We start from the raw sequence: 288,358 nt of genomic DNA, 5'->3' as shown, positions 1-288,358 counted from the left end.
TAAATTAACTTTACCAAAACTGCTAAACAATTTTAAGCTCTGGAATGTAACTGGGAAAGCAGGGAAGCAGTATCAAACCACTATCACAGGGAACGGTATTACCGGTAATAACGGTCCCCGGCAATAATACCGCTCTCTGTAATAGTTAATATTTAGAGATGAGCGAACCTCGAGCATGCTCGAGTCCATCTGAACCCGAACTTTCGGCATTTGATTAGCGGGGGCTACTGAAGTTGAATAAAGCTCTAAGGTTGTCTGGAAAACATGGAAACAGCCAATGACTATATCCATATTTTCCACATAGCCTTAGGGCTTTATCCAAGTTCAGCAGCCCCTGCTAATCAAATGCCGAACGTTTGGGTTCGGATGGACTCGAGCATGCTCCAGGTTCGCTCATCTCTTTTAATATTCAATTAATAAAGCAAATTTTTATTCTAATAAAGCTATTTTTGTTTACAATAGCATAATTAAAACGAATCAATGCTTTTTCAATTAAACATACTGTTAATAAAAAATAAATATATAAAGAAATGTATACATATATAAATTTATTTATTTACAATATATTTAATAGAACAAGCATTTATTCGTTTTAATTATGCTATTGTAAACAAAAAATAGCTTTATTAAAATGAAAATTTGCTTTATTAATTAAATATTAACTATTACATGGAGCTGTATGCCAGGATACTGCTAATACAGCTCAATGTAATACTTTATATTTAATTAAAACTGCAAAAACTTCCTTCTAATTATGCTATTTTTTTGTTCACAATAGCAACATTAGAATAAACATTTTGTTTTATATGTCCGCCCAGCTGATTGGCTCGGCGGACATATAAGGAGCCTGAGTCGGCACCATGAGCTCAGTGTTCCGGGCTCCGGCGAATAGAGAAGACATCGGAGGGTGAGTAGAAAGCTCTCTCCCCCCTTCCCTGCACTGTGGCCATCCCAGCAAGGAAGGGGTTAACTTAACCCCTTTCTTGCTGGTATGGATGCAGTGTGGTATCAGTCCGGCCCAAGGGGTTAAGTGGGGACCATTAAATAATCCCCTGGGGGCCAGATTGTTCAGTATGGCCCCCAAAGGGTTAAGGGGGATGCAATGCATCCTCCCTTAACCCCTTGGGTGCCACACTGTAAGCAACGATCTGTAAAGATGCTGCATACTGTAAGGTGCAGAACACCATGTTTTTTGTGTGTTTCTTTTTTTTTTTTTTTTTTTTTCAGATATCGGTATTCTGTGAATTACGACGGATTCAGTGGACTACGGCGATGACCAGCGGTTGTTGGAAATTCTTTAAATAAAATGGTCAACAAGGGGTGTGGGGGTGTTTGTTTTTTTTAACAAAATTTTTTTTTTCACTTGTGTCTTGTCTTTATTTCTTTACTATATAGACTTAGTAGTGGAAATCGTCTAATAGACAGAATCCATTAATAAGTAGGGGCTTAGTGTTAGCCAGTATAAAACACTAACCTCCCCATTATTACCCCAGTACCCAATGCCAGGAGTACTGGGAAGAGCCGGGTGCCAGTGGTCCCAGGGCGTCAAAATTGGTGCTCCCCGACTGGGCGGCAGAAGACTGGTAATATTAGCTAGGGAGGGCCAAAATAAATGGCCCTTCCCACCCTCCTATTACTAGGCTGCTGTTGTTTGGTTTTGAAGCCGGCTGATTATGAAAATAGGGGGAACCCTACACATGTTAAAAATAATTTATTTATTTATTTTAAAAATATTGCATAGGGTTCCCCCTATTTTCATAATCAGCCAGGTTAAAATCCAAACAACAGCAGCCTAGTAATAAGAGGGTTCGAAGGGCCATTTACTTTGCCCCTCCCCAGCTAATATTACCAGCCTGCTGTTGCCTAGTCCAGGAGCGCTAATTTTGACGCTCCGTGACCACTGGCACACGACTTTTCCCAGTACCCCTGGTGGCATTGGGCGCTGGGGTAATAATGGGGGGGGGGGTTTAGTGTTTTATACCGGCTTACAATAATCCCCAACTCAGTAATGGATTCCGTCTATTAGACGGCTTCCACTACTAAGTCTATATAGTAAAGAAATAAAGACAAGACACAAGTGAATTTTTTTTTTCACTTGTGTCTTGTCTTTATTTCCTTGTTAACCATTTTATTTAAAAAAAAATCCCAACAACTGCTGGTCATCGAAGTAGTGCACCGAATTCGCTGGATACCTATATCTGAAAAACAAAAAGGGAGAAACACACAAAGAACACACAAACAGGAGCACATCACCCATAATTGTGACCGGTGTTCTGCTATACAGCATCTTTACAGATCACTGCTTACAGTGTTGCACCCAAGGGGTTAAGGGAAGATGCATTGCATCCCCCTTAACCCTTTGGGTTTAATACTGAACAATCTGGCCCCCAGGGGGTTAAGTAAGGGTCCCCACTTAACCCCTTGGGGGCTAGACTGATATCACACTGCACCCATACCAGCAAGAAAGGGGTTAAGTGACCCCCTTCCTTGCTGGGATGGTTGCAGTGCAGGGGAGGGGGAGAGAACTTTCTACTCACCCTCCAGGTCTGATCTCATGGTGCTGACTCCGGCTCCTTATATGTCCGCCCAGCCAATCAGCTGGGCGGACACAAAAAACTAAATGTTTATTTTAATGTTGCTATTGTGAACAAAAGAATAGCATAATTAGAAGAAACATTTGCTGTTTTAATAAAATATAAACTATTACATTAAGCTGTATTAGCGGTATCCCGGCATACAGCTCCCGGTGAGCTGTTGCATTTTTTTAGGGTTCCATTGATTCTAATGGAGTCACGTCATGGAGGGGCTGGGGTTTCTTCCCACTAAGGGTGGGTCGACCCGCCTCCAGTGCTTCAGCCTGGGCCTGGTGGTAAAGCCACTTTAATATTTAATTAACAAAGCTAGTTTTCATTCTAAAAACTATTAAAACTATTTTTTATTTACAATAGCATAATTGAAACGAATAAATGCTTTTTCCATTAACTATACTGTAAATAAAAAAATATATATCTACATTTATTTATATATTTATTTATTTTTATTAACAGTATATTTAATTGAAAAAGCATTTATTCGTTTCAATTATTGTCAGGGCCCTGGGGAACAAAGAGACAAAGGACAAGTTGGCCCAATGGCTGACAACCCCCACGCTGTCCCTACCTACTTGCAGTGCAGGTCCTAAATGACTGTCTGCAACTGGGCGGCGTTCCCTAAGCTGCAGTAAGTGCAAACACAAAACAAGACGGAACAGACGAACAAGGTACAATGACAGTAGACAAGGCAAAGTCACAAAGACACACAAAAGGACAAGACCAAGAAGGCAGCAAGGAACAGTGGACCAAACAAATGGAGGACGAAAGCCAGAGATGCAACAAGGTAAACGGAGAAACAAAATCCAGAGATAGTAGCAGGGTGAACTAAGGACAAAGCAAGAAACACTGAGGACTAAGCGAGGAACACTGAACCAAAAGACAAAGACTGATAGTAAACAGGCCAGGGTCAGAAAACCAGGAATTCAGATAGAAAGGCAAAAAGGCTGGATCTAGCTGAATAGACAAGCTGGACAAAGCTATCAAGAGCACAGAGTGAAGGGAGAGACCAAGCTGTAAGGGAACAGAAGTCCCGGACTCCAAGCTGTAGAGCAGGAGAAAAACACAAGAGAATCACAGAAAGCCAGAGGTGAAAAGACCTGTCAATCAGAACACAGCAGAGACAATTAGTGAATAGACCACAGCAAAGAAAGTGCAGGGACAACTGAGAAAACATGGATCGGATCACAGAAGACATAGGCAAAGAACAGAAGAAAACCAGGCACGGACTTAATGCCAAAAGCGCATTCTTTGACGCAGAGGTCGGATCTTCACCGCAGAGGGTGGCACTGATGCCTTTTCCTGCACGATCATGATAATTATGCTATTGTAAATAAAACTTAGCTTTATTGGAACAAAAATTTGCTTTATTAATTTAATATTAACTATTACAGGGATCTGTATTTTTGTGGGGGACTGCTAATACCGGTAATACCATTCCCTATAAAAGTGGTGTAATACTGCTTCCCTGCCCAGTTGAATTCCAGAAGTGTTTGCTTCATTTTCTAAAGGTGTCATTATTGACTTGGTAAACTCCAATTTGTCGAATTTTGATTTCCAAGTGTTGAGCATTTTTCTCCCATAGACTTTAATGGGGTTTGAAATTCGATCGAATACAGTGTTCCCTCAACTTACAATGGCCTCAAGATACAATATTTTCAATACACAATGTTCCTTTTTGGACCATCGTAACTTGAGACCAGACTCAACATACAATGTTACAGACAGTTATGATCTCTGGCACATGTGAATAACTAGTTGAGCAACCATTCAATTTTCAACATACAATGGTCATCATGGAACCAATTAATATCGTATGTTGAGGGACCACTGTAGTCGAACATCTCGGTCTATTTGAAACCTTTGAATATTTCACTATTCACTCATCTCTAGGCCTGACCTAAAATCACGACTGTGTAAAGATATTAATAAAGTCTATACATACCTGACCCCTAGTGTAAAATAATAAACCTTATACATACCTCTGCGCTCCACATTGTCCGTCTTGCTTCTGCCCTTTGCCCACAGACACCACTAGAACTTCTGAACCGGTCTCTGAAGTGACAAGAGCTCAGCCAATCACTGGCCGAGACGTTTCCTGCTCCCCGCAGCTGCTTCAGACAGCTCTGGCCCAGTATCTGTACGCTTATGAGATATATACAGTCCATGCTCACTTACATTGCTCATCAGGCCATGTAATACTCTTCTAAGGAATGTGCCATCATTTAACGGCAAAAAGCGTCCATCTATTGATCATGATCATTATTTGCGCCAGTCATTGACAATAGACATAGTAAGAACATAGCCTTACAGACGAAAAGGTAATTGGTAGGGATGAGCAAACCGTCGGACTTTTGGTCCGACGGCTTCTTCGCTCAATTAGTATGCCTGCGATCCCGGGTGCATAGTTGCGCTCCTGGGAATCTGCGGTCAGGATCTTACAGGGAATTCGAGATACATTCCCTGGATTTCCAGGGAATGTATCTTGAATTCCCTGGAGGATCCCGGCCGTAGATTCCCGGGAGCGCAACTATGCACCCGGGATGACAGGCATTGCACTGGAGTGAGCGGTTTTTGGAACGAAAGTCCGAAAGTTCCGCTCATCTCTAGTAATTGGTCTAATAGAATTTCTTGAGGCACTGTCAAGTCTTGTTACAATTCTCCAGAACAAACTTACCAACTACTTAACCTTCACAGCTTTTTTTTCTACAAAGCATATTCCATAGCAGATGAGGTTGCATCTATGCCATCAGTCAGAGGCTCTTCATTACTTACACATTGATTGTCTTCCATAGGAGTTAACGTTTCTGAACTACACTTATCCATAAAGACTTTGTGGCAGGGTACAGAAGAAGGATGCCAGCTCATACTATTTCAAAAGAGATATTGTGGCAGAGTACAGAAGAAGGTTGCCAGCGGTTTCTTCCAGGTGCCTTTCTTAGTTTGGCCTCTCCCCATTGACCTGTCTGGCACGGGTGACCCGTCCGGGAGTACTACTCCCACCAGCTTAGCTCAATGGATCACGAAGTTACGCAAGCTCCCTCACCACGTCAAGGTGAAGGCACCAAGAGGGAGCCCCTTCTCCCTAGCCCGATTTTACTCATTCTGAACATTAATTTACCTATCCTTTGTAAAATCCCACAAAGAACTCTAGGACTCCCGGACTCTATGACCTTCCTAGCCCATAAAGAGGACCCGCTCAGTGCCCAGCCCAGGTCTGCCCAGAACCCTTAAAAAATTAATTCTAAAACATTGTTGGGACCTCTAACAAAATCGAACACCTAAACTAAATGGAATATATACAGTTTGCCCATGGAATGCTAAGGCACAGAGTCCACTCCGGGTCTAGGTTCAGGGAAATCAGCATCCCTCTAGGCCTTTAAGTAGTGGAGTCCAAACTGCCTCAGCATCACAGGGGAGCCCATTCTAATGGAGACAATGTCCTCCACTCGTTTCCAGAACATTGAGTGGCCACTCAAAGGAAAGGGGCAGTCGAGCCAAAGCTGCAGACGGCTGTCTCCATCCTATATTTTTAATTAAAATTCATCTTATGTAGTCTTATTATTTTGAAGAGCATGTTTAATTTTCATAATCAGTTATCTAGAACCCTTACTATTTTGTCTTTGCATACAAAATATACAGTTAGCTCAAGGGCTGCTAAGGCCCACCCCAGCCTCCTAACATTGTCCCAACCGGCGCCCAGCCCAGGCCTACCTCATCCGCTGACGTGGACGCATCTGAGAAATCACCATCCCTCTAGACCTTCTAGTAGTGGAGTCCAAACTGCCTCAGCATCACAGGGGAGCCCATTCTAATGGAGACAATGTCCTCCACCCATTTCCAGAATATGGAGGGGCCACTCAAAGGAAAGTGGCAGTCGAAGCAGCAGACGGTTGTCTCCATCCTTTTTTTTATTTATTTATTTAAGACTCAATTTGCATTGTCTTTCTTTTTTAATTGCATGTTTAATTTTGACAATCAGTTATCTAGAACCCTTACTATATTATCTTTGCATAGAAAATATACAGTTAGCTCAAGGGCTTCTAAGGCCCACCCCAACCTCTTACATTTAACATCGTCCAACCCGGTGCCCAGCCCAGGCCTACTTCAGCCGCTGACGTGGAACCACCCGGCACCTTTAACAACTTGAAAACATTGTTGAGACATTTAACACTTCAACTAGAAACATACCGTTTGCCCATGGGGTACTAAGGCAAAGAGTCCACTCCGGGTCTAGGTTCAGGGAAATCACCATCCCTCTAGGCCTTCTAGTAGGGGAGTCCAAACTGCCTTAGCATCACAGGGGAGCCCATTCTAATGGAGACAATGTCCTCTATCCGTTTCCAGATTATTGAGGGGCCACTCGAAAGGAAAGGGGCAGTCGAGCCAAAGCTGCAGACAGTTGTCTCCATCCTGTATTTTTATTTAAAACTTATCTTGCATTGTCTTTTTTTTTTAACAATCAGTTATCTAGAACCCCTACTATATTGTCTTTGCTTAGAAAATATACAGTTAGCACAAGGGCTGTTAAAGCCCACCCCAGTCTCCTAACATTGTGCCATTAGGCGCCAAGCCCAGGCCTACCCCAGCCGCTGATGCAGACCTACCTGGCACCCTTAACAAGTCAAAAACATTGTTAAGACATTTAACACCTCAACTGGAAATATACAGTTTGCCCATGGAGTGCTAAGGCACAGAGTCCACTCCGGGTCTAGGTTCAGGGAACCTATCACCATCTTGCTAAGCCTTCTACTAGTGGGGTCCATACTGCCTCAGCATCAAAGGGAAGCCCATTCTAATGGAGACAATGTTCTCCACCCGTTTCCAGAACATTGAGGGGCCACTCAAAGGAAAGGGGCAGTAGAGCCGAAGCTGCAGACGGTTGTCTCCATCCTATATTTTTAATTAAAACTCATCTTACGTTGTCTTTATGTTTGAATAAAATTTGGGTAATAAGTTATCTAAGACCCTTACTATATCATTTTTGCATAGAATATATACAGTTTGTGTCAGGCTGGGGAGACACGGACAAGACAGTGAGCCCTGAAATTTCCCCAACCAATGCCCCTACCTACTTGCCACGGACGACCCTAAACGGTCGCGGACAACCACGGAGTCGGTCCCTACACTGAGTAGGTGAACACATAAACGAAGACAGACAAACAAAACACAATGGAGGATAGTCAGCTAACTGAGTCAAAAACCAAACGGACAACGCAGTACAAAATCAGAAAGAGAGCAGATAGTCAGATGTCAAGCAAGAGGTCAGAACACGGGCAGAGCAATAGCAAGGGTATTAGGACAGGGAATGCTGGGAAAGGAGCAGGGGAGCTGAGACTAGTAACAACTAATAGCCAGCAGGAAACTGAGCAACTGGCTTCTTTTTAACCAGGATCAGAGCTTAGGTCCAGCAGATGATTGGATCAGCCCTGATCCCAGTACCAAGTTCATCTGAACAGACCTAGCAGTGCAGTAACACCTGCACTGCCAAAGTCTGACAAGCAAGGCGGGTGTGGCTGGAAAGTAAGACACAATTCAGAGATTTCATACAGTGCAAAAAACAGACAAACTCAGTGCTTCCTCAATCGCCCAGCACAAACCAAGGAATGCAAAGTCACATTCCTAACAGTACCCCCCTGAGGGGCCTCAGGACGCTCACGCAAAGGACCCGGCCTGGAAAGGTTACGCATGTGGTATTGTCGAATAAGGGGAGGTGCATGCATGTCTCTACTCGCCACCCAAGTCCGTTCTTCCTGGCCAAATCCCTTCCAGTGTACAAGATACTGTAAAGAGCTCTGGACCCAACGAGAATCCAGGATTCTTTTCACCTCATATTCCATCTCACCTTGAACGAACAAGGGAGCAGGGGGAGTAGACAGCAACACAGGGTTAACATACTTCTTTAACAATGACTTATGAAAAACATCATGGATTTTCAAACTCCTGGGCAATTGCAATTTAAAAGAAACTGGATTAAAGGGGTAGTGCGGCGGTAAAGAATTATTCACAGACTAACACACATTACAAAGTTATACAACTTTGTAATGTATGTTATGTCTGTGAATGGCCCCCTTCCCCGTGTCCCACCCCCCCCACCCGTGTACCCGGAAGTGTGGTGCGCTATACTTACCTGTCACGTGCTGACACCCGTCTCCAATCTTCAGCGAGTGACGTCTTCTTCGGGCGAACAGCTTCGACTGTCCCGAATGCCGGCCGCCCTCTGCAGTGTCATCCGATGCTCAGCCGCGAGCATAACTGGGGGGGACGGGCGGCAGCGACTCGGCCGTCCGTCCAAAGATGACGTTTGGCACAAGATGGCAGACGGCCCTCGACACTGATCAGGTAGTGTATAATGCACCAACACTTCCGGGTACACGGGTGGGGGTGGTGGGACACGGGGAACGGGGCGATTCACAGACATAACATACATTACAAAGTTGTATAACTTTGTAATGTGTGTTATTCTGTGAATAATTTCTTAGTGCCGCACTACCCCTTTAATGATCTTAACAATTACATAAGGACCGATGTATTTTGGAGAAAGTTTACCAGACGGGGCTTTTAACCTTAAGTTTCTAGTAGAGAGCTATACCTTATCCCCCACCATGTATTCTGGGCCAGATATACGTTTTTTATCAGATTGTTTTTTAAAACTTTCTTGGGCTTTAACCAGGTTCTGAAGAGCCTGGGCCCAAACTGTGCACAGTTTTTTGTAGATTTTTTCAGCAGAAGGCTTAACAGATTCGGCAGCATGTACTGAAGAACATCTAGGATTAAACCCAAAATTACAAAAGAATGGCGACATCTTGAGGGATTGACTTTCTCAGTTATTAAGTGCAAACTCAGCTAGAGGCAAGTACTCTTTCCACTTGTCTTGTGACCCTGCAACAAAACATCTTAAAAAGTGTTCCAGTGATTGATTGACCCTCTCGGTTTGACCATTGGATTGCGGATAAAAGGCGGAGGAAAAAGACAAAGTTATACCTAAGCGACCACAGAATTCCTTCCAGAATTTCGATACGAATTGTACACCCCTATTGGATACAATATTTTCTGGGACCCATGCAGACGCTAGATATGGTTAATAAATAGGGAAGCTAGGGTACGAGCGTTAGGGAGATCACTAAGAGGAATGAGGTGACACATCTTGGAGAATCTGTCAATGACGACCCAAATCACCATTTTTCCCTTGGAAGGGGGCAAATCGGTGATGAAATCCATAGAGACGTGAGTCCAAGGTCTCGCAGGCAGCGGTAGGGGTTGAAGCAGACCCCCGGGGAGTCTGCGAGGTACCTTGGACCTGGCACAGGTTTCACAGGCTTCTACGAACAACTTAGTATCCCGAGCCCACGAGGGCCACCAATAATGTTGTGATAACAGATACTGAGTGCCAGCTATGCCTGGATGACCTGCCAACATTGAGCAATGTGTCTCCTCCAGTACTCTTAAACGAAGGTTAGGAGGAACAAAGAGCTTATTCTCAGGGGACTGAGACTCTTGGGCAGCAAGATAGGGCTGTAGAATGGCTACCACCACCCCGGGAGCTAAAATAGTCTCTGATTCCTCACTAGGGACATTGCTGGTCTCAAAGCTATGGGACAAGGCGTCAGCTCTTACGTTTTTGGAACCAGGTCTGAAGGTTATTTAAAAATCAAAACGTGTAAAGAAGAGAGCCCATCTAGCCTGGCGAGCCTTGTCGAACCTTGTCTAGATACACCAGATTTTTGTGATCAGTTAGGACCTTGATTTTGTGCTTAGCCCTCTCTAGAAAATGTCTCTATTCATCAAATGCCCTTTTTATGGCAAGGAGCTCCCGGTTGCCTATGTCGTAGTTGCATTCAGTTTTGGAGAATTTCCTAGAGAAGTAAGCAATAGGTCTGAGGTTGGTGAGTATCTCCAGACCCTGTGAAAGAACAGCTCCCACCCTCACCTCCGAGGCATCAACTTCAATCACAAAAGGTTTTTCAAAGTCAAGTTGAGTCAAGACCGGAGCCACAGAAAAACATCTTTTAAGCTTGTCAAATGCCTGAACGGCTTCAGGAGTCCAGTTTACCAAATCAGCCCCTTTCCTAGTTAGATCGGTTAGGTGTTTAGCAATTACAGAAAAACCCTTGATACATTTTCTATAGTAGTTAGCGAACCCTAAGAATCTCTGCAAAGCTTTAAGACATTTAGGGCGCTCCCATTTTTCAATAGCTGCCACTTTTAGAGGGTCCATACAAAAAGAATTGGGTGTGATTCTGTACCCCAAAAATGAAACCTCCTGAAAGCCGAACAGGCACTTTGACAATTTTGCAAATAAATGATTTTGTCTTAAAAGTTCCATAACCTTACGGACATGACAAATGTGTGAAGACCAGTCAGGAGAGAAAATCAATATGTCATCCAAATACACCAGTACAAATTGTCCTAGGTATTCACGAAACACATCATTTACCAGGTGTTGAAAGACCGCGGGCGCATTGCATATTCCGAAGGGCATAACAAGGTACTCGAAGTGCCCCTTGGGGGTATTAAAAGTGGTCTTCCACTCATCACCCTCTCTTATCCTGATCAGATTGTAGGCCCCTCGCAGGTCAATTTTGGAGAACCACTTAGCCCCAACAATCTGATTAAACAAATGAGGAATAAAAGGAGGAGAGTGCTGGTTTTTCACCGTAATTTTATTTAGCTCACGATAGTCAATACAGGGGCGCAGGCCCCATCTTTTTTCCCCACAAAGAAAAATCCCGCACCCATAGGGGAAGATGAAGGCCGAATGTGGCCTTTACGTAAACTATCTTTAACATATTCACGCATTGCCTCTCTCTCGGGCCTAGACATATTAAAAATTCTTCCCCTAGGGTACTTGGACCCTGGAACCAAATCAATGGCACAATCATAAGGACGATGTGGCGGTAAGACATCTACTGCTTTTTCATTGAACACATCGGCAAAATCGGACAAAAACTCAGGGATCTCTCCTTCAACCGGAGAACAATTTGCAACATTCAGCGCAACACAATGCGAAGCACAGTTAGGTCCCCATTTGATCAATTCCCTGGTGGACCAATCAAATGTTGGGTTGTGTTTTGCCAACCAAGGTAACCCCAGAATAATGTCTGAAGACAAATTGTCCATAACTAAAAATTCCAACGACTAAAAGTGAATATAACCCACCCTTACATCGAGAGAGGGAGTTATATATTTCACCTTACCCTGAGCCAATGGGGTAAAATCCGCTCCAGTAATACTCAGCAGGCACTTAAGCTGAAGCGGACATACCCCCAGAGAGGACCAGAACCCAGAATTAATAAAATTAGCAGATGCCCCAGAATCCTTATGGGCAAACCCAGAAATACATTTCTCACCTAAAAATAGTGAAATGGGCACCATTAATTTATTTTTCATATCGAGCGGTACCTGTGCGCCTGAATTACCCCCTCAACAATCATTCAGGCGCTGGAGTTTTCCGACAGTGATCCAGGTCTGGAGGTACATTCCTGTACACAGTGTCCGGCCTTGCCACAGTATAAGCACAGATTGTACTGTAGTCGATAGGCCATTCGGGTCTTAGTATCTGTCGCTCCAATTTGCATAGGTTCTTCTTGAGATAGTGACAGGGGAGAAGAAGACTTAGGGGAGGAAACAACAGATAATGGGTCTTTGAACGAGTCAGAGGTTCCCTTTTCCCTTCGTCTGTCCCGCATACGTCTATCAACCATTATAGCTAAGGTCATGGTTTCTTCCAAGGTCTCTGGAGTGGGGTAAGCCAGTAGTAAATCCTTCAACTGGTTCGAAAGACCCAGGCGAAACTGATACTGCAAGGCAGAATCATTCTAGGTAGAAGGGATACACCACTGCCAAAACTCTGCGCAGTAGTCTTCTACTGGTCTCTTACCCTGACGTAAGGAGGTCAGTTGGCGTTTGGCCACCGCAGTCCGGTCAGGGTCATCATACAACAGCCCTAGGGCTGAAAAAAAATAATCAACTCAAGTCAACTCAATTGCATTGGGAGGTAAGGAGAATGCCCATTCCTGCGGTGGGCCTTGCAGAAGGGACATGATAATTCCCACTTTTTGGCTCTCATCCCCAGAAGAGCGAGGACGGAGCCGAAAAAAAGAGTCTACACCCCTCTCTGAAGGATCGAAAATCCTTCCTATCTCCCTTGAATTTTTCAGGGAGCTGAACAGGTGGTTCTGGAGGTGTGGGGGTTGTTATGGTCACCTGACCGGATGTAGCCTCTTGTTCTTGGACCCGCTCAGCAAGTCCCTTAACCAAAGTCTTCAAGTTTTGCATCTGTTCCATCAGCGCTTTCATTGGATCCATGGTAAAAAAATCCTGAAATATAGGGCTGGCTATTCTGTCAGGCTGGGGGGACACGGACAAGACAGTGAGCCCTGAACTTTCCCCAACCAATGCCCCTACCTACTTGCCACGGACGACCCTAAATGGTCGCGGACAACCACGGAGTCGGTCCCTACACTGAGTAGGTGAACACACAAATGAAGACAGACAAACAAAACACAATGGAGGATAGTCAGCTAACTGAGTCAAAAAACAAACGGACAACGCAGTACAACATCAGAAAGAGAGCGGATAGTCAGATGTCAAGCAAGAGGTCAGAACATGGGCAGAGCAATAGCAAGGGTATTAGGACAGGGAATGCTGAGAAAGGAGCAGGGGAGCTGAGACTAGTTACAAATAATAGCCAGCAGGGAACTGGCTTCTTTTTAACTAGGATCAGAGCTTAGGTCCAGCAGCTGATTGGATCAGCCCTGATCCCAGTACCAAGTTCAGCTGAACAGACCTAGCAGTGCAGTAACCTCTGCACTGCCAAAGTCTGAAAAGCAAGGTGTGGCTGGAAAGTAAGACACAATTCAGACAACTCATACAGTGCAAAAAACAGACAAACTCAGTGCTTCCTCGATCACCCAGCACAGACCAAGGAACGCAAAGTCACATTCCTAACAGTTTGCCCAAGGGCTGCTAAGGCCCACTCCAGCCGTTTGGCATGGACTCACCCGGCACCTAGCCCAGGCCTTTCCCAGCCCTCTGACCAGCCCCCTTAACAAGTCAAAAAGATTGTTGAGATGTCTATCACCTAAATTGGAATATATACATTTGGCCATGGGTTCTTAAGGCACAGATTTCACTTCAGTTCTGGGTTCAGGGAAATCACCATCCCTTTAGGCCTTCTAGTAGTGGAGCCCAAACTGCCTCAGCATCACAGAGGAGCACATTCTAATCGAGACAATGTCCTCCACCCGTTTCCAGAACATTGAGGGGCCACTCAAAGGAAAGGGGCAGGTGAGCTGGAGCTGCAGATTGTTGTCTCCATCTTCGATTTTCTTTTTCTATATTTTATTTTTCAAACTCAAGACCAATTTATAACCTGTAATATATAGGAGCTATGACTTCTTCAAGGTGATTTCAAGAAGAAACAATGAAGACCTTTGATGCAGAGAATTGATAGACAATGCTTTTATGCAGAAGTGTATACTTGTTAGGTGTGGCAATTATACACACATGACGCAATGTTATGGATGTCAGCAGCAGCAGTCTCAATGATTTCAGCAGCACTCTGTTGGACTCCATTGGGCCGGAAATTAACCATACACTCTGTGGACTATATATGAATGTAAATACAGACTCAATGCTAGTAGTCATTCCATCCAATATAATAGTAGAATGAAGCAAATGGGGGACGACCATCTATGGTGGAGAATAACTATCTTGCTGACCAGAGAAATTAATGAGTTTCAAGCCTAGAAAGAGACAATGACATTACCAGCACTTAACCAATCACAAGGCTAGGACACTCAAGCATTTTGAAAATGGTAGCGCCCGCCAGAGCTATTAGGTACTCTGTAAGGCTGTCCATAGACATATTTAGCAGTTTTGTTCTACCAATGAGGTTACAGCAAATACTAAAGGGTTATCAGGATCGGCTGCAAGTAAATGTGGGTGATAGTGTAATGGACAGTGAGTGTGGACCCGCTGTGCTTCTCAACCGGTTTGGCTTTGGGCCACACCAGGGAGCGGAGTCTAAGTGCCCTCTAGGTCTTCACCCTTTATCCCACTCCAGGATGCGGAAGCTGTGGTCCTGGTATGAGCAGCAGCCTATCCCCATGGACCAGAAGAAGTTGGTGCAAGGCACCAGGAACAGGCCAAATATACTTGGTCAGCAGGCTGGATCATGAGCATGAAAATCAGTGCAGTACTAGGGATGATAGGGGTAATTGTAGTCACATAAGTAGATGATCAGGTTAGGCGGATTTAAAGGGGTTATCCAGCACTACAAAAAACATGGTCACTTTCTTCCAGAGACAGCCCAACTGTGGTCTCCAGCTTGGGCGGAGTTTAAGGCAGGTTAGACATTCTGAGCTGTCAAACAGGGGAGGCAAAAAGGACTACACTCTATATTAGTTATAGGTTAGATCTGAGAATGAAGAAGAATTATAGCAAAGTAAACCCTTGGTTCTCACCTGGCCATTTTTTAAAACTTCTAGAGAGTTAAGGAAGTGTAGCATTGCAAAGTCAGTATTCGCTTCAATGTGTATAGGAATATTGAGGTTGATTTGGTGTGGGGTATTGGAGGTAGGCTCTTAGTAATGAAGAAGACCTATGACACCATCAGCAGTTAGGATACAAGAGATTTGAAAGAAGGGTCCGTGGAGTCTCAGTTACAAGTCTCAAAACACGGGAATCTCCCCACTGGGAGTCACCCCCTTGGCAATAGAGGGATATCTAGCTATTCCCCTGTTTTGAGACTCGTAACTGAGACTCCACGGACCCTTCTTTTGCATATTTATAGGGGGCAATGCATCAGTGGAGACTCTTCAGTGAGTACTCCATCAGATTTTTTTGTCACTGGTCTCCCTGAGCTCAGCGGTTGCTGTGTTTTATAGCATGAAATCATCTCATAGCAACAGTTAGCAACCAATCACAGTGCAGCTTATAGTGCTCCAGCAGTGAAAGCTGCCCTGTGATTGGCTGCTTATAGCAGCCTATCACAGTGCAGCTTATTATGCTGCAGCAGTTCAAGCTGCCCTGTGATTGGGCAGCATTTAAAGCGTAACTGTCATTTCAGGGTCATTTTTCTGAAAACATTAAATATCAACAGTTCAAGCGATTTTAAGAAACTTTGTAATAGGTTTTATAAACCAAAAGAGTTTCCTTCTGTACTGAAAAAGCAATCTCCCATCCTCCCCCCTCACATCAAATGAAGCAGGATTTCTGTGTCCATTATGTGGCTATGGAGAGGGGAGGGGCTGTTAGGAGTGACTGAGCACGGAGCAGTCCTGCACAGCACAACACCCTGCAATCTTCTCTCAGTAAGTTCCTAGATAAGCACTGACCTTTCTGACACCTGAATTTAGCGTTTTAGGTGCCCAGAGAGTCTACAAACAGCTGACCTTCATGTCACCTCTTCCTGCTCCCTCATCTCCCTCAGCCCCTCCCCCCTTCATAGGCTTACAATGGAGAGAGCAGAACCCGTCTTCACTGGCTTCTCTGTAATGAAGACGTGTTTGCCTGATAATGCACAGATAAGAAGTCAGGGGGGAGGCTGGGAGATTGCTTCTTGAGTACAGAAGGAGGCTTTTTTGGCTGATGAAACCTATTACAGAGTTTCTTAAAATCGCTTATACTACTGATTTCTGCAATAAAAAAAAACATGACAGTTACACTTTAAGTCAATAACTTTTAGCATATATTTATAGGCCCTATACTTAGAGAAGTTGTCACTTTTTATGGTGTCTATTGTAGACAAAGAAATCATGCAGTGCCCTAATACATATACATATATACATAATCTACATATATCCTCACACAGCAGGGATACCAGTGCTGTAGTGTAGAAGCAGCGCTATTACACTAAACGATTATGAGCCTGAAGGGTCGCTAATTGGCCAAATATAGGCCGCTAATTGTTTATTGTAATAAGGCCTTTACTGACTAGGACTATACATGGAATCAGTCGTGTCACTGCCCTCACATACATCAAGTGACTAACCATAGTTCACCATTAGTCCTATACAGTTATGTCATGGATGTCATGGAAGGGCTGACTTACATCACCGTTTTGCCATCCTTTAAACATATACATTTAAATGCATGAAAAATATATTGAAACATATTGCTCAATGTACCTATAGACATGAGCTGGTAAAACATGCTGCATCCAAGTGCACACTATTCAATGTGTCTTGCCTTATCTGTGTAGGTGTTTTTTGTGGGATTATAGTGCATGCTATGCCTTCTTTTCTTTATGAACAACCTATCTACAAAGTATATATCTATCCGTAATTTTTTATTTCATGTAATGGGGAGTGAATAAAAAAATAAAGCTTAAAGGGGTTATCCAGCGCTACAAAAACATGGCTACTTTTCCCCCTACTGTTGTCTCCAGTTCAGGTGTGGTTTGCAATTAAACTCCATTTACTTCAATGGAACTGAGTTTCAAAACCCCACCCAAACTGGAGACAACAGTAGGGGGAAAGTGGCCATGTTTTTGTAGCGCTAGATAACCCCTTTAAAGAGAATGTAAGAATTTTAATGGAGCCGCGCCACAGGGGGGCAGGGGTTTCCTCCCATTGGGGGCGGGCCAGCTCTCCTCCAGTGCTTGAGGCAAGGCCGGTGCCCGATAATAGACCGTCGCCGTGCGTGGGAACCGGGCCGCAGTTCAAAAATGATGCATGCACTGCTGATTAATTTCTCATTGCCTACAATAGAGTGCATTATTATATTGAAAATACGGCCGTTTGGGGTGTGGAACCAATTGTCTGCATTTCAGTGATTTCTTATGGGAAGTTTTGCTTTGGTTTAAGAGTGGATTTGAATGACAAGCATGGTACCAGAACAAATTATGCTCCTAATCCAAGGCAAAACTGTATATATGTGACAAAAACTATTATCCAACTAGAGTGTTGAGCTCGTGTGGGGTGGTAAGGCACATTCTAAAACTACTGACTTTTGCACCTACTTGCACTTTTGCAAGAGAGCTGGGCTCACATGCTGTAAGCCAGCGGCTGTTCAGTGACTTGGCTATCAGTACAGGATGGCACCAGGTCAGCATGTCGCTTCTGACGGGTTCTTGATTTGGATGCCCCCTATGATCAGTTCTATTAGTTGGCCACAGGTACCCCAGTCCCACACTGGGGCCTGCACAGACTACAGTACAGTCCTTTAGTGTGCCATGTCATCTGTGCTGTGCTGTAGAGCCTTCCTGAGAAACCAGGACACATGTACCGGATACCTTGGCGTACATGTGTGTGTGCCTTTAAGACAGAAAGGTGGAGATACGAATAGGTTATGGGGGCCCAAACACATTTTTTGCAGAGGGGCCCTTTGCAGTCTGTGTCTGCCCCTGGTTTGAGGGATAAAGTCTTTCTTACAACACTGTAAATAAGCTGTTATAGTTGAGTCTTTAAATGTTTTTCTTTTTATATTTTCATTGAATTTAAATTTATATTCACTTACCGACTCAGGAGGCGGTATTCTGGTGCAGGTGAGCAGGTCTTGTTTTGCCATGGTGGGAGGTAGCGGGGCACTTGTCGAGGAGCTACGGTATGCCTATTCTCCATCTCTGTGACGTCACGTAACATAACCTAGCACTGGTGATACAAAGGCCTTATTCAAATGTCCTGTAATTTGCGGATCTGTATTTCAGTACTCGAGTTAGTGCACATTGATGTCTAGTGGGCTATTCACACAATCAGTAGATCACAAGGACCCAAACCAATCCTGAAAAAAAAATGTCCGCCATTTTCTATGGATTGTAACTTTTTGGCATTCATATTTCCATGAAAAAATAAGGATGAGTCATTAGTCACATGTTGAAGCGTTGTGTTTCTAAAAAAATTGATTTATGGATACCTGGATTCACTCCACATGCCCAATCCATAACTTTTAGGGAATTGTATGAGTGGATCGCAGGAGGAATTTACGGACATAAAAAAAATTCTGAGTGGGAAAAAATCTAAATCAAGTTAAGGCTTATTTTTTGGGTAGAGCTTATTTTTTTTGAAGAAGTAGGGTATTTAACTAATGTGTACATGAAACATTTACTTTTTCCCCCCAAAATGATTCTCAATAATGTAAATGTTAAACATGCACAGAAGAGTAGTCACAGACTAAATGTCACATTAACTTAATGTGAGTACAAGAGTACATTAACTTAATAAAGAAACATCTTTAGACAGCTTAGCCCACTGCCGAGGTGTTTTAGATGGTGCGTCGCCTTGTATTTATAGAAATGATATACAATGGAGAATCAGGGTTTGTTTGGCTTTCAGGAGAAATCACTGCCTCAATGTTCTTTGGGTGACTTCTATCTGAAGGAGTTTACATTACAGAATAAAATTCTTCATAGCTATTTACCTGGACCCTTTAGATCACTGTTGGCTAATCTTACCATGTTATACGTGTATATTTATGTTCTCTAAAGAATGCTGCCATGAAAAGTTTAAGCGAAACACTTTACATCACTGCAGGTGCCTTTAGTATAGAATATCTGCCTTGAAGTCAACAGTTTTTCATTTCTTGAAACATATTGGAGGAGATTTACTTACAAAGATTACAAAATCCATCAGTATTCTCTTACATATTCTGCCATGAAAATACATAGGCGTAAAACATGTTTCAGACACGTTTTATGCATACCTTGATATATCTGAAATGTGTTTAGAAAAAGGGACTCTACTTAGTGGTCGTAAAATATACCAAATGTATTACACATGAGCCGTTCTTCTGGCACCAAATATTAGTATAAGCTTAAAGGTAAAGTTAAATAAGGAAAAAAGGTAGTAAAATGGAGTAATATTGAAGACTTGAGCTACATAGGTGTTGTTTGTAGTCTGTAACCATGAAAACAAGTCGTCCTACCGATGAGCTCTAGCAGGGCCGGCGACAGCACAGAGCTTGCCCGGGCAAGTGCCAGGGTCCACAGCGCCTCTGGGGGCCAGAGAGAGAGGGGCCGGTGTTCTGATGACCAGCCCGCTTACTGTAGTGCAGGGTGAGAAGGCTGAACTTCAGAAGAAACAGGAGATGGAGCAGGACCTGCACGGAGAGAGAAAAGGGCAGTGTTGGATTGGGCCACTGGAAGACTGGAGGATCCTCCGATGAGCCTCCAGCCCAGCACCTGCAGACTCACGCAAGCACACTAAATCTGATGGTCCCGGTGTGGTGAGTCAGTAAGGCTGGCGGGATTCTGAGCAGAGGTCAGCCTGTTGTGTCTTACTGGTTGTTTATTGTTAGGCCACAAGGATCATTTCCTCTGGTGGGCCCCAGGTACCCCAGTCCAACATGACATGATGACATGACCCAAAGGTCCTCAACCTTGCAGTGTGGAGAGCAGCCCAACAGAAAGGAAGAGGGAGGAGACTGAGCTGTAAGTGCTATGTGACAGTGTCTGAGTGTGTGAGTCAGTCGTTGTCTGTGTCAGTCTGTCAGTGTCAGTCACTCAGTCAATATCAGTCAGTGCCAGTCAGTGTCAATCAGTCAGTTTCAGTCAATAAGAGTAAATCAGTCAGTTAGTATCTGTCAGTCAGTTTCTGTGTCAGTCAGTCAGTGGTGTCTCAAGTGATTGTGCATAGTGTATGGATGATGGATGCACGGTGGAGGATAAGGGGCCTGCTGAGTCTCTGTCACCTAAGGGCCTGCAAAAACCTGGAGCTGGCCCTGAGCTTTAGACACAATATCAAAGGTCATTGCAAACAACAAATGTGTTAGGAATCACATAGGCTATCACATGGAGGGAAGTTGAAATGAGTGATCATTAGAGCAAACCTCGAGCATCGGTCTGTCCAAACCTGTACTCTCAGCATTTGATTACTGGTGTCTAAAGAAGTTGGATGCAGTCCTAGGGAGTCCTGGAAAACATAGATACACCCTATGGCTACAGACATATTTTCCAGGCAGCCTTCACTTAACTTCTTCAGCCACCTGTAATTAAGTGCGGTCTGACACAGCAACTGTCCATTAACAAAGAAACCCTTCTCTGCTCTGGACAGAGGTGGCAGCAGAGATCACTATGTCAGACTGGAAAGAATAGGCCACTTCCTGCAGGACATACAGCAGCTGATAAGTACTGGAATACTAAAGTTTTTCCAAATATAAGTCAATTACAAATCTATATAACTTTCTGACACCAGTTGAAATATTCCCCTCCCCCCCCCCCCAGAGTATCCCTTTAAAGGATTTTTCCAAAATCCTGTTGGATTTTGTAAAATCACTTTTCTGTAGAAACCCCTTCTATTAAGTCTCTGTAAGCCCTGACACATGATTTTTGCTATGTAATCTCCAATGTGCTCTGTGAAGTAGCTTAGTCCACAAAGGTTTCCAGTTTACAAACTATGGCAGGTGCTCAACAAGGGCAACAAACAAGAAGCCCTGATCCACGTCGCAGGCGTCACATCCCTGGAATCTCAGCCCTGACATGTTGTATCAGTACTCCGTCTACTCTTCTACACCGCACAGAGTATGACATTTGTTTTTCATCTGATGGTATGAATGTAAAAACTACAGTATTATGTTATATATATATATATATATATATATATATATATATATATATATTCTTTATGATGTTTGTATTGTCAGAATGTTTGGACTTCAGCAATAGATCGATATATATTTTTTTCCTGCATGATTTTGCATTTCTGCTCCTTGCCAACATCTGCCCTGCCAACAAGACCCTGTTCTGATTGTATCTGGCATGACACTGAGCGGGTGATGTCAGTAAGGTACTGTACCAGACATTTTCCACTTTCTGGAAAGAAATGAAAACACAGCTTTTAACTGTTTTGCTGGCAAAGAGTCTTCAAGGGCAGTCTTAGGATGACTAAAACTAACACGAATGTCAGTCAATTGGGAAAAGTCCGTTTTATGTCTCTTGTGAGATATGTAAACCATGTGGAGCAGAAAAGATCCATTTTGCTGATGCCATGGTTTACCTGACATCTCATACAACATGGAAGTTAGACATAAATGTTCATAACATTAGAGGTAGAATGGAGAAACACTGACAAGAAGTCAACCAAATAAAGCTGTCACCTTGTTAACTTTAAAGAGAACCTGCCAGCCCGGCTAAGGTGGCGGAGCCCCCACGACACCCCCCCCTACCGGTGGAGCCCGGCATACTTAAAGGAGAAGTCCGGCCAAAACAATTTTTTAATATGTTATTACTTATGGAAAGTTAGACAAATTTCTAATGTACATTGATTACGGGAAATGCACATATAGGGCTATTTCCCTTAATTTAGTAGATCAGGGAGACTTCAGATTCTCTAAAATACTGTGACGTCACGAACTGGGGGTGTAATTACAGTGCAGTGTCCAGCAGGGGGCCATTGAGTACCATTGACTTCTATATATAGTGCGCCCCTGCTGAACACTCCATTGGAATTACAATGGATGTGTATGTGAATGTAATATACAGTATGTTTTTGATTGAATACATTTATGGAATACTTTGGGGAGCAAGTGTCCTGGGCGGAATGGGCATGATGGTTCCTGTGTGATGAGCGGCTCCCCATACTATGAGCAGTTGATGGGAGTAGTAGTTCAGTGTAGTCCAGTGCAGCGGAGGTTCTGCAGGCTTACCATGGAGATTGGCCCTGGTACTACTCCCCCATTATCTGCTTATACTATGAGCAAATGATGGGGCAGTAGTACAGTGTGTATGTATGGCAGCAGCACGGAGCAGGGGGGGGGAGGTAGATGGCACTTCTCCCTTCCTGCTCGGTGCCCTCCAAATGTACTGATTGATTGCATTTATGGAATACTTTGGGGAGCAAGGACACTTGCTCCCCAAAGTATTCCATAAATGTATTCAATCAAAAACATACTGTATATTACATTTACATACACATCCATTGTAATTCTAATGGAGTGTCCAGCACGGGCGCACTATATATAGAAGTCAATGGTACTCATTGACTTCTATATATAGTGCACCCCTGCTGGACACTCCATTGTAATTACACCCCCGGTTCGTGACGTCACAGTATTTCAGAGAATCTGAAGTCTCCATGATCTACTAAATTAAGGGAAATAGCCCTATATGTGCATTTCCCATAATTAATGTACATTAGAAACTTTCCATAAGTAATAACATATTAAAAAATAGTTTTGGCCGGAGTTGTCCTTTAACCCTCCCTACAAGTCCGCGTCCTGGACCCGGTCCTGGGGCAGAGAAATCACGTCCTGAAGCTGAGCGCGCGTTATGCAGATCATTAGAGATGAGAGGGTTAAGTATGCCGGACTCCACGAGGGGTTAGCCAGGCTACGCCACCTTAGCGGGGCTGACAGGTCCCCTTTAAATATAGGAATGTAAGACACCAAAGGTTTAAATGCCCCAAGTCGCATGCTCCAGCTGCTGAATCACTTCTTTTTTTACACACTAGTCAATGGAAAAAGTTTAATTGACAGATATAGCGTCATGACTACACACTGCTATCTATCTGATAAACCATGACAGAAGAACTTTCGCCCATATTTACCAAAGCAGGCATATTTTAGGTCAGTCAACGTGGAGTTGGCTGTGTGCCCATGTCTTTAACTGTATTTTGTCTTCCTAGATTGGTACAAACAAACAAAAAATTTAAAGAAAGTTTAAAGATTTACTAAAGTAAGAACTTGGTATGACAAGGGAAAGGATTGAATCTCTAGTCTGAGAGGAGAAGTTGTACAAGGTCCTCTTTGCCCTTCTTGTTCCTTGTAATAGTCAGGACTAAAGACATGTGAACTTTAAGCAAAATTAGGTTTGTCCGATTTACCGGTGGCTGAATAAGTTGAATGCAGCCCTAAGGCTGCCATAGGCTGTATCCATGTTTTCCAGGGCTCCCTAGAGCTGCATCCAACTACTTCAGCCACTGGTTATCAAATTCTGGATGCTTGGGTTTAGACAAACCTGAGCATGCTCAAGGTTTGCACATGTGAAGTGAGGTCCAGCCAGAGTCTTGTCACATCTCCACACAGACATGCATCCTGCTATAGGACCCTAAAGTTCACAACTAGGGAGCCAGCTGGGGAAGATCACCTAGCATAAGGCTAGAGGATAGAATTTTTTCCTGCCAGTTAGCTTAAAGGGATACCTCTTCACTTGCACAATAGCAGTACTGTCAACCAGACACTGTTTGATTTTTTTTTTTAAGTTATTTATTACATTACAGATGGTGTCTGGCTAAGCTATTGCACATGGAACACCACTGGCACCCCATTCACATTCACCAGCCACAATACACTAGATATTCCCCAGAGTTCAGAGACTCACACCATCAACAACAAGCCTTCTTTACTATTGTAGTGTCCCACTAGTGTGCCATTAGGTGTCTCACTCCCCCTGGACACATCTGCAGTATGTGGTTAGGTTAAGCTATGTTGTAATTGTATTTTACACTCCATACACTTCCTTCCATACACTATCCTTCACACTTCCTGTCACACGACCCTATATAAGTTAGGGGGTTTCCTGTTGTGTTGAGTTATTCTAGTGTGTATGAGAGATAGACCACAGACAGGCCTGGCTTAGGCCAGAGCCTTGACGAGGACTATACAACTTTCTATTCAGAGACTGACACCAGCAGACATGCTCTGCTTGACCCAGACTAAGGTGTAACCGGACAACCGGACAACCCTTACCCACACAGTGGATTCTTCTCTGGACAGTCACCCCCTAAAAGCACAGGAAGTGGGACTGATCCACAGTAGAGCTCAGGGCAGTCAGTCACTCTCTACTGACAACGCTTGACTACGTGGGGAAACCTTCACTAGTTAGCTCAACCTAGCGACAAAGGCCTAGGACCCGTACTACCACACAGGGCAGTCTCCGAGACTGTGTAGGCACAAGGCAGTTAGATATAAAAGTGTATATCTGAGTACATTGATTCTTCAAACAATAAGTATATTATAAACACATCCTGGCAGCGTACTGTAGTAATTGGGTTAGGGCTCCTATCAGGCCTCTGTCTACTCTTCCTCTCTACTTCTACATCTCTACCTTAAGCATTGTTGTATTTTTTTTTGTCTTGCACTAAAGCCTTCAAGGAAAGTACAAGTACTTGTTCAAGTGGGACTCTGCCTCTCCTCTTCGCTGCACCACTGCACCTGCACCTTACACTAGTCCTACCAAATGTTCGGTGGCGGTGTGTCCGGGGGTATAACCACTCCTGGCCACTGTGACAAAGTAGCCACCAAACACCAGGGCCCACAAGCATGCGCACAACACCTGCACTTAAAGCACTCCAGGACACGGCAATTGCTGTCACAGCAAATACCAGGACCTGGTCACAGCAAAAACAGTGGAGGGCTTCACTATAGGCTTAAGTTCTTCGAACAAAATAACATGAATGCATATTTATAGAATCTACCCATCATCCACCCCCTGGCCCTCAGTCTATTATCTGCACATTCTCGACTGCATGCCGCGCTATCGATTTCTGTCTTGTCCTTAGCCCAACCAGGAATGGAACTGATCCATACTAAAAAAAAAAAGTTTACAAAGGAACATTTTTAGCCTTTTTTGTGTTTAGAATGTTTTTGACCCCCCAACTTTTTACAGTTTTTTTGCCCATTTCAAAGACTTTTTGAGACCTGTACTCTGTAAGGATATGTTCTCATACACATTTTCTTACACACTTTACCAGGCTAATTTTGAGCTTACAAAGCCATTCTACATGTACACAAAAAACAAAAGCTATAGCCCAAAAAACATCTTTTGCTAATAAGTCTTTTTGGTTGGACTCATTTCTATGCAGTCCAAAAACTAAGCGGGAACATAGCCTGAGAGTATCTTGATATTTAAGAGCAGCCAAACTATCACAACAAGGTAATTTTCTATAAAAACTAAAATCCTTGTATCTAATGGTTTCCATATGAACATATTTTAGGTACCAAGTACAAGAACAGCTCATAAACCCCTTGATATAATATAATGAAAAGAGCCTTAAACTGGAAATGTTGGGTTGGCATTCCCAGTTCACAGCAGGTATAGGCATAAATACTGGTTCATTGTTCACACATGTCTATTCCAGAGCCACATATCAAGTTTATCCAAATAAAATGTTGCACATTGTTCAAAAGCAGTATAAGCCGTCTTATAAGTCAATTTATGTTGGTTTCTTTCCTTCTTTGAAGTAATCATCCTACATAATGATTAAGGAAATTAATGAACAGCCTACAGTAAGTATCTATTATCCATATTGCTGCCATCTCAAGTGGGAGTATAGTCATAATGGACCAGGGAAGCTGTCCAGAAACTGTTATCCTGTCACATAGTCTTTAAAGCGAATGTACCAGCAGGTACATTGCTTTAAGATTTTAACATCAATAGACCAGCGCCAGCATGGGAATGCTGGTGCCATGGCCTTTTTTTTAGCAGCTTTCTGGTTCCCATGCACGGCGCTGGTCTATTCCTGGTCACCGGCCTGCCTCCAGTGCTTTAGGCCAGGCCATTGATCGGGAATAGACCGGCGCTGTGTGCGGGAACAGAGCTGCTGTTCAAAAAAAGAACTACAGTAGCAGACTCCCCATGCTGGTGCTGGTCTATTGATTTTAAAATCTTAAAGCGATGTACCTGCTGACACGTTTGCTTTAAGATGTCATGAATAGATGGTCAGCTAACAGTAGAAATGTGGATAGAGATAGCAGTATTTTCTACTTAAGAAGGACTAGGAGGGTAGTGTGTCTCCTTAAGGAGGCTGCCGAACTAGTGTATGGGGTCTTATAAGACGGTCAATACTCTATTAGAAAAGGTATACAAAGTAGCTCATTATCAGAAGAAAAAGAATGCACTATACAGTGTCTGCCTTTTGGCACCCTCATTAAGGGTAGCTTCACACGTACCGTATCGCTGCGTTTTTATCGCTGCATTTTTAATGCTGTGTTTTTATCACTGCGTTTTTGGTGCGATTTTTACATGCGAGTTTTGATTTTCACATGAAAATCATGTGAAAATCAAAACGCGCATGTAAAAAACGCAGCTAAAACGCAGCGATAAAAACACAGCGATACGGTACGTGTGAAGGCACCCTAAAGGGGTGGAAAGCATTAGACAATCCCTTGGAGTATGGAGCATTGGCCACTAAAATTAGAACTTTTTTTTTTTTTTCATTTTGGCATGTAAGTCTCCCCCACCTTCCAAATCAGAGCAGATCCACCTCAGGCTGGGGCTTGCATCAGGGGACAGGACTGTGGAGGTAATCTCTCCATAGCTGTAACCCCTCTCTCCCCAGACAGAGGGCTGCATGTGTGTGCCCACATCTGCCCTGCTCATTCCTTCATACTCCCTGCAGTCTCTGTCAGTCCTTGTGTGCCCCATCCTCTCTATTATTGTATAGTAACTTATGACATATGACATATTCAGCTGTTTCTAAATATTTGTGTCATTTGTTTTTCATGTTATTCAGAATAAATAATCATTATTTTTGGGGTGTGGAACCAATTTTCTGCATTTCAATGATTACGTATGGAAAAATTTGCTTTGCTTTAAGAGTGATTTGCATTACAAGCACAAATTATGCTCATAATCCAAGGCACCATTGTATATGTTTTTTTAATCAAATAAAATGCAATTTACTAAAAAACCTATATGCTTGTTTTGTTTGCAATAATTTTATTTTGTACTGCTTTTATTCTACCTTCATGCTTATTAGGCATCTCATCAGAGATTAAATATATAAGTATGCAGTTTATGTGCTTGTGCAGGTAAGTGTACACCAGACGATCCCAGGGACATTTGTCTGGTCTCTAGCTGACCCCAGTCATCACGGATTTCATCATGGGGCTGAATGGGTTAGCTGCCAGGATTTGAGTTTTCTTTAATCCTGGTCATTACTGTGGGAATGCGACTGTGTATTACAGCTGTCTTACCTACGCTGGTTGTGTCGGCACAACGACAATGCTTACACAATCACTTTGATGTAATAGCATGTCTAGCTTCCTCAGCTACAGGAGGCTCCTGACCTGCTATTACATCACGCTGTGTTAACGTTTTAAAATAAATGTGGAACTAAAACTTATATTAGCAGCTGCATGTACCATACACAAAGTAGGGACATTTTCCTGGTAAAGTTAGGAAACGTTTCCAGAACAAACAGTTTTGTGTTGGGACTTTCTGACTGCATGTGAGTTTATGCTTTTCTTCAGACCACATTAATATTGCCTGCTCATGTCCACCACAGAACTTTCACCTGTGACATGTTGAGGATTCCTAGCCTAAGGATAACCTTTCAGCTCTGTAACAGGGGTGTCAAACTTGCGGCCCTCCAGCTGTTGCAAAACTACAGTTACCATCATGTCTGGACAGACAAAGATGTAGCATGATGACAACTGTAATTTTGCAACAGCTGGAGGCACGCGAGTTTGACACCTGTGTCTTATATGCTTAAAAAAGGGTTATCCAGTGCTACAAAAACATGGCCACTTTCTTTTCATAGACAACACGACTCTTGTCTCCAGTTCAGGTGCGGTTTGCAATTAAGCTCCATTCACTTCAATGGAACTGATAAGCAAAACCCCGTCCAAGCTGGAGACAAGACTGGGGCTGTCTCTGGAAGAAAGTGGCCATATTTTTGTAGAGCTGGATAACCCCTTTAATCTGTGTCTTAATCTGTGCCTTATAAGCTTAATCTTATAAGGTCATATTGCACACTATAGTGGACATTTATTAAATCTGCCATTTTTTGCGCCATACTTAAAATTTCTCCACATCGCCAAGGCTCCCCAGATTTATGTAGAGGCGCAATACCTCTACATAAATCCTGTGTGCACATAGTGAAGCCTGGGTCAGCTCTAGGTTTCTTTAACATTTTTCAGCTGTAAAAATGTTAAATTTGTCGGACGCAAAGTCTGTGCCCACTGTTACGCCCCCTCCCTGCCCCTCTTGTGTGACTGGCGTAGAGGGGCCTAATGAGAAAATTAATTCCATAAACAAGCATGTGCAAATGAATTTATTCGCATCCGGCCCCTTTGCGCTAGAAAATGGCTGCTGTACACCATAATAAATGTCCCCCATGTGTAAGTTACTAAAAAATGGTCATCTAGGAGGTGTCCCTATCTGGAAGAGTCATGCAGTCACCCTCCCAGGGGATTTCTACTGAAAATGTGTGTAGTGGTTAAGCAGTGTAGGTTTCTTTTGAAGTTCAGTGGTCGGGGTAATATGAATTTAGCTAAGGGTGGGTTGGAGTTAGGGATGGTCCGAACCGAGTTTGGTTCGGGGTCGTACGAACCCGAACTCTCGGTAATGATTCCTGCTGCCTGCCCGCTCCGTGCAGCGGGCGGATCCAGCGGGAGAACCGCCTGGAAAACTGGGATACAGCCATGGCCATAGGCTGTATCCCAGTTTTCCAGGCGGTCCTCCCGCTGTATCCACCCGCTCCTCGGAGAGTTCGGACCATCCATAGTTGGAGTACTGATGGACTGTTCTATGGTAATTGGCATACAGCAATTATAAAGGGATTGCAGTATCCCACTACAAGTATTATGTAAGGTCTGAGGAAGTGAATCCTAAATATTCCTAAACTGGTGGTTGTATACCAATTTCACCCATTTCACTTGCACACACCTTGGTCCTCTCTGCTGCCACCACTGGTGGAAACCATTACCTTACTTTAACACTTTGGAATGGTCTAGAACTTTCCAAAAATCTTTATAAACCTCTAAAATCTTACCTTTAACCTTGTCAAGCCAAACCAGGATCACAAGTAATCAGGACTGGCTACCACATCCCGCATACTAGCTTTGGCATTACCTGAAGGACAATATTCTACAAATTTACCCTCTGAGCCTGAGAGAACAATTTAGAGGGTCATTTTACTGTCTGTGCCTTAGTGGACTTTCAAATAGACCAGACCACCTTTTTGCCATGAGGAGCCAAGCTGAATGAAACAACTTCTTGACTTGCTGTCTTGATTTTCTTCTGAACATATACCACCAAAGGGGTCCCAATTACCATTGACAATGTTAACCAGGGAGTGCTCCAAAGAACTAAAGACTAACATCTAGAGTGCAGCCCCTCCATCAATATTTGTAGTGACCCCCTAGTGACCCTAGTACCTAGGGTTAGAAGGCCAACTGAAGCCACAGTGACATCTGAACTGCTGACGGTCTAGAACTACCAGTACTAGCTGACTTTTGCTATACATCTGTGCTTGTCTTTCTGGTGGGCTGCTATACGTTTTTGTGGTCTAGGTCAGTGTTAGCCTATATGAACTTGATTAAAAACATAACTTTTTTATTTAATAAGACATGCTGGTAATTTATGGGCATAAAAAGAACTGGCAAGTTCCCTTAAAATGAGCATGTCAACTAACTATTCAGACAGGTTGAAATCTGTTTATGTTTTCTGTACTTGTTGTAACTATTAGCCTTTTGTTAGGCTTAGTGGCCCTATGAAAACAACAGAAATGTGGATTATTTTAAAATATAGATAGTAAAATGGAAGATTAGAAAAACAACAAAAACAACAAAAAGTTCTTAAAGCATATGTTGAACATAAAAGCTCAATTTAAACAACAGGTCATTTTCTGATAGCACATTTACTTTAAGTGTGTTAGTAAGAAAGGCCCTATTACATTTGGTGAAACTAAAATTTCAGAAAAATCCCTTTTGTAAGAGTACAACTGTACTTCCAAGAAAAATACATCTGTGCTGATGCCATTGTTTACTAAGAAATCCAATATCATGTTTTAATGTATTTCTACTTTGGCCAGATAACAAAACATCAATTGTAAAGCTGTGATTTAAAAGTTGAAGTCAGTGCGCTCGAGGAAAGTTTTCAGACAACTCCTGCAGCATATCAGGTGTTTCATAAATTATTTCACTGCACAAACTAAGTCCCCCATGGACAGAACATTGCCTTATGACTGACATAATATTACAAATAATACCATGGATTTTAAAATCTGTTATGATGTACAAAGTGTCTCCAATGGCGATAGTAACTAGATTGTAATTTTGCTTACTGTTTTATAAATTATGATTTCAGATTTTATTACCTTTCATTTATATATTGACAGCATATTGCACAGCCCTAAAAGGCCCCTTAAAGAGATATGTTACTTTTAATAAAGATCTTTAGGAGTCCAATGCATTTGAAATGAAAAATAAATTGACTTTACAGATCTGTATTACAGTCTGAATCCCATTTTGTGTCTACAACTCTTACATAGGTAGTCTCTATTACAAGTATCCTATTATATTGTATTCTTATCTCCTGTATATGTCGTTCCTAGGCTCCGTTCACACGAGCAAAACTGGCGGAATTCTCTGCGGGGGAATCCAGCCTCCGTGTTATAATGAGAGTCTATGGGAGGCTCGGGCGCCTCCTCTCTCTCTGTGCTGAAGAATGAACATGTTCATTCTTCAGCACGGAGAGAGGAGGTACGCGAACCTCCCATAGACTGTCATTATGACAGGGAGGCTGGTGGGATTCCGCTGCAGAGAATTCCACCAGTTTTGCTCCGTGTGAACAGAGCCTTACAGAAACTTATGTGTATCCATGGTAACAGACTACAAACAAATCCTGAGTAGTCAGACTCTGCAGTCATACTTCCCTCTATCTGTCCATCTCCGCTTGCTAAGTTGACACAATGGTAAAAACTATAATATACTTGGATGGTTCTTTAACTGCATAATCAGACTTTATATGATTATTTGAAATTAAACACCAATGTGCAAGAGTAACTGCTCCTTTAAGCAAATGTACAGTACAGCACCTGGTCATTCTCGGCATGCTCAATTTTTTAAACCACCTCCCGCTAGCTGCGCTGGTTTCTCTTTCTGCAGTTAGGCCCGCTCAGTGCACTGGAGGTGTGCCCAGTGTACCATATTGGTGAGCTGGGGGCACTGGGCCCACTTCCACATTTACATCTAGGATGAAAGAAGTGGGCTTGGGCCCCAAGCCTTTTCCATACCTGGTATCAGTTGCTTTTAACTCCCGTATACTCCTCTAAGGGAATAGACAACAGACAAACTTCCTTCACTCCAATACAGGTAACTGGGTGCAGGTAAAAAAAAATTGCGGTGAATAAAGAAACATATATATAAAATGTGTAAATTGATTAGACACAATGCTTTTCGAAGTTAGTCTGACTTCTTTATCAAGTGCTATATAAGAACAAACCAACAACAATATATATATATATATATATATATATATATATATATATGGAACAGGAACTGACTTCCATCATGACATCACAAACACATACATGAAGAAATTATTATTATCATTATTATTATTATCATTATTATTATTATTATTATTATTATTATAGGCTTATCAACAGCTCACACTAATGCTGTATCCTGCTTTTATCCCCAAAGCCACAGAAAAAATACAACTACAAAAATTTGGCATATAATTCATGCAAATGTTAATCTAAATAGTTAAACGCTAGTACTCCTAAATACATTGTAGATTGTGAGGTCACTCTGTAATCTTGTTGGCTCAGTCATAAGTCACAGTAATCAGGAACACAGGGAAGGTACTGCCAACGTAAACAGAACTATGGTGTACACGTATTTGACCGCTATGCTCTGATTGGTATTCTTCCTTATCCCTTATCTTTCTCTTTAATGCAAAACATCAATATACTTCATAGTAAGAGGCTTAGAAAATGCGATATTAAACTTAGGTTACATTAATTTTTGAGTAATTCCTTCTCAGATAAACATATAGCTATGTAATAGCTGCACAAGGTTGAATTTGAGGCAATGTTTATTTGTATATAGTGGGGAAATTAGTTGCAGATTGAAAAATTAGCACTAACCTGGTGCTATTCAGACTGTAAATATAATGGAACGCATATTGTTTAGAGTATAGGTACAGTATAGTGTGTAGTATATGCTCGTGACCTTAGAGGTGCTGGCTTATTAGAAATTTTACATGACAGGAGAACTTTGGGCAAATGCCTTATATAAATACCGCAGTATCCTTTACACAACTCAATTATTGTGAGTGCAGGGTCACACAAATAATCTTTGGATTGTTCATTCTTCATGTACATAATCACTCCACTTTGTAGTAGATGCAGAAGATACTCCTTTTTGTAGTGGATACCAGGAGGGGGAGGGGATGTAAAAGGGTCCATCAGCCCCCTGATCCACATGCACAGAGAGGCCCACAGCCCAGCTGCACAGTTCTCCATTACTTCAGCCAGCCATATGTTTAATGGTTAGTGGCACTTTTAAAATATCAGTAATAATCATGTAGCACTGCTATGCAGGAATGAAGACCTTAGGAGGAGAACCTGCTGCAGGTGCCAGAAGGACTCAGTAGTGAGGAAGGAGCTGACGCTAACCTGGAGGCATCATCGTGGGTGAAGAGTAGCAGGGGCATATCTATTATTCACGGGGCCCCATAGCAAACATTTTTAAGGGGCTCCCATTCCCTAAGCACAACACAAAGCACTGTGTCATATATATCTGCTTTACTGCTGGTGCACTGGTAACCCCTGACCTCTACATGGAGCTCTGCACATTTTCCTTTCCTACTTGATTGCCAACTTGAGAACAAGGGTCAGGGGTTATCAGAGCAGTGAAGCCGATATCTCTGTCTTCTGCTTGTTAACCCTTTTTTGTATTGCAGCATGTAAGTAAGCATTGGGTCACTTACACCCTGCAGTTCATAAAGGGATGAGCAGAAGGACACAAGCTCTTACCTTTTCCCCTGGGCCCCCCTCCTGCATGGGCCCCATAGCAACTGTCTACCCTGCCTCTATGGTAGCTACGCCACTGAAGAGTAGTATTGTCAATGCCCCTTGCTAGTCTCTAAGTAATCCACCATCCTCCACAGCCTTCCTGTCCTCTATCTATTCTCCTTAGCCATCATATCTGCCCTCCTCCTTTTCCTCAGTATCCAAGTCCTCCTCCATCCTCTTCCTCAGCCTTCATACTTTCCTTCCTTTTCCTCAGCCACTATTCCCTCCTCCACCTCCCTCCTGGGCTTTCATGCCTCATTTGCTTCTTCTGAGACTACATGTGCTTTTCACTTTTCTTCAGCTTCCATGCTCTCCTTCAACCCTCTCTGCAGCCTCCATGTTCCTAATCCTCTTGTTTCACAGTCTTAGGCCTTATGCACACGTTCAGTATTTTTTTCAAGTCCGTAGATTCCTCACGCTAGCAGGCTATGTTCACACTACGTAAAAGTACGGCGTACTTTGTACATTGTGGAACACTGTCTTATCTGTTATGGGATCCCGACCGGGTCGTATACTCATAGTATACGCTCTGGCCGGGATCCCATAAGGTGCCGCAAAGAACTGACAGGTCAGTTTTCTGCGGTTGCAATTCAGTGAATTGCGGCCACAAAAGACCTGTCAGGAGCCGCTCGCTTCATTGTGTGCCGTGTGAAGTTTTGATTCGGGCGCGTGTCAATGCACCCGCATCAGAACACTGCGGCCGGAAAGATCATCCGGACGGTACTTAAGTACTGGCCGGAATGATCTTTGCAGAGACCAGCCGTTTCTCTTGGAACGGCCGTTCTCTTACGTAGTGGGAACATAGCCTCAACCCGTAAAATGCGCTAAAAATTATGGATTGGGCATATGAAGTGCATCCATAGTGCCTCCATATTTCTGTAAATCCTTTTCTTTTTTTTCAACATGTCAATTATAAGTCATCCGTTCATTTTTTTTTTACGGAAATAGAGAAATACGGATGGCAAACAGGTTCCATAAAAAATAGCGGAAACCATTGATTTCTATGAGTGGATCCGTAAAAAAAAATCTAGGTCCCCACTAGGACATGTACTTTTTTTCAGCATTGGTTTGCGCCCTTGTAAACTACTGATCGTGTGAATAGACAACGACGTACACTAACGAGTACGGAAATACGGATCCGTAGGTTACAGGACGTGTGAATAAGGCCTTAATGTCCCTCTTGATACTTCTCCTCAGCCTTCATGCCTTCCTCCCCTCTCCTGAGCCTTTATGGCTTCTTCACTTCTCCTCAGCCTCTGTGCAAAACATGACTAGTGCACAAATAAAGTCCCTCATTGTGTGTTTGTAAACTGTGGAATAGTGAATGGGTAACAATATAACATGGTGACTATGTCAATGGGTCTTCAAGAATGGGAGCAGTTCTTTGCAGTTATCCTTTGGTTCTCAAACAGCCTGGTTTACATACATGTGTCCCAGAGGGAGAGTTTCTAATTTGATAAAGGAATATTGATCAATTAAGTAAATGAGAACAGCAATAAATAAATAAATAAATAAATAACAACGTTATTACAAAAATTGAAGCCATACAAAGGACCTAGGTGACGTAATCCACAGCTGACTTTCAGACATGTGACTGTGCAATAGTTCAAAAGTTAACCCAATACCCTGCAAATCTAAGAAGATCCATGTGGGGATGATGTCTAGGAAATTCTTATTACAGACGTAGCATTACAGACATGCTTACGTTTCCTGGCAGCGCATTCAAATCCCATAATTTGGGTTTATCTGAAAAATCTAGAAACAACATGATACTAGTTACAACCTGGCACAGTTCCCATCAAGATCATGTTACTCGCATTAGTAGGGTGAGGGGAACACAAAATGATAATTGTAAATCAGGGATATTGGGCTGTAGAACTGCTCTTATGTCCAGTACAGACAGAGCGTTGGCCTGAACACAAGTATAGTTAATTTTGACCACATGTAATTGTCTTACAGGTAACTCTTTGTTATTTCATTATGTCAATAGTCAAATGAAAGAAGGATGATGATGTCTGGTTCAAGCAAAAAATACTAATTTTAACTTGGCCGGCACATAGTTTCCTTTACAAACATGGACAATGTTTATGGAACAGTGAACAGACACGTACAGTACTGTATGTTATTTTCACTGCACACGTCACTACATTGCTAATAATCAATTCAATGGGACTATTAAGCCTTTTCTCTCTCCACGTTGAATGAAAATTAGGGAAGAGTAAACCTCGAGCTCACTTGGGTTGTCCGGACCCTAAAACTCTGCATTTGATTACTGGTGGCTGAAGAAATTGGATGCAGCCCCAAAGCTGCCTAGAAAATACATGTTTGAGATTCGCTCATCTCCAAAAAAAAAAAATTTCCATGGTACATACATGTTAATGACGTTATGGTCCTTCTAGTTTCCCTCTAACTAAACCTAACCTTTGGTTTTAATGGAAAAGTACTGGGTGCTACTACAGTATATAGTAACCAGCATGGTATATTTACAATGCTGAAATTTGGATTCAAACCAACAAGTTGGTACTAATTGCAGTATCCTACTTTGATGCTTGTGTGTCCTGTGATAGGTGTTGTCCACCTTGTGCCTAAGGCTGTATTCACACGTTCCGTGTTCCTCACAGAGCATGGACGTGGAATGCCTGTAACGGACTCTTCCCCGCCCGGGCAGCATCTGTAATTAGATGCTGAGAGCGGAGGAACTGTACAGATATGCTCCGCGCTGTTATGAATCAGCCGCGCGTCGCTGTCATTACAGTGCGGTGCATATCTGTACAGTTCCCCCGCTCTTAGCAACTAATTACAGATGCTGCCAGGGCGGGGGAGAGTCCGTTATAGGCATTCCACATTCGTGTTCCGTGAGGCACACAGAACTTGTGAATGCAGCCTTAGTTTGTGTTTTATACATTTCTACAGTTTATACTGTTTCTGTTTCAATGGTTTTTATTGGATTTTTATAAAACAATACAACAAATAAAAGAACATAGAGCAGTCAGATGGTTGGACATCTCCAGTCAAAAGTTACACCATCAGTGTGCATACATTAAACAATGTCCAGGTAAGTAATTTTACATGAAAAGGCACTGTTCATTGTAGATATAGTGGTAATCAGACAGCATGTGCCATCATGGGTAAACAATAACATAACATAACTAAGAAAAGAGCATAACTTAACAAAGAGGGGTCACACTGTGGTGGTATAAGGCAATAGTTATCAGGTTGACTATAATCTGGGTGTCTGATGATTAGTAGAGAGGGAAGGATGTCATGGGGTTGTTGCACTACTAAAAGATGTTGAAGTATACTTGATATGTAATATGTATAGCAGGGGCGGGGAACCTTTTCCATGTCAAGGGCGAGTCGGGCATTAATAAAATCATCCGAGGGCCACATACTGTGCGCGGCAGTTAGTAGCATGGGTTTGCAGCACCCGGGGCAAGGCAAAGTATTGTTCTCTTAGTGCCCCTGCTATTGTAGTTAACCCCCAGTGATGCCCCTGCTATTGTAGTTAACCCCCAGTGATGCCCCTTGTAGTCTAGTTAACCCCCAAGTCATGCCCCTTGTAGTCTAGTTATGCCCCCTCATTGATGCCTCTGGTAGGCCTAGTTAACCCCCCAGTCATGTCCCTGGTAGCCTAGTTAACCCCCCAGTCATGTCCCTGGTAGCCTAGTTAACCCCCAGTCATGTCCCTGGTAGTCTAATTAACTCCCCCAGTTATGTCCCTGGTAGCCTAGTTACCCCCCCCCCCCCAGTCATGTCCCTGGTAATCTAGTTAACCCCCAGTGCTTGTCCCAAATAAAAAAATAAACATTCCACTCACCTTTCCTCCGCTCCCACGCTGCCCAGGTCCTCTTCCCTCTCCTGTAGCCTGTGCCCATCTTCTCCTGCAGGCGGCGCGCGATGAAATGACGTCATTGCGCGCGGCTCGCAGGAGAAGAAAGATGTGCACCGCTCTGGAAGATGCTGTGAATGCCAGCTCCTGCCCCAGGCCTCATCGGGAGGTCTCAGGGGCCCAAAGCGGCCCCCGAGCCGGAGGTTCCCCACTGCTGATGTATAGTGTCAGGGGATATTTCTCAATACAGGACAATACTGTAAGGACTTCCAATTATTTTAGCATATTCGTAGTGGAGAGATGAATGGCACTCACCAATGATGGATACGGTAATTTATTGAAACAGAACGCCCCACTGGAACAACCCTGCCATTCAAGTCTCCTGCTGTTTGACTGTCGATGAAATTCTGTTTTAAGAAATGGCCATATCCATCCTTGGTGAGTGCCGTTCATCTCTCCACTACAAATATGCTAAAGTGATTGTTTATATGTGAACAGAGCACCGCTACATTGCTCTACCGACTAGAGGTCCAAAGGAATTAACTGCTTGTGTATCACGGCGCTTGTGGACATAGAGTGACAGTAGTGCCAGTATCTTCTACTTCAATGGACTTCCAAATATACAATTTCTGTCAAGGAACAGTATACTGTGTGTGTTACCTCTTGCAATAGGTTTAGACTGTTTCTAATGTGTTTTATACTTTCTTCATGCTTTATACTGTTGGAATCGTGCCAGGTAAGGCTGAGAGCTAAAGAGTTCATGCAGGGGCGTAGCTAATGTCTCTTGGGCCCTGGTGCAAGAGGTCAACTTGGGCCCCCCTCTTACCACATACTGGCTAATAACACCACATACTGACTAACACCACCGCTGCTATTGACTAATACCACCACATACTGACTAACACCACCGCTGCTACTGATTAATACTACCACATACTGACTAACACCACCGCTGCTACTGACTAATAACACCACATACTGACTAATAACACCACATACTGACTAATAACACCACATACTGACTAACACCACCACTGCTATTGACTAATACCACCACATACTGACTAACACCACCGCTGCTACTGAATAAAATCCTCTGTACATAGACCAATATGACTTCATACAGTCATATAGAGGTGGACGCACTGTACACAGGCTCTGTACACCATATACATTACAGTGCAGTTATATCAGGTGACTCACAGGGGACGTCTTCTCTGATCGGAGTTCTTCCCTTCTCATCTTCTCCATCTGCCCTGGGCAATTATGAGAACTTTTTGGAGCCACAAATCCACAGAATCTGCCAGACAGACATATTAGGCTCCTCACACTGACACCATCCTCATCTCTCTACACACTGCACATATGTATTGTCCCCTTTACACTCTCATTTAGTGGGTAGCCCTTACACTATGTGATCACCCTTATAGTACATATCCCCCTATTGTATACACCCCCCGTGTAGTCCACCTTATAGATGGCCCCCCAATGTTTCCCCCTTATAGATAGCCCCCTGTGTTGTCCCTATTATAGATGCCCCGCATGTTATCCCCCATATAGATTGCCCCCATGTTATCAACCATATAGATGGCCCCCATTTTATCCCCCTTACAGATGCCCCCCTTGTTGTCCCCTCCTCCTGCCCCTCCATCATCATACTACAACCACCTCCACCATAATACTACTACCCCTTCATCCTCCTGCCCTTTCATCATCATACCACTACACCCCTCATCATCCTCTTGTTCCTTCATCATCATACCACTACACCCCCCATCATCCTCTTGTTCCATCACTATACCACTACACCCCCCATCATCCTCTTGTTCCATCATCATACCACTACACCCCTCATAATCCTCTTGTTCCTTCATCATACCACTACACCCCTCATCATCCTCTTGTTCCTTCATCATCATACCACTACACCCCCCATCATCCTCTTGTTCCATCATCATACCACTACACCCCTCATAATCCTCTTGTTCCTTCATCATCATACCACTACACCCCTCATCATCCTCTTGTTCCATCATCATACCACTACATCCCCATCACCCTTTTGTTCCATCATCATACCACTACACCTCCATCATCCTCTTGTTCCATCATCATACCACTACACCCCCCATCATCCTCTTGTTCCTTCATCATCATACCACTACACCCCTCATCATCCTCTTGTTCCTTCATCATCATACCACTACACCCCTCATCATCCTCTTGTTCCTTCATCATCATACCACTGCACCCCCATCATCCTCTTATTCCTTCATCATCATACTACTACATCCCCATCATCCTCTTATTCCTTCATCATACCACTACACCCCCCATCATCCTCTTATTCCTTCATCATACCACTACACCCCCATCATCCCCTTAAAAACAAAAAAATCTATACTCACCTGCATGATTTCTGTAGCCCTCAGGTCACACGCGCTGGCGGGCTTCCCCCGGCGGGGGGCGGGGCTTAGCGTGGAGGGGGCGGAGCTTCGCGGGACCTGTTTTTTTTTCCAACGCGATGCTCCCTGCGCTGGAAGTACTTCCCCCATGCCCCCCCCCGGCGCGCACAGAGCTCCCTGGGGAGCCGCAAGACAGCCAGGGGCCCCTGCCTCTTGTGATCGCAAGCAAAACATTGCTTGCGGTCACAAGAGGGAGTGGGAGGGGAGCAGTGCAGTGGTAAGGGGGGGCCTCGCGGGCTGCGACCGTGGTCGCTACGCCACTGAGTTCATGTCTACATACATAGACTTAGGGAACCTTCAAGGGGGAAAGTGGGGACTTGCTCAGGACTAGGGATGGTCCGAACCTGCTGAGGTTCGGGTTCGTACGAACCTGAACTCTCGGCAATAATTCCCGCTGTCTGCCAGCTCCGTGCAGCGGGTGGATACAGCCGGAGGACCACCTGGAAAACTGGGATACAGCCTATGCCATAGGTTGTATCCCAGTTTTCCAGGCGGTCCTCCGGCTGTATCTGTCACGGCCGCGGCCGCCTTACCTCGCCCCGCTCCTGTCAGACGCTGTGCCGGCCGGTGCGCGCTTCCCCGCCTCCTAGGGCGCGCGCGCGCCGGCTGTCTCAGATTTAAAGGGGCAGTGCGCTCCTAATTGGTTTTTTGGTGTCAATCACTCCCCTATAAGTTCCAGCCCTGCCCCCTCCCAGGTGTTGGAGCCTCTACATGCTTCCCATAGCGTTTGGCCCAGCTCCCTGTTGTTCCTGACCTTAGTCCTTGTCCCTTGTTCCTGTCCGCAGTCCTTGTCCCTAGTCCTTGCCTGCTGCCTTCCCACTGTTCCTGAGTCCTGTCCGCCACCTGCGATCACGCCTACAGACCTCTGCCTACTGTTCCTGCTACGCCTCGCCTGCCGTCACTAGCAACCAAGCCAGGGGTAGTGACCTGGGGGTCGCCTGCTGCAGCAAGTCCATCCCGCCTTGAGGCGGGCTCTGGTGAAAACCAGCGGCCCCTTAGACTCCGCTCCCTGGTGAGGTTAGTGCCATCACTAGTGCCGGTCCAGTGGATCCACTACTCCAGGCTTTACAGTATCCACGCTCTCCACGGAGGTGGAAGACAGCGGGAATCATTGCCGAGAGTTCAGGTTCGTACGAACCTGAACCTCGGCAGGTTCAGGCCATCCCTACTCAGGACCTTCCTCTGCAATGGGAGAAAAGTTCAGTCAGCTCAGAGTTAGCCCCTCTAGAGAGAGGATGTGTTCAAGCAGCCTTTCTGCTGAGAGACCTGCAAGGTTTCTCCATGGGTAGGAGAGTGATCCTGTCGGAGGTAATTGCCGAGAACAGCTTGGGATGACACAGAATCTGCTATGAAATCCTAAAGCCAGTTTTGGGTCTCGTTTACTGTTCCTGCTAAGAATTCCCTTCCACAGCCTGAATTAGAGAAGTCCTAATCTGCTAATAGGCTTGATTTTTACACCCATGATTGGAGGATATATTGTTGAGGAAACAAGTGGATTTGGGATGTCACCACTGAGGTCTACTAAAATTCTGCAAGCATCCAGGAAGAATGACAAAATGACTAATGACAAGCACAAGGGCTAAGGAGACCAAACTTTGGTTACCCTAGTATACACCAACTTTGTAGGTTATCCTGCTCTAGCCATGACCTGCCTAATATATTGTTCATGAAACTAGAAGAATATGTCGTCTTCTGTAAAGATTATAGCCTGTTTTAGTTAATATAGTGTTTGGCTTCCTTACTGCCCCTCACCATCCCAAATTGCCTTCAAATCAGGCTCTATTTGGGGTATGCCCCAGGTGAACCACAGCTATTATCACTTGTATTGCAGCCCCCTCATAAAGCATGGGCAGTTTATGTGGAAGCCCTCAAGTCATTGTGACCAGTGAGACAAAGACCATTACTGGCAAGAGGACAACAGGAGGACCAAAAGCCTTCTTCCCTACTGCACCATCTTTGATCCCTCCTGGCACCCACGCAGTGATGCAGATAGGTAGGTCATGGTAATCAATGACATCATTGTTTTACTCACGTACTACTTAATGATGCTCGTTTCCAGACTGATACTTTTATAAGAAGAGCAACTGAGGTATTTCGATCTATAGCTTCAAGAAGTTCACGAGATTGTCCTGTGAACGAAGTTGAAAAGTTTAAAATCTGTAGTGATGAAACCAGATGACAAGGGAGGAACTGTGGTGATTTTGGCTTGTGGAGCAGAGTGAATGTGAAGCGTTTAGACAGCTGAAAGATGTCAATAAGCAACTGGATATTTATCCATCTGTAAAATTTTAAAGGGATTTGGACAATATTTTCCTTAGAACAGATGATGCAAATATTATCTGTAAATGACTGGATTAAATTTGCATGTAGAACTTCCAGTGCTCCACACATGAAATGTTCTTCCAAAGGTTCACAAAGGTTCGCTCTGAGGTAATCATGTTTGGGACTGATCTAAGTTTGATCCACTCTGTCCTTTCCATATTACAGTCAAACCTTGGGTTACAAGTAACTTTGTCTGAGTGCATTTTGCAAGACAAGCTAACAATTAAAAAAAAATTGAGCACCTCCATGTCCCCATCCTGACACTGTATTGGGTAGAAAGCTCTCTCATTATAACCCACTGCTACCTGATCAACTCTGACAGTCATCGGATGCCTTCCGTCTCCCTTTAAAACTGAGGAGTTCCTTCTGAGAAAGTGAGCCAGAGGACTGAGTGTGAGTTAGGGCCCGATTCGGCCGATTATCGTTCGGTGAAATAGAGAGAACGATCAGCCGATGATTGTGTCATTGGCTGATCGTTCATTTAGGGCCAGACGTAAAATCATCGTTCCCCCACCGCGCATCGCTACGGTTGAATAGCGGTGCGCGGCGGGCGACCGACGATTTGAAAGCAGCAGCAGCATCATACATTACCTGTCCAGGCTTCTTCTCCGCGCTGTCTTCATCCCCGGGTCCCGCGCGCTCTATCTTCAGAATGGCCGGTCAGCTGACGGAACGCTCAGCCAATCACAGGCCGGGACTGATTAACCCCTTCTTTACTGATACAGTGTTATTTATTGATACAAAACACCTTACCTACCTTATTTTTGTTTTGGTTTTTTTGCAATGAATCTTCTTTGGTTCAATTATTTCATACAGGAAAAGTTTTGGAGGGACGAAGGTTTCCCATCCTTGGTCTAATTTATCCTCTGATTTTCATCCATTTCTTCCTATACAGAAATTTCCACCACTGGGTGGGTACCTCTAGGAGTGGTCTTCGGATAGTTAACAGCTGGCTTTGTAGGCCACAATGCATAAAGAGGTCAGGCAAAAGCATCTTGTTATTGGCTAAAGGCAGGGCTGGCAGTAGTCATACAATAGGGCATGGTAGGTAGTACAGACTCAGTGGTCATAAACAGGTCAGGCCCAGACATCGGTAGGAAGCAAAGTACAGCTGATCTCATCCATATAGAGTATGGCACCCAGTCTTCTCTGCTGCTTCCTCCTTCTGTTGATGCACCAATAGAGACTGTGACCTGCCAGTGACTGGCTAAGTAGGCATTTCCTGCAGGGTCAGCGCATCATTAGAAACAGGAAGAAGTGGAGAGGGCCAAGAGTTGGGTGCTATTTTAATGGCAGAGGTGAAAAATTAGCATGGATGATTTTATAAAGGCTACAAATGAGCGCAACTCGAGTATGCTCGAATCTGACCGTTCAGCATTTTAAAACTGGTGGCTTAAGAGGTTGGTGCAGTCGTAGGGAGCTTATGGTCGTTTCCATGTTTTTAAACTTCTTCAGCCACCGGTATTTAAACAACAAACTATCGGACTCGTTCCTTTCTAATACAGGCCACTATGAATGAGAATTGTTTTGCAGTACACTTTCCATATTCAACAGTCAACAGTCATTTAGTCAATTCCTACTTTGCGGTTCTACAAAAAATAAAAAACAAAAAAACACAAAGCGCAGTTAAAGACAATGCAGTAATTTTTCGTTGAAATACTGTGGGAATTAGAAAATAATTTCTTTGTTGTCCATATGTAACTTTCAGAGTCCATAGAAAATGTGACAGCAATTGGCGTGCTCGCATTGCAAATAATGAACTGACAAATATGTAAGAAAATAGACAATAAAAGAGACTTTCTTGACACAAGAAATAATTTGGCAGCAAAAAGCAATGGGTTATAAATCAATGCTTCTGCCTTAAGAAAAAATTTCTGATCCAGCGATACCCTCCCTCCACACTTACACTATGGCTGAATAATGTGAAATCATATTTATTTTTAAATACTTACATTACTGTTACTTGATAGAAATCTGTTGCATGGTCAGAGGGATATTAATTCCAAGAAATGGTGCCGAGATTGTCCAAATAATAAAAGACTAAATAAATAAGTTGTCATTAATCATTGTGTGACCTCAGGGGAAAAACACCACTGCACATACAGGGTTGAAAATACAGTATATTGACTTCAATGTGTTTACTGTATATCTGTATATAGCAGGAAAAAAAAAGAATGCAGCTATGGCACTATAAAGTTGTGGTGCCAGATCATGTAATGATGCCAGGTTTAAAACTTGGGCAGGGCCGATTCTGGGGTTTCTGCCGCCCCCTGACAACAACCCCCCCCCACCCCGCCCGGCGCCGTAACCGAATCAGCCGCGCCTGCACCCCCCGCACCCCCCCCGCCCCGCCGTAACCGAATCACCCGCGCCTGGACGCCCCGCACCCCCCCCCCGGGCCGGCCCTGCAGCCACTCACCTGTCCTGCAGCAGCCGTCCCGTCCCGCTCACCGCTGTCTCCCGACCCTGCAGCCGCTCACCTGTCCTGCCGCAGCCGTCCCGTCCCACCGCTGTTCCTTTCCGCGCTCCAGTGCCGTCAGTCAGCAGCTGTCATCGCCCTCCAGAGAGTCGTGAGTGCCTGGGGTCAGCGGGGGCATCGCGGCCCCCGCTGACCACGGGCACTCACGACTCGCTGGAGGGCGATGACAGCTGCTGACTGACGGCGCGGGACAGCGGTAAGCGTTGGCGGCGGGACCGGACGGCTGCGGCAGGACAGGTGAGCGGCTGCAGGCGCAGGGCTGCTGTCTGCCGCCCCCTGCAGGGGCGCAGAATCTGCCGCCTGAGGCGGAATACTCATTCCGCCTCATGGCAGAAACGGCCCTGAACTTGGGTACAGGTTCTGACACCCTGGTGATCAGCTGTTATATAGATATCCATCCGCCAGAGTGGAAAGCATTGATAGTGATTTTCTGGTCGGGCTCATAGGGGTACTATGTAGGTAACCCCTTATATTTGAACAGAGCTTTGTTGTAATTCTCTTCAGTTGTGATTTATGAGATTGCTACATTCATAGGACTGGAGGACTGGTTTGGTGGTTGGACCTCACCAATCAGTGATATCATATGTCAGTGCAGTGTGTCAGTATAGATCCAGCTTCTTTTAAAGTGTTGGTTGTCAAATGGTTGCAGTTGTTTGCCTTTTCCTTTAAGGGTCACTTCACACGTACAGACTCGCTGCGTATTTATCACTGGGAGCTTCTCGCACATACATCCACAGTGATACTGATTGCTATTAAGTCAATGTATGTGTATTCTCGCTGCATGTTTGGTGCGATTTTTACATGCGAGTTTTGATTTTCACATGATTTTCACAGGCAAGTTCAACACCACAAAAAACGCAGCTACTTTCATGCGAGTTTGATGCGAGTTTTACGCAGCGAGTCTGTACGTGTGAACAGACCCTTAATGTGATTTCCTATGTACTTTTCCACATGCTTGTAATATATGAGTGTCTTCCGAACTTTGGTACTACAGTATCTTCACATCTACCATGTGAAGATAAGACCTCCCCTGATAATAAGACCCAGCTTTACCTTGCAGACCTTTTAGAGTAGGCTTAATTTATAAGTCTTTATAATTTATAAATCCTAGTGACATCAGGTGGTTGTGCCAGACTTATTATGCCCTGCCCCCACCTGCTCAACACAAGCTGCAGGGAGGCAGGAGTGGTAAGAAGATGCACACTAGGGGACATTGACTATGGGGGAGGGGAGGGGGGGGGGTACATGGGCCAACTACTGGGGGGGGGGGGCATATAAACTATGGGGACTTCCTGTAGGGGGGGATATAAAGTATGGGGGAAGAACTATAACTATATATATAGAGTATGGAGGCCTAACTACAGAGGGACTTACAGTATAGGTGGTAACTTACAAAACAGTGGGACATACAGTATGGGGACTATCTACTGTATAGAGTGGGGCTACAGTATAGGGGCATACTGTATTTCTCCTAAAATAATACCTACCCCGAAAATAAGACCTAGCCCTATTTTTATAGAAAAAAATAATATAAGACCCTGCCTTATTTTTGGAGAAACACAGAAATGTTGTAAAGGTAATGTTGTAGGTGCATGGGAGAGAGGCCCTCCACTCACCAACATAGCTGCATATACAGTGCATTGTAAACCTATTAGTATGCATAGGGGTAGCCTCACTAGCCGACTCTCTTAGCTGGAGAGCAGGGATTTATCTTATAGACTGTGAGCAGGACCCTAACTTCTCATGTTCGACTTACATGTGTATCTCTGTAATGTCTGATTTTGTCTATATATGTCCCTGCAGAATTGTAAAATGCTGTGGGATTCGGTGGAGCTATATAAATAAAAAAAATTATTATTATTATTAGTCTAGAAAAGTGTAGTAAGAGTTAGGAATGACACAGATCCACAATCACTAAGGAGGATATGAGTGAACCTGAGCATACAGCATTTGATTACTGGTGGCTAAAGAAGTTAGATGCAGCCCTAGGGAATCCTGGAAAACATGGATACAGGGGGATATTTATCAAACATGGTGTAAAGTGAAACTGGCCTAGTTGCCTCTAGCAACCAATCAGATTCCACCTTTCATTTTCCAAAGAGTCTGTGAGGAATGAAAGGTGGAATCTGATTGGTTGCTAGGGGCAACTGAGCCAGTTTCACTTTACACCATGTTTGATAAGTCCCCCCACAGTCTGTAAAATATACACACCTTGAGAAATCTCTGCTCTAACCAAAGCCAAGTCTGCCTAAATCTATGTGACTTTACTGACCTTAAACAAAGTGAGTTGCTTACAAGTTATCTACATGAGTCTGGTTCTCTGCACTTTTCCAACAAGGGCATCCTTGAAGAACTACTGATACCATTCTACCTCCTGCCCACTAAGTGCACCTCCTCTTCATTGAATGAGCAGAAGGAGTGTTGGTGGAAGCACTCTAGCCACCATGATCACTGTGACCTAGACTGTGAATAATGGTGCGTTTACACTGGCAGATTTATCTGACAGATTTTTTAAGCCAAATCCAGAAACAGACCATAAACAGGGAACAGGTCATAAAGGAAAGACTAAGCTTTCTCCTCTTTTTAAATCCATTCCTGTTTTTGGCTTCCAAAATCTGTCAGATAAATCTGCCTGTGTAAACGCACCATAAGGCTATGTTCACACTACGTATATTTCCGGCCGTAGTGCGAACCACAAATATACGCCCGTAGTTTTGAGGTTGATGCGTACGCTTGAAAGTATACTATATCCGACCGCACAATACACACTACATATGAGCCTAAGGCCGGATCGTATACGGCGCCATGAAAAATGAACAAGACCATTGTTTGCGGACGGAACTGTTCCAACTTACAGCCGTGGATTTCAATGCGGTCCTGTACGGAGTTCTTATTTCAGCCAAATTGAACTTGATTTTTAGATTAAAAATGTTCTGTGTGGTTTATTGGGCTGGGCGAAGATTTCCAAGTAAATGACCTGTTTCAGATCGCTTCGAAACAAGCTAGGAAGCATAACTGTACTACGGGCATATGTTCGCTATTCGCCCGCATGTTCGCAATCCGGCCGCATGTCTATTTTTCCCACGGCCGTAGTTTCAGCCGCACATGTCCGGCCGCGTACGAACTACGGCTGGACATACTGTATACGTAGTGTGAACATAGCCTAAGACAGGACAATAAGCCTCAGCATTCCCCACAGCTTTTCCTATCTGTCTGGGTTGTGGCAACTGCACTTTCAAATCCATTTGTATAAAAAAATGTAAGCTACTAAATAACGTGTAATACAAAGTGCATCAGATTAAAAAGTATATACTGTATATATATATATATATATATATATATACTACATTTAATAGCAGATGTGCACAGAGAGAGATACATGCATCAAGTGTCTTGATTCATTTGTCATTCAAATATGCTAGACATGCTAGCGGTTATGACCTCACTTCACTATAGCTCTAATGTGCTGTGAATGTGACGTCACCAATGCCTGTATAAACAAACAGACAAGTCGAGGGTCATGTTGTTACAATATCTTTGAATCCTATACTCCTTTTGTTTGCTGAACAGCTCTGCTTATGTACATTTCTGCTCCATTGACTGTCTGTTATGCAGCTACCGTTCGCCATTTCCAGTAAGCACATAACAAAGTCTTACAGCAGTGAGTCATACGTATTTACTAAGAAGAGTCCACTCTGCTTATTTTATTAAGGAGTTAGAAGCTATGTCATACATCTGTAGAGAAACATCTGAGACGGACTGACAAACGCGGCACTGTGGACTGCTAAGGTGCTAACTTCTGAAGGAAAACAAGGCTGCATTATAAGATTATAAGGCTCCTAGATGATATTAGAAATGGAGAAAAATTATTTGATGCCCCTCATGTCTATTTTTGTCTGTCTGTCCATCTATCACATAATGATGAATACACAAACGTGGATTACAGGACTGTATAATATAATATAATTTGGGTCCTTCAAATGGATTTTCACAGATATTCCTGACATTGACATTAGTTAACAAACTAGCTCTTTGCATCCGAACTGTCTGCATCCGAACGCAAAGTCTCGGCATTTCATTACCGGCTGCTTAAGAAGTTGAACAAAGCCCTAAGAAGTCCTGGAAAACATGGACACAGCCAATGACTGTATCCAACTTCTCCAGCCACCAGTAATGAAATGCTAAGATTTCAGGTTTGGACAAACCCAAGCGTGCTGGAGGTTCGCTCATCTCTGACCTCAGCTTGCCAACCATGATGATAATGCTCTTTATATGGGAAGACATTTGAAGTGGGACCACACTGGCTCCATTTAATGGCAAAGGTGTAGTCATAAAATTAATGGGGTTTGTGTACCTGAAAAGTACTCTTCTTGTTCATACGGTCTTCCTAAGATATAAATATTCAACTGGTGTGCTATCAAACTTGTTTGACTTTGGACTAAACTCTTGGGGGGACATTTATGAAGTCCGGCGTTTTTTTACGCCGGACTTATAAATGTCCCCGCATCTCTACATATAAATGTCCCCGCATCCCCTACATGTCACCGCCTCTACATAAATCCCGTGCGTGTCGGTGCGCACAGCCGAAAACCTACGCCACCTGAAAGGTGGAGTAGATTTTTGGCGTATCTTTGCGCTGAAAAAATTATAAATTGCGCGGACTCGGAGTCCGCACCCCTGTGACGCCCCCTCCACACCCCCTCCCCGCCCCCCCGGCGTACCTGGCGTGAAGTGCCGATATGCAAATATTTTATTCGCAAATCGGCCATTTGCGAATAAAAAAATACGCAAATCGGTACTTTCCTGCAAAAAAATATCCGTACACCGGATGATACACGTCGCCCTTGGTTTACACTCTTTATTCAGCTATCAAGATCAAGAAGCTGGACTTAGCTGCTAGAGGGTACAAGGTCATTTCCCAGGGGTGGTACTGGAGTGCAAATTGGCTGGCCAGTGGACTCCAAGAAAATGGTGCAAGGCACAGTAGGGTCAGGCGAAAGCAAGTCCGTATCCAGGAATAGGTTAAAGGCAGCATAGAGAAGGATAAGCAAATTGGTTGTGGCAGGTAGCTCGGGTTCAGCGCCTGGGTCATACACAAGAGTTGTAGTTGAAGAACTAGGTAGAGGTCATACCCAGAAACAGAAATTCAGAAAAAGCACCTTCACACAAAACCACAAAGTAACCAAGTGTTCAGAAAAAGGTAAGCGTTTATGGCTACCTTAAAGGGGAACTATTAGCAGGTTAGATGAATCTAACCTGCTGATAGCACCCTATAGCTCCAGAGACGCTGAGGAGAAAAGTCTGTGTGTTACCTTGTTAGTCGTACTGATCTTCGCTCTGGTGTACTGTTAGGAGGACTGCAGCATCATAGGCCTGCTCCTTCTAATGATAATCAATGGAAGGGGCTGGCCGGATGACACAGCAACGCCAAGGAGGAAGGTAAGACACATACCTTCCTCCTCAGTGTCCCAGGTGCTATAAGGGGCTATCAGTAGGTTAGATTTTTTTAACCTGCTGATATTTCCACTTTAACCCCTAGACGCACCAGGACTTTACTGTACGACCTGGCGTCGCTAGGGGAGCTCAGTGGGGGGGGGGGCGCAGTGACCCTGCTCTGAACCGCAGCAATTAGCGGGCTATTAGCGGGCAAAGTTGACAGCTGCATCTAAATGCTTGCTGTCCCTCATCATTGGAGGTCTAGTGGGGGGATCGCCCCCTGCGACGCAATCACGGAGGAGCAATCCCCACATCTGTACCGGGCCGGGGTCTGTGCCGTAATGGCGCTGATCCCAGCTCGGCACTCCATTGGTCTCGGCTGCAGCAGCCGAGAGTAATTGAACATTGATCTCATGGATCTATGCAGTATATCTATACTGCATAGATCTCAATGAGAGATCAATTGCGCATTTTTGGTCGCATCAAATCTACAAAAATTTTAATAAAAAGGAACATATATATTTTAAGAAACATATATATTTTTTAAAAGGTTTAAAGCGTAACTGTCATTTCAGGGTCATTTTTCTGAAAACAATAAATATCTATAGTACAAGCGATTTTAAGAAACTCTGTAATAGGTTTTATGTACTAAAAGAGTTTCCTTCTGGACTGAAAAAGCAATCTCCCAGCCTCCCCCCTCATCACATCAAATGAAGCAGGATTTCTGTCTCCATTATGTGGCTATAGAGAGGGGAGGGGCTGTTAGGAGTGACTGAGCACGGAGCAGTCCTGCACAGCACAACACCCTGCAATCTTCTCTCAGTAAGTTCATAGATAAGCACTGACCTTTCTGACCCCAGAATCCTGCGGTTTAGGTGCCCAGAGAGTCTACAAACAGCTGACCTTCATATCACCTCTTCCTGCTCCCTCATCTCCCTCAGCCCCTCCCCCCTTCATAGGCTTACAATGGAGAGAGCAGAACCCGTCTTCACTGGCTTCTCTGTAATGAAGACGTGTTTGCCTGATAATGCACAGATAAGAAGTCGGGGGGGAGGCTGGGAGATTGCTTCTTGAGTACAGAAGGAGGCTTTTTTGGCTGATGAAACCTATTACAGAGTTTCTTAAAATCGCTTATACTACTGATTTCTGCAATAAAAAAAAACATGACAGATACGCTTTAAATTTTTTTAAAAGCCATAAAATAAAAGTTATACAAGTTACATATCATCGTAATCATACTGACTTGAGGAACATATATAAGGTGTCAGTTTTACTCTAGGGCAAACAGCATAAAAACAACCCCCCCCCCCAAATAAAAAAAAATGGCGTCCCCGCCCCCCCCAATTTCACCACACATATAATTTTTTTTCTGGTTTCACAGCATATTTTAGGCAAAAATTACATCTGTCATTGCAAAGTGCGATTAGTGGTGCAAAAAATAAGGGCTCATCTGGGTCTCTAGGTGAAAAAATGCACGCGCTATGAACTTACATTCAGGAGGAGGAAAAAAGGAAAGCGCAAAAATTAAAACTGGCTGTGTCCCCTAAGGGTTAAATATTGAATGACCAAGGGGGCGTGCATTCCCCTATAGGCAGAGCCAGGAACAGCAGAGACAGGATCAGATGCACAGCATTGGAGAAGAGCATGGACCTGGTGGCATTGATTGTAAACAATCTGGCAGCTGTGCATGCTGGGAGTAGTATTAGTGCTTAATGTGCTTAATGGTTGAGACCCACCATGAAGTTTCTGTATGAATGTACTGTACAGGTGTAAACAAGCACACATCATTTCATGAACATTGGCCTACAAGATCAGTGACATCAGGGTACGTTACAAGGACAATCACTGTATAACAAATCAAATTCACCACATTCATAAATCCGTAATGTATATATGGCTATGCTGTATTACTCTTGTTTTATTGAGATTCATTTATGTAGAACAAATACAATAAATGTCCCTTAAATAGTTATTTCCCAGTGAGTTGTTGTCCATGGAAATATCATGAAGATTGAATTGGACATTGTTAGATTGATGTAGCTTACATATCCTAATAACCGAGCCGGCAATTCCTGCTGGCACAGCCACACACTTGTGTATTGTTTTAGCCTAGATTTATGGTTTCGTACTACTGTACCTCAAACTCAATGAAAAACTCATTAGTCTTCATTTTCACAGTTGTCTTGAGATTCACAGCCTAGGTCTTTACAATAGTGTACTCTAACCAGTGGAATAATAGAACTGATTATAAACCACATAATAGGTATCGCATTAAGTAGACACTCTGGCTTTAAAAAAAACTTTGGATGTGTCCTAAAGACATTTTAAAAGTTTTAATGGGTTGGGGTGTTGGTGTTTCGACCCCTGCTGATCATTAGATAAAGATTGTAGAAGCTCCTGGCCAAGCACTTCACCCCCCAACTGGCCATCAGTCTATGGAGTGTCCTGCAGTGAGACAGAGATCACAGCATGTTGGCAAGTGAAACAGATGGCTACTCCCAGTTCTATCTAATGATCGTTGGGTGTGTAAACAACCCATGGGTGGATCATCAAAAGTGACAGGGACCCTTATATATCATCCATCTATACAGATTTTAAGGTCTTTCATATCTCACAGTTTCTATATTTCAACAGAAAGCTTAAATTTTAAAATTTTCTCCTGATAATTTTTCTAAAATGTAGCTGTTTTTTTTTTGTTAAGAACAATAGTACTAGATTCCCTCTCGTTTTGTGGGAGGGATAGAGAGAGGACGGAAATTGAAGGGGATTCCAGCAGCATTATTACTGATTCAGGATTATAGCCCATGCTACTGTTCTGATTATGTCTCTGCATGCCATGTTTGCACCATTCATGCCATCTGCTGATAATCCTAGCCAAGGGATTGGTTTGCCTTCTTCTCTGCTAGGATTATTTTTTTGGAATTGTAAAAATTCCCTCACCCAAAAATTGGAACTTCATTGATCTTTTGTTTTACACATAAAACCACAGACTAGTTCCAAAAATTACAAAAACTACTACAAAAAAATCTGATGTACATGGTTGCTGACATCATGTTAATTCCCCTACACTGAGAAAAATTGAGTTCAGTCCAATCGTATCATCTTAGTATACACTGACCCTATGAATGCATGAGACCCATCTACTATTGTGTCCAACGTATTCTTTCTGCACTCATAGTACCAAAAGGCACTAGTGAGGAGCGAACTTGGTACTCGATAGAGTATTAGGGTACTCGATGGTACTCGTTACTCGGACGAGCATCTTGCGATACTCGAGAAAATCTCATTATCCGTTTCCTGTAAGTTTGGGCGCTATTTCTCGGCTAATAAACATGCAGGAGACTCTTTGGTACATCCTGCGATCACGTGGGACCCATACATGTCGATAGCAGCGATTGGTTGGCCAGATCAAATGGCCCTGCCATATAAAAGTCGCGGCCGGTAGTGCTCGCTTCAGACATATGCTGTGAGAGATTAGGGACAGAGCTGCTGCTGGTCAGGGAGAGCTTTAGGGAGGGAATTAGCGTTCCAGTAGGCAGGGAATACTAGCAAAACAACCAAACAATCCTTGTAAGGGCTTCAAATTGTTTTTAAATTGTATTACTACAGACTGATGGCTGGGACTTGCAGTGCAGTTACCACAATTTTAGCAGCACACTGTGGTGATCTGCTGCTGGCAGAAAGGGGACATTAGGTGTTGCGCACAGACCCCTAAGACGTGCTCAGTACTATTTTATTGGGCCCTCTACTATATTTTCTGTATTTCTTACACAAGGGATATCTAAGTTCACTACTGCTTCCAGAGTATAAAGGGGGTGTCACAGAGTGTATATAGGTGCAGCCACCAACAGATTGTATCTCACAGCCCCCCAAAAACTATTGGGACCTAGCATATTTCCAGATTTCTGTATTTCTTACTCAAGCCATATTTTTAATGGTTCTCTGTGTCCTCACCCCCATGCTGTGTCAGGCTAAATTTTGGGGTGGTTTATATGCTACCTCTGTTTTTAATGGTTCTCTGTGTCCTCACCGCCATGCTGTGTCTGGCCTAATTTTTGGGAGGCTCACTTGCTACCTCACTCACTTTTAATAGCTCTCTGTGTCCTGAGGTGTCCCCTGCAACCAGCCAGCTGTGTTATCTTTTTTCTTTTGTGTAGCCGCAGCCAGGGACTCACCACCCCCGGTTGATCAGCATCAGGTGTACCCTTGATGGTGACTGACAGCTGGCCTAGCCAGTTAGCTGTCAGCACCTAGGTTTGTGTCCACTATAAATCCCAGCTCCTGGCCTCACCCAATTTTTTGGGATGCTCACTTGCTTCCTCACTCACTTTTAATGGTTCTCTGTGTGCTCACTGCCATGCTGTGTCTGGCCTAATTTTTGGGAGGCTCACTGGCTACTGCTTCTACCTGTCCTCACCCCCATGCTGTGTCAGGCTAGATTTTGGGGTGATGCCCCTCTGTTTTTAATGGTTCTCTGTGTATTCACAGCCATGATGTCAGGCAAAGTTTTTGGGTGGTTCATCATATGCTACCTCTGTTTTAATGGTTCCCTGTGTTCTCACTTTGGCATAATGGTGCGATTAGGCAGCCTCAGAGTCATCCATACATGCTGACCCTGCTTTTTTCTGTGCATTTCCATTATTTTCTGAGGTTGACAGGTTTTCACACGACCTTCCCTCTACTGAACTTGGGTCCCCTGCAAAAATGCTTGAGTTTCCCATTGACTTCAATGGGGTTTGTTACTCGAAACGAGCACTCGAGTATCGGGAAATATTCGCCTCGAGTAACGAGCACCCGAGCATTTCAGTACTCGTTCATCACTAAAAGGCACAATATATGTAGTGCATTGGTTATTAGTTCCCGGAGGGATATCTGGCTAGTCCTGTGTTTTGAGACTCTTCAATGAGGCTCCACTGGCTCTTCTTTTGCATTTTCATGTTTCCCAGGGGGCAATGCACCTAGGACTTCACTGCATTGAGCGCTTTTACTAGCAGCCGGCAGTGTTGTCATTTGGCTGGTCTTCCTGAGTTCAGCACTCTGTTTCTTTTATTGGTTATTAGTAGCACAGACCTGATACATTTTCTTTGAATGATTTATTTTCCTATGTAAACAGTGAAGGGCTCTCCTTTTTTTTTTTTTTCTTCTAATCAACAAGGGTCCCAAGTTATCAAACATTGATGATCTTTAAATAGGCTATACATTTTGAAGTTCTGAAGAACCCCTTCAAGGAAAAATTGTCACTTGAATGTTTTCACTCCATTTATTACAAGATTTGTCACCTATTACTGTGACTTGATCGCCTCCAGTTCATGCCAGAGTGTGTGCACTTTCCCATGCACTCTGCATAGCTCACATTAGCTCACATATCAGGGCATATATGTAAACTCATCCCAGCGGATGCTATGGTTTCATGCTACATCACCATGATGTAATTATAAAACTTCAAATCCGCTTTAATACTAAATAGGAATACCAAACTGTACATATAAACAGGAGCTCTGCTCTGGCCACCATTACCCAACACAAGAGTAGCAGCGCAGTGAACCAGGGACCCACAACCCCGAGGGCACAAGCTCCGCTGATGTGGCAACCTGATCCCCAACAAAACATAGTAGACATATTTTCCAATATTGAAAATGTTGGAAATTTTGGCACATCCTGCAGTCTTACAAATAAATGGTTCACGATAGGACATAAAATGTTATGACCTCATTGCTCTTTTTCCCCTCTAGTTATGTAAAGAATTTCTACAAGTGCATATTCTGCTATCCTCCAATGACTGTAATCCAGCATAAAACTATATTAAATGAGGGAATAGAGGTCTTATATCCGATAGAACAAGCAGACTAAAAGGTTGCTGTATGCTTTGCTGTTACTGAAAATCTTGGACACCAGCACCACCATGCCTGGATAGTGTTTTGGCCTTGATTCTACTCACACAAAGCAGATGTTTGGCAGCGGATTGCAAATAGCGATTGAAAAAGGGTTTCTTCTTAGGGCTCTTCCTAACAACAGGCAACACTGATTCAAATACGGCATTGTTAGAAAGGATGGCTTACAGGACATCTATATGTAAGGATGAAATCAGCTATTTTATTGAAGGGGTATTTTATTGAAGTTGTGTCCCAGTACAGGTGTGCCACTACATCTTTTCTGTCACCTATCTAAAGGTAACTGTCAGGTGTCACACTCTGGGATGATATGTGCCTTACCTCACTACCACCACTTGGTGTCTCACTCTCCCCTGTTTGTTGTACACAGCTGAAGGAAAAGGGTTAACTTTGCCTTGTTCACTGTTCTTTTCTGACCAATCACTGTTGCAGATACCATACATGCTACAACCTATTCCACTTCTTTCTTCTCCTCTTTCCAGCACGTTCCCCACCAATAGAAGGTTAGACTCGGTCACCCCTATATAATCTAATTAGTTCCTGGTGGGAGGGTCTTCTTTAGTGTATGGTGGAAATAGTAAGACACAGACAGAGAGTTCCTGCTGCAGTGTATATCTGGGGCCAGGGCCAGGGGCCTCATCAGGAACCACAGCTACAGATTTCTTATGAGAGAATTTCACACTATTAAACATATAATCCATCTTACCTCCGAGTTGTGACAACCACCGCTGTGTCCAGTGGCTCCAATGCTCTGCAGTATATGGAAGTGAGTGCAGTAGCACTGACAGGAGCAGCAGTATCAAACATTTTAGAGGTCTTACAGAAGCAGATGACATAAGGACTGCAATTTTGACTCTTCCTCTCATTTAGGTATCTGCCTATGCTGTTCACCAACAAGGGTAAAAAAATAAATAATATGGATTAGTATTACTAATTATAGCTATGACTAAGGCAAGATTCGCATTACTGCTCCCTGGGCAGGACTTTTTGTCTGAGCTTAAACCAGAACCAACTTCAGTAGGGTGCTAGATATCACAAAAGTCAACTAAGTATTCATGTTTACAAAGGTGTTGCCAGAGAATTGGGGCCAATATGCAATCAATTCTATGGATATATAATATTATTATTATTTATTTATTTATTTATTTATTTATAAAGCGCACTTAATTCCAGAGCGCTATACAGGCGACAAGGGTAACAAACAAGAACATTACAAGATCAAAACACATTGCATGAAGGCAGATGGCAGACTGATACATGGGGAAGAGGACCCTGCCCGCGAGGGCTTACAATTAGGGATGGTCTAAACAGAGTTCGGTTCGGGTTTGTACGAACCCGAACTCTCGGTAATGATTCCCGCTGTCTGCCCGCTCCGTGCAGCAGGCGGATCCAGCGGGAGGACCGCCTGAAAAAAACTGGGATACAGCCATAGCCATAGGCTGTATTCCAATTTTCCAGGCAGTCCTCCTGCTGTATCCACCCGCTCCACGGAGCGGGCAGACAGCGGGAATCTGATGCCGAGCGTTCGGGTTCACACGAACCCGAACCTCGAAGGGTTCGGACCATCCCTACTTACAATCTATAAGGTACTGGGAGAGAAACAGGAGGTAAAGTGCAGCCAGTCAAGTGTGATGCAGAGTTATTGTTGGTTGTAGCCTTGTTTGAAGAGATGGGTTTTTAGGTTACTTTTGAAGGACTTGATGGTGGATGAGAGCCGGATGTGTCGGGGTAGCGAGTTCCAGAGTATGGGGGAGGCTCGGGCAAAGTCTTGGAGGCGATTGTGCGAGGTACGAACAAGGGGGGAGTGCAGACGGAGGTCACTGGAGGAGCGAAGGTTGCGTGAGGGACGGTAGCGGGATATCAGGTCAGAGATGTACGGAGGGGACAGGTTGTGGATGGCCTTGTATATAGGCGCCATGACTGTATTAAGCCTAATGGCTTTATTAAGCCTAACTGACCTGATTCTGCTTCATGTGATAAACGTGGCTTGCTTAATGGAGATGGCAATGAAACCTTTGGCACTCATGACTTGGGCGAAAACATGAATTTTTCCATCTTTGCTTCCATCTCTCGAGGCATTGTATTCTTGTGCACATCTGCTCTGTAATCAGCAGTCATTTTTCTCTCTAACAATTGTCATGCTTTTCATTTCGAACAAACAAATCTGCATTTTCCTGCTCCTAATTTTCATATTAAACATGGATCATATGTTGGACACATGAACAGCATCCTACTAAGAAAATGCTTGAAGCGATGTGAGAGCAAAGACAATAAGCACATGGTTCACAAAATCAAACTCAATTTACCAAAACTGCAAGGTCATAGCGAATAATTCCAAATGAACTGCAAGGATTAGCAGATTTCATACAGAAAACATGTTACAGGGAGAAAAGAAATGATAAATGATAAAATAATAAAGGTTTATGAATTTATGAATTTTGCAGTTTTACCTTTATTATGAGCTTAATAGATTTATAATGTTTAATGTAACTGTGCGTCCTTTACCATCATTTTGTTTTTCTTGATCTATTATATTATATTGAGATCAAAGCCTCATGATATATCTCCAAAAAACACCTGCATAGGCGTAGAGTTAAACGTTAAAAAGTAACTTGTACAAAAATAAGATGCTGGTGGGGTGGGGGAAAAATAGTAGAAAAACCTATGCACGCAGCTTGAATAAGTGTTTAGACATGGAATGCGTTGTCACCTGTCTGTGTTATTAATTTTGAAATAAAATAAAGTATTCATAGAAGAAACGTCATTGGGTGAGTGCCATATGCTTCCTCTACAAATTGAAGACCTACAGTATACTTACCTAGCCTAGATCCCCACAGCTCCTGCTCCTGCCCCTTCCGGACCCCTGATCTTCTGTCTTTTTGCTGCTTCCAAGATGAGAGCTGAGGTGCTGCTCCAAACACCTATAATCTGATACCATATTTAGGTATTGTGAATAAATAGATGGGGGTCTATTGTTTATTTATAAGCTGGAGTGGAGAAAAACTACATACATAGCATTGTTCTAAGCATGTCCATAGATAGTCCACTGACTCTAATAGAAACTGTGCAATAGTCAGGGTTGGCGTCAGTACCCAGTGAACCCAGGCGTTTTTTCCCCACTTTGCTTTCACACCATTCACTGTACAGGAACAATATTGTTATATTATAATAGACCTGACAATCATGCATGCTACAGTATATAGTATGATTATTTATATAAAGGGGTTGGCCACTTTATAGTAAAATAGTTCAGTATACATTATTAGTAAGTGTATGCACAGTTCCCTTTGTACCTGTGGTAGGCCTATAGATACATATATCCCAGGTGTTTGCCTATGTCAGTTCAGCCAGTGGTGTTAATGTCGTGACGCCAGTGCTAGTCCAGCACACAGGTGTGACGTTGGTACCTGCTTCTTTGTGTGTCTGGCTGTGTTCCCCAAATGGTTGGTAACCTGCCAGGTTGTGATGGGTCCCTTGGGCTCTTGTCATGGAAGTCCTGAGTAGCAACTGACCCACCCAGACTGTCGGTACCGCTACCCACAGAAAGGGGAAAAATAACCCAAGGTGTAGGGTGCTGTGTCTATAGGTGCCAGTGTGTATAGAAGATGACAGAGGCCCAGTAGTATAAAAATTGAACAGCTTTACTGTCAAATCCAAATATAACAAATTCAAATATAACAATACACATTTCACAGAATAGATAAATCTTTATGCAGACTTTGGTGCTTGCCCTTTGTGCTTGAGGAGGTGCTTATGAAGAAGTAAGAGAGGTAGTTGTAGCGGTCCTTGTAAGGTAGAGTAGAGGAGTTGGCCAGAGGAGCCCCAACCCAGTGTAGCAATGTACTCTGCCGAAACCTTAAGATATCTTTGTAGTGAAAAGTTACTTGTACTTGTGTATAGACTTAGTCTGACCACCTTCTGCCTCCTGGTATCATAGAACCCGTTACAGTAGGGTAATATGTGGTTATCTGGGTGTAGGTGTCCCAGTTACCTGCACTGCGTGATAGGATACGTAGACCTTCTTTATGGTAACTTTGTCCTATCGAGGCTAGTTCCTCTTGGTTTAGGATACTGCCTTGCTTTGTTCTAACGTGTTCCTGGCATTGGCCAGGGTGTTCCTTGGTGACCTCTCCCTATAAGGCACTTAACACTGAACGTATAGCGTGACTAGACTTAACTTAACTGACAACTTCCTCCCAAACGGAGCTAAATAACTGCTCCTACCTCATCATCACTTAACCTGAGGTGAGAACTTTGTGACAGGTGCACAGAACATTAGTAGTGGGACACCACATACCTAATAGTGCTAAAATCAGACACCCCTCTTCCTGGCTGTGTCCTTGTGAGTACACTTACTAATACTGTACACTGAACTATTTTACTATAAAGTGGCCCACCTCTTTAAGTATTTTTACATGTTTTATTTGTATAAAAAGAAAAGGGGTGTTAAAAAAAAAAAAAAAAGGTTTGTCTAGGGGTTAATGCTATATGCATGCAGGGGTTGTATAACTGCTACATTGGGACACAGAGGAAGCCTAACTACAATAGGTGCTGCAGCAAGGAACCTAATATGTTTTTCTGGCAGATACTTGCCTGTGGCGTGAGCTGAATAGAAAGGAAAGAGAAAAGTGAATGACGTCATCTGTAGGACACGGGATATAAGCACACTTATCATTATTTGGGAAATCTGGAGAAATCTGCAGAACCTGTGTAGAACTGGCATCTACCAACATAATGTCATTGTAAGAAGGAGGAGAAGATCCACAGCGTCCAAAAAAAGTTTTGTTGTCTTTATTATGAGGCATGTAAAAAGTTACAAAAGATAAAAACGTAGGCCACCGTTTTTATCTTTTGTAACTTTTTATATGCCTCATAATAAAGACAACAAAACTTTTTTTGGACGCTGTGGATCTTCTCCTCCTTCTTACTATTATCACCGGGTGCGGCCCGCTACTACTCCACTTGCTCCTGCCTGAACGTCCACCATCACACAACAAACCACCTATGGTGAGCTGAGTTTTTTCTTTGTTCATGAGATAATGTCATTGTATAGGAAGATATTGGTCTTAGTATAGTATGGGATCTTATTAAAGTGAATATACCACTAGGTATAGTGGCTATTTTACTGTTGCTGTGTGAACTATACTGCAAAGGGGCCCACTAAGGCTCTGTCATCTAAGAGTCCACATAAACCTCGAGGCCGCCTTGGCAATAGTACTGTGTTCAGTAACATTGTAGAGTAATTGAGCTTTTGCTGGCTTCTTCCCAATATAAACTGCAGCTGATCACTGTAGCCTCTTCTGCCAAGAGGATAAATTGGTTGTAAAGTGATAATTTCATAGGCACTGCTGAGAAACTATCTAAAAGGACACTAGTATGGAGGTACATTTTGTTTAAGCATATACTACTCAACATCAAAATTGCAATACCAAGAAGGAAAAGTCGTGGAATTATGGAAGTCACAGGATGAAGAGACATGTTAATGATGTGCAAACAATAAGTATAGAAATATCATATTCCAAACATGTCAATTTATTCAGGGTCCAGCATGAGCACTATGTGCATAGACGCTCGCATTTACACACATCGGCATTCTATCAGTTTGGTTATTCATGGTTTGGGGAATGTTCTGCCATAATGAACGCAAATCATAAGATCCAATATCAGATATACGGCCATGCCACTGGTTCCATGACCAAGTCACTATAACGTTAAGCTGTTAGGACACCTTAAATTAAGACTAGAGGGGTCCAACTACCACATATTATGCCACCATAATCCTGGGAGTAGAATCAAGGTATATTGTAATGAAGGTGTCTAGATGGTGGACAAGGAAACTGACGGAGCTGCTCATGATTATTGGCAGATCTAGCAATCCTCTACTGGTGGTCTGTCTGGACCAATTGGATCGTGTTCACCGTGTGTGTATGCCCTAATGTAATAGCCTTTCTGACTGCTTGAGAAAGGCTATTACAGCCAAAACATTACGCATCTGGTGTGGTATTAAATTTGGAATTTTTTGGAAGTACTGTCTTCTCTTTTTCCTTTGGATCCATGATCTGCCGGGGCCTGCTTGGTAAAACGTGCACCCCCCTACAACTGCTTATTCCTTATCTGTGCTGCTGTACTCTTCTTTTTGCTATGTCCTAATGTAACCACTGTTCCCAACACCTCCTTACACCTTTGCCAGAATGGTCTAGATGGTTGGCAATTCGTAGAAACAACCATCCTGTCTATCTCAGACCAATGATAGACACCCACCCAGAGTCTGCCAACTGAGTATTTATCATACAAAATAGCAAAGAGGCTATACTCACCCCATGCGATCTCTTGCTGCTTTCTTGTTCTTCCTTCTCCCAATGATGTTTAGTTTGGCAAAAAATGCCCGCTTAAGGCCCTATTACACGGAATGATTATCGCCCCTATTCGGAAGATAATCGCTCCGTGTAATAGAAGGCACCGATTAGCCGACAAGAACGATGTCAGCTGATCGTTGCAGTTGTTTGTCTTTCAATATTGTTGAAAGACAAACGACTCATACAGCAACGATCTGGAATAGGAGCAGCGGCAGCAGACGGCTGCTATATGCTATGGGCTGCCCGGACAATCAAGCGATCACCCAGGCAGCCCCCTGCAGTTCCCCGCGACGGGGGTCCCGGAGCTGTCAGACAGCTCTTCAGAGGCACAGACAGAGGCACAGACAGAGGCAAGTTTAAAGGGGTTATCAAGTGCTACAGAAAAATCGCCACTTTCTTTCAGAGACAACATGACTCTTGTCCCCAGTTCAGGTGCGGTTTGAAATTAAGCTCCATTCACTTCAATGGAACTTAGCAGCAATACCCCACCCAAGCTGAAGACATGGCCATGTTTTTGTAGCGCTGGATAACCCCTTTAAGAGACTCTGTCATAAATTTATGCTGTCCTGTCTAAGGGTAGCATAAACTACTGACAGAGAAGCTGAACAGAATGATATATCACTTACATTGTTCTGTGCAGCTGATCCAGTGATATCTTCCTGAACAACATGGACAATAAGTTGTCTTCTCCATTATGTGCATGAGCCCAGTAGTCCTGAATATTCAGAAACGCAGAAAACTCCGCCCACCAGCTGCTGATTGGCAGTTATCTATCCATGCTGTGTATAAGCATTCACTTGTCAATCAACAGCTGCAGGGTGGGGGGAGGGGTGTGGCTAAAATTCTATTCTCCTGCATATTAGGAGAACGGCTGAACGTAAAATTATATATATATATATATATATATATATATATATATATATATATATATATATATATCACAATTGGGCCTGTAGTACCTCTGTGCTGCACTTTACTTGTACTAAGTACCAAGTACTAAGAGTACCCGTCTAACCCAAAAGTATAAAGTGACCTCTGCAAGACTGAAGAAATACAAGTCCAAGCATAGCCTGGCAGTAAATGCATACTGCAACACTTACATGGCACAAGACCCTGCATGTGATGTGTAGAAATGCTCAGATGCTCAGTACAACATTGAGGTACCACAAAGCCCAGCACAGCACTTATAGCCCTGTAACATTGCTGTGTGTCTATATTCACAACCTGTGTTGGAACCTTCAGTATTTCAGTGTTACATCGTATATATATATATATATATATATATATATATATATATATATATATATAGTACCTCTGTGCAGCACTGTGCTGTAATTCTGGGACTTGTAGTACTTCCATAATGCATTTATTAAAGGGACCATCTGCGATTTTTTTTTTTCCCTTCTTCTTATACCTGGCACAGTGCCATACAATGGGTAGTGCAGCTCCTCTCACTCACTTTTTTTAAGCTGCATAACATGGAATCTATGTATATTGGGTGTCATTTTTTTTAAATAGAGGTTGTCATTATGAATTATAATTGGTCCAACACAGAACGTGTCCTCTATATGACTGTGTGATATTATGTTGCAGTGTAAGTAACATTGGATATGGGGCATTTAGTCCTTAAAAAAGGATATTAAAAAAATCCATCATACTGCACAGTAGATGGAAAACACTCTCCTCCCTACATACATTGCTCATCCTTCCCTCCTTGATACCATGACAACAACTTCACAGTACAGGTCAGGTGACATCACAATGGAATATGAAGTGTTCTATGACATCACAATGCTATGTGACAGGTTCTATGTGTCCAGGCTGCATTATAAAAGACATGGTGGAAAAAAGTGCAGTTCTCCACATCCATCATGAGATCAGAGATCTGGAGGCCATAACCCTCCGCGAAAAGACCAAAAAAATATAAAAAAAGAGGCGATTTAGAGGGTTCTGCTCCTGGATCAAAGCAAAGAGAGAGAAAGCCTGGACCAGGGGGGAAATAAGAATAGAGAGAGAGGAGAAAACCACACAAGTTAAGATGTGGCTGGGAAGAAGACTGGAAAGTATTAGGAGAAAAGTATCCTGCCGGGTTGCTACTGGGTCCTTTGGCATAGAGTGATTACGGATGTCCAAAGTGTTGTAGTGACCCTCCCGGACTATCGGAACCGCCACTCACAGAAAGGGGAAATGTCCCAAGGTTGCGGTGTGTGCTGTGTCAGTGGATAGCGAATAATCACAGAGTCTCTTTAATGTAAGGAAGGCTGGTTTACTAATTGCAAATGTGCAGCCGGTCATACAGAGTGTAGAATCTAAGGTTTCTCTGGATAAAGCACTGGAGAACACACTTGGCAATAGTGCCGAATAAATACTTGACAAAACAACGACCAGATCTGTAGTAAAAGTGCAGTGTAGGATATAGTCATGTTGACTGGGTAGTGCTGAGTGATATAAGAAACAGAGTAGCAGAGAGGAGGATGCCGTAAGAAACTACTATACTACTGTAACACCTGTGGTAGACATACTTAAGAGTTAAGATATATCCATCACTAAAGAGGAGGCAGGGACCATCAGCCATATAGAAGTCTTCCCAGCCCAGAAAAAGATGACAGAGGAGGCCTTGACCAACATTGAAAAAATGGCTGAAAAAACTTATCAATTTCCATTAAAAGATAAAGGATCTTGTGGCAATAACCCTTCATGAAAAACAGAAGAAATACGAAGAAAGTAAAGTTTTAAAAGGTTTCACTACTGACTCAAAATAAGTAGAGAAAAAACCCTGACCAGGAGTGAGATAAGAAGAGAAAGAGCCGAAAAATATAAATGAGTGAAAGGAGGAGAGAGAGAATGAGGAAAAATCAAGAAAAAATTGTAAAAAAAAAGAGCAGGAAGTATTCATTTATGATTGTGCTGTGGATGCATTGAAAATGCTGACTATAATAAATCTCATACATGTAAATCCTGATGACTTCTTGCCATTTCTTTCCCAGTCACACTCTTTGGGTTAGATCACTGTAATTCCTGTATTTATTACTGTTGTCCTATTCTCTTGAGTGATCGGCACATGTCCTGTGCTACGATAAATAGCAGGCCAATGATCCTATTTGTCTGCTACAGGTTATGCCCAACATGTTTCCCCTGAGGAAACAATCACTATAGCTGGTGAAAACATGTAGGGGGGTAGGGGCAGGTTCCAATGTGGGCATCCTTTTTCCCAACAATCTTACTACTCTTCCTGAACACATCAGGGGCTGGCTGGCTGGCAAATTTTAGCCTGGAGACAAACACACAGCACTGGCCCATGAGTAGCCGCCCAACGGCCCATTCTTCAAGGACCACTCTGGCCCTTACCTATTATTACGCTCCCCACATCAGTGCGAGCAAGGTAGATGCAGGGCCAATTGTAGCTTTTCTGCTGCCTGAGGCGAAAATTAAAATGGCACCCCCCCCTCCCCCGATACTAGAATCAATTGTGTAGGAACTATTCTCATGTCGATACCTCAGCTATTGGTAAATTTATTATTTTCTCATTATGTATTATGACGTTCTGCAGAATCTCATCATGCACCTCAGCTGCTGCAGAACCTCATTATACACCTCAGCTGCTGCAGAACCTCATCATACACCTCTGCTGCTGCAGAACCTCATCATGCTACACCTCAGCTGCTGCAGAACCTCATCATACACCTCAGCTGCTGCAGAACCTCATCATCCACCTCAGCTGCTGCAGAACCTCATCATACACCTCAGCTGCTGCAGAACCTCATCATGCTACACCTCAGCTGCTGCAGAACCTCATCATACACCTCAGCTGCTGCAGAACCTCATCATACACCTCAGCTGCTGCAGAACCTCATCATCTACCTCAGCTGCTGCAGAACCTCATCATACACCTCAGCTGCTGCAGAACCTCATCATGCTACACCTCAGCTGCTGCAGAACCTCATCATACACCTCAGCTGCTGCAGAACCTCATCATACACCTCAGCTGCTGCAGAACCTCATCATGCTACACCTCAGCTGCTGCAGAACCTCATCATACACCTCAGCTGCTGCAGAACCTCATACTACACCTCAGCTGCTGCAGAACCTCATACTACACCTCAGCTGCTGCAGAACCTCAAAGCCTCTTACTTTATAAAGAACCAGTCATAATATTTCAGCTGTAATTGTTGTACTACAAGTTCCAGCATATAGAGGGGATGAGGATCCAGACAAGCTGTGCGCTTCATTACTAACTAGTGTGCACAGCATAGCAGCTCCACACTATTTAGCAGTGTAGTGTGGTATATAGCAGCACATGTGTATATGTACACTGTAGTATATTGGTGGAGGGGGTAGTATATAGCAGCAAATGTGTATATATACACTGGGGCATAGTGGTGCAGGTGGTATATAGCAGCACATGTGGATATATGTGTACACTGGGGCCCCAAGGGTACATATATATCCACATGTGCTGCTATATACCACCACTATGCCCTAGTGTACACATATATCCACATGTGCTGCTATATACGCCACCTGCACCACTATGCCTCACACTAGGGTATACAGTGGGTTATAGTAGTGGAGGGGGGGGGCTGGAGTCCAGCACAGGCAGGAGGAGTACACACTGACAGGATACCACAGGGCTTTGCTACTGTTATCAGCATACATCCTCTCACCCGGATAGGAATTAAGCTGTCACAAAGACGGATGATGTGTTTTCCAGTGTGCACACACTCCAATCTTCACACTCCACTGCCTGGACGGGCTCTGACTGAGCTCATACATGCACACGGAGCACAACACAGCTGTTATGCCTGAGCTACAGATCTTGCTCTGGCTTACACATGGCTCCCTCCTGGGCTCTAAGACCTGACCCCCACCCTCCAGACGACCCCCCCCCCCCTACAAACAATCAGCACCCTCAGCCACCAGCCTCCCCCCTGCCCTGTTATCATACTCACTAGGACTGGGGAAGAGGAGGGATCAGCATGTGGAGCCGCTGAGGCCGGCTGTGCAGGCTCTTACCCAATCCTCAGGAAGACTGCCGGGTGACATCACACATCACAGAGACGTAGCCCGGCAGTTCCTGGGGAGGGCGGTAGGGGCGGCCAGGCACTCAGAACTGTTAGGAGATCGGGGCTGCTGTCATTTTAGTGAAGTTAAACTTCACTAAAATGACAGTGGCAGAGAAGATTCTGCCGCCCCCTGCAGGACCACAAGAGCTGCCGCTTGAGGCGGAAGCCTCACTCTGCCTCATGGCAGAAGCGGGCCTGGGTAGATGGCCACCCACTCCAATACTTCCTCCAGCGGCAATGTTCTGACAGTTCGGATAACACATTCAGCCCTACCAGTCATTCCCTGCTCGCTGTGAGGGGGTCGAAAGTCACTTTCCTGTATAAGAATATGGGACAGCTCAGCGCTGACATGGAATGTCCCATAGACTTACATTAAGAAAGTTACTTTTGGCCCCTTCACACAGAGCAGTAGGAATTCCCTGGTCACAAATGACCAGAAGAGCTGGAGAAGTTATCCGGACTGTTGGAACAGTGCCTCTGAAAGAGGAGCTTCAGCGGCGGTCCGCAGCACAGTCCGGCCTCTCAGCACTCTTAGGTGACAGAGAAAAGAGCGCTGGGCGGAAAGAAGCTGCAGGGTGGCCCTGAGACCTTCAACTAGCTGTAAGTGAGTGGCAGCTGTGCGGCCCTACACTGTACTGGTCAAGATGCCCCCCTGCCCCCCCCAGCCCAGGCTGCCCCTGGAAGGCATCACATTGAATCTATTATGCTTTTCTGTAGAGATGAGCAAACTTACTTGTCTGGGGGCATTGCTGGAAATTGGCCAATTGATTTGGATTTGATGGATCATTTGTAATCAGCTGTACATTTACTGTGCTGGCTGAGTGTCTGGCTAAGGAAAGGTATAAGGAGGAATTGGGGGAGTATCCTTTCACAGTCTGACACTATCCAACCAGAGAGGATGATGTAGGGACACGCCCCCAGTTAGTTACACCCAGTTGGCCATTTAGTTATACATTTCTAGCAGAAATAACAGATGAATCACACATCACAAATCTATAAGAATAGAAAATCCAGAAGTGTAATTTCATGGCAGATATAAGCATATGTTAAAACAAATTTGGGGTTGTGACAGGTTCCTTTTAAGGCCCCTCATTTTATAGAGAAGAGAGTGAATCCCTGTTCTTTTTCCAGAACTTTTAATTTTTTTTTTTTTAATCCCCAATAATTTTCTTGCATATGGGATGACACACAGCCTAAGTTCATTCTGTCCCCGGGTGTTGCCAGGTACTGTGCCGACCAATTTACCGGTTAAACGCATTGGTGCAGGACCTGGTGATGCCTTCTTCTCAGTGCAGACTGGCCTATCGGCGGACCAGAGGATCCTCTTGTGGGTCCTGACAGCTGCAGGGCCATCCACAGAATCCCTGTTTCCATGTTTTTTTGTATTTTCCAAAACACAGGGATGCTTTAAATCCAATGTAAAGTTTATCCAGATTATTATTTGTAGTCCTTCTTTGAACGTGTCAACAGCTTTAATCTCAACAATGTAAAATATATTATTTTCATTATATTGTAGGTTTAGCGCTTGGTCCCTTGCATAGCCTTCTCATGACAGCCCAGGCTTTCTTTTTTCCCGGTCCAGCAAGTTGACTGTGTGAAATGTTATACAGCCTAAAATGACTTGAGCTATGTTTATTTTGGAGCAGTTCCCTTTTGAGAAAGAAAAAAAAAAATTCTGGACACATCTGAAAAGTCAATAATTTAGTATATGTAAATTGATGTAAAGTTGTACAAGTGTTGCAGATGCAGCAGAATCATATCCCGCCAAGTCCAGGAGGCAGTCAAAGTGCTAGTATTAGAATTAATAACTGGCAGCATGGTCACTGGTCTGAGCCAACATTTTCTTGGTTCTTTCTAATGAGAGCCCATAGACATTTTGAAAAACTTCAACTCTCTTAATCCTTGTGGAGCCACCTCTCCATGGAGCTACTGACTACAGCCCTACAGACTATCGTTTTGTTGTCATTAATTGATATGTTAATAGCCCTTGGAGTCTCAACTGGGTGTTCACCACTGTTCGGTTATTAATGAGGAGAGCGTTCATGTTCACATCTCGTTGTGGTGTTGATTGTGCTGCCATACACTGTTAAGGGAATGGTAACAACTGCTGCCAGTAAGGAATAAGCCTAAGCACTCTCTCTATTGAAAACCCATGACCACCCAGTTTTCATTCTGAGCAGAAAAAAAGGAAATTGTGTCTGACATTTTTTTGGTTGGTTGTGTGCCAAAGTTTTGGCCTAATGGGGTAGTTTTTGTAGATGGTGCATAAAAATTAGCACTTTCAATAAACACTTTTGCCCAACCTATTATTTTTTTTCCCTGAAACCACTTATCTGGTGCATTGTATAACAAGTTTACTTTAGTGGATTGACAGCACCAAAAATGCACCATTCATGTATTGTTAGAAGCTACATATAGACATAACCAATAGGCAGACTGGCCAACATTTTTTTTTATTTATTCACCCACTATGTGCAATCAGTTGCAGAAAAAATGGCCTTGGTGGCTAGTAAAGGTTGGGGGTGGGCAAATAAAAAAAAGCATGTACAGCAGAGTTTCGATTTGGAACATAGAAAGAGGCATTGTTTCATGGAATAAAAGCCTTAGTTACTGATTTTCCTGTTGAGAGAAGACCAGAAAGGGTACATCTGTGAAAATCTAGGCAATGGAACGAAAAGGGCATAATAAGTTATTCACCTGATACTGAGAATGGGGAAAAATTGTCCTTAGAATAAATGGTGGGCACTGCATGGCCAATACTCATTTATTCCCTATAAGACTGCTGAACATTGCAGTCCCTAGTGATCCCGAGGTTTGACAAATGGACAGTGCACCCCTGTCTTAAAAAATCCCTCCATTGTCCTAGAATTGCAATTTTTAGAAAAATTACTCCAACTGTAGAAAAATCACCATTGATAAAGCAAGAACCTACCGGGTTTCCCTAAACATAAGACATTCTCCTAAAATAAGATGTCCCAGCTAGCCTACCAACTAGTCTAAAATAAGGCATCTCCTTGAAAAGAATGCACCTCCACCCTAAACTTAGACACCCACTGAAAGTAAGGCACCATCCAAAAGTAAGGCTAAGACTAACCATCCACCCAAGACCCCCCCCCCCCACACGCTTACCTAATTCCCTCGTGGACCTTGACAGCTGGTGCCACAGGCACACTGGTGCATGGCCCCCACGTCTGTCCGCACGTCCCACCACACGCTCTTGGTCTACTGGTCCTGCTGCACTTCTACAGGATGTTGGTGAGTATTCCGGGGGGTTTCCAGGGGGAAAGAGCCATTGGGGAAACAGCCAAGAGAGAAGAGCTTAGGGTAGAGGCCAGGGGACAGAAATAAGACATCCACCGAAAATAAGAAATAATGCCTTTTTGGGAGGAAAAATCTTATTTTCGGTGTCTTATTTTCGGTGAAACACAGTATTTGTTGGTTTTCCTGCAGTTGCAGAAATAGTGCAACTCTGCATCGTTCCACTTGTGATGTCCCCTAAAATGCCTTTACCTGTATGTGAATGGCAAAACTTTGACCGGGCTCTGAACAAACTGAGGCATGCTGTTTTGCCCTGTGAGGCTGTGACATTTTCCTTCTTTCAAGACCTGGCTGCAATACAGAGGAATTATAACAAGTAAATGAGATCCTTGACTACGAGGGCATATGCCAGAAAAATGATGCATTGTGAGAAAATGAACACACATGAGTAAGGCTGGCATCAAGGTTTATAGCGGACAATGGACAATAGATTGAGCAGCAGAACTGTCATGGGAGATTCCCCGAAGAAAATGTGCAGACTACAAGTACTAAGCAGAACACATTGTAAAGCACTGATACATTTTCCTGCTTTTCTTAACAAAAATAATGAGATGAGTGAGCATATTTGATGTACAATGATGGTTTGTGGATTCAGATAAAGTAAAAGCAGAAAAGGAAAATCTGAAATCACAGGGCAATTATGTTACAGCAGAGAACGTATTGGCGTATGGTCGTATATTCCTTGATGGGTTGCACTTTTAGCCTGCCCCAGCTGTGTCCCCTGCTCAAAGGTTCAATGTGATAGCAGGGAGAATGGATCAGGAGGAAACATTCATGCAAAGCTTTTATGTAGTAGAAGGTTCCGGGCTCGTCGGATTACATTTGGTAACAGTACCATCCAATTTGCCATTGTTGCTTTTAAAACTTTGGAAGTCTTGGAGGTCCCACAAAACGTATATGTCTATAATTTTGGACAGAGCTAAAGCCGTAAGTAATCTAACACTGTCTAGTAGCTAGAGATATCCTGGCAGAGAACCCATTTTAAAGACTGTAATTGTTAGGTCGGGGATTTCGTGCAACTAGTTAGCTTGAAATGTGTGTGGCCTTGTGCTGGCAGCAGAGAAAGAACAAATCAGCGCCTCCCCCATCCTGCCGTGTTTTTCCGTATGACAGACTCCTAAACACAACTAATTTAGCCATTTTATAGTCTGCTAAATGTTCTTCTTAAGAATATATGTCTACATTTACATACAGTGCAATGTCCCTATAATTCTGTAATATAACTCTCTTTAGGACTTATGAACATTATCAGCTACTGAACTTGGCTGTATTCCATGTTCCTGCTGTTCTATTCATTCAGGGATGATTGATTTCCGTTCTTGTGATCGGTGATGGTCTTATTGGTCACATCCCCACCTGTCAGCTGATTATACTCAGTCTGGGGGGGATATAAAAGACATATTTACCTTCCTTTCCCATGCTGCTGTTCTTCAAGAATCTGCCCCAAACCTACTCCAGGCTGTTTGCTCATTGGCTGTGTTTGTCTGCCAGTGATCTCTGTTCCTTTTTGTATCAGACTGGAGTTTGCACATTTTGGATTGTTCTGTTCAGCCATAACTTATGAAAGGTGGGACGTGTCCACAACTTCATCACTACTGAGGGGCAGAGGAGTTTGGATCATCACAACTGGGGACACAAAAGGGGCAGATAATCACAGGAGGGGGGATCATCATCACTGGGGGGCACAGGAGAGGTGAATCATCACCACTGTGTGCAAAGGGGGGGGGGTAATTACTACTAGGGGACACAAGAGGAGGAATGATCACTACTGTGACCACATAAGGAACACCATTACTACTAGGGGGCACGGGAGGAGCACAAGGTGGGTTACAAGATTTGGGATCATAGCTACTGGGGGCTCAAGAGGAATAATCACTGGGGGGGCACAGGAGGAACATTATTACTACTAGGGGGCACAGGAGGAGGAATCATCCCTACTGGGGCACAGGAGAAGAGAATCATCAATACTGAAGAGAACAGGAGGGGGATAATCACTACTTAGGGGCACAGAAGGGTAAATTATCACTACATGGGGGCCACAGGAGGGGGATTATAATTAGTTGGGGGGGATATTGCTATTTCTGTGTACAGAAGGGGGGATTACTTCTACTTGGGGCAAAGAAGGAGGATTATAAATACTTGGGGGCACAGGAGGGTGGATTACTGTTATGTCTGGGCAAATAAAAGAGGAGTATTGCTATTTATTGTTGTGCTTTATTGTCACGTGACAAAATAATTGTAATTCTACATATACCAGCATAGTTTTTCTTTATCAAGCGGTTTCATTTCTGCTAGTAACAGTAGAAAATATAGCAATGAAAAAAGTATTTAAGTAGTATAAGTAGATTGCAAATGGCAAAATAAAGGATAACCGAGACATCACATGCAAGATTGAGGACAGTAACAATGTGCAGCATAGACTACATAATTATTTTTTTTATTTTGTATGAGCTTATATCACAAATGCTACAATTCATCAAATTACAAGACATAACCATCCAAAATCACTTGCCAGAGTTTTCTGTGCCAAGAAGGATGCACTTGAACAGATCATAATTTATACTGGCAGCTGGACAGGCTCAAGAAGTGTGACGCATGAAGCTGCTTTAAGAAAGTCACCAATCTTTTCTTTTTGAGAATAAAACGTCTCTCTTCTCTCTCTGGTCAGGCAAGGTCAAGCTAATTAAAATGTTCCTCACTGCGGATGATTTTGCCCCAGGAAAAGAAATTTGCTGTACCAGTGGGATTCTAAATCATTAGTCAACAACTTCTCAAACTTCAATCAAAATAATTAAAATTATTCAATTACACTTTCTTTTTCTTTTGGAAATGGTCAGTAATCTAAGAGACAGATCACAGAAATCCTGGGCTGGTAACACCAAGACGAAAGTCATTAAATCCTTGACTGCGTAATAATAGGAGGCTTTTATAGTTGTAAAATTAGTGATGTAAAATTAGTGATGCAAGTCCATATTTAGGAAACAAAAAACTATCAAATATTATTAATAACTCTTATAAAAATAGCAGTGGATGGCATTTAATTCCATATAGATGTGTTACAAGCATATGACAATGCAAATATATTTCTAAGAAATCAACAAGCCTATATGGTACCAAAACATGACAAAAGTAGAGATGAGCGAACCTGACGAGGTTCGGGTTCGTATGAACCTGAACTCTCGGCGTCTGATTCCCGCTGTCTGCAGCCTCCGTGAAGAGGGTGGAGACAGCCAGAGGACCGCCTGGAAAACTGGGATACAGCCTATGGCTGTATCCCAGTTTTCCAGGCGGTCCTCTGGCTGTCTCCACCCTCTTCACAGAGGCTGCAGACAGTGGGAATCAGACGCCGAGAGTTCATGTTCATACGAACCCGAACCTCGGCAGGTTCGCTCATCTCTAGACAAAAGGTTAACATTGTCCCTAAAATTACCAATGTGAACTTTCTTGAAGTTAATAAAACTCCCATTCCATCAATTTTCTTTGTGGGAAATCTAATACGGTTATCATTAATGATACTCTATGGACGGTCGCTTGTATTTGGTAAATGGTCACAATAGTTTCAAACAACGTTCCATTTATGTAATAGTATTTGTGATTTTTATCATATTTGTAAATCACTTCATTTATGAAAAATCATTCCTTATCCCAGAAAACAAAACAAACAAACAAACAACAACAAAAACAAACAAACTGGTCTTTACCATTAAGTGTCTCACTTCCATGTAAACTGATATGATATTCCACTGTTTGTTGATAGGGAAATTCTATCTCTGGCAGCAAAGAGACCAAGACAGAACACAGGAAATAGGGGTAGGGCTTAGCTAGTGCAGGGATGAAGGAGAGAGCTTTGACTGTGTACCTGCAATCTGTGAGCCCTTCTGCCTCCTCCACAGGGTTTATGCTGTAACTGAAAAGTAAATCAAGGCTTCCCTTGAGGTGTAAGTGGAATGTAGGAGGTGAGCGCAGCCCCAGGGGTGTTCAGGGTGGTACCCCACAATGGAAAGAAAGAACATTGTAATAACAACTGGATACAAAAAATTGACTATGTAAAATATTTTATGGTGAATAGTTGTCCCTTATTCCTATACTATGTACATTACAAGAATGTGCTGTGGTATGGAAGTGGAAAAAATAAAAATTTATAAAAAATAAAATCAAATCAAGGCTCCCCTCATCTGTTATCACATATAAAGCTCTGGGCTAATGTCCCTGAGTTTCCACTACTGTATGTTCACAGTGTTGCCTCCTAAATGTAATCCTTTCTCTGTTTAATTTACAACCTTCTCATCAATATCATCATTAGCAGCAGCAGCAGCAGCAGCAGCAGTAGTTTAGTGCTATGGCATAGTAGAGAGAAGTAGGTACTATGTGGAAATAATAGCCCTTTGTGAGTACTGCTGCTAAATAGTTGAGCTCTGGTTCAGTCCTGTTAAATGGAGAGATTGAGAAATAGCTGTGCACCATGGAGGGAACACTCAAGAAGTCAATAATAGCTCAATTTCATCACCAAATTACTTCATAGCAAATATAAAAATCACATATAAGACAAAATACGGAAGAAACATGGAAAGTATTTTTGTAATGGCATATAGAATTATTTAGAAAAATGGCCAGTTAGTACTTTGTTGCTCCTACTCAGGGAAACATTGACTTTGCTAATGAGAAACAATTTTCTACATCAAGCTAGTTGTAACTTTTTTGTAGAGTGGTTGACAGATCAGGATTGCAGGATGGAGAGAGAAATATTTAATCACATTGATCTTTTACCGCACTTCGTGTTAGATTTTCATCTTGAAGTTTTACAACTCTTCCATTTGCTTCAATTGACAATTCCTTGTTTGGGTCATATTTTTTGACTGAACCAAGTCCAATAGCTTGTTAAAGTTTTTGAGAATGTAAGAGGAGATTAAGGCTTCCCCTTATAAGAAACAGTTGTAGACCAAATAAGTAGAACAAAAGGCTTTTCTTTACACAACAGTGGCACAGTAGACTTCATGGTTACAGTTCATGTTTAGGGCACAATAAGCTTTATGGATACAGTACATTTTAGGAGGGAACATGTTGGTGGTTACCAGGCGCTTTATGTTAGAAGCCTCTTTTCCTGCTGATGATCCTGCAGAGCCCGCTGATTGGCAGAGAACTGTGACTACCTTGACAGCCCACTGACAGTGTCAAGATTGACAGGCCACTTTGACTAGTAGCCCAACATTGCTCATAAGATTCAGAAGCGACTCTATGGTGTAGCCCATCATCACTCTCATGATTGATAAGCCTAGGTCTCACAGTTACATACATGGAAATCTGCATGGAAACTGTGGGGACTCTATACATTCGCCGGGGATGGGGGGGGGGGGGGGGGTGAGGTATTTATGTAAATACAAAGATAAGTAGACAAGGTACGACTTAAAAATTAGACAAATAGCCTAATCTCCCAACCTCTTATGGTGCTTTAAAAGTTATTGTATTTGTTGCTATCCAACATTTACAGAAGCATATACAGCTGTATACTGGCTAATTCGCAGCTCTACTTACACAAAGTTAGGATATCTTCTGTGCATGTTTTAAAAGTTACTCTGGCATTTTAGCTGTTGAAGGTCTTGAAATTATCAAACCATTGTTAACATACTATACCAATATTGATGGAACCTGGAAGCCAAGGAGTGTTGACTAGAATGGAAATGCATGACCACTTAAATCCTCTAGCTAATTGGGGTGCTAGATGCCATTGAATGGGAATGTACGTGAACTGTGTGTCCATCACCCTTAAAATAACTGAGCAAGAAGAGTAAGAATGGAGCATCAAATTATGCATTAGGCTCGAACGTTCTCCTGCTGAATTATTCGGATGTTTCAGAAGAATTTTGGGGACAAACCTATGGGAGCAGCACAAATAAAAGTATGGAACAAGAGAAGCTGTGGAGCATATTTGTGCTTGTCAACTCTTGTCTCCTCTGCCTCTTGTCTCCTCTGATCAAATTCAGGAAAATACAACAAGGCAACTTCTAACTTTCTCCAAATTCAAACGTTTAGCATTTGACTTCTGCCATCTGAAGAAGTTGGACTTCGCCCTATGGAGTCCAGGAAAACATGCATACAGCCATTGTCTGTATCAATGCTTTTCTGGCGGCCCTAGAGCGGTATCCAACTTCTCTAGATGCCGGGAGTCAAATGTCAAGCGTTCGGGTTCAGAGAACATTGCCAAGCTGAAACAGATTGGCAAGTCCACTCAACACTAGTTACGTCCCAAGGTGCCTACTTTAAAGGAGACTGAGGTGTCATTCCTTTGTTCAATGTTTCTTGTATATTTTTTTTTAAAAAAAGCCTTTATTACGTTTCCAAAGGGCGCTTGTTTGCATCTTCAGTTATGTATCTATGCCACTGACTCTCCACATTTCTTTGGGGGATTCCACTGGACTTAAAAGCACAGCCATGCATATTTGTATAAGTTTGGCTAGTGATATTCGTTGAGAGACCTTATTATGAGCAACTATATTCTATAAATAATACTAAAGTGTAACAGACATGCAATAAAGAATTGTTCCGAACTTCAACCTCTGCTCTGAATCAAAACCATGCCCTCAGTAGTGCACGCCAACATGCTAAACACTTATGTAGCAAAAATCCACATACTTGAGTGTTGATTTAAGAAAGAAGGAAGAAAATATTGAGTTTAATACAGGATAAATATCTGCAACCTGCTACTTTTCGTGCCACTTTTTGAACACTATTATTTGTGATTTCTTCTAACAGTTACAGTACATGATGGTCATGTACCTAAAGAACAGTCAAGTTTTATATAGCAAGCCTTTGTAAGTGTGAAGTGCTTGTTCCAGCTGCTGTGTGGTGAGGTCAGCTGAGTTTAGGTACCCTTAACACATGTCCTGTAAAACAAGTATCTGTTCTCATTACTACAAAAATAAACCTTTCTCCTCCTTAGGACATGTTTTATACCCACTGCTGAACCAATAACCTAGTTAGATAATTTGTCTGTTCAGGACAATTAGAGAGATTTAGTAAGCAAAAAATTGGTGCCAAAAACTTTCGAAAAAAGGGGTCTAGAAAATGAGCTGTGTTTAGAAGCAGTCACAAACAGTGCCAAGTTTATTGCATGCATGCTGAACAATTTTGTGTAAGACATAGGTGTTAAGTATGCCAGCCAGAAGGTGCCCGAAAGAGTTATGTCCTGTCTAACTATATTAATACTATCATAATACTTGTTGTTATTGTTATTATAGTTGCCCCCATTTTTTTTAATATTCCAATAAATATTGCAACTAATGAATGAAAGAATTAGCACAACTTAGTTTTTGAGAAATGGAGAATCTTAGTCAGATTCATAATGAATGTCACAGAGACTCTATACGGACCAAAGGGACACTAATTCTCCCTTTCATTCACTAACAGTTTGGCTTGAAATTGATTTGGTCATGAAACTAGTGGTTTGGCCACTGTTTTTGAATTGTCCCGGTAGCTATACCAGACATAAAGTCTCCAGGTAGCCTCAGACTAATCATAATTCATAATTTGCAAACAATTGTGGCATAATCACTGGATCTTTGCAGCAATTTGGTACAAATCATAGCAAAACTACATGGATCCCACCAGCAGCTAGATTTAAACTTGAGGACCTTTGATGATGTCACCAAGTGTCCCTTTAGAGGTAACAAGAGAAGAATAGAGAGTCTGTGAAAAGGAACATGGAAACAAGTTTGTGTGTGTGTGTGTGTGTGTGTGTCTAAGTGAGAGAGGGGGGGGCATGATATGGTCTGTGTGGCAATGGGGAACAGAATGTTGAAGGGGGGTTGATGTTATTTAGGGTCTGAATTATTTTAGATTTTGGTCTGGGTGACATAATTTTTTTTTGCTTTTTCTTTGATATGTGCCCAGTTTGCATCTTTTTTGTCTTTGTCCTTTTTGCTTTTTCCCTTTTCCCCCTCAAATTTATTTTGAATTCTGTCCACAGTTCATCTTGTTCTCCATCAGTTTGCATCTAAAATTGGTTTCTGATGTTCTCTTTGAAGACATTGGCTATCTTCTGCAATTGAATCTTGGAAGTTTGATAGTTTCGGTTTTTCTATTTTGTTTATCGTGCACATTGAAAGTTTATGAGCTGTTCCATAAAAGGCCCTGGGCCATGTATTTGAGATCCTCCATCACTTGGCAAAAAGCATCTTTTTTATTTAAGTCAATTCCATCTGGTGATCTTAAGATGTTACTCAGGTTATTTGTAGATTGGATTGCAAAAGGTGTCAGTAGACAACTTTACACTACATTAGTTACTAAAAATATCTCTATGTGACTGTGAATTGAATGGATATCTTTGGACCTTATCTCATTGCTTATTGGTTAAAATTACCTTCTTGCCTTTATTTATTTTTTAAAAAAATGTTAAATAAAAAATCTAATAAAAAAAAAAACATCTATAGCAGACCCAATAACTTTGCAAACTACATTAGTTGAGATTACAGATTAGCGCAACTCAAGTGTGCTCGAGATTGTTTGGCATTTGAATACCATGTACTGAAGAAGTTGCATTTAGCCGTAAGGAGTCTTTGAAAACATAAGTACATCCTATGGCATCACACACATATTGATAAGGCATACATTACACTTAAATTCATCCATAGAAGTGAGACACCACCGAAGCATTAATGAATGTATTGTAAAGTATATGCTTTGCAAATGTTGTTAATTCTTTTTCTATTGGTCAAAAGATGGTAGAGCAGGCTGTTATTAACCCTTTCACGACCTGGGGTTATTGATGATTCAGTGCCAAGGTCTTGTTTGTACATCATAATCAGGGCCGGCTCCAGGATTTTGTGGGCCCTTGGGCGAGAGAGCCTCAGTGGGCCCCTTTGTATAGCACCCCTCGGGGCACACCTAGCACACCTCGGGGCACACCTACCAAATAAAGTTTGACAAAATATCGAAAAAAAAACGTAATCCAGTAACTCACAGGTGACGTCTTCTTTGATCTGAGGTGATCGCTCTCCGTTTCCTCTCCATCTGGTCCAGACCTCCATGGTGATTTCTTCCAGCTACAATTCATGTCTTCGGGACCTGTCAGACAAACATGTTAGGCTCCGCACTTTTCCAGCAACTTCCTTCCCTTTTTCCCACCCATAGGCTCCTATACAGTAGTAACTCCACTGTTTGGTGTCATGTGCAGTAAAGTAAGGAAGTTTGTGGGTCCCGTGCTGTGCCCCCCATATAGTAATAATTCCCTCTGTCCCCATAGTAATGCCCCCTGCTCTGCCCCATAGAAATGCCCCCTGATCTCCCTCAGCACAAGAAAATAAAAAAATAAAACATACTCACTAATCCGGGGGACGGGTCCTCTTCTCCCTTGTGTGCGCCTTGTGGATCCACCAGCAGGCGTGATGACGTCATTGCTCTGCGCCTGTTGGTGAGATCGCATCCATGCTAGAATGGACTAGAATGGAGTTGCTAGAAGGAGGTCGTCCCCCTGGAGTCTGTATTCTAGCTTCTTCACCATAGAGCAGGCTAGAATGGAGTTACAATAAGAGACATTACATGAGGTATACCAGGGGGAACTACATCTCCCAGCATGTCCAGCCTGTTATTATGGGATATCAGAGGACATTACAGGAGGAGATATAATAGGACTACAACTCCCAGCGTGTCCAGCCTGTTATTATGGGAGATCAAAGGACATTACAGGAGGAGATATAATAGGACTACAACTCCCAGCGTGACCAGCCTGTTATTATGGGATATCAAAGGACATTACAGGAGGAGATATAATAGGACTACAGCATGTCCAGCCTGTTATTATGGGATATCAGAGGACATTACAGGAGGAGATATAATAGGACTACAGCGTGTCCAGCCTGTTATTATGGGATATCAGAGGACATTTCAGGAGGAGATATAATAGGACTACAACTCCCAGCGTGTCCAGCCTGTTATTATGGGAGATCAGAGGACATTACAGAAGGAGATATAAGAGGACTACAACTCCCAGCATGGACAGCCTGTTATTATGGGAGATCAGAGGCCATTACAGGAGGAGATATGAGGAGAACTACAACTCCCAGCATGGACAGCCTGTTATTATGGGAGATCAGAGGCCATTACAGAAGGAGATATAAGAGGACTACAACTCCCAGCATGGACAGCCTGTTATTATGGGAGATCAGAGGCCATTACAGAAGGAGATATAAGAGAAGGACTAAAACTCACAGCATACAAAGGGAAGGTATTAGTGAGCCCCGCCTCCTCATGTCACATGACAATGATCACAGGTCCTTCATCCATATACAGCCTCTCCCGTTCTCAGCCCTGCCCCCTTATGACGTCACCACAGGTCCTTCATCCATATGCAGCCTCTCCCGTTCTCAGTCCCGCCCCCTTATGACGTCACCACAGGTCCTTCCCCAGTGCAGCAAACACGGCAGGTCCTTCCCCTCCAGCCCTCCCCCGGGGGTCGGTGATGCGGCGGGCGTCTGTCTCACTGCTTGGGCAAGTGTCGGGGGCCCCTTGGGCGGCCGTGGGCCCCGGCACTTGCCCGAGTATGCCAGGTGCTGATGCCGGCCCTGATCATAATGATCCCATAAGCTGATGTCCTAGTGTCTGCCCCCTCTCCTCTGTCCCCTGCCGCTGTTACAATCTTGCACGCTCCCCGCACGCCCAGCCTTCACTCCCTTCCCCCGCTGGCCTCCGTAGCCAGGAAACCGAAAGCCTGAGGCTTCCAGTTTCCATGGCTACCATTTCCGATGGACACCGGCAGAGAATTCTCCCTCTGTACATGGAGAATTCTCTATTAGGAGCCCTATAGATGCTGCGGTCATGCTGACCGCAGTATATATAGGGTTAACTCTCAGCATCGGAGCGCGGCTCCAGTGCTGAGAGTTGCGGTGGGTCCCCGGCCATCACCGATAGCTGGGACCCACCGCGGATGAAACAGGTGCAGCTCCTGCGCCTGTGTCATCTTGAATCGTTAATTAACGTTGCTGCAGCATCAGGCATAGGCTGCATTGATGTTAATTAACTGCCCAGCGGCGGGAGGAGGTTAAGGTATGTTCACAATGGCAGATTAAAGAACTTTTGGCAATGGGATGTCGCGTGTGGAGACCCTGTTCCGGAATCCTGCCTGCCTCAGTGTGTCAGTGCATGAGCGGCATCCCACTGACACACTAAGGCAGGTGGGATTCCACTGTGGGGGCTCCGCTGCGGAATTCTGTCGATTTTACTCAGTATGAACATACCCTTAAAATGCAGCCTTGGCATTAAACCCCCCCCCCCCAAAAAAAAAAATTAAAATAATAATAATTTACCTAAGATACTCGCCTCTACTCAAGGCTAGTTTCATAGCCTTTAACTTGCTTTCTCAGACCATGTTCACACTCAAAAGAGCGGCTGCTATTTGAATTTGTATAATGTCTGTTGTCCATTTGTATTTGAATAATGTCCGTTGTTTTTATTCTTCAGTGATTAACATTAAACTCTATGGAAACAAGAAAACAACAGCTGTTGGCTCACACAATATATAAAATAACATTTGTGGCAATAATTTGCAGACGTTATTGCACGAACAGCGACCGTTATTTTAAATTGTTCACAAATAGTACTTTTTTTCTGCAGTCCTTTTATTGTCCTTTGTATTAAAATCAATGGAACTTTTAATTAAAGACACAGCCAAAAGGGCCATCTTTGACTTTGAACTAGAAAAATTTTCCAGTGGCCATCATTGCAATAACAGCTATTGTTAAACCGTGGCTGTTGTTTAGTACTCAAAACAAAGGCCATTATCTTGAGTTTCAAATAATGGCCATAGAAAATCGTTGTGTGAACATAGCTTTAGGGCCCGTTCACGCTACTGAATCTCCGTAGCTCTCCGCTCAAAGAAGAGCGGAGGCGCGTGAGGCCTCCCATTGAAAGAGATAGCAGGCGGGACGATTCCGTCTCTGGGACGATTCCGTAGTGTGAACGGGCATTTAATTTAAACACAAAAATGCAGTCTGTTTAGAAAGGATTGTAAAAAATGTAGAGGGCAGAGGTGTAACTTTATGTAAAATCCTTACTAAAGCCCACAAAGATATATGTGAGGGAAATAAACATGTGGCTGTGCTATGGGTAGAAGCAAATGGAGGGGTTTAGTATAAACATGGATTTAGTATGAGACACCAAGTATATAACAGTCTAGAGAAAATTTCCCATGAAGGCACATAGATCAGATGATGACTAACAATGAGGTCAATGAGGTCACTAGTATGGGAAATGTCATACTACCCCAATATAAAGTGGGAAGCTGGAACCTGAGGGAAACTTCATAAAGCAAACAGATTATTGTTAATAACTAAAAATAATGACCTCTCTCAACTAGTGCAGGACCCGATAACAAGGGGCGGGCATTTTAAGACTTATACATTATATATAGTAATATTATCCAATAGGTCTGACAGAATAACAAAGATCTACGTTAGTGGACACCTAGGAAACAGTGACCCTAATATAATAAATTTCTACTTGTCTATCAACAGGTTGTTTTTTTCTAGGAGTCGCATAAACAGTGAACTTGTGACTTGATTAATGTCCCACAGAGCGTGTTACATCATCAGACGTTAATCGAGTCAGAATGGACGTGATTACAGATCGGACTACATGACATTTTTGAAACGGCATCCTCAGAAGACTACTCTGTGGTAAATGGCATAAAGTTCTTGAAGAATAATAACATCATTTTATATACAGGGCTAAAATGACAGTTATACAATACAAGTGCTTGTTTCTTAAGTCATATTACAGTATTATTCTATGGTGGTGGTTTGTTGGAAGCAACCAATCACAGCTCAGCTTCTATATCTTACCCAGCCCTGGTAACGTGAAAGCAGTAAGTTTTGATTTCAAGCAGATATATGCTAAATCAGGACTAACGCGGATAACTCCAAGTGTAAAGAAGGCAATAAATAAATAAAAAAATTACAATATTAAATGCTATTATAGAAAGGCCGTTACAGAACGAGTACTCCATTAATATTTTTTGATCTGATCTCCTTGAGCTCAGTGATTGTTGTGTTTTGCTGGTCTACTTTCCATTGCCCCCCGATAGCCAGAATCCTGCTCCACACTTACCATAGTCCATTCTAAGAAGTATCTCCTTATAGAAACCAACCAGATTATGTTGACAGGACTGATCCCTCATAAACCCTTTCTGATACGGAGTTACAATTTTATTTTTATTGAGATACTCCAGTATAGCATTACCATAAAAGAGCTTAAAAGTACTGGCCTATAATTTTGAGGGTCACTTCTTTAGCTTTTCTGATTATTTGCACCACATGTGCTTTGTGCCAGTCCTGCAGGGAAGACCCTGTGGCAATGCTGCACTTCTTTCTGGATGGGTGGCATTAAGTGGAGAGTTTACTTTGTCCCTCTATATTTCACTTTCCTCTGTGAATACAGTAGAGGAGAAATGTTTATAATTATATGTATATAGCAAAACAATCACTGAGCTGAAGGAGATCAGCAAGAAATATTAGTGGAGTACTCATTCGAGAGTGTCCATTGATACATTACCCCCTAAAAAGTTTAAATATGCAAATAAAGGGGTTGGTGGAGTTTCAGTCACGAGTCTCAAAACAAGGGAATTGCCTGATATCCCTCCTGAAAAGGAAACCCATTGCTAAAGGCCCTGTTACACGGAACAATTATCGTCCATATTCGGCCGATCTCGGCCAATAATCGTCCTGTGTAATAGAAGGCAACGATCAGCCGACATGAACGATGTCGGCTTATCGTTGCAGTTGTTGTCTTTCAACATGTTGAAAGACAAACAACTGAAATAGCAGCGATCTGCTACCGTCGCTCCGTAGAATAGGAGTGGCAGCAGACCTCTGCTACCTGCTATGAACTGCCCAGACAATCTAGCGATCATCCGGGCAGCCCCCCACACCGCTCCGTGCACCCTCCCCCCAGCTCTTACCCATGAGGGGATTGAGGAGCAAACGAGCGCTGACAGCCCCATGTAATAGGGGCTTAAGGGGTGCCTCCCAGTGGGTAGATCACCAAACCATCCTTCATCAGGGTTGTGACGTGTGCAGTTATTTAGGTTAGAAAAAGTCTACACTGACATGTGTAGACTTAATACTGTAAGAGCAGTTGACTGTTTGTGTGTGTTGGGAAGGTTTTTGATACCTTTCTGAAGTGTAATATTACTACAAGCTATAGGTACTAAAGTCTAGAGAAGGGTCGTTAATCAAAGAGTTTAATCCAGATCTGAAGTCATGTAGAAATGATTTACCTGAAATAAAGAAAATTGGCTTTTGACTGATAGGGGCTTTTCCTTTCCTCTGGATCAACATTGCAAGTAAATAGGCTAAACTGGATTGGGGTATTTTATTGACATGCTGAGGTAGTCATCTGATCTCTTCTAGCTTAATAAATATAGACAAATGTAGACAGTGTACATTATAAAATGTATGTGACATCAAATGACTAAAAATAAAAATGAGTAAAGCTTCTTTGAGAGGATCACTCACCTCTCAGTGAAGAAAGACAGTGAAGCAAGTGAAAATCCTTGATGGAAAAATCTGGGATCTTTTTTCACGTATATATTTACCGTTTAATTCATCATGACCAAAGTTGTTAATAATGTGTCAAGGCCCAGGGGGACAAAGAGAGACAGGACAAGTGGGCCCTAAGACTAGGAGTCCCCAGGCTGTCCCTGCCTCCTTGCAGAGAAGGTTCTAAACAACCGTCCACAACTGGGCATCATTCCTTGCTCTGAAATAAGTGCACAAACAGACAAAACACGGACAGACAAAAAGACACAGAATAGAATAGTCAAAGTCAATACCAGAGGAGAGCAAAGGTACAAAATCGGAGGCAAAGTTATAGTCACAAAAACAGGCAAGAATCAGAACCAAGAACTTTTCCTTTTTTAAATTGTGATTTTCTGATTTTTGACACTTTTACAACAACATGCTTTAACAAATTCATCCTTCTGTAATAGTCCCAGTATTGTAGCTACTATAGTTTTTGCAGTTTTACTTACATTCATTAGGATTTGATTTGCAAATCTTAACGAGTTTGACCGAAAATTCACAAAGCTCACACAACAAATTTCCGGCTGCTTCTCTCATCTCTAATGGTAACAAAACAGGCAAAAGGGTCAGGAAACCAGAAACACAGAATGCAAGGCAAAAGGCTGGATCAAGCCGAACAGAACAAGCTAGACAAAGCTATCAAGAGCACAGACTGAAGGAAGAGAGATATCAATAAGGGAAACCAAGTACCGGGCACAAAGCTCAAAGGTCCAGGCAAAGTAACATAGAAGGACAGAGAAGAAGAGACCTGTCCATCAACACACAGCAGACACAGTTAGCAACAACAAGCCATAGCAAAAGTAAGTGTAAGGAGAACTAAAAAAAACATGGAGCGGTAACTGAAGCCAAGCCATATGCAAAGGACACAGATACACCTGGAGCAGATAATAAAGCCAAAAACCATAATCTCTGGCACAGAGGTCGCAACTTCACCCTAAAGGGAACGGACATGACATAATGCCTATAATACCAAAGGCTGTGTTCCCACGGCTTATCTTTTCATAAATGTCAAAAATTTAAAAATTTCAAAAACTTGTACGATAAGACACTCTGCCTTATCTTCTATGGGATCCCGGACCGAGCGTATACACATAGTATATGCTCCGGCCTGGATCCCTAGCGGCTCCGCAAAGAACTGACATGACTGACTGCTATTCAGTGAAAATTGGCCGCAGAAAACCCTGTCAGTGCAAACTATTGAGGGAGCGACTGTGGCCGCACGCTCAGTAGTGTGCAGTGGGGAGTTCTGATGCGGGCGTGCACGGATGCACCCGCAACAGAACTCTGTGACAGGAAAGATCATCCTGCAGTACCAGCTGGGATGATCTTTTCTGAGACCGGCCATTCCGTGACCCGACTGGGTCACGGAACGGCCGGTCTCTCACGCTGTGGGAACATGGCCAAAAAGTGCACAGGTATGTAGACAAATCGACGAAATTAGGCAATGAAAAAAAGCACTTTGACAAGGTTCCACCTGCTGGGTCATAGAAGGAACTTTTTATCAGTAATGTGTCTCCATCCAGTTTTCACTCGAATGATTTAAAGAGATCAGTTAAATAAACAAATACCACTTTAGATTTTATTATTTCCAAGTACGAGGACTGCTTGTGCTCTTTCAGCGTAGCAATAACACTATATTCTTTTGTTTTAACAAGGTCCTCAGACATCATTAAACTCTGTATATCAAATGACACTTCCAATAACTTTCAAATAAGAGCTAATTAAATATCCAATGGAAATCATCTTCTTCCATTTGGTGTTTCCTGCTCATAAATATACAGTTTTTATTTGCAGGAACTAAATACTGCAAAATAAATAGTAACATCTGCAATGGAGTAAAAGGATACATCACTCTTCATGCCACATCCTATCATCCTGACCCTATTACATAATGTGCTGCTGAGATTCCAACTCTGGTGATATATCTGCTTAACCTCTGGCTGTTATATTCCCTCAGAATGACACAAGCGTTGTGAACTCGAGCTGATAAGAGAAAGTCATGCATCAATAGTGTCATGTGTATAGCACATTTGTACTTGCCATACTATGGGCCTACTATGATGGACCTATCAGGTGCCTCCACTTTTATCCAGGAGGATATACAGATGTAGTAAAGAATTTGTATGTTCTCTCCGTGTTTACATTGTGAGCCCTAATGGGAACAGGGACCAAAAATTGACAGACTATCTGCAGCGGAATTAGTTGGCGCAATATAAATAAAAGCATTATTACTATTATTGTTGGCCCCTGGTTTAGAGATTGAGGTACATCCTCTCTTTATTACACAAGAGGTTCCACTTTATTTGTCAGAAGAACATAAACAGGTATATGTATCTATCTCAAAGTACTAATGTTCAGGTTTAGATAGCGACTGAGGTCAATTTTGTTGACTGCATTTTTCCAGAAACACTATGGGGAAGATTTATCAAAGGGTGTAAAATTTAGACTGGTGCAAACTACCCACAGCAACCAATCACAGCTCAGCTTTAGGCAGTGCTGAAAGGAAAGCTGAGCTGTGATTGCTTGCTGTGGGCAGTTTGCACCAGTCTAAATTTTACACCCTTTGATAAATCTCCCTCTATGTCTCCTGTCCCCAGTTTTGGTGTGATTTTGCAGCTCAGTTCCATTAAAGGGATTGTTCAACTATTAGCAAAAAAATAAATAAAATAATAATAATAATAATAATAATAAAATAATAATAAAATAATTGCTGTTGTTTTGTCTAAGGCTTATCTGAATATCTCTGCCAAGTTTTGCTGCTATATGATCTTTTTTGTGGCTGCTGTGGAGCTGTTATAGTGTCCTATGCGTGACGGCAAGAAAAATTATCATGTCCCTTTGGTGGTATTATGGTAATATGCTGAGGGTATTGTGTTGCTGGGTGGTGTAGTGCAACCTTAGGGCTCACCTTGTGAAACCTTTCTGTCACGGTGGGGTCCGAGGGTGCTGGGGCCCTTGTCTTCTTCAGCATACACGCAGGGACATATAATTTTTAATAAAAGTCTTCACACAATAGCGGTAAAAGTATATCAAGACTTTACTTGAAGGATAACTATATACAATCCAATACAGGGGCATCTGATGATGGCAAACTGTTGGCTTGATCAGAGTCCCTTGCTTCAGGGGAAGGGTTACCTTGGTTACTATAGCTTAGACTTGGTGGATAAATAGGATTTCAAAGAGACAGACCTGTTCCAGAGACTTTATATCTTTCCAGCCCTTATAAGGATATGTGTGAATAGGTACTTGAAGTTACTGAACGCTGACGCTGTCAACGCTCGCTATGATGTAGGAGGAAGACACATGGACACACTGACTTGGAAGCCAGGAAGATGTGAACGGTGAATTGGAGACCCTCTATCACTTCACCAATCCGACAGCAGGCACTAATAAATATAGAGGATGTCCTGCTGAGACTTTGAAGACACGTATTAGTCCTTATGGCTGACTGGAAACAGGTTAGGGGGCTGAGGATGGAGTCTGATAGGATTACTGAGGTGACGTAGGGAGGTTAGATGTGACTCTGGCAATGCCAGACTACCAACTGTCACTGACAAGACCGCACAGCCCTTCTGAGTAAAAGGTGGGCAGAGCTAGCTTTTCCTTGGCCAATCGCTAGAGTGTGATAGGTTGCACAGAAGGAGCACTGATAAAGCTTAACACTTGTATTATTAGCAATTAGTACATAACAACATATTAAATAAATACATAGCAGAAAACACTATCTCCACAAGAGTTAGGAAAAAGCAGCAAATACATAGGTCCCAATATAGGCAGTGTAGGGTTGCCAATAGCAACAATCTCCAGACGCCTGACAATAAATACCGTTCTGGGCCATTACACTGTTCCCTACCATCCATATTCTCTTCACTTCCTGTTTCATATTGTGTTTGCCTGTGAGGTATATACAGTAACTACTGAGGCCAGTATTCCTGGTGTGCAAGCCAGCCCCCTCAGTAACACTCACTGCTGCTAAGCCAGCCCCTTCAGAAACACCCACTGCTGCTAAGCCAGCCCCCTCAGTAACACCCACTGCTGCTAAACCAGCTCCCTCAGTAACACCCACTGCTGCTAAACCAGCCCCCTCAGTAACACCCACTGCTGCTAAGCCAGACCCCTCAGTAACGCTCACTGCTAAGCCAGCCCCCTCAGTAACGCCCACTGCTGCTAAACCAGCTCCCTCAGTAACACCCACTGCTGCTAAGCCAGCCCCCTCAGTAACACCCACTGCTGCTAAGCCAGACCCCTCAGCCTTCCTCACCTCAATGAGGCCAATACGATCAGACCAGGATATCACATCACACAACCCAACTTACACCCCACAGCCCCTCCTGCCTCAGCCTGCAGAGGGAATTTAACCATCACACAGTGACCTATCAGCGCCTGGGAAAGCTGGGTGCCTGCCTGTGTGAATTAAACGGAAGGGCAAGAGTGTATATGTTATTCCTGCACAGGCTTTCATCACAGTTGGATAATTGTGATCTTATAACAACATAAAAACAGAAAGAGAGCGAGATATACAGAGATAGTAGGAAATGGGAAGGCAGAGAAGGGGGAGGGTGAATGGATAGGGAAAGAATAGACAGAGAGAGGAAGCGAGAAAGAGAGAGAGAATAATGCACTTCTTGATAACCACCCAACTTTCCCAGGTGCTGATAAACCAAGCTTAGAAAGTAGTTAAAACTACAGCCACTCACAGGAATTAGGATGAGTTAAAGATGTGTCTAAACCAAGGAAAGCAGGGTGATGTACAGTGCGCACTAACACCTCACTCTGTCTCTTTCTCTCACACTTTCCCCTTCTCTGTATCCTTTTCCTGTTATCTCTGTATAGCTCACCCATCTCTGTATCCTTTTCCTGTTATCTCTGTATATCTCACCCTTCTCTGTCTCTCACACTCCCCCTCTCCCATTCTCTGTCTCTCCATGTCCTGCTATCCCTGTATACCTCCCCCTATAAACCTCTCTCCCTCACACCCGTTCAGCAAACATGTTGTTATGAGATGACATGAAAGCCTGGGCACAGTGGGCAGGAATACCATATACACTTCTGTCACACATACAAGCACCCAGCTTTCCCAGGTAGCAGAGCTATACAAATACCAGTGAGTAATAGACAGATATATGTTAGGTAATTCAACTGGCCCACAGAGAGTAAAAGAGCTGCCTGTGTGAGGAAACAGCAGTATATTGTAGCTGAAAATGAGATCCATATATGAGAGATTCCCTTCACATGATCATGTGATCAGTAACCCTGCCTGCCTGGTTATTGGCCAGCAAGCACCATGTGACTAACATGTAGCCTAGTGCAGAGACTGCATACTGACAGGCTAACACAAAATGGCTGCACACTGACAGGCTCACACAAAATGGCTGCACACTAATAGACTGACACAAAATGGCAACAGCTAGAGATAAGAGGGGGTCACCAGTCATAGAAAAATTAGAAACTACAGAACTTCCTAGGCAGCAGCTGAGAGCAGGAAAGTGGCTGAAAACAGCAGAACAGATTTAACACCCCTATGTGAGTAATGTATATGCTGGGGAAAGGAATAGAAATGTGGGTAAATGTTTTTAAATAAAATACCCCTTTAGGCTATGTTCACACTGCGTACGATTCCGGCCGCATTTCATATGCCGCCGTACATGTGCGGCTGAAACTACGGGCGTGGGAAAAATAGACATGCGGCCGGATGAGTACGAACCGCGAAAATACGCCCGTAGTACAGTTATTCTTCCCTAGCTTGTTTCGAAGCGATCAGGTCATTTACTTGGAAATCTTCGCCCAGCCCAATAAAACTCACAGAACCTTTTGGATCGAAAAATCAAGTTAAATTTGGCTGAAATAAGTACTTTGTACGGGACCGCATGGAAATCCACGGCCGTGAGTTGGAACATTTCCGTCCTCAAACAATGGTCTTGTTCATCTTCACGGCGCTGCATACGATCCGTCCGTAAGCTCATACGTAGTGTGCATTGTGCGGGCGTATATCGTGTACTTTCAAGCGAACGCATCAACCTCAAAACTATGTGCGTATATTCGCGGTTCGCACTACGGCCGGAAAGATACGTAGTGTGAACATAGCCCAAAAGTGAATAGAGCTAAATTTTAATACCACACACATGATGAAGAGAGGGGTGGTGTTTCCAGGGCCGATTCTAGGTTTTCTGCTGCCTGAGGCGAGAAATGAAATGGCACCCCCCTCACCCAAATTAACAATTAGTAGTTTAGAAATCTACATAGCCCACTGCATAAACAGACGTATTCATACATAGATATATACTAGCAGCAATATGCAGCACATATATACTAATAGTGAATATATTGCATGGATATATTCTTTTTATGGCGTTCGCCATGCAGGAAAAGTAATGTTGTTTTTGTTTAGTTCATATATTTCTATAGCTATATATCTTGTTTCTGTAGTCTCAGGTATGTTCACACTATGGAATACGCTCAAAAATTTCAAGTTTAGGCCGTCTGGTGGACTCTGCTGGAAGTTCCATCTGTCACATTGACTCAATGATATTCTCAAGCTCAATCCGCCGTCCGCCCAAAGAATTGAGCTTGAGAATATCATTGAGTCAATGGGACAGGTAGAACTTCAAGTGGAGTCTGCCGCACTGTCTCCGTGTGAAATTTCCAAACGTATTCCATAGTGTAAACATAAACTCATTTTTTTATTTGAAAAATAGGGAAAAGTAGTGATTTTCATTTTTTATACAGTGGATTTTTTTTTTCTTTTTAAAGTACACTGCAGTAATAATGTAAGTAGTGTATACTAATCCTTATGGTATTATTACAGTGTGCGGCTATAACTATGGCATCTAGGGATTTTCTATTGCTTCCCCAGCAAGGTGACTATGTGTATCGGCTGTGGGGGCTCTAATAACACAACACAATGCCAGTCACTGGTGACAGATAGCAGCGGGCAACCCTGGGCATAGACCGGGCTCAGCTACTAACATCCCTCCATACTTATACAGGGCACATCTGCTGTACATACAGGGCAAATTAGATACACACACACACACACACATATATATATATATATATATATATCCAAACAGCTGTTTGCAGAACGGCACTGTGCGGCTCAAGGCTCAGGTAGGGTGCACAGCCTCGCGGTCCCAGACCCAGGTCCCGAAGGTAATCTAACAAGATATAGGAAAAGGCGGCACTCCAATTTTAGTGAATAAAAGTGGTTTAGTTTATTCACCCAGTATGCAACGTTTCAATCTTCCCAATGAGATCTTTGTCAAGCAATGATATATATATGTGTACTGCAAAAAACAAGGCTGAAAAAATGGACTGCACCTCACAACAAAATGCAAAAAATAGAAATTTTATTGTACATAAATGCCGGGAACAGACAAAAAACCATAAAAACAGTTAAAAATACCACCAAGCCACCGGCCCAAATTCGGCCAAGTGGCCCCCAACCCACTGGGAAATATGTTGTGTGATGACCAAGATAAATATATATATATAAATGGGAGTAAACAATAATATCCTATAAAACAAATAAATATAAACAATAACCAGACACAAAAAAGTGCCAAATCCCCTGTGCTAAAACACACTAGATCACAAAAATCAATACATCATAGCAAATGCGAGCAAACAAAGTGCAAGTGCAGACAAAGTGCAAAAGAAGGGGGAAAGGGAGGTTAGTAAGATACAACCAATATGGCCATCACTCAGTCGGTTAGGGAAAACATCCCACGCGTTCCGTCACGTGGACTTCCTCAGGGATGAATACACATGTCCCCAATGCTACTATATATAGGGGGTAAAACAAATTGATAAATCATAAACAGGTGTATGGCTAAAACAGTACTCACAGACATATGTGGACGACACAGATCGGCGGATCCCGCATGGACCCGGCGCCATCTTGCTCCGGTCATGTGATGTATCACATGATAGGACAGTCACCTGATACCGGACGTAGTAAGCAAATGAAAAAATAGTCTAAGTGTGCAAAAATGTGCACAGCGCATGCGCAAACAAAAAACGGACTAGAATCATATAAATAACACAAACCAGGTCAAAATCAGTGTAAACAAAACACGTACGACCAACAAAGTTATAATATGACCCTTAATGATAAAAATTCCGAACAATACAGTATATGCGGGACATAGAAAAAATTATTACAGTCCACGTGCCATACAGGAGTAGAAATAATTGAGGTTAGAGCGCAATGCCAATAAAAATAAAAAATAGTTATAATTAAAGCGCAATGCCAAGAAAAAGGTATTGCGCGTATTAGAACACGGCTCAAATGTAAACCTGCATGTAACTAAATATATGTGGACATCTACAACGCATGCGCAAACTAGCACAGTAGATGAAAAAATATATGTAAGAAAATATATATGAAATATAAATCAATGATATAATATAAAAACCACATACATTCGTGATCATGCATGCGCCTCCATACACGGGATCAGGTCATACTACAGATGAATATGATAAACAATGAAATAATAATATAAATGAGACCGTGCAAGATGGCGCCAGGTCCAGCATGAGGGACAAAGACCCAAAATCCCACAACCAACAAAATGAATTATATACAAATAATATACATATATACATAGGGCAACAGGTCCTTTTTAAATCAAAAAATAATAATAATGAAGGTCCAAAATCCAGAATCCACTGGGAGGGGCCAAAAAGGGCAAGGTAGTAATATACCCAAATGGGCAGAGTTCAAGAAAGAGGGAGAAAAGGTTCACCCCTGCAGAAGTCCATCAAGTAAGAGCTAATAATTTTCCACAAAGGGTCAGGAAAGGTCGTTCAACTCCAAAGCAGGGGGAAATAATTGCTGTTGACACTCTGAAGGGATCATTCTTCCACGTAAATGAAAGGGAGGATGAGATGCAGGGCAAGAAATATTCTAGAGCATAAAAGACACCATGTTAGGCACACAATGGTCAAAAAAAAAACCACATATATATATGCAGGCTAACCATCCAGCATCCCAACACCATCCCCCCTCCCCCCCCCGCACCCCCCCCACCCCCACGCAAACCCCCCCCCCCACACCACCCCCACCAAATGCACCCCCCCCACGCACCCACACACCCCCACACCCCCCCCCCGACAACCAAAAAGACCAATCCCGTGTATCGTGCAAAATGTGACTAAAAACACTCAGAAAATATATATATGTATCTGTAAATATATGCATATAAAAATAAAACAATATGTGATAAAAAATTTTATATGTAAATGTCTAAAAACTCAAAAGAGTATGAGGACTAGTGAATTAAGATCTACAAGATGGGTGAATATAAAGGATATGTGTGTCCTGCAAGTCTGCAGATAATATTGACACTGAAATCAGATGAAAACAATTCATAGTGGTGCATACCTATGAGTGATGGGTCAATGAATAAAATGAAAACAAACTAAAACGGAAAAAGAAAAGAAGGGAGCCAAGGGGTCGCAGGGCGGAAGGGCGCGAAGGGGAGGGAGAGGAAAGGGGGGGGGGGAAGGGAAGGAAATCAATAAAACCCATTGAAAAGGAGTTCCTCATTGAGGCCAAAAGGGGTCCTAGTGTTCAACTCAAATATCCAGCGTGCCTCATTTCGCAGTAAACGAGGGACTAAAGTACCTCCCCTAATGTTGCCTGAAATCCTCTCTATGCCCACCACTTTCAAATCACCACACTTACCTTCATGTTGGGTTCTGAAGTGTGTGGCCACTGATGTCAAGGTTTTGCCTAGGTTCATATCACATCCAGCCAGGGAAATCAGGGATATATGTTTTTGTATACGTTTCCTCAATTCCTGTGTGGTCTGACCCACATAAAGTTTGGAAAAAGAACAGGATAGAGCATAAATCACATTCTTCGTCTTGCAGTTTATATACTGGCGGATAGGGTGGTGGCGTCCGTCACCGGGATTCACGAAGACCTTTGTGGGGATCATATATTTGCAAATGTTGCAATCTCCACATGGAAATGAACCATGGAGTATGGAACCCCTCCCCAGAGGTGTGGATGGACGAACAAAGTGGCTAGACGTAAGTTGGTCCTTGAGGTTCTTGGCCCTTCTAGAGATGGTTTTCGGGGTTTCATGAATATATTTAGCAATCCGTGAGTCACTCAAAAGTATATCCCACCGTGAACTCATGATATTCTGGACATCCGACCATTGATTATGAAATGTAGTTATGAGTCTCACCTTGCCATCATGTACCTTTTCTCTCGTCTTCAAAAGTTCGCTCCTGTTTCCATCACGGGCTCGCATATAGCCCTTAGATATAACTCTCTGTGAGTATCCCCTGGTTTTCAGTCTTTGTGTTAGATCCTTGGCAGCCGCTCTGAAATCCGGTTCCGTGGAGCAAATTCTTCTAACACGGGTGAACTGTCCGATGGGGATACCCCTCTTAGTGTGTTCAGGATGAAAACTAGAAAAATGAAGCAAACTAATGGTGGCAGTTTCTTTGCAGAAGAGACTAGTTTGTATTCCATTGCTGTTCTGTCGAATACGGAGGTCCAGGAAGTCCACCTCCACAGATGAGATCTTCCAGGTCAGGTGTATGTTCCATGGGTTATCATTGAGTTGATGTAGAAAGGCCAAGCAAGATTCCTCTGTCCCTGTCCAGAAAAAGAGGACATCGTCGATGAACCTATACCATCTTAATACCCCCTCCTGAAATGCCTGCGATGGATACACGTGTGCACCCTCCCACCACCCCAAAAAGAGGTTGGCGTAGGAGGGTGCACAACGAGCACCCATCGCGGTACCGGATACCTGTCTGTAAAAAGTAGAATCAAAAACAAAATAATTGTGATGTAGGGCAAAACCAAGAAGGTCAATGACAAAGGATTTAAACATGGAATTCATCTCACCCTGTGTGCTCAAGAAGTGTTCCACTGCTCTAAGCCCATCAACATGTGCGATGTTAGAATATAACGATTCGACGTCACACGTGACCATGAGTACATTTTCGGCTATTGGCAAATCCTCCAATTCCTGTAAAAGGTGAGATGAGTCTCTCAGGTATGCAGGCAGTTGTAAAACCAAAGGTTGTAAATGCACATCCAAGAAAAAGAATACCTTCTCACAAAGGCTGCCGATGCCGGCCACTATAGGGCGCCCTGGAGGGTTATCCAGCCTCTTGTGCACTTTGGGCAATAAGTAGAACGTCGCTACCACAGGTTCCGGAATCCACATGAAGTCAAATTCTTTTTTCGTGATAATGCCATAATTCTTGGCTGCAGAAAGAAGCCTGTGCAATTTCTCCTGGAACACCTTTGTTGGGTCTGACGGTAGAGAAACATAGAAGGTACGGTTAGCCAGTTGTTTAAGGGCCTCCGTAACATACATTTCCAAGGGCCACAAAACTATGTTCCACCCCTTATCCGCCTCCTTAATAAGGAAGTTAGGATTTTTTTGTAATTTCTCAATAGCTCTGCGTTGTTCTAAAGTGATATTATTTCCCCTGTGTCTATCAAGGGTTAATCTCCTTATGTCCTTACACACAAGGTCAAAGAAAAGCTGAAGCGGGGGGAACATCTGCAGGGGAACAGTTTTTGTAGATGGTTTATGAAAAGGTGATCTCTTCTTACCCTGTGAGCCTTCATTCTCCTCAAGGAGTTCCAATAGATCACTGAACAGCTGTCTGTCCTCTGCGGGGACATCTTGTGTTATAGCGGGTCGATCATAAAGCAATTTAAAGGAAAGTTGCCTGCAAAACAAATAAACGTCCTTGATGAGAGTGAATTTGTCCAAAGCGCACATGGGAGAAAATGTCAATCCTTTCTCCAAAACTGACCTCTCAACATCGGACAAATTGTACGTGGAGAGGTTAATAATTTGGAGACAGTTCTGGGAGGAATCTGTTAATGGTGAGACTTGCGCTTGGGGCGACTGTGATGGGAATATGGGCGAAACTTCGCCCCTCTTTTTCGAGGATTTACGGCGTCCCCTCCGGACCTTGACTCGTTTTCGCTGGTTTCGGATAAAAAACCAGCTTGAGAATATCATTGAGTCAATGGGACAGGTAGAACTTCAAGTGGAGTCTGCGTGTGAAATTTCCAAACGTATTCCATAGTGTAAACATATACTCATAGTTACATTTTTTTATTTGAAAAATAGGGAAAAGTAGTGATTTTCATTTTTTATACAGTGGATTCTTTTTTCTTTTTCTTTTTAAAGTACACTGCAGTAATAATGTAAGTAGTGTATACTAATCCTTATGGTATTATTACAGTGTGCGGCTATAACTATGGCATCTAGGGATTTTCTATTGCTTCCCCAGCAAGGTGACTATGTGTATCGGCTGTGGGGGCTCTAATAACACAACACAATGCCAGTCACTGGTGACAGATAGCAGCAGGCAACCCTGGGCATAGACCGGGCTCAGCTACTAACATCCCTCCATACTTATACAGGGCACATCTGCTGTACATACAGGGCAAATTAGATACACACACACACACGCACACACACACACACACACGTATATATATATATATATATATATATATATATATATATATATATATATATCCAAGCAGCTGTTTGCAGAATGGCACTGTGCGGCTCAAGGCTCAGGTAGGGTGCACAGCCTCGCGGTCCCAGACCCAGGTCCCGAAGGTAATCTAACAAGATATAGGAAAAGGCGGCACTCCAATTTTAGTGAATAAAAGTGGTTTAGTTTATTCACCCAGTATGCAACGTTTCAATCTTCCCAATGAGATCTTTGTCATGCAATGATATATATATACACACACACACACATATACACACACACACACACTAACCTCCTGTGTCTTTCTCCTCTCTAGCAGATGTCACATCCCAGGCCAGAAGTGAAGGGGTCAGGAGATGAGGCTATATGGGAGGGGACAGGGCACACACAGCTTTCAGTCATACCTGCTGTGTTGGCTCTGCTGTGGTGCTGGGCCTCCCTCCCCCTTCTTTCTGCTTCGACACAGACAGCCAGCAGCTAGAAGACGGCTGCCCCCAGTGACAAGGCTGTCGGTCATGGAGCTATGGAGAGGGGGCCTGAGGAGGAGGCAGAGGGGCCTAAGGAGGAAGGGGTACCTGGTGATGTGCCTGCAGTAAAAGTGAAAGTAAGGGATTGTGCCGCCCTCTAAAATAGTAAAGAATCTGCCCCCTGAGGCAGAAAGCTCACTCTGCCTCATGGCAGAAAAGGCCCTGGGTATTTCTGAGAGTAGTAGTCTTTTTTTCTAATCCTGGATAACGAATTTAACACTGATCAAATCCAGGTGATGGGTTGAGGTAGATCCCCTAGGGGTAATATAGACTGGCCAAGCTGAGAATATACTGTCAATTAATAATACTTTGTCGCATATTCTAGCAGGTGTTTGCAAATTCGAAGCCATAAATGTGATAGATGGCACATCAGACTTAGTACTTAGTACTTGGAGTAGTAGTACTTTTCTGAAAATAAAAAAGCATATAATTGTCGTTCCGCGCTGTGCCAAAATGTAGTAAGGGTAATACAATGAATTTATAATTATGGTGATGTGATATATGAATCAAGAACAGATAGATCAGTCTCTGGAGACTGCGTGACATCACGGCAGTGGCTACGGATCCTGTTAGGGGTCAGAAGGCTACTGCACTTCTACACATTTCAAGAGTCCCGGCTCTCTTTCTCAAGAGATGTGTCAATGAATATCTCAAAGGTTTAAAGGGTTTATACAGCACTACAAAAACATGCCCACTTTTTCCTCACTCTTGTGTCCAGGTCAGGTGTGGTTTGCAATTAAGCTCCATTAACTTCAATGAAACTGAGCTTCAAACCCCACCCAATCTGGAGACAAGAGCGGGGGAAAAGTGGCCATGTTTTTGCAGCGCTGGATAACCCCTTAACCCCCTTCCTTGCTGGTGCAGGGACAGTGCCAGAACAGTCTGGTTCCCAGGGGTTAAGTCCCTGGGAGCCAGACTGTAACTCCCATGCCCATGCTGGAGGTCACCCAGCTCTCCCAGCATCCTGTAAGGGTTAACCTTACAGGATGCTGGGAAAGCTGGGTGACTTCCTTAACCCCTTACTTGCTGTGTTTTTTAATGTTTTTTTCTTTTTTTCCCAGTTACCGGAATGCAGAGGATTATGTCGGATTTGTTAGGACTATCTCGATGACCAGCAGACTTTAATAAAATGGGGTGTGGGGCTGTTTTTATTTGAATAAAAAAATTTCTAGGTGTAGTGTGTTTTCTTTCATTAATTTACTGACTTAGTAGTGAAAGCTGTCTGATAGACGGAATCCATTGCTAAGTCGGGACTTAGTGTTAGCCGGTATAAAATGGCTAACACTAACCCCCCCCTTATTACCCCAGTACCCAATGCCACCAGTTGTACTGGGAAGAGCTGAGTGCCAGTAGTCCTGGAGCATCAAAAATTGGCGTTCCTGGACTAGATGGAAGCAGGCTGGTATTATTATGCTGGGGAGGGCCAAAACAAATGGCCCTTCCCACCCTGACACTACTAGGCTGCTGCTGTTTGGTTTTTAACCTAGGATACCCCCTCTTTCCATAACCAGCCAGGTTAAAAACCAAGCAGCAGCAGCCTAGTTGTGCCATGGTGGAAAGGGCCATTAATTTTGGCCCTCCCCAGCCTTATAATACTAACCTGCTACTGCCCAGTCCAGGAGTGCCAATTTCTGACTCTCCGGGACAACTGGCACCCGGCACGTCCCAGTACCCCTGGAGGCATTGGGTACTAGGGTAATAATAGGGGGGGGGGGGGTTAGTGTTAGCCATTTTATACCAGACTTAGTAATGGATTCCGTCTATCAGACAGCTTCCACTTCTAAGGCCGGGTTCACACTACGTAAAAAACACGGCCGTATTTCATACTAACGGCAGTAGTTACGCAAACAACCGTTGTTTGCGCAACTACGCTCATTAGTATGAAATACGGCCTTGTTTTTTTCATAGTGTGAACATAGCCTAAGCCTGTAAATTAATGAAAGAAAACACGAAACACCCCTTACTGACCATTTTATTTAACATTAAAGTCCGCTGGTCATTGATGTAGTCCTCTGCATACCGGTATCTGAAACAGAAAGGGAGAAGAAAATGCTCATTACCTAGGGGGCAAACCAGGGCCAGTGAGACTATTTGGAGACAATTCTGAGACCATTTAAAGACAATTCTGAGACAAACAAATCAGCACCACATAAAATAGACAAGGCTTATCCCTGATAGTAAATTGCACTTTAAATAGACCAGTCTATTCTAGCCAAAGCAGAAATAGACCACATCTACAAAAATCCCCTGTTGATAAATGTCCCCCATTGTTTTTATTTACTGTACACATTAATTAGAAGTTCCCTGGAGGATTTCTATGTACACAGCACTGATCTCCCATTGAGATCAATGCTGTGTATATAATAGTGCACTGATCGATTAGATCAGTGCTCTATTACTCTGGTCTGCTGCAGACCAGATACATAGAATACCGAGCCGGGATCAGCGTCATTCCTGGCCCGGCCAGTACAACGGCCCCCCTTCCTCGATCATATCACGAGCGTTTGGGGGGTGGGGGTGGGCGATCCGGCCACTAGCCTACCACGGAGGGGCTATAATGGACATTTAAATGCAGCTGCTAATAGCCGAGGTCCCGGGCTGTAGAAAGCAGCCGGGATTGCGGTGGTTCAGATCGGAATCCCTCTCTAAACCTCCCCACCCGAGGCAGGATCTAACGGTACTTCCGCCTGATACTTCCTTAAGACTCAAAAGAAAACACCACTTTCTGCAGGACATACAGCAGCTGACAGTTTTTTTTTTTTATAGAAGTAATTTACATATCTGTTGAACTTTATGACACCAGTGGATTTATTTATTTTTGAGCACTCCATTAAAATGCAGCACAAGGGGGCATACGCTACAAACAAAATCAAACTCTCTGACAGGTGACAGAGAAAGTACTGAAAAGATCAGGAGCTTCTAGGAGCTAAAAATGTGTCTGTAACGTAACCAAGTAATTTTATTAGACCTGTAAATCAGCTGTGAACCACAAACACTTAAAAGAGACAGCTGACAAATTGTTACATGCTAGCATGGCTTACATTGTTACATTTACGAGAAAGGAAAACAGGTTGCTTAATGTTTGCTTAGTACAATATAATAAATGATGGGTTGTTCTAAATGCCTGACCTGTAAGATAATTAGGCTACATAAATAACAGATAGCCTGCTATAGTCTGAGAGGAGAGTGATATACCATGGACTCCTATACACTGACCCTGGGTGTATCCCCCCCTTATCCATGAACCACTATACACTGCCCCAGGGGTATCCCAATTCCTCAACCCCCTATATACCACATGCTTTGTCAAAGATAGATAGATAGATAGATAGATAGATAGATAGATAGATAGATAGATAGATAGCTTTGGAACCAATGGCGCTTTTAAAGTAAATAATAGTAATAGATGATAACTAGATGATACATACTTCAGATGGATAAAAAAATAGATAATAGATAGATAGATGGATAGATAGATAGATAGATAGATAGATAGATAGATACTGTAGACAGTCAGATAGATACTGTAGACAGTCAGATAGATACTGTAGATAGATAGGAGATAGATAATAGATAAATGATAGATAATAGATAAATAGATGATAGATATGAGATAGATAATAGATAGAAGATAGATACTGTAGACAGACAGACAGATACAGTAGATAGATGGATAGAAAGGAGATAGATAGATAGGTGGATGGATTGACGGATAGATAGATAGATAAACTTTAAATAGTGAATGCAGCACTCCAGGTAAGGGGGCAGAGGTGCAAAGCGGTACACACCAGTGACCAAAAGTGTCAACGAAAAATACCCGCAGCAGCTTGAGAAAGCTCTCAATGAGAGAGCAAACGTTGCGGCTAGGGATGGTCCGAACCGAGTTCGGTTCGGGTTCGTACGAACCCGAACCCTCGGTAATGATTCCCGCTGTCTGCCCGCTCCGTGCAGCGGGCGGATACAGTGGGAGGAATGCCTGGAAAACTGGGATACAGCCATAGCCAGTGGGCAGACAGCGGAAATCTGATGCCGAGCATTCGGGTTCATACGAACCCGAACCTCGGCAGGTTCGGACCATCCCTAGTTGCGGTCTTTGGGTGAAATAAACACGTTCATTTGAAGATATTGTCTGAAGCGCTGCGGGTATTCTTCATGATAGATAGATAGATAGATAGATAGATAGATAGATAAATAGATAGATAGATAGATTGATACCGTAGATAGGTAAGTGGATGGATAGATGGATGGATGGATAGATAATAGATAGATACAGTAGATAGATAGATAGATAGATAGATACCGTAGATAGCTAGGTGGATGAATAGATGGATAGATAATAGATAGATACAGTAGATAGATAGATAGATAGCTTAGATAATGTAGTATAAAATATATTCCAGCTCCATGAGATACAAGTATCAGAGTGGATGTGTCAGTCATCTGTTCCATATAACCTCCCTGGACCCTAAATTTCAATGGCGTGATTTACAGCATTTGTGATTTATAACTAGAAGTCAAACACATGTGAGGATGTGGTCAGGTTGGAGATGAGCATATTCCAGTAACGTAGCATAAATCATTAGGAGTTTTAGAACATTTGTCCTCCATGGTTTCACAAGTTCCTGTATGTATGAGATGATGTCTCGTAAAAGAGCTCTTTTTCAGCACATTACCCAGCCGAGCACAATGGCCATGGCTGCCTTCGTAGGCTCACCCGTAAATGAATGTTTTGCTTTAGTAAGAAACCTGCCTCCTAACACGGGAATGAACTCATACGTTGTAGTTCCCATGGTCTGTTTTTGGTCTTTCCTTGAGTTGCGTAAACGTGTTGGCAGCTTCTGTCTCTTGGAATAAGTTCAAACCCAAGGACTTTTAATGTACAATCTTTTGCTTTTAGTTAGGAGATAAGTCTGGTAAGTGAAGTCTATGGTAATCTGTGCCACTTATTACATAGATTTCACTATAGGAGGAGATCAAATGTACTGTATATGGGCGGTAAGAGAAACACAATAAATACATGGGAAATCGTTTATGGGAACTTTGTATTTTTTAAACTAAATGTTACATTACATCGCTGATTCTATTCTTTCTTGCTGAGAACAGGGATTGGGGGCCTCACATTCTTGGCAATGGCAGAGATGACTTAGGACGGGCTCTCCACCTGACTTGCTGTTATGACATGTGTCAATGATGGGTTGTAAATATATAAAAGTATGAAAGACGTTGGCTTTGGACGACCCTTTTACTGACTTAAATGAAGCGATCTTAATAATGACAGGCTGAGCTGTAAAGAATGTATCAGATGACGTCAAAAGTATTTTTGGGACTATAAGTAAACACAAATGTCGACATAGGTTTTTGCACAATAGGGGTGTTCTGCAATAGTTTGAGATTTATTCTTATTGCCATATATGGAGCCATGTGATATGTTGTATTTTAGCCTTTATTCAGCCGTTTTTCTTAAAGGTGTTGTACAAGATTAGAAAATGAGTCTGCTTTTTAACCCAGAAACAGCACTACTCAGGGGCAACAGCTGGTACTACAGCACCTTTCCAAAGCCAACAACTATATAACAAGCGGTTTCTCCATATTCAGTACAAAATGCCACCTATATTGACTCATCATATTCAACCCCATCATGACAAGTGTCTTTAATACTTTAATACCTTTGCAGTTATGACCATGGCAAATAGCTAAACACCATCTTCAGAGGTGCCTTAAAGGGGTTATCCACCTAAGAGCGGAAAAAAATTAAATGCTAGCTGGTCTTACTCACCAAGTCTCCCTCAGTATTTTGAGCTGTCTCTTCTATTTCTAGTTGCTGCCATTCCTGAATTACAATTTTTTCTAAAAGCCGATCTATTACCAAGAATATTTCCCATCATGCATTTCCTTGTGGATCCATTTACTTACAACCTCCTTAGCTTTCTTTCCTGCCCATTGTTGTCATTACTAGTGCAAGGTAAACACAAGACTTTTTTTTTAAAATGATTTCGCATCACATCACCGCAATATGTATTCCTCCATAGTTATGACACAGGAGGCTTCAGGGAAGCCTCCTGGTGCCAAAGCAACCATCAGGGCTGTGCGATCGCTTCTGTACAACCCTGATGGGAATAGAGGGAAGATTCTTCTTCTATTCTGCACTGTAGGTGCTGCGATCTGCACCCAGCCCGGCAGATGCGGCGGGTGCCCGGCTATCACTGACAGCCGGGACTCGCCACAGGATGGCACTGTAGGAGCTGCGCCCGTTTCATCCCAGGATTTAACTGTACGCCCTGGAGCTGGAACTCACCACAAAAAAGGACGTATAGTTACATCCTTGGCCCTGAAGGGGTTAAAATGTAATCTGCGGTAATCTAAAAAAAAATATTTATATAGATGGTGTCCCACTACTGGTGCTGTCTAGAGCACCCAAGAAAGTCATTCTCTCAGGTTCGCAAGTGGGAGATGTAGCACTGTGTTTTCCCCACTAGGTGTCAGTACTGGTTTACTTGACCTATTGCACAGCTTAAGGAGACAAAGGGTTAACTGTGTTGTTATGCTGACCTTGTCCTATCCTATCTCTTCTTTCTCACACACACTCAGCCCCACCACTCACAGGATGTCCACAAAAGCCTCTGTAGGAGGAGTTAGTTTCTGGTGAGAGGAAGTGAGGAGTTAGTAGTTGGAGGTCATAGTGTATGGCTGTGTGAGAGACTAGCTCCTTACAAAGTTTTTCCTACTAGACACTAAAGCAACTATGCAGTGTTAAGCTCAAGTTAGGGGAGAGAAGTCACCTAGGATAACCCTTGCCCATGCCAAGAACCTCTCTAAACAGCTGAGGGCAGTCTCCTGAAACAAGAGGAACTTACCCCAGTAGGACAAAGCTACCAGGGAAAAGGTCTATGTATCCTACTTCTCAGCACAGGAAGACTAGGAAGTCTCAGCAACCTGCTACACCCAGACAACCGACGACTTGGGCTTGTATTACCTATCTAGGATGGGTACCTTACAACTGGGCAGCAAAGGCAGTTCAAAAGCCACTACTGTTATCCGTGAGCACGAGTATCTTCTTATCTGTTCTTCTACACCTGTTCCGGCAGAGCACATTCACTACTTTGGGCAAGGCTCCTCAGGAAACTCCTCTCCTTCTCCTCTCATTCTCTCTCTACAAAGCACCTACTACTACTTCAAGTACTGGTCATCTCTATATCCGCACTAAAGTCGTGTATCAAGATTTGTACTATTGCATCTCATGTACTGTTGAATCTGAACCTTCCTTCAGTAAACTGTTCTATTTTTGACTAAACGCACAGGACTCTGGTTGAATCTGTCCACACATGCACTCACACACACATACACACACACACACCACCGTATACTTGGGTTATTTCCCCCCGTTCTGTGAGTGGCGGTACCAACTACCAGGGTGGGTCTGCTACCACTCCAGGCTACCGTGACAAGTGCCCCAGTGACCCTCAACACTCCCTGAGGTTACTGGGATAGCGAGCCGAACAGACTCTCTCTCTCTCTGTATATATATATATATATATATATATATATATACACACTACAAAAGTTTGGGGTCACATTGAAATGTCCTTATTTTTGAAGGAAAATCACTGTACTTTTCAATGAAGATAACTTTAAACTAGTCCTAACTTTAAACAAATGCACTCTATACATTGCTAATGTGGTAAATGACTATTCTAGCTGCAAATGTCTGGTTTTTGGTGCAATATCTACATAGGTGTATAGAGGCCCATTTCCAGCAACTATCACTCCAGTGTTCTAATGGTACAATGTGTTTGCTCATTGGCTCAGAAGGCTATCATGTTCACACATCTGAAAACAGTCTAGCTCGTTACAGAAGCTACAAAACTGACCTTCCTTTGACCAGATTGTATTTCTGGAGCATCACATTTGTGGGGTCAATTAAACGCTCAAAATGGCCAGAAAAAGAGAACTTTCATCTGAAACTCGACAGTCTATTCTTGTTCTTAGACATGAAGGCTATTCCATGCGAAAAATTGCTAAGAAATTGAAGATTTCCTACAATGGTGTGTACTACTCCCTTCAGAGGACAGCACAAACAGGCTCTAACCAGAGTAGAAAAAGAAGTGGGAGGCTACGTTGCACAACTAAGCAAGAAGATAAGCACATTAGAGTCTCTAGTTTGAGAAACAGACATCCAGCTGACATCTTCATTAAATAGTACCCGCAAAACACCAATGTCAACATCTACAGTGAAGAGGCGGCTGCGGGATTTTGGGCTTCAGGGCAGAGTGGCAAAGAAAAAGCCATATCTGAGACTGGCCAATAAAAGAAAAAGATTAAGATGGGCAAAAGAACACAGACATTGGACAGAGGAAGACTGGAAAAAAGTGTTGTGGACGGATTAATCCAAGTTTGAAGTGTTTGGATCACAAAGAAGAACGTTTGTGAGACGCAGAAGAAATGAAAAGATGCTGGAAGAATGCCTGACGCCATCTGATAAGCATGGTGGAGGTAATGTGATGGTCTGGGGTTGCTTTGGTGCTGGTAAGGTGGGAGATTTGTACAGGGTAAAAGGGATTCTGAATAAGGAAGGCTATCACTCAATTTTGCAACGCCATTCCATACCCAGTGGACAGCGCTTGATTGGAGCCAATTTCATCCTACAACAGGACAATGACCCTAAACACACCTCCAAATTGTGCAAGAACTATTTACAGCAGAAGCAGCAGCTGGTATTCTATCGGTAATGGAGGGGCCAGCGCAGTCACCAGATCTGAACCCCATTGAGCTGCTGTGGGAGCAGCTTGACCGTATGGTACGCCAGAAGTGCCCATCCAACCAATCCAACTTGTGGGAGCTGTTTCTAGAAGCGTGGGGTGCAATTTCTCCAGCTTACCTCAACAGATTAATAGCTAGAATGCCAAAGGTGTGCAATGCTGGAATTGCTGCAAAAGGAGGATTCTTTGACGAAAGCAAAGTTTGATGTAAAAACAATGTTATTTCAAATACAAATCATTATTTCTTACCTTGTCAATGTCTTGACTCTATTTTATATTCATTTCACAACGTATGGTGGTAAATAAGTGTGACTTTTAATGGAAAACACAAAATTGTTGGGGTGACCCCAAACTTTTGAACGGTAGTGTATATATAATACAGTGTAGAATAATGCCGAAATATAGGCAAATCCCTTAGGCTTACTTTAGATAAGAAACCTTTCTAATTGTAAAAAACAGATGTTTGTCCAGATAATGAATTTCCACATAAAACAACAAAGCTCTATTTATCTTGGGTTAAGAACTACAATATGTGGGATGGGACATATCCAAGGAATATACAAGCACAGATGCTACATGCTGATCTTTTCCCATCCCTGGTTCTCAGCTCAGCTTTGGTCTGGTTGACGTCATCTCATAGTACATTGAAGTTTGCTGGCAGTTGTGGTTCATCTAGTCCTGGGCTCCAGTACTTTTTTTTTATCTCTTCTGTTGGTGGTCACTGGAAAACTATATCTGAGCGACCTTGCAGTTTCCCATAGCAAAGCCTACCCTGCTTTGCCACGAGCTCTGGCGTAAACCTCCTTAGACTCCTATCCTTGGAGAAGGTACATGAGCACTCCTCGGTGATCCAGGGGATCAGCCTCCTTGTGCCAGCTCTATCCGTTACAACTGTAGATACAGCTATTAATCTTTCTTGATGTACACTACTGGCATCTTTGTTCTGGTTGTCAAGCCTGGATTTTCTGTATGGCAAAAAAATGTGCCTATGAGTGGCTCTGCGGGGGAGGGTCTCTTGCTACACAGGGTCAGGATAGAATTATTATGCACTACAGTTAGAGCTATAATTAAATTTTTTATTACTCTTCTTATTTTACCCTATAATGGTTGGGGTTGAATTTTGATCTGGTATTAATGAGAAGGTAATATGAAGTCTACATAATATGCCCCCAGTCTTTAGAGATCTAATCCAGTGCCGCCAGCAACAACTTGATCATACGTCTATAATAGTTATCTCACGATAGCATTCACTCTTTACTTGTGAGGTCCATTTCTCAAGAAGCAAGAAAAGATTCCTAGAAATCATGAAGCTTCAAGATAAAAGGCAAACAAGGCAAGGAATAAGGCTGCCTAGAAACATTGGATGAAGCCAGAAAAGCAGCAAATTCTGGCAGAACCTGCTCAACTAATGTGTACAGTATGTGGGTCTCCCAAATCTCTCTTCCCAGTGGAAGATTTCATGAGAAAGAATGATTGGGTACTTTGGATTTCGATATGCCTGATCCTTTGATCCGCAGCTGATAAGCCACTGTCAGAGGAGTCTGCCAAGGATTTATTTAGCTCTATTTAAATAAATATTCATGCTCGCTTCTACCAGAGAGTCTATGTATTTAGAGGAACTGGAAGCAATGGCTGTAGGCCAAATGGCTAATAGTTCAGCTGACAGCCATCCAGTGTGGACACCTTAAATGTAAAGGGAGATTGTAAGTTATATGTTGGTTTTACAATAAGATAGAGCTTTAAAGCAAATGTACCGTCAGGTACGTTCGTTTTAACATGACTCGCGGATTGATCGGCATCGGCGCAGGGAAGCTTGTGCCGCGGCCATTTTTTGAACTGCGGCCCGGTTCCCGTGTATGGCGCCGTTCTATCCATGTGTACCGGGACGGGGCTGAAGCACTGAAGCACTGGAGGCGGGCCAGGTGGCTCCAGTTGGAGAAATCACCCGCCCCTCTATGGCACAGCTCCGTTAGAATCAATGGAGCCGCGTCATACAGGGGCGGGGGATTTCTCCCACTGGGGGCGGCCAGGCCAACCTCTAGTGCTTCAGCCCTGGACCGGTACCAGTGGATAGAACAGCGCCATACATGGGAACTGGGCCGCAGTTAAAAAAATGGACCGCGGCACCAGCTTCCCTGTGTCGGCGCCGATCTATCCATGGGTCATGTTAAAGCAAATATACCTGATGGTACATTCGCTTTAAGGCCCCAGGACACATAATTTGATGTTGGTTGAACCCACTGTGTGACAACCTAATGTGCAGGACCGCTTTTGCCATGAGGTAGAATGAGGATTTCGCCTCAGGTGGTTAATTCTCTGGTACCTGAGGGGGTGGCAATTTCTGCCTGGTCATTATAGTAAGTCAGTCTGACTTATCTGAATGACAGGGCCTGGCTGACTAAATGTAATCCGTGCAGCTGCACCCCCACTCTGGCCAGCCTTACAGCTGAGGCTGATCTGGTTCAGGACCTTTATGCCTCACACAACCTCCTCCAGAATCAGACATAAACCTGGCCACTGGGGGCTCTGCACTCTGATGGGATTGCTAGCTCGTCCTACCCCCTCAATACCGCAAGCGGGCAGTGACACAGGCAGGAGCCATATGACAGGTTGGCCTCCCTTCTGTAACTGTGCACACCGGCTGACAGCTCTCCCAGACACCACACAAGCTGCAGTAAATTACTAGCTCTGTTAGGAATCCCTGAGGTAAGCACTGTCAGGGCTGGCATTAAGGAGGGGGGCAAATGTCCTGGGCCCCCCCAACCCCAAAGGGTAACCCCAGAACAGCTAGCACATCATCTACATTATTGCATTTTGCAACTATTTGCACCAAATTGCTGAAATTGTACTGATTTTGTGGTGGTAGCTTGGCCAGTGATAGTAGTTGTCATGACAGCAGTTCTAGTCCGGCACACAGGTGTTATGTTTTGTATATGGTCGGTAGTGTTCCCCAAATGGTTGGAAACCTGTTGGGTTGTTGCGGGTCCCTTGAATTCTTGTCACAGCAGTCCTGAGTGGCAACTAACCCACCCGAACTGTCGGTACCGCCACTCATGGAAGGGGGTATAGATGCCGGTGCAGATAGAAGATGAGAGAGTCACGTTAGTATAAAAATAGAACAGGTTTACTGTAAGTCTTTTCAATATAACAGTACACGTTTTTACAAGTAGATGAATCTAGACACACACTTGACTGAGAAAGAGAGGTAGTTGTGGCGGTGCTTTTAGAGTAGAACGTAGAGTAGAGGAAAGGAGTTTGCCAGAGGAGCCCTAGCCCAGTGTAGCTATGTACTCTGCCGGAACCTGGAGATATCTTCAATGGTGACGTGTTACTTGTACTCATGTTTAGACTGTGTCTGACCACCCTCTGCCCCCTGGTATCGTAGAACCCGTTGAGACTTTTAAATAGAAATTACAAATCTATACAACTTTCTGAGGCAAATTGATTTGTAAGAAAAAGATTTTCACTGGAATATCCCTTGAAAGGCAGTATTCCAGAAACTCTGGGGAAAAAAAGTTTTTAAATGAACTGCTGTCAGCAAATTATATAGAATGGTAATTTAGTTCTATTTAAAAATCTTAAGTCTTCCAGTACTTATCAGCTGCTAAATGTCCTGCAGTAGGGGAATTATTTTCTCCAGTCCCACACAGTGCTCTCTGCTGCCACCTCTGTTCAATGTGAGGAACTGTCCAAAGCAGTAGAGGTTTTTAATAGAAATTTGCTACTGCTCTGAATAGTTCCTGTCATGGACAGAGGTGGCAGCAGAGAAAGAATTCAGACTGTAAAGAATACACCACTTCCCGCAGGACATGCAGCAGGTGATAAGTACTGGAAGGCTTGTGATTTCTAAATATAGGTTACAAATACAAATCTATAAACTTTCATGACACCGGTTGATTTTAAAGAAAAAAAATTTCCGGAGCACTTTAAATTTTTTTGTGGCAAAAAGAAATAATGAGGCAAATCAAAATGATTATATGGCCACAGAATAGCATTTTCTGACATATACATCCACTTTATTATTGCAAGCCTTTTGTGTTATCAAAATCCATTTGTATTACAAATTATACTGCAAGCAAAGGAAGTGGTATGATATACAGCAACATCTGTATATTTATTCATTATTGCTTCACCATAAATCTCCAGGCAATATGGTAGGGCAAGAAAATAGAGATCTACTAACTACAGTACTCTGTTACTGGCCTAATATACAGTACATAGAGAGGCATACGCCACCTAGTGGTTGCAGCTTTAATGACTTTCATCCTAAAATGATGTCTCAAAAAAAAAAAAAAAAAAAAAAAAGTCTAAAATGAAAATCTCAGTCATTAGTGAAAGTGATTTGACAGATTTTTCTTTAAGTATTTTATTCACCTGTCAAGCTTTAGCTTGTGTGTATTATATTACAGGGATCTCCCTCTGTTCATGTAACATTCAAATCCTACAGCTGTATTCCAACAAAGTAGAGGACCACAGAGGGACAGAAGGACCACAGCCAGGTAATTTGCATTCTCTTCTAATTTGTTATATTATCTGGATGATATGATGCCACCCAATCCCTGTACTGTATTGCCGGCTCCTCCTCCCCTCAAAGTCTTTGCATGCAACAAGCTCTGGCTTTAGAGTCCAGGCTGTAACATATAAAAAGCTGTTATCACTTACAAACTCTTGCAGCCAGAAGTTCCTAGCAAGCAAAGATTTGCTTTCACTGAATTTATGACAGGATACATCCCCCTTACAAGGCACCACACAGCTTAGTGCAAGATTGACATTGTGCTGAAAGGTAAGGCTACAGCTTCACATCACTTCTTCAAGTTCATCTTAGTTTTATACATACATGGTAATAGTATCATTTTTTTTTATCTTTATAAGCCTAACTTGTAGAAATTAAGTGCTATTCTTTATTTTACATCATGCCTTTTTTATTTTTCTTTACTTTTTTTATTTTTATTTTTTTTACAGATTTTAAGAAAGACAACTTTTTTTTTTTTAGGGCAAAGCCTGTACTTAGAATTTCCAACATGCTAGAAATCTGTTGTGTGGCTGCGGCATTGATATTTTCGCTCCTCTGTGAGACCTGTGGTTTAGTATTACCTAATACCACGCAGTTATCATCATCAGCCAGTAATTCCACCATCATGAAGTCTCATCTGAGCGCTCAGCTGGATTCTGCAAACGTCACCAAGGCCAGGAGAAAGCGCTATATTTCCCAGAATGACATGATCGCTATTCTAGACTACCATAACCAAGTCAGAAGTAAAGTCTTTCCACCTGCTGCCAACATGGAGTATATGGTGAGTGTTGAATACATATCCTATTATGAGCTAAGTTTTAACCCCACCCTCCCCCCCACACCAACATCCTTTCATATTGTATACTCAAGATGTAGCCAAAGACATTGCACTGGTGTTGGCTGATCCTGTCATTTCTATCAAGGTTCTCTGACCCATTTATTATGCATCATGAATGATATAGGTCAATGTAAGTGAATGAATGGGACAGGTTGGGTTTTCATTGATTGCAATGTCTAATATAATAGCCAATAACCCCATTGTTACTCCAGATAGATGAATGTGCTATTATTTGGACCAAACAACACATGCATATTAAAAGGGTTGTCACCCTATAGTACTTTATCCCCTATCCATGGAATAAGGGATGTGTCTTTTTTTTATTATTATTATTATTTAAAATCAACTGGTTTCAGAAATTTATATAGATTTGTAAATTACTTCTGTCTAATAGTCTTCCAGTACTTATCAGCTGCTGTATCTTCATGCAAACAGAACATTGTAAAGATGAAGGGCACTCACTATAAAATCCTGCTTATTGAAGCTTTATTGAAAATGCAGTTTAAAACGCCTTCCAAGGCACAGCAGTTGGCGATGACGCCAATTACCTGAAGGCAGCGTTGAGGTACTGGCATCCTCGCCGACTGCTCTGCCTTGGAAGGTGTTTTAAACTGCATCTTCAATAAAGTTATGGATTTTATGGTGAGTGCCCTTTATCTTTCCGAATATCTGTTTTCATGAAGATTCATATTGCATCTGTCAAGAAGTGAGCACCACATTAAAAACTCAGATAATATTATTATTGGACTATAAAAGGGTCAATATAATGCTGATTGCTATTTCTATTATTGAACTGTATAGGCTGCTGTATACCTTGTAGGAAGTGGTGTATTCTTTCTGACACAGTGCTTTCTGCAGCCATCTATGTCCGAGACAGGAACTGTCCAGAGCAGGAGCAAATTCCAATAGCAAAAATGCCCTGCTTTGGACGGTTCCTGTCATGAACAGAGGTGGCAGCAAAGAGCAGTGTGTCAGACTGAAAAGAATACACCACTTCCCGCAAGACATACAGCAGCTGATAAGTACTGGAAAAGATTTTTGAATAGAAATAAATTATAAATCTATATAACTTTCTGAGGCCAGTTGATTTAAAAGAAAAAAACATTTTGCTGGAGTACCCCTTTAAGAACAGAAACCAAGTCCTCTAATCAGAATGGAGTGGTGACACATGTACACTGTTACTCTATTCTGATGGAATACAGTGTATCACATCCCCTATCCAGCCGATAATCAATACTTTGTAATGGTGGGACTCTTCTCCGGTAAGAAGAAAATATCTCATGCTATCTCAATGAGAGTCTTCTCCAAAAGGAAGAGTTACCAACCCTGTTGTAGAGTACTGATTAGCTAGACAGATGCCGTTGATACAGCTCAGGGGTGGGCTGTTTTTTTTATTCATTTCATTGATGTATGGAAACTTAAAGTGTCATTGTCGTGAATTTTTTTTTTTTCAGAAATCAATAGTCCAGGCGATTTTAAGAAACTTTGTAATTGGGTTTATTATCCGAAAAATGCATTTTTATCACGAAAAAGCAGTTTGAAGCTCTCCCCCCTGTCTTCATTGTTCTCCTATGGAGAGAGCTAAGGAAAAGACCAAAACAGGACAACAAAGAGTTAATCTACAAATCCCTCACGGGATATCTCCTGTGACAGTCACCAGTGACCTGTCTGAGCTCAGATTACAGCTGTCACCCAGCTCCGTGCCTGTAATCCTCTGTTATCTGCTTTCTGCTGCCGGCTAACTCCCTCCTTCCTCCTCCCCCCTCCCCTCTCCCTAGAACAGACAGGGTACGTCTCCTGCAACAAGTCACAATTTTCAGATTTTTCAGAGTGGATGAAAAAGAGGAAGGAGGGGGGGACCTGGGAAAAGGCTTTTTACATGCAGATAATGGCAGATTTGGCTAATAAACCCAATTACAAAGTTTCTTAAAATCGCCTGGACTATTGATTTCTGCAAAAAAAAAATAAAAAAAAATACGACAGTGACTCTTTAACCCCTAGACGACCCAGGGCGTATAGTTACGCCATGGAAGTCTGTCCCCAGACGACCTAGGGCGTAACTGTACGCCCTGGGTGTTTCTCCCGCTATGAAGCGTGCTCCGGAGCGGAGCGCGCTTCATAGCAGGTGGGGGCCGGCTGCAATCAGCAGCCGGGACCTCACCGGCAATGACACGCTGCAGCGATCGCGCTGCCGCGTGTCATCAACTCCTTAAACGCCGCGATCGCGGCGCGACCGCGGCGTTTAAGTGTAAGTGACAGGGGGAGTCCCCTGTCACTTACCGATCGGGACCCCCGCAGTGTGACTCTCACCTGCATCTTTGACAGCTGCATTTGAATAGTTAATTAGCCGACCGCTGCGATCGGCCGCGGCGGCTAATACACGCGGTCCCTGGCTGCACATAGCAACTGGGGACCGCGCGCTGCAGAGAGGGCTCACGCCAGGAGCCCTCTCTGTTTACACTTAACGGCCGCATGACGGGTATACCCGTCATGCGTCGTTAAGAGGTTAAAGTATTTATATGCAATTCTACATAGGAAAACGTGAAAAATCCTGTTTTATATTCTAATTAACTGGTATACGTATGTATATTTGTAATTTACTCCTATTAAAAATCTCAAGTTTTCCAGTACTTATGAACTGCTATATGTCCTGCAGGAAGTGGTGTATTCTTTCAAGTCTGGCACAGTGTTCTCTGCTGCCACCTTTGTTCTTGACAGGAACTGTCCAAAAAAAAAAAAAAGTTTTTCTTATGGGATTTGCTACTGTTTTGGACAGTTCCTATCACAGACAGAGGTGGCAGGAGAGAGCACTGTGTCAGACTCGAAGGAGTACACCACTTCCTAAAGGACATACAGCAGCTCATAAGTACTAAAAAAAACTTGAGATTTTTTAATTGAAATAAAATTACAAATCTTTATAACTTTCTAAAACCAATTGATTTAAAAAGCAAAAAATAAAATTATCCTAATCATTGCCAGGGCAGAGGGCAAAATTCTGCCCAAAGTGGGTTCAATATATTTGGGCTAAATTATTATTATTTTTTTTGCATTAGTTTTCCTCTCTGCTCTGGTGCAGGTAAGTACATTCTATCACTAGTAACTGGTAGACAAATAAATACTGATAACTAATAAATAAAAGTAGCAATCTTAGGCCTCTGACTGTCCTACCTATTAGCACTTTTATTACACCAAAGTCCACAAGGTATCTGTTAGTAGACAACAAAAGAACCAAGGGAAGTCTTATAAAGATTTATACTGTGGACATGCACATCAGTTGGTTTAAACATTGGGTGACAATCAGCTTCTGAATACTAAAGCTACAAATGATTAGAGAAGTAAAGAATGCCGGGAATGAGACAAAAGAGCCTCCATTCTTTTACTGGAAGAAAAACTGGTAGCAGTACACAGCCTGTAGGGGTGCTGTGTTAGATTGTGGAAACTATGCCAGCAACAGATATAGCATAGCAGTGTCAACTGAATAACACACCATGGATATACTATAGATAGATAGATAGATAGATAGATAGATAGATAGATAGATAGATAGATAGAGTAAGAAGGTGAGCAGCACAGCGATGTAGGTATGGGTGCCAGCGGTCTGGGTCCTGACTTCAGACCGTTCAAACATATGATTAGAAAATCCGCAGCATGTGCGACCTCGGTGTGCTGCGGATTTTCTAATCATATAGATAGATAGATAGATAGATAGATAGATAGTGATATAGTATTAATATTTTATTATTTATAATATTAGAATTTAATTTATAACACTGAGTTTGATTTCAAACTACACATATTAAAGGATTATCCAGCAAAAAGTTTTCTTTCAGATCAACTGGTTTCAGAAAGTTATATAGATTTTTAAATTACTTCTATTTAAAAATATCAAGTCATCCCATACTAATCAGCTGCTGTATGTCCTGAAGGAAATGTTTTTTTTTTTTTTTTTCTGACTGAAGCAGTGCTTTCTGCTGCCACCCCTGTCCGAAAAAGGAACTGTCCAGAGCAGGAGAGGTTTTCTATGGGGATTTGCTACTCTGGACAGTTCCTGTCTCGGACAGAGATGTCAGCAGAGAGCACTGCTTCAGACTGAAAAGAAAACAACATTTCATGCAGGACATACAGCAGCTGCTAAGTATGGGAAGATGAGATTTTAAAATAAAAGTAAATTACAAATCTATAAAACTTTCTGAAGCCAGTTGATTTGAAAGAAAAGGATTTTCGCTGGACAACCCCTTTAAATATATTGACTAAATGGATATGTTTTTTTTTAATATAATTTTTATTTGATTTCCAACACATACAACCGTAGATAACACAGGATATTAAATATATTAAACAATCACATAAATAAATATCATAAATTCAGATTACACATTACCTAAAATCTTCCTCCTATCTATTTATATCACAGTTATTGACAGTAACAAAGAACCTAAAAAACATTCACACACTACCTACTCTAAGATAGGTGAATCAAACCGCCGCAGAAACAAGGAAAAAACTTTTTATCTTCTTCCTACTAATCAATTATTCATTCAATTATTATTATTATTCCTCATCTCTTCTTTTACTCTTATTCAGCAAGGGGATAGTCTGTACTGATCATTTTTCAGTTCTGCAATTTTTTATTAAATTTAATTATCTGGTCCCTCTCTATTGCTATGATTTTTTCACAATTATGCGCATGTTGTACCACGGTCAGTACTTCTTTTGCCCTGGGTATCCCAGTTAGGGATGGTCCGAACCTGCCGAGGTTCGGGTTCGTATGAACCTGAACGCTCGGCATCAGATTCCCGCTGGAGCGGGCGGATACAGCGAGAGGAACGCCTGGAAAACTGGGATACAGCCTATGGCTATGGCTGTATCCCAGTTTTCCAGGCGGTCCTCCCGCTGGATCCGCCCGCTACACGGAGCGGGCAGACAGCGGGAATTATTACCGAGGGTTCAGGTTCTTACGAACCCGAACCGAACTCTGTTCGGACCATGCCTAATCCCAGTACTTCTCCACTTCTTAGCTAGAAGATTTTAAGCCACAGTCAATATTACGACTGTTAATCGTCAATATTCTAGGGGTATGAAATGGATATGTTTTTGATACTATAGAGTATTGTTGCAGACTAACAAGCAATAGTAATACTCATCCTTTAAATGTTGTTTTATTGCGTCTGTAATATAGATATATACTCTGTACGCACAGTATATATACAGATTTACAGTAATCCAGTGACTGACTCCACTTTGAATAATTTGTTTGGCCAATAAATTGGTCCTTCTCGGGCGACCCTGTTTACTATGACTTACTGTTGTTCTTGGCATAGGCTTCCCAAACATGACTCGTTTCCTGGACTACATGAAAAGTTGTTTGTAGCCCCATAGAAAGAATTCTGAAAACATGTTCTCCTGAGATGTTTCACATTCTTACCTGTCTAGAAACACTTACAAACTCCCCCGACATCTTTACAATGTTTGCAATAGCAGTGGCGGCTGTAGGGACAACAGCTGGTTAGCATGTTCCTGAAGCTGCAGACCACCAACAAGCCCTGTACAATGCAGATGGTGCCTAGCTGATGAGCACAGTCTCTCACTTCCTCTAACAAGGTGGAAAGGCTTTGATTTGTCCTGCATTGTAAAGGTCAGAGATTTCATGTAAACAATAAAAAGCTTAATGCTGCGTTTTCACGAAGCGATAATTCGCCCAATCGATCGTTTAACTATTTTAAAGCAACAATTAGTTTGTTTTTTTTAAATAAAGATCAGCGTTTAGACGAATAAAAAGTAAAAAAAATCGTTAGAAAAATCGTTATTGTGATCGTTTTTAAGCCCATCTCACACATAGTGTGAATCGGTGACAGACTGTTTACACGAAGCGATCTGCGAATTTTTAGCGAACGACCAACGAAGATTTGAGAACTTGTTGAGAGATCACAATGAACGATTTCTCGCTTGTCACTTGATCGTTTGCTGTGTTTACACGGGCCGATTATCGCTCAAATGAGATCGTTAGCACGAAAATTCAAATGATAATCATTCCGTGTAAACTCACCATAACCCTTTACATCTATCTATCATCATATAATCTTTACTAAGCTTGAAGACCCCACACCTCACCTCCACCTGATTCAATTGCAATTGCAACTTCCTCCTAGTACCTGTGCTGTTTAGAGTGTTAACATTGGGGCTACAATTATAAAGAGGGCTGTATAACTATTTAGGCCCTAAACAATACACCACACAGTGCCCGGTTACCCCTCCCCCCACATACAGAACACATGAACATTTAGCCGTGCTGAACATTCAGAAAGGATGAGAGAGAAAATGTTGGCTGATGGTTATTGAAGGTGTTAGAATCTGTGTGACATTGACAAAAAAAAGTAAATGGCTAGACAACTGGGTCAGGACGTCTCCAAAATGGCAGTTCTTGTGGTGGTTAGTATTTCCCAAATAAATTTCCAAAGAAAGACGACTGGTGAACCAGCAACAGGGTTATGGGTGCTAACTAGAGATGAGCTTGACTTGATCATGTTTGCATGTGATCACTCCACATTTGAATACCTGTGGCACCTTATGTTTTGTGGCGAGTCCGCTATGGGTCGTGTGCACATAAGTTAGCATTAAAGATGAGCGTAACTCAATAATGCTCGAGTCCCAGTGTTCAACATTTGAGTACTGGTGGATGAAGTTGTTGTTTTTCCAGGACTTCCTAGGGCTGCATCCAACTTTTTCAGCCACTGGTATTCAAATGGCAAGCAATCACACTCGAACTTGCTCAAGTCAAGCTCATTTCTAGTAAGAACCCATAACCCTGTTGCTGGTTCACCAGTTGTCAATTTTTTTGGGGGAGATACTAATCACTGTATACCTGGAATTCCCCACAAGAGCCGCCATTTTGGAGATGCCTTGACCCAGTTGTGTAGCCATCAGAATTTTGCTTTCCTCGATGTCACCCAAATTCTGACACCAACTTCAAGAACTGTTCATTTGATATATATTCCAGTCCTGCTCAGGTACCATTGTTACCATATAGATAATGTTCTTCACTCCACCCCAGAGTTTTTTTTAGTGCTGTAAAGTTCTACAAGGCTAGAAAAACCACTAATGAAGCATATAACATAAATTAACAATATAATAATTCTATAGATGTAAACTCCACGGCAACCTTTTGTTGCATGGTGGTCGGGAAATGAACTTGAGTTGATGCAAACCCAATGTTCCTCTAAAAAATTGCTTGCTATTTTCAAAAATTTCTGCCATGACATGAATCCAGCTAGTTTAAAAAATATATATCTATTGAAAAAAACTAAGAGGGTTATCCAACTTTTGAAATTTTATGTATTATTTTGAAAATAACTGTACCCCACAATTTTACCACAGCACTACAAAAACATGGTCACTATCCAGCGCTACAAAAACATGGTCACTATCCAGCGCTACAAAAACATGGTCACTTTTCCTCCTACTGTTGTCTCCAGTTCAGGTGCAGTTTGCAATTAAGTTTCATTTACTTTAATGGAACTGAGTTTCAAAACCCCACCCAAACTGGAGACAACAGTAGAGGGGAAAGTGGCCATGTTTTTGTAGCGCTGGATAACCCCTTTAAGTTATGGAAAGTTCCATGCTGGTGGGGACTGGCTTTGAATAAGCTAATATAACAAGATCTTAGCACTACTCCATAGATACTGGAGCCAAATATGACCACTGAATGAATATACACAGAACAGATGTTAAGACACAGTGAGCTCCGCTAATAAGTCGGTTATTTGAATGGATGACAGTTTAGCAGTAGCATAATTGTCTTTGTAGGCAATGCTCCAATATAAAGACTATCAGGTGGTCTTAGTATGTTATATAAGTATGGATGTGATTGGAATTAACAGCTTATGTCACACACTTTGTTTAGTTAGTTCTTGTATTACTCAAGACTGATTACATATGAATGCATTATACAATGTATAAACTATGTAGCAAAGTAGTCAGTAGTATAACAAGGCTCAAGCCTGTCCATGCCGACCAAGTCTATCATAGCATAGTAAAGATAGCATAGCATATCTCCCTCTGGAAGTGTAGGAATCCTGGACGGTGAAGTGGAATGTCAAGAATGATCATCTGTTACCTTGACATGGACCATCAGTCAGCCAAATGTGTGCAAAGTCCTTAAAGACTATGTAATGAAATTGGCAGAAAGTATAAAATAACAGAAAGCTCAAATGGCCTGTGTTCCAAGTATTACAGTATTTATATGATGAACACATTATTTCATTCACTGTACTTTGCTATGTTTGAACTTGTATTTTCAAGACAAGAGAAATACATTTTTGGAGACAATCTGTAAATCTTCGAGCCAAGAGAATGAGCTATAAGAAGTAAGCACTCTGTGGCTCTGTGACATGTGACCTAAACATACTCCCTGTACAAGTTTTTTGGGGCCATCCAGGTCTCATAGACACAGAATGGGGAGAGGAGCATGTGGTGGCATTGTCTTCTCCCTGCTCATTTTACTGATTGATTATTGATCTGAACACTCAGACCTTTACTGATAAAAAATTTTGCTATGTACCTAGGAAATGTCAAGAGTTTTTGTTAACTATAGGTACGCTTATATCATCCATGGTGGATGAGTGGAGTGCAAGATCTAAGCTATGCTATGTACAGTAGCTATGTAGGTGAACATACTATACAAAGACCAATATTACTGCTATAAAATGGTGGAAGATAGCATTTGTACACAGGCACGCTACAGGCAATTTGAAATGATTACAATGCAGTTACATCCAGTGACTCACAGGTGATCTCTTTTTTGAACAGTTTTTTTTCTATTGCATTTTGACATCTAACCCGGACTGCCATGAACACTTCTTCCACGTATGACTCGTCTTGTCTTGCATGATGTCTTACTTTCCTTACTTTTTTTTTTAGAACCATTTACACATTTCGCCAGCTTTATTGCCTTAAGTGGCAAAAATGCCCTTCAAAAAGAATGTAAGAGTGGGTATGTAAATGGATTGTTTTTTTGGTAATCAAGTTCGGTGGAGGATTGGCAAATTTCCCCATTATATAAGTAGGTTCCCCACTAAATGGGCAGATCCTTCCATAGGTCCAACACATTCAGAAAGTCTTCAGATCTTTTCACGTTTTTCAAATTTTATTATGGTGTGGCCTTGTGGTTTCCCCAATTATTCTGCATCTAATGCCCCATTATGAAAATGTGGAAACAAAATGTTAGGAATCTTTGCTTATGTCTGAGATGTTCGAACCCTGTACTCTGTACTTTAAAAGCTTTTACAACAATTCTAGTCCCAATTCTTGGGTATGATGCCACAAAGTTTCACCCAGCTGAATATTCTACCTTTACTCTGCAGATCCCCTCAAGCTCACTCAGGTTTCATAGTGATGAATGGTGGACAGTCATTTTCAGGTCTTTCCAGAGGCGTTCAATAGGCTTTATCTTGCCAGGGATCTGGGATCTGGCCAGGCCCTTCAAGGAAATTCAGTTGTCCCTAAGCCACTCCTGGGTTGTCTTGGATGTGTGCCTAAGGGTATTGTCTTGATGAAAGCTGAACCTTCAGCCTAGTCTGAGGTAAAGAGCGCTATTGATAAGGTTTTCATTAAGAACATCTTAGTACTTTGTGCTCAATTTATCTGTTCCTTAACCCTGACCAGTCTACATGTCCCTGTCTCTGAAATACAGCTGTTCAAGCATGGTGTGTATCAATTATTCCAGGGAGATACTTCCCTGATATCGGGATCGTTGGAAGTTCTATTGGATATGATTTATTTTTGTCAAGAAGGTTTTCTTAAAGTAACCCAAAAATTAGTGTTAGAGTGGAAGCTACAGTAAGGGTGGTATTCCACGGGCCGATGGGGCCCGATAAACGAGCGCCGATCTGCTAGATTGGCTGATTGGCTGAGCGGCCTGAGCTGAGACAGGCTGTCCTGTTGCTGGAGGAGCGTGCGGGGCCCAGGGAGAAGCAGGAGAAGAGGAGCCCTGCACCCTGCATAGGTAATGTATATCGCCAGTCGCCGGCCGCGCACCGCTATTCCACGTAGCGGTGAGCGGTCGATGCCCGACAAATATAGGTCCTAACCTATATCAACGATCAGCAGATGACAACGATCATTGGCTGATCTTCTTCTCTATTCCTCAGAGAGATAATCGGCCGAATCGGGCCAATTCGGTCGATTATCGCTCTGTGGAATAGGGCCCTAATACTTTGCTTTCATAGGTTAGGGTTGCAATTCATGTTACTGCCCTTACTGCTGCTCTTCTTCAGAGACAAGTAAATCTCTTGGATTGTAGGACAGTTTTAGTTGGAAGATTCAGATAAGATACAGAGAAAGAAATCAGGAAATTTACAGCCAAAACCAAAAGTTTTGACTAAGAATCTTGACACCCTCCACATTTGTTAGCTATTAACATTAGCCTTTATTCTAAGCAGGTGTATTTTCTGAAATAGTTGTGTCTGTAGTTGCTTTGGGAGTATTTGTCTATTTTGGACCGTCACTATTTGGATTGTATTTAGTCTATTCTTTTTGTTCTGTTTATGTTACATAACTCGCCTCTCAGTTTTGGCCATAATTTAGCTTAGTGGTTGTTTCCTAGTTGCATTTTACATATTCGCTACAATTCAAAATGTCAGTTCTATTTTACTACTTCCTAGTCTGAAATGATATCAAAGAATATGTTTTTGGCTTTTTGTTTGGTCTGCAATAAGCACTGAACTAATATAGAGTGATCCCTCCTTGCAGGGCTCCTGGGAGATAGAGGGCATTTTGTTTATACAGGTGTTGGCCATGGTCATCGTTTAAAGGCTCATTATAGAGTACAAACCAATAAAGTGGAGCAGACTAAGTGTTCCAGTAAATGACGTGACTGAGTCGATGTAGTTTCAGTACAGACAAGAAATGTGCAGCAAAAAATCCCAAACAGTTTACAGTAAAATGGTTTTTATGGCCATAACCTGTGACTTCTATGAAACCATGGCAAGTAATGGAAAGTTGCTTTCATTTTTACCATGGCACAACCACTACGTGTATGGGCACTAGAGATGAGCCATAGGCTGTATCCATATTTTCCAGGACTCCCTAAGGCTGAATCCAACTTCGTCAGCCACCAGTATTGAAATGCCGAGCGATCTGACTTGAACATACTCATCTCTAATGGGCACGTTAAAAGTGAAGATTATTTTGATATTTTGATTGCAGTTCTTTTGCTAACCATCAGATTCTCACATAAGCCTACTGTATGAGGATTTTCCACTATATTCATTTAGAGCAAGTGGGGTTTTGTACTGTTAAAGAGAGTCTGTCAGTCGATTTATGATCACCGAACAATCAACAGCTTGTAATCCCATTAGGGTCCCTCATTACGAGCAACTCTATTTAGGGTATGTTCACACAATGTTTTTTGAGGCAAAATACAGCTGTAATTTATGTCATGATAATTATTCACGGTCAAAACAATCAAGATAAAGCTGTATTTACGCCTAAAAAAAATGTTGTGTGAACATACCCGTACTCGGAAATACTGTTGCATTTCAAAGGAAAAGTTAGTTTAAGGCTATGTTCCTACACATTATTTTAGCTTAGTATTTTGAAACCAGAACCAGAAGTGGATTGAAAACACAGAAAGGCTATGTTCACACACTGTTAAAATTTAGTGGATGGCCACCATTTAATGGCAATTAACCCCTAGACGGCCCTGGGCGTACCCGCACATCCTGGGCCACCTAGAGGTGTTCAGAGCGGCGCACCGGCTCTGCTCTGAACCGCCATGGTCCTGGGTGCCGCATGTAGCCCGGGACCGTGGCTGTTAGCGGGCACAGTCCGATCACCGTGCCCTCTAATTAAGTAATCAGATGCAGCTGTCAAAGTTGACATCTGCATCTGATTACTATATGCAGCCTTATCCCTGGTGTCTAGTGGGGGGATTACCCCCCTACCCCCCCCCCCCCCGCGCGACGTGATCGTTGAGGGGCGATCCCCGTGTCTGGTACCTGCTGGGGTCTGCGGCGTGATGGCGCTGATCCCAGCTTGGCACTCGGTTATTTTCAGCTGCAGCAGCCGAAAGCAATCGAGTGCCGATCTAATTGATCTATGCAGTATAACTATACTGCATAGATCTCAATGAGAGATCAGTGTACTTATACTAGAAGCCCCCCAGGGGGGCTTCTAATATAAGTGTAAAACAAAAAAAACATTGTTTTTATTAATAAAAAGCCCCCTTCCCTAATAAAAGTTAGAATCACCCCCCTTTTCCCATGTTATAAATAAAAATAAATAAACATGTTTGGTATCGCCGCGTGCGTAATCGACCCAAAATATTAATTTATCACATTCCTAAACTTGCACGGTAAACGGTGTAAGCGTAAAAAAATCTTAAAGTCCAAAACTGCACATTTTTAACTGTAACGGAAAATTGTAATAAAAAACTATCAAAAAGTCGCATATGCGCAATCAAGGTACCCGATAGAAAGGACACATCATGGCGCAAAAAATACCATCTCACACAACCAAGGATAAAACAAGGATAAATGCGCTATGAGCATGGTAATAGAGCGATTTCAAGGAACATATATTGTTAACAATGGTTTAAATTTTTACAAGACATCAGATAAAATAAAAGTTATACTGTACATGTTACATATCGTTGTAATTTTAACCACTTGAGGAACATGTATAACAAGACAGTTTTACCCCAGGGCAAATGGTGTAAAAACAAAAACCCTCCAAATGAAAAAAGTGTGTTTTTTTCAATTTCATCACACATTTTATTTTTGACTGCTTTTGCAGTGTACTTTATGAACAAATTCAGCCTGTCATTGCACAGTACAATTAGTGGCGCAAAATATAAGGGCTCATGTGGGTTTCTAGGTGAAAAAATCCAACTGCTATGGCCTTTTAAGCACAAAGAGGAAAAAACGAAAACGCAAAAATTTAAGTTGGCCCCGTCCTCTAAGGGTTAACGGAAGGTTTTTCTAAACAACACCCTTTTTTATTTGTCAATAAATGGCAGCCACCCACTCAATTTCAACTGTGTGTGAGCATAGCCTTTCTGTGTTTTTAATCCACTCCTGGTTTTGGTTGCAAAATACTGAGCAAAAATACTGTGTGGGAACACAACCTACAGCTGCGTTCACACTACAAATATATCAGTCAGTATATGTATATTTCAGTCAGTGTATTTCAGTCAGTATTGCAACCAAAACCAAGAGTGGATTAAAAACACAGAAAGGATCTGTTCACACAATGTTGAAATTGAGTGGATGGCCGCCATTTAATGGCAAATATTTGCTATTATTTTAAAACAACGGCTGTTATTATTGAAATAATGGCAGTAATTTACTGTTATATGGCGGCCATCCACTCAATTTCACCATTGTGTGGACAGATCCTTTCTGTGTTTTTAATCCACTCCTGGTTTTGGTTGCAATACTGACTGAAATATACGTAGTGTAAACGCAGCCTAAAACGAAGCCATGGTACATTGTCTATAGGCGGACTCCTTGGCTTCCATCATATTTTTATATAAAGTATATTTGGGACAAAAGAGGTTTCATAATGCCAATGTGACTATAGTTAGGTCCACCATGTCTTGAAAAAACATCCAAATTCTATTTTAAACAACAAAGACAATCTGATCACTTTGTGCATAGAGAACAGAAACACTGGCACGCAACTAGTTGGTTTTGGACTCTCGAAGAATAAGTTCCTATGTCCAGCATTAAGATAATAAATTGCTGGGTGCAGCCACAAGGTCTCCAAATTCTTAGGATTTTGGACAGGTTTTATGTCCTAGCAGGGGGTGTTTGTGGTTTTATTTTAGAGTGTTTATTCTTGCATCCAGTTTTAAGATTTGTCAAATCTTTCTTGCCGGTAGCCTTTGATTTTAGCTAGCAATGTAAAACATAGCAAGCCTACCAATGGAAAAATGTATTACAGATGACAGCAGAAAGTCGATATATTATTGGATGAATGTAAAGTCTTGCAATGCACCCCAACTTTAAAGCATGAAGAGGTCCAAAAGCCTAGAGCAATACTTTTACTTACCTGATTTCCCAGTCTGTTGTATCAAATCTATAGATCATAAGCAAGAACCAGTCTTCTGTGTCAAAATCTACAATTCCCAAGCACTTTACCTCTTCTGCTACACTCTCAGTTTAAATTTCTAATGTAATTCATTTCTACATATAAAAGGGGGTTTTATGCTTGGGTAAGTTCAACTTAGAAGGGTTTCTAGACCATAAGCTGGTCACAAAGCATCCTCATACCGAAAAACTAAAATATTATTTAATCTGTGGGACTAAGAGGGCATTCACATGTTCCATGCACATACAGACAATGTGCTACAGAATGGAATTTAGAATTAATAAATGATGATGCCGTGACTGACGAGCTACGTCAGTACAGTAGCGTGAGGATTTAAACAGTTTTAGGGCTCACGGCACCATCATAAATGGTAGTGCTGGAAACTACAGCTGCCTACATGACTGCCATCTCTCTGAGAGCACTCAGATGGCCTGGGATACACAGAACCTCCTGTTTTCTGAAGGTTTCCTGTATACCTGAGAAAAAAGAGTCAGAAAACAGGAAGTGCCGTGTTCTCCATGATAACAAAAAAATAAATAAAAACAAAATAATGAATGTAAATTGCAAACTTGCTTTATATCACATCCACTTTTGGTTTAGATTTTGAAAGTTATAACGACAGTGACACTGTAAGGCCATCCATATAGTGATTTTAACTGTACTCATGGAGAATTTATAGCATTAGTTAAAAGCAAAGGCATATTAAACAGTAACATACAGTAGAATAAATGTATTGTTATAATGTTTGGAACATAAATAAATCAATACAATGTTCTCTAGTTCTCTCGACATGTGACTACACTAGCAAACTTTTCACAATTTAAATGACTATTAATGAAATCTTTTTGCATGCAGGTCTGGGATGATAACTTGGCAAAGTCAGCTGAGGCCTGGGCCGCCACATGCATTTGGGACCATGGACCACCCTACTTAATGAGATTCCTTGGTCAAAACCTCTCAGTGAGAACAGGAAGGTATGCGGATGATTTATATTACTACTTTTACAATACTCTTTAAATAATTATGCTTTGTAAAATAATTAAAACACGGGTGATATGAAGACCCTCAAATAATATACTTATTATGTCGCCTCATAAATATTGCCCCCCTAGGATTGTGTCTCAGTTTTGCAGTGGTTGTCGGTCTCCTACAGGACACTATTCAATATAGATATAATACCAATCTTTATTAACAATTCATATTGTTCAGATACTGTAGCATTGGTTTGTATTATAATTTAAAGTATAATGCAAGCTTTCAGATAAGATGGGTAGGATGCGTTGTGAGTCTCTTAAAACAATAGCTGGTGTATTATAGGGAAGCTACTATAGGTAAACATGTTTTAAATATCAAGATAGGATTAGACCTACACCAAATGCTTGGTAGAATTGATGTTATTGATTCTTATCTTCTTAAAACTTTTGTTCAGATATCAATCCATATTGCAACTGGTGAAACCTTGGTATGATGAAGTAAAGGACTATGCATTTCCATATCCTCAAGACTGCAATCCCAGATGTCCTTTAAGATGCTATGGACCAATGTGTACGCACTATACACAGGTAACTTGCCTTCTATATATTCAGTTAAACTTTTTACCATCTTTTTGTGTTGTGACCTCAAACTATTGCATTATTTTATTCCATTTAGATGGTCTGGGCAACAACTAACAGGGTAGGCTGCGCAATCCATACATGCCACAACATGAATGTCTGGGGTTCTGTATGGAGAAGAGCTGTCTATTTAGTCTGCAACTATTCACCCAAGTAAGTCTGTCTATCTATCTATCTATCTATCTATCTATCTATCTATCTATCTATCTATCTATCTTCTATCGATCTCATATCCATCTCCTATCTATCCATTTTCTATCCATCTCCTATCTATCGATCTTCTATCCATCTTCTATCCATCTCCTATCTATCGATCTTCTATCCATCTTCTATCCATCTCCTATCTATCTATCTTCTATCCATCCATCTTCTATATATCCATCATCCATCCATCCATCCATCCAATCTATGTTTGCTAATGTGTAATTATAATTTTCATAATTTCTTTTAGGGGAAACTGGATTGGAGAAGCACCATATAAAGTTGGGGTTCCATGTTCTGCATGTCCGCCCAGTTACGGAGGCTCTTGTACAGATAACCAATGCTTCCCAGGAGTAACATCAAACTACTTATATTGGTTTAAGTGAACTGATCTAATGTAGGATATTTTTGTTTAATAATCCAACATGTATTTTAGAATGTTGTCACCTTTTACAGCAAGACATGGGAAATATAGTGTGATAACTAGTTGTAGAACATAATATCAGTGAACAAGCTTATCCAGATGCAATCACTGTTTAGCAACACCGTGACCAATGTATTACACGTTTATTAAAAGCTAGTTCATTACAGGTATATATTAAGTCAACTTAAGTATATGAGACCTAATTTAAAGGAAAGTATGGCTGTTATAGAACATACAACCGTTATGACTGTACATTTATTGTGCCATGTCTACTCCTTCACCAGCATTGGAATAAGCCTCATAGGATAGGTCCAATAAATTGAAAGCCTCAGTGCTTATTATACTTGTCTTTGCCCATTGCAAATAATTCTCTAGTTCTGTTTATGCCCAGACTCTTACATACAGTAGTACCATAGTATTAAGATTTGCTTCTTGAGGCATTCTATAAAAAACATCAATGTAAAGAGAAAAAAAAGTCTAAACATCATAGCAATAAAATACTTTAATGTCTTTATTACATTTCAGTTTTGGGATGATACAAAATTATACTGCCGTATGTTGGCCGAATTAAACGTCATTAATTAAACGTTAACACTGAAAAAAATAGATACTAAAAAGTAGCAGTGCATACAATAAAAATCACACATATAGGAAGCAAAAAATTCCAGGTTGTAGTGACCCAATAACAGCTCCATACATAAAGGAACAGTACTATATAATACCACGTCTAAATAAAACTGCTATTAATACTATATTGGGATTACTGTAAGCCTCAGAGGAGATCGCTTAGGTCATTCAAAGGTTGGCCCTGGGGAAGTTCTAAGAATTTTAGGCTATTGTTTTTTCCTTTTATACCATGAGTATCTGTATCTGGATAGAACTTACTTATTGGTTCCCAATAAGTCTATCAGTTTTAAGTGTTGAAAATAGCAACTAGAGGACCTGAGGTGCTTGCGTTAATATTGCATTTTCCATATGTAGGTTTTGAGTATGTTTTACTATTTCACGTTACACAGAATAACCTCTTTCATTTGTTTGTTGTTTTTTTTATTGCATATAATCAGATACATTAGGTGCTCAATATTCCTTTTGGTGCTATGTCCAAATGTACAGTATGTTATATTTATAATCTACGGATGTTGCTGCTGTCCAATACCATGCGGTGCCAAATCATCACAGGACATCACAGGAATATATAGTTCGATAGAGACAAGTGTACATGAAGGGTGATGCATACACCATACTTTGTGCATTGCTGGGTGCTCTATACATGTACAGTGAGCAGAGCTCAATATGGTGCTGTAACTGCAGGAGCAGGGAGTCAGGCAATAGAAGTCCCTGCTCCTGTTCATGGGATGATAGTGTAACCTGCCACTAAAACAGGGTAGTGCGCCACCGAGGTGTCTGGCAACAGCTTCATCTGTAAGTAGAAAAAAACTGAGGTGAGTGAGTCAGTCTGAGTTTTAAGACACAACTGAAAATGATAAAGAAACAATTCACGCTTTAATACCATTAACAGGCATATTTTGCAATTGTTGAGGCTGAGTAAGAATTGTTGGTGCTATTTATCAGTGTTTGCCAATAAACTTGCTATTCTATACTGAATGGCAGCACTGAATCTCTGTAAGGGCATGGATATTGAGTTGCATTACTGCCGGCTTCTGTAAAGAAGCCATCTGAACATACTTACACACTGCTGAGCTAGTAAAGTGCCTACAGAAACTACTCATTTAGGCTGGGTTCACACTACGTATATTTCAGTCAGTATTGTGGTCCTCATATTGCAACCAAAACCAGGAGTGGATTAAAAACACAGAAAGGATCTGTTCACACAATGTTGAAATTGAGTGGATGGCCGCCATTTAATGGCAAATATTTGCTGTTATTTTAAAACAACGGCTGTTATATTGAAATAATGGCCGTTATTTACTGTTATATGGCGGCCATCCACTCAATTTCAACATTGTGTGAACAGATCCTTTCTGTGTTTTTAATCCACTCCTGGTTTTGGTTGCAATATGAGGGCCACAATATTGACTGAAATATACATAGTTTGAACCCAGCCTAAAGTGGTATTCCCATCTTGTAAACATGGCTTTCCAGCCTCCTTCTGCCTATTTGCAGCCAATTTTCAATGCAATTTGCTTAACTCCCATTGACTTAAATAGTTGTGAAAATGATGTAGTCCCATGAACAATGCTTTTTGTGTGACTTCCGAAGCCATTTATGCCATTTTTGCATTTATCAAAAATTATGATTTTTTCTGTTTATCTCACTCCAAGATACTAACATTGATCTATAGTAACAGTTTAATCGACATTTAATTCATATTCTTCTTCCGGCAGTGTGAAAATACAAGTTCTAGAAATAATTACAATTACAATGGAGTTCTGGTATACCCCACTTATGTTTACAAGTGCATTGTGGGCATTATTTCGTTATTTATGTTTTTATTGATTGCAATGAATTGTTTATAGATTTGAATGGATTTTAGTTTTTGTAAGGAAAGTAGAACGATTATGTATTGGTATGTTACACGTATGAATATATAGAATACTAAAATCAAAAATGTAATGCCTAACACTTTAGACAGAAATAATGGTTTGATTTCTTATTATTGTCATATTACATGATGGATTATATGAGTAACCTTTTCCTTTATTAAAATGCTCCAACTGTATCCTACAAGAGTTCATCTCAGATGGCTACTGTAGGTTATAGGCACTGGTCATCCTAAACATGGCTGCCATCCACATAGGCAATCAGAAGCTGCAGTAAAGCTGGCCATAAACTTCAGATAGCTGTTGGCCATTTGTCTGGCTTACAGCTGTCTCTACACGATGATCAGGATATACACACAACCCCTCCATATCTTGGAAGGCATACTTCTGAGACATGGATCACAAGAAGTAATCCCAAGGGAGAAGAAGGCTTCAGTTTTCTTTTGCTCCCCGGACAACCCCTTTAAACTTTTCTTTGCCTGGAATGAGGAGGCCACTATACACATTAGATGGTTGGATCAGCCCCCCAAATTTTGATGAGTTTGGCTGAATAAAAATACCTGTGGGTTCTTCCCGTCCCAAGAGCCTTTATTGATAGATCTATTCCTCTACCCAAAGAGTGGGAGATCCATCAATCAATTGTATTCTTTACAATATAATTTCTAGTGTGCAGTCTTGTATTGATAGCTGGTGGGTCTGAGAGAAGCCACGGGGGACTTCGATAACTTGACTGAAAGTTCAAGGCAGCGTCCCTATACTGTAATGTATATGGCCAGCTTTACTCAATGCCATCTGAGTGCTCATTGGCATTGCCATATTAAAATTGCCTTATTTCCCTCTGTGTTTGTATATGTGTACGATTTTAAGCACTTTTAAAGGTTAAACCTGTTTTTGTTATGTAAAATATTATAGATCCAATCTAATTAAGCACTAGAGATGAGCTCAACTCCAGCAAGTTCGAGTCGGTCTGAACCTGGAAGTCTCGGCATTTGATTACCGATGTCTGAAGAAACTTGATGACTCCCTAGGGCTGTATCCAACTTCTTCAGCCACCGGTAATCAAATGCTGAGAGAGTTCAGACGGACTCAAACATGCTCGAGTTGCCATCATCTCTATTAAGCACCAATTTGTTTGAGAGAAAACTTTGTTTATACATCCCTATTGGTTTGGCACAATATGAAGCATGTCCAAAAAGGTCTGTACATTAAATTTTTTCACTTCTTTCTGGAGTAGTATTAAGACTAGATATTATATGTACTGTAGCTATTACTGCTGCTGAGCCTTTTGTGGAGACACTAGGCTCTGGCAGCCTGGTGCTAAAGAGCCATACACACTGATAGTAATGTGCTAAACTAAGAAAGTACTAAGAAAGAACTGTACTCTTCTAAATAAAAAATAAATCATACTTGGCACATTTTTCTTTATAATTTAATTTTAATTCATTTCAATAGTCAGAGATACTCTTGTCCCATGGAAAACTCCAAGGGGTAACTTATTAGGATCAGCAGTCTGAACCACATCATCAGGGTGATCCCTGGTGGCTTCTGCCTGCCCCACTGCCCTTAATTCATTAATTGAGTCTGAGTTAGAAGCATCCACCCTGCTGATACATCCCTATAGCGCACAGGGTGCTGAGGATGAAGGTAAGTTTCTTACCTTCATCCATAGCCCCATTAAGCTAATGCCGGCCCATCCCTGTAATGAATATTGGGGTAGTGCTCTGCAATGTCATCACTCATCAGTGCCAGATGAATATACGGATGGTACGGGTGAGGAGGGTCAGTGCACTAGAGTGGTAGTCCTGTCCCAGTGCACCAAACCGCCATTTTAGTATATGGATGGAACTACAAAGTTCCTGAAAAAGGCACTGAGGATGAAGGTAAGAAACCTACCATCATCATCCCAGTCACAATAGGGTCATCTCAGTAGGTTAGAGGCCTCTAATCTGCTGATTTTCTTTCCCTTTAATATATGCTCCAGAAAGGGGATTGGATAATGAAATGTAGGGATATAGACCAAACTGAAATTTTGACATTGCATTACATATTTATGTGAGAACCAGGTGTAGTTGTATATTAAATGTTGCAGATATTTATTAGTAGTAGATCATTTTTACTTAGCCTTTATACTATGTTGTAAGATGTATTGAGGGGTACCTCCAGTTACAACTAACTTTAATTGCTTGCAGTATACTTCATCACAGGCTCATGCCTCAGTTCTGACTTATCGCCCTTGGCACCTGTACAAACGCAAAGGCTAGGTTCTTAGCACAGGCTAGTGGGTATAAACAGTGGGCTTGAGTGTAAGAGCCTATCTCTACAAGTTTACACCTGTAAATAGATGTATTTGATGCTTAATAGCAATGTAAGTTTGGACCTCTATGAGGCTACTATTAGCAAGAACCTTAACATTGTAAAAGTAATTTGCAACTGGAGGTCCACTTTAAGCATTAAAGGTACATGTATATTTGTTTTTTAATGTTTTAAAATAGAAATTTGTAAAAATGTATCTACATATATTCTACTTTGCTTAATGTATAGATTAAACAAGGCAAGCTTAACCAGTAAAGATATAAAGAAAGTATAAACCTATATTTATTAACAATGTAATGACTCAATGTCATAAGTAGACAATAGACTACACTGGGTAAAACCCACCATTATAGAGCAAGCACCTACCGATTCTGGCAATTGTAATTTAATGTACCAAAATAAACTGAATATACAAATGTAACCCATGAGTCTTTTGTCATGCTTACACACCTCACTCATTCGGATTGTCCATTTTGGAACCATTTCAGATCATGATAGTTGGAGGGCAATGGCTGGACCCCGGAAACTTTCATTGCAACCACAACAGTTTTATCAATTACCCCAGGGTACTCCTATAGGTATAGTGGTGAAATGCCAGTGGTCTTCATATTTGGTATTGAAAGGGGTTTTTGGTCCACGTGTTAGCCAAAAATGAGTTGAAATCTTGAGGTGGATATGACTATATATTCTAATCTAGCAATTTAAGAATTCATTGTGGAAACACAGTCCAAGTTGTACTTCACTGAAAAGGGACATTTGACAGGTTTGTTCCCCCAAGTAAAACTCTTTCGAAAGAGTTGAGTTTCTCACAATTATGGGCTACTCTGCCCCATTGCAGTGTGTAGGGAGGTGAGACTTGTGGATAAAAGTCACGTTTCACGTTGCAAGTTTTGCAGGAAAATCAGCTGCAATACTGATTACTATTAAACTCTATGGCCCTCCATTCTCACAGCGGATTTTTCTTCTTACCTAGGGCCCTATTCCACGGGCCGATCAATAACGTAAACGAGCGCTGATTTGCTAGATTGGCGCTCGTTTACTGGGCCTATTTCACGGCCTGATGATCGTTTAGCGAGAGCTTCAGGGACATCGTTACCGATGTCCTTGAAGCCCTTGGAGCATACATTTCCTAGCAAGGCTTCTCCTCCGCTCCGTCTTCATCCCGGTCCCGCTCGCAGCACCAACTCCGAAACGGCCTTACTGAGCTGTCACACCGCTCAGCCAATCACTGGCTGCGATTGGCTGAGCAGTCTGACAGCTCATTCAGGCAGCACCGAAGCTGCGCGTGAGACCGGGATGAAGGCGGAGCTGAGGAGAAGCCCTGCTAGGTAATGTATGCTGCTTGAATTGTCGGTCGCTTGTGGGTGACCGATGATTTGGGGTTTGGGCCTAAATAAACGATCAGCCGATGGCACGATCATTGGCTGATCGTTTTTTCTATTCCACCGAGCGATAAACGGCCGATTCGGCCGATTATCGCTCCGTGGAATAGGCCCCTAACTCATTCTTATCATTAGTTATCTGTCTATGCTCCCCCAATGCACTATGATGCCGTCTCTGGCTCATTGATGGTCTGCTCAGCCAATCATTGCCCTATCCCACCACAGCCAGTGATTAGCTGAGTGGGCCACGACTGAGGGGGCAGAACAGAACAGTGCTGGAGGGCATTGTGGGAGCACGGACATGTAAGCATGGCGGATTTATTGTTTGTTTTTTTTTACTAAACCAGCAGCACAATTACTTAGGTTTTACAAGGCTATGGACTCCATTTTCACAATGGAATGAAACTCGCAGTGTGAAATCCGCTGCGATATGGTACATGTGAATAGACCTTTAGACCATGTTCACACACTGTATTTTGGCATTAAACAACGGCCATTGTTTAATGACATTGATCAATTACATTACAGTATATGGAATCACGGCTGTAGTGTATACACATTGTATACACTATGGCTATGTTCACACTTAGTAAAATAGGCGGAATTCCGCCTGCCTCGGTGTGTCATAGCATCTCTATGGGAGAGCACGAGTTCCTCAGCTGCTGCCTCTCTCTGCTCAAAGAAGTGACATGTCTCATAGACGGGTTATGACTCACTGAGGCAGGCGGAATTCTGCTGCAGAGAGTTCCACTGTGGAATTCTGCCTATTTTACTCAGTGTGAACATACCCAAAGGCCGGTTCTCTCTGTGGGCGCACAAAATAACTGACAGGTCTATTTTGTGTGTCCGCTATTCAGTGAAACTGGTTCTGCCTCCTCAGACGGAGAGAATAAGAAACAGCTGTGCACCATGGAGGGGACTCTTAACAGTGAGAGGACTAAAATCACTTTGTTTCCACTTCAAAGGGTTAATCTAACAAAACCGCACAGTTTATATAGGCAGGTGCGCTTCCTGTTGGTGTCAGGGATGTGGGGATCTGTATCAGAAGAATTCAGCTACTATTAAAATATATTAAAGAATGAAGCAACTTAAAATGTGGAACCAGGTTAGAGTTTAATAAAGAAGTCATCAATGCTATTATACTGTCTGTTTCCTATCCTAGTAATGAGTGTTCATGTTGGGTACATTTGGGGCCAATAGAGATTTTAAAGATTAAATATGAAAAATGGATTTTAAAAAATGGGAATTCATACAAGTTTAGCAAACATATCACAATGATTTATATTATTGCTGCTTAACAGGATAAACCAGCAACTGTACAAAATGTTCTGTTTGTGGGTCTTGGAAGCTGTACCATACACAATGTCACCAGTCATCTGCATTAGCAACTGCAGGGTAATACCTTCCACCAGTTCCCTGACTTGTGCATAGTATTCCCAGTCTGGTTATTTATCAGCTTCTTAATTAGATTTCAAGTGAAGGACAAGTCACACAGTCTACTGGATGTGGCAGCTGCATCATCAGAACTACATGGCGCTTAGTAAGTGCAATAATTCAAAATCAAAGGGTTTTGGGAGTGGTCATTTCTGTCATATTATGTTCTGGGCTAAGTCACAATTATAATCAGTCTGAAGGGTGCATTCTGTCTGATGATTGTATAAGGTGGCCCTCTTACTTTTCTGAGCGGATCCATTGCCTGCAGCGGGATGACAATGTATGTGTCAGCCCCGTTAACCCCCTGCCGGCTGGAGCATACATTACCTGCTCCGTGCTCCGGCTTGCTTTGGTGGCTCCCGGCGTCTGTGCGTTCCGCTCAGCCAGTGGCTGCGGCAGGGAAGCGCACTGATTGGTTAAGCGGGATATCCAGCTGGGAACCCCCGAAGCAAGCTGGAGCGTGAAGCAGGTAATGTATGCTCATAGAGACAGGCAATGGATCCACTGTGGATTTTGCTGCAAATTCGGAGCATGAATTCCGCTGCCGTCCCATTACATGTGAATGTAGCCAAAGGCCATGTTCACACAATGTATTACACCGGCCATTGTGTGACCCGGCCAGGTCACAGAACGGCCTGTGTTACTGAAGATCATCCCTGCTGGTACTGCAGTACCAGCCGGATGATATGCACTTCTGCTGAACAGCCGCACGCTCCATTGTGTGAACTGATAGGTTTCTGCGGCCACTATTTAATGAATATCGGCCGCAGAAAACTGACATGTCAGTTTTTTTGCGGGGCCGCTAGAGATCCCGGCCAGAGTGTATACTATGTGTATACACTCCATCCGTGTTTCCATAGACGGTAGCACAATGTAAGTTTCATATTGATCATGGCCGTTGTTGCAAGTCGGCAACAACGGCCGTGATTAATAGGAAATTTATGTTGTGTGAACATAGCCTAAAGCAGTATTTCTACAAAATCACTCAAAGAGAAAACACTGGCAAAACTACCTCTCAGGTGCAAAACTCCTCGTTACAGTACAAATGAAACAAACTGCTTTGTTAGCTCGTCAATCTGCTTATCAGCCGGCTGCTTTTGAAGTTCGTGCCGCTCTGCCCTGGGTGCTTGGAAAAGCTGGATCCTGTCCTGGGAGATGTTTTCCAGGGCTGGATCCAGCTTTTTCAGGCACCCAAAGTGGAGTGGCACAGAGCGGCATGGACTTCAAAAGCAGCCGGCTGATAAGAAGATTGCCAAGCTAATAAAGCAATTTGCTTTGTTTGTACTGTAACTTTGTTCATCCCAACTCTCCGTGTAAACTAAGTCTTGAAAACGGCATTGTACTGTGTTTTTAATAAAACCACCAAGTGAAATTTTCACATCCTTAAGTTATCCTGGACTCTGGGCTGAGATGAGTGAACCGGGTTCGGGTTCGAGTCGATACGAACCCGAACATTCGGTATTTGATTAGCTGGGGCTGCTTTTAGATAAAGCTCTAAGGTTGTCTGGAAAACATGGATACAGCCAATGACTATATCCATGTTTTCCACATAGCCTTAGGGCTTTATCCAACTTCAGCAGCCACAGCTAATCAAATGCCGAACGTTCGGGTTTGGATCGACTCGAGCATGCTGGAGGTTCGCTCATCTCTACTCTGGGCCTTTCTCAAATGCACCACTGCACTGCAGAAGGGACAACTGGGACAACCTTTTAATGGATGTGTGTTGGGACCTGGGAAAGCTCTCACTACTCCCAGCTCCAAGTCAAGTGCTGCAGCAGTACCACAACATCAGCTCTTGCAAGTAGAGAGAAGAAGATGACACAGTGATTGTTGGAAGGAAAGGGGGACATTTATCAAGGGCTTTGTGCCTATTTTTAGGTGAATAATTGGATTATTTGCCAATTTTTTTTTGTCTACGTTCTATTTATGAACAAGGATTTGACTGTTAACTATATCTTAGATGCAATTTTTTTTATCTCCATGTTTTGAGTATTAACCCCAAATTTTCTATAATCTGGGATTTGCGCCCAATTTATTACGTGCAAATTCTGTAAATATCGCACAAACTGCTGCAGGTTTATGTCTGGTCAGTACCAGGTGAATATGTTTGCGCAATATTTTGTGATTATTTTTATTCACAAATTTATGAATATTTTGTTAAATTAGTCTTATTCAGCTGGGTATAAAACAGACGAATACTCTGTAGAAGCCGGACGGCTTCCAGTGCTTGAGCACCGGCTGGTTCTGTTGCATAGAACGGCGCCGTGCACGGGAACCAGGCCTCGGTCCAAAAAACGGACCGCGGCACCGGCTTCCCCGTCCCGGCGCCCTTTGATCAGTGGCTTCAGGTTAAAGAGGATGCAGGAATTTTCTTTGCAGGAGGTACTGATGCTTTGCAGTATATGTAAGTACAGAAGACACAGTGAGTTTTATGAAGAGGTACAAACTTGAATTCACAGGTCGCTGATGGTTCTGGTGCAGCTTGAGCTCAGTGTCTCTCACTATGGCTCATTGGGTAAGGATTTAAAGGGGTTATCCAGTGCTACAGAAAATGGCAACTTTCATCCAGAGGCAACACGACTCTTGTCTCCAGGTAAGGTGTGGTTTGCAATTAAGCTCCATTCACTTCAATAGAACTAAGTGGCAAACCCCACCCGAACTGGAGACAAGAACGGTGCTGTGGCCATGTTTTTGTAGCGTGGAATAACCCCTTTAAAAGCTCACAATACACTTAGCGTTAGTTTACTTGTCTCCGGCTCCAGGAGTTCTTACTTTCTTTTACTGTACCTTTCTACTAATTAGCATCACTCTTTAGAGTAGGTATCTACCCATAATGCACTGCCCATTTCATACTTACCATAGACGTCTTCTTTCTTCACATGAGCATTTTCATTTTTTCCTGCTGTTTTTGTGGAAGCCAGAGAAAAAGCTGTGTCTGTGATCACCCTAATAGGAGGAAAATAGGATAAAAATAAATATGTGCTTGCAGCCCAATTTCCATGACATCGGTCAGGAAGTGATCTGGATGCTGCTGGAGGATGCTCGAACATGTTCGTAAATGTTCATATGAACATGACGCTAATTGTTTGTGTTCACCGAATATAATGATCATTTTCGAACACATTTGAACATTTGAATGTTTATTTTTGCGATGTACGTTTCCTCGCACCAATTTGAAAGAGCCAATGAACGTGTGGGGAAGGAAGAGCACATCAGGTTATGAAGTAGCCATGTTCACTACTGGCATTACTGTGATTGGCTTTACGATTAGCGTCATTACGTACGTTACGTACATGTTTTTAAGGCAAATTTTCCTTATTTTTGTGCCTTTCAGTAGGAAGAGTGAAACAAGCAGGGACAGCATCTGAATTTAGTTAGACAGCAATATTCACAGTGGTAGTCAGTGTAAGGAGGGAGAGCTGACCAAGTAGTGCTTAAAACATTGTGAAATTGTCAGTGTAGGGAGGGTGACAGAATGTAGAGTTTTAGCGCTATAAGGATTTATTTCTTAACCCTGTAGTGACCAGACATCCATCAAAGTCTATGTTATGCATTAGCTTTTCAATGTATTTGAGTTCTCCGAGGTCAAAAGGGGAGGCTCGCTGGGACATCTTGACTTGCTGAGCTGTGTGTACGCTGCAGCCTAGTATTCCTAGCATGTATTGCGTAATACATGTATGGACATCATTGCGTATATACGCACGGGCGAATAGAAAATACGCTAATGCTACGCACCTTATAATTGTTCCGCTATTACATAATTTATGCTTTGCACCTCATAATCTGTACGCACCGAAACGTACGCTTCTACTGTATGTTTTCTTTGTGAATGTTCAGCAAACACGAACCGAACCCAATCATTTTATTTTTATGTTTGTGTTTGCAATCCAAACCTAACATTGGCATGTTCCCTCATCAATACTTACAACTAATTTAAATGCATCGAGCTAGTCGCACATGCTTAGCTGCAGCACTAGGATGTATTGAAATGTGAAGTGTTTGTTTCTGAACCAGCAAAAAATTGGAAATAGAAACCATTATCAGAGGCTCAGCACAAAGTAAGTATAATGTTAAAGGGGTTATTCAGCGCTACAAAAACATGGCCACTTCCCCCCCCTCTCTTCTCTCTAGTTCAGGTGCGGTTTGCAATTAAGCTCCATTTACTTCAATGGAACTGAGTTTGAAACACCACCCAATCTGGAGACAAGAGAGGGGGAAAAGTGGCCATGTTTTTGTAGCGCTGGATGTACTCCTTTAAATGCACAACAGGGTGGAGACTTGCTTTTTAGGAATCAGGATATAATATTAAGGGAAACATTACCTGCTTAGGATGTAGTATTAGCATTACACAGTTACTTTGTGTGTAATGACTCTGCAGTCTTCTTAAAAATGTATCCTTTTTTTTTTTTTTTTTACTGAACTTCAGTTTTAAAATAATATTTAAATCATTGTTCACCTACATTGCTTTGGGTAGTGACTACAATTAGAATATCAGTAGTTTCACTCATTGACGGACAAATGCAGCATAGCATAACCCCTGTGCATGCTCTAATGCAGTGATGGCTAACCTTGACACTCCAGCTGTGGCAAAACTACAATTCCCATCATGCCTGAACAACCAATGATATGGATTTGACTGCCCAGGTATGATGGTAATTATAGTCTTGAAACAGCTGGTGTGTCAAGGTTAGCCATCAGCGCTCTAATGGCTCTGACTGTCCTTTGCTGCCATCTGCTGGTAGAATGAGGCACTGGTTCTGCAAAATATGAGTTTGATTTACAGTTAAGATGTTGAAAGCAAGGGTTCTTTTTAGGGCCCACAACTAGTAAATAAAACTTATTAACCTTTTAAAAATAATAAGCACTTTGTGGTGGTAACATTTCTGCCACACTGTTTTCTATTGATGTAAATATGTTAGCTTTGCCATAACATTATTATAGGAGGGAGGCATGACACCAAAGATCTATAAATGTATTATGTTATGTTTTCCATCACAGTTTAAACTCAAGTCGTGACCCTAGCCCTAAGAATACAATTTTGCAGTGTTAGTAGCATGTACTTTACTAATAAAATGCAATAAAAGCAAGTGCCAGTACAGTACAATACAGTGGCTGTAAGTGTACAGTATGTGTCGCTTAGGGTGTCATGGACATGTAGAATGTAACATTTCCCAGCACATTTCCACATCACTACTAACTAGCAATATTCCAAGTCTATATTCAACCTTATGGTTATGTACACTGGCGTAGCTACCATGGGGGCAGGGTACGCCGTCGCTATGGGGCCCGGGGGCTTAGGGGGCCCGGGCCCCCGCGTTAAAGTATGCCCCCGCCCCCTGTATTGCCGCTCACTATGCATATGCATAGTGAGCGGCCCTGAGCCATCCCCTCCGCCCGCCCCTTCTATCGCTGCTCAGCTGAGCCGATCAGAAGCCCGGAAAAGTGCAATGAGCAGCACTTTCCTGGGCTCCTGATCGGCTAAGCGGCGATGGAGGGGGCGGGCTGGGCATGCGAAGGGGATCGCTGTCCTACTCACCTGTCCGCCGGCCCCAGCAGCTCCTCTCCCGACACTCCAGTCTCCCGTCATCCTCTGGGCACAGGCAGTGGGGTACACAGACGCTGCCTGTGTCCCGGAAGTGTTCTGCAGCGGCAGTCTCTCTGTCCCCCGCTGCCTGTGCCCGGAGGATGACGGGAGACCAGAGTGTCGGGAGAGGAGCTGCTGGGGCCGGCGGACAGGTGAGTAACCTGTTTGTTGTTTTTCTGGTCGCAGGGGGGATTGGCTACTATGGGGGGCACTGTATGGGGCATTGGCTACTATGGGGGCACTGTATGGGGCATTGGCTACTATGGGGGGCACTGTATGGGGCATTGGCTACTATAAGGGCACTGTATGGGGCATTGGCTACTATGGGGGGCACTGTATGGGGCATTGGCTACTATGGGGGCACTGTATGGGGCATTGGCTACTATATGGGGGCACTGGCTACGATGGGGGCACTGTCTGGGGGCATTGGCTACTATATGGGGGCACTGTATGGGGGCATTGGCTACTATATGAGGGCACTGGCCACTACATGGGGGCATTGTATGGGGGCATTGGCTACTATGGAGGGCACTGGCTACAATTGGGGCACTGTATGGGGGCATTGGCTACTATATGGGGGCATTGGCTACTATGAGGGGCACTATATGGGGGCATTGGCTTCTATGTGGGGGCATTGGATACTATATGGGGGCATTGGCTACTATGGGGGGCACTATATGGGGGCATTGGCTACTATATGGGGGGCACTATGTGGGGGCATTGGCTACTATATGAGGGCATTGGCTACTATGGGGGGCACTATATGGGGGCATTGGCTACTATATGGGGGCATTGGCTACTATGGGGGGCACTATATGGGGGCATTGGCTACTATGTGGGGCATTGACTACTATGGGGGGCACTATATGGGGGCATTGGCTACTATGTGGGGCACTATATGGGGGCATTGGCTACTATGTGAGGCACTATATGGGGGCATTGGCTACTATGTGAGGCACTATATGGGGGCATTGGCTACTATGTGGGGCACTATATGGGGGCATTGGCTACTATGTGGGGCACTATATGGGGGGATTGGCTACTATGTGGGGCACTATATGGGGGGATTGGCACCAATCACACTGCTGCTGTCTCCAAACTGTGACAATGAGCAAAATATTTTTTTTCTATTTTCCCCCCTAAAATCAGGGGCGTGTCTGATCAAAAGGCGCGTCCTATAAAGCGAAAAATACGGTACTACATGGGGGGGGGGGGCAGAGAAGGGTCTAACTACTTAATGAGGGACACAGTTGTCTAACTACTATATGAATACAGAGGGGACCACTATATGAGGGAACAGATGGAGCAAATAGATGCATAGGATATTGGGGCATGAGTGAGGAACCTAAACTGTTTGTCTGTAAGATCCTACTGAGAGAAGTCCTTATGGTGGCCAGGCTGGATGGAGAAGAAGGGGAAAAGTGAGCAACTCCGATTGGAGAAGACGCCTGTAACTGCACTGTGATCACTTATGGTGTGTAAAGCCTGTGTGGAGCCTATACATGCCACTGTATGGCCAATGGTGATATTGGACTGTGGATTTTATTCCGTAGCAGTGGTAGCATTATTCAGTATGTGGGGGTTTTAGTCAGTGAGAGGGGGTAATATTTGTCCCATGTAAACTGGTACTGTTTGTATTATTCATCTATACTGGATTTGGTTGGTAACAATATAGTGGTAATGGCAGTGGTCATGGTGCTATAATGCTTTTCCTAATACTATATATACATATTGCTCTCTCTTCACAGCTTAGTGGTCAGTTGTTTGGGGTAGGGGGCCCAATCAAAAGTTTGCTATGGGGCCCAGCTAGTTCTAGTTATGCCCCTGGTTATGTATATACTACTCACAAAAGGTTCAGGATACTTGGTTTGTGGGTGAAATTTATGGAAAAGTTTCCACTCAAGTGATAGTATATCATGAAAGTTGGGCATTTATATAGAAGCAGCAATGGTGATTTCCTCATCTCAAACTATTTACTGAAACAAAAGCCAGCACCAGTGGTGGATATACCCCAACAAGAAAATTCAAGGTCTCAATAACTTGTCATGTGTCCCTTCAATTATAGCTTTACAATAACGTGTCATGGTGTTCACAAGTCGATTTATTGTCTGCTGAGGCATGGGATGCCACTGTTCTTGAAGGGTGGCCCTCAGGTCATTGTGGTTTTGTGGTACAGAGTTACGAGCCTCTACACAGTGACCTAGCTAATTCCATAGGTTTTCTATAAGATGCAGATCTGGAGAAAGTGCCGGTCACTCCATGTGAAGTTCCCCAGTCTCCAGCAGCCATTCCCTATGGAAATGAGCTAGAGCGTTGTCCTCCATGAAGATATTGGGCGGTTGTGTTGTTCCTGCTGAAGTACATTGACTGGATTAAAGGACAAGTGCCATGAAAAACTTTTTCCCAGTAATTGAAGTACATTACAAAGTTATATAACTCTGTAATATGCTTCAATCACCTATCTGCCCCCCTTCCCTGTCTTTTCCCCCCTCCACCCCTCAGCAGGAAGTGTGACTCACACAGACCTGATTACTGTCGTCACCGTCACCAAGCTCTTCTCTCAGCTTCTTCTCCTGTTACACTAGCCTCCCCCTCCCCTGCCTTGTCAGGTGACAGGCTTGCTCAGCTCCCATTGGCTGAACAACTGCAATCCATCACTTGTCACATCTCACTTGCTTCTCTTCCCTCTGACTGACTCCGTCACATAGGCAGCTCCCCCCTCCCCTCATCCCCTCTCTCCTGCTGCCGTGGACTCAGTGAAGGAGTCATGTCACTAGAGAAGATAAGCTGAGCAAGCAGAGTCACCTGACAAGGAGGGGGAGGGGAGGCTGGTGTAACAGGACCTAGAGCAGCCCTCCTGCTGATGACTCATGCTCACAAGAAGGAGCTGCCTGGTGATGGTGACGGCAGTAATCAGGTCTGTGTGAGTCAGGACACTTCCTGGTGGGGGGTGGAGGGGGGAAAAGACAGGGAAGGGGGGCAGATAGGTGATTGAAGCACATTACAGAGTTAGGGTACAAACCCACTTGACGTATTTGCTGCGTGAATCAGTCTTAAAAATAAGCAGGCAAAACGCAGGTTGGCTTTATACGATTGTTCTGCGTTAAAATACGCAATTGCGTATTTTTGAAGCGTGAAGCTTGTTGTTAGCAAAGCATCAGTTGTTAAAATACGCAATTGCGTATTTTTGAAGCGTGAAGCTACATGCGTTTTTCGCACAGGTTGTTAACAACTGATGCTTTGCTAACAACAAGCTTCACGCTTCAAAAATACGCAATTGCGTATTTTAACACAGAACAATCGTATAAAGCCAACCTGCGTTTTGCCTGCTTATTTTTAAGACTAATTCACGCAGCAAATACGTCAAGTGGGTTTGTACCCTTATATAACTTTGTAATGTGCTTCAATTACTGGGAAAAAGTTTTTCATGGCACTTGTCCTTTAATGATGTTATTCATGTAGTATGGTGTCACTGTACCATTCACACAGTGTAGAGAAGATCTGTATTGACTAAACTCACCAGCAGACACTGTAACACTACCACCACCACTAAACTCTCCTGCTGACACTGTAACACCACCACCACTAAACACACCTGCCCACACTGTAACACAACCACCACCACTAGACACACCTGCCGACATTGTAACACCACCACCACTAGACACACCCGCTGACACTGTAACACCACAACCACCACTAGACACACCTTTCCACACAGTAACACCACCACCACTAGACACACCTGCACACACTGTAACACCACTAAGGTGTCCCACCACTGGTGCTCTCTAAGGCACCTGATTAAGTCTCTCTCCCAGGTTCACATGTGGTATATGTAGTATTGTGTTTTCCCCACTAGGTGTCACCATTGTTTGGTCTCACCTGTTGCACGGCTGAACTCACCAAGGCTTGTTTTATACCATGTGTTGTTTTGCTGACCAATCTCAAGTGTTTATTTTCTCTTATCCTATCCTATATTTTCTCTCTCTCACACACACACTAGGCCCTACCACTCACAGGAGGGTTTAATTTTAGCCCCTGTAGAGTGAGTTAGTTCCTTGTGGGAGGAAGTTGGGAGTTAGTCCTTGGAAGTTCAAGCGGACAGATGCGTGAGAGACTACCTCCTTACAGGTTTCTAGCACTGAATACTAAAACCAGTATGCAGTGCTAAGCTCACCTTAGGGAAGAGAAGCCACCTAGCAAAAACCCTTGCCCACACCAGGAACCTCTCTTAAAATTGCAGGACAGTATCCTGAAGCAAGAGGAACTGACCCCAGTAGGATGAACCTACCATGCAAGGTCTACGTATCCTACCGCACAGTGCAGGACGACTGGGAAACCTTGGAAGTCTGCTCAACCCAGATAACTGAAGACTGGGGCTCATATTACCACCCTAGGATCGGTAGCTCGCAACTAGGGGGGCATAATGCGGTTCAGAACCACTACTGGCATCCGTGAGTATGAGTATCTTCTTACTTCTCTACCTATGCACCTGTTCCGGCAGAGCAAGTTCACTACATTGGGCAGGGCTCCTCCGGCAACTCCTCTCCTCTTCTGTCTCTCTCTACAAAACACTTTCTACTTCCACAAGTACTGGTTACCTCTGTGTCAGCACTAATGTCATGCGTCAAGAAATGCAATGCTTTGTGTTGTGCAAAGAGGAGGGGGGGGGGGGGTCGTGAATCCTAGTCTTAAAAGCCCCAATGGAGGAATCACTCTGTACCGGATAATTATGACTCATGTACAACAGGAAAAATACAACAGCTGTTTTTATACAGCTTCTTAACTAATTTGGGGGGATGAAGCTGATCATGCCCCCTCAGCCTCATTCACACCCTCCTTAGTCTCTCCTAATCCCTTTAACAAAATAGCTCTGGAGTTCTGGAATCACGGCACTCGAATATGATAGCTCAGTTTTTTTATACTGATCACAGGTCCTCTTTAATACATTCATTTTAGCCCTTAAAGTGAATGTACCATCACCAATCTTGAATCATTTTTTTTTGCAGTACCTGCTCTTTACCGGTGCCAGTATTCCGGCATTTTCTGCTTGAGCACCTGCTCAGAGCACTGGGAGCAGGCCTGGTCTCTGTAGTGTGACGATAACCTCTCCCCTCATTGACGCTTCTAATGGAGGTGCGTCACTTAGAGGAGGGTTTATTGTCCCACTGGGGGGGTGGGGGGCGCAGGGTCTGCTAGAGCTCTAAACAATGAAGGACATGACTTTGAGAGGGTGGGACCAATGTCTAAAGCTACACTCACACGTTCTGTAGTTTTGTCCGGATCTGCAATTATGGACAAAAATAAAAAACGATTTGCCCTATTGAGCTATTCACAGCACCACAGGTGTCTTTAAACTTGGAATAAGTCAGGCTGCCCCCTTCACACTTCTGTGGCCATTTTTATGGTCAGAAAACATTGATCAGGAAGCCTTTCAGAAGTCTCACAGAGAGATAAAGAAATCTCTTGTTTGCAGCAAGTAACTCAAAAGGTTTTGTAACAAGATATTAAAGGACAACTCCGGCCAAAACTATTATTTAATATGTTATTACTTATGGAAAGTTAGGCAAATTTCAAAAGTACATTAATTATGGGAAATGCACATATAGGGCTATTTCCCTTAATTTAGTAGATCAGGGGGACTCCGATCTCCGATCACACATACCGGCTTCCAGTGCTTCCTGGTGTCCCCGGCCGGCACGTGTGATCGGAGAGCGGCGGCCGGGCAGGGAGTCTGCCATCAGATAGTGTAAAGTTGCCGGATCCCAGAAGAAGCAGGAGGGGGGAGCGGAGGGGGATGATGGCTGCAGTGATGAGCAGCGCCCGGCAGCATCAGCGGCGGCAATCTCATAGCGATAACAAAGCTACTACACCTCCCATCACCTGCTGATGCTATGAGCAGGTGGTGGGAATACTAGTTCAGTGCAGTCCAGAGCAGCGGCAGCGGTGGACGGCAGCGGTTTGGCGGGCTTACAGTATCCAAATGTACTGATTGATTACATTTATGGAATACTTTGGGGAGCAAGGACACTTGCTCCCCAAATTATTTAATAAATGTATTCAATCAAAAACACTGTATATTACATTTACATACACATCCATTGTAATTCCAATGAAGTGTCCAGCAGGGGCGCACTCTATATAGAAGTCAATGGTACTCATTGACTTCTATATATAGTGCGCCCCTGCTGGACACTCCATTGTAATTACACCCACGGTTCGTGACGTCACGGTATTTCAGAGAATCTGAAGTCTCCCTAATCTACTAAATTAAGGGAAATAGCCCTATATGTGCATTTTCCACAATTAATGTACATTAGAAATTTGTCTAACTTTCCGTAAGTAATAACATATTAAAAAATAGTTTTGGCTGGACTTCTCCTTTAAAGTGTACCTGTCATTATAAAAAAAAAAAAATTGATGTGTCACAGAAACATGTCAAAGGTTTTGATTGGTTAGTGTTTGAGAGCTAAGATCTGTACCGATTGGGAGCTAGAGCAGGGAGGGGACCGCAGCTGCAGTACTCCCTAAGTTAAAAAAAAGAGTCATTCAGAGTCATTCTCTATTGGAGCCCATTATAAGTCTGACTTTTTTTTTTTTAATTCAGAGCAGAGACTGGACACACTACACCGTGTCTTCTCCATGCTCTATTTCCCTATCGGTATGTGTCTGAACACTCAGACCCAGATCGATCAACATTTTTGACATGTCTCAATGACATGTCAAAAGTTTTATTCATAACAACAGGTACACTTTAAGTTAAAGAGACATAAATGCACATAATGGAGAGGACTACTCCCTGTTATGCAGGAGGATACCTTGGAATCAGCTGCACAGAACAATGTAAGTGATACAGCATTCTGTTCAGCATCTCTGCATTAGTTTATGCTACTCTTAAGAAGGGCACCATAAATCTACTGACAAAGTCTCTTTAAGGCACCCTTACAGTTCACACATACAGGATCTGCAGCAGATTTTATATCAATGTAACTAAATAACTGAACACAGCATCAAATCTGCTGCTGATTCTGTACGTGTGAACACACCCTATAGAAAAAATACCAGCGGGTTAGATGAATCTAACCTGGTGACAGCCCCTATTGGGCATTGGGCTGCTGGGGATGACACTCATACCTTCATCCTCGGTGCCATTCCCGTGCAGTTAGGAGTAAACGACTAACTGCACAGGAACTGTGCCAAGGATGTTTCATAGTGTTCATAATGTTATTACATAATGTTATTTCAATTATACAATAAGGGCCATTATTTGGCCTCGAACGACAAAAAAAAGATGATACATAGCCTTACATGTGAAAAAAGTTCTTTAAGGCTATGCGCCCACATCGTCTTTTTAGGTAAAATAATGGCAGCTGTTCTTAAAATAATCCTATTCTACCTGCTGGTGCAATGGTGAATAGCAACACCTTGTTCACACTTGTGTTGCTTGGCAGCCGCCTTCTCCGCCGGCGGCGCCTGCAGGGTGTGGGGGGCCCAGTGGGTTTGGCCCTGTGACAGTGGGGTTGCATGGCCATTCTGTGGCCCCCCTCCCATGGTGTCACTTGCTTTGCGGGGTTGGCGGTCGCTGACCGTCACAGTGTTGTTTTTAGTGTAGGGACTCATGTGGGCCAGAAGATTTGCACGTGGTACATGAGGCAATATTCTTTGATCAAATTATATACCAACACCCTGGCGTTAGTATATAATTTGGCGTTAGTATATAATTTGGCCTTAGTGTCAGCCATGGGTGTGAGGTGCAGCCACTTCTCTTTCTCTCTAGGTTTGCATTTTACATGTTCCTAAAATAACAACTTTTATTTTTATAATGACGGCCGTAAATAATGATTATTACAATTATTGACCGTCATTATCAAAGGCCATTTTTCCACCTAAAAAATATGTTGTTAGAACATAGCGTAGAGTGTGTGCCTGAAGTTCACTGAACGCCTTTACAACTTACAATAGGAAATACATTATCCCATATAATATTTTAACTACTACTCGGACCTTGCTAGTTCTTAACTAGACAAAAGATTTATGTCTATATACAGACCATATTACTGCAGAGAAGATTAGAATTGAAATACATTTATTTGATCTATCAGAAAGAACCACAAGCGTTCGGCCCATTTACATACCTATAGAGAACTTTCTTGTCTTGCAGTTTGAAGTCACTCTCTTATGTTTCTTTTTTTTTCACATAAGCCTTGGTCAATATTTTTTCTGCATGACAAGTAGAAAAGCAAATATAGTCAGATGAATACAAGTATTGTGGTTGTGCCACTGTGGAACTGTGGTTGTAGTGGTGATTGCTGTATCATTTATCTGCCCAATGTGCCTCTCTTACTACTTAAACAAATAGACCGATGTTGTGGTGGGGCTAGCAGCCAAGGGGCGCAAGTTAAGCCCGGCATATATAAAGTACTTCTGTTTCCTAGCGTATTAAGCTATAATTAGTCAGGAGTAAAGAAGGAAAAGAGTACACGTATTAAATACAGATGACGCATGTTACCAACCGTAGTAGATTTCCGTAATGTTTTTCCTCCTCATTGTTGTTCTATCTACATTACCTTTTTCTATTAAATAAGCTGCTAATAAAGTTGGACGATACGAATGTAAATGTTTGCGTTGGGATTTGTAGTGTTTGCTCAGTAATATATTTTGCTATTATTTGGGGTCAGTTAAGTGCTGCCTCTTTTAAAGGGTCATCTCATTTACATACCCGGCCTTAAATCACCTGGCAACGGCGATAGGAAAATATAACGTATGCAAAAATATTAGCAATGTTTCACTCTCTCGAATACACTACTATGTATCAGCTATATGCCACGCAGTGATGTATACTTTTATCCCTTTCAACTTTTAAACCTGACGTTGTCCTGAACTGGCTTGACCCAAAATCTGCTGGCTATGTTTCTCTTGGCTTCATTAGTTGCTCTTTCGTGCTTTGGATCATAGATAGAGATTAACCGAGCGGTCGAAATTTAAAGCAAATTTGTAAGGTTTGTAACAGAAAGTTGAATATTGATATAACGGGAATGTAAGTGGAAGGCAAAACTCTTGTTGACTGAACATCGTAAAGCCATGAAGCTCTCCTGTGGAATGATTACCCCTGTGTATCCCATACGCTATTGGTAAGGCCCAACTATGGAGGCACCGTGAGCTGTTTACTCCCATTATCCAACATAATTGACGATTTTTGTTCTTCTTTGGCCAATCATACTTGTGTAAGCAGGTGCTTGACTCTTCTCAAGGAGAGTTGGGAGGTTCCCTCAAACTTTATATGGTTGGCTGATTTCACTGAAATTGGTGAGTTCTGGGACATTCATCTTAGCGTGTTAAAAGTAAGCCTACGTTCAAGGAGAAGCCCGACGCTTAGGCTGTCCATCAAGCCTGTCTGACAGGATGGGGCATGGCATTGTGACACATGTCATTTTCTTAGTACACAGATGGTACACACAGAGTTACATACAACAGCAATGAAACATTGTTCTCCTGACCTGACCTGGTCTGGGGGAAGTTTGTGAGTTCCTAAAGGGGTTGGCCACTTTGTAGTAAAATAGTTCAGTGTACAGTATTAGTAAGTGTACTCACTGTATATACTGACAGCAGCTCCCTGTGTACCTCATAGAGCTAAAATCATACACCCCTCATCCAGGCTGTGATGTCCTGCTCTGTTTTGTTTCTGTCCATAAAATGGCCGACATGGAGGAGTATGTGATCCTGTTCCGCCCCCCAGTGTCCACCATAGGCATATACAGGCTTAGTGGTGGACATTGGGGGGCGGGGCATGGTCACATGCTCCTCCATGTCAACCATCTCATAGAAAGAAACACCACAGAGCAGGGCAGCACAGCCTGGAGGAGGGGAGTCTGATTTTAGCTCTATGAGGTACACAGGGAGCTGCTGTCAGTATATACAGTCAGTACACTTACTAATACTATACACTGAACTATTTTACTATAAAGTGGCCAACCCCTTTAAGGATCTGGCAGGTTCTTTTCTCTTTAAGCATCTGAGACCAGGGCCGCCATCAGGGCAGTATTGGCACTACTGTTGTAAGGGGCCCGGACAAGATGAGGACCAAGGGGGGCCCCCTGGAGGCAGCCTGCTCTCCAGCTGTCACCTGTCTGCCTTCTCTGCACACCATAAGCCTGTGCGGCCAGAGGCTGCCTTGCAATGGGCTTGTTCTAAAGTGAAACTAAAATCACAGGGGCCCCGCACAGGCTACACTCTGCAGCAGCAACACAGGAAGTTGGGGCACACTCACTGTGCTGCTTCAGGAGAGGCCCGGGGGCGGCAGGGGCAGGAAGAGGAGGCGGAGTCCTGGCATCCCTATCTCCTATACAGTGCAGGGGGAATGGATGGCCCAGCCAGGAGAGGGTAAGTCCAGACTGAGCAGAGAAGTCAGCAGCAGGGACAGTGACACAGATTACTTACTGTCTGACTAGATCTGCTGCTGGCTCCTGCTGAGCACTGTGCTGATCTGTCTGTGTGTGTGTGACTCTGTGAGGCAGATATAACTAAAGCTGCTGTAAGACTGCCTGATAGTGTGTAGTCTTTACCCCCCCCCCCCCAACACTCCCATACAGAGCCTCTGTAATATATATATATATATATATATATATATATATATATATATATATATGCTGTGACTCTGTCTGATAGTGTGTAGTCTTTACCCCCCCAACACTCCCATACAGAGCCTCTGTAATATATATATATATATATATATATATATATATATATATATATATATATATATATATATATGCTGTTACTCTGCCTGATAGTGTGTAGTCTTTACCCCCCCCAACACTCCCATACAGAGCCTCTGTAATATATATATATATATATACTGTTACTCTGCCTGATAGTGTGTAGTCTTTACCCCCCCCAACACTCCCATACAGAGCCTCTGTAATATATATATATATATATACTGTTACTCTGCCTGATAGTGTGTAGTCTTTACCCCCCCCAACACTCCCATACAGAGCCTCTGTAATATATATATATATATATATATATGCTGTTACTCTGCCTGATAGTGTGTAGTCTTTACCCCCCCCAAACACTCCCATACAGAGCCTCTGTAATATATATATATATATATATATATATATATGCTGTTACTCTGCCTGATAGTGTGTAGTCTTTACCCCCCCCCCCCCAACACTCCCATACAGAGCCTCTGTAATATATATATATATATGCTGTGACTCTGCCTGATAGTGTGTAGTCTTTACCCCCCCCAACACTCCCATACACAGCCTCTGTAATACACATATATGCTGTGCCTCTGCCTGATTGTGTGTAGTCTTTACCCCCCCCCAACACTCCCATACACAGCCTCTGTAATATATATATATATATATATGCTGTGACTCTGCCTGATAGTGTGTAGTCTTTACCCCCCCCCCCAACACTCCCATACACAGCCTCTGTAATATATATATATATATATATATATATATACATACCTCCCAACCGTCCCGTTTTCGGCGGGACAGTCCCGATTTCGGGGTCATGTCCCGCCGTCCCGGAACGGGCCCCAAGTGTCCCGCTTCCCAAAACACAGCTGGCCCTTTAACTACGAGTGCTCCTGGTGAGCGCTGGCAGATGCGGAGCGGTGATTGGCTGGCTCCTGTGACCGGAAGCTGCATTCTGCCTCCGGCCACAAGAGTGCGGGAGATGCAAACTCCCTCTGATGAGTCTGTTCCCGGCCTCAGGAGTGTATCAGCCGGCTGGGGAACTACTCCCTGCTCCCGCCCACCAGAAGACCGTGAAGGAGGGAGAAGAGGAGCACTGCTGCTGCACGGCCCGGTATCAGGGGATGGGGGGTGTTAATGAGGCCGAGCAGGAGGCAGTTTACAGGGAAGGGGTTAAGTTACCTTTGAAGTCAGAACATCCCCCACCTTCCGTGCTGAGCACCCAGAGCACTGTACCTGGCTCAGCAGAGAAGGGGGGAGGGGAGGATGGAAGTGACTTAACCCCTTCCCTGCTGTGCACTGAGGTTAGCTGCTATCATGTCTGTCAGCCAGCTGCTGACGCTACCAGTCACTGCCAGGAGGGAAGGAGTTAAGTGTGATGAATGAGGCTTCTCTGCCTGACCAGCCTGGACCGCAGACAGTGACCTGGAGGGACTGTGGAAGAAGTGCTCATTATCTGTGTGTTGTCTGATGTCCCCTAAAGTCACTATAAGGAAAACCCCTTCTCTAGGGGGAGTAATCAGATGACTTCTAACACTACTACTCCCAGCAGGCTGCTGCATTAGGCTGAGGAGGCAGAGCCAGAACATAACTTTACAAAGTAGCTAAAACTCATTATGGCAGTCCAGAGGGTACAGAGAGATGATAGAGAATCCCTCCTGATAATAGAGAATCCCTCCTGATAATAGAGAATCCCTCCTGATAATAGAGAATCCCTCCTGATAATAGAGAATCCCTCCTGATAATAGAGAATCACTCCTAAAAGAGAGGATATCACCTTTAATACTGTTTCCCCACAATTCTGGTCCATGTATGTAGTTTAATCCATGTCCCTATGTGGTCACCAATAGATGTACAATGTTGCCATGATTGCGCAGCTACTGGTGACCACATATATGTCCATACGCTGTACAAACAACGGCCGTTCCATGTGAACAACTGTTGTTTAACAGTTAACTAACTAACAGCTAACTATGGTCAGAAGTAATGAACGTGTTCAATAACTCCAGCCGTAGGTTGTGTTAAACAACAGCCATTCAAGCTGAACGGTTGTTGTTTGTACAGCATATGAACATAGCCTTAAAGTGTAACGATCATCTTTCGCTGGTGGCAGGATACGCTGTCAAAATGCTGCCACCATGCTACAGTACCTGTGAAGGTCCAACAATACCATCAATTGCACTGTATGCAACGACACTACCGGAAGTATTCCATCTCCGCTGCGCGCATATACAGGATATCCTGCCACCAGAGAAAGACGATCAGTACACTTTAAGTTTCACAAAGATTTGAAAAATAGGCCTTGGTACTTATGGCCAAAAGTGGGGAGTTAACAGTTAGAGAAGCACTACAGGAATTTTTTTTCTTGCTTATATAATGCAACTTGGCAATTACTAGAGGTACTTTAGTTATCATGCTATGCAGTTAGTCTACAGTAGCGGCATTAAAGCGACTGTACCACCAGGTCCAGGCTGAAGCACTGGAGGCGGCCAACCCAACCCCAGTGGGAGGAAACCCTAGCCCCTCTATGATAGGGTTCCATTGATTCTAATGCAGTCACGTCATGGAGGGGCTGGAGTTTCTTCCCACTAGGGTACTATTACACCAACAGATCTGATGACAGATTATCTGCCAAAGATTTGAAGCCAAAGCCAGAAACAGACAATAAACAGAGATCAGGTCATAAAAGAAAGACTGGATTTCTCCTCTTTTCAAATCCACTCATGGGTTTGGCTTCAAATCTTTGGCAGATAATCTGTCATCAGATCTGTTGGTGTAATAGTACCCTAAGGGTGGGTCGGCCCGCCTCCAGCGCTTCAGCCTGGGCCTGGTGGTACAGTCACTTTAAGTCATTGTATGGTGGCATTATTTAGTCATATATGTTGGTGATATTTAGATCTTTTGCTAATAGCGATAATTGGCGTGTTCAAATGGGCCTTCACAATGGGTGTATTGAGATCTAGGGCAGCCCAAGCTGTAAATACAGCCCTGGTGATCAGCAGTGTATTATATACTTATCTTCCTCCTGAGTGAGTATATATCTCTCCATGCTATGTAGGCAGCAGTGTATTATATACTTATTATCCTTCTGTATGAGTGTGTATATATCTCTCCATTCTGTGTAGATATACAGCAGTGTATTATATACTTATCTTCCTCCTGAGTGTGTATATATCTCTCCATTAAGTGTAGGGATGTAATCCACAATATGTTATATTCTAAGTTTTATCACTTATTGCCAGCTAAAGTCTTCAGAAATTAAAAAGATTTTTTTTTGCAGAGGAAATGAGCCAAAGCCAAGAGTTAGCTCAGAAGGAAAAGAGATATAAGTTAAAGTGCTATACTTACCATCCTGGTCAAACCATTTATTTCTGCAAGAAAACCAATGTGGCACTACAGTGGAAGACGTGATATGGGACGGTAGGGGCGTGTCTTGGGGATTGGGGGCGTGTCTTGGGGTTAGGGGCGTGTCTTGGGGGATAGGGTGTGTCTTTGGGTGGGGTTAGGGGCGTGTCCATGTCCCTCTTTCCTCTCAGCCAAAGTTGGGAGGTATGTATATATGCTGTGACTCTGCCTGATAGTGTGTAGTCTTTACCCCCCCCCCAACACTCCCATACACAGCCTCTGTAATATATATATATGCTGTGACTCTGCCTGATAGTGTGTAGTCTTTACCCCCCCCCCAACACTCCCATACAGAGCTTCTGTAATACATATATATGCTGTGACTCTGCCTGATTGTGTGTAGTCTGTACACCCCCCCAACACTCCCATACACAGCCTCTGTAATACATATATATGCTGTGACTCTGCCTGATAGTGTGTAGTCTGTACACCCCCCCAACACTCCCATACACAGCCTCTGTAATACACATATATGCTGTGCCTCTGCCTGATTGTGTGTAGTCTTCACCCCCCACGCACATACATACTCCCATACACAGCCTCTGTAATACATATATATGCTGTGACTCTGCCTGATAGTGTGTAGTCTGTACACCCCCCCAACACTCCCATACACAGCCTCTGTAATACACATATATGCTGTGCCTCTGCCTGATTGTGTGTAGTCTTCACCCCCCACGCACATACATACTCCCATACACAGCCTCTGTAATACATATATATGCTGTGAGTTAGCAGTGGATTTCATGCTGCAGATTTGTATGCACGAAATCCAATGCAGATGTGCTACCCATTGACTGCAGTGCAAATCCACCAGTAACTTGCTGCAACAAAGTTGTGGGTTTGGTCTTAGATGGAGTATAAGAAGTTTAAGGGAACCAATCAGCATGATTGTGCTGATATGGTTCCCAGAATCATAGTACAGAGCTGCTGTGCAGCTTGCAGCACGTACCAGATGCGGCTGCAGCAGTAGCTTTATTAAATGGTAAAAGCAGTTTTATTCTGCCGTGTGAGGCATGGATAGGGACAGCAACTAGTCATCTGAGTGGGGAGTCACCATTGACTAGTCACCACCTTCTGCCTGTTGGCACAGAGTGCGAGGATAATTGACAGGTAAAGAGGCTTATTAGAGGCCCCATACCGCACTGAGTGCCGACAGGCAGGTAGTGGTGACTAGTCACTCAGATAACTAGTCGTTGCCCCTATCCCTGGTTCGCACAGCAGAAAAAAACTGCTTTTACCATTTTATAAAGCTACTGCTGCAGCCGCATCTGATACGTACCACAACGTGCACTAGTTCTGTACTATCATTCTGGGAACCAGTCAGCACAATTGTGCTGATTAAAGTGTACCTGTCGTTTGTAAAAATGTTTAACATGTCATAGAGACACCATAGAGACATGTCAAAAGTTTTGAACGGTCCGGGTATGAGTGTTCACACCTGTACCGATCATGAGAACGAGTGGGGAGAAGATGCGCTGCAGCATGACCCCTCCCCGCTCTGTGTAAGAAAAATAGTTAGGTTCCTTTGGTGCAAAAGTCCAGGAGACACACTCACAGTGCCAGGAACGGCGCATGCTTCAATAAATATCAAGGGTGGACTTAGTCCAATTTTTTTTTATTTTGGCCCACTGTGTATTTGAGGTTGATACCCCTGGTCTTAAGGCTAGTGGGCACAGCTAAAAGTCCATTATGTAGACCAACAGGCCATCTGTGAGGCAACATATTCTCACATACAAAGATAAAGTGCATGCAATGAAGGATGACTGGAGCAGTCATTTTCTATAGGCGTCAGACTCATCTCTGGTGAGTGCGCGCACGGCTTCTGACGGGGATCTTATGGGGCAGGACCGGGTCTGGGACAGGGACTTCGAGGAAGGGGTAAGTATAAGGGGATCCACCAGGGGGTCGGGCGGGCATCCCCCTGGCAGCCGGGGTGACAGGTGTCCTTTAACTAATAATCTATGCAGTGCAAGATAACAGCTGGTGGGGGGCCCGGTCACTTTGGCTGTACGGAGCCCCAAATTTCCTGGTGGCGGCCCTGTCTGAGACAGTTACCAAATTGTGACGGCTATATGATTATATAACTGGGTCAGTATATCTATAAAATAGTATGTTTTGATATGTCTTCTGCTTTGCCACAATTTCTAAAATAAACACACTTTGATCAGCACTTTGACCTTAAAGGGGTATTCCCACCAAAATTATTTTTGCATTAATACGCTGCCCACCCGTAGCTTTCCATCTTTCCAATACAAAGTCATTACAGATTCTACACAGTTTTGCTGTTATCCAGCTGCATTCACCCCCAGGGATTGCATAGAATCATCAGACCTCAGTCCACTCCGACACGCTCCCTGCTCCTGGCCCCCACCCTCCGAGACGGCATCACGTGTCCTCAGTCCCAGCACAGTGAAGTGACCGAGAACACTGATGGGGTGGCTGCTGTTACAGAGGGAGACTGTGATCAGCGCAGCTGTGACTGCATCCCTCTCTAACAGCAGCCACCTGGTCACAGCAGCACACAGCCCCCTGGCCCACAACCAACTGCCCCCCATCACCCGTGGCATCCCTCACTCACCGGAGGCATAGCCGCTGCACTCACCCGCGGCACCCCCCACCCCGCGCAAGCTCCGCCCCCTGCGATCGCCGGCGGCAAGCTCCGCCCCCCAGCGCCAGTGGCAAGCTCCGCCCCCTGCGATAGCCAGCGGCAAGCTCCTCCCCCCGCAATCGCCCGCGGCAAGCTCCGCCCCCTATCGCCCGCAGCAAGCTCCGCCCCCCCAATCGTCCGCGGCTCTGCTACACCGTCGCCCCAACTCAGCTCTGCTACACCGTCATCCCCAACTCAGCTCTGCTACAACGTCACTTCCAACTCAGCTCTGCTACAACGTCTCTTCCAATTCAGCTTTGCTACACCGACACCGCCATCTCAGCTCTGCTACACCGTCATCATCTCCTTCATTGTCTCAGCTCTGCTACTTCACCATCATCAGGCATAAGCATTGCATGATGGGAAATGTAGTTTCCTATTTTGGATAAAGATTGGCTTTTAGAAAAAATTGTAACTCAGGAACGGCAGCAGCTAGAAAGATGGGAGATGGCTCAAAATACTCAGGGGGACTTGGTGAGTAAGACCAGCTAGGTTTGGGAGCATTTCATTTTTTTAGCTCTTGGGGGGAATACCCCTTTAATGGTAATAGTCATGAAGGAGGAGAGGTGTTTGCCTCTATTCAGTTCTTCTCACTTTCTCGCAGGCTTGATTGACACCCCTGAATGCTAAAGTTCCCAGCACTCAGTGACCACATTCAAGTCTGGTAGGGTACATTGTGCTGGCCACATGACTAGTAGAGGCCGCCACTCCTCCTTATTGACTATTACCTGTAATTTGCATATAGTGCAAACCGTTTTGTTTATGACACAGAAACCATACAATTTTCGATTTTAATGGAAGCTTTAGGACAAGTTCCCCCACGGTAACTGCGGCAGCTCTTTACACGGGGGGAGCTTTCGCTCATGTGCGCTTAGACACACAACTATTTCATATTTTTTAATTATACATTTTTAAACTTATGTTTGTTTTCAGGTTTTAGTCCTAAGAAATTCCTTTAAAGGGGTTATCCCATGAACAACATAATGGGTTGTCTTTTCCAGCAATGAGTGAGATGGAAAGAGAACAACCTAGCTGTGCGCTTCTTCCACCTCATTCTGGCAATCAGTGGGGTCTAAACACACTGATACTTGACTGGTTAAAACTTTTGATATGTGTTGTTGGCTATGTTCACACAACGTTTTCTCTGCTCTGTTTAAAATGAGTCTAAAGTAACGGATGTCATTTAGCAGCCTGGCCTTCCCTTAGTGCAGTGACTGGTGTTGGTACATTATTCTAGTTTGGGTTACTGACTGGCCTTTGGATGCGGCTTAATTGAAAAGTCCATTGAATTTAATAGTAAAAATGGAGAAAGAACAGTGACACAATTAGTTGTGTGTGAACAACTAATAAAAAATCCGCTGTTTGCAAAAGACGTCCGAAAATAATGATCATGTTCATTATTTTGATGTCTGCAGTAAAAACGTCCGTTATTCAATACATTGTGTGTATTGGACGTCTGTCTTCCCATTAACTTCAATACATTGACATTGCAGTCAGTTAAATAGTGGCAATCACTGATGTTTTTTTAAATATCAAAATCGACCACCTTTTCTCTATTTTTGACATTGTGTGAACATAGCCTTTGACTTATCAAAAGATTTTTTTTAGTGATAGGGACACTTAAAGAATTTCTTTGAATTTATGCAAAACCTACATCTTCTCCAAACAAAAGGTCACTAATCTATGGAATAACTAAGGCAGGATGAATTCGCAGGTTAGGAGGGTAGGATGAATGTGTATTAAATGATTGTCTATGCTTTAAAAACACAAAAAAATATACACAAGTGGATTCTTAAGCTTAGCTTAGGGTAAATGAGGCCATTATGAAATGCCTTACATATAGCTTATTACATATTACCTATTCCACCCAGTTTCTCTCATTCCTCTCATCTATCCAGTTACCTCACCCTCGTGTGACTCGATTACATTACACATTCAAAGAAAAAGTATTTTCTGACATAATGGATGATTCAACATCCCGCAAGCTTTTTGGGTAACACCTTGCAAAGGAATTTTTCCCCTTTTAAAAACAGGGTTACTTTTGAGGGAAACTAGGTATTTTCTTTTTCCAAAGTATTCATTTTATCCATTTCTAACGTCTACTGTACATAAACAATATCAGGTTATATGGGATAAGCGTATTGAATGTCTACATAGCATTTGTTTTTTCTGTTTGTGGTTTACCAATCATGCTTTTTACACATGACGTCAATTGGTTAGCCAGAGAAATGTTTCACACACCTAATTAAAAAAGTAACCTACTGAAAAAACTAATAAAAGAATAATATTATGTAAGTAAAAAAAAAATACATAAAAAGTTAGATTTTAACCTACACAATGATGTCTGTATATTGGTTTAATAATAATACACTAATATTTGTTTTTATTTTAAATATCTTTAAATGTATATTTTTCCAAAAAATATTGTTAGAATAGATTTGCTATTTAATTATACTTTTATTGTGTGTGGATCCAGAAAAAAGTATTTGTAAATTCACTTAAAAATTTTTTTTAAAGTGTTATTTTGGAATGAATGGAACCAAGATTCTACTAAATCCATCCTACCCACCCAACTTTCGATAATATAACAAAAACCCTGTTGTATATTGTGATGGTCCTTTTTCTGATTTATTTTGTAATGCAGTAGATTTTCCTTGTTGCTATATAGAGGACATGTTAGCTATCCGGACTCTGCTTAAAGAATACTTATATTCCCAATGAAATTACAGTTCTGGAGGATCTTTTATAAAACATTTCTATGCCTGTTGTGCCACAATTTTGGCTGAAAATGTACTAGAATTTATACAAAGAGCACAAAATATAACATTAAGATGTGCATTATCTATGCCTGAAGTACACCAACTAATAGTTTATGCAAAGTGGACAATATAAACGCAAAGGGTTTTTTGGCTTAAAATATGCTGATGAGCTATCTACAGGATATCATCAGTCACCAATTGGTAAGGTGCCGACATTTAAAACCTAGGTGTTCGGCGCCAAAACAACACAGTGAAGCAGTTTGTCTCTGTTCACTATGTAGCATTGGCCACTTAAAACTGCAGCTCAGCTCTTACTCATTGAATGAGACCTGAGTTTAAGCTATAATTCACCACCGCTACACAATGAACAGAGACAAACTCCCGTCGATGCGTAATGAGGGTGCCAAAAAGCTGATCGACCCAGGTGCTGGGTGTCAGTAACTGATGAGCTATTTTGGATCACTGGTTCATTAGTCCATGTTGCCCAGAAAACCCCTTTAAACTAGTCAGTGTACAGACTTCTGTGATCTGTGATAAATCACATTTAGGCCATGTTCACATTACATATGAGACCGTCCGGTCTTTAAAAAGATCATCCCAGCCGGCCGGCCGGATGATCTTTATGGGCGTAGAGTTCTGATGCACGCCCGCATCAGAACTTCCCACTGCACGGTATGAAGCAAGCAGCCGGAGCCGTTCGCTTTATAGTGTGCACTGACATGGTTTTCTACGGCTGCTATTCAATGATTAGCGGCCTCAGAAAACTGACCTGTCAGTTCTTTGCGGCGCTGCTTGGGATCTCGGCCGGAGCGGATACTATGTGTATATGCTCTGGACGGGATCGCATAGAAAAACATGCAGAGTGTCTTGGTGTACAAAGTACGGCCGTTGTTGCCGATTGCAACAACGGCCGTACTTTTACGCTGTGTGAATATAGCCTTATAATGTTTGTTTAAATGGCCACTGTCATTATGAGCTTTCAATGTCTAAATCAACAGAAGATGTGATATAAAGCAGGTTTTCAATTTACATTCATTTTTTTTTTTTTATCATGCTTTAAAACTAAGCTATACTTACCAGAAATCCAGGTCCAGTGTCCTGAAGGCAGATATTTAGTCTTGTGTTGGTTTAAAAAAAGAGACTAAAAGTAGGAAGTCCCAGTCATCTGCATGCTCAAAGAGAAGACAGTTATGTGATCGATGGACACATTGAGCTGTGACTCTCTGTACTACATTGTAGCTAGGACTTGCTGCCTTCAGGTTTTTTTTTTCAACCATCACAAGAGTTAAAAAGCTGCATTCAGGAGACTGGGATTTCAAGTACAATGGTACCTCGGTTTAACAGTAACTTAAATTGAGAGGGCTTTGCAAGAAGAGCTCACAGTTTTTCAAAATTGTAACTTGGTTTAAGAGCATTGCTTTGGTTTTAGAGCTCCCTGTACTGGATGGGACGGGAAGTGGGGGAGGGGCATGGTCTACATAGTGTGGTCTATAGCACTGTATTGTGACCCAGGAAGACTCACCTTCCAAATCATAGCAGATCCGCTTCAGGCTGGGGCTTACATCAGGGGACAGGACTGTGGAGGTAATCTCCCCAGAGCTGTAACCCCTCTCTTCCCAGACAGAAAGTGCTGCATGTTTGTGCCCACATCTGCTCTGCTCATTCCTGCAGTCCATGCTCCCTGCAGTCTCTGTCAGCCCTTGTGTTTCCCATCCTCTCCATTCCTGCTATAATGTGTCTGCACTCACACTCAGCCATTAACACTGCTGCTATAATGTGCCTGCACTAATACTCAGCTATACAGACTGCTACTGTAGTGTGCCTACACTCACACTCAGCTATATGCACTGCTACTATAATGTGCCTGCACTTACACTCAGCCATTCACACTGCTGTATAGAAAGGTTTCTGTCACTTTCCTCCTGCACAGCTCTGTGATTCTCACTTCCTGATTGGTCCATGCTGAACACACACCCCTTCCCCATTGCTGTTATGTGACCACACAGACCTCTGACAGCAGCCCTGCTTCCCTATTCTATCCTGTTGTACTACGCTACTGCATTATAGGGATCTGCAGTTCCATCCTGTATCTAAAAACTGCTGCTGTTCTTTCAGGTTTATGCACTTACTATACTCCACATGCTGATTGCTATACTCTACAGTGACCTATAATATGACATATTCAGCTGTTTCTAAATGTTTGTTTCATTTGTCTTACATGTTATTCAGAATAAAAAAATCATTATTTTTGGGGTGTGGAACCAATTGTCCGCATTTCAGTAATTTCTTATGGGAAAATTTGCTTTGGTTTCAGTGATTTGGATTACAAGCAAGCACGGTCTTGGAATGAATTATGCTCGTAATCCAAGGCTGTAAGTATAGCTTTGTTTTAAAGCATGATAACTAGAGACGAAAGAACTGAACTTCCCGGACTTCTGGGAATGCTGCATGCTTATAAAACTATAAGCATGCAGCGTTCCCAAAAGTTCGGGGCTCTTCTAGGAATGCTGCACGCTCATAGCTTGACAACCTCTTTGGATGCAAGTCACTTGAGCTTCAATTCCCCTGGTAAAATGGCGGTGTACGGCGTCAATCTGGCTCCTCATAACAGCCGGAACCAAACTTACTCCCTGTAGCTGGGTAGGGGTGGAAAGGGACATGTTGGCATGTTTTCCTCCTCCACAGGCCACCCCATAAGGACTCATGGATGCCAGTGCTCCTCATCCTCGTCAGGCCACCCCATAAGGATTTGTAGACAGCCGGATTCCCAGTAAGCACCTCATTTACGACCACTTGCACCACACTGCCAACCTGCCGCCATACTTTCCTCTACTGTGGTTTTACTTTGTAAACACAGAGGAGAAGATGCAGCTTTTTAGCAGACTTTCCTAGTGCTGTTTTTTTTTTTTTTGGGGGGGGGGGGGGGGGGGAGTGGTATGCCACAAATAGCAGATTCACCCATAGAAAGCAATGTGACATTAAAAATAATTTTTTCGCAGTGAAAGAACGCACATTTTGTATGAGAGGTTCACAGCAAAACACCGCCAACAGTCCCACTATTTTAGCTGCCATAGTTTTACTGTTTTAGGCTCACACTAAATAATGTGGGTTCACACTAAATAATGGCCGTTATTTGCGCAAACACGGCTGTTGTTATGAAATACAGCCGTGTTTTTTAGGTAGTGTGAACATAGCCTTAGTGTTGTGCATTTAAGGTTTTACGCCAAACTTGACGAAATGAACTTTTAAAAATTTGGCTCATCTCTGTAAACTAACATAAATAATTATTAATGTAAATTGCAAAGATGGTTTATTTCACATCCACTGTCTAGGCTAGTGATTGGCTGCAGTGTGCTATCTAGAGAAAAAGGAGCATGTGTCATACAGGAATGTAAATACAAGCAGCCGGGAAGACTCAGCAAGCAAAAGACAGGGCTGGGGGAGCGTAATTTGGACATTTTGCACAACCATTTTTATAGTCCAAAATATGCACAGAATTACCCTGTAGTCTTTACATCTCACATTTTACATAAAAGAAACCCATCTCTGCAGTTAGTGAGGTGTCTGATGACAAGATTGTTGACTGTATCCAATGAAGACCCACAGTACTGTAAAGGCATTTCAGTAATGTAACCACAAGCTGTTTCTCAAAATCACTCATGTAATGTATACATTATATACTTACATATGAGCTGTGTAACATACATTATAACTCTATGGAAGGGGGAGGGTGGTCTCGGGGACAAAATTTCTTTTCTATATTTCGCTGAAGGTACATTAAAAATAAAATAAAAGTCATACTTACCTACTCTGATACCCTGTAGTGTCTGCTCTGATAACCCCTGGTACCTGCTTGTCAAATTTTCTTGCTCAAATGGCTAAGAAAACAGTACTTCAGTTCTTTGAGGGACAATACTTCACAGGAACCAGGAAACAGAAGTGAATAGCAGGCACTGGAACAGCAGCTGTGTGTGTATTTGTGTGGGTGGGTATGGCAATACGCCAAGTAAAATAAATTCTGTCCATGGACAACCTCTATAACTTTTCACTTATATGCTCCTCGTCTTATATTCAGGCAAAAAACAAGTGCAACAGCTACCCACAGGTGCAAGTGCTTACTGTATATACTCCCCCGGTGTATACACAATAAAAACATGCTCTATAAATATAGAAAAATTATGATCTTAGCAAACTATTTGATCAAACAGAGTGTACCATGTCGCCACGTTAAGGTGTCCTCAGAAACATGGTCCTACTCTAGCATTCTCACAGTAGCAATGGCCTCTCCTGGACTAACATAAGCCTACAACGGGGCAGAGGATACCTTAAATGGGTACTTCAGCAAAAAGCTTTTTCCCAGTAATTGAAACACACTACAAAATTATATAACTTTGTAATACGCTTGTATCACCTATCTGCCCCTCTTTCCCCCTCAATCCCCCACCAGGAAGGGAAGTAAACTCATTCTTACCTAATGACTGTTGACCCCAGACTGCTCTGTGGCAGCCATTTTGTGACAATGACATCATCAAGAGGGAGGTGGGACTAAGCCCTGTTAAGCCAGCCTCCCTTTGTCAGGTGACTTAGGTTACTTAGCTCTGATTAGCTGAACAAGCTGTAAGCCATCTAACAGTTTTACAGAGTCAGTTAGACATCACATGAGACAAAGTGCATCATGGGAAAGCCCAAACCAGGAAGTAAAGAAAAAATGAAGCCATGGCCGGCGTTAGGGGGGGGGGGGGGGGGGGCAAACAGGGCACTTGACTAGGGCCCCCATCCCCCGGGGGCCCCCTACGGCAATTACATAATGTGTCAGGGGCAGGAGCACAGTGGGAGGGTCCTGCAGCGTCTGTGAATGATCCCTGGCTACAGCTATCAGGGGTCACACAGAGGCTACAGGACGCTCTGCTCCGGTGTGGTGCTCCCCTCTCCCCCTCCCTCCAGCTTCACTACACCATGTGACCTCCCCTGTGTCACATGGTGTAATATTACAGCAGTCGGGACATGGAGGAGAGGGCTGCAGGCCGCGGTGTGAGGATCCCAGCCTGCTGCTGCTGCATGGACATGTGTGGATGCACCACTACTCCCAGCATGCTTCTAGAGGTAGTAAGTATACTGTGTATGTAGTGTGAAATGTGTATGGATGTAGGTGTATGAGGGATGTGTGTGTATCAGTAGTGGATTATAATAGGGGCGTTCCGTGCGGCAGCCCAGGGCCCTGAGCTCCTGGGGGGTCCATGACCACCCAAAAAGACTTATACTTTCAGTGGTGTACTGTCTCCTGGCTACACTTCCGCCATGATTTGCAAAAAAATCACAGTTTTTTAATGGCAATTTTGCACAAATCAGGACATTATGACATTATCTATACTGTACTATGAACGCCAGGATAGTGCTGCCATAGTTACAGTGGGTTGGGGGGCCCAGGCGCCCCTGGTGTATATGTATATATATATATATATATATATATGAGCACTGCTGACTCCACTGTCCAGCAGAAGTGTAGAAGTGAATGTACTGTGTATAGGAGCTGCAGCCATTCTCTGGCCTCATCAGTCCTATGTAATTGCTGCAGGAGATCACTGAGGCCGGTGATTGGCTGCAGCTCCTATGTATAGTGTATGATGATGTCACTAAGGTAATACCGTGTATTTTATTGAGAAAAAAATAAGGTGATATTCAATCCTTAGGTGGTGGTCACTCTATGGGGGTAATATTAGTCTGTATATAGAGTCATTAATGCCATAAAGTTACCACCACATAATGATACTATATACACTATACAGACCAATATTACTGCCATAGACTGACCTCATATTGGTCAGTATATAGTGCATATATAGAGTCATTATGTGGTGGTCACTCTATGGCGGTAATATTGGTCTGTATATAGAGTCATTATGTGGTGGTCACTCTATGGCAGTAATTTTGGTCTGTATATAGTGTGTATATAGAGTCATTATTTGACGGTCAGTCTATGGCAGTAATATTGGTCTGTATATAGAGTGTATAGTGCCATTATGTGGCGGTTATGGTGTGGTGCTATTATTGGTCTGTATATAGTGTCATTATGCGGTGGTCACTCTATGGTGCTAATATTGGTCTGTATATAGTGTGTATATAGTCATTATGTGGCGGTCACTGTATGGGGGTAATATTAGTCTGTATATAGAGTCATTAATGCCATAGAGTTACCACCACATAATGACTCTATATACACACTATACAGACCAATATTACCGCTATAGAGTGACCACCACATAATGACTCTATATACAGACCAATATTACCGCTATAGAGTGACCACCACATAATGACTCTATATACAGACTAATATTACTGCCATACAGTGACCACCACATAATGACTCTATATACACACTGTACAGACCAATATTACTGCCATAGACTGACCACCACATAATATTGGTCAGCATGTAGTGCATATATAGAGTCATTATGTGGTGGTCACTCTATGGCGGTAATATTGGTCTGTATATAGAGTGTATAGTGTCATTATGTGGCGGTTATGGTGTGGTGCTAATATTGGTCTGTATATAGTGTATATAGTGTCATTATGCGGTGGAAGAAAACACATAGTGTGTTTTCTTCAATAACAGTATGGAGGTAATATTTGGCCCTGATATAGTTTTTTAAACATTTTTTTAAAACAAAGCATATGAATAGTTTTTGTGTTTACAACACTAGCTGCAGTCCTGGCATGTATAGTAGCTGCAGTCCTGGCATGTATCGACAGTCCCGGCATGTACAGTAGCGGCAGTTCCGACATGTACATTAGCTGCAGTCCCGGCATGTACAGTAGCGGCAGTCCTGGCATGTACAGTAGCGGCAGTCCCGGCATGTAGCGGCAGTCCTGGCATGTATCGGCAGTCCCGGCATGTACAGTAGCGGCAGTCCCGACATGTACAGTAGCTGCAGTCCTGGCATGTACAGTAGCGGCAGTCCCGGCATGTACAGTAGCGGCAGTCCCGGCATGTACAGTAGCGGCAGTCCTGGCATGTACAGTAGCGGCAGTCCCGGCATGTAGCGACAGTCCTGGCATGTAGCGGCAGTCCTGCCCTGTAGCGGCAGTCCTGGCATGTAACCTTCTGAACTAACTCAATGTGAGTAAGGGCCTAATACACGGAGCGAAAATTGTCCAAATCCGGACGATATCGCTCTGTGTAATAAAGACTACAGTCATCAACTGATCATTGTCTTTTGGCAAGTGTAAAAATCATTGGCTGCTGATTGTGCGTATAACATAATAAAGCTGTTACTTACCTTATCACGTCCCCCGGTGTCCTCAGGCTTTGTCTGTTTGTTACGGCCAGTGATTGTCTGAGCGGCCGATCACTTCAGAGAGGGGACCAGAAGTGAGAGCTGCAGCTGCGGTGACTGGGGGATCCCACAGACACGGCCGGAGGACACCGGGAAACGTGGTCAGGTAGTATATATCTTTATTGTTCACTATATACAGCAAGGGCTGCACAGACATCACTAATGATATATATATATATATATATATATATATATATATATATATACAGCCTTTGCTGCACGATAATTGAGCCATGTAGTAGGCTCTGTAAGCGAGCTCCATTCTACTAGATTGGCGCTCACTTCTCCGGAATATCAGGCCGTGTAACACGGCCCTTAAAGTGGCCGTACACTTCCAATAACTGCTGGCTGAACAGTCCTTCAGAAGACAATTATCTCTCCCATCTGGCCCCATCCTCCCCATACACAGGAATGTTCTGCACAGATGAGTGTTCCTGTGTTCTCTATAAGAGGGATAAGCTCTAGCCAGACAGATCTGATGGCGGCTTATCTCTCTGAGAACAAAGAGGTTGGATGTTGATTTTCCATCACGCCCGACCCCTTATGTCCACTGATGTCATCTGTCAGACTGTCCACAGAGCCCCATACACCTTACACTGATGGCCGAACCCACCACGAGCAGCAGGTACCACCAACAAAAGTGTAAAATGTATGGGGACCTTAAATTATTGCTACAATATTTCAGCATATGGGGCCCCACCTTTAACTTTGCCCAGGGACACATTTAGTCTAAAACTGGCCCTGAATGAAGCCAGCAACTGGAGCATCAGAGACCTGCAAACAGTGGAAAATTCACACGGAGACAGACTCAGAAGGGACGTTATATGTAAAATCTATGTTTATGTTGATTGTTTTTTTTTTTATTTATCACCGCCGGAATACCCCTTTAACATGGTGACATGGTACACTCTGATAAAATGGTTTGCTGAGATCCTCATCTTTTAAAAACTATAGAGCAGGTTTTTATTGTGTGTACACTGGGGGGGGGGGGGTATGTACAGTAAGCACTTGAACCTGTAGGTTGCTTTTGCACTTTCTGTTTTTTTTTTTTCTATACTTAAGCCACATGCAGCGTGCAACCTACAGTGTGAATAGAGGCATAGGGGTGCTGCCAATTTTTGCTTCTTTTTCCTCATCTTATATTCACAGTAACAGAGCCCCCCCATCCAACCCTCTTAGTTAATAGAGAACTTACAGTAGATGATATTTACTTTTTTAATACTCTGCTGTTATAAAATCCTAATTATTGACATTGTTTTTTTTCCCTGCTAAATATGAAATTTTGCGCCTGCATTTAAAGCAACTCTGTACACACAATCCGACCCCCCCCCCCCCCAAACCGCTGGTACCTTCGGATTGCTGCTTTTAATCCAAGATCTGTCCTTTAGTCCGTTCGGCAGGTGATGCAGTTATTGTCTTGCAGCCCAATGCCCAACCGGAGTGGCCTAGATTGTGTATGCATTAGGCTGGCACACCCTCTCTGTCCCTCCTCCCTACCCTCCTCATCATTAGGAATGCTCCAGGCAGATTGTCTCCTATTCCCCACCTGTGTTAGCCCGGCACAAGGGCTGGATCGTTAAGGCACCTGTGCAATGTTCAGCATGGAAAAAATGTTCCAGTGGCATTCCTAATGATGAAGAGGGTGGGGAGGAGGGACGGAGGGGTGGTGCAAAGTTAGGGCAAAGAGATTCTAAGCCACGGCCGTTGGGCACGGGGCTGCAAGTTTTAAAGCAGTTTCTAGGACAATAACTGCATCACCTGCCGAACGGACCCCAGGACAGATCTTGGATTAAAAGCAGCTATATGAAGGTACAAGTGGTTTGGGGGGGTCAGATTGTGGGTAGTGTCACTTTAAAATATATTTCTGTATCTCTTTATGACCTCTTTTCAAAAGAGTCATCACGAGCCCGTACTTCCGGGCATGCAGAGTAGTGGCATCGGCTCCCATGATCTTCCCTCCGCTCTGTCAATACAAAGTGATCATGCTCTATCCAGCGTGAGATTGCTGTGTATTAACAAGTGTCTCTATTCTAAAAGTTTGTGTCCCTCATTTATAAAGATACAGACTGCATCACCAAGATGGATTAGGAGTATTAAATACAGACTACAAGAGCAGTCTGTAAAAGCACTAAAGGACACATAAACCTTCATAATAGGGACACATGAAATAAACTGATATGGTTACATTTTCCTCTAACTGTAAATAGAGGATGAATATCTTATATAGTTTTCTAAGCACCTTACACCAGGCAGAGAAATGTTTTCCTTAATCTATGTACAACTGCTAGGTGGCAGTATACACATACACCACCTCTGCAGTACGCAGTCCGTACAATGTGCCTACAGTGGATGGTAATTTTCATGGAATCCAAAGCTCATATAAGTTTGTCCTGACAGTTTGTGTGAAACTAAGAAGTGACATTACATTTTCTAAATTACAAATCAATGAAGGTAAAATTAAAATCTTTTTATATGCTGGCATAGGTGGGAGAGAATCATATTACATAGTTATTGAAAAAAAATATAAATATATGTATCAGACTATCAGTATGTAAAAAGAGTTCCTTGGCACTACTGCAGCTGCTAGTGTCCAATAAAATCAAATAGCCCCAATGTCCAGGCTACGGATGGTGCTCAACTTAGTGCAACAGCCCCGCACATCGAACCAACAGGGGTAAGAAAGAATACCCTGGCACTCACCAATGAAGTAGCAAAACATGTATTGTATATACATAGCGGTCCTCTGGTGTGGACAAGTGAACGGGCATCAGTGAATGGGCTGTGAAAAAGCACAAAGCGTCCTGGAGAGTGAACAGACTCTGTGAGATTGGTAATATTGCTGTGGTTCAGATATGGGATGGGAAGGGTTTCTATAGTGAATACGCGGCTTATCCTCATTTGATTTGTTATGCACTCAGCACTTTACACGCGGTCCCAGTGTTCTTTTATATGAACTGCTTTTTATGGTCATGTGACATCTAATATCTCTCCACGATTGCCACCCTGTTTTTATAGTGTGTGATTATTTTTTTTTTTATTATGTATTTTTATCATGCTTAAAGGGGTACTCCAGCGAAAAGCTTTTTCCCAGTAATTGAAACACATTACAAAGTTATATAACTCTGTAATATGCTTCAATCACCTAACTGCCCCCTTTCCCCATCTTTTCCCCTCATTCTTACCTAATGACTGTTGATCCCAGACTTTTCTGTTGCAGCCATTTTGTGACAATTACATCAAGAGGGAGGCGGGTTTAAATACTGTTAAGCCAGCCTCCCTTTGTCAGATGACACAGGTTGCTCTGATTGGCTGAACATGCTCCAAGCCATCTAACATATTTACAGTCAGTTAGACATCGCAGGAGGCAAAGTGCATCATGGGAAAGCCAAAACAAGGAAGTAAAGAAAAAATGAAGCCACCAACTGGAGCTTAAGGGACCTGCAAACAGCCGGAAATTCAAACGGAGACAGATTCAGGAGAGATGGTAAGTGGGCAAACTATGTTTGATTGATTCTTTTTTTTTAAATCAGCGCTGGAGTACCCCTTTAAATAAAAATTATTGCTACATTATTCAGTTTTTGTTTGTTCGGTTTATTTTAGTTATATTGAGGTAGCATTACGGCTCAGGCAGTTACCTACTTATTAATACCATTTAGTGGTTCTACATGTGACAGTGAATGCCTATTGTTTATGCTGTTTTGGCTAATCCCTTAATACCTGGTCGATTCCCGTGCACTCGATGGATGTGGATGCTAAAATGGAGAAACAGGATTGCACAGCATAGAAGCCTTCAGCGCTTACTGCAGGATCTTTTGTTGATTCTAGGGTGGAAGAAGTGGAAGAAGACCAAGTAAAAGCCCTAGGGCAGGGAAGGGGAACCTTCGGCCCTCCAGCTGTTGCAGAATTAAAACTCGCTTTAGCTTTGGCTGTCCAGGCATGGTGGCACTATAGTTTTGCAACAGCTGGAGGGCCAAAAGTTCCCCATCCCTGCCCTAGGTTCTTATGCATTGATTGTTGGTGTAGAAACACTGAGAAAACTATGTATCCTTGAGCCATTATTTGGAAGAGGTCATTTGTTCAGTGTAGAGACCTGTGTGTGTTTGATCAGTTTAATACTATGTTCACACATAGTATTTTGGTCAATATTAGTATTTTGGTCAGTATTTCATGGAGTGAAAACAACAGAGAAAAAATGTAATGAAAACATTTGCAGTTTCTATGTTTTTAACCCCCTGGTTTTGGTTGAAATAAATCTGACCCAAATACATAGCTATAGGCTGGGTTTCCACATATGTGCATGAAATGTGGTGGAAACCACACCACCATTTTTTACTGGGGGAGTAATGGGTTTGTGATTTCCACTGTGGTTGGAACGCATTATGATTGGTGTAGGAGAAATGATCCCCCCCGCTGGATTTTTTTTACATAATTTAAATATTTAATAAATAGGAGCAATACTATAAACATTACACATTATTATACAGCTCTCCATAGGTATAAGATCATTGGTGGTCACTATTTGGAATCCTTCCCTTGCAATCGACAACCTTTCTGTCTAGTATATACTTGAGTCTCTTGATACCTTAGAAGTACTGTAAATCGTAAGTATGTTACTATTTGTACTGGAAATGTTGCTTAATTATGTCAAGACTCTTCAGCTACAAATATTCTACAATTAATGTAATATATAATGCAAGGCTGTCCGCTATCTCAGTTTTTCATAATGTAGGAAAGTTACGGTACAGCTCTACTATAGACTATTCAGCGATAAATTATTTATTTAAGGTCTACCGTAAGGGTGTTTTACAAGGTGGTCATGAGTTGGTTATGACATCATCCGCAACTTCAGTATCATAATAAAATTTGTGGTCAGCTCCAAAGTAAAAGCAGTTGGATAAACATAAACTTGGTCACCAAGACATCACTGTGAATGCGGACGGCCTGTTCGGTCGTTCATTTCTAGTTTAAACACTACTGACGTCATTTCATTTACCAATACAATTTACACTGTTTAGAAAAGTACTTTCAAATGCAAAGCTGCCCTGTTACCCCTTCCCTACAAAGATACATGTCTACACGGGTCCATAATAAAGTCTAAAAACCTTTTTCATATTAAAGTATTTGCCAATAATGTTAAGTAACATAAAGTGAAAATTTTAACATTCTAAATAGTTTATTGATCACTGGTGAAATACCAACACCTGACACCTTGGCGATCCTCTGTTTTCACTTCTATTTTCAGTATTTTTTTTTTATTTCATTGTTTGTATATTATTATGGGGGCTTCCATCTTGCCCAAACTGTTTTTCACTGTGATGCTGCACAATTGCTTCCTTCTTATCACCACAGACAGAACTGGAAATCTGAGCTTAGTTTTATAACTAGCGACAAGAAAGAAACCTGCAAAAAAAATTAAGAATTCTTACAAAATATGTTTAACATCGGTATAAAACTTGATTTAAACAATTGGTAATTTTCTGATAACATATTTGCTTTAACCCTTAGACGACCCAGGGCGTATAGTTATGCCATGGAAGTCTGTCCCCAGACAACCTAGGGCGTAACTATACATCCTGGGTGTTTCTCCGGCTATGAAGCGTGCTCCGGAGTGGAGCGCGCTTCATAGCAGGTGGGGGCCGGTTGCAATCAGCAGCCGGGACCTCACCGGTGATGACACGCTGCAACGATCGCGCTGCCGCGTGTCATTAACTCCTTAAATGCCGCGATTGCGGCGCGACCGCGACGTTTAAGTGTAAGTGACAGGGGGAGTCCCCTGTAACTTACTGATCCGGACCCCCGCAGTGTTACTGCGGGGGTCCCGATCGTTAAAACGGACCACCGGAGGTCTCTCACATGCTTAGCGTGCGTAATTGTCCAATCTATTAAAATATAACAAGCGTCATTGCAAACGGTGAACGGCGTATACGAAAAGAGGGAAAAAAGTGTGCGGATTACCGATTTAATGTTACATTATATATAAAAAAAAATTTATAAAAAGTGATCAAAACGTTCGATCTTCACAAATATGGTATTAATAAAAACTAGAGATCATGGCGGAAAAAATGACACCCCATACAGCCTCATAGGTGAAAAAATAAAACTGTTATAAGCGTCACAATTGGGCTATTTTATTTATAATTAATTGCCAAAAAAGGTTTTCATTTAAAAAAATATATATAACATTAGAGAATCTGTGTAACCTGCATATGGTTGTGTTCGGACTGACCTATAGAATAATAGTATCATGTCGCTTTTACCATATAGTGCATTACGTAGACACAGGAACCCCCCAAACATTACCATATTGCATTCTTTTTTACGATTTCACCTATTTATATCTTCATAAATAATATATTTGGGATTCCATCATACATGTTATGGTAAAATGAAAGACGCCATTACAAAGTACAACTATTCCTGTAAAAAACAAGCATTAACATGGCTTGTGGATAGAAAACTGAAAGTGCTGGAGCTCTTAGAAGGGGAGGAGGGAAAAACGAAAGCGCAAAGATCAAAATTTGCGCGGTCCACTGGGTTATTTTGGGCCTGGTCCTCAAAGGGTTAAGGCTATGTTCACACTTTGTAATAACAACAGCCATAGGCTTGTGCAGTAAATTATGTGCACAGTGGCTGCTGTTCCCCATAGTGAATTCAGCCATTGTTTAAATCACTAACAAAAGCCGTTCTTATTAAAATAAGGGACCCAGTGTACCTTGTTGTCCATAGCCTTTGAGATCGGAACCGCTGCTCTACGAGTGTGCTGTTCAAATCCTACATGTCCCACTGTAGAACCTCCCAGCCGAGTGAGGAGGGAGTAGCTGTCCTGATGCAGTGACACCTACATACAGTAGATGATGCAACTCATCACAATTCAAAATGGCGCCCATAAAGAAACAGTGGGTCATGACGGAATTAATTTGGATAGGACTACACTACGTCAGATGGCAAGAGAAGGAGCTGAAAGTACATTAAGTTTGCAGAATCAGTAATAGCTTTGTATTATCATCTTATATACATTTGGGTTGAGAATTTTATTTATCATATTCACTGGACTTCTCCTTCAAGTTTACATCTATATAACCATTTCCTGAAATATTTGACAAACTAAAAGCCAAAATATCTTGGAAATGAGAGGGATCAATAAACTGTAAGAAGTTGTGTAATCAGGGCATCCTAAGCTACTGTATTTGTTGAGCTGGCCAGAGTGAAATAAGGGACACTGCCCGAATACTCTACAGACCCCATTAAAGTCAATGGCATCCACCGGGCTCTCGTTTTTCATCATACAACAGACCCGATTCTGCAATGGGGGCCCTGAAAACTGCTTCTAGCACAGATGTGAACCTAGTAAATGACTGTTCAGAAAACATTTCAAAAGTAAACAAATATTTTTCTAACCCTAAAGAAATCTGTAAATATGTACAAATAGGTCGGATAAAGTAAATATTAACATTTCTTTTTGTTTTGCTATTTCTTATATGTAAAATAATGTAAAAGCCAAATAGAGAAAGTGAACGTGTAAACAGAGAAAAAGCCTCCAAATCTCTTCAACATGTGATACTTGATTTATCACGTCTGTAATAAACAATCACCAGTTATTCATACACTTCTAACCTTTTTGCCAGGCTGTTATTCAAAAAGAAAGAATGTAAGCACGAGAGGGAAAACATCTTTCCTACTTAGAATTTTAGCTTTGACCTATTTCCAATATAAATGCAAATGTATGTCACTATAAGGCTATGTTCACACAGTGTAATGAATTCGGGAAACTACAGCCGTAGTAGTCATTGGAAACAAAGGCCGCAAGGTTCCGAATTAATTGAGTTCTATTGATTTCAATAGAACGACGCCCGTTATTGTGCACACAGTTACAGCATTAACTACATGTCTGTTTTCAACGGCCGTAGTTAAAAAAAAAAACTGCAATAGAAAACAGACTGTTTACACACTGTGTGGCCGTTCTTCAGGCCGTAGTATGAATGAAAGTCAATGGTTAAATGGTTTTCATTCACACCCATACGGCCAGCAGATTCTATGGGTGAAAAATAATGTTCCTACGGCTGATATTGCAATATTGGCTGGAGGAACACTTAACAAATCGGCTGTTGTTTGACACTCAAAACCAACTGCCATCTCAAACAACGGTTGTTGTATTAGACTGTGTGAACATAGCTCAAGGATAAATTTACACGGGCGGATCCGCCAGGAGTCGCACGCATGAAATCCGAAGCTTATCCGTGTTTAGCAGATTAGCTGCGAATTTCGTGCTTGAGACTCCCAGCGGATCTGCCCGTGTGAATTTACCCTAAAAGTTTATATCAACAGAATTAAAGTAAACTCGTTTGACCAGGGCCCCTTTTTGTGCCCAACAATTCACTGGCATCAATGGGACACTGCTATAGCCACTATGAGTGGGCCTGCTACGTGTAAGCACAAGGGGGGCTGGAGTGGTGGAGTACAAGTGCCAGCAAGGGAATAGCAGTACAACCCCTTTACACTTTTAGGGGAAAACCAATCTTTATGATCTGTCAAGTTATACGAGAACTAAGAGTAAAATTGTCTTTGATGTCTAAACTTTTCCATTACGTTTGCTGTAAACTGTAGGTCGTCTGTGCGGAAACTTACTGGAAATCCTGGAAGAAAGGATATGCAAAGCTCTGACACCATCTTTTCCCTTAAAGAGGAAAAGATGGTACATCCTCTTTAAGCTGAACCGACGGATCGAACTGCGCCATCATGGGGAAGCCGGTGCCACGGTCCGTTCTATGCACTAGAACCGGCCGGTGCTCAAGCAGTGGAGGTAGGCCGGGCCACCCCCAGTGGGAGGGAATTCTCTCCCCTGTATGACGCGGCTCCCTTAGAATGAATGGAGCCGCATCATACAGGGGAGGGAATTCCCTCCCATTGGGAGCGGCCCGGCCGGCCTCCAGTGCTTGAGAACCTGCTGGTTCTGGTGCATAGAATGGCGCCTTGCCCGGAAACCGGGCTGTGGTCCGAAAAACGGACGGCAGCACCGGCTTCCCTGTGATGGCACTGTTCGATCCTTCGGTTCAGCCTAAAGAGGATGTACCTGGTGGTACATCCTCTTTAAAGTCAGTGTCACACTTCAATTAACCCCTAGCGGCACCAGGACGTTACTGAACGTCCTGGTGCCACTAGGGGAGCTCAGAGGGAAGTCACGCGGTGGGGTCTGCGCCGTAATGGCGCCGATCCCGGCTCAGCACTCTATTGCTTTCGGCTGCAGCGGCGGAAAGCAATAGAGCACAGATCTCATGGATCTATGCAGTATAGCAAAACTTCATAGATCTGTATGAGAGATCAGTGAAGTAATACTAGAAGTCCCCCAGGGGGAATCAAGGTACCGATAGAAAGAACACATCATGGCGCAAAAAATGACACCTCACACAGCCGCATAGACCAAAGGATAAAAGTGCTATAGGCCTGGGAATAGAGCAACTTTAAGGAACATATATATATACTTTTTAAAGGTTTAAATTTTTTAAAAGCCATAAAAAAAAAAAAAAGTTAGACAAGTTACATATCGTTGTAATTGAGAATCAAATCCCATAAAAGTCAATCGGAGACTCGTGTATTTTCTCAGATGCCCCCTGCTCGCCCGAGGAAAAATGGCCCCTTAGTAAACCTGACAAATTTGAAATGTTAAGAGTCAGGTTTACTAAGGGGGCATTTTTCCCCGGACCTCTATGCCTGATGGTTTTGGTAATAGTATTGTATCTTGATACCCCCAAACCTATGACTAAAAGAGTCCTATGTTATGTTTAGTTCACAGATCACAATTTCTTACTTGCTATCTATAGTCTAACTAGCATTCAGACAATTATCACCAACCATGTAAAATCTATCACTAAGGACAGGTAGCAGACTGCATATAAATTGTACATGCCCAAGATTGTAGCTTTAAAGGGGTTGTTTGGCGGTCGGTCTTTTTTATACATTGCTGCAGGTGCATATAAAAATAATAAACATGTTATCCTTACCTGTCCATGCTCCGTGCAGAGCTCCATGGACTCGTCTTGGGAGCGACAAACTCAGGGTTTTGTTAAGTTTCCTTCCTACATGAAAATGTTTTAGTTTTTTTTTTTTTTTTTTTAATACAGAAAGTAAATACAGTAAATAAAGAGCCTCTGATCTCAAACAGGAATAAACTACAAATTGTACTTTAAATTGTTTTTCTTTAAGAGAGAGTGTTCAATAAATAAGAACATCCGGAACTCTGCTCTGATGGCACTCCCAGAGGAAACGCTGCCAGCAGATGCTACATACTTGCGAGACACACATCAACATAAGACTCTTGAATGATCTTTATATTGCACGTAATACATATATTCTACAGTGTGCACAGAAGAGATACATGTCCAAATTTTAAGCTTTATTTATAATCCACTTAACCTATCATCCTGGAAATGTACAAACATAGCTGGCAAATTCATATCAAATCCTCCTATGCCTTTCAAACCTGTTGTATAATGGTTTGGAAACACCTTCTTATTCAAAGAGTTTTCTGTGTTTTCATGACTATGAAAATTGTAGAATCACACTGAAGGCATCAAAACTATGAATTACACATGTGGAATTATATAGTATACTTAACAAAAAAGTGTGAAACAATATTCTAGGTTCTTTAAAGTAGCCACCTTTTGCTTTGATTACTGCTTTGCATACTCTTGGCATTTTCTTGATGAACTTCAAGAGGTAGTCACCTGAAATGGTCTCCCAACAGTCTTGAAGGAGTTCCCAGAGATGCTTAGCACTTGTTGGCCTTTTGCCTTCCCTCTGCGGTCCAGCTCACCCCAAACCATCTCGATTGGGTTCAGGTCTGGTGACTATGGAGGCCAGGTCATATGGCGTAGCACCCCATCACTCTCCTTCTTGGTTAAATAGCCCTTACACAGCCTGGAGTTATGTTTGGGGTCATTGTCCTGTTGAAAAATAAATGATGGTCCAACTAAACGCAAACCGGATGGAATAGCATGCCGCTACAATCTACAATTTTCATAGTCATGAAAATGCAGAAAACTCTGAATGAGAAGATGTGTCTAAGCTTTTGGTCTGTACTGTATATAAATATATATTTATTTGTACTCAGATGCAGATAACTAAAATGTACAACTACACTCAGACATAAGTCCATGGGCCATATTTGTAGGTATATGCTACTAACCCTCTCTATTGCCCATTGGCATTATATAATACCCAACACTTTATTATACAGCAATCATATTCAATATAATGGTATGACTGTTGCCTGGCCTGTCTCAGTAAAGTTGGCATAATTGGTTATCCTCATGGGGTCTCTGTACTTTGCACCAATTGGCACCTTCCAGTGAAGACACATTGGGCACTACATTCCACCTTCTTTGCCTAGCAAGCAGACATATCCTTGGAACCATTGTTGCAAACAGCTATGAGATCAGCTTGCTTTAGCACAAAAGCTTCTTGCAGGAGAAAAGGAACCCAACATTTTTCACATGGATAGAACGTTGATGGCGCAGGGAAGCTGAAACCGCAGTCCTTTTTTTGTCGCAGCTCCTTTAGAATTTATAGAGCCGCATCACAGAGGGGTGGCGGTTTCATCCCACTGGGGGCAATACTGCTGGTACATTCACTTTAACATCTGCTACAGTACAATGGCTCTTGGTTTCGGCAACCAAAACAAAGTTAATTAGTAAAGGATAATAATTACGAATTATTAATGAAAAAACTATGGACCACCAGTAGCACTAAAGAAGTCCCTTGTATTTTACTGATATTGTGCTAGATACGCCTTGCAGATAGGAGAACGTCTTTTACTAATGTCCTTGAAGTTGTGCAGTTATCCATATGTTCCTCTGGTTTTCTTCAAAGGAGTGTTTTTGAAAGCCTTTGGTTTTTCATACTTTCCGACCACAATACAATTTAGCCTATGGCTTCCATCTGCATACAGAAGAATAGCAATTATGTTCTTGTTTATTTTGAAGCCTTTCACATGTTTCTCTGCTGTCGTGGCCAAGGTACTGTCATGGCGCTACCACAAAAAGAAACTAACTTCATAAGCACAATAAATCTATGGTAGCAACAGACTATGAGGTCGAGCAGGAGAATTAGATATGTGTGTCTCTTTTAAGGTATATTTACATGGTTATAAAAACAATGTGTATAGGCTGCCTGTAAAAAGACTCCCGAAAAAAGCTTGCAAATCAGCGTGATTGTAATAGATGTCGTTTTTGGGATGCATTTTATACACTTGTTTTAAGGTATTTTATGCTTTTGTTTCTAATTGAGTTGGTGAGGATGGTTCAGAATAGATAGATAGATAGATAGATAGGAGATAGATAGATAGATAGATAGATAGATAGATAGATAGATAGATAGATAGGTTGCTGTCAGCACCAGTCAGCTTCTGTTGTATTAAGGGAATTGGAGTCTCAGCACTAATCCCCTCCTGGGGCTGGGACGCTAGTCTCCTTTAGTATCTTCCCCTGTGTGTCCTTCTTTGCCTGCGATAGAGCCTCGGTTCCTGAGTGTTTTCTTGACCTAGTGTTCCTTCTAATTGTTGTTCCGGTTCTTGGATTTTGGCTTTGGCTTTTTGACTACTCTTTTAACTACGCTTTGGTACTGCACTGACCAGTTGTTGCTAACTCGGATTCCTGACTTTGTATTATTGTGTTTGTTTGTCTTTTCCTCGTTTTCTGTCACACCTATACAGGCCAGAGACAGTCGACCAGTTATCCGCTGTCATTTAGGGCAGTTGAGATAATTAGACAGGGACAGCAGGGCGGGTGTCAGTGCTAGGGCATCACCTTTCTCGTGTCCTCCAGTCCCCAAGTCCTGACACTCTTGTAACAGATACAATAAAATGTAGCATAAATGCAGTTACATTTTCCCAGGCTCCCCCTGCTCGCCAAAAAGGAGGGTGTCTGGGGCTGTTTAAGCAACTCACTTGCCTACCTACTGCACCGCTAATAGAGCAATGTATCAGTATACTGTATTACACTGGTATGCTGTATGTGGGATCTTTTTTTTTTTTTTTGGAGGGGGGGAGGGGTGTCACACAGTCAGATTAGTAGTCCTAAAGAGGACTTTTCAGTCTGTATGAGCTACTCACTTGCTTATCTACAATACCATTAACAGTATACTGTATCAGTATTCTGTATCACACTAGCATATTGTTTGTTAGATCTTCATGGATGCCTATACATACAGCCTACAAACATTAAAGGTCCAATTCACATTGCCTCCTGACCCTACTGCTATCTGGACTGTGGAGCCGATAAGCCACAGCTCCGACTTTAACTCTCGACTCCTGCTCCTTCATAAATGGCCAGTTATATACCAGGGAAATTTATCACACTGGCTCAACATCTTCTCCCTAATGTCCTACATGATCCTGGACATTTTCTGAGGGAATGAGGGAAGATATAAAGCAGATTCTCCTGTGTGTGCAGTGGATGCAGCCAGTCTCTAGCCTCCATGTCCTAAACTACAACTAGACTAGAAGGAGCAGGTTGGTCTTTTAGTTTCTAAATAAATATTCACCATACACACAGAAATACGGCTAACAATGCCAGATACCTGTTATATAGAGGTCAGCCATAGGGATATAGAGGGGGGGTCACACATAGTGAAATAGAGATGTCACACATAGTGATATAGAGGGGTCACTGTGGATGTGGGGGCATGCCATAGCAAGGGGGCACACACACACACACACACACACACCCTGCTGCAGCCATAGCATACACACACAGCCTCCTGCAGCCATAGCATACACACACAGCCTGCTGCAGCCTTAGCACAAACACTCACAGCCTGCTGTAGCCATAGCATACACACAGCATGCTGCAGCCATAGCACACACTCACACAGCCTGCTGCAGCCATAGCGCGCACACACACACACACACACACACACCTTGCTGCAGCAATAGCACACATACACACAGCCTGCTGCAGCCATAGCACACATACACACAGCCTGCTGCAGCCATAGCACACACACACACACACACACACAGCCTGCTGCAGCCATAGCACACATACACACAGCCTGCTGCAGCCATAGCATACACACAGCCTGCTGCAGCCATAATACATACACACACATACAAAGCCTGCTGCAGCCATAGCACACACACAACCTGCTGCACCCATAGCGTGCGCACACACACACACAGCCTGCTGCAACCATTGCGTGCACACACACACACACACACACAGCCTGCTGCAGCCATAGCATATACACACACAGCCTGCTGCAGCCATAGCGCACACAAACACACAGCCTGCTGCAGCCATAGCATATGCACACACAGCCTGCTGCAGCCATAGCGCGCACACACACACACACACACACAGCCTGTTGCAGCCATAGAACACTTAAGAAAAACACCACATTAAGGACAGTTAGTGCTACTGCTACACTACTTACAGTATGTCTCCTCCTCCGCTATATTACACAGGATATCTTCATATTACACTGCTGCTCATATACAATCATCCAGCACCCAGCGAGAGAACACCACTGATCTCCCCCCACACAATGGACTCTTTCAGCTTAGAAACAAACTGCCAAATTGTGACTGACAACTTTTCCTCGACCACCCTTATCTAATAGGGCCAGTGTCCTGTTAGAATGTTGCTCATAATATATATTGATTAGCAAAACTTATAAAATTCATATCAAAACTCAATTGTTCTAAGATTTTTTTTAAAGCTGAGTTGGAGTCGGTAAATTTTTTCCGACTTCGGCTCCAGCCAAAACTAGCTCCGACTCCACAGCCCTGACTGCTATCCCCTCTTAGGAGACAAAGATTCCATGCCTCTGTCTTACATTGTGTGTGTTTACTAGACACAGGTTGATGATGCAGAGAGGAGGCTTGGCTGGATACCCCAGTCCCCGAGTGATTCACCATCTCTGATCTGCCAGAAGCAGCTGCTGCAACTTCACTGTTTGCGAAAAAGTCTGCAGCGAAATTAGGGCTATGTTCACACATGTTGGAGTTTCATTGCAGTACTGCAGCGTCTTCACAAAAATGATGCAGTAACACAATTAAATGATACTAAATAGCACAGAGGATCAGAGCCGGCACTGCAAATCCTACCTGCACAAAAAAAAAACCCCAAGGCATAAACAGTATATGGCTAGGTTCACACTGCGTTTTCAGCATCTGTTTAACGCATCAGTTTTTTGAAAAAAAACGCATGAAAAACGGATTGCAAAAAACGGATTCATTTGTGTGCATCCGTTTTTCCATTGACTTCCATTATGAAAAAAAACGGATCAGTTTTTTTTTGGCGGACCAAAACGGACCAAAAAACGTTGCTGACCCTATTTTTCTGGACGTTAAAAAAAACGGATCCATTAAACGGATGCTGAAAACGCAGTGTGAACCTAGCCTATGCGTTGTAAGATAATATCGGATAAAGTCCTTATTGTGGGGCTCAACTTCAAAGATAAAAGATGCTTGTGTCAGGACTGTATCTTTGGGGAGATCATGCTGTGGGGCCAAGAAGGCGCTGATTTTCTTGAATTTGTTCTGTTTCTGTGTTTTGTTTTGCAGTGTCTGAACACTGGTTTATTTTGTCTGCTCACTTGATTTCATGGACACACCCGACTTCACCTGCTGAGTTCTGTCTGGCCATGTCATGGTTAATCTGTGTTTTGGTTCTTTCTGTGACTGGCAAGTCTTCCTGCCAGTGGATTTGTTTTCTTTTCAGGTGTCTGTGTTTGGAGATCAGGGGGATGGTCCAATTACGTTCTGGACCAGAACCCTGGCCTCCTATATAATAAATCCCAGTCTGTGTACTCATTGCTGGTTATTGACTTTGTCTCTGCCTGTTAATGTGTTCTGTTGCTTTTCATCTCCTGATCTTTTGCTTTGTATCTTTGACCTTCCTTGCTTGCCACCTGCCCCTGATCATATTGCCTGTGTTTTGACTACGCCTATTAAATCCTGATTTTGTACTTTTGCTGCCCGACCGTTGTGACTTTGAGTGCTTACCATTCTCATTGTGTTTGTTTGTCTGTCTTGTTTTGTGTGCACATATCTAGCGCAGGGAACGTCATCGTGGTTGTCCACAGCTGCCTAGGGCTGGTTGAGGCAAGTAGGTAGGAGCAGTTGGTGGGTTCAGCGTTAGAGCTCACTGTCGTGTCTTGTCCCTACCTCCCTGTCCTGACAGCTTGATCATAATATGTGTGTGGAGATGAAAAGAACAAAAAAATATTTCAAAGTTCTTTATTTATTCCAATATCGGCGTTACAGGTAGAAAATTCAGCGTACTGTGCGGTGTTACAGGTAGAGAATACATCGTGCTGTCTGGTGTTACAGGTAGTAATTGTGTGCTGTGTGGTGTTACAGGTAGGACTAGCCAGATATCCCTCTGGGAAGGACCCAGCCAAGTGGCAGCTCCTATTAGGAAACCACCAAATTCACCATATTAAGTGGCCCTATAAGTCAGTGTAATGACAAGGGATAAACCAAGGCTAGGTAACCATCCACAGACAGCTGTTTCGGGGTGTTGCCCCTCATCAGTGTGGAGCAGGATTCTGGCTAGGTGGGAGCAATGCCTAGTAGAGCCATAAGAGAAACAGATTGCTGAACTCAGGGAGAACAGCCAAATGACAACACTGCCGGCTGCTAATGAAAGCGCTCAATGCAGTGAAGTCCTAGGTGCATTGCCCCCTGGGAAACATGAGTATGCAAAAGAGGAGTCCGTGGAGTCCTGTGTTTTGAGACTCTTCAATGAGGCTCCACGGACTCCTCTTTTGCATACTCATGTTTCCCAGGGGGCAATGCACCTAGGACTTCACTGCATTGAGCGCTTTCATTAGCAGCCGGCAGTGTTGTCATTTGGCTGTTCTCCCTGAGTTCAGCAATCTGTTTCTCTTGTGTTACAGGTAGAGAATACAGCGTGCTGTGTGGTGTTACAGGTAGAGAATACTGTGTGCTGTGTGATGATACAGGTAGAGAATACAGAGTGCTGTGTGGTGTTACAGGTAGAGAATACATCGTGCAGGGTGGTGTTACAGGTAGTAATTGTGTGCTGTGTGATGTTACAGGTAGTAATTGTGTGCTGTGTGGTGTTACAGGTAGAGAATACAGTGTGATGTTACAGGTAGAGAATACAGCGTGCTGTGTGGTGTTACAAGTAGAGAATACTGTGTGCTGTGTGATGATACAGGTAGAGAATACAGAGTGCTGTGTGGTGTTACAGGTAGAGAATACATCGTGCAGGGTGGTGTTACAGGTAGTAATTGTGTGCTGTGTGATGTTACAGGTAGTAATTGTGTGCTGTGTGGTGTTACAGGTAGAGAATACAGTGTGATGTTACAGGTAGAGAATTCAGCGTGCTGTGTGGTGTTAAAGGTAGAGAATACAGCATGCTGTGTGGTGTGACAGGTAGAGAATACAACGCTTTGTGGTGTTACAGGTAGAGAATACAGCGTGCTGTGTGGTGTTACAGGTAGAGAATACAGTGTGCTGTGTGGTGTTACAGGTAGAGAATACAGTGTGCTGTGTGGTGTTACAGGTAGAGAATACAGCGTGCTGTGTGGTGTTACAGGTAGAGAATACAGTGTGCTGTGTGGTGTTATAGGTAGAGAATACAGTGTGCTGTGTGGTGTTACAGGTAGAGAATACAGTGTGCTGTGTGGTGTGACAGGTAGAGAATACAGTGCTGTGTGGTAGGGCTGGGCGGTATACCGTGAAAATACCTATACCGTCCCTGGCGTCGGTTAACCGACCTCAACTTCGCCAGGACGGTATCTGCGGTATTTTCACCCGCCCGCCCCAGGACACTGACAGGTCAGGCTCCCCTCCCGGCCGCTCTCACACGGAGCTTCTCAGTCTCTCAGCAACTTCTATATAACGGCATGCAGTGCTGGGGGTCCCAGGCCGCTCTCCCTTGCCTCCATCCTGTCACAGCGGGTCAGCTTTGTCGCCCCGCCCCGCCCGTATCTTTGCCGCTTTAGCCGTCCGGTCCCCACTTCTAATAGTCAGAACACTCCTAGTGGGGTGACGTCACGGAGCGGGGACCGCAAGCGGCCTATTAACGCAGATCATCTACCAATGTGACCTCACCATAGAAGCTGTAAGTGTCCTATAGAGCGTAGGTGCCGGGTCCTTCCGTAGGGTCTTAGGTGTCAGGCCCTCCTATAGGACATAGGTGCTGGGTCCTCCTGTAGGACATAGGTGCTGGGTACTACTGATGGGGTCAGGCTCCACAAGAGAGGAGAATGTGAGGTTAGGAAGGATATTACTAGTCATAGGCGCTGCTCTGGGGCTATCATAGTCATATATCATACAGTTGTATATATTGCACAGTTCTCTATATATGGTATTATATCATACAGTCTATATATTACAGTTGTATAGAGTGTATAATATGGTAGTTGTATATATTGTACAGTTTTTTACATATATATATATTTATTTATATATATATATATATATATATATATATACATATATATAGTATTATATCATACAGATACTGTGTATATAACAGTTGTATATAGTGTATAATATGGTACAGTTGTATATATTGTACAGTTTTTTACATATATATATATATATTTATATATTATTAGTATTATATCATACAGATACTGTGTATATATATTACAGTTGTATATAGTGTATTATATGGTACATTTGGATATAGTGTATTATATGGTACAGTTGTGTATATATTGTACAGTTATCTAGTGTATTATGTCATAGTAATATGTATAGTACATTTGTATATAGTACAGTTGGATATAGTGTATTATATGGTAGTTAGTTATGGTATGTACACACTACAGGATGTGTATATAGAGTTATACAGCTATGTACACACTACAGGACATGTATATAGAGGTATACAGCTATGTACACACTACAGGATGTGTATGTAGTGTGTACATAGCTGTATACCTGTATATACACATCCTGTAGTGTGAACATAGCTGTATACCTCTATATACATGTCCTGTAGTGTGTACATAGCTGTATACCTGTGTATACACGTCCTGTAGTGTGTACATAGCTGTATACCTGGTTATACACGTCCAGGTCTCTTCTGAGACCCCCTAATAATGACAAATAATAATAACAACTATAGAGTAAATGGGCCAGCCTTGTGTTGCTGCTCAGTGATTTAAAAAAATATTATTGAAACAAAATCGCCAGTTTGACATGGCAAAGTGGGTGTGGCTTGCCAAAGGGGTGTGGCTTGAAAACAAGGCGTGTCATAATTATCGTTCAATTATCGTTACCGCATCTACATCAACGATAAACCGCGATATTGATTTAGGCCAATATCGCCCAGCCCTACTGTGTGGTGTTATAGGTAGAGAATACAGTGTGCTGTGTGGTGTGACAGGTAGAGAATACAATGCTTTGTGGTGTTACAGGTAGAGAATACAGCGTGCTGTGTGGTGTTACAGGTAGAGAATACAATGTGCTTTGTGGTGTTACAGGTAGAGAATACAGCATGCTGTGTGGTGTTACAGGTAGAAAATACAGTGTGCTGTGTTGTGTTACAGGTAGAGAATACAGCGTGCTGTGTGGTGTTACAGGTAGAGAATACAGTGTGCTGTGTGGTGTTACAGGTAGAGAATACAGCGTGCTCTGTGGTGTTACAGGTAGAGAATACAGCGTGCTGTATGGTGTTACAGGTAGAGAATACAGTGTGCTGTGTGGTATTACAGGTAGAGAATACAGCGCGCTGTGTGGTGTTACAGGTAGAGAATACAACGCTTTGTGGTGTTACAGGTAGAGAATACAGCGTGCTGTGTGGTGTTACAGGTAGAGAATACAATGTGCTTTGTGGTGTTACAGGTAGAGAATACAGCATGCTGTGTGGTGTTACAGGTAGAAAATACAGCGTGCTGTGTGGTGTTACCGGTAGAGAATACAGCGTGCTGTGTGGTGTTACAGGTAGAGAATACAGCGTGCTATGTGGTGTTACAGGTAGAGAATACAGCGTGCTTTGTGGTGTTACAGGTAGAGAATACAGCGTGCTGTGTGGTGTTACAGGTAGAGAATACAGCGCTGTGTGGTGTTACAGGCAGATAATACAGTGTGCTGTGTGGTGTTACAGGTAGTAATTGTGTGCTGTGTGGTGTTACAGGTAGAGAATACAGTGTTTTGTGGTGTTATAGGTAGAGAATACAGTGTGCAGTGTGGTGTTACAGGTAGAGAATACAGTGTGCTGTGTGGTGTTACAGGTAGAGAATACAGCGTTCTGTGTGGTGTTACAGGTAGAGAATACAGCGTGCTGTGTGGTGTTACAGGTAGAGAATACACTGTGCTGTGTGGTATTACAGGTAGAGAATACAGCGTTCTGTGTGGTGTTACAGGTAGAGAATACAGCGCTGTGTGGTGTTACAGGTGGAGAATACAGTGTGCTGTGTGGGGTTACAGGTAGAGAATATAGCATGCTGTGTGATATTACAGGTAGAGAATACACTGTGCTGTGTGGTGTTACAGGTAGAGAATACAGCGTTCTGTGTGATGTTACAGGTAGAGAATACATTGTGCTGTGTGGTATTACAGGTAGAGAATACAGTGTGCTGTGTGGTATTACAGGTAGAGAATACAGCGTTCTGTGTGATGTTACAGGTAGAGAATACAGCGCTGTGTGGTGTTACAGGTAGAGAATACAGAGTGCTGTGTGGTGTTACAGGTAGAGAATACAGCGTGCTGTGTGGTGTTACAGGTAGAGAATACAGCGTGCTGTGTGGTGTTACAGGTAGAGAATACAGCATGCTGTGTGGTGTTACAGGTAGAAAATACAGCGTGCTGTGTGGTGTTACCGGTAGAGAATACAGCGTGCTGTGTGGTGTTACAGGTAGAGAATACAGCGTGCTATGTGGTGTTACAGGTAGAGAATACAGCGTGCTTTGTGGTGTTACAGGTAGAGAATACAGCGTGCTGTGTGGTGTTACAGGTAGAGAATACAGCGCTGTGTGGTGTTACAGGCAGATAATACAGTGTGCTGTGTGGTGTTACAGGTAGTAATTGTGTGCTGTGTGGTGTTACAGGTAGAGAATACAGTGTTTTGTGGTGTTATAGGTAGAGAATACAGTGTGCAGTGTGGTGTTACAGGTAGAGAATACAGTGTGCTGTGTGGTGTTACAGGTAGAGAATACAGCGTTCTGTGTGGTGTTACAGGTAGAGAATACAGCGTGCTGTGTGGTGTTACAGGTAGAGAATACACTGTGCTGTGTGGTATTACAGGTAGAGAATACAGCGTTCTGTGTGGTGTTACAGGTAGAGAATACAGCGCTGTGTGGTGTTACAGGTGGAGAATACAGTGTGCTGTGTGGGGTTACAGGTAGAGAATATAGCATGCTGTGTGATATTACAGGTAGAGAATACACTGTGCTGTGTGGTGTTACAGGTAGAGAATACAGCGTTCTGTGTGATGTTACAGGTAGAGAATACATTGTGCTGTGTGGTATTACAGGTAGAGAATACAGTGTGCTGTGTGGTATTACAGGTAGAGAATACAGCGTTCTGTGTGATGTTACAGGTAGAGAATACAGCGCTGTGTGGTGTTACAGGTAGAGAATACAGAGTGCTGTGTGGTGTTACAGGTAGAGAATACAGCGTGCTGTGTGGTGTTACAGGTAGAGAATACAGCGTGCTGTGTGGTGTTACAGGTAGAGAATACAGCATGCTGTGTGGTGTTACAGGTAGAAAATACAGCGTGCTGTGTGGTGTTACAGGTAGAGAATACAGCGTGCTGTGTGGTGTTACAGGTAGAGAATACAGCGTGCTATGTGGTGTTACAGGTAGAGAATACAGCGTGCTTTGTGGTGTTACAGGTAGAGAATACAGCGTGCTGTGTGGTGTTACAGGTAGAGAATACAGCGCTGTGTGGTGTTACAGGCAGATAATACAGTGTGCTGTGTGGTGTTACAGGTAGTAATTGTGTGCTGTGTGGTGTTACAGGTAGAGAATACAGTGTTTTGTGGTGTTATAGGTAGAGAATACAGTGTGCAGTGTGGTGTTACAGGTAGAGAATACAGTGTGCTGTGTGGTGTTACAGGTAGAGAATACAGCGTTCTGTGTGGTGTTACAGGTAGAGAATACAGCGTGCTGTGTGGTGTTACAGGTAGAGAATACACTGTGCTGTGTGGTATTACAGGTAGAGAATACAGCGTTCTGTGTGGTGTTACAGGTAGAGAATACAGCGCTGTGTGGTGTTACAGGTGGAGAATACAGTGTGCTGTGTGGGGTTACAGGTAGAGAATATAGCATGCTGTGTGATATTACAGGTAGAGAATACACTGTGCTGTGTGGTGTTACAGGTAGAGAATACAGCGTTCTGTGTGATGTTACAGGTAGAGAATACATTGTGCTGTGTGGTATTACAGGTAGAGAATACAGTGTGCTGTGTGGTATTACAGGTAGAGAATACAGCGTTCTGTGTGATGTTACAGGTAGAGAATACAGCGCTGTGTGGTGTTACAGGTAGAGAATACAGAGTGCTGTGTGGTGTTACAGGTAGAGAATACAGCGTGCTGTGTGGTGTTACAGGTAGAGAATACAGCGTGCTGTGTGGTGTTACAGGTAGAGAATACAGCGTGCTGTGTGGGTGTGAACACAATGAAATGATAAAGTACTACAAATAATTCAGTAGCACAATAAAACTACAATGTGTGAACACATCCTAGATGTTCTGCAACAGATTTGGGCGAGGAATGGGCAGGGTGGGGGACTGTGATGAACAGCTGAGGGAAAGCATTGCATTCTGGAACCTGTAGTACTATGTACAACTGCTCAACCAGGAAGTACAGAAACACAATACAGAACAAACCCCCCCAAAACAAATGGATTTTTGGTAGTTTCAAAACTGGGATAGCTAGATAAGTAATGCTTTATGATTCTGCAGAAGTTTCATTCCCCCCCCCTCTACCTAGAGCTCCCCTTTAATTTGAGCCATTCATACATTTTATTAAGGAAAGTATATTAGTAAATTATAATAATGTACATTTCTGAATAGACTAAACTATTGTGATCATAGACAGTGAATGAAATAGGGCCCTGGAGAACAGGACAGCGATGATCCAACCACAAAGCCAGATGTATTTATGAAAGAGCAATTCTGCTCCTAGGCCAAGATGGGAGGACGTGTTCTTGAACTAGACCATGGAATGTGGATGAGACACGGGAGATGACAGGAGCAAAGGGAAAATGCTATATATTTTTTTTTTTAAACTTTCTTTATGGGCCCAACTAAAACTGATAATCTAACATTAAAAATTTATAAAATGTAAAAGATAAGTAAAAGGCTACAACAATATAAATTTATAAAACCCATAAGATAAGTAAAAGGCTACAACATTAGAAAAATGTGGGAAGATCAACAAAATAAAACAAAAAATATTAAAGAGGCAAAACCCAAGTTTTACATCTAACAAAAAGATTTCCCCTAAGCTCTGTAGCAACAGGAATATGGGGGAGGATTTACTTTTATCCCTGGTCCTCTTTAGGCTGATGTCTGCTACAGTATATACTCTAGTTATACTCTAGTTAACCACTTCCATACCCAACAGGATTATTGTTATATGCTGTCTATTACTCACGTAGCACTAAATAACTGTTTGTCCATCACCTCCACCCCAATGTGAAAAGTATGAGTATGCTACGATGCCTTGGAAAAAATGATAACAGCCAGTGGCCATATCCATACTTTCCTGGAAGCCCTAGGACGGCACCCTCTAAATATATTTCCACAAATTGTACCCCCTGAAAGCAGCCATATATCTTCCTCAAATATAATTTTAATACACAATGCTCCCCCCCTCATGTTAATTTAAATACCCACCGTGGCCAATGAAATTATAATATACATGCTTCCTCCAGATGTTAAAGGGGTACTTCGGTGAAAATCTTTTTCTTTCAAATCAACTGGTTTCAGAAAGTTATATAGATTTGTAATTTACTTCTATTTACAAATCTCAAGTCTTCCAGTACTTATCAGCTGCTGTATGTCCTACAGGAAATGGTGTTTTCTTTTCACTCTGACACAATGCTCTTTGCCGCCACATCTGTCAGAGACAGGAACTGTCCAAAGCAGCAGCCAATCCCCATAGAAAACCTCTCCTGCTCTGGACAGGTGGCAGCAGAGAGCCCTGTGTCAGACTGAAAAGAAAACACCACTTCCTGCAGGACATACAGCAGCTGATAAGTACTGGAAGACTGAAGATTTTTAAATATAAATAAATTACAAATTTATATATATTTCTGAAACCAGTTTATTTGAAAGAGAATAATTTTCAACAGAGTAACCCTTTAATTATAATATACGCAATACGACTGTTCACACAACGTATATTTTCAAAAAGTAGGGCCGTTTTTGCAATCGGCAACAACGGACGTACTTTGTACGAAAACATATGTTGCCTTGCCTTCTACGGAATCCCGGCCGGAGCATGTACACATAGTATATGCTCCGGCCGGGATCTCTTGCGGCGCCGTAGAAAATGGAAAAAAATGGCATGTGAATAGCGGCAGCAGAAAACCCTGTCAGTGAACACTGTGGAGCGTATATGGCTCCGGCTTCTCGCTCCATAGTGTGCAGTGTGGAGCTCTGATGCGGGCGCACACGAATGCGCCCGCATCACAACTTTGCGGCCCTAAAGATCATCTATAGCAGTGCTTCTCAATTCCAGTCCTCAGGCCTCACCAACAGGTCATGTTCTGAGGATTTCCTTAGTATTCCACAGGTGATATAATTATACTCAGTGCATCAGGTATTATCACATGTAATCTTTGTATGGGATACCTGTTGGTGAGGCCCGAGGACTGGAATTGATCTACAGTAACGGCCGGTATGATCTTTTCAGAGACCGTCTGTTTGGTGACCCGGCCGGGTCAAAGAACGGCCGGTCTCTTACGTTGTGTGAACCTACATCTTGAAATTAATTGTATTGCACACTATGTTCCTTTTGTTAGTAAAATACACACTGTGTTCCTGAATTTCATTATAATACTAGCTGTGGCAACTGATATTAATTAGGATACACACCGTGGACATTACAATTCATTATAATATACACAGACCCACTGATATTAAGTATAATGTGCACCATGCCTCCGTTATTTACCATACACCTGATATAGTAATACACACAATGATCCCTGATCTGAATTATAACACATACCATGCATACCCTGACCCTACAAAGCTTTTATTTTAACAAATATTTCAGGAGAACCAGGGAAGATGGATTACATCCGAATCCCACCCCTGCTTTGAGCTATAGGACTTAGGAAAAGCAGTTTGTTACTGAACCGATTTTTATTTCTTATTTTTGCAAAGTTCGTAACAAGTTTGTAAAGATGGCGGCTGCACAATTTAACACACATAAAAAAAAGCAGTATTCCACACAGAGACCTCAATTTGTGAAAAGTGAATCAGAGTAACCAGCTGCAAGACCTGTTTTGTTTCCCATTTAGTTTAACTCTTCCATGGCGTCCTAGATGTCTCTCCAGGTGGTCTGTCCAGATATATCCAGGCAAGTAAGTAAAAATTGCAGATAAGGGTATTCCCTCTTGGGGTTTTGTTTGTATTGTAAAAAAAAACGTAAACATTTTTAATAAAAACGAGTTGATTAGAAAAAAAAATCGCAGATAACTTCTTAGGCAAAGGAACACCCCGGCCGGCGCACCTTGACCTTCCATGCTGCATTTTCAAACTCTCTGAACTACGGATCCTTCCAGAGGACAAACCTAGGTTCACAGACAGACATCACTCAAAGTTTGGAAATGCAGCACGGAACGTCAAGACAGTTATGGAGCGCTACTGACCTAGACGTTCCTTTACTGGGAAGTTGTTATCTGCGATTTTTACTTACTTACCAAACAGATATGAGGAGCTTCTAGGGTGCTTACTAGGATGCCATAGGAGTGCCACTAAGTGGGAAACCAGACAGGTGGCTCGGTGGCTACAGTGGTTAGCATTGGAGCCTTGCAGCGCTGGGTTCAAATCCCACCAAGGGCAACATCTGCAAAGAGTTTGTATGTTCTCTCCGTGTTTGCGTGGGTTTTCTCTGGGTACTCTGGTTTCCTTCCACGCCCAAAACATACAGATAGGTGAATTTAGATTGTGAGCCCTAATGGGGACAGGAAGCAATAATTGGCAAAACTATGTGAAGTGCTGCGAATTCTGTGTACGCTAAACAAATAAAAGCATTATTATTACAGGTGATCAGAGTTGTATTGCAGTTGGTTACTCTCATTCACTTGTCATATATTCTCTGTTTGGAACACAGCTTTTCCCTTTAGTTAGTATAGAGAAGTACCGTGGATGATTAGTGATTGTTTGTTACCGGACACCATCTAAATTATTGTGAAAAATAAATGCGGGCCTGTAAATTGAACGTGCATAGAGTTTGTGAATGAACTGCTTGTTTCAGGTCCTGCCAGCACATTGCTACACATTTCAAGGCAGTTTGGGAAAATTGCATCGCTCCATAACCAAATTACATTTTTTAGCTCTAGACCAATGATATATCACACAACTAACACTATGATCTTCTCACCCTGGAATGCAGTATTTGCTTTTCACCAGACACAATAGGACCTGCATTGTCCAAAGACATTCACATTGGACTCATCTGTCCATAGAACTTTATTCAGATGGCTTTGGAACCATTCAGGTGGTTTGTTTTGCACGTTTTAGATGGTCATTGATGTTACTCTGGGACAGTAGTGGTTTATTTACGCCTTGCTACTCTCCAATGAATTCCCGTATCCTTCTTATTCTAAAGTAGTGAACAATGACCTTAGCTGACGCCACTGAAGCTTGGTTTTCCTGTGGTTCAGTGAAATACCACAGCTTTAGAGATGACTCAACCCTCACCAGTCTGATATGTTCCAACTATTTTTTTTTATTGTTTTGTCTTTTTTTTCGGAATTTCATTTGATCACATTTTTCTTTTCTTGGCGAATATGTTTCTGTGATCTATTTCACTGTTTAACCCCTTAAGCGCACAAACCCTCCAAAGTGCAAAATTGCGCACCAGAAAAAAATGTAATAAAAAGTGATCAAAAAGTCGCAAATACGCAAAAAAGAACAGATCGCGGCACAAAAAAATGACACCTCATACAGCCTCATAGACCAAACAATAAAAGCGTTATAAGGATGGGAATAGAGCGATTTTAAACACATTTAGTTTTCTTTAAAAGGTTTAAAATTTTTAAAAGCAATCAAATAATATAAAAGTTATAGAAGTTACATATCGTTGTAATCGTACTGACTTGATGAACATAGATAACATGTCAGTTTTATCATAGGGCGAACAGCGTTAATATGAAACCCCTCAAAACAAAAGGAATTGCTTATTTTTTAAATTTCACTGCACATATAATTATTTTCTGCTTTTGCCGCATATTTTATAGAAAAATTAAGTCTGTATTTGCAAAGTATAATTGGTGTCGCAAAAATTAGGGCTCATATGGGTCTGTAGGGGGAAATATGCAAGCGCAGTGGCCTTTTAAACATAAGGAGGAAAAAACGAAAGCGCAAAAATGAAAACTGGCTCCGTCCTTTAGGGGTTAAGGTTTAATGTAAATTATAAAGGGTTTTCCCCAAATAAAAACCCTTTATTACAAACATCCACTTAATACCCCCCTTTATTAGGCAGACCACTGGTTCTAACTCTTGATTCTGATGAATTTAGTACAGCCATGGTTGCATATATGTTTTAAAAACTATGGCCTATTCTCTGTAAAAGCCGTCATTACAAAGGTTCCTATGTAATGTTCCAGTACTAGTGGTTCCACTAAGTTTTATTCCACCTGAGTAAAGCATCTCTGACAGGTATCGCACAAAGGGGATGAAGGAGATGTTGATATGTATTTTCCCCACTAGGTGTCACTCTCTTTCTTATTGTATGTTATGTGTGAAGCACAACTGAAGGTGTAACGAGTTAACTGTTGTTTGTCACATTTTCTGTTTTGTCCTATTAAAGGTGCAGGTGCTTTCCCTCACTTTTTCCACCAATTACACTTCTTCTCTATCCTCTCTCCACAAACCCACCAATCACAACACACTTTAGTTACCCCTATAAAATGAAGTTAGTTCCTGGTGGGAGGTCTTTTGCCAGTAGAGGTGAGGAGGGACAGAGACACAGACTGAGAGTTCCTACTGCAGTGAAGTCGGGCCTGGCGCAGGCAAGGATCCTTGTCAGGGACCACAGAGACTCAAAACTTATTTTATGCAAGTAGCCTGCTCCAGTATGCAAGGGCTAAACCCTTGGGAGGGGTAGCTGTCCTCTGAGGAAACCTTGTCCACGCATGGGAATCCTTTTCCCTAGTTTAGGGGAAGTAACCACAGCTAAGTACTGACCCCAGTAGGACAAATAGCTGGAAGCTGACATATCCAACTGTTTGCTCATGGTTCTTTTGGGAGGTCTCGAAAAATCTGCTACGCTCATTTGTAAAGGCCTTGGGCTTGTACTACCCAACCTGGCACTCTGTGAACTGGTTAGGGCAGAAGGTGGGCAAATAGCACATCTAAATATAAGTACGAGTATTCTTCACTCTTTGACACTTCTACTAACTCATCTTGGCAGAGTACACTACTACCTGGACAAGGCCCCAAGACGCGTCTCTACTCTCTTCTCAATACCAAATACTTCTAACTACCTGTTACCTGCACCTCCTTTCAAAGTTATTATTACAACTTTATTTTATTGCACTGAAGATTCAAGTAAACTGTTCTTCAGGTTAAGTGCTGAATTCGTCGCACCTACACCTACATTTGAGGTATCCTTTCTGTCAAGCGCAGTGCCCGTTTGTCCAGGGGTGGGTTCCAACACCACTCCTGGCCACCGCTACAAGTGCCTAAGTGAACTAACACCCACCTAGCAACCACAACACCACATAGCTAGCCCCAGCACACGCCACCTACAGTATACACCTTCAATGATTGTCGGCTAAACATATTAATGTTTGACGTGGCCCCAATGGAGAAGGGTATGCAGTAGATAGACTGGTCTGGTGCTGGCTTATTCTTTCAAGAACAAAAGACTCCAGACTCTCCACTCACAGTTAGATTTTGGTGGAGAGAAGGGTTGGGCTAGACGGATTTTCATTGCCCAACCCTTCTCTCCCCCGACAACTTTCTGTCAGTGAAGAGTCAGGAATAGAGATGATCGAACAGCGTGAATTTTCAAGTTCATTCGAACTGGAACCATCACCATTTGACTTCCGTGGCCTTCCCGTTCCATGGGGAAGGTGGAGACAGCTCGAGTACTGCCTGGAAAACAGGGATACAGCATAGGTAGCCTGTTCGATCATCTCTAGTCAGGAGGCCCTCATGCACCTCATATTGTCCCCAAACCTGCCGCCAGCAGCAGGTTAGGCTGACTTTAGTATAAAGTGTATGGGGGTCTTTATATTGGTAGGGGTCTGACTGTTTCTTCCCCTATTCAGCTGTTTGAAAGGGGCTACAGCAATTGTGGAGCCTTTTAAGTGTTTACTGCTGTCCATCCTTCCGTCAGCAAACTATTATAAAAAGTTGGACCAACTAATGCAGCATTCTTCAAAAGTATGATCTAGGAAGCTGTTGTATTTCACGAAAACATCAAACAGCTGGTCCTGGGTTGGGTTGTGTGCTCATCTAATATTTATAGACTATTATGTAGAAAGATAAACCATAAATTTTATAAAGCTGGGCAACCCCTTTAAATGGTAGTCTATATATAACAGCCATCTTTAAAAAGACTGCCTTGCTCCTACATTATGGAAGAAGGAGAAAGTCACAAGTGGATCTTTTTTTCCCCCTAAAGTCAGGCTACCCCTGGAGACATCCACTATAATAGCTCAAGTGTCCGCTAATTATTTGATTATAGGAATAGTGTGATGACAAGAATACTGATAATAACAAAGAGGGCAGCAGAACCTTTACAGCAGTCACAGACAGGAATGCTTTACTGAGGGGTATTAACATACTTTACCCACAAGTACTCCTTTTTATAGAAACAGAGCAGAAACTATTTGTGACCTACTGTACATGTGACCTTGTAAGATTGTGAAATTTTCTAATTTTGTAACTGATTGATATTTTTGAATTTATTCTTTAATCAAATTAATCTGGAAATATTCAATATGTTTCCTAATGGCTAATTAGAACATCTGCTGTATAAATCTGTATATGCTGTTGATGTTACAAATTATAGTTGTCAATTTAATTGGAACTAGGAGAAGAATCAAATGGAAAGTTTCATGGAAAATGCATGGACAGTAGCAAACATGCTGCACACCTTAGTGACCACCATGTACAGTATACACCCAGCTTGTGTCTCTCCAATCCTTGTTGGTTTAAATTCAATTTGCACTCAATCAGTATAGGCTACTGAAAAAATTATAAAGTGATCCCCCCCCCCGATAATAAGGTCTATGCTATTTTTCATGGTTTTTTTTGTTTTTTTTAATTGTGGTAGCCCAATGTTATTCTAATGTGTATAGTCAATTACAAAACAAACGAATTTCAAAGCAAGTCAGTTTGTGGATATTTTTCCTATTGGTAATTTTAACCCCTTGCCGCAATATGACGTTTGGGAAATGTCACGTAATGCAGGTGGTTCCTGCAACATGACATTTCGCAAACGTCATGCTTTCCCTGCCTCCCCCCCCCGCTGCCTGTAATGGCGATTGGTGTCACACAGCTTCCTCAAGCCGCGCATCGTCTTTGGGGAATCCGGAGGGAAATCATACGGCTTCGAGGGTAATCATAACAACCCATACGTTGCCCACTGCGTCTGGGCTGCTATGGCATAACGATCAGGCCCCTGCATTGAGGCAGGGGTCTGATCATTTGAATGAGCTCATTCACTAGATAATGCATTACAGCAAAGATCATGTGCTGTAATGCATTACATACATAACAAAGTTAAATAAAAAAAACGCACACACACACACACACACACACAGACACAAAATAATTAAATAAATAAATAAATAAAGTAAAATAAATGAATAAATTAATTAAGTATCTATATCATAAAAATGAAAGTTTCTCTGCCTGTCTGTCTGTCCCAAATAGACTTCCAAACGCCTGAACCGTTTGACCCCAAATTTGGCACACAGATACATTGGGTACCCAGAAAGGTTATTGCGAAGGTCCCGTCCCCGCCAAATGTACAGAAGGGGAGGGGGAGGGGGAAGAGCGGCGCCCCATAGAGATGAATGGGAAAATCTCAGTGCAAACACAGGTGATATAATTAGCTGCATGTCTCCGGCAGTAAACAGCAGTTGGGAGCCTTAGCAGCCAATAGGATTACTTTCATTTTCACAAGGAGCAATGGTTGCTAGGGCCAGCTGCCTCACAACATCCACAGTAATAACTGGTAGACTCCCTACTCCATCTATACAGTACATGTATACAGGATCCCCTACTCCATCTATACAGTACATGTATACAGGACCCCCTACTCCATCTATACAGTACATGTATATACAGGGCACTACAGGTATATCAAACTGTGACTGGGTAACACTGTCATACCAGACCTGACCAATACCGCCATACTGTGACTGGATAACACTGCCATACCAGACCTGACCAATTCCGCCAAACTGTGACTGGGTAACACCGCCACACCAGACCTGACCAATACCGCCATACTGTGACTGGATAACACCATCATATCAGACCTGACCAATACCGCCATACTGTGACTGGATAACACCGCTATACCAGACCTGACCAATACCCCCATACTGTGACTGGATAAAACCGCTTTACCAGACCTGACCAATACCGCCATACCCCCCTCGAAAAGACACCAGATTTCCTGGCAAGCCTGAACAGGAGGGTACTGCCCCTCTGCAAGGTGCTACCCTACGCACCAGACCATGGTTGCCTAATGGTAAATACGACCCTGTAGGTATACAGGAGACTACAGGTATACAGGACCCCAAAACTATAAACTACAGGTGCACAGGACCTCCACCAACTATATTTTACAGGTATACAGGACCCCAAACTTTACACTACAGGTATACAGGACCCCAAAACTATACACTAGAGGTATACAGGACCTCCACCAACTCTATACTTCAGTTATACAGGACCTCCACCAACTATATACTACAGGTATACAGGACCCCAAACTGTACACTACAGGTATACAGGACCCCAAAACTATACACTACAGGTATACAGGAACTCCACCAACTATATACTACAGGTATATAGGACCCCAAACTATACATTACAGGTATACAGGACCTCAAAACTATACACTACAGGTATACAGGACCTACACCAACTCTATTCTACAGGTATACAGCACCTTCACCAACTCTATACTACAGGTATACAGGACCCCAAAGCTATATACTACACATACACAGGAACTCCACCAACTATATACTACAGGTATAGGACCCCAAACTATACACTAGAGGTATACAGGACCTCCACCAACTCTATACTTCAGTTATACAGGACCCTCAAACTGTGCACTACAAGTATACAGGACCCCCGAAATATATACTACAGGTATACAAGACCTCCACCAATTATACACTACAGGTATCCAGGACCCTCAAACTATAAACTACAGGTATAAAAGACCTCCACCAACTATACATTACAGGTATACAGCACCAACTATATACCTACAGGTATAAAGGACCCCCGAACTATACAGTACAGGTATACAGGACCTTCACCAACTGAACACTGCAGGTATACAGGACCTCCCCAACTATACACTATAGGTATACAGACCCCCCAACTATGCACTACAGATATGCAAGACCCCTACAAACTATACATTGTTGGTGTACAGAACCCCTCAAACTATGCACTACAGGTATACACTAATTCCACTGATTAACTCGGATGAAACAATACCTTTAGCTTAGCCTCCTCGGCACCTTAGAACAAATCTAATTAACACACTGACACTTTATACCCGGGCAGCGCCGGGTACATTTTCTAGTTAATAAATAAATATACGCATTCCCCATCCCGCTTTATGAATGATCCCCTATGAATAAAATACACACACAGTATTTGGTATCGCTGTGTCTGTAATGTCCCCGTCTATTAACCTGTTACATTAATTATCCAGCCCGATTAACGTCGCAAAAAAATAAAAATAAAAAAGTAACCAAAATAAAAAAAATTGGAATATGGGGGAATAAGTAGTGAATGGTATTTCTCAGTTAGTATTTGCTGTGTTAGAGGAAAAAAATGGATAAAGTAGAATATCTGCCAAAAAAATGAAATTTTCAAATTTCCCCTCCAACTTGCTTAAATTTCTGTGAAACTTAAAACTTATGAAATGTTACTTTGAATACTTTAAGGGTAGCAGTTTTTACAGTGGAGGGATTTTTTGGGGTAATTAACATTCAAGCCCCACAAATCCACTTCAGAACTGAACTGGTCCCTAAAAAATCAGAATTTGAAATTTTCAGGAAAATTTGAAAAATCGCTGCCAAATTTCGAAGCCCTCTAACATCCTAACAAATAAAAGGACGTTCACCAAATGACGTCACCATAAAGTAGATGTTGCAGTAATAATTAGTTCATGTGGAATTTTGAATATAAAGAAATGTAAATTTTTCTAATTTTTGCGCAAATGTTGTTTTACAAAAAAACTACTGATTGTATCAACCAAAGTATACCACAAACAAAGAGGAATATGTCGCCAAAAAACTGTCTCAGAATTACTGTGATAATTAAAAGCATTGCAGGGTTATCACTACATAAAGAGAGACAGCTCAGATTTGAAAAATAGGCCCTGGGCCAAAATAGGCTGCAGAGGCAAGGGGTTAAAAAATTTCACCAAATTTCACCTTTTGAAATCATGTCAAAAGTGCTTGAAATTTATGATGCTTGTTACAGATAAAGTAACTTTTCAAAAGTTTGATTCAATAGGTTCTTCGAACTTTGAAGCACAGTTCGGGTTCATCCTTAAACGAATTTCACTAAAACAGCTAAACAATTTTAGATGTTTAGCTGTTTTAGTGAGGTTCAGCAAGTTAACTTATCAATACTTACCTTTCTGCACTCCTCTGGTGTCTCCTGCTTATCGCAGTCGCCTTTGATAGTCGCTAACAGAGATGACAGTGACAGCCCGCTCAGCCAATCACTGGCCAGGGAGCTGTCCTGTCTCAGTCAGTCATTGATTGACTGAGCGTTCCTTTCTGCCATGAAGCGGTTTGAGGGGGACAGATCCCCAATCCAGAAGCTGCGTATAGTAGCGAAACATACATCAGGTCCTGGGGCTTCTGACTCCTTGGTTGTATAAATCATTGTATTTTTTTGGTTACATCCTGTGCTTTACGGGGTTCTATGTCTTTCCCCATTGGAGATTTATTTCAGGTTTATGGTATTTGTTGCCTGGATTTTCCCCTATTACCTGTCTATTTGCTTGGACATACCTGTTTAGCCAAACACTTTTACCTTTTATGCAATTATTCATGCGTTTACAAGTGGCTTAACCTTTTGTCCTCTTGGGAGAATACTGCATGTATTATTGCCAGGTCAAGGGTCTGTGTTTTTGGAGCGTCTTTTTCTGCTGTTTGTGGGTCTGTAGTCCTGTGCTTAATATGATTTGTTCATGTTTTTTATGTATTTTGGTGCTTTATAGACCCTTTTTGGGAATCATTTTGTCATTTTTGTGATTAATAAAGTGTTTTATTTCCCAATAAGTAGGGATGGTCCGAACCTGCCGAGGTTCGGGTTCGTATGAACCCGAACGCCCGGCAGCAGATTCCCGCTGTCTGCCTGCTCCGTGGAGCGGGGGCGGATTCAGCGGGAGTAATGCCTGGAAAACTGGGATACAGCCTATGGCTATGGCTGTATCTCAGTTTTCCAGGCGGTCCTCCCGCTGGATCCGCACGCTCCACGGAGCGCGCAGACAGCGGGAATCATTACCGAACCGAACTCGCCGATTTGCGAATAAAATATTTGCAAATCGTCACTTTCCGCCGAGTACGCCGGGGGGCGGGGAGGGGGTGTGAAGGAGGCGGAACGGAGGGCGCAGACTCAGAGTCCGCGCGATTCACCATCCCTTCCGCCAAAAGATATGCCAGTCCTCAGCTGGCGTAGGTTTTCGGCCGAGTCCACAGGATTTATGTAGAGGCAGTCCGCCTCTACATAAATCCCCGTAGCGCTGGAGATGCGGGGACATTTTTAAGTCCGGCGTAAAAAATGTCGGACTTAATAAATGTCCCCCATAGACTTTGTTAGGAGCCAACACAGAGGCTAGTCTATAACCACACTGCAGCTGACCTTAGAGAAAGCTAATCCAGAGATGGTACCTGCAGTGGAATATCTAACTGATAAAATGACATGTACAAGTCATATAATGGCCAGAAAATATGCTACTTCTCATGTACACATACAGGGCAGCTTATCCTGAACAGTCTCCTGAAATCCATAACCCTTTAACCCCTTAACGACACATGACGGGTTTACCTGTCATGCGTCCGTTAAGGGGGATCAGAAAGGGCTCCCGGCGTGAGCCCTCTCTGCAGCCTGCGGTCCCCGGTTGCTATGTGTAGCCAGGGACCGCGGGTATTAGACGGCCGGCTAATTAGCTATTTAAATGCAGCTGTCAAAGCTGACAGCTGCATTTGAATAGTGTATGTAGCCCCTCTCCCTAGTGTCAAGTGACGCATCTCCCCCCGCGATGCGATCCATGCCATTGTAATGAGTCGGCCGGGGCTCAGTGTCGGAATGACGCTGATCCCGGCTCGGCAATCCATTTAGATGGTCTGCAGCAGACCATTATAATAGAACACTGATCTGATGGATCAGTGCTCTATTATATACACAGCATTGGTTTAAATGAAAGATCAGTGCTCTGTATACAGAAGTCCCCCAGGGGGCTTCTAAATACTGTATGTAAAAATAAAATAAAGTGGTTCTATTAATAAATAACCCCCTCCCTTAATAAAAGTCTGAATCACCCCCCTTTTCCCATTTTATAAATAAATACAAATAAAAAATAAACATGTTTGGTATCGCCGCGTGCGCAGTCGCCCAAACTGTTAAATTATTACAATTGTGATCTCGCAAGGTAAACATCTTAAGCGCAAAAACCCGCCAAAAATGCTAAATTGCGCATTTTTGTTAACATTAAATCCAGAAAAAATGTAATAAAAAGTGATCAAAAAGTTGCATATATGCAAACAAGGTACCAAAAGAAAGAACAGATCGCGGCGCAAAAAATGACCCCTCACACAGCTCCATAGACCAAACAATAAAAGCGTTATAAGAATGGGAATAGAGCGATTTTAAGCACATTTAGTTTTCTTTAAAATGTTTAAAAGCCATCAGATAATATGAAAGTTATACAAGTTGCATATCGTTGTAATCACACCGACTTGAGGAACATAGATAACTAGTCGGTTTTACCATAGGGTGAACAGACGGTGTAAATACGAAACCCCTCAAAATTAAAGGAATTGCATCATTTTTTCAAATTTCACTGCACGTATAATTTTTTTCTACTTTTGCTGCATATTTTATAGAAAAATTAAGTCTGCATTTGCAAAGTATAATTGGTGTCGCAAAAAATTAGGGCTCATGTGGGTCTGTAGGGGGAAAATATCTAAGCGCAGAGGCCTTTTAAACATGAGGAGGAAAAAACGAAAGCGCAACAATGAAACCTGGCTCCGTCCTTAAGGGGTTAAGCCAGACAAAGATGTACCAAATTTATGAACAGATATGCGCTAAGTAAATTTATTATATTTTACATAGTTCAGTTTAGGGCTACAGTTTTACATGGCCAAATTATTAATGTGATTTCATGAATTAATTACAGTTTGGATAAAAAAAAACAGCAAATCTCAGAAGTTCCAAGCAGGTTATAGTCACATGCACAAGGTCAATGCTGGCAAAGTTATGTGAGACCTGCAACCTGTGAGCAAAAAATCCATAAAATGTGGGCGACTTCCATGTCATGGTTACATCATATTGCAAGTTGCAATATTTCTGTTATCTTGTACTCTTATATAATGACAATTTATCACCTAACCAAACAATATTCACAATAAGTAGTAAGTGTCTAATCAGTGGGTGTGCTGTCACTGAGATCCCAGTCATCATGAGAACAGGGATCTTTAGTGCACCTGTTTGAAGTCAAGCTGGTAGATTTTTGACTCCGCTCTTGTGGTCAGTGGGGTCCTGGCAGCCAGACACCCACTTATTAGACATTTACCATCTATTGTGCAGTTAGGTAATAAGTTGCCATTATAGGGTTTATCCAGCGCTACCAAAACACAGCCACTTTCTTCCAGAGACAGCACCACAGTTTGGGTGGAGTTTTGCTACTCAGTTCCATTGAAGTGAATTGAGCATCTGTTTGAAAATCTCCAGTCTTCCCATACTTATCAGCTGCTGTGTGTCCTGCAGGTAATGTTTTATTTTCAGTCTGAGACAGTGCTCTCTGCTGCCACATCTGTCCGAGGCAGGAACTGTCCAGAGCAAGAGAGGTTTTCTATGGGGATTTGCTACTGCTCTGGACAGTTCCTGTCTCGGACAGAGGTGGCAGCAGAGAGCACTGTGTCAGACTGAAAAGAAAACAATATTTCCTGCAGGACATACAGCAGCTTGTAAGTATGGGATGATTCGAGATTTTTAAATAGAAGTAAATTACAAATCGATATAACTTTCTGAAAACAGTTCATTTGAAAGGAATATATTTTTGTCGGCTAATGCCTTTAATTGCAAACCACACCTGAACTGGAGACAAGAGTGGTGCTGTCTGTGGAAGAAAGTGGCCATGTTTTTCTAACACTGGATAACCCTTTTAAAGGAAAGCTTAAACGCTTTGGACTTAAGGCCCTATTACACAAAGTGATCATCGGCCGTATTCGGTCGGTATGGTCAGTTATGGACAACAATCGTCTCGGATAATAAAAGACAATGATTTTGGCAGATCATTGTTGAACATGTTGAAAGCTGAACGGTCTAGATAACAATGATATGCTGCCGTCTCTCCATGCTAAGGGCTATGGGGCAGCACTCCTACACCCCCCGCTCCGGCTCGTACCCGCTCGCTGTCAGCGCTTGTAATAGCGCCCGCAGCAAGGGGAGAACAAGGAGCATGTGAGCGCTGACCTTGTTTGCTCCTCTTAATTGCTTTAGAGATGAGCACAATTCCAGCATGCTCAAGTCCAAATATTCGGCATTTGAATACCAGTGGCAGAAGAAGTTAGATGCAGCCCTAGGGAGTCCAGGAAAACATGGATACAGTATGATCAAGTTGAGCACAACTCTTTTTCGCAGTTTTGTATAGAGTTATGGGTTCAGCATACAATAGTTGTTCTGGAACCAGTTAATATAGTATATTACCTATCACGGTATTTAACAATTCCTTTAAGCCTGGGTTCACACTATGTTTTTGCAATCCGTTTTTTTCAAAAAACGGATGAAAAACTGATGAAAAAAATGAATGCAACATTTGTATCTGTTTTGATCCGATTTTCAATTGACTTCCATTATTAAAAAAACTGATCCGTTTTGTTTGTTTTTTTACACAAAAAATGAGGTCGACCACGTTTTTGTGTCTGTAAAAAAAACGGATCCATTTTGATTTTTTTTTTTTATAATGGAAGTCAATGGAAAAACAGATCAAAACAGATACACACAGTTGCATCCATTTTTTAAAATCATTTTTTTATGCATTTTTTTTGCAAAAAAACGGATTGCAAAAACGTAGTGTGAAGCCAGCCTTAGGAATCACTTATAACGCTATTTAACTTTATATTTTTTCATCTATTTTTTTTTATTTATTTCTTCAAAGCTTATAAAGAGTAAAATCATCTAATACTAACAGGATCCGCAATCCTATCATACCAAAACTGCTATAGTTCCACTGCGAGAAGCAGCAGCAGCTCCATGTCTGTGCAGAACTATAACTTTTAATCCAGAGCTTCCAGCATATTCGACCACCCACCTGAACACTTGCACATAAAGCACATGACAATCAAGAGGAGAGAGGGGGGAGAGCTCAATGCACTTTCCAAGTAACTCCTCCTCCATGGCTGGGATCTGCTTTGAAAGCCCCGCTCTGTGATCTGGTGCGATTACTGAGTGACAGCAGGCTCTGCTGCTAGTGCTCCAACCCCTCCGCACTGAGAGCCCCTCTGCACAGCCCTGCACTTGCTTCCCACACTCAGCAGTAAGTATTCATTGCCACTCAGTTCTTCTCTAATTTTCTTCTATTCTCTGTCCAGGGCTATGGATGGACTGTACCCAGGGGCATATGAATGTATAGCACTTATCTGTAACTTTGGACTATGCTTGTATATTATATTATTTCGGAATTGCATGTGTGAACTTTGCAATAGTTGTGGGAGATTTTCTCTAAAAGGCGCACAGAAAGTATGCAGACGGAATTCACTGAATTCTTCAAAGTTGTATATAAACAGTTCTGCTCTCATCTGTTCTCTTCTGAGCAGCTGAATCCATCCAGTCAGCACTTTGTGGTTGGGTTGTACAGTGCAGCACTTGGCACTGTAGTCTTATTACTTCCAAGACAAGTACGGAAAGTTATGTACCTCTAATGGCACAATAAAGATTCGCAGGACACTGCGTGTGTGTATATATATATATATATATATATATATATATATATTGTTTAATTTGCATTAATCATATTGATTTCTGATATTTAAGACAATAGACATTGTAAATTATTTGTAAATAGTTATAGTTTGGATAAATATTGAATCGGACTAATCTATAGAATGTAACTAGGATGTATGTGCATTATACAAGCTAGGGATAGGTTTGAAATAGGAAATCTTCACATGCAGAATGAGTTGTTCAGAAGCTTTTGCAGCTCTCTTATTCAACTCTATGAGGTTTGCAGAAATTCATGCACGTGCGCCATTCAGATGAATGATACAGAATACTAATGATACCGAATACTAATGATACCGTCTGCAACAAATCTGACACGTCAACTAAAAATCTATTCCTGAGCCAATAGACAATCCACCGGAAACATAAAGAAGACAATTCATCCGGCATCTCATACTGGCACAAAATGTAATTCCTGGGTTTAAAATGCCATGATCCTAGGGGGCAGTGTAATGCAGCAATTGTCAAAAAGTAGGATAGTTCTAAATGTATTCAGACAGAAATAATAAAAAGTATATGACGTGTTAAGATCAATTCAGTGCTGAATTAGCCAGATGTGGGGAAAGCTGGATCCAACCTGAATGAACACATACTGCATTACCTTAACCCAGAGAGGTGTCAATAATTCCCCTAAAATAATTGCAGTTATTTTTGGTTAGTAATGAATGGGTTAAATGTAATTTTTTTTAAATGTGAAATAATATATTCATATATGTTGCTAAATTGCATTTAATCAGGATGTTCCTGATGATGGGGTAAGCGGGAACATTTCTGGCTGACTTGGAGAGATCATGCATTCATGCTAAATCTGATATTCTATGAGTGGCTTTTTTGTGTCTGTCTGCACTATGAGAGTTGTTCCTTGTTTGCATCTCCTGCAGCGCAGAGTATTTAATAAGCTTCTGTGAGATCCTGTGGAGAGCCAGTGTAATTCTGGATATGTAGGAGCTGCATTGATTGACATGCCAACCACGTGGCTACGGGGGAGTGCCCTGGGGGGTCTTAGGAGAGAAGACGTGTGTCTAGGCTTACTGTACACCAGTATTAGTAGCAGAACTACAGTAGCGTTCAGCATGGGGCTCAAATCATATCTGGATATATTATTTTGAGTCTTGTTTTATTGTATTTCCGACATTCAGGTGAGCGACAATGTTGAGCTTGTCAGATGTAGCAGAACTGGACTTGTCAACTGTTAAAAAAAAAGGTGTTTGTCAAATGGTCAAGTGACAGAGATCAATCTCACATTTAATTGTTTGCATTGTGACTATTGTATTGGTTACTTAGGTTACTTTGTGCTGAAATACTTTTTTTTATACTAAGAGCGGTCAGGTTAGTTTTTATTTTTTTAATTTGGCTTGTTTGCTTTCTTGGTTACATCTTTATATCTAATTGCAAAATTGTATAGAAGTGCACTCTGTAATGTAGTTACATTGTCTCATTTATTTTTTTGTACAGGCTATATTTTGGGAATACATACATGCAACTTTAGATAAAGCTGAGAAATAGAAGAGTTTGCGATCCTCTCACCATGAATTGTGCAGCACAAGAGTGGCTCAGGCTGACTGTCTTGCTATTCATAGTCCAAACAGTTGCTACAATGCTCATTCCTAATGCCACTCAGTTAGAAGGCCTCTTGGAAAAATACATGGATGAGGATGGAGAGTGGTGGGTTGCCAAGCAGAGGGGTAAAAGAGCCATTACTGAGAGTGACATGAAGCTCATCCTGGATTTGCACAATAAACTGAGAGGTGAAGTTTACCCTCCTGCCTCCAATATGGAATATATGGTAAGATACTACTTCCCCCATCCCCCCCCCCCTTTTAAACCTCAAATACATGTTCAAATAAATTAACATTGCTAAATCAGAACCAATCAGGTCCTGGTATTTCTTTTACCCAACTCATACTTAGGACTCAAGTCTCCATGGCAGTACATAGGCCCTATGAGGATTCTTACGTACAGAGCCATGGCGGCACTGCCATAAAGGGTTAAATGTGACATTGTACACCAGAATTTTGGTAAAAATTTGGGCTTAAAGTACCTAGTTGGTGGTCTAAACTAGACTAGACAGTCTAATGATTGGCTGTTGGCTGACCTATGTGCTTGGCCAAAGGCCACCCAGCTCTCCACTGACGGAAGATGTTGGAGACTTTCCATAACAGATAAGCCACTGCCAAAGGGATCTGACATCAGTCATCTCGCGTAGACATCTGACAATAACATTATTTTTACAACTCCTAAGGCAGGCCAGGAGTGAATGGCGCCCATCACAACAAATACTAGAAAAGGACTGTCTTTTATATTTGTATTCTCATTTTTAAATGAAGTTTTCTTGGTACATTGTGTAAATCATGGTTCATTTAGTAATGGCAAATGAAAATAAAGCACCAACCATGTTGGACTGTTGGACCTTAATACTGGGAGTTAAATGTAAATTCTACCTTTATACAACAGAGCTTGTGTTTTACAAAGAGTGGCGTAGCTCCATTGACTTGTCACTGTAGAACATTTTAGCAAACCTTTTAACAAACTGCAGTCTCCATCTTGCTACTCTTCTATTAATCCTGAATTTGTCCAGTCCATTTTATTGTGTAGTCAGTAGCATTGACCATAGTGTAGCATTGACCATAGTGGAGGAATGCAGTTGTGTGAATATAGAGATGCTTTGTATCTTGCTGGATGGAATAAGGATTTGACCTTTGATCACTTCTAGGTACATTTAGTACTTTACCGATTGTTTTGCTTTTGTGGATATGGCTCACACCCTAGTTTGATGGTGTAGTAGAGCCACAGAAATCACTTTGTAATCCCTTCCGGGCAGAACTATTCATCTGCTTTGCTCACATCTCTCCTGGAATGTCCTTTTTCATAGTGTTGTTTTAGAAAGCTTACGATAACTACTTCACTCTTGTGACCCTTTATAGTGGGAGGAATGAAGAAAAACCTAACCAATGTGATACCTACATAGGCATGTTGGGACTATATACACTCCATGTAGATGTTGCCATTGGTCCGATTCTCTTCTTGGTAACAATGGGTAACTTTAATCCTTAGGGTTATCCCAAAATGAAAACTCTTCACTTTATCCACAGGATAGTTGATGATCTTATTGGTGAGGGTCTGACTTCTAGGTCCCCTAATAATCATGAATATGCAAAAGAGGAGCCCGTGGAGCCTCATTGAAGAGTCTCAAAACACAGGACTAGCCAGATATCCCTCCGGGAAGGACCCAGCCGAGAGGCAGCTCCTGTTAGGAAACCACCATATTAAGTGGCCCTATAAGTCAATGTAATGACAAGGGATAAACCAAGGCTAGGTAACCATCCACATACAGCTGTTTCGGGGTGTTGCCCCTCATCAGTGTGGAGCAGGATTCTGGCTAGGTGGGAGCAATGCCTTGTAGAGCCATAAGAGAAACAGATTTTTGAACTCAGGGAGACCAGCCAAATGACAACACTGCCGGCTGCTAGTGAAAGCGCTCAATGCAGTGAAGTCCTAGGTGCATTGCCCCCTGGGAAACATGAAAATGCAAAAGAGGAGCCCGTGGAGCCTCATTGAAGAGTCTGAAAACACGGAACTAGCCAGATATCCCTCCGGGAAGGACCCAGCCAAGGGGCAGCTCCTGTTAGGAAACCACCAAAACCACCATATTAAGTAGCCCTATAAGTCAATGTAATGACAAGGGATAAACCAAGGCTAGGTAACCATCCACATACAGCTTTTTCAGGGTGTTGCCCCTCATCAGTGTGGAGCAGGATTCTGGCTAGGTGGGAGCAATGCCTAGTAGAGCATATTCATGTTTCCCAGGGGGCAATGCACCTAGGACTTCACTGCATTGAGCGCTTTCACTAGCAGCCGGCAGTGTTGTCATTTGGCTGGTCTCCCTGAGTTCAGCAATCTGTTTCCCTAATAATCATGAAAAGGAGAGTCCCTTGTATTCTTGTGTGAATGGATTGGCAGAAGAGCAATCCATTTATTGTAGTATCAATAGCGAATTCTTCTTCTCCATCAGCCCTAGAGCAGAATTAATGGAGCAGTATAGTCCAGGCTCATCTGCTGCTCTATTCACATAGGTAGGCAATGGTCCCTGCGGATGGATGGGTGATACTTTTTAATCTTGGAATAACTGAGCCTATAATCTTACAATTTAGAAGACCCATACAGTTGCAGACAAAGTCTTTAGGGTTCCCATTATTGAGTACGTGGATTACGTGAATTGCTGATTCCGTCACTCCACCAACACCCCCCCCCCCCCTCCTAAAGGCTCCATTCTATGGTGAGGCAGATTCCGCCATCTGCCCAAGAATGGTCATGTCAGTCTTTTAGGCAGACAGCGGAGTCCGCCTTACCATAGAATGGAGTCTATGGGATGGGTGGAGAGTGAAGCAAGAGCATGCGGGGATGAGCAGCAGAATCCGCGGCAAGTTATCCGTGTGATTTCTGTAGTGTGCATACCCTTATAGGCACTCTGTGTGCTACACTATATTACCTCTGTGACTCACCATATGTTCCTACTGTACAAATGTGCAGTTTCTTGGGAAGAATACCTCCGTAACAGCATGTGAGATAAAACTTGTAAAAAAATTTTAACATGAAAAATTGGAGCCATAAGAGGCACTAGGCATATTATTACCAGTAGAGTGACTTAAGTTAGGAAGGAGATTAGCGTTAAATGGAGGTCTGTAACAATGGTGGTTTGCTCCCACTGGCATACTGCTTATCCTGGCAGATACAGCCACAGTTATCTATGCTTTAAACTGTGCATCCAAGATCTTCTTTGCCATTGCTGAATCTGCCTGTAGGATGCTTGCATGCTGTCTTTTTACATCTTTGGGCTATGTTCACATGCTGTACACACTACGGCTGTTCCACCGTGTACAGCCATCGTTTAATGCTACCTGCGGCCTAAATTATCATGATCATGAGCCGTAGTTAGCGATAAACAATGGCCGTTTAAGGCCTAATGGGCCAGTGCATGTAAGCAAATCTTTTCCCAGCCAATCTCTATCAAACACCAGGTATATTAGGCTACATCAGCCATACCAGAATGCCTCTTTAACCAGAGCTACTGTTACATGCATTAAAGTATACTGTATAACTTTATATAGTAGGAAAACTCTCTTCCTGGGTCGTTAAAGTGTCAAAGAGGGGTGGCCTAGAGTATTCTGTGCCCTAGGACCCCATGCCCTCTATACTGTTAATTCCTGCCCTCCTGCTCGCTTACACAAGCAGGGACCATCTTGCCATTTTTCCAGTAGTCTGAGAAGTCAGGGCATTGGCCCCATTAGCTCACAATGCTGGCAACATTAAGACTTCAAGCAGGTTGCCCATGGTGCAGAATTCTTAGGGATGTATACAGTAATTTTGACTGTTAAGTGAGTGGCAATGTCTACATGTACAGTCCACCACTCAATATTTTGTTCCTGTACAGTATGTACATTCGGTGCCACCCTATGCGGATAGCGCAGCACACAGATGCTAAACTGCGGCCTTCCAGCGGTGGCAAAACTACAATTCCTATGAGGCCTGGACAGCTTAAGCTTTTGCAACAGCTGCAGGCCTGTGAGACGCCCTTGGTGTAGCATAATATGGAGTGTAAGCAGAGAAGCAGAGACTCCAGAGCTATCCGGATTCCCACCTCCTGTACTGTACAGGGCTTCTAGTGTGGCCATGTGCAATGATATAATTTCATTGTATGTGTATACCGCCCGCATATGTCCAGCACTGCTCTTTCACAGAGGAGACCTAATGGAAATTAGACATTAAGGCCAATTAATCAAAACAGTCTAAAAGAAGTCCTTGTTCCTATACTAGTCCTTGTTTCTCATACCCGCTCAAAACTGGTTGAATTTGCGTGTCGGGGTTAACCATGTGACTGTGATATTTGTCTTCAAAAGCAGTTTCCACCAGGCTTTCCTTTATGACCTGATCTCGGTTTATAGGCTGTTTCTGGCTTTGGCTTCAAATCTTTGGCAGATAATCTGTCAGATAATCTTTCTGTGTAAATGGTCAAAGAAGGGAGGCTATGGGAAGGTATGTTCTCTGTGCTTCAGGGCCAAAGTTCAGAGAGGAAAGTATAAGTGTACACTTCTGATTTCATCAACTTTGCTTGGTGGGAAAATCCCTTTAAGGCTCTGTTTACATTCATGCTGGAACCTTCATTACCTTGTTCATAGAAATAATAGTGCTGGATAGGGTTTATTTCATGCAGTGGATATCCATCAAAAAGACTGATTGGGCATTGAGATGAAATGAGAAATAATCATCAGTGGAGTCTCACCATTGGTTTCTATTGTGTGACTTGAAAAAAGTGTAAACAGAACCATTAGACAGCGCTTCTCAGGTGTCTCAGGAGTCATGCACACACAGCACAGCGCTATTACATGCACTGACAGCGAGCGGGTAAGAGAGGGTGGAGCCACTGGAAGCTGCGGGTGGCTGTCCAGGCGATCAGTATGGAGCGACGGCAGCAGATCGTTGCTATCATGGTCGTTTGTCTTCCAACATGTTAACAGACATTGAAAGACAACGATCAGCTGACATCGTGCTTGTCGGCTGATTGTTGCCTTTTATTACACCAAGTGATTATCGTCCATATTGGCTAATAATCGGCCAAATGCGGCCGATAATTGCTTCATGTAATATGGTTTTTACACTATGTGGCCATCTCTGTCATGTGACAGGGAGATGCGTGAGAACAGGCTTAGCACTGACTTCTCCCAGCTTCTTCTCCTGATTAGTTGGGGGACTGGACCAATAAAAACTTCTGATATGTCTCTCTGGAATATCAAAGCTTTTTTCTGTGACAGTGCCCATTTAATAGTGCTGTAATATTGCAGTAATGTTATCCTTTGGAGGCTTGTATACCTCAGTGTTCTACTATATGTTAGCTGCGAACCTGATCACTCAGACATTGTTTGCTGAAGTCTGCAGAGTCCAGAATGAGAGTCATAGGTCTCCCAGGGATGCATCCATCTTTCCTAGGCAGCGTTAATCAACATCTGAGGAATCAGGCTCGTGTTCGGCATAACTTACTGTGAGTTTGCGCATCTCTAATACCGATCTATATGAGAACTTTCATACATAGTATTTTTTTTTTCCCGTGGTTGAAAAGAACGACTGGTTTTAAAACAGAAAATACTTTGGAACCTATATGGTACCTGTACAGAATGGTCTTTGGGACTATCTGAAAGACATGAACTTCCATATTATATTATACCCTAAAGAACTTCACAAGTTTAGTTATTGCTGACAGGTAAAAAACGTTCATATGTTCCTGTGCATAAGACTCAATGTTCATCAAAAAGCCTGTGCAAAGAGGAAATAATATCATGTGTGCTCTTCCCTTTTCAGTTAAACTATATAAGGAAATTCCACTGGTTACTTTTGGATTTCTTCCAGCTGACATGTTCGTGACAAAAATTTTAATTCCTCTTAAAGTTTAGAGAATTTTAAATCCCACTTCAAGCTGTTAATAAATGAGAGAAGGAGCACCTATCTGTGAATTTATCGTGTCCTATTTCGTCTTTACTGGTTAAAATCTATTTATTTGTCATCTTTCTCATTGGCTTCCACTCTCCAGTATGTGCGTGTGTAGGACATATGTTCAGCATTTTACAGTTGTTTATGGCAATATTGAGGGGGAGAAATCTTACTTCTGCTCACTTGTTTAAAGTTGGCTAAAAACAAATATGTGCAGTTTGGATAGAGTTTCATTTCCTTAAAAAAATGGTTTTCGAGGACTTTTAGCCTTGGAGTAGTGTAATTCCATATCCATTTTTTCATATGGTTTCTGGCTTTGTAATAAATTGAAGTAAAAATATTATGGTGGCATTTCCATGAATTGAGTGCAGAACAAAATATTGTGGCGGTATTTCCGTGAAATGACTTGCACAAAAATTACGCCTCTGCTTACATTTTGTTACTGCTAACTATCATTTATTATAACTAGTTTGACAACTGTTTTTCACAGCCTTAAATCTCCTTTGGTAAGTTCCCACTCAAGACTTATGAGGTTACTTTGTATAATTTTTCTTTAAAGCAGTTATCCAGTATCCGATATATAACTTACCAATATAGTTTTATCACCAATAGCACTGGCTTCAGCGGCCTTTAAGCAATTCACCACTGACAAGAATGGGACAATAATAGAACTAAATTTGTATTGTCTACGAATCTCCAATTCTTCCCTTTTTGCGGAGACAGTGTATCATTCTCTGATGTCACAGGAGGCTTGAGTGATATTATTATCTCACCAGTTCTTCCAGCCTACATCACCATCTCCCTATCATATACACCCATATATTCGCGCATTAAGTTCTTGTTTAGCTCACAAATTCTCTTGACCCATACTGCAAATGACTAGAGATGAGCGAATACGATTCAATCGAGTAGGTATTCGATAGAATATTGCGGTATTCTAAACATTTGAATTCAATCGAGTAGTGAGTCGAGCCACTCGAAAGCCCTCCCATAGCAGTTGGCGCTTTTTTTTTAATCCAATGACCATGCAGGGAGGCCGTGAGGGACCCTGGGAGTATGCACGCAGCACGAAAACGGTGTCTACCCTCATTGGATAGCTGAACCACATGACCTTGAATCTTAAATACTTGGCTTCCGCCCCTCGACCATAGATGAGCTTTCAGCCTAGCCAGGGAAAGATCTTGCAGCAGGGATAGATAGGTTTTAGTAGCGTTTTGGTTAGGCAGGCTTACTACAGAACCCAAAAGTCCTTTTCAGGGCTAAGATCAAGCGGAAAAGTCATCTCTGAATCAAAAGCACTTCTCAGTGCCAAGACGTAGATGATATAACAGCATCAGCATCAGCAGGTGTATTCATTCCAGTACCCTGTGTGTACAAGTGACTTATAGTGTCCCTGTTTAACACCACTAAGGGCACGTTATACATATTGTTCCAGTAGCCCACTAAGGGCACTTGATATATTCTTTTTTCAGTAGCCCAGTAAAAGGCACGTGATACATATTGTTCCAGTGGCCCAGAAAAAGGCACATCATACATACTGCGCATACATACATAACACTGCGCAAGAAATACGAACGAAATGTGTGAACATTGCCATAAATGTTCGTAAAGTGTTCGCAAATATTTTTCCTTCGCAACTGCAGAGAGTGGCATATACTGTGATTTTGGGGTGTTGGGTGCACCCAGGCATGCTCCCCCTAATGTCCCAGTGTCATTCCGGAGGTGTTTGCATCTTTTAGGGAGGTTTCATGGGGGACTTGGTGACCTCCAAGTGGTCGAATTTTGATTTCCAAGTGTCGCAAATTTTTTCCCCATAGACTATAATGGCTTTGAATACTCGTTCGAATAGTCGAATATCGCTGCCTATGCGATTTGAATTGTCGAAAGTCGAATATTTCACAACTCGCTCATCTCTACAAATGACTGATCCTCCTCTCTCTTGACACTTGCAATTAAAGGAGAATAAGCATGCTCCCATATACATTAACCCCTTAAGGACAGAGCCAATTTCGATTTTTGCGTTTTCGTTTTTTCCTCCTTGTGCATAAAAGGCCATAGCACTTGCATTTTTACACCTACAGACCCACATGAGCCCTTATTTTTTGCGTCACTAATTGTACTTTGCAATGACAGGCTGCAAAAGTATACTGCGAAACCAGAAAAAAATTCAATCTGTTTTTACGCCATTCGCCCTGGGGTAAAACTGACTTGTTATGCACGTTCCTCAAGTCGTTACAATTAAAACGATATGTAACATGTATAACTTATATTGTATCTGATGGCCTGTAAAAAATTCAAACCATTGTCAACAAATATACGTCACTTAAAACCGCTCCATTCCCATGCTTATAGAGCTTTTATCCTGTGGTCTATGGGGCTGTGTGAGGTGTCATTTTTTGCGCCATGTGTTCTTTCTATCGGTACCTTGATTGCGCATATACGACTTTTTGATCGCTTTTTATTACAATGTTTCTGGATTTGATGCGACCAAAAATGCGCAATTTTGCACTTTGGGATTTTTTTGCGCTTACGCGGTTTACCGTACGAGATCAGGAATGTAATTAATAGTTCGGGCGATTACGCACGCGGCGATAGCAAACATGTTTATTTATTTACTTTTATTTATAACCTGGGAAAAGGGGGGTGATTCAGACTTTTATTAGGGGAGGGGGCTTTTTATTCACAACAACACTTTTCTTATTTTTTTTTACACATATACTAGAAGCCCCCCTGGGGGACTTCTAGTATATACACTTTGATCTCTCATTGAGATCTCTGCAGCATAGATATGCTGCAGAGATCCATGAGATCGGCACTCGTTTGCTTTCGGCTGCTGCAGCCGGAAACAAACGAGTGCCGAGCCGGCGACGGCGCCATCTTGGAGCGGTCCCCGGCCGGCTTCAGAAATGGAGATCGCTTCTCAGGGATAACATCTCGGAGGAGCGATCTCCGCCACTAGACACCAGGGAGATGCTGGATCCGGTAATCGGATGCAGCTGTCATGTTTGACAGCTGCATCTGATTACTGTATTAGCGGGTACGGCGATTGGACCGTGCCCGCTAATACCTACGGTCCCGGGCTACACGCGGCACCCGGGACCGCCGCGGTTCAGAACGCCCTTACCGGCAATAGGGCGTACCTATACGCCCTTTGTCGTTAAGGGGTTAAAGGGAATCTGTCAGCTCCCGAGCCCTACCTTAAGTGTTGACAGTGTATACAATCTCACGTCTCCTATTGTAATGAATAGTCAAAGAGGAGTTGTTTGTGCCGCACTCTGGCACACCTCACCACTCCTCCCTTCCCTTAATGAATATTCAATGTTGCCCAGCCTCCTGCTCGCTCAGCTGTCAGCCAGTGTCTCTGATTGCAGATCAGTCTTCTTCAGACAGGTTAATTCTGAAAAAAACACTCAGATATAGTTGAATCTCTCAAATCAAATGTGTTGAAGCTGTAGTCCAGTGGTATCTAGTATTTTTGGTCAGTATTTTGGTCGGTATTTTGCAACCAAAACCAGGAGTGGATTGAAAATACAAAAGGGGAGATTTATCAAACTGGTATAAAGTAGAATTGGCTCAGTTGCCCCTAGCAACTAATCAGATTCCACCTTTTATTTTTCAAAAAAAGTGGAATCTGATCAGTTGCTATGGGCAGCTGAGCCATTTCTACTTTACACCAGTTTGATAAATCTCCCCTAGAAAGCCTATGTTCAAACACTGTTGAAATTGAGCGGATGACTGTCATTTAATGGCAACTAATGGCTGTTATTAAAATAACAGCAATTATTTGCCATTAAATAGTGGCCATCCGCTCAATTTCAACAGTGTTTGAACATAGCCTTTCTGTGTTTTCGTTTCACTCCTGGCTTTGGTTGCAAAGTACTGAACAAAATACTGAACAAAAATACTGTGTGTGAAAATAGCCTAAAAATGATACAATAAGGAGAACAAAGAAAAAAAAAAGACCTCTATTTAATTTCCATCGAGGGAATTTGAACCAGGAAATGGACTGCTGCCAGGTCTCTAGAGAGGTAAGTTATCCCTCAGACCAAAACTTTAACACATTTGGGTTCAGAAATGTAACTATATCTGAGTGTTTCTTTCAGCCTACAGAGGACTGATCTGCAGTCAGAGACACTGGCTGACAGCTGAACAAGCTTTTTTACCCAGATTTTCAGGAATTCTATTAGCAGTGTTCTTTTCATTGCCAGGGATTGATTGTTGAGACAACCAGTTTAACACTTTGGTTAGGCTTACATGACATGGGATGATTATGGTTTAGTAGGGATTTGTACCTCCAAGGTAAACGTGGTGCCCACAAGGAAATTGTGTAACGTAGTGTAGCGAAGCTGAGGGTAGTCCCTTGTGCAAAGTCTGTTATGACATTAAGCATGGCTTTGGGGATGGCTAACTTTGTAGATACCCCTGTAGACCAATGCAACTTTTTTAAATAGGGGTCTACACAATATAGTAAGTGCTTGACCCCAGAGTACATGTAAGTGACGTTTCTGGGGACATATCCCTGATATTGTATGTGCAATACCAGAAACACTAGTAACTTGCAAATTGCACCATTCTTGTCTCCAGTTCATGTGCCCACGGTGAGCAGTGGGACCGGCCACGAGACCCCCACTGGCTCCGGGATCTCCGAAGCTGACACATCATGACCTGGTTGATGGACTGGCCGCTTAGCCAGTCAGTGACTGGGGTGGGACGCCACTCCAGTCACTTATTGGCTGAGCGGCCAGTCCATCAGTCCCAAGTTGTGATGATGTCACAACTCGGGTAAAAAATGCCTTCTGGGTGGTCCCGTGGCCGATCCCGTTACTCACCATGGGCACGGAAAGAGGTCATTTGGTAGTTGTAATTAATTTGCCCCTCCCTGCCCCTGCCAGCTGAATTTTATAGTCCGCTGGAGTTTTCCTTTAAGAGATGTTATAATGATATAATCCCTGACCACTGCAATAACTAAATGGCTTTCAATACAGTAAAAAATATTATTTGTGTAATAGGTGCAAATCTTTCTCTTAGTTTTTTTTGTAGATTCCAATCCTAGTTTTGGTTTATATATACTGATTTATAATATTGACCAAACTACTAATATATAATAGCATTATTCAGGGTTTTTCTGACTGTTTTTATTTGCCAAACCCCACTGACTATCACCAGCAATAAACAGCAACCAGCTAGATGTCATTTTCCTGTTCACATTATACAGTCACTAAGACAACTCACATCAGCTGACACATTGCTGTCAGTAGAGTGTTCATTCCCCTGTAGGAGTGCTGGGAGAGGATGCACTTTGACACTAAATAAAGTTGAGGACCACCTCAAAGTTCTAGAACAGCTGGTCTAACACAGTTTAGCCCCTGCTCCATGTCCACTTACTGGAACCATTGTACTAAACAAATGAAAGCCTTAGTGAGAACCAGACATAAATGCTATAAGATAGAGGTAATATTGGTAGCATATCTGTTCACCTATTGGCAGCACTGCATACAAACCGTTCCGTCATTTGGCTGACATCAGAGAACAGCATGTGGCGAGGCAGTTACCTACTAAGCTTGTGGAGTCCAATTAAATTATATAATGGTATTGGAATGTGAATGATCTCAGAAGAAAGGTGGAAATGACAATCTCATTAGAAGAAGATGCCGAGCCAAGAACATTGGTACTAAGCGTGTCATAAAAAGCAAGTTTAGAGAGAAAAAGTCATACACCCATCATGTTACTTGGCAGCAGCACCAACCTAATTACTAAACTCTGTAAAATCTAGATCCTTAGGTGAAAGAAAAAACGAGACATAAATATAGACACCAAATACAGCTGTAGCTTATTTCATAAGCTAATGACGAGGACACAGGCAAAAACATAGCTTATCCATATAAGAGAAGAGGCGTAACGCAGCCAGGCTGCACCCAGCGGTGTCCTGATGCTTGCTGCCATTGGCCCCATGCCGGTCCTGCTCCATCCTGTCTGCTCCTCTGTTGCTCTCCATGGTAATCCTGGATCTTTTTGGTCCTCCAATATCTGCACATCTCCTGGTGTCTGCTTCCTCCTTACAGCTGCCACTGAGATGCCATCGCTGTCCACTAGGTTACACATGCTGTGGATTTAAAGGGCTAGCGTCTGTCCACCTGTTTCTGCCTTCTGACAATCCAGTTCCTTCTGCGCCTATTTAAACTCACTTCTTCCTCCTTGCCTGAATTTTTTTCCTAGTGAAGATGTGTTTCTGCGATTCTGCTAATATTCTGTATATCCTTATCCATGTCAGTTTCGTAGACTACGCTCACTTGACTGACCCCTGTATGTACCATTTGGCTTTCCTGTTGCCAACTCAGATTGTCTAACCTGCCTGAGAAGCTGCCTGACCTAAGTCTACACCTGATTGATTATGATTGTGGTCTTCTCCCTGATACCATACTAACTCTCTCATTGATGACCTGGCTTACTGAGTACATTTACCTGGCCTTTTCTGTGGTTTATTGGTCCTTGGCGTACAGCTTCTACCCACACTGGGACCATGCTTGTGGAGAAACCTGGTGTCCTCATAAAAAGAAGTCCAACTTCCACATCCTGGAGTGGGATAAAGGGTAAAGACCTAGAGGGCACTTATACTCCACTCCTTGATGTGGCCCATAGTCAAACTGGTTTAGTAGCACAGAGTAGCCCATTACAAGAGGATCTTTGAACCATGTACTGCTTCTTTAAGGCCTTTACTATACATGGCATGGTATATTGGGTTTACCTAGACCTTTCCTTCACTTATGTGGTTGAATAAGTTGCTCAGGTTCCACAAGCCCATTTCAGAACTGGGTATTATTGAAGCTTGTCTGAACAAGACAACCCCTTTAAGAACAGGTGTAATTTAAAATGTAACATTATCTGTGTTTTAGATTTTTTCCCCCATCATTAAACAGGTTACGTGAAAAATAATTATTATAGATACTGCAGTTGATGAATGAAGTAATGAGTTACTGTTCAATGGCTTCACGAAACATAGGGTCCCTCGCTACAAGAAGAAGTTTATAATAATATATTATTATTATTATTATTATTACTTAGCCTTGCCTCCTTGACTTTTTATACTTTTTCATTCTTTGGGCGGAGGAAGAAATCCGCCTGTGCATAGAAGGAAGTCTATGTCATGGGCGGAGACGTGCGCGCCCGCCGCCGTCCGCGAGCGGGTGCAAGCGTCGGATTACGTGACGGACTTTCCGTCCTATTTACTCAGTGTGCACATACCCTAACTCTGCATTTCCTTAGAAACCCAAAGGGTACACAGTAGTTGCATTGATGGCTGAGACCTATGGTCCTATTTTGGCCTCAGCTGAGGTCACACTGGCATGAGGGCCTTCACAGGTTCATCAGGACTGCCTTTCTACCTGTTCTTATTCTTAAGGTAGACTTACATTAATAAGGGAGCAGAGTCAAAGGGACCACTGGTCTTTACTAGAGCCCGTTGCAAGGGAGGTTGAACTTCTTGCCTAAGGTGATTCCCAGGTCGCTACTCCTGGTTAGGCTAACTTGCGGTGGCAGGTGAGGTACATAAGTGTAGCCAGGATGTAGCCAGGAAAAGCAGCAGGAACACTGTCTGGAATCACTTTATTGGGGTAAGGACACAGAGTAACCAATATGGAAGCCAGGGCATGCAATATTTATACACAAGGGCTGCTGTTCAGCAGCCAAGTAAGTGTGCACTGGCACTTTGAATCTAGTTGAGCCAGCATGCACCCTAGGAGGCAGGGGCGCATGCATCGGCAAAGAAAGACCGTGCCAAGAGCGGGGGTAGGTAAGGGGGCTTGACTGCCGGCGGAACTGAGTCCCCATAGCGGGGATGCGCTACAGCTGTGATAGAATGGAAACTATAGAAAGTCTTTTTGAGTGGGTAGAAAACCTAAAAAATTCTGTTGAGTATAAATAAAATAAAAAGATATGAGGAGGAGATATAAAAACATTTAAAACCAACTGGGGCTACTTAGCCCTGATTGGCAGATCTCACCATATGCAAATAGGAAGAGACTGGTCAATAAGGGCCCTGGACCAACCTGATGTTTTGGAGCGTAAATATACAGTCATTCAGAGTGAATCATAGATCAATTTGATAGGGAAATGTCAGTGTTTTATGCTCTCTGTAGTTTTGACAAAATGGAACTAGAAGCAAGTTCCCTTAAAACAAATTTTCCCATGATGGTAATAGTTACTGTTTTCCTTCAGCTTGACATTACATACAGAAAAGTGCTTAATAGCCAGAAGTCATCTTTTTTGCAAGTATACATAAAACATGATTGCTCTAGTGATGGTGCAGTTTAACTACGCTTCATAGAAAATATTGGCTTTGAAGAATGCATACTCAGGTTGTAAGAAAACAATCCTGCTTTCAACTCCAAAACCTATCCTATGTCCTTGAAGTGAAATTAGAGCCACTTCTTCCTTTCCTTAATGGAGTTACGGATGTAAAGTCCTGTCGCTGAAACAGCACCGGGGATGAAAAAGGACAGTAGGCCATTGTTGTAAGAAAAGAGGCTTTATTTATTGGAAATGATAGTAAGCAAAACCTCCACATTCATTGCAAAAGTTGTTTCTAGTAGCAGTGTAGTTAGATGTAACTGTACACTCTCTAAATGACACTCTTGAGTTCTCTCCATTTACTTTTCGAATAGAAACTATAATTCTCGTTTTTAAAACCAGAACTGACATCAAGTACAGTACAATGAAGTTCTCTTTCAGTCAAGGTTGTATCTTGTTTATGCTTTTCGTAAAAAAGAAGAGGCACTCACCGGACTGACTTGCAAAAGAGACAGACTTTATTCCATAAAACAGAGGGTCATGGATGCTGACAAGTGTGTCACTACAGCCTGTTCACACACATGCATAGCCACACACTTGTCAGCGTTCACCACCCTGTGTTTTATGGAATAAAGTCTATCTTTTTGGCAAGCAAGTCAGGTGAGTGCTGTTTCTGTCTTATGAATAGTATTCAGAGACTTTGCATTTCTATAGAGAGCGACACTGGGAGCTTACTGGGTCACAAGCAACAGGACACTGGATGTAATATTTCACATTGTATTTATTGGGAATCTCACACATAGGTCAATTATTTTATAAGTCAACTGACTAACCATCAGCCTATCATTGGAGTGAGAGAGGACACCCACATTAGCACATGAAAACTAACAAACCAGGACACCATTTAAATAGTCACCAACCTTTCAAAAATTTTTTTAGAATAATGTGTGTGTGTGTGTGTGTGTGTGTGTGTAGTAGCATTTTTTCAAGCCATTATATAACTTTTATATGGATTTTTTTTTTACCGGTTTTCCTCTCTGTAGGCTCCATCTCTACATACTAGTTCAGGGACAACTAGAGGTTAGAGACTAGGTTGTAGTTCTATCCTAATAATATTTGACAATTAGTATTTGGCCAGGTCAAACATTTCTGTTTAAAATATTAATGTGACACAAAAACTGCAAAAAAATGGTATAAAATGTAAAGGTAAACATTTCAAACAGATTCCCTCCATATAATAGCCTATGTAATTCCTAACATATTTGCAAATCACTTTGCTAAAAATGATTCCTTACCCCATAAAGAAAGTCCACTGCCTGTTGTTAGGGGTAATCTGTCTGTAGTAACAAACACAACAAGACGAAAGTGGAGATAGGGCTTAGCAAGTGCTATTTTCAGGAGAGAGACAGAGAGAGACCCTTTAAGGCCTCCATTTCATTATAAATGACTTTTTGACATGTCATCAGACATGTCAAAAGTTATTGATTGCAGTGGGCTTCACTACTGAGACTTGTTGTGATCAGGAGATGTCCAGTAGCCAGAAAGAGAGCACAGCAGCAACTCGATCTTAGCTATTTTCTTTGCAGAACTTGACCTGTAGTGTAATTTATATTATGTGGATTTTTTTATTGTGTATTTTTCTCAATTCAAAACAATATCAATTTAAAATAAACCCTCAAGCAGATTACCCATTACTAGAGATGAGCTAAACTCAAGCACGCTCGGATTCGTCCAAACCCAAGCGTGCAGCATTTGATTACCGATGACCAAAAAAGTTCGGTAATCAAATGTCGCACATCTCTACCCACTACCCAAATATGCATCATAAGCCAAATGATATAGTGTACACGTGTCGTGAATTTCCAGTGAGTTTTGGCTATAATTGCTGCATAGATATTCTACCCTGAACACCAGGAACTAAAAAAAAAACTACAACCTGCTCGTCCAGCACATTGGGACGATCCCTTGTAATGTCAATCAGTGACCACAAAAGACTGTCTGAGGAAAAGACACAACCTTGACTTTGCTCATAAATCTATGCATGCAAATAAAATGAAGCTGGGGATCTCTATTAGAGTTGTTTGTGCTGGACTTAGCTAAGTAAAGAAACATTTGAGGTTAGGGGAGATTTAAAAGCATTAGTATTAAAACCAACAGCTCCAAGTTCTGAGATCACTACGGTGAATATGTTCTGAAAATAAGAAAATAAGACTTCCTTCCTATGGGTAATATGCAGGGAGAGGGATTTAGAAAGGATCCTATTCATACTAGAGACATATAAAGTCATTGTTCTGGCTCCTTGGTTCGGCACCTTTTATATTTTTGTCCGTCAGTCTATTACTAGAGCCTGAATACATTTAAAGAGACGAAATTTGCTTCCAATATGACTTGCACAGACAGAGCGCTCTACAGTACTTGTTTGGAAAGGATACAGGCTCCCTTTGAAAGACTTTGGCCTAATCAATTATTCATAGCTTTTGTTCATTATTTTTTGTCTCCTTTTGCTTTACTAGGGCCAGGGTGTCTTTTAAAGGGACCATCATACACTGCAAAGAAGGTTCTTGCTTTCCGCAGTGGTGTTTACAGGCTAACTTAAAGGGGTAATCCAGCGAAAAGCTTTTTCCCAGTAATTGAAACAAAGTTATTTAACTTTGTAATATGCTTCAATCGCCTATCTGCCCCCCTTCCCTATCTTTTCTCCCCTCAACCCCCCACCAGGAAGTGAAGTAAACTCATTCTTACCTGATGACTGTTGACCCCAGGCTGCTCTGTGGCAGCCATTTTGTGACAATGACATCATCAAGAGGGAGGCGGGTCTAAGCCCTGTTAAGCCAGCCTCCCCTTGTCAGACGACTCAGGTTGCTCAGCTCTGATTGGCTGAGCAAGCTGTAGGCCATCCAACAGTTTTACAGAGTCAGTTAGACGTCACAGGAGACAAAGTGCACCATGGGAAAGCCCAAACCAGGAAGCCAAGAAAAAATGAAGACACCAACTGGAATTTCAGGGACCTGCAAACAGCGGGAAATTCAAACGCAAAGTAGGAAAACTATGTTTATAACTGATGCCATGCCACATTGATACATGGAAATTTTTGTATATTGAAACACGTTTTATACATTTCCTATAAAACCTTTAGGAAACTTAAAATTAAAGGCCCTCTTAAATAGGAAATGTGTTCAGGCTAAACAAATAAGTTGGATATTTATTTTTGGATATTTATTTCCAAATGGGCTTTTAATGCTAGGCTAATGGCAGTATAACGTATTAATTTGTGGGAAGTGAGCACCGACCTGTAAGTTCAGTGGTTGCTTCCCCCTTGTTCTCCACCTGCTGCTTGTTCTATTACATGCAAAGACAATGAGTTGGGAGGAGCAAAAGGGGCCTTGGGAGCAGCAGAAGGGGCCACCCAAACAATTCTTAGATCGTGGCCCATTGAAGTCAGCGGTGGTCTGTTGCCACCTGTTCTATAATACACATGTTATTACACTAAATAACTTTTGCCTGAATGGCTGGTAATCGGCCATGTAAGGCCAATAATCATTTAGTGTAATAGGGCCTTAAGAGAGTGTGATTAGGCACTTCATAATTACACCTTCCCAAGCTTGCACAGTCACCTGTACTAAACCCAAAAATTATGAATTCATAATGCGTTAAAAAAGAACATAAAGGAACAAGGCAATCAATAGGCAGCAAACAAGGACCCCACATACAGTATGTGGACACTAGAGATAAGCGAACCTTGAGCACATTCCGGTTCGTCTGAACTTGAGCATATGGCATTTGATTAGCGGCTGTATCCATATTTTCCAGGACTCCCTAGGGCTGCATATAACTTCTTCAGGCAGCAGTAATCAAATGTTGCATGCTCAGGTTCGGGCAAACTCAAGCATGCTTGAGGTTTGCTCATCTCTAGTAGAGAACTAGTCCTAGATCTATCAAAGTGTTTAAAATAGAAACAGATGTAGACTGCCAACAGCAACCAGTTTTACCAATGCTGGAAGATGAGCTGTGACTGGTTGCTATGAGCAGTTTACCCTGGTTTGTATTTTACATACTTGGATAAATCTGGGCCTAAATCTTTAATTGGTTTGAAACCTAATTCAAGGGTAAATAAGGCAATATTGATAGATTGTTTTCTCCTATGATCAGGTAATATATAAGGAAAAGCTACTGAAAGATATTATGAACATCTTCTTTTGGTATAATGGAACAGATCCATGCAGAAAGGCCTCTTTTTTTGTATTCCTCAGTCATTATTCTTTTTTTTTTTTTTAACTATATTGAATATTATGGTTAACTACATTAGAAAAAAATATCTAAAAACCTATGTTTTCTGTTATATATTTCTAAACAATGCAGTCATAAAGTCACGAGGCATGAGCTTGGCAGGTATAGTGGGAACATGTTCAGATGTATAAGCCAAATGGGTAAAAATGAGATGTTAGCACATCCTTGGTTACATTTAAAAATACTGATTGTCATTGACAGTGAACGTAAGTAAGGACTTGTTTAAAGCGGATGCTTTCGCTTTCGCTTTAAGTGTAGCATATCAATAGAACGGCAACAGTGCTGCAGCCCTTTTTTTGAACTGCGCGCCGGTTCAAGTGCACGGCGCGGGTTTCCTCCCACTGGGGGCTGGCTGGCCTCAGCACAGGCCGGTGCCCGGTAATAGACAGCGCCATGTGCGGGAACCAGGGCATGGTTCAAAAAAAGGACCGCAGCACCGTTGCTATTCTATTGATATGCTACACTTAAAGCAAATGTACCTGATGGTACATTCGCTTTAAATACCCATATTTATGGTCCGATTTATTTCAAATAAATATTTAATGGTACATTCTTTTAAATGGACAATGAGTTTAAACTTTTTTCACATCTGTGATAGACATATTATTGGGTAATCTGTAAGAAGACCCTAATTGGAAGCCAAGCTGTTAACCTTCAGTAAAATCAGAACCCTTCTTTTTATACTTTCAATTTAATGCAATTTAATAGTGGACAGATACTTTTTCAAGTTACAGAAACTGCTGAAGAGGTGAGAAAAGCTTGTCAGAGGCCAAAAGGACAGGTCTGGTGTAAGGAACAAGGGCCAAAATAAGTATAAAACAAAATATAAAACCTCTTCCTGGATCCAGGGGGGAAAAAAGTCAACGAGCGGGAAGTTGCATAAGTAAAATACATTGGTGAAAGAACAAGAGAGTATAGTTTTATTAGATGCTGCCTCTACAAGCATAACACTACATGCAGTATATTATACTGTATGTTACTTTAAAGTAAGCCCTTGTTCAACCTTCTCACAAGATCCTTTTCAGAACGGAGAGGTTACAGTAAATGGAAAACTACGATTCTTTTGTAGGTATGCTTCCCACCTTTTAGGAGAGAGGCACGAATACGTTTCTAAGATGGTAAAATACCCCCATAGAGTGTTAGTTATCAATGATAAAAGATGATTTTTCAAGGTTTTTGGGGTTTACTAAAAGAGAACTGATCCAGCATTGGCTTCTGGCAGGATCTACCCTTCACCCTACTTCTTTCTTAATTTTTTTTCTCTCTGATTCTTTATATTCTTTCCCCATTTTTTTCTTAATTTTCAGTACACAAATGTTATACATGTATGAGTGAAGACGTTATATATTATAACTTTACACAGGAAACCGTAGACGAAAAGGAAAGTGACTCAGCTCCTTCTGTAAATACATATGAGGCATTAAAAAATGTTGCTCAAAGAGTTTTCCTTTAAGCATATTAATTTCTTAGAAACTCTTCAAACAATCCCATATAGTTTCTGTTTTATATCCATAATAAAGTCTGTAAAGTTCTTATAAATAATAGAAACAACCAAGAAAAAAAAAGTTGTTTTGTTAGAATACTCAAGAATAACCAAAGATAACATGAAGAAGGACACAATGCACTGTCCCAATGGGACACAAGTCAAATTGCAATTCTTTTGAAAAGTATGTGAGATGGAACATCTAGAGCTCATTGGACAAAAAGTTCACTATTGACCATAATCTCTTTAATTTATAGACTTTATCAAAAACTCTAATGATGCCCTATTTACCTGCTATACCCCAGAGTAGGATGTTATCATTAACTGTATGGTTCTCCAAATTTCGCGCAGAATGAGCTTTACAAGTTATCACATCATCTGACAAAAAATGAAAACATAATATTATTAAATATTGTATTATGATATTACAAAAATGTGTGGCGGTGTTGGCTAGCAGCACTGGGGTCCTGGGTTTATATCCCACCAAGGACAATTTCTGAAAGGAGCTTGTATGTTCTCCCGGTGTTTGGGTGGAAAGGCATATCAACTCAAGGCCATACTGCCAGCTGTCTGAATCTCGAATGATGATTTATGGTGGAGATTTTAAAACGTAGCCCATGGCAATCCTCTATCTGTGGCGTTGTTCAGCTTCAGTCAGTGATTGGCTGAGCAAGCTGTAAGAGCTGTGTAACCCTCACTGGACACATTCTCTATCTGCAGACCAGATCCACCTACTGGATATACTTCCTGCTTCTACTGACTATGTGCTTCATGTGTCTCCTGCTATTACCAGGCCTATTGCACAACCCTCACCTCTGATTTGCCTGGATAGCCAGTAGGTTAGATTTCCACTGTGTTTTTGGTGTCCATTTTATGTATTCTTTTAAAAGGAAAAAGAGTGAAACTGTAGAGTGTATTTAGACTTTGGTACCAAGTCAAACCAGTAAGGTACCACAGTGGTTTCATCTGTATTTGGGCGTTACATAAAAACTTTATGCAGACACTGTAAAAAGTTGCTTTTTTATCAATATTAAAGAGGTTATGTAGAACTAGGTTTGCATTTCCAGTGAAATACATAGTGCTTGAAAAGAGCGTCGCCTTTAACAGTGACTTCCCTTTAAGAAAAACTTTAACCCTTGATACCCTCTCTTTAAGAGCGACTTTGGTACAGTACCTTTAAGAGCAACTTTGGTGCAGTTCCTTAAGGAGCGACTTTGGTGCCAACACTTTGGTGACCTATATACTGTCCGTTTAAGACCAGCTTAAGTACTGTCCCTTTAAAAGAGACTTTGAAAACCCGCGTAAGTACTGACCCTTTAAGAGCAACTTGAGTACCGTCCCTTTAAGAGCGGCTTGGGTACTGTCCCTTTAAAAGCCGCTTGGGTACCATCCATTCTACATAGCTGGCTCAGCTCTGCTACTTTACTGACTGAACTCTGCTACTTATAATGGTAAAGATCATTGCTCGGTTACCATGACAATCTTACTCATGTCAGTGAGACAAAATCGTTAAGGACGTTCCATCTTCTACATCTTCTATTGGCCAATAGTGGACATGTGACTGTGTAGATGTTTTGACACATTGACTGACAAGACCTCAGAATTTCTATTGGCTTCTATATTTCCGCTATACGCATATGTGCTTTGATTGACTGTTAGCGTTTACAGTGTGGCCATTATTTCCAACGGGCCATTATTTTCTACGGGAAATTACGGGTCTTTAAACTTAAATTTCTTTAAAACGACAAATCTGATCGAAAAAAATAATAGATAGCACACTTGTCACCGCCAAGGGCTTTGAAACGCAGTTTGAACAGAGTCTGTGCCCAAAGAGGTTCGGGCTGTATTAATCACAGAAGAATGGCTGGAAGAAAAAGAAGAAACGGAAGAATACGGATTACAATATAGTGCTTTTTCAAGCACTATAATAAAAAAAAAAGAAACTGCTTTCTTTCTAAACAGTGCCACACTTGTCCTTAGATGGTGTGTGGTATTACAACTGTGCTCCATTCACTTCAATAGAGTGGTGCTGTTTCTGGAAAACAGCAACTATTTTTCTAATTCTACCATTCCAAACAGACAGCAGAAAACCATTTTAAAACTCCCGCGGCTCTGCCATCCACTTCTAAAGTGAGCGTTGTACAGACCTGTTGGAAGCTCCATGTTTATTATAGTTTAATACTTTACAGCCTATGGAGATTCTGGCAGGTCTGTACAATGCTCGCTGTAGAAGCACATGGCTTGAAAAGGCATCCTGACGCCCATTTGGTATGGTAAGTACCCTTTAATAACCCCTTTACCACTGCCCATTTTCTAAATAATTAAGTCAATGTTCTTTGCTTTGTGAGGTTAGTTAAAGAGGTTATCCAGTGCTACAAAAACATGGCAACATTCCCCCTACTGTTGTCTCCAGTTTGGGTGCAGGTTTTGAAACTCAGTTCCATTGAAGTAAATGGAGCTTAAAGGGGTAGTGCGGCGCTCAGAAATTATTCACAGAATAACACACATTACAAAGTTATACAACTTTGTAATGTATGTTATGTCTGTGAATCGCCCCGTTCCCCGTGTCCCACCACCCCCACCCGTGTACCCGGAAGTGTTGGTGCATTATACATTACCTGATCCGTGTCGAGGGCCGTCTGCCATCTTGTGCCAAACGTCATCTTCGAACGGAGAGTTGCTGCCGCCCGTCCCCCCTCCGCCGCGCCACAACTGTGCTCAGCCGCGATTGGCTGAGCACAGTTATGCTCAGCCAATCGCGGCTGAGCATCGGATGATGCTGCAGAGTGCGGCTGGCATTCGGGACAGTCGGAGCTGTTCGCCGCCCGCCCGAAGAAGACGTCACTCGCTGAAGATCGGAGACTGGTGTTGGCACGTGACAGGTGAGTATAGCGCACCACACTTCCGGGTACACGGGTGGGGGTGGTGGGACACGGGGAAGGGGGCCATTCACAGACATAACATACATTACAAAGTTGTATAACTTTGTAATGTGTGTTAGTCTGTGAATAATTCTTTACCACCGCACTACCCCTTTAATTACAAACTGCACCTGAACTGGAGACAACAGTAGGGGGAAAGTGGCCATGTTTTTGTAGCACTGGATAACTCCTTTAAATCTACTAGACCATCCATAACCTAACCTGTCTTGTAAGTACAGGATTGTAACAGCCACAGGGTTATCTTCCCCCTCTTTGTCAGTCGTTCGGTATAGTTTTTCTGCCAGCAGCCTTTTGCAAATTCTTTGCTACGTACACTATTCCCTTATTAAAGATGATCAGGTGAGGAAAAGAGGTCAGATCATGTTAAGTCAAAGGCGGCAGATCTGACCAGGAATATTTATTTACCAGAATTGCTCATCAAAACCATGGACAGTTCTTGCATACTGTGAACATATTAGGGTAGGGGAGTGATTGCTCCTTGCTTCTCCTTAGATTTCAATTTTTTCTGTGTTCTAGAGATGCAGGTACATATACAGTTCCGCACTGCTGCCAGGGGACCCTTCTGCCAGTGGGCCAAGTACAAGAGTAATGTTTGCTCTATAGTTAAAGAGCCCATGCCTCAAAGTTGTCATCACAACCCAACGAGGAATAGAAAAGCAAAAAAAAGTTTATATTCCATGTTTTTCTTTCTAGCAGCAGGCAAAAACATAACATTAATTGAATTTCCTTCCATGTGTTTGAGGGATGACTCATGGCACCAGAATAGTCCGCCAAATGCACCTGTCATATCAAAGGTTTTTCTAAAACCTGCACGATTTTGTTAGATTTAAGTTTTAAAGTAGTGTGAATATATTGCTCTTACTGCTGGTATTGAGCTTCTGGAGAGTGATCTTCTTGGTGCAGCATGCTTGAAAAAGGCCCCTGCATGTATTGGAGAGGGCCGAAACGCGTTGCGATTAAACCCTAGTTTCGTTATTGAGCGGTGTTGTGTGGTGTTCACTGACGCTCTATATACCGCTCCTGGTACGTTTCGTTCATCTGCACTTTGTCCTATTGAGGGGAATCTTCTGGCTGACTGGGTCTATTCTGGACCTTATTTCCACTAATAGACTCCAAGTGATAGGCATGCTTTGTTTTATGCCATAAGACTGTTGAAGCAACCTTAAAGTATCTAAAGCTACCTACATTTTGTATTTTATATTTTATTCACCTGGAAGAGTTGTTTTTTTTTTTTTTAATTATTTACTTTTACATTCTTTGAAGATATGGGATGTAGAGTTGGAACGATCTGCTGAGGCATGGGCTGGATCTTGTCTATGGGAACATGGTCCTGCTAACTTGCTTCCATCTATAGGACAGAATTTGGGAGCCCATTGGGGAAGGTAAGACAAATATATTAGTAATATTAGTTTCTGGGAAAAAAAATTGTAGCTTACATATGTTAAAAATTAAGATTTTTTGTTTTGCATTTCCTTTAAAGATTCAGGCCACCCACTTATCACGTCCAGGCATGGTACGATGAAGTAAGAGATTATACGTTTCCATATCCACAAGAGTGTAACCCTTACTGTCCATTTAGATGTTCTGGCCCTGTATGTACTCATTATACACAGGTATGTTTTTTTATTCCTCACAGATAAGAAGTGCAACATTATGTGTCCAGTTATTTTGTATGTTTAGTTATAAATGTATGTAACCCTTTAACCTGAAACCCTTCTGACCTGGAAAGAGGTTAAACCTTGGAGACAGACAGCTTTAGGTTGAAGCTGTGTATGGGAGGGTCATATGACCAGAATCCTTTCCTTCTTGACCTGTGACTACTGGGTGTGGCAGATTCAAATTTGTTTTAACTCTTGCACTTCCAGCATTTAGCAGAGTGACAAATTAAAGTATACTTAAGTATCTTGTACAAGTACCCAGACACAACTTAAAATACATTTACTTAGTTACACAACCTTATACTTTCCTAGGTGGAAAACAGGTACCCGGAAATAACATTATAAGGCTAGGTTCACACAAGATACTATTTTTGAAAAGAACGGCAGATGTTCTCAATGGCCATTGTTTTCATACTGCAGTGAAATGCATTGAAGTCAATACAACAACGGCTGTTGTTCAATACAATGTGTGAAAACAACCACAACGTTGTTGCATTGACTTCAATGCATTTCACTGCAGTATGAAAAGACAGTTGTTTTTGAAAATAATCCGTTGTGTGAACATAACCTAATTGTTGACATAGGTTTTTTCCCACTCCATAATCCTTTTCCATGCTGATTTTTTTGGGAATATTGAGACAGGTGTATTTTCATTACAACGCCACAGTTCAGATAAGGGCAGTGATGGTAGTAAAAGCATGGGCCAGATTTATCATCTGCAGACCTGGTATTTGTCACAGTTTTGCACAAAAATGTGTACCTTTTCCATGGCATAAGCCCTGTTTGCCTGATGGGTGGGTAAGGGGTTGCAGCAAGGCGGACAAGGAGATCTTGCTCCCCCTGCTCCTGATTTATCCAGGCTTATGGCAGAAATTTCTGTGGCAGGCATAGGTCTTGTTGGATTTACTAATAGTTGTGTGTCTCTTATTAAATCTGGAGGACTGAAGGGGGATGGAGCTTGATAAATCCCCATTATCTCAACTGCTATTTTGCAAGCAAAACAATTAAATTGTATTCTAATTTGTAATTATGACGTTTTATGCGTTAGTATTACCTACATAATGATATGTAGCCTTCCCAGTAAAATAGATATGTAGCCTTCCCAATAAAGCATAGACAGACATAAATTTAAAGGGGTTGTCTGGTAATCAAAAGGATCAGGAAGGATGTTGAAAAGGATCAGGAATTATTGACTGGCAAGGCATTTTGCTGTGTTGGCTCCACAACTATGTAGAACCATGTAGGTGAACATCTGCTGAATAGTTTTACAGTTTCTTGGCCTCAGTCCGCTGACAGAACACAGGCTGCTGTCTGTAATCTTCTGCCTGGAGGTTTGAGCGCCAAGGAATCCACCATTGTTGCAAGATTATTTGGATTTTGGTCCCGATCCTACATCCATGAAAATCGGAAGGTGGAAGGCAGCAGCCCTCTTTATACACCTACAAGCCTACATTAGAGTTGTGCCTAATATGTACGACTTAACCAGGTGAGTGTGCATTTGTGTGAATTTGCACATACACATCTCACAGGGTTAGTCCGCCTGCACATGCAGCACCGCTGTGTTTCCTTTTTTTTTTTTTTTTTTTTCAATGTACAATGTGTGCACATTATACTTTTGGTTTTAACATTATCTGTGTTTTCTGTTTAGGTAGTTTGGGCAACAAGCAGCAGAATTGGTTGTGCTATAAATCTGTGTCACAACATGAATGTGTGGGGGCAAATATGGCCAAAGGCGATATATCTAGTGTGCAATTACTCCCCAAAGTAAGTAAAAACTTAAACTAGTCTTTATTTTGTAAGGAGTAAAAATTATACTGAGCACAAAGGGGGAGATTTATCAAACATGGTGTAAAGTGAAACTGGCTCAGTTGCCCCTAGCAACCAATCAGATTCCACCTTTCATTCCTCACAGACTCCTTGGAAAATGAAAAGTGGAATCTAATTGGTTGCTAGGGGCAACTGAGCCAGTTTTACTTTACACCATGTTTGATAAATCTCCCCCAGAGTTCAAGCTATTGCTTAGGCTATGTACACACACATGGCAAATAGTAATATTTAATAATGGCGGTTGTTTTAAAATACTGGCAATTATTCGCCATTAACCCCTTAGCGACCCATGAAGTATCTGATACGTCATGGTGCCGCTCGGGGTGTTCAGAGCGGGGTCCCGCCGGGACCCCGCTCTGAACGGCGCTGATCCCGGCTGACACGTGCAGCCGGGCAGTGCCTCTATTAGCCGGCGCGGGTCCCGTTGCCGCGCCGGCTAATTAAGCCTCTAAGTGCAGCTGTCAAACCTGACAGCTGCACTTAGAGGCTTTGTACACACTATCCCTGGTGTCTAGTGGCTCGGATCTCCCCAAGGAGATCCGTTCTTCTGCCCGTGCCGTGCCTCAGGGTCGGAATGACGCTGATCCCGGCTCGGCAATAGATTGCTATGGCCTGCAGCAGGCCATAGTAATCTATGACCGATCTAATCGATCTTTGCTGTGTATATACACAGCATTGATCTCTATGAGAGATCAGTGCTATGTATATACAAGCCCCCCAGGGGGGCTTCTAGTTACAGTAAAAAAAAAGTAAAAAAGTGTTTTTATTAATAAAAAATCCCCTCCCCTAATAAAAGTCCAAATCACCCCCCTTTTCCCATTTTATAAATATAAATTAATAAATAAATAAATAAACATATTTAGTATCGCCGCGCGCGTAATCGCCCGAACTATTAATTAATCACATTCCTGATCTCGCACGGTAAACAGCGTCTGCGCAAAAAAATTCCAAAGTGCAAAATTGCGCATTTTTGGTCGCATCAAATCCAGAAAAAATGTAATAAAAAACGATCAAAAAGTCGTATATGCGCAATTAAGGTAGCGATAGAAAGAACGCATCATGGCGCAAAAAATGACACAGCCCCATAGACCAAAGGATAAAAGCGCTATAAGCCTGGGAATGGAGCGATTTTAAGGAACGTATATGTTTTAACAATGGTTTGAATTTTTTACAAGCCATCAGATACAATATAAGTTATACATGTTATATATCATAGTAATCGTAACAACTTGAGGAACATGCATAACAAGTCAGTTTTACCATAGGGCGAACGGCGTAAATGCAAAACTCCCCGAAATCAAAACAAATTCGTTTTTTTTTTCAATTTGACAGCGCAAATGATTTTTTTCCGGTTTCGCAGCATATGTTATGGAAAAACAATGCCTGTCATTGCAAAGTACAATTGGTTTAGCAAAAAATAAGCGCTCATATACGTCTCTAGGTGAAAAAATGCAAGCGCTATGGACTTTTAAACTTAAAATGGAATGAGCAAAAGCGCAAAAACGAAAATAGGCTTTGACCTTAAGGGGTTAAATGGCGGCCATCCACTCAATTTCAACAGTGTGTAAACATAACATAGCCTTTCGGTGTTTTCAATCCACTCCTGGTTTTGGGTGCAAAATACTGACCAAAATACTGCATGGGAACATAGCCTTATACATTATATACTTATAAAATGTAACTTTAAGAACAGAGCCCATAGACAATGTAACATATGTAATTGCTGCAATTAAAAAAAGCATATCATGTTAGTAAATATTAATAGAAATATATATTTTTTTCTTTCAAAGGGGAAATTGGTGGGGCCATGCTCCCTATAAACATGGCCGACCTTGTTCAGCTTGCCCACCCAGCTATGGAGGAGGTTGCAGGGATAATCTCTGTTTTCGAGGTACAGTATACATTATTTCAATAGCTTTCACCATATTGTGAATTATTACAAGACACATTTGCAGTCTTTAATGCATATGCTCACTTTTGAGCACCATTTAAAAATGTTCATATAGATGATCTGGAGTTATAACTGGTGTTATAGAAAAGAACCGATTTTTTTCAAATATACCTGCCTCCGAGCTGAAATCTTTTTTTTTTTTTTTTCCTAGTCAGATCCATCTCTGTATAGAGCTTGCTTTGGTTATTCTTGGAGAAATACAGTGTGTAGACAACAGTTACTACCCTAGTGCATACTAGCATCTCAGCTATGCTCTTAGTGATAATTGCTTTTGACTGTTTCGAATACCGATGAGCAGAGCTTTGAATATAATGTAACTATATCAGGAGGAAATAAGAATTTTACAATACTCAAACAGGCAGAAATAGGCTAAAGTTAAAGGGGTACTATAGTGAAAAAAGAAAATGTTTTTAAATCAACCGGTGTAAGAAAGTTAAAAAGATTTGTAATTGACATGATAATAATAATAATAATAATAATAATAATAATAATAATATTAATAATAATAAAAACCGCTGTATTTATAAGCTGCTGTATGTCCTGCAGGAAGTGGTGTATTTTTTCCAGTTTGACACTGTGCTCTCTGCTGCCACCTCTGTCCGTGTCAAGAACTGTCCAGAGCAGTAGCAACCCCCCCATAGTAAACCTCCCCTGCTCTGGACAGTTCATGACATGGACAGAGGTGGCAGCAGAGAGCACTATGTGAGACTGGAAAGAAATCTCCACTTTGTGCAAGCATACAGCAAGCTTTTTTTTTTTTTTTTTTTTTAATAGAAGTCTAGCAATTTTTGTATACATTTTTTACACCAGTTGATTTATTTATTAATTTTACTCGAAAGTACCTCTTCAGGTACTGTTTATTGTCTAACACCTTCTAATTTGGAAGTAGAGGAATTTTGGCAAGTTAAAATTTTGGATAAATTACTGCTTGCATTATTGTCAGTGCAAATAACAGTCTATGTGTGCTTGGGTTTCATTGTGACTACCAAGATATGCACTCCAAGTATATGGTTAAAAAAGGGTATTGTCAGGGACATACAGGGAAATGCAGAGGTAATAATAGAAAAGACGGCACACCAAGCATTGGAGAACACTGAGCACCAGACACACTCATGCATCTTCTTCACTTCTGTTTTTTTTTTTTGTTTGTCTGTACTTATGCAGCGTGCAACCTGCAATGTGAACAGAGACATAGAAGCGCTGCCAATATTTCCTTTTTTTACAGTGGTCAGTGCCCAGTCGATATGGTTATGCTTCTAGGCCCATTGCCAGGTATGAAGAGCTTGAAGGTAAAGCCCCTGGATCCCAGGGTAATCACCTAGAGGAAAAAAAAAAACAGATTCTTTCAGCTCATATAAAAATTTTCAAGCTTTATTACAAATCCTTAAAATTACTGATACATTTCAAAGCAATGTCTTGTCAGCAGCGCCATCTGCCCACTCTATCCACATGGATGCTGCCTAAGAGTTGGTAACTCTGACTGATGGATATTATCTGATTAAGACCCAGATACCATGATAAAGAACCATGCTGGTTCAAAACGTGTCAGTAATTTTAAAGTGTCACTGTCGTTTATTTTTTTATTTTTGCAGAAATCAATAGTACAGGTGATTTTATGGAACTTTTTGTAATTGGGTTTATAAGCCGAAAAATGCATTTTTATCATGAAAAAACTGTTTAAAGCTCTTCCCCCTGTCTTCATGGCTTGCTTATGGAGAGGGGAGGGGTGAATGGAGATGAGGCACCAAAACAGGACAACAAAGAGTTAATCTACAGTTAATCACCAGGCAATCTCCTCTTACCGTCAGCACTGACCTCTCTGACCTCTGAATACAGCTGTCACCCAGCTCTTTGCCTGTAATCCGCTCTCGCTGCCGACTCATGTCCCTCCTCCCTCCTCTCTATAGAACAGACAGGGTTGTGTCTGATGCAACAAGTCACAATTTCCTGATATTTTGCAGTGAATGGAAAAGAGGAGGGAGAGGGGGACCTGGGAAAATGCTTTTTGAACGCAGATAATGGCATATTTGCCTAATAAACCCAATTACAAAGTTTATTAAAATCTCCTGGACTATTGATTTCTGCAAAATAATAATAAAAAAATTGACAGTGACTCTTTAAGGATTTGTAATAAAGCTTGAAAATTCTTTATACATTCCAAAGGAACCTGGAGGAAGATTTATCAAACTGGTGTGAAGTAGAATTGTATTAGTTGCCCCTAGCAACCAATTAGATTCCACTTTTCATTTTTCAAAGGATCTGTGAGGAATGAAAAGTGAAATCTGATTGGTTGCTAGGGGCAACTGAGCCAGTTCTACTTTACACCAGTTTAATAAATCTCCCCCCTGGTCTTTTTTCTACTTTATTCATACACTGACAGTCTAGTCTTCCTGACAGGTCATGCTTTTTTTTTTTTTATAGATCTTCCTGGAGAGGGCTTATAAGGCCCATAACATTGCAGGAATAATTATTCGTACTGCACAGTGTGGATTTTGCTTATGTATAGTAAAACTAATTAGCAAAGTGTCTCCTGAGCTTTGTGTTCCGTCTGTTCTCCTATTGACAGGTCATTTCCTGTGGTCTGTGGCAAACCACTGCAGATTGGCACCCTTCCTTCGAAAAGCAATTTATATAGTGATGCCAGTCCTCGGGATACAAGAAATGCAGAGGTAGTCTCTACTACCAGGCCCAATTTTCACATATGAAGACGCCAATGTTTAATATGGTTCATGATTGTTGGGGGGCTTGTTATTGCTTTTTCTTCGGGGACCAGGAGCTATAAGTTGCACTTCCTATATATAGGTATATTCCTATACCTAGTTATATGGTAATTTAGGAAGGAAGAGAGCAATTACACGGCATCAATGGTAGCTGAAGTGGCAGCTTTGTTGGTTGTTGTCCCATGTTATCAGGGGCGGTCTTGGCATTTCTGGGGCCCCAAGCGAAGTTATGTCTGGGCCCCCCCCCTCGACATGCACTCCACAACAATAGACCGCTGTGTGCTGCCCCCAGAAGTATATACCCCTTGTGCGCAGCCGCCAGTAGTATATACACCTTGTGTGCTTCCCTCAGTAGTGTATAGACGCCTGTGTGTTCCCCGAGTTATATATAGCCTCTGTGTGCTCCCCCAAAAGTATATAGACCCCTGTGTGCTGTCCCAGTTGTATATAAACCCCCTGTGTGCTGCCCTCAGTCGTATATACCCCGTGTGCTGCCCCCAGTTACATATACCTCCTGTGTGCTCCCCCACTAGTATGTAGACCCCCTGTGTACTCCCTCACTTGTATATAGCTCCCCTGTGTGCTCCTTCAGTGGTATATAGCCCCCCTGTGTGCTCCCCCACTTGGATATAGACCTTCTGTGTGCTCCCCCACTTGAATATGGACCCCCTGTGTGCTCCCCCACTTGTATATAGCTCCCCTGTGTGGTCCTTCAGTGGTATATAGCCCCCCTGTGTGCTCCCCCACTTGGATATAGACCTCCTGTGTGCTCCCCCACTTGGATATGGACCCCTGTGTGCTCCTCCAGTAGTATATAAACCCCCTGTGTGCTCCCCCAGTAGTATATAGACCACTGTGTGCTCCTCCAGCAGTATATAGACCCCTTGTGTGCTGCCCCCAGTTATATATAGACCCCCTGTGTGCTCCCCTAGTTATATATAGACCCCCTGTGTGCTCCCCGTTATATATAGACCCCCTGTGTGCTGCCCCCAGTAGTATATAGACCCCCTGTGTGCCCCACCAGTAGTATATAGAACTCTGTGTGCTCCTCCAGTAGTATATAGACCCCCTGTGTGCTGCCCCAGTAGTATATAGACCCCTGTGTGCCCCCGTTATATATAGACCCCCTGTGTGCTGCCTCAGCAGTATATAGACCCCCTGTGTGCTCCCCAGTAGTATATAGACCCCCTGTGTGCCCCACCAGTAGTATATAGACCCCTGTGTGCTACCCCAGTAGTATATAGACCCCCTGTGTGCTACCCCAGTAGTATATAGACCCCCTGTGTGCTTCCCCAGTAGTATATAGCCCCCCTGTGTGCTCCCCCACTTGGATATAGACCTCCTGTGTGCTCCCCCAGTTGTATATAGACCCCATTCTGCTGCCCCAAGTAGTATATAGACCCCCTGTGTGCTGAGCCAAGTAGTATATAGACCCCTCTGTGAAGCCCCAATAGTCTATAACCCCCCTGTGTGCTCTCCCAGTTATATATAGACCCCTTGTGTCTTCCCCGTTATATAGCTCCACTGTGTGCTTCCCCCATTTATATAGACCCCCGCTGTGCGCTCTCCCAGTTACACAGGCCCTTGTGTGCTCCCCCTCCCATATTGTATACAACACAATAAAACAAACACTTATACTCACCTGGGTCTGGGCGTCTCCTCTTCTCTTCACTCTTGTGGGCACAAGGGTTTTCCCTGCGGTCACAAGAGGCCGCGCTCCCCTTGTCCTGGCGCCGATGCTCCAGTGATGTCACTGGAGCACCGACACCACAAGGACAGAACGGCCACTTGTGAATGCAGGGAAAACACTTCCTGCAGCCACAAGTGTGACTGACAGAAACTGAGCCAATGGCTCCCGCCCTGTCAGTGCTGCTGCATGTAACTGTGAGCGCTCATTATGAGTGCTCATAGTTACAGTTCAGATCACAGCAGCGAGCGGCCCTGTCTAGCGGTCTTGAGCACAAGAGAAGAGCGGGCGTGGGGCCCCCCTGGATGTTGGGGGCCCCAAGCGATTGCTTGGTGCCAAAGACCGCTACTGCATGTTATACAGAGATGTAACTAAAAATGTCTGACGTTTGATGAAAATGTTAGAAAAGACCACTCTTGTCCTCACTTTGGGTGTGGGTTTCGAAGCTCAGTTCCATTGAAGTGATTGGAGCTCAGTTGTAATACCACACACAACCTGGGACAGGGCTGGTGCTGTTTTTGCCAGAAAGTAACCATGCTTTTTCTAATGCCGTGGATAACCTCGTCAGAGCAAGCTCACATGGAGCAAAAGCTGCGGATTTCTACAGCGGAGCTCTCCGCCACGGAATTCCGCCTGCCTTTGTGTCGCGGTGTCTCTATGGGAGGGCTGCCTTCTCTTTGAGTGGAGAGCGACGGAAGTGGAAGCTTTAGGCTTCCGTTTTCCTGGCTAAGGAGGCTGGCAGGGGGAGGGAGGGAAGGCAGGGTGCGTGGCTGTGCACTCTGCCCCTCCTCTCTCTCCCTTGCCGCTGTCACAAGATTGTGACAGCGAGAGGGGACAGAGGAGAGGGGTCAGACACAGGGACATCATAAGCTGATGTTCGAAAACGACCTGAGCATTGAGGAATCAAAGACCCCAGGTCGTGAAAGGGTTAAAGCTATACATATGATGTGAATCATGTCACTGAATAGGCAAAATGTAAAAATAACCTGCAGGGTATTGTTTGTCGAACTCGCTTGGCACTTACTCATGGATAATAATATTTACCCATTGCCGTGAAAGGGCCGTGTATCTGATATTTCTGTGTATTTATACTGAATAATCTGTATTTTGTACGACATTTCAACACTGGAGTCATGCCTCCTGACATGAGGATTAATGTCCATCTTGAAGTCCCCTGGAGAAATAGTTTGGTGGTCTCACCTCAGTCTCCAGTGAACCAGAGTCTTCTTTTTTTAAACCACAACTAGTAATTAGGTTGAGATTTACACAGTTGGCAGTCGTGTAGGGAAGATGCTTATTACTGGTCTGGCCATGCTTGTTCCTAGAGATCAAACAAGGTCACTTGAGTGTGTAGAATGTACTTCTGGGCCCATTCCCAACATACATTTCTTACTCACTCACAACCTCAGTAATAACGTCTTTATAAAATATACTATGAAGTGGTACTTAACCCTAACCGGTATTGTGTACAGTATATGGGTTATGTTTATATACACCACTCAGCTGTAATATTAGAACATTAAAGCATTGTTTAGGTTCTGTTCACATTTTACATGGATTTAAACATTGTAGGTGTGTTAGTATTAAAATGTGTGTATATATATATATATATATATATATATATATATATATATATATATTAGTCCAAAAGTAGATGGACAGTATGTGTAAGAGATTTATCGAACATGGTGTAAAGTGAAACTGGCTCAGTTGCCCCTAGCAACAAATCAGATTCCACCTTTCATTTTCCATATATATATATATATATATATATATATATATATATATATATATATAATTTTTTTTTCCCCGAGTAACGAGCACTTGAGCATTTTAGTGCCCACTCAACACTAATATATACTTGTTAGTGTAGAATGAGCACTAAGATGCTCAGGTGCTCGTTACTAGAGCATTTTTCAATACTGGAGTGCGTAACTTGAGTAAAGAACCCCACTGAAATCAATGGAACACAAGAGCATTTAACCAGGTTCCCCCTGGAGGGTACCTGGTTCACCTTCAAGTCATCTATTGCATTTTTTCATTTACATTTTGTAAATTTCATCCTTTGAAAGCATGTGTAAATGAAATATACAAATAGTAAAGCAAAAAGTGTGATAGATTTCTGCCAGACACATTATAACTCCATTGTTATGCCTGCAATTGCCGACCTACCGCCGATATTCTAATGTGTCTTTTCTTCATTAAAATTTTTTGTATATTTTCTTTACACGTCCTGTCAAAGGATGAAATGTACAAAAATTTGAATGAAAAATGCAATACCTTACTGCAGTAGGCAGGAAATATAACTGACAGCTGAACAATCATTTGTCCGAAAGTTATTGACTGTGTAAGGCCACCTTTACCGACCACCAAGAGGCGCTTGGTGGAGCATTGAGCTTGACTGGACATGCTCGCTTAACACTTATTTTTATAATGCACCACTGTCACAACTCGGGAGAGACAAGGACAGTGTCCCTGTTCCTGCCTACTTGCCGCTATCTGTCCTAAGCGGCAGCGGGCAACTGGGCGGCAGTTCTCTGGCCTGGTTACATGAAACCAAAGACAAAACAAGATGCACAAACACAATAAGAATCGTAAGCAATGCGGGTTACAACAGTCGGGTAGAAAAAGTCCAAAATCGGAAATCATTAACAAAGTCAAGAGTCAGAAGGTAAAGGGGGGGGGCAAGCAAGAATAGTCAAGGTATCAGGCAGAGTCAGAGTAGCAAGAAACAACAACAGAGGTAAGGGGAAACAGGCAAGAGAGAAAGCTCAATAAACGGCAAGCTACAGGCAGACACAGAGACCTTGAAGGGGTTATCCAGTGCTACAAAAACATGGCCACTTTCAGAGACAACATGACTCTTGTCTCCAGTTCAGGTGCAGTTTTCAATTGAGCTTCATTCATTTCAATGAAACTGGGCAGCAAAAACTTGCCCAAGCTGGAGACAAGAGTGGAGCTGCCTCTGGAAGAAAGTGGCCATGTTTTTGTAGCGCTTGATAACCCTTTAAATTGAAACCAGGAACCCAGTCCAGAAGGCGATTGGACCACAGACAGAACAGAAACACAAAAGGAATGCAAAAACCAAATGTCAATCAAAGCCAAAACAAAGGTTAACCATAAAGTTGCCAGAAGGGAACTCATCAGAGCAGACATGGGTAGGGCAGAGAAAACAATTAGCACAAAAGAAGCAGCAAGTTAGAGTTCAGACATGACTCAGAATCAAACACGATTTATGGCCAGAAGCAGATTCTCAGTCATATCTTATGCCCTGAGGACTGCGCCAATGTCCCAACAGGTGTAGTCATTACAGCCACAGTGTAGAAAAACCTACCTACATAATAATGATGGATATGAAATAGACACTCTTGTCTTCTAATTTTATTCCATACAATCTATATACATCAATATATCAGACAGGAAGAGTTCGGACCATCCGTAGCCTTTGGTCAACAGGCTGCAGCAGTTGACTGATGGTATGGCATAAAGTATATCTGCATTGTAGAAACTAGAATTTTGGGCTTTCTCTCATTTCAAAGTATCTGGGAATTGCCTTATAGCTGAGCACACCACAAGATTGAGTGGAGCACCGATCTCTTGGACTTTGGATTATCTTGTACCTAGCACCTGTCAAGTACTGGCATATACTGTAGTAGACAACAAGCGAACAGTTATTGAAGTCAATTTGTTGAAAGCTTGAAAAATGGGCAAAGCTAAGCATCTGGGTGACTTTAATAAGTGTCAGCTGGGTCTGTCAATCTCCAAGATGATTAAGGAATGTTCTTAGAATCGAGCTGGTATTACCTAAAATGTGGTCCAAGGAAGGACATCCAGAATCAAGGCAGAGTCAAGGAGTCCTAAGGCTCAATGATGTGCGGAAGGAAGAGGAGACAAAGGCTAACCTGTTTGTAGAAAAAACTCACAAGAGTTATTGTAGCATAAATAGACAAGAAGAAGTAAATGTCAGATGCCATCAGTGGTCTTGTGGAGGTTGTGCCTCAAAAGGTGTCAAAAGTTTCAGTGGGACGAGTGACACCTGCACAGCAGTAAGACGGAAATGTTATGTCTGGTTAGTAAATATGTTATATGTAAGGTGCATATCAACATATATTTTCTTTTCCCTTTAGGTGATGGTTCAAACTTCCACTATCCTATCCCTGAGCCTGAGGAAGAAACCAACGAGATTGAGAGGCAACGTTCAAAGGCACTTGACACAACGTCACAGAGTAGAGCGAGAACTCATTCCCCAACAAGTTCCACTAGGACTGACAGCTATGACAGCAATGAAGTGATCAGTACAGAACAAATGTGTGAGTAAAGTATCTATGTGTTACTTATTGTTACCTAGTGTCTACAGATGAAAAAAGATCTACATTATATCCATCAAGGTTATAGATGTAAAGGGATAAGTCAATAGGTGACTGTGGTAGGGCCATGCACTGATTGGCTAATCGGGACCTACAGGAACTGGGAGCCTCAGATGTAGCGGGAGCGCGGACCAGGTAAAGTATTCTCTGGGAGGCGGCTGGTTAAAGGGGCCGGTATTAACATACATACTTGCAGCGTTCATTCTGTTGTGAGTAACTCCATTCAAACTTACATTAGCGGGAATCTCAGTGGAACTTGAACTTGAAAAACACTGTGCTTCGCTACGTGCGGAGCTGCCCTTAAAGTGAATGATATGTACAGTCCTTGCACATGGAATTGTACTGTTCACAAGGTTCTGTTTATACTATTCTAATTAAATTTGTATTTATGTTTTGTTTTTAATTTGCAGCTCAGATAGTGACTTGTGAGGTCCGACTAAGGGATCAGTGCAAAGGGACAACATGTAACAGGTAATCAAACACCTGCACGTTACTCACGTTATACGGCATGTTCAATTATATTCAAAAGCAAAAAGGTCTAAGTGCTACATTAATATTGCTAATTGTATTATATAATATTCAGGCAGATACTTGTTTGAGTAAAATTATATATATATATACTTTTTTTTTTACTTTAGCATTGTACTACAGTTTACATTTTTATTTTTAGATATGAATGTTCAGCTGGCTGTTTGGAGAGCAGTGCCAAAGTCATTGGAAGCGTATTTTATGAAATGGTAAATATCCACATTAAAGTACAAAAGTTCTTCTCTCTAACATGCCATGTCACCTTAATATACAACTTTCTCATGGCTTAGTCTCTAGCCCCTTTCTCCTCTCCTAAAATGTTTTTGAAGCTGATTTTTGATCAGATTATTAACAAAAATCTATATGCTTAATGCAAAACTTGATCAAAACATTCCATAATTTTGCGAAAAATACATTAGGGGAAATTTATCAAGGTTTTTGTGCCTATTTTTAGGTGACTAATTGGACTTTTCACCCATTTGTGGTCTAAGTTCTATTCATGAACCAGTATTTGACAGGCGAATATTTTTTAGATGCAACTTTTTAAAATCTGCCTGTTCTGAGTATTTACCAAAAAGTTCGCATAATCCGGGATTAGCGCCCAATTTATCATTTGCGACTTTAAAAAAAGTCGCACAAATAAATGCAGGCCTACGTCTGTTCAGTACCAGGTGAATTTATCTGCACTATTTTTGCAACTTTTTACTTAGATGCGTTCACTATGGCAGTGCTACATTTTAATGAATCAGTCACAGGATATTAGAACAGAATACACACCAATCCCCATTAGATTAGTTGCACATATTAGACTCCTTAATAAATGTCCCCCATAGCCTTTAAATTGTCATCACAGACTTTAATGCCGTACGTGTCTCATAGGTGTAGATCCTTTACACATTTTTACACCAAAAGGTCTCCCAATCTTTCATTATGCTTGATATGGTGACTGCCGGCTTCCACATTTAGGTATAGAATAAATAAAGCAGTAGGCTTTTACACATATACGTCTGAATACCTGCAAAACAGATATAACATTTTGGGTCAATAACTGATTAATTATAAAATACGTCATTTATACCTATGGCTCATGGCTGCAAAAACATTCAAGGCCATGTACAGCTAGATGGAGCTGACTCACAGCACGTCTCCCTCTGTTTTTTTCTGAAGCTATTGGCAATCGTTCCATAAATTACAGGTGCTTTGGGGATCAAATTTTTTTTGCAATATGCACAGTTAATGGAAGATTAAATGATGAACCAGTTGAAATGGTCTCAAGAAATGCTCTCATGTCCATGGTCAGCTGAAGAGCCAAGTGTCTTAGATTTCCGAAGACAGCTGCAGTTTTGACACTGGAAATCTAAAACATGGAATGTTTTGTTTCCTTGTTTGAATAACCCCTTTCCTATTCTGTAGCTTTCCCCTTCCATTAATAGGTTTTCTTCTACTTTTAACCTGTTGTGGCTAGGGCTCAATTACACAGTAAACCTTTAAGGGGTTTTCTGGCTGGGATTCCCTCTAGTCAACATCAAAATGGAGCTCTCTCTTCATTTGGATTGTACTGTATACCTCACATTTTAGGATATAAGGGATAACCGCTTGTCTGTGTGATGATCCTATTGGTTTATTTTAAGAATTCTTTAAGAATTTTCTTTTAATTATCAGCAATCGAGTATTTGTAAAGCAGCCATACACTCCGGAGTCATAGATAATGAAGGTGGATGGGTTGATGTTACGCGACAAGGGAGAAGAAATTACTTTATAAAATCTCACAGAAATGGAGTCCAGTCAATTGGGTAAGTTCCTCTATAAATACTTTTACCGACAGTAACCAATCAGTGGCTTTTTTTTTTTTTTTTGCCCCTCTCATATTCGCTTATTGCGTTCCACCAAATAATTTAAAGTAAAAAGGCATTTTCATAGCTTTATGTTTTTTATGCGATTGGTTTGTAAGGGGATTATTTCAGTAGAAATTCATGATTCTGCTCTTCTGCTTGATTTTCTTTGACCAGTTACACAGCATAATTGTTAAATCTAAGAACTGGGCTTTATATATGATAATGTTGCATGTGGGCAATGGCTCCATTGGAGGCCCTCAAGTCCCTCTGTCACATACGATGACAGCGGTATTATAGCTACTACATGGTAGGAAACCCTTGCAAGATTTTGCTTTTGGGCTAGGAGATTCAATTTTCTCCTCCTCTAGTTAGATACTTTAAATCCCCTGAAGAAGTTAAGACACTTAAAGGAATAGTAGGCCTAGAAATCGATGATTCTGCAGGATATACTGTACTGAGTCTCCCATGTATTCCATTTGTAAGTTTGCAATAATAAGCAATTATGTAATAATTAGCAATAATATAACCTATAAGGAGAGTTGAGCAAACTTGCCGAACTGTTTGGGTTAGGTAATGTTCTTGAACGCTCACCATTTGACTCCCGTCTGCTAAAGAAGTTGGATGCCGCCGTAGGCTGTACCCATGTTCTCCAGCCAGCGATCTGCTGCCGCTGCTCGGTGGAATAGGAACAGCAGGGGCAGACCGCTGCTATATGCTATGGGCTGTGGGAGTAATGAAAAGATATTGGTGACATCTAAATATTTATTTCTTTATCCAACAGAAAATACCAATCTGCTAATTCCTTTACCATCTCTAAAGTATCATGTGAGTATCTTATTTTGGTGTCAGTGAATATAATATGCAGTCTAAAGGAATAAATATAATACAATGAATACGCATAATATATTTATATACTGTTTATGTAGTTCAGGCTGTAACATGTGAGACAACGGTGGAGCAGCTATGCCCATTTCAACCTCCAGCTTCGCACTGTCCAAGGTGAGACATACAATCTATTTCCTTTATACTCTTAAATAAATATGTAATTATTACAACTGCAAAAATGTGGTCGCATAAAATTCTTAAGGTCTCATTGACATCAAAAAGCGCCTGGGAATCATGTTAATCTTGCTGATAGGACTCCATTGTCAGACGGAGGCCAAAGGAGTAGTAGACTGAGCTATTTTATATCTTGGCATTCAATGAAAAAAGGTATTTGTTGAAAGGCTTTATGATACAAATAAATGCACTGACATGGTTGTAGGTTTTCAAAATTCTTCTTAAATTCCCTTTGGTGAATATCAAAAAAGCAATACAAAAATGGGCAACCTTTTGTGATAGAAAATTCTTAACACCCACGAGTACGAACACATTAAAGGGGCTCCGTCTTCCCACTCTGTGGGAGCGCTGGTGAAGTCTGTGTGTTCTGTTCAGCAGAGACCTCCGTTCTGGATGGGAGGCCAGTAGCTGGTGTAGTCACGCTGCGTTTCAGAGGCCCAACCCTTTTCTGTCAAGCTTGACAATTAACAAAAGGAAGATTGGGCCTCAGAAACGTAGCGTGACTACACCGTTCAGAACGGCGGTCTCTGCCGAACAGGACACACGGACTTCACCAGTGCTCCCGCAGAGCGTGAAGACTGAGCCCCTTTAATGTGTTTGGGTGTTGAGAATTTTCTATCACAAAAGGTTGGAAATTATGGTTGGAAGAATTTCAAAAACGTACAACTGTGTCAGTTTATTTATTAGTATCATATGGTATTGAGGAGTAAAGGCAACTCTGGTGTTTGACACATAGCCCCGACAGTGTATGCCGGTGTAATGAACTTTGTTGTTTGTTGAAAGTATGCCCTATTAGCGCAGGGCATAAAAATGTGTGTCATGTGGCTTTCAGCAGTACCACTTCTCCGGAAGGGGTGCAGAAGAAGGAAAGGAAGACTGACTGGCTTTTTGGGGGGAAAATCAGATTATGTCACTGTATAAACAGTTACCTGATATAGAGTGTCTATATACTGTAACTGTGCAGTTACATCATCAGAAAGCAAGGAACATTTGCTAATATGCCATATTATGCCTATTGCACACAGCGATAATCTACCGTTTCGGCAGATAATTGCTCCATGTAATAAAGACAACAATCAGCCGATGCGAACAATCAGCTGATCGTGTCTTTTGGTCCTGACCCCCAAATCATTGTCCATCGACTGCATCATTACGTGTAATATCGATGCGTGGATGATGTCTGAAAACTGTGTAAAAAAATATATATATAAATTTCATACATACCGGTCAACGCTCCCCGATGCCTCTGTTCTAATTCTGGATAATCCCTTTAATCATGTTTCCCTCTGTATGTCTAAGGAAGTTTTTAACTAATAGATTATAAAGTTTGCATAATGAATTCTCACACTGACGTTTCGTAGAATCTACATTCCTAGTGGAACCTAATTTATGACCACACGGTGTGGATTATTACACCAGTAGAAAATTATGTTTTTGTGTCATTTACAGTAAAATTAGGGAATACTTTTGGGAAGAGTGGTCTACAGCAGAACAGAGACGTAATGAACTGCGTCATTAGTCAATCAGAGAGGAAATGATCAGTGCTGAAAAGGAGGATGAGATTTATAGTTAAGCTCCCCTGGGAGTGCAGTATATGAGGTCAATTTCCCATAATGCTTAGCTGGCTGTAAAAGTTCAGAGAAAGATTGAATACTATTATTGGATAATTCAGTGTATGAATTTACTACCAGTTATTGCATTCATTGTTATTTTAAATGTAAAAACTTTAACTTCAATTTTACTGAAACAAAAAAGTCCCAGGAAGCTCTAGAGTGCTGTTTGACAAAGCATTGTTGGCTGTCCATATTAGAGATTACCGATGGCTGAAGAAGTTGGATGCAGCCTTAAGGCCCTATTACATGGAACGATTACGATTACACGGGCGATAACCGTTCCGTGTAATAAAAGGCAACGATCAGCCGACATGAATGATGTTGGCTGATCGTTGCAGTTGTTTGTTTTTCAACATGTTGAAAGACAAGTGAATCATATGGCAGCTGATAGCGCTTGTTTGCTCCCCCCAGTCACCCTGTGTAACAGGGGCTTTAGGGAGTCTTGGAAAACATGAATATAGCCATAGGCATGCTGAATTTCTAGTCCTCATGCCTACTTGAAACATGAAATCTGTTTTGTGGTCATTGATGAATTACTTTCTTTGCCCAGAGCTTGTTTTATGTCACCATATCACAGCTGCATTCTAAGACTATGCTCACACATACCATTTTGGTCAGTATTTTGATTAGTATTTTGATCAGTACTTTGGTCTGCATTTTTTGTAACTAAAACCAGTGGTGGACAGAAAACAAAAAAGATGCAAATCTTTTTAAGTGAACTTAAATTCCTATGATGTTCTTTATTGGTTTTGGTCTTGGTTGGTACTGGATTTTTTGAACATCATTCAATAGATATTGTATAAAAGAAGCGAGTCTTGACTTTTTAACCTCCTTCTGACTTTCACACTGAATTTTTTAGATCCCAACCAATTTGTGGTTCTGAAAGTTGAATGTGTTCTATGGGATCATTTTTTCATTTAAATGTTGCTGTCACTTACAAAAACTTTAGATCCCATCGATTCCCATTTAGAACTTTGATCCCATCGATTGCTGGAACGGCAAAACGCTTGGCTAAGCACTTCTCTTTCCATCTAAGGGTAGCAAGACGGAGAGAGAACTTCTCTTGGTGTGTTCTAGTAATCATAGGGGTAAGAACACCCAGACCCCAACTAACCAAATTTTTTTTATGTCTGTCAAATGTCAAAAGTTTTTATAAGTAAGAGTGACATTAAAAAAAAACAAAAAAAACATACATTGCATAAGGTAGAAAGGGGACACTATATAGACTGAGAGCTACGGAAATGCTTACATACAGTTCAATGGATGCAATAGGGAGTGAGGAAGGAAATAGTTTTAAATCTATTTAAAATAAACCTCCCTCCACTAGTCACATATATAGTAAGGAGGTTGAATAAAATATGTGTTATCCCAGATGAATATAGGTGCTGCTCAGACTTCTCTAGCACTCTCTAGAGATTTCTTTTACTCCATATCTGACAGACGTGTAGGTCTTAGCTTACAAACATTTTTCCATAAGAGTCTGATATGTTTATATTTTACATAGCTGCTCATTTGGCCAGTGGGCGCGTTTCTAATCATTTGGTAATCTGAGCATTTTCACAATTATTCAGAATTGTAAGAATTTTCACTTGTATCATTTCCGTTAATTTAGTATCATAGTGTTCCTGTCATTGGTAAAAACTTTTGACATGTCACAGAGAGATAAAAAGCTTTGAATGGTCGGGGTCTGGGCGTGAGAATTGGGTGGTTGTGCACTTCACCTGGCTGGCAGTAGATCCACTGTTTGTCTGTGCAGCTCTTCTCTTGCCGTAAGATGGATATCACAGTGAGCTGGGGAGTTTTAATGACATAAACTTCCAGACCACAACCGTTCAAAACTTCTGAAATGTCTCTGCTACATGTCAATCAGTTTTGCAAATGACAGAGATAAAGTTATTTCTTTCAAATTATTTATTGTTTTTTTGTTGTTTTTTTTACTTGTAAAGCTTAGGTTTTACCTGTATATTTTGACTGTTCTCTTACTGGTATTTTGCTAAATTATATGTCAACTTGAACTTTTTAGGTAAAGACTATGTTGAGACCTTTTGTAATGCTGCTAAGTGACCGTTACAGTCCACCGAAGAATGCAAACAACTCCATACAACACAAATCATAAATCATAGGATAGATCTGGAGACGTCATCCGATATCCAAAGTATAGGGAATATCAAGCTGACCGCTGGGGGTTGGTCCACTAGGACCCACCATGATCCAGAGAATAGGGACAAAGTAATCCCTGAATAAATGGTGTGCACCCTGAATATTTGACTTTCGCTCTACTAATTTTCTATAATGCTGCAGAACAAGCACTGAACCTAGGAATATTTGTGTTGCCAACATGCAGTGCACACCATTCATTCTAGGACTTATTTATTCCCTATTTTTTGGGATCAGTGGGGTCCCAATGGTAAAACATTTACCGATCCATCTGTTATTTCCTATCCTGTGTATAAGGGATAATGTCCTTTTGATGGGAATACCCCTTTAAAGGGCTACTCTGGTGAAAAAATCTCTTTAAAATTAACTAGTCTTAGAAATTTATATAGATTTGTAATTCACTACTATTAAAAAAGAGCAAGCCTTCCAGTACTATTTTTTCTACTGTATTTTCTTTTTAACTTGGCCATACACATGCAGTGTATATAAAGCTGTTAGCTAGCTTAGCCAAATAAGCAGTTTTCTTAATCTCTGACAGCCAATGGACCCCAATGAGAACACAGGATCAGCCATATTAAAATCCAATGTACCCTTTCCCTGCCATTGGAAAACAGGAAAATTTTATACACACTAGATTGTAGTTTTGGACACCTTTAGATTACATCTGGCAGATTTGAGTCTTTGATCTCTCCTATTTATATTTTCTGCACCAAATGGACAGATAATGGTGTAAAGTCTAAATTTGGCGCATTTCCATTGCACATTTATTAAAATAAAAAACTGCAAAACTCAGACCAATTAGCCCTTTTATCTGTAGTAAAATGTGTAAATAATCCATGAATGCCTTTGTGGCATAGTGGAGTAGATCCAAAATCTCTACTCCAAGGAATCCGAAACTGTGTTATTTGTTATGATTATATGTCTGCTGAGATCCCCTCCTACGCGCAGGTTATTTTATGGGCTCTGTTTTCCTGTTCTCCATTGAATGAAGTTTCAAATTAAGCAATCTGATCTGCCCTGCACCTCTTTTGCTGGCATCTGTTGCTTCAGGACATAGGAACTATGTATTACATCAGTGGTTCGTGCCTCGCGTCTCGTAGTAAATTGACATGTTTCTGTTTAAATGAGAAAGAGCTTAAATACACATTTGCAATTTACGTATGGCTTTACCTTTACAGTGGAAATCCAGGGACATGTATACTCTGCTCTTTGTAATTTCCAGGGTTTACTTCCTTTCCCTGCACTATATCTAGTACTTTAATTCTCATTGTGCCTGACACGAGTGTGAACATGTCAGCTGGAGTTTAAAGAGTACCTTTTGTCATCTGGCATAACACAATAAAAAACAAAAAACAGCCAGCATTCCAATACCACTGTTCACACTTTACAGGTTGCTTGCTGCTGTGGCTGGTATACAGACAAAAACAGGGAAGTGTAACAGCAACCTGCAAGTGCTAGGACTTACCATATAAACTCCCCCCATTGTGCACATGATAAAAAAAAAAAAAAAAACTCCTCTAAAGACTTTTTAGAAACAATTAGGTTGTTAGCAGACCATTTGATCCAATAGAGTATACCATCTCACCATGTTAAGGTAAACCTCAGGTTGTTGTTGCACATTCCTGTTTTTGTCAGTATATTAGCCAAAGCAGCAGCAGAAACCTGCATAGTGTGAACAATGGTATTGGAGTGTTGGACGTTTTTAGTTTTTGCCCTCTATCTCCTGTGGGTGTTTAAAACTGTTTAGTTAGAACCTTCATGCCCAGTTTTGTAGGCTTGATATTAGCCCAAGAGAGGTCAGTGTTAGGAACCATCTCTATGAGGTCATCTTAAGGTGGTGAGATGGTTCACTCTATATGATCGAATAGTTTGCTAAGAACCTCATATTTTTAAAAAATCTTTAGAGGAGTTTTTTTTTTTTTTTAATCATTTGTAGGATGAGGGGGTGGGGAGTATATATGGTAAGTCCTAGCCCTTGCAGGTTGCTGTTGCACTTTCCTGTTTATGTCATTAGGCATGTAAAATTTTATTGATCCTTAATGATTGTTATGTGAGCATAACAGCTATAGCTCACATGTCACAGGGGGTTTCACTTCCTGATTATATGTCAAAAGTTATTTTTGATGATTTTTAATTTTAAAAATAAGCCTCTGGAAAGTAACAGTAGACTCTAGCAGATCGGCCCTCACTTATAGTACACAGCAGCACTTGGGAGATTAAATAAGACTGACTCCTGATACAGACACTTAGAACATGAAATACAGAACTCTCCTGTTTTAAACAGATTAAAAACTCAAAACTTTACTGCTTTCTGAGGCTGCGTTCACACTACGTATATTTCAGTCAGTATATTTCAGTCAGTACTGCAACCAAAACCAGGAGTGGCTCTGTTCACACAAAAACCAGGAAAGGATCTGTTCACACAATGTTCAAATTGTGTGGATGGCCGCCATGTAACAGGAAATAACTGCCATTATTTCAATATAACAGCCGTTGTTCTAAAATAACAGCAAATATTTGCCAAATATGGCGGCCATCCACTCAATTTCAACATTGTGTGAACAGATCCTTTTTGTGTTTTTAATCCACTCCTGGTTTTGGTTGCAATACTGACTGAAATATACGTAGTGTGAACGCAGCCTAAAACTGTACAAACTGTATATAAGGCGCAAATGACACATTTCGAACTGTCAAAAATGTGTGTGTATATACGTAAACCTTTTCATTATACTTGATGTCATAAGGTGATGTAGTAATGCTCTGTTTGCTTTTACTTAGGGTTTATTGTCCACGTAATTGTGCCCAAGCAAGCCCACATTATGCTCGAGTCTTTGGGACCCGGATTTATTCTGATGTAAGTATTGTAGTTTGTCGCACTAAAGTATTATGTGTGTCATAATATTATTATAGAATATTTGTTGTAACTCTACATGTATCTGCAGGGGTGGTGCTGTATAAATATGGATTTTTATAATGGATACATGATATGTTAGCCTACTGCTTAGAAATAGTTATCACAATTACTTAAATTAAGAACATAGGGAGCAATTTATCAAGGTATTTGCATCTATTTTTAGTTGAATAATTGGATTTTTCACCCTTTTTTGGTCTATTCTATTCTATTCTGGTTCTATTTATAAACCAGTATTTGTCGGGTGAATATTTTTTAGATGCACCTTTTTTTTTTTGAGTATTTACCCCAAAATTCCCATAATCCGGGATTTTAAAAAGTCGCACAGACTTATTCAGGCCTACGTCTGGTCGGTACCAGGTGAATACACCTGCACAATTTTTGCAATTTTGTGCCTTTTTTTGCCGGGAAGTAAAATATCATTATAGGCAAGGGGGGCGGGGGGGGGGGGGGGGGGGGGGGGGGAAACAACTTGGAGTCAACTGACTGGCTGCCCGCACAGAGCCGCATCTCGCTCATGGACCCCACTGGTTGTCTTCTGAGCTCCCTGACGGCTATGTCACGACCCGGCTGATGGATGCCCTGCTAAGCCAGTAAGTGACTTGGGCAGGACACCACTGTAGTCACTGTTTGGCTGATGAGGTTAAATTCTACCATTCTATGATGACGTGACGTACCCGGAATCAGGTAGAAGATGACAGCAGGTGGGGTCTGGGAGCTCCATGAAATAGCTTTTTCAATCCCCACACCCCTCCCTTCAGGCAGACTACCTCTTTAACACCTGAGCAGATGAAAAAATGTAAACATAGGGAATGTAGGTGAGAAACAGGAAAGCTTCATAACAAATTATACCATAGTGCCCCCTTATGGTGTGCCACCTTTTCTCAATTTTGGGGTGTTCCCTTCTAAACCCTCAAAGTAGATTATAGTCTTAGGACTCTTTATCTGGTTTCCTATGTCGGACTGCCTGTTGAGGAGGAATGTGCACCATGCTAGAGGGGAAGGAACTTGAGCTTGTAACTTTGCCCCTCCATTGGCTTTATACCAGCCATCCATGCTACTTCTTCATAACCCTTTACCCGGATTCCATTAATGCATTGTCCACCTTTTTTCTTCGCACCTTGTTCCAAGACTAAGTTGTTCCTCTCCAATGATGAAATGAGAGCTTGTACTCTTTGGGAACTGTTCAGATTATGAATCCAGTAAAAGGCCTGATTTATTGGAGAAGTCCGGCAAAATTTTTAATTAAAGTATTGCATTGGCCCCAAACAATTGAACAAATCACCAATATACACTTATTACGGGAAATGCTTATAAAGAGCTTTTTTCCCTGAACTTACTACTGCATCAAGGCCTCACTTCCTGGATAACATGGTGATGTCACTTCCTGGATAACATGGTGATGTCATGACCAGACTCCCAGAGCTGTGCGGACTGTGGCTGCTGGAGAGGATGATGGCAGAGGGATGCTCAGTGTTTTCCCCCAGTGCCCTGTGTCCCTCAGTGTCCCCCTGCCATCATCCTCTCCAACAGCCACAGCCCGCACAGCTCTGGGAGTCTGGTCGTGACATCACCATTTTATCCAGGAAGTGAAGCCTTGATGCAGTAGTAAATTTCACCTGACTTCTTTAATATTAACATGCATATGAGAACATAACTCACCCCATTGTGGCAGGATATGACAGCATTTATCTAAGCTTCAAAGTTTTCATACCTTTGGGATATAACCATATTTCCATAAGGATTACATATATTCAATTAACATAGGACATAGAAAAAGATGGCCGGTTAGGTAAACTGAATACTTAGCACTCCGTTGTCCATCACTCTCTTTATCTCTCAGGAATAAAAACCATAACTGGGTAAATTAAAATATTTAGATTGTGCCGGGTGTCGGGGAGTGTATGCCTTCCTGGCAAACACTGGAATGGTCTGTTTGGACAGTTAAGTGCAGTGGTCTTAGAATATCTTTGACAGCTTTATAAGAGATTACTGTCTAAAACACCTGCTGTTCTCTAATAACAGGCTGTCCAAGCAAAAGTGCACTCTAATGATATTTGATACGTGTCTCAGTCTGAATCTGTTATTACACAGAGGATTTTAGACCAATGCATGGGAATACCCAACAGAAAGCTTTCCCTTAATGACCCCGCAGTCTCAGACGGGCTGACCTCTGACATGCAGCTGATACGTGAGCTAAGACATGTGGGTCTGGACGTGTAAAACTTATGTAATAATACAGATTCAGAAATATACCCAGCCAACGTATGGACAAAAATACACCTTATATTGAGAAGGTGTAAACCAAGCACCCCGTCCGCCTCAGTTAACATGCTATTTGTGTTTTTGCAAATGTACCTAGTGTTTAGTCTCATGTTGCAGAAGGCCTTTGCGACACACACAAGAGGTAGCGCAATTCGTTCAGCAAACCAAGACTTTTTGTTTTCTTATAACCTTAGATAACGTACAGACATGTACATCTTTGCAATCAGTATTTTTGGTTCCAATGAATTTAAATTTAATGAAGAAAAAATAGTTTTTCAGCTTTATTGAGGCCAATGTGTAACCATGGTTACAGGCTATGGACCTTCTCTGGTCCTGTTCACGTTTGCTACAGCCTTATATCTGCCTAGCTTCCACTCTGTTATTCGAAAATAGGTGCAGTAGAAGACAAACCTTTTAAAAATGAAATTCTGTTTTGGTTCTGGGTTTAGACGGTAATGTGCCTAACTAAGGCCATGTTCACATGGTGTAAGACACCGGCCGTAAGAGAGATAGGCCGATGTCAGAGGATCATCCCGGCCAGTACTGCAGTACCGGCCGGATGATTTACATTTCTGATGAATTGGGATGCGGGCGCATCCTTGGGCACTCACATCCCAATTCACCGCTGCACGCGACAGCTGCGTATACTGACATGTTCTCTGCGGCCGTTATTCTATAAATAGCGTCCGCAGAAGACTGACCTGTCAGTTTTTTGCGTGGCCACTAGGCATCTCAGCCGGAACGTATACTAGGTGTATACACTCCGGCCAAGATTCCCTGTAGCTGCTGCACAATGTAAGTTGAGTATTAATCACAGCCGTGTTGCAAGTCATCAACAACGGCCGTGATTAATACTTAACTTACGTTGTGTGAAAATGGCCTAATTTTGCAAATTCTATAGGCCATGTAATGCTCCATGGGAAAAAAATATTCAAAGTAGATCTGTAGTGCCACCTGTTGGTGGTGGATTTCCTATAAGTCAAAGCCAAACCACTTACATAAGTGTTAATCTACGCTATTTGGCACTCTTGCAGCAATCTGCTCATCTAATACAGCCCTTGAAGTAATCCGGAGAAATGTTTTTTTTTTTAATCAACTGCTATCATAAAGTTTGTAAATTACCTCTTTAAAAAAAACAAAAAAAAAAACAAAACAAAAAAAAAAAAAAACAAGTCTTCCACTACTTATCAGCTGCTGTATGTCCTACAGGATGTAGTGTATTCTTTCCATTTTGAAACAGTGCTCTCTGCTGCCACCACTGTGTATGTCAGAACTGTCCAGAGCAGGAGAGGTTTTATATGGGGATTCGCTACTGCTCTGGACAGTTCCTAACATGGACAGTGGTGGCAGCAGAGAGCACTATGTCAGACTGGAAAGAATAAACCACTTCCTGCAGGACATACAGCAGCTGATAAGTACTGAAAGGCTTGACATTTTTTTAATAGAATTAATTTACAATTTTTTATAACTTTCTGACACCAGTTTGACACCATTTGAAAACAGGTTCCCCCTCCCCCTCTCTGGAGTACTTTTAAACTGCAATTGTATTTAGAAGGACTACAAATCTGAGCATAAATTTGTCAGTACATAACTTTTATTACCTAACAACTACATAGCATGTGTACTATATACCACTGTTAAATTCTATATCACTATTACAATAATGTCTTTTACAGGTTTTCTTTGTTCTCTTGATAAAATACTTGTTGTCTCTATCTAGCCATTGGTCTCTAACAAATGTCAGTATGGTAATACAAAGTGGTCATTACATTAAATAAAAATTGGTATCTGATGCATATTTTTTTTAATGTTTGATCTCTTTTAAAGATATCAAGTATCTGCAAGGCGGCCCTTCATGCTGGTGTAGTCCGTAATCACCAAGGAGGCTATGTTGATGTTATGCCAATCGATAAAAAGAGACACTATTTTGGATCATCCCAAAATGGAATTAGTTCGGAAAAGTAAGTTTTTTTTTTTATACGTCCATATAAAGGAGTCAAGAAAGAAGAAGTCCATCCTTTTCCGTGCATTATATAGGTAGCCTAATGGTTTTAATGGGCAGCATGCATTGCTTTAGGAGGCACTGTCACCAAAAAAACACTTTTGACATGATCGGTCGGGGTCTGAATGTTCAGACTGGGAGAAGTGTGTGTGCATTTCTCTTTAGGCTCTGTGTCACATGAGGGGGAGGCTGCATAATGAAAGTTTAAGGAGCATGTCTCTTCTCAGTGACACAGAACGAGGAGATGATTGGGTGGCAGACCCTGGTCGGTCAGGGTTTGAACACTCAAACCCTGGCCAATAAAAACTTTTAACAAGTCTCTGACATTTGAAAAGGTGTTTTTTTTTTTGGTGATAGGTAAACTTTAAATGGTACTCCTAATGGTGCTCCAGACCGAGGATTATGTTACTAACAGCACGGGTACAGCGTCGCTGAGGAAGGCAAGAGTCTTACCTTCCTCCTCAGAGCCCTGTGCGCAATAGGAGGCTATTAGCTCTTTAGATAGTGTATATCTAACCTGCTAATAGTTCCAAGGATGTTGGCTGATGGTCTAGCAGTGATTGGTCGGCTGCATCAGGTGACCTGGGTGTATATAGACCCAGGTCACCTGATTCTCAATTCACTTGCATTCTGTTAGCTGATGGGGAAAGCTGCTGGAGCAGGGTCAGAGGTAGTGTAGGGCTTAGTTTTAATAGTTAGGTAGGCGACTAGCTAACAAACACCTAAAAGTCCTTTTCAGGAGTAATCTCACAGTGTGACACATGCGCACACACTCAGACTTTCCCAAAGAGTCTTTGGAAAATGAAAGGTGGAATCTGATTGGTTGCCAGGGGCAACTGAGCCAGTTTCACTTTACACCATGTTTGATAAAATCCATGCAATATACCAGTATTATACATTATACTGATAGTGGTACAGTATACTGGTACTGGTATATAGCTAGTATACACAGTTGTATACTGTGCTGCTGTTTGTGTTATTGGAGAACTAGCAGTAGGGATACTAGCATTAATTCACAATTACTCAAAAGTTATCTTTAGGACTAGGGATATTCCTGTGTGACTACTTTCTACTCAGTCTGATAGTGGTACAGTATACAGATAGTACAGCTAGTATAGCAGCCTGGGAGTCTTAGATGCATCCACGCATGCTTCCCCTGCTGTTCCCATTGCATTTTGTGGTGTTTCTGTCACTTTATGCATTTTTTTGGTGCACCAGACACCCTTTGCTCTGCCAAGATAATGTTCTTATCTCCCATTGAATTTAATGGGGTTCCTTACTCGATTGAACATTCAAGTATTGAAAAATACTCAACACAAATAACGAGTATTTGATCACTTTAGTACTCGCTCATCTCTACCCACCAGCTGTGGTTTCTAAGTAGTAGGATGCAGCACACTTTAGTATGTACAATATATAGGGTTGGTTGTATAGGATGCACAGCTCCTGTCATCCACCTCTTCACTATTTGGTAGTCATATAGTAAGTCAGAACTCGGATGGGAGTTTTCAAAATGCTTGCTCGTTTCATCTTTTATTGATCCCTAACCAATAAAGAAGCAGAAAATAATAAGCATGCACTATGCACCCATCCAGTAATGTTCAGTATATAACATGTTACACAAATGCACAATGTGTGTTCACTAAGCAGAATGAACTGGCCATTGTTATTTCTTAAATTGTGTAACTGATGGTATTTAGTGAACTCAGGAGAAGCTGTGGTACCATAACTGCTTGTCTCCTGTAATCCCATAAATCATAGCCCAACAAGCTGCTTACAGGTCAGACCAACTCTGTGATTTATTCCTCCGCTCTTTATAATGTAATATTTGATACAATCCTTTCTATTAAGAATCTGAAACTGTTTGGCCATAGGTACGTGATTATATGCTGTAGCTCACCTTTCTCCATTTACAGCAAGATCCCGAAAATGACTATAAGCGGATCGGATAAGGCATAATTCCTGATATTTATAAACTGCTGTTGAGAATGCATTGACTATTGATGCAGCATTTTCTTCTAGGAATTTAAAGAGGAAATCCTATAGAAAAAGATTTTAATGACGTCTTTATGCAAATTGGGAGCTCCTGCTTAGGGTACCACCTGGGTCCATGAGATGTGTGTATTAGGCTATGTTCACACAATGTCAAAAAAAAAGAGAAAAGGTGTCAGCTTTTTCTGTATGAAAAGATGTCTGTGATTTTTTTTTTTTTCACCGTTCTTTCACCGTATTTACTATAAAATTCAATGGACTTTTCAATTTAAGACACATCCATTGGCCAGTTAGTAAACCCAAACTAGAATAATGTATCAACAGCTGTCATTGCACGAGGAACGGCCAGACAGTGAAATTACGTCCGTCATTTTAGACTCAAAATGATGGACACCATTTTAAACAGAGCTAAAAAACATTGTGTGAACATAGCCTTACCTAAATTCTCATCCACAATGGCCAGATTACATTCTACTATGATATGATACCTTTCTTGTTGCATCATGAGTCCACATGTGCAAGGTTAGGCTAAGTTCACACAACTTTATTTTTGGCCATTCGACGGCCGTCTTATTGGACGGCCGTCATTTTGAGGCCAAATAACGTCCGGTATTTTAAAATCGCAGATGCCATTGCAAATTAACAGCCGTTGTGTGAATCTAGCCTTAAAATGACCAATCTAAAACAGTGCAAGTAAGGCCTGGAGGCCTGTTTCAATCAACTATGGAAACAACTGGTCCCACATCATGAAGAGAATGCTTTGATTATTAAATAGGTTACTTTTTAGAGCTACCCTGTATCCAGAATGGGATCCCCAGCTCAGTTTCATGCTTAATAAGCCAATACTTTTGCACTCAGAATGTGCATGCTTCATGTGGATGGCCATTCTTTTCAATTGCTAGAATTCTGTGCAGTGTAAGGTAATATAATAATTCTACATTTCTATATTTTATCTTGCAGTTTACATAACCCATTGGGAAGCAAAGCATTTAGAATATTTGCTGTCATCTGAGATGGAAGAGGAAGTCGGAAGTTCGAAAGTTCAAAATAACATGGTCTTAGAATGTGTATAAAGGTGTATTATTGTACAGTCCATCATATCTATTATAAGAGCGTTTGTGGATCATAGTAATATGAGGCTGTATTCATTATAGAATATTAACTCTATAGAAAGTTATTAATTCCTGCTGTACCTGACCCCTTTTCGTCATTCAAGCTATAGTATATCGATCCACTGGTATAGTCACAATTGTGTTTTATTGTGAATTATTTAGTTCTAAATCACAAGAACAGACACAAAGTGAAATTGTTAAAGGGGTATTTTGACTTAATTTAATAATAAGTGTCAGTTTCTTTTGTTTTAAGTGAAGCAGCAAGATGGCCCTTTCATTCATTGTCTATGGAGTTACTGGTGGTAGCTGAGTACTCTTGGCACTTCCCGAAGAGAATGAATGGACCGGTAGTGCACATGCCATCCAATTAAAACAAAATAATCAGGCCCAGTCCCAAATTGTGGGGATGGTAGTAGTCGGGGAGCTGGTGATAGGTTAATTTAAGTCTGAATATCCCTTTAATGCTGACAAATGAACCACACATACACAAAGATATTTTAGTTTTTTACTAGTGATGAGCGAATACTGTTCGAGATATAGTGAGATATTCGATTATTCGATATTCGTACGCATATCCCGCGAATATTCGATAAATATTCGATAAGCGTTCAAATCCCCCAGCTTCCGGTTTCACCCTCCAAATGGTCAAATAGATGTTTTTCACTAATCGAATACTTGTTCCCATAGACTTTAATGGGATCGAATATTCGATCGAATATTCGAATATGCGCGCAAATATGCGTACGAATATCGAATATTCGAATATCTCACTATTCGCTCATCACTATTTTTTACCTTCTAGCATTGTATTTGGCAGTGGGGATTGTAGCTTTTATATCCCTTAATAGTCATACGTATATAATGTAATACCTAAAAATGCAAACATAAACTTCCAGTGTATTTAGAGAATCTTTAATGATATTAACTAATATTCCTTATCTAAGTAAGCATGATTCTTTAGAATTCAATGTTGGACTGGTGAGGCCTAGAGATGATCGAACACCGGATCGAACTCGAACCTTGTTGAACCTTCCTTGATTCCCGATGCCTTCCCGGTCCGTGGAGAAGGAGGAGACAGCCCGAGTACCTCCTGGAATTCCAGGATACAGCCTAGGTAATAGGCTGTATCCCGGAATTCCAGGCAGTCTCCTCCTTCCCTTCAGACCGGGAAGGCATCGGGAATCAAATGCGGAAGGTTCGACAAGGTTTAAGTTTGATAGAACCTAACTTTTTCCGGTGTTTGATCACCTCTAGTGAGGACCCCTGTGTTACCCCCATCAGTCATCAAACTGAAGGGAGAATAATGTTTCTTCATTGTTAACACAGGCACACTGGCTTGTCCATATGGGCATTTGTGTCCTGTACTACAGCTTAAATTAAAAAGAGCTCATTATCAGGCACAACCACTTGGTGAACAAGCCACTATGTGTATGTAACCAATGAAAGGAAGAAGCGCTCACAGGAACTCAATGGCACCTTAAGTGTCTTGAATAGAGATGAGCCATGAGTGGGTTCATCCAAACCTTAGCGTGCGGCATTTGATTACCAGTGGCTAAAAAAGTTGGATGTAGCCCTATAGCGTCCTGGAGAACATGTATACAGCCTCCGGTATTTAAATACTTCACGCCCAGGTTTGGTTAAACCCAAACGTGCTTGAGATTCACTCATCTCTAGTCTCAAACGGTGGCGGTGCTAGAGGTTGAACTGCTGCCAATTGAACACTGATGTTCCATTTTAATGTTAGATGATCTATTTTTAATTCCAGAGAACCCTTTATTTTTTTTAATATACTGTTGCACCACAGTCCCCTACAGAACTGTTGTAAAAAATAACTAGATCACCCATGTTTTAGATAAGTATCTTCCTTACAAACCTGCAATCTTGGGTAATACCTCTCTTTTTCTTTGTCACTTTTTTTTACTGAAAACATGTTTTTTTAGGGGTCAGACAAGACATATCCTGACAAGGGAAGCAATCATTGGTCTGCACCTGGTTGGTGCATTGTTGACCCGATTTGATGGGTGTGTTGAGGTCAACTGTTTCCTTGATCACATGTAAGTAAGCAAACAGTGGCAAAACACCTGCAAAAAAATTACAGTAGCTGTCATCGAAAGCTTGATACCAGGGACTGGTGAGCTACTTCTTTCTGCAGGTGGTTTGCTAGTCTTTGCATACTAAGATGTGATCAAAGAAACAGTGGACGTCCACACATCAGCTCCGGTCACAGACTTCCATTTCCCTTTGGAACTCTGTCAGGACATTTCACAAAAGATTCAACTTTTGTTATAACAGCTGAATATAAAATGAAGGCTAACTTTTGACTATATTTAGTTTTCATCCTTGCATCAGCTTCTTTGCTATATTTTATAGGCATAAGTAAGGAGGTATAGTTTTACATACTAAAAAACTAAAAACTAAACATGAACTAAAATGCTTGAGTGCTTGTTACTCAAGTCAAGCATTCTTCATTGCTCAGGTGGCTCGACTTGAGTGACAAACCTCAATTAAATCAATAGTAGATTCGAGCATTTAACCAGTTGCCCCCTACTTGGCAGAGTGGAGGGTGCCTGGTTCACCCAAAACCCATTGCAGTTTTTGTTCATATTTTTGTATATTTCATCCCTTGAAGGGAGGAGTAAAAGAAGTATACAAAAATTTGAATGAAAAAGTGCAATGGGTTTCATTAAGACACATTAGAACTTCAGCGGTATGCCTGCAACTGCCTGCATACCGCTGGAGTTCTAATGTGTGTTGTATTTTTTGTATATTTACACATCCCTTCAAGAGACAAAATATACAAATTAGAATTTTAAAAATTCAATATGTTACTGCGGGGGGTGGGAGATGTAACTGACAAACAATCAATAGGCCGTCAGTTATTGAAGGTGTATGGCCATCTACCGAGCATGCTTGCTCTACACTACTTTCAAGCATCCTGACAAATCAACTGGTGCCAAAAAGTGCTTAATTTTATTTGAATGCCTGGAACGTAATATTACAATTCCCCTGTAGTGACCACAACAAGGGAGATGTATGGGTAGACATTGACCCACAATGATTAGCAAAAAGAGGGTTGTCAAGTTAAGGCGATCCATTTGAACATGTCTACGTTATATTCGCAGTGGATCATTTATTGCTGCTATTTTTTTTAAAGAAAAATATTTTGTTAATAAATGATATCTAGGGTTTATATTGTGTAAATATTGTTCATATTTGAGTAGGATTGTTACTTTGTTATATATTTTTATGGTGAATGAATTTACTCTATTAAAAGGTTTAAAAAAAAGTTTGTGTTTTTTTTTTGTTTTTGTTTTTTTATAGCCTGGCAAATATTCCTGCAGGCCAGGAAGTGTACAGCAAAGTAGTTTATTATGCAATTAATGTGCATTCACTTTTAATATTACACTCTGCCCATTTATCATTGGAAAATGGTAATTCTCAATGTTATTACCACATGTTGGTGTAAAAATGTCACGAATAAAGCATGTTTATGTGAGAAAAATATGCCTTCGAAAGGTTGAAGATGTTGCGGCTGGAATTGTTTTTGTAGTGCGGTTACGTTCTATGATTGTTATCTTTATAACACTATTGTTGCCATTGCTGTGTTAGTCACATTCTTGTAATTAAAATGCTTCTGTGTTGTATTTTCTATTAGAAATAATATAATAAATATATATATATTGTAAGATGTAATGTGCGATTTCTTATTCTGTCACTGTGAAAAAATAATCAAATAAAAAAGCATAATACTAGCTGAAAGATTCGATGATGCTGGTGCTGTTTGTGTGTGTGTGTGTGTGTGTAACTATTGGTTAACATGCCATTACAAATATCTATGAAATACATTCCTAGTGATGAAATTAAAGGGACTGTACCACCAGGCCCAGGCAGAAGCACTGGAGGTGGGCCGACTCACCCGTAGTGGGAGGAAACCCTAGCCCCTCTATAATACGGTTCCATTGATGCTAATGGAGTTACGTCATGGAGGGGGTTGGGGTTTCTTACCACTAAGGGTGGTCCTAGGTCTGGGCCTGGTTGTACAGTTACGTTAAAGTTATACCGAATTTTGTATAGAATATTGTATGTTTGCTGTATTTTTTATGTGTTATTGAAGTTGTTAAAGGGGTTGGTCATTTTATAGTAAAATAGTTCAGTGTACAGTATTAGTAAGTGTACCTTCTAGCACTGTACATCATAGAGCTAAAATCAGACTCCCCTCCTCCAGGCTGTGCTGCCCTGCTCTGTAGTGTCTATAAAATGTCCGACATGGAGGAGCATGTCACAGTGCCCCGCCCTCAGTGTCCACCACTGTGTCTGTATATGTCTATGGAGGACACATGCTCCTTCATGTCGGACATTTTATGGACAGGAAAACCACAGAGCAGGGCAGCACAGCCTGGAGGAGAAGAGTCTGGAGGAGAAGAGTCTGATTTTAGTTCTATGAAGAACACAGGGAGCTGCTTTCAGTACATACAGTGAGTACAGTTATTAATACTGTACACTGACCTATTTTACTATAAAGTTGCCAACCCAAAGACTAGAATTATTAAAAAACAAACAAAAAAAAAAACACTTCAGCTCCTCTTTCTTGCCTTAGGCAGCCAGTTAATTACAGTGGCTGAGCATGACAATGCTGTAGCCTTTGATTGGCTAAGAGCGCAATACTTCATGCTGACTCTAAAGCCAGAAGCCCTGTACAGTGGATACGGAGTGTTGTGAGACCAGCAGAGGCAGGGAAACAAGGAAGATGAGTATAGGTTATTTTTTGTTTTTAGTATCTGTCTGAGCAACATTTTAAAATGTTACTTACTGGAAATCCTCTAATCCAAATAGCTGACTGGTTAAAGTCAAAATTAAAGATGATGTACCATCAGGTACACTCTCTTTAAAGCAACTCTGTACCCACAATCTGACCCCCCCAGTACCTTCGGATAGCTGCTTTTAATCCAAGATTTGTCCTGTGGTCCGTTTGGCAAGTGATGCAGTTATTGTCATAAAAAAAACAACTTTTAAACTGGAAGCCCCGTGCCCTTTGGCCGTGGCTTAGTTTGTGTATGCATGAGGCTAGCACAACCTCTCCGTCCCTCCTCCCCACCCTCTTCATCATTTGTGCCTTAACGATCCAGCCCATGTGCCGTCCTCTCACAGCTGATGAATAGGAGGCAATCTGCCTGGAGCATTCCTAATGATGAGGAGGGCAGGAAGGAGGAACAGAGAGGTTGTGCCAGCCTAATGCATACACAATGTAAGCCACGGCCAATGGTCATGGGGCTGCCAGTTTAACCCCTTAGGGAACAAGCCTATTTCGACCTTAAAGACCAGGCTCATTTTTCAAAATCTGACCTGTCTCAATTTTATGCGCTTATAGCTCATTGATGCTTTAACGTATGCTAGCGATTCTAAGACAGTTTTTTCATAACATATGGTACTTTATGTTAGTGGCAAAATTTGGTTACTGTCTTGTGTGTTTTTTGTGAAAAACATCAAAATATCATGAAAAATTTGCACTTTATGAACTTTGAAATTCTTTGCTTCTAAAAAAAGAAAGTCACATGACAAAAATTAGTTCGTAAATCACATTATCAATATGTCCTCTTTATTCTGGCTTCATTTCGTAAACATATTTTTCAGCAAATGATCACATTTTCATGAAATTTCCAAAACTGATTTTTTTTAGGGACCAGTTCTTTTTTTAAGTTGATTTAGGAGGCTTGTATACTGGACACCCCCATAAGTGACCCCATTTTGGATACTAAACACCTTAAAGAATTAATCTAGGGGTATAATGAGCATTTTAACCCTACAGGGGCTGGAGTAAAGTATTCACAATTAGGCCAGAAAAAAATGGAAAATAGAAATTTTCTAATATATTTGTTAAGATTAAAGTATCTCATTTTCATAATAAGCATGAAAGAAAATGCACCCCAAGTTTTGCAACGCAGGTTCACCTGAGTACAACGGTACCCCATATGTGGGGGTAAACCACTGTATGGGCACACAGCGGGGCTCAGAAGGGAAGGAGCGCCAATTAGCATTTCCAGTTCAGATTTTTCTGAAGAAGTTTCTGAGCACCAGGTGCATTTGTAGTGCCCCTGTAGTGTCAGCAGAATAGAACCCCCCAAAAGTCACCCTATTTTGGAAAGTACACCCCTCAAAGAATACATCTTGGGGTGTGGTGACCATTTTGATCCCACAGGTATTAGAGGAAAGTATTCAAAAGAAGACAGTAAAAATGAAAAAATAGAATTTTTCCAATAATAGGTTTGTTTATTTTGAAATTTCTCAATTTCACAAGGAACAGGGGAGAAAACTCACCCTAATATATGTAACGCAGGTTCTTCTGAGTAGAACGGTACCCCATACGTGGGCATAAACCACTGTATGGGCACACAGCAGGCCTCAGAAGAGGAGTGTCATTTTAGTTACAGGCAATATGTGGGTGTTTACTGGTTATCTGGGGTGGTAATGGACAATCTCGGGGTGTTTACTGGCTATCTGAGGTTGCGACAGGCAATCTTGTGTGGTTATGGGCAATCTGGGGTGGTTACAAGCAGTCTGTGCCAATCTGGGTTGCTTACGGGCAATCTGGGGGTGTTTACTGGCTATATAGGGTGGTTGCGGGCAATCTGGGGGTGTTCAATGGCTATCTGGGGTGGTGACGGGCAATCTGGGGGTGTTCAATGGCTATCTGGGGTGGTGACGGGCAATCTGGGTATGTTTACTTGCTATATGGGGTGGTTACGGGCAATCTGGGGGTGTTTACTGGCTATCTGGGGGTGGCGATGGGCAAACTGGGGAGGCGAAGGGCAATCTGGGGAGGTGAAGGGCAATCTGGGAAGTTTGCGAGCAATCTGGGGTGGTTGAGAGTAATCTGGGGTGGTTACAGGCAATTTGGAGTAGCTACGGGCAGTCTTTGGCAATCTGTGGTGGATACAGGCTGGCTGCGATGGTTACGGGCTGTCTGCGATGGTTACGGGCTGTCTGCGATGGTTACGAGCTGTCTGGGATGGTTACGGGCTGTCTGGGATGGTTACGGGCTGTCTGGGATGGTTACGAGCTGTCTGGGATGGTTACGGGCTATCTGGGATGGCTACGGGCTGTCTGGAATGGTTACGAGCTATCTGGGATGGCTACGGGCTGTCTGGGATGGTTACGAGCTATCTGGGGGGGGTTACAGGCAATCTGGGGAGGTGACGAGCAATCTGGGGTGGTGATAGGCAATCTGGGGAGGTGATGGGCAATCTGGGGGGGGGTTACAGACAATCTGGGGTGGTTACAGGTAATCTGGGGTGGTTACAGGTAATCCGGGGCACTTTACTTTGGTGACAGGGGTAAAAAAAGTGCCGGCACCATTTGGAACAAGCGATCAGTGGTATATAGTATATACCGCCAATCGCTTGTACTGGGACCACACTGAGTGGTCCCCGATCATTGCCCCATGCTCTCCGCCACCTCTGGTGGTGGAGAGAATGGAGCTTTGATCATTTTTAGGAATCCCTCACTGTGAACAGAGTCTGTTCATAGTGATTACGGCGGCCATCTTGGATCAGATGGCTGCCCAGGGAGGGGAGGGTCAGTGACCAGGTCACTAGGGTTAATTCTGGGAACAGGGGGGGGGGACATGTTTTCATCTGATGAAAGCGTTCAGCTGCGCTGGCAATGTCTGTTACCGGTGGCCGCCATTATACTGGTAATAACTGCGATCGCCGGTGAGGGGACTGTCCGGGACTGAGCCCACACTCTGCCCCAACCCCTCAGCTACCTCCGGTAGCTGAGAGGAGGGGGCTGCGGGCATTACCGGCGCCGCTGCACTATTCTGCACCATCGCCATAAAGAGCTGATGGCAGCAGAATAGAGCCCATTAGTGATCGCTGTAAAAATCCGTAACGGCGGTCACTAATAACATAATACATGTATTCTCTGGGTCACTACGGTTACGGCGATACCAAATTTGTATATTTTTTTTTTAACTATTACTGCTTTGGCGTAATAGAAACTATCTTCCTAGCAAAAACCCACAAAAACTGTCGCCATATTGCAAGATCCTTAGCGTTCTTATTTTTTGTGCGACAGAGCTGGTTTTGGGCTTATTTTTTGCGGGAAGATCCGTAGTTTCTATTGATACCAAGTTTTATATGTATATGACTTTTTGATCTCTTTTGATGTATTTTCTAAAGTGAATTGATAAAATACAGCTATTCTTGTACAGTTTTTTTTTTTTTTTTTACAGCGTGTGTCGTGCAGTATAATTATTGATATAGTTTTATAGATTGGGTCGTTACGGACATAACAATACCAAATATGTATAGGATTTGTGTTTTTGATCACTTTTATGTAATGTTTTATAGTGTATGGGGAATGTAATGCATTTTTATTATTGGGGGGGGGCTGTGTTGTGTTTGGTGCAAATTTTTTCACTTTTTTTTAACTTTTACACTAGTGTACATTACTGTACACTAGTGTAAAATACTTTGATCACTGATACAATACACTGCAGTACCTAATGTACTACAGTGTATTGTATTATGCATCATGCTGACAGGCAATAGCCACGGCCACCCCTGTCAGCATGAGGCATCTCCATGGTGACCCCGGGGACCTTCATTAGGACCTCAGATCACCATGGAGAACACCAGGACACTGGACGGCGCCGCGGGACATCGCGATCGTGTAAGTGACCCACGGCGCCGACCGGGACACGTTAGATGCCGCTGTCATGGTTTGACAGCGGCATTTAACGGGTTAAACTGCTCGGAGCGGAGAATCCTCTGCTCTGGGCAGTTGTAGGGGGGGGTCAGCTGTCACACTGACCGCTGATCCCCTGCACTGCTGCCGCCGCCGAGCGGTAATTTATTCCGATGCGTCCGCCGTTAAAAGGCGTACGCATCGGAATAAAACCCATTAGTGGCCGCCGTTAAAATACGTGCTGTGGCCACTAAGGGGTTAAAAGTTGTTTTTTATGACATTAACTGCATCACCTATTGAAAGGGCCCCAGGACAGATCTTGGAATAAAAGCAGATATTTGAAGGTACAAGCGGTTTGGGTGGGTCAGATTGTGGGTACAGAGTCACTTTAAAATAACACATGAATCGAAAGGCGCTGGCACGGGGAAGCTGGTGCCGTGGTCCTTCTTTTGAACCGTGGCCCGGTTCGCACGTACAGCACCACTTTATTCATGGTTACCGGGCCAGGGGTGAAGCACTGGAGTTGGGCCGGCCCCATGACACGGCTCCATTGATTCTAATGGAGCCGCGTCATGCATATTATACTAAAGAAACATGGGCATTAATCTCCATAAGATCAACTTTATTAACTCATAATGCAAAAACATGATCATAGAGGTATAAACAGTATGGGGGAGATTTATCAAACATGGTGTTAAGTGACACTGGCTCAGTTGCCCCTAGCAACCAATCAGATTCCATCTTTCATTCCTCACAGTTTCTTTGGAAAATGAAAGGTGGAATCTGATTGGTTGCTAGGGGCAACTGAGCCAGTTTTACTTTACACCATGTTTGATAAATCTCCCCCTATAAGCATATGAACAGGAGAGCACCAGGATAGCATCCACATATAGATAGTATAGCAAGTATAACAAGTTGCAGTGTAGATTATTGCACTAACCTCCACTACATTTGACAGGTGTCCCAAAAAGAAATCTTCTCACATATACCCATCATATGATCAAATAAAGGCTGTGCATACATTCTAAGGGAATACAATAAATCCCTATAGTCTCAACATACAGGGTTCCAGTACTGTGGATCAAAAGAGAAGAGCACCTGATTACACTACAATGTTGTAATAGTCATGCACTTAGCCATAGTGGATACAGAGATTCCTCAGGGGGCATGGTTAAACCATTATCTCCACTCTATTTATACTCCAAAGACATATATACTAAAGGATATGCTTCTGGGTTAGGGGCATACCACGCAACTCAAGCATACCACGCATGCCCGGAACCTGGGATTTCTCCAGACATGAGCATAGCACCTTTTGATGCTGTGAGCGCAAGATGCTAATACCAGCAAACCAGAGACATGCGCACATTCCTCATCATGTCTAATAAGTAGAGGTGAGCGAGCCGAGCATCCCAAACCCAGATTTGTTAGGAACTTTGCAAAAAAATTTGATTGGCTACCTAACCAAACATTTTGCCAAGTTCAAACAGGTTTGGTAAGGTGGCGGTCGAACATCTATAAAAAAAACAACAAAAAAGATATTCCCACCTGCCAGCGTTCCCAGTCCGCGTTCTCACCTGTCCGTGGCTCTCCGGTGCATTTATCCATCTGTAGAGTGACAGCTTAGAGGGCTGTCACTCCTGAAAAAAGAGTGACAGCTCGCTCAGCCAATCACAAGCTGACTGGGATGGGACAGCACCCATGGCTAGTGATTGGCTGAGACGGACATGGGGGGGAGCAAATAAAGGTAAGTATAATGAGCAGTCCTCACAATCCGCAGTAAAACAGCTAAACACCTGCAAGCGCTTAGCTTGTTTATTATGGTGTGTTTACACAGACAGATTTATCTGACAGATCTTTGAAACCAAAACCAGGAACAGACTATAAACAGGGATGAGGTCATAAAGGAAAGACTGGGATCTATCAAGTTTTCAAATCCATTCCTGGCTTTGGCTTCCAAAATCTGTCAGACTAATCTTTCTGTGTAAACGCACCCTAATGCTACGTTTACATGAAACGATAATTGACCTGATCGTACGATTAACGATGTCGGAGTAACGTTTTTTTTTTCATAACGATCAGCGTTTAGACGGTACGATAGATCGTACGGAAAAATTGTTTTGCGATCGTTTTAAGATCGTGCGCCCGCAGCCCGGCCTGCCCGCAGCCCGGCCCCACGGTCAACTGCAGCCCCCTGCGCTGCCCCGATCGCCATCCCCGCTGCACCATACCTTACCTGCTCCGCGTAGCAGGTGTTCGAAATCCCCGGCTCCCCTCTTCAGTGCATTGATTGGCTGAAGAGGAGAGCCGGGAATTTCAAACGGCTCCACTTCAGCCAATCAGTGCTCCTCTTCAGCACTAATTGGCTGAAGAGGAGCCGTTTGAAATTATCGTCTCCCCTCTTCAGCCAATCAGTGCTGCCGTGCATTGATTGGCTGAAGAGGGGAGCCGGAAATTTCAAACGGCTCCTCTTCAGCCAATCAGTGCTGAAGAGGAGCACTGATTGGCTGAAGAGGAGCCGTTTGAAATTCCTGACTCCCCTCTTCAGCTGTGGGCTGTGGGGGGGGGGGGGGCCTGGCTGCGGGCGGCCGGACTTTTGCGCAACGACACGGAATTATCGGCGAATTTTTTGCAAACGACGAACGACGATTTAAGAACAAGTTAAAAGATCAAAATGAACGATTTCTCGCTCGTCGTTTGAACGCTCGCTGCGTTTACACATACGATTATCGTTTGAATTCGATCATTATCGTGCAAATTTGCACAATAATCGTTTCGTGTAAACGCAGCATTAGGGTCCGTTTACACACGTAGATTATCTGACAGATATCTGCCAGATTTTCGCAGCCAAAACCAGAAATGGATTTGAAAAAAAGAGAAATTTCAGTCTTTCCTTTATGACCTTTTCCCTGTTTATAGTCCATTCCTGGCTTTGGCTGCAAAAATATCTGTCAGATAATCTGTGTGTGTTAACAGACCCTTAGTTTGGTGAACTTGCCAAACTGAACTTTTGGAAAGTTCGCTCATCTCTACTAACAGAGATGACAAAGATTGACTTTTTTTGTCAATGAATGTATTTTTATTTTTATTATTGTTATTTATTTATTTAGTTAATGTTTTGTTTTTTTGTTAGTTTTTTTTGCTTTGGCTGCTCAAATCATATTTTACCTATTTTTTTTCCCTCTTATAGAGTATTTAAAATGGCCACTTCACAATAACACAGTATTAGCCTCAATTCCACACAAATCCCTTTCTTGCTCCCCTCCTATAAGAAATAGTTTCAGTTTACAGCAGTATGTAGCTCAACACTTTATTGTAGCCAATTAAATATGGTATAAACACAGCAGCCGAAATTTCATGTCAATCATAGAAAGAATCGAATAAAAATAAACCAGAGCAGAGCGGACATTTTCTAGCATCTGTTATTTATTTTCAGTTAGCAGATCATTACTTTTTTAAGCAAGCATTTTCAGGGCAATGGCAGAACATTTAAAATAGCTTTTAACTTGCATGCTGTGCCGAGAGCTGGCATTTTGAACACGTCGCCTATCTTGTAGCCTTGATTCAGTTTGCTGCACAAAGAAATGTATTGTGAAGGTTTTGTGCATTATTGCTGAGTAAGTATTATTTCAATCCTTGCAGAAAAATGTGATTTCCTCAGCTTAGCTAGCAAATAGAAATAAACTAGCAAACCAGTGGCTGATAAATGAGACAAGTAGTGTGGCGAGCCTCTATGATCCATTTGGGTTTAAACAAACATTCCAGTCAAAGAATGACTTTCATCTTATGGCCTCCCTAGAACCTCCATTTATTCATGACTTTTCCCTGTCCAATCTTATTACAAAATTTCAGATTGTGAAACTGACACATCTATTGACCTACTCATCCATGTACATAATATTATGTAGAAGTGACACATCTATAGCCCCACTAATCCTTGTACATCCAATTATGTTGCCCAGTGCCCAGTAATATGTTATCAGGCATGTCAAAAGTTATTGATTGCAGCGGATCCCACTGCTGAGACCTGCTGTGATCAGGAGATATAGTTGGGGAGAACGTTAGGCGATCTTGCGATCTACTCCTCGGACGCTCACTAATTCTGACAGTTAAAAGGGTAGTGCGGCGGTAAACAATTATTCACAGAATAACACACATTACAAAGTTATACAACTTTGTAATGTATGTTATGTCTGTGAATGGCCCCCTTTCCGGTATCCCACCACCCCCACCTGTGTACACGGAAGTGTGGTGCACTAAACATACATGTCACGTGCCGACTCGTCTCCGATCTTCAGTCAGCGATGTCGTCTTCGGACGGCCGGGCCAAATCCCTCCGAGCGTCCTGAGTGCCGGCTGCCCTCTTCAGCGTCATCAGATGCTCAGCCGCGATTGGCTGAGCACAGTTATGCTCAGCCAATCGGGGCTGAGCAGCCAATGACGCGGCAGAGGGCGGCCGGCTCTCAGGACGGACGGAGGGATTCGGCTGAAGACGACATCGCTGACTGAAGATCGGAGACGAGTCGGCACGTGACAGGTATGTATAGCGCACCACACTTCCGGGTACACGGGTGGGGGTGGTGGGACACGGGGAAGGGGGCCATTCACAGACATAACATACATTACAAAGTTGTAAAACTTTGTAATGTGTGTTATTCTGTGAATAATTGTTTACCGCCGCACTACCCCTTTAACCTCATAGATTATATTGAGGCTAAACTTTGAGGCTAAACTAGGAAGTGGTTGGCACAGCCACTGCCCTGTCTCCCCCGCTATATCTCCCGATTGGAGCTGGTTTCAGGAGTGGGACTCTTTGCAATCAATAACTGTTGACATGCATGATGACAAAAATTATTTGTAATGACAGTGACTCTTTAACAGTTAAATATTTAGCAAAAAAATTGTAAGAACTCAAAATTGCCTGATCTGTAAATGGGTATTCTGGCCTTATAATAAAAATGCATATGCTGAAAAAAAGAGCAGAAATAGCCAAAATACCCCTCTGCTTGCCTTTTTCTGGTTCTCTGACCTTGTATCTTCTTCCTGCTTTGGATCTGTGGTGTCCCATCTAGGCCATTGATTGGCTGTAGAGCAGTAGGACTTGCTCCTGAGCCCTCGTCTTGGAAGCAGGAAAAAGAAAGATCATTAAGGGACCTGTTAGACGTTGACGGGAGGTGTGGGGGAGCAGAAGAGTACCTGCACTAGGTAAGTACGTTTTTTTTTTCAGTTTCCCTTCCTTCCCACATCCTAGCAGTATATTTATTTTTACTGTAGGGCCAGAATAGCCCTTTAAATTCCAGTGTCTAAATGCACATGTCTAATTCATTGCACAGCCCTGTGCATGCAAGTAGCTTGCAATATAATGTGTAGGTATCTTTACCTGGCTTTAGGCAGGCACTATGGCATGATAGACAGAAGGGTAGTTTTCAAAAGTCCCACTCTAGGTTTGAATCTGTCCAAAAGTAGCATAAATGGAATTTTTCCTCTTTCCCCTTTTTATTCTTCCATGAGCCTCTCATTACAGTGCTGCAGAATATGTGTGCACTATGTAAGGCTGGCGCCACATCAAACAGTATAAGATTGTTATACTGTATGTTGGGGTATCGGCAATGTATACTACAGAATACTTTTGATGGGGCCATTTACTTTTATAGGCTGCACATTGTTGATTATAATGCCAACATTGCAGCATTTTTTTTATACAGTGTGTGCAATGATGGATGTTTTCTATAGATTTCAGCAGAACACCTTAGTAGATTAAAACATTTTTTAAAGTCTACAAAAAGTTTAGGATGCAACAGTTAATTTACATTACTTGGAAATATGCAGAATGTAATACATACATGATCTACACAAATATGTCTGATTTAAAGGGGTTTTTACAGGCAAAATGTACTGACCTGAATATGTCTCTGTTCACTGCCATGGTGGGAATGTGTAACTGCAGCTAAGGTCCCATTCAAGTGAATAGTAGCTGAGCTGCAGTTACACATTGCCACCAATATACAGTACTGGGTGTGGGTACCCTGCCGAATATTTAATGATAAGCTATCCTGTGGATGAAGTGTAATTTTACGCCAAATAATTTTTTATTACATTTGAAATTGTGTTTTGTGGCAATGTAGGAAAATAAGACATTGGGTTCCCCATGGATTACATCTAGTCACTAGCAGCAGGACTTTTTGGGATCATGCAGAGCCACCAAGTCATGTTTAATCCATGCTACCTGGTCTGTGCTCCACTGCCGGGCTCTGCCCAGCGGGTGCATGCATGCTCTCATTTTTGATTCTCAAAGGCCCAGTGTGCACATTCACTTGTTATACATGGCAGCCAGACCCACTCCACCTGGCTTGAGCAAAGGTTCTTTAGTATTCGGTGAAGGTATATATGGATTTGTTTCTGTTAATATTTCTGCTCCCTCATATCTGCTATGAATAACCTTTCCACTGCTTGAAGCACTAAACCTCAGCCTATACCCAAGCTTATCTATCCCTTAGCACACCAATTCTTGGCACCAGTGACTATTAGTCCACTGTGCCAGCCAATAATTCAAACCTAGACCACTCTCAACGCTAGCTACCTGGCGGTCATCAGAATTAAGGTCCAGATCCCCATACAGGGGTTAAAGGAATAAATCTAGGTGGGCTACCTCGATCACACTCCAGTAGTCAAACCACTTTTTATCTTTTGGTTTGTTTACATAATAAAACAAATTTTTAAAAAATTCCAGTTTTGACTATTGCAGCAGACACAAAGACTGATGTTTCACTTATGAATTTTTTTGTACAGTCCAGGGAAGTATAAGCAGAGTAATGTCATTATCATTGAAGGGCTGTTAAAGACAGTTGCTGTAATGCAGAAAGGGTCCTATTAGATGAATTTTTAACGATTACCGATAAATGAAAATGAGAGCTTGAACTCCCCACAGTCTGCACTTACATTGTTTTCTGCGGACCTATTCACTCAATAGCGGCAGCAGAAAACTGACATGTCAGTTTCTTGCACTGCTGCTAGGGATCCCTGCCGGATGTGTATACGCTCCAGCCAGGATCCCATAGACAGCAAAGGCATGTATATTTTCGTAATAATCACGGCCGCTGTACAAAGGACGTGGTTTTACGAAAATATACGTTGTGTGAACATAGCCTTATACTGTAACAAACAGAACGATAGTCAATAATTACGATAGTTGCTACGATCGTTTACTCCTTCTGATCCCAGCAAAAGAACAAATGATGTGTACGTTTAGCGAACATTTAGCAAACGATTAGCAAACAAGGATTTTATGGTCAGCTTAAAAGATGCGGTCAGCGACATACAAACTATTTTTTCATTGTTGCCTGCATACACATAGAAAGATTATTGTTAAAATTCAAAGAGCTCTGGTTGAAGTTTATCTCTCCCAGAACAAAGGTCAGAATTTTCCATCACGCCCAACCCCTATCACCACCAACATCATCTGTCAGTGGTTGGGCAGGAGAGCCTCATAGGCTTCTTAATGACTGCCAAGACCCCTGCACGCGGCAAGGTACGGGCCGACAACAGTATAAGGTGTATGGGGACCTTTACTAATCCAGTCAATTATCAATTCCATGTAAGCATTTTATAAAAATGCATATAATAGCTATTCATTCTGGATGATAAATTTGGTACTTCTTTAGCTTTTGAGTTGTCCTACTTTTTATACTACCTATTGGTTGGCTTACTTTATTTTCCACCAACATTTTGACACAGGGCGTTTCAAGGTATTATATCTCAGGGTATACCCACATAGTTTTTTTTTATCTTCAATTTTCTTTTTTCATACAAATACATATATTCATGTTATGAAATCAAAATTATACAAAACTTCTTCTTATACATAAAAAAACCCTCTTTTTACACAAAAAGTTAATTTATCTTTTTAACCCCTACCAAACCTCTACCAAACCAACCCCTACCAAACCAGCCCCCTAATAACGAAGAAAAAAAAAAAAGGGGGATATACCCACATACAGTAGTTGACCAAGGTTTAAAAATGTGTAAAACAATATGATGCAAAGCATATACATCAGTTTTTGATGTATAATGAGTCAGAATTTTGTCGCATTTGGAATATTAAATCTGCTCGGGTCATTTCTGGTGCTAGAAACACTATCAATCTTCTGGTCTTTACTTCCATATTTTCTCTATAACAGTGAAAAATTAGATGCAAGATTCCACTTGTTTTGAGAAAAAAAAATTTAAACTGCTCACAAACATTTAGAAAAACCGGGCACATCTTGTGTAAAAACATCAGACAAACGGTCAACACGCGGCCAGAGTTGAGTTTCGCCAGATGGCTTCTTTTGGGACATATCTTTTCTACAGACGTACATCTAATAACTGGAACAAAAAAAAAAAAATAAATAACTTGTGAGATATTCCCTTTAAGACATGTATATGACACACAAGTGGAGCCGGTATTCCATCCATCGCAAGCTGTTATATTTTAACCTCCAATTGATGTTATGTGCGAAGAAAATTTTTAATATCCACAACTTTCTGTATTTTCAGTTTTATTTTAGCTGCTAAACTATAAGGTACTGTATACCAGGCACGTGAATATCTTAACCTGATTTTTTTTTCTTCGTCAAATAAGATAAATGCATCTTATTACAAATCTCAGCTGTATAAGAAATGCAACCTAAGCATTAAATGGTCTGCAGATATGCTGACCGGCGATCCACCAGAGACTTATACATTCTGGAAATTCCTTTCTAATGTTAATTGTGTGGTCTACAGTGTAAGTACATCAGACCATCTGTTTGAAATTATGACAGGAAGCTACTTTTGCCAACATCAACAACGACGGAACCGGCTAGAGTTTTGGGAAGAATTCAGTAATCAGAACTATAGTATAATATTTCAGTTTTTCCTCTCTGCATTTGTAATGTGTTTATATGGGTCCTCACATATCAAAACTCTCCCCGAGAAACGGTGTCATTGTCGCCCGTAGCAACCATTCACATAATGGCTCGTTTTTCTAGAGCAATTTAGAAAGAAGAAATCTGAAGTGTGATTGGTTTCTATGGACAAGAAGTGGCAATATTTCCTGTTCCTGTCTCTTAAAAATATTGGTGTTTTATAGTTGTCATACTGTATAACAGTGGTAACTTTTGAGGAGGTTGTCTATAGCAAAGCAATACATGTGGGGTTCATTGGACCAAAATTATTTACTCTGGGTTTTATACATGTCTCATTTGATTCTATAATAGTTATTATCTATTGGTATTGGTATTGGATTCAATACATGTTGTATTTGCTTTTTTTCTGTAGTGGTTCATGTTTCATCTTCCTCTAGGTAAATCCTGTACACCTGTACATCCCCCCCCCAATATTCTCACCTGGCCTGGCACAGTCCCCTAGTGTTCCTTTTTTCTCGCAGCTCCTTGGCACAAGGTGTCACAGTGAGACATTAATTGGGGAAAATATCGGAAACAATGTGAGAGAATATTGCTTTACTGAAAGAGTAGTAGATGCTTAGAACAAACTTTCAGCAGATGTGGTAAATCTAGAATAACAGAATTTAAAGCGACTCTGGACCCACAATCTATCCCCCCCCCCAAACCACTTGTATCTTTGGATAGCTGCTTTTAATCCAAGATCTGTCCTGGGGTCCGTTTGGCAGGTGATGCAGTTATAGTCCTAAAAAAACAACTTTTAAACTGGCAGCCCCATGCCCAACGGCCGTGGCCTAGATTGTGTATGCATTAGGCTGGCACGTCCTCTCTGTCCCTCCTGCCCACCCTCTTCATCATTAGGAATGCCCCTAGAACATTTTTTTCTGTCTGAACATTGCACAGGTGCCTTAACAATCCATCCCATGTTCAGTATTCACACAGCTGATGAATAGTAGACAATCTGCCTGAAGCATTCCTAATGATGAGTAGGGTGAGGAGGAGGGACGGAGAGGGTGTGCCAGCCTCATGCATACACAATCTAGGCCACGGCCGTTGGGCACAGGGCTGCCAGTTTAAAGTTGTTTTTTAGGACAATAACTGTGTCATCTGCCGAACGGACCCCAGGACAGATCTTGGATTAACAGCAGCTATCCGAAGGTACAACCGGTTTGGGGGGGGGGGGTTGTCAGATTGTCGGTACAGAGTCACTTTAAACCTGCCTGGGATAAACATATATCTATCCTAAGATAATAAGAAGGGAAATACAAAAAGGGCAGACTAGATGGACCCAGTGGTCTTTTTCTAACGACAATCTTCTATGTTTCTATGTGTCTACATAAGTGACGTCACTCATAAGCTGGGAAGCTGGAAGAACAAAGGAACGCTGTGCTGGGATGGGTGAGTCTATAGGGGTGGGGGTAGAGGTGGATTAAGAGTACCATAGGCCCTGGGCTGTATGGGAGTGGTGGACCCCCTTCCAGATCAAAATATTGAAGCAGATTAGAGTCTCTTATATCTGTCCTGGGACACAACTCTTCTCTCCAGAATCTGGCAGAAAAACATGTTGAGTTCCTTGCTCAATCACATATAGTATAATGCCTCCTCTGTGCCCCCATATAGAAGTTAGGTCCCCCTGTACCCCCAGGAGCAAGGGGTCCAGTCAGTTGTCTGGGTTAGCAGGTTACTGATGTCAGCCCTGCCACTAATAGCATGGATGGGGGAGTTACTCACTCATCCTAATGTTGCCTCTGGCAATCGGGCAGCCGGCATCCTGTGCAACCGCACTGGTTAAACATAGCTAAGGTCAGCCATAGGTGCAAGCAGTGGATCATTTATTATTATTATTATTATTATTATTACGTATTTATTTTTTTTAAACCGAGTTTTAAAAAAAAAACGAAGGATAACTCAATCCACTACTGCTTCCCGGGTCCCTAACTGATCTCCTTGTCCTGGTACCAGGTCTCTGTACAAGTGTGACTATTTCTGTGTCCTGTGTGCTGAGACCATGTACCGGGGCAGCACTAGAATGGCAACAGCAGGTGATCAGTAAGATGAGTAATCCTTGTTTGTTTGTTTGTAATACAGTCTTATCCTTTAAAAAAAAAAAATTGGAAAGCCAACAAGCCAAATAAAATATACAGTACAGACCAAAAGTTTGGACACACCTTCTCATTCAAAGTTTTCTGTATTTTCATGACTATGGAAATTGTAGATTCACACTGAAGGCATCAAAACTATGAATTAACACATTTGGTATAACTGTATATACTTAACAAAAGGTTTGTCTTATATTCTAGGTTCTTCAAAGTAGCCACCTTTTGCTTTGATTACTGCTTTGCACACTCTTGGCATTCTCTTGATGAGCTTTAAGAGGTTGTCACCTAAAATAGTCTCCCAACAGTCTTGAAGGAGTTCCCAGAGATACTTAGCACTTGTTGGCCCTTTTGCCTTCACTCTGCGGTCCAGCTCACCCCAAACCATCTCAATAGGGTTCAGGTCTGGTCACTATGGAGGCCAGGTCATCTGGCGTAGCACCCCATCACTCTCCTTCTTGGTCAAATAGCCCTTACACAGCCTGGAGGTTGTTTGGGGTCATTGTCCTGTTAAAAATTAAATAATGGTCCAACTAAACGCAAACCGGATGGAATAGCATGCCGCTACAATCTACAATTTTCATAATCATGAAAATACAGAAAACTCTTTAAATGAAAAGGCATGTCCAAACTTTTGCTGTGTACTGTAGGTGAAGAAGATTCCAAACATTATGTTTGAGCATGATATTTTTCCCTATTTTCCAATAATTTATTGTAGCATCAGTTTTATTTTCATGATGAGCGTGGAATGGAACTATTTTTCATGCAGTAAAAACATGAGATTATTGATGTGTATTTGACAATAATCTTGTAAACTGTGACTACCTTGTATACATAGCCCTTCTGTGTTTTTTTCTTAATAAAACAGGCAAAATGAATAATGTACAGTAGGCTTAGTTGTACCAAATGCAAACTATGCTATAATAGATTTTCCTTTACAAGAGTCAGGCAAAAGTTTTCCTAATGGAAATGGTGAAGCTCTTAGCATTGTGAAGTAGCCAGTACAAATTCTTTGTGTGCCATAAAGCAACATCACACAAAGTCATAAAACTAATTTTAACTCCAGAAAGTTGATATTACAGAATAAGCCAATGGAAAAGATTCATAAAAAATGCCTTGAGTCAAATAGATGATAAAACAATTAGAAACAGAAGCGAAACTTAGAATTACTGTTTGCTCAAAACCTGATTACTTCACCAGGCCATTACAGGTTAGAAGCAACTCCATTCATGACTTTTACAAGCTTAAAATGAAGCACCAGTTTATGAAAACATTTTAAGAAATAAAATGTACATATAAAAAGTTAATTAAAAAACTTTACGAGTCATTTAATAGAAAGAAACACAAACACGGCTGCAGTAATGTAGTCATTTTAAAAAATATTAACAAAAAGTTCTATGTAAGTACAGTACATTAGAGGTGTTCATGTGACATTTTCCACGGTAAATGAGAGAGAATCTAAGCACTTCTTTCCCTGTTTTTTAATTGAAACCAAAATTAACGCCTCCGAATGGGCCTCCTATTTGAAAGCATAATGTAAACCCCAGGGCAGTCAATCCCAGAATGGAGACAGTTAGGATGGTATTATGGGAGCTCTTTATGATGGTAATATATTGGCTCTGGTGGAAGCATTTTTGGGGAATTTACTAAGACATTTCACATTCATGTTTTATGTAAAAGCTGAACTTTTACCTGCCTTTCAATAAATTTGGGGCTCCTGAGGCTGTCCATGTGGAGTGCGGAGATTACCTAAATTTTAACCTGTTAAGAGACCACCCCCTTTGACAGGGTCCCGCCCACCTTGCACTAAGCCCTGCCTATTTGTGATTATGGTATAAAATCTAGTTTAATCAGCTGGCTTACTTCACACCAGAACTGTGTGCCAACATTTTGGGGTGCTTTTTAGACCTCACCTTATTTTAATGAAACCACGTCCCTTTCTTTGATAGGCTCCACTCCTTGTCCAGACAAGATAAAACATGTCCAAAAAGGGTCTAAAACACAATAAATGTGGCTTAACCCCTTGACGACCCTGGACGTACAGTTACGCCATTGGAGGTCTGTCATCAGACGACCCTGGGCGTAACTGTACGTCCAGGGTGTCTCTCCTTCATAGGAGGTGGGGGCCGGCTGCAGTGAGCGTCCGGCACCTCACCGTTAATGACAGGCTGTAGCAATCGCGCTTCAGCGTGTTATAAACCCCTTAAACGCTGCGATCGGGGCGCAACTGCGGCATTTAAGTGTAAGTGACAGGGGGAGTCCCCTGTCACTTACCGATCTTCCCGGGAGGTCCCGCCGGAGGTCTCATACCTTCCTCAGTGCGGTCCAATTGGCGATCTGCTCACTGAGCCTGCACAGACAGGCTCAATGAGCAGATCGCCTATCACACTAATCAATGCTATGCCTATTGCATAGCAATGATCAGTGTGTGTAATCAAACTAATGTATGTTTAAACTGTGTAAAAAAAAAGTAAAAAAATCACTAATACACTACCCCAAAACCCCTCCCCCAATAAAAGTTTAAATCACCCCCCACTGGGTCATTTTGGTCTGGTCATCAAAGGGTTAAAGGAGTTTTCCAGGCAAAATGTACTAATAAGCTGTCTACAAGATAGCTCATTAGCAACTGATTGGCACACAACACCTGGTACCACACTACACAATGAACAGAGTTTTACCTTGAAAACCCCTTTAAGTCAAATAGGTTTTTGGCATAGAATTTTGGTGGATTTGATAATAAATCTGCCACTATTTTTTGTTTTTTGTTTCAACAAAATTTGTTGAAAATTTTTTTTACAGCGCCCCTGAGTAATCAATCAGCAGAAATTTATGGTCAGCTGAACTTCTATGGTGACAGCTTAACCCCTTAAGGACAGAGCCAATTTCGATTTTTGCGTTTTAGTTTTTTCCTCCTTGTGCTTAAAAGGCCATAGCACTTGCATTTTTCCACCTAGAAACCCACATGAGCCCTTATTTTTTGCGTCACTAATTGTACTTTGCAATGACAGGCTGAATTTTTGCATAAAGTACACTGCGAAACCAGAAAAAAATTCAAAGTGTGGTGAAATTGAAAAAAAAAAAGCATTTTGTTTATTTGGGGGAAATGTGTTTTTACGCCATTGGCCCTGGGGTAAAACTGACTTGTTATGCATGTTCCTCAAGTCGTTACGATTAAAATGATATGTAACATGTATAACTTATATTGTATCTGATGGCCTGTAAAAAATTTAAACCTTTGTCAACAAATATACGTCACTTAAAACCGCTTCATTCCCAGGCTTATAGCGCTTTTATCCTTTGGTCTATGGGGCTTTGTGAGGTGTCATTTTTTGCGCCAAGATATGTTCTTTCTATCGGTACCTTGATTGCGCATATACGACTTTTTGATCGCTTTTTATTACAATTTTTCTGGATTTGATGCGACCAAAAATGCGCAATTTTGCACTTTGGGATTTTTTTGCGCTGACGCCGTTTACCGTGCGAGATCAGGAATGTGATTAATTAATAGTTCAGGCGATTACGTGCGCGGCGATACTAAATATGTTTATTTATTTATTTACTTTTATTTATAACCTGGGAAAAGGGGGGTGATTCAGACTTTTATTAGGGGAGGGGGCTTTTTACTATTAACAACACTTTTTTTTTTACTTTAACACTTATACTAGAAGCCTCCCTGGGGTTAGTGTTATTCCCCCTGGGGTTAGGGTTATTCCCCCTAGGGGACTTCTAGTATAAGTGCACTGATCTCTCATAGAGATCTCTGCAGCATAGATATGCTGCAGAGATCCATGAGATAGGCACTCGTTTACTTCCGGCTGCTGCAGCTGGAAGTAAACGAGTGCCGAGTCGGGGACGGCGCCATCTTGGAGCGGTCCCCGGCCGGCTTCAGAAACGGAGATCGCTCCTCCGGGATACCATCCCGGAGGAGTGATCTCCGCCACTAGACACCAGGGAACAGCTGAATCCGGTAATCGGATGCAGCTGTCATGTTTGACAGCTGCATCTGATTACTGTATTAGCGGGCACGGCGATCGGACCGTTCCCGCTAATACCTGCGGTCCCGGGCTACAAGCGGCAACCGGGACCGCCGCGGTTCAGAGCGGGGTCGCCGCGCGGCCCCGCTCTGAACGTCCTTACCGGCATCAGGGCGTAAATATACGCCCGGGGTCGTTAAGGGGTTAAAGGGGTGACTCCCCCTTTAACAACTGGTATTAGAAAGTTAGATAGATTTGTAATTTACTTCTATTTAAAAATCGTGTCTTCCCATACTTATCAGCTGCTGTATGTCCTGTAGGAAGTTGTGTATTCTTTTCACTCTGACTCGGTGCCCTCTGCTGCCACCCCTGACT

At 42.2% G+C, this 288,358-nt stretch overlaps 2 protein-coding genes and 1 long non-coding RNA gene across 8 annotated transcripts; 2 read left to right on the top strand and 1 right to left on the bottom strand.

The window, feature by feature from the left end:
* Nucleotides 1-111,256: 111,256 nt before the first annotated feature.
* On the top strand, nucleotides 111,257-130,191 carry PI15 (peptidase inhibitor 15). 3 transcript variants are annotated; one of them, XM_069957461.1, is made up of 6 exons: nucleotides 111,257-111,274; nucleotides 111,769-112,069; nucleotides 127,067-127,185; nucleotides 127,641-127,773; nucleotides 127,862-127,977; nucleotides 128,276-130,191. In XM_069957461.1, exons 2-6 carry the CDS (start codon nucleotides 111,797-111,799, stop codon nucleotides 128,409-128,411), a joined length of 777 nt encoding a protein of 258 aa, XP_069813562.1. In that variant the 5' UTR covers nucleotides 111,257-111,274; nucleotides 111,769-111,796; the 3' UTR covers nucleotides 128,412-130,191. The 3 variants fall into 3 exon arrangements, with proteins under 3 accessions (XP_069813562.1, XP_069813561.1, XP_069813560.1); XM_069957460.1 differs by lacking the exon at nucleotides 111,257-111,274 and adding an exon at nucleotides 111,468-111,558; XM_069957459.1 differs by lacking the exon at nucleotides 111,257-111,274 and adding an exon at nucleotides 111,468-111,558 and having other exon boundaries at nucleotides 111,738-112,069.
* Nucleotides 128,933-151,402, bottom strand: LOC138783152 (uncharacterized). The gene is made up of 4 exons (XR_011361642.1): nucleotides 151,258-151,402; nucleotides 149,802-149,886; nucleotides 138,937-139,025; nucleotides 128,933-129,869 (listed from the first exon to the last, which is right to left on the bottom strand). It is a non-coding gene; the product is annotated as an uncharacterized lncRNA (long non-coding RNA).
* CRISPLD1 (cysteine rich secretory protein LCCL domain containing 1) lies at nucleotides 136,173-267,940 on the top strand. 4 transcript variants are annotated; one of them, XM_069957456.1, is made up of 15 exons: nucleotides 166,230-166,308; nucleotides 209,599-209,929; nucleotides 233,887-234,005; nucleotides 234,104-234,236; nucleotides 235,930-236,045; nucleotides 237,899-237,999; nucleotides 246,594-246,776; nucleotides 247,244-247,304; nucleotides 247,504-247,570; nucleotides 249,024-249,154; nucleotides 249,978-250,021; nucleotides 250,123-250,195; nucleotides 256,804-256,879; nucleotides 261,029-261,162; nucleotides 264,156-267,940. In XM_069957456.1, exons 2-15 carry the CDS (start codon nucleotides 209,672-209,674, stop codon nucleotides 264,205-264,207), a joined length of 1,548 nt encoding a protein of 515 aa, XP_069813557.1. In that variant the 5' UTR covers nucleotides 166,230-166,308; nucleotides 209,599-209,671; the 3' UTR covers nucleotides 264,208-267,940. The 4 variants fall into 4 exon arrangements, with proteins under 4 accessions (XP_069813559.1, XP_069813557.1, XP_069813556.1 ...); XM_069957455.1 differs by lacking the exon at nucleotides 166,230-166,308 and adding an exon at nucleotides 207,595-207,679; XM_069957458.1 differs by lacking the exons at nucleotides 166,230-166,308; nucleotides 209,599-209,929 and adding an exon at nucleotides 136,173-136,185.
* The last annotated feature ends 20,418 nt before the right edge of the window (nucleotides 267,941-288,358 follow it).

The sequence above is a fragment of the Dendropsophus ebraccatus genome, chromosome 2 (genome assembly GCF_027789765.1).
Source record: "Dendropsophus ebraccatus isolate aDenEbr1 chromosome 2, aDenEbr1.pat, whole genome shotgun sequence".
In the NCBI taxonomy this organism is placed as follows: Eukaryota; Metazoa; Chordata; class Amphibia; order Anura; family Hylidae; genus Dendropsophus; species Dendropsophus ebraccatus.
Note: the sequence above shows the minus strand (reverse complement) of the source record. Positions and strands in the feature narration are given on the sequence as shown.

Coding starts and splice junctions, on each gene's coding strand:
- PI15 (XM_069957461.1), top strand. CDS start 111,797: ATGCTAGAAATCTGTTGTGTGGCTGCGGCATTGATATTTTCGCTCCTC. Junction 127,774..127,861: donor TGTGTACGCACTATACACAG/GTAACTTGCCTT, acceptor TATTCCATTTAG/ATGGTCTGGGCAACAACTAA. Junction 127,978..128,275: donor GTCTGCAACTATTCACCCAA/GTAAGTCTGTCT, acceptor AATTTCTTTTAG/GGGAAACTGGATTGGAGAAG.
- CRISPLD1 (XM_069957456.1), top strand. CDS start 209,672: ATGAATTGTGCAGCACAAGAGTGGCTCAGGCTGACTGTCTTGCTATTC. Junction 238,000..246,593: donor GGATAATCTCTGTTTTCGAG/GTACAGTATACA, acceptor TTTTCCCTTTAG/GTGATGGTTCAAACTTCCAC. Junction 250,022..250,122: donor TACCATCTCTAAAGTATCAT/GTGAGTATCTTA, acceptor CTGTTTATGTAG/TTCAGGCTGTAACATGTGAG.